At 41.3% G+C, this 245803-nt stretch overlaps 1 protein-coding gene and 2 long non-coding RNA genes across 6 annotated transcripts; 1 reads left to right on the forward strand and 2 right to left on the reverse strand.

The window, feature by feature from the left end:
* The first annotated feature begins 3926 nt into the window (after positions 1 to 3926).
* Positions 3927 to 241047, forward strand: MARCHF3 (membrane associated ring-CH-type finger 3). 4 transcript variants are annotated; one of them, XM_056537307.1, is made up of 5 exons: positions 3927 to 4070; positions 140619 to 140859; positions 160585 to 160789; positions 230602 to 230811; positions 237537 to 241047. In XM_056537307.1, the coding sequence occupies exons 2-5, from the start codon at positions 140675 to 140677 to the stop codon at positions 237693 to 237695; spliced, it is 759 nt and encodes a 252-aa protein (XP_056393282.1). In that variant the 5' UTR covers positions 3927 to 4070; positions 140619 to 140674; the 3' UTR covers positions 237696 to 241047. The 4 variants fall into 4 exon arrangements, with proteins under 4 accessions (XP_056393282.1, XP_056393283.1, XP_056393284.1 ...); XM_056537308.1 differs by lacking the exon at positions 3927 to 4070 and adding an exon at positions 88435 to 88555; XM_056537309.1 differs by lacking the exon at positions 3927 to 4070 and adding an exon at positions 140125 to 140234.
* LOC130286974 (uncharacterized) lies at positions 84929 to 141553 on the reverse strand. The gene is made up of 4 exons (XR_008847423.1): positions 141254 to 141553; positions 139373 to 139501; positions 115178 to 115273; positions 84929 to 85034 (listed from the first exon to the last, which is right to left on the reverse strand). It is a non-coding gene; the product is annotated as an uncharacterized LOC130286974 (long non-coding RNA).
* Positions 89424 to 102635, reverse strand: LOC130286985 (uncharacterized). Its single transcript, XR_008847424.1, has 3 exons — positions 102510 to 102635; positions 99690 to 99734; positions 89424 to 89669 (listed from the first exon to the last, which is right to left on the reverse strand). It is a non-coding gene; the product is annotated as an uncharacterized LOC130286985 (long non-coding RNA).
* Positions 241048 to 245803: the final 4756 nt, after the last annotated feature.

Below are 245803 nucleotides of genomic sequence, written 5' to 3' on the forward strand. Positions count from 1 at the left end.
TCACCTTAAGGACTTGGCCATTTTTTGCAATTCTGACCACTGTCACTTTAAACATTAATAACTCTGGAATGCTTTTAGTTATCATTCTGATTCCGAGATTGTTTTTTCGTGACATATTCTACTTTAACATAGTGGTAAAATTTTGTGGTAACTTGCATCCTTTCTTCGTGAAAAATCCCAAAATTTGATGAAAAATTAGAAAATTTTGCATTTTTCTAACTTTGAAGCTCTCTGCTTGTAAGGAAAATGGATATTCAAAATAATTTTTATTCACATATACAATATGTCTACTTTATGTTTGCATCATAAAAGTGACGAGTTTTTACTTTTGGAAGACATCAGAGGGCTTCAAAGTTCAGCAGCAATTTTCCAATTTTTCACAAAATGTTGAAACTCGCTTTTTTTCAGAGACCAGTTCAGGTTTGAAGTGGATTTGAAGGGTCTTCATATTAGAAATACCCCATAAATGACCCCATTATAAAAACTGCAACCCCCAAAGTATTCAAAATGACATTCAGTAAGCGTTTTAACCCTTTAGGGGTTTCACAGGAATAGCAGCAAAGTGAAGGAGAAAATTCACAATCTTCATTTTTTTACACTCGCATGTTCTTGTAGACCCAATTTTTGAATTTTTGCAAGTGGTAAAAAGTAGAAAATTTTTACTTGTATTTGAAACCCAATTTCTCTCGAGTAAGGACATACCTCATATGTCTATGTTAATTGTTCGGCGGGCGCAGTAGAGGGCTCAGAAGGGAAGGAGCGTCAAATGGTTTTTGGGGGGCATGTCACCTTTAGGAAGCCCCTATGGTGCCAGGACAGCAAAAAAAAAACCACATGGCATACCATTTTGGAAACTAGACCCCTCAGGGAACGTAACAAGGGGTAAAGTGAACCTTAATACCCCACAGGTGTTTCACGACTTTTGCATATGTAAAAAAAATAAAAAAAATTTACCTAAATGGCTTGGTTTCCCAAAAAATTTACATTTTTACAAAAGGTTAAAGCAGAAAATACCCCCCAAAATTTGAAGCCCAATTTCTCCCGATTCAGAAAACACCCCATATGGGGGTGAAAAGTGCTCTGCTGGCGCACTACAGGTCTCAGAAGAGAAGGAGTCACATTTGAAAGCAAATTTTGCTCTGGGGGCATGCCGCATTTAGGAAGCCCCTATGGTGCCAGGACAGCAAAAAAAAAACACATGGCATACCATTTTGGAAACTAGACCCCTCGGGGAACGTAACAAGGGGTTAAGTGAACCTTAATACCCCACAAGCGTTTCACGCCTATTGCATATGTAAAAAAAAAATAAAATTTTTTTTTACCTAAAATGCTTCTTTTCCCCAAAATTTTACATTTTTAAAAAGGGTAAAAGCAGAAAATACCCCCCAAAATTTGTAACACAATTTCTCCCGAGTACGGTGATACCCCATATGTGGCCCTAAACTGTTGCCTTGAAATACGACAGGGCTCCAAAGTGAGAGCGCCATGCGCATTTGAGGCCTAAATTAGGGATTGCATAGGGGTGGACATAGGAGTATTCTACGCCAGTGATTCCCAAACAGGGGGCCTCCAGCTGTTGCAAAACTCCCAGCATGCCTGGACAGTCAGTGGCTATCTGGCAATACTGGGAGTTGTTGTTTTGCAACAGCTGGAGGCTCCGTTTTGGAAACCGTGGCGTACCAGACGTTTTTCATTTTTATTGGGGAGGGGAGGGGGGCTGTGTAGGGGTATGTGTATATGTAGTGTTTTTTACTTTTTATTTTTTGTGGTAGTGTAGTGTAGTGTTTCTAGGGTACAGTCGCACGGGCGGGGGTTCACAGTAGTTTCTCGCTGGCAGTTTGAGCTGTTGCAGAAAATTAGCTGCAGCTCAAACTTGCAGCCCGATACTTACTGTAAGCCTCCGCCCATGTGAGTGTACCCTGTACATTCACATTGGGGGGGGGGGGGGGACATCCAGCTGTTGCAAAACTACAACTCCCAGCATGCGCTGACAGACTGTACAAGCTGAGTTTTAGTTTTGCAACAGCTGTAGGCACACTGGTTATGTATCACTGAGTTTGTGACCTTACTCAGTGTTTCAAAACCAGTGTGCCTCCAGCTGTTGCAAAACTACAACTCCCAGCATGTACGGTGCATGGTGTAAGGTGACTGCTGGGAGTTGTAGTTTGCAACAGCTGGAGGCACACCAGTCGTGAAACACTGAGTTAGGTAAAAAAAAAACTGAGTTTTACAACCAGTGTGCCTTCAGCTGTTGCAAAACTACAACTCTCAGCAGTCACCGACAGCCAATGGGCATGCTGGGAGTTGTAGTTATGCAACCAGCAGATGCACCACTACAACTCCCAGCATGCACTTTAGCTGTTTGTGCAAGCTGGGAGTTGTAGTTATACAACAGCTGAAGGTACACTTTTCCATAGAAAAAATGTGCCTCCAGCTGTTGCAAAACCATAAGTCCCAGCATGCCCAGAAGGGGCATGTTGTGGTGGTCTGCCTCCTGCTGTTGCATAACTACAGCTCCCAGCATGCCCTTTTTGCATGCTGGGAGCTGTTGCTAAGCAACAGCAGGAGGCTGTCACTCACCTCCTGCTGCTGCTCCGTCGCAGGACAGTCCCGCCGCCGTCGCTCCTGGGGCCCCGATCCCAACATGGACGCCGGGGATCGGGGTCCCCAGCACCCGGGGTCGTCTTCCCGCTCACGTCCTCCGGAAGAGGGGCGGAGCGGGTGCGGGAGTGACACCCGCAGCAGGCGCCCTGATTGGTCGGCCGGTAATCCGGCCGACGAATCAGGGCGATCGTGAGGTGGCACCAGTGCCACCTCACCCCTGCAGGCTCTGGCTGTCAGAGACGGCCCCGATCAGCCAGTAATTCCGGGTCACTGGAGACCCGATTGACCCGGAATCGCCGCAGATCGCTGGACTGAATTGTCCAGCGATCTGGGGCCATCGCCGACATGGGGGGGGGGGGGGGGGGGGCATAATGACCCCCCTGGGCAATATGCCGGGATGCCTGCTGAATGATTTCAGCAGGCATCCAGCTCCGGTCCCCAACCGGCTAGCGGTGGGGACCGGAATTCCCACGGGCGTTTGGATACGCCCTCGGTCCTTAAGAGGTTAAGGGAAAAAAGCATACGTTTTTAACTTTTCACTCCATTATGAATGTAGTTTCACTTGTTTGATTGACAAGCTGTGCAAAGTCAAAAACTGTATGGTGAAAAGCGGATGGAACCGTACACACGTACGGCTCTGTACGGTTCCCGTTGACTCCCATGTTAAAAAAAAAAAAAAAAAACGTAAATGCTTCAATATGGTTTTTCACTCGGATGAAAAAAACGTGGTAGGCTACGGTTTTGGATATGGGAAAAAACCTGACAACTGTACAGGATACAAAACGGACACAACCTGATGCATCGTTTGGCATACGGTTTTCAGTGGAGAGTCAATGCATACGGTTTTCAATACGGTTCAAATAGAAAACGTATACAGGAACTGTATTGCAAAAACACGGCATGAGCCCAGCCTTGAGGAATCCGTTTTTCATCAAAAACCTGATACGGGAACTGTATTGCAAAAACGTGGTGTGAATGCAGCCTAACTTGAGGCAGTGCCCCTGTACGTGTAATCTGCCCAGCATCACCTCATGGACATTCCGTGCGCCCGTGTCCAGCAGGGGTCCACATTCTCCCAAGCCATACTGTACACGACTTCCACTTCACACCTCCCTCCTCACATTACTTTCTCATAGCTCGCAGTCTTGAATGAATCCCTGCTGGCACCCCGCCTCTCTGCACAGAAGGACTGTCCGTCTTTGTTTCTGTCTGCTGTAAGCGGAGAGGCTCTGATTGGCTGCTGGACACGTCAATCAGAGCGGTGTCCCTGCCTCCTCCACAGCAGGTCAATGAATTGACAGAGCTCAGAGCTCAGGCAGCTGAAAGACCTGGGAAGTGAGTGCTAGGAATCTGCTGCTGCTGCTGCTGCTCCTCTTCACATTATCCCTCATCCAGGACTGTCACCACACTGTGGGATTTGAAGACATCATTCACACCATTCTCCACCTAAATGCAGTTTTTTTAGGGTGAGTTTGTAACATTTCTTCTTATTTCTATACATTCAGTCTATGGTGTGTTATATACTATGGCTCATGGATACATGTGTCTTAGCAGTGTATTGTGCCTGTGTGTTCATTTCACTACTAAGATTTACTACAAATGTCCTTGTAGGGTCAAGGATTTTTTTTATTTTATTTTTTTCATTTCTGTTCCTATGTTTTTTTTTTTTTGTTTTGTTTTTTTGGTTTTTTTTTTTACGCCCTTATGTGGACATAAGAACCTGATTGTCACCTATATAAGTGTCACCTATCTATTAGTTCCATAAATACAGTAGTTGTCGGTGATAGAAGCACGTAGCTGTGTGGCACATCTGTCCAAGTGCTTAGCATAGTGTTTCGCAACTGGAGTGCCTCCAGCTGTTGCAAAACTACAACTCCCAGCATGCCCGGACAGCCGTTGGCTGTCCGGGCATGCTGGGAGTTGTAGTTTTGCAACAGCTGGAGGCGCCCCGGTTGGGAGCCACTGGATTAGCACCTCCTTGCTGGTGAGGCCAGGTAGTCCAGCCTTGTGGCATGCTGAAGTTGTGTTAATCTTGAACTTCTCCCATGAACCAGATCAGCAGGGGGTCTGGTCTTTGTCAGTGTCTGGGTCTACAGCTGCTTTTGTCTAGGTCTGTGCTCTTGTCCTTAAACGTTATGACCATCTACAGCTTCTTTAATGCAGATTCCTCATTGCTACTGCTTCTTCTGCTTTACAACCCAAACAGTCAGCCCCATCTGTTAGAAACACCACGTTCAAATGGAGATTAAAAGGACCAGGGAGATTCTGTCAAGTGTTTTGACTTTGAACACCGCTTGTATAGTACGTGCCAACGTGTTACACATTTCAAGTGAGAATCACACTGGAAGATGGCTGTGACATGTCCTGTGATGACTTATGGTACGACTCGTGTCATTGTACCATTCGCTGTTTGTTGGTGCATTTGAAAAAAAATAGATTTGTATTCAATACCCATGTTCAAATCCCAGGCAAACTCCAGACTATACCATCTGCAATACTCTTCTTGGCTATCTGAAACCTGCTACCTCCTGTCTCCATTCTAGGTCTTGATAATTGATGTCACGTTGAAGATAGGTTTACACACTTCGTTCCTTGCCCTACAGACAGGGACGTGCACATACATTTTGGGGGGCAGGGGCTCAAGAGTAGAAAAAAAAAAGGGCGCTTGGGGTAATGGACCTCTGGCAGTCACGTCAGCTGAATGGGACCCCATGGAGGTACCAATAAGTAAGGGCATTATAGGGTAAGTGCGTTAAAGCCTCCTTTTGAATCTATGTGTGCACATCCCTGCCTACAGATGATGAAATTGGTCTTTTACTATATATATATATATATATATATATATATATATATATATGGGGTCAGTACTTTCCTCAGGGAGAGGACACCACTTCTGGTGTAACGGAGATTTAAGTAGGCCATATAGCAGTCCGCGGGCTCCTGGGTACAAAAATATGCAAATTAGCTCATCACACCACCTTCACAGGTAGTGTGTCCTGCAAGCAGCTCAGGCTCCAGTTAAGAAGTCTCAGAACTGATTGGGATTTATGCCAAGCCAGAACTCTCTCCAGAAGGAAAGAGCACCCATCTGCAGACAGCTGTTTCGAGGTGTTTGCCCGTCGTCTGTACAGAGCAGGGTTTTCTGGCTTGGCTGAGGTGAGAGGCCTGTGGCTATATATATATATATATATATATATATATATATATATATATATATATAGTTAGGATAGAACCAAACGGCATCTTCATTGACCGTCTGAAAATTCCACATTTCTTCCATAACGGAATTGTCTTTCAGATCTCATTCAGATGGTGTTTACATGCTACAGCCATTGTCATCGGCAAACGGATTGTTTAAAACATCACATAATTTGGCAGATAACACAGATTTCAGTCAGATCAAATTGCACAGTTTGAGTGATATGAGTCTGATTGGACAGATATTGGTCAGATATCTATATGTGTATAGCAGTGTTCCCCAACCAGGGTGCCTTCAGCTGTTACTGAACTTCAACTCCCACCATGTCCAGACAGCCAAAGGCTGTCCGGGCATGGAGTTGTAGTTTTGCAACAGCTGGAGGCACCCTGGTTGGAAAACACTGGTGTATAGGCACTAAACTCTACCTATGTCATTAGGTGGGTGGTGTTAATAATGGTTAATTATAATATTGTCAGTTTTTCACGTTACTTTTCCAGTGTTAGGCTGGGTCCACACTACGTTTTGTCCCATACGGGAGCGCATACGGCAGGGGCGAGCTAAAAGCTCGCGCTCCCGTATGTGACCGTATGCGCTCCCGTATGCCATTCACTTCAATGAGCCGACCGGAGTGAAACGTTCGGTCCGGTCGGCTCATTTTTGCGCCGTATGCGCTTTTACAACCGGACCTAAAACTGTGGTCAACCACGGTTTTAGGTCCGGTTGTAAAAGCGCATACGGCGCAAAAATGAGCCGACCGGACCGAACGTTTCACTCCGGTCGGCTCATTGAAGTGAATGGCATACGGGAGCGCATACGGTCACATACGGGAGCGCGAGCTTTTAGCTCCCCCCTGCCGTATGCGCTCCCGTATGGGACAAAACGTAGTGTGGACCCAGCCTTATGTTGAAACTTTATCGAAATAACACCTGGAAAACTGTAAAATCATACAAATGTTTATAAACAAAACATGGATACGATGTTTGCTATGATATAGGAGCCAATAAGAGCTATTTAGCAGGGCTGTGCCCAGAGAATTATACAAGTTGGATTTTCTCATCTCCCTTGCGGTGACTCTATTGGACATATTAAACATGGCATCTTCCTTTGAAATGTTCCTTCATAAATCGATATAATATATAAGTGAATGTATGTTGTTGGTACAGTGTCTCCGTCAGTCCATCGCACCTGATAAATGACTTGTAAAGAGTGAAATGAGAAAACATAAGGCCATCATCTATCTTGTTACCTGCATAGTCTACTTTCTGTCATAGGGGTAATTGGCTGGAAAATATTGTCTAATACTTTGATATAAAGTATACCCCATACAGCTGTAATCTACAGTTAGCTTCCTTCCAAGCTTTCCTACATGCAAACCACCTTATCAATGCTCTGAGCGCCATGCACATGACAGATTAGCACAAGAGCTCTGCCAAGTGTAGCTCGGTAATATTTCACCTTATAAACTATGAGCGTTTGCACACAGCAGTGATTTGTGGCTACATAAACTACGAATGCCCATCATACACTGGGATGGCGTTCCCATGACCTTCAGGACCTTATTAACACTCTGTACGGCACTGCATAGCAAATTGTAGAGTCCAAGGTCCTGAACACATGTACAGTAAGGACTCATTCTGCTAATTGGTTAATGGTACAACTGGGGGAAAACAAGCAACCAACAGAGAATATGGACTGTAGCCAGAATTATCTTCTGGGCATTCTTTTAACCCATGTACTAAAGGCTGGTGTGATTTTAGGTTATTTTGTGTGTATCTTCTCTGGGTGCAGTGTAGATGCATGTTTTTTTTATTTTTTTATGTAGTTTACTGATAACATTTTATTATACTTTTAGTTAAACACATTACAGGGTTTAGTGGAGGCCTTATCTGTGCCAGATGACTGGCAATGCGTGGCATCACAGCCATGCCCCCTCAATGCAAGTCTGTGGGAGGGGGCGTGACTGCCGTCCCATAAACTTGCATTGAGGGGGTATGGCTGTGATGTCACGAGCCTCCGGCGCTACACCCGACACTCTAAACGAACACTGGATGCAGCAGGGAGATCGCGGGGGGCCCCGGCGGCGGGACACCCGCGATCAGACATCTTATCCCCTATCCATTGGATAGGGGATAAGATGTCTAGGGACGGAGTACCCCTTTAAAGAGGTACTCCGGTGTAAAACTTTTTTTTTTTTTAATTAACTGGTGCAAGAAAGTTAAACAGAATTGTAAATTACTTCTATTTAAAGATCTTAATACTTTCAGTACTTATTAGCAGCTGTATGCTACAGAGGAAATTCTATTCTTTTTGAATTTCTTTTTTGTCTTGTCCGCAGTTCTCTCTGCTGACACCTCTGTCCGTGTCAGGAACTGTCCAGGGCAGCATAGGTTTGCTATGGGGATTTTCTCCTGCTCTGGACATTTCCTGATACAGGCCTCAGGTGTCAGCAGAGAGCACTGTGGACAAGACAAAAATGAAATTCAAAAAGAAAAGAATTTCCTCTATAGAATACAGCTGCTAATAAGTACTGGAAGGGTAAAGATTTTTTTAATAGAAGTAATTAACAAATCTGTTTACCTTTACCTGTTTACTCTGTGGTGTTTCTGTACTACTTAGATTACAGATGGTCCACTCTTACTCTTTAGTTATGATTTCCTTGATTTCTCAATATTATGACATGGTAGCAAAACCCTCAACAGGTGACAACTTGCATGATACCACTGGATGGCCACCCATATAGCATACACATCTCCCAACTGAGTTTTGTAAAATCATGTTTTGTCATCTCAGAAAACACATATTGGTACCATGAGATAAAAGTAGAAAAACAGACGAGGCCACACATCCACATCTTGTACAGAGATTCTTTGCTTCTGAACATAATTCTAAAACTAACACGTTGTTAGTGTACACTTTGATCAAAATGTGCAAACCCACTTGCCACATTATGGCCACATAGGTAGAGCGTAACTAAAAATGGCATATCGCTGAGGGAAATGTGGTGCCTTGGTGGGGGTATAGGGTAGTTGGGGTGTTGCTTTCTTGAATTATTAAGGGCGCTGTTAACCCTTGTCACTCGTGATGCCAGGGTGAGGGTTAAATACTGTAATGGTGCTGGGCCTATCGCCACCCTTCCCAAGAACGATAGGTGAATGCGTAATAAATGGATTGTCCACAACCACTGTCAACTGAAACTTGCAGGAACTTTTACTGAAGATTTTCTGAAGCAGACAATAGCAATAACAGTCCATGAACAAAGTCTATTTGTATTTGAGCAGCGATTGACAGTTGGTTGAGATCAGATAAGCTCAATTTAGCTTTAGGAGGATTTTGTTGCATAGATCCGCTGGATTTAGGGGTTAATTAGGTCCAGTGATCTTGCGATGAGTAGCTGGGAATTAGATATCTATAACCGCTGTGATGTAGGCCGAGGCCACAAGGCTTTGACCTAGGAAACGTACTTGAAAGTTGCGGAGGTCCTACCTCATTCAGTGACAGCAACCCAAAAGAGCGATCAATGGCCGCAGCTCCCTTATATGGGCAGGGGCGGGCCGTTTTGGATTGGTCCGAAACAACTGTCACTCACCGTTACACGGCATTATGGGAAACACGTGACTCAAGAACCACCTAAGGTCCCTCAACATACCATAGAGTTCTGGCCCGTGTTACATGACCCACAGGTCCTGCGACGCTGGAACAAGTAAGTGAACACAATATACATATTTACATAGATAATATTTATAAATATCAAATTACTAAGGGGTGACTAGGGGTTAACTAGGGAAGCGAACCCCAATAGTCCTATGGACTCTGACTTTGGGGACTAATAACAAAGGCACAGTATGAAATACGGTGCAGGGATACCACAGAAACTATCACCACCGCAACACCAGTGCCCATAGGGGGAACAACAAAGTAGTTGAACAGCCTCAATACTGTTCACCCTAGCCCTTGGTCTGGTCCACGCCACCCCACAGACTCAGTGTCATGGTAAAGTTCACAAACTATGTGCTCCCAGTTAATGTTGCTCGCGAATATTCGCAATGCGAATTTTATTTGCGAATATTGCATATTCATGAATTTGCGAATATTTGCGTATATAGCACTATATATTCATAATTACGAATATTCGTTTTTTTTTTTGTTTTTTTTCACAGTACACATCACAGTGATCATCCCTCTCTGCTTCCAGCTTGTGTGGTGTAAAGAAGGCTCTAATACTACTGTGTGAGACTGGCGTGCGATTTTTCGCATATGCGGAAATTAGCATATTCTAATTTTCGCATATGTGAATTTTCACTTCTGTTAATTTTTGTATATGCTAATTTTAGCATATGTTAATTTTTGCATATGCGAATTTTTCGCATATGCGAAAATTATAACGAGAATATTACAAATATGCGAATTTAGCGAATATATGACGAATATTCGACCAAATATTCGCGAATATTGGCAAATTCGAATATGGCCTATGCCGCTCAACACTACTCCCAGTCTGAGGGACAGATCCCTGTACAGTCTCCTACTGGTTAAGTATGCCTAAACTGTGTGGGTGGAGCAGAGTGCTGACCAGGTAAAACAAAATAAATTAGGGGGATAGAAAACACAAAGTGACATAAATGTAGAAAAACAGTTTTTCTACATTAATGTCACATATTGGTATATGTTTTTCTATGAGGAGAGTGCCTCACAGATTCTCTGGGCCATGGGCAGAGTGCCCAGCTCATCAAGTCTACAAATAGTAGGCCAGAGATGTGTGATGTGACTGGCTGGACAGATTTGCTGGTCTACAAACAGTAAGCCAGCGATGCTTAAAGCTTTACTGGTTTACAAACTATGTAGAGCTGTGCAAGGGCTTGTCAGGTCTACATCTGTATCTGATGGGACCCTATCATTCTACAATTTCAGATTACACTCCAGTAGTTACATGAAGATAATTCCTTTAGGAAGAGACCAATACTTCAAAATGCTCCAATTGTAGCAAAACAAAACCCTTATCCCCGTAATGTAATTTTCTGATCAGACAACTGGTGTAAATTCATTAAAAGTATAGTGTTGGAGCCAAATGCTATATCGGTGTTTACTAGCCAGTGTGCTGTCAACTGTTGCAAAACTATAACTCCCAGCATGCCTGGACATCCAAAGGTAACAGCTGGCGGCACACTGGTTGGGAAATACTGTACTGTGCTTTATTGATAAAGGCTCTGCACTATTTTTATGTTATGAACAGTGACTCAAAGTTGTGTCAGTCCTGAATATCTAAGATTTACAACACATTAGTAAATAGAACGATAACAGCAGATTATTCATATGGTGTACCAGTATGTACATCATTTATCCTATGATGAGTAAACAGGTCAGACAATGATAGAACCTGATGGATTCTTTCTATATAGATATAGTAATTATTCTCCAATACGTATATTAGTGAAATCATATTACATATACATGTAAACCTAGCCTTATAGGCATTATAAGTAATATAATATGTTTTTGACCCATGAACAATAATCATGTACCTAGAATTAACATGGTGAATGCATGCTAGGAATGCAACCAAGCCCTAAATACAGAATTCCCCATTCTCACTTTCCCCTTGGTTTACATTTGTGGTTTTTATACATTTTGATAATAGAGATCAGCCATGTTCACTTTCATTTTTCTGGGATAGCCACTGTCATTTTCATAAATTTCTTTAAAAAACTTTAGGAATATTGTAATATATTAAACAATTTCCCTTTTAGGCTAAGTTTCCACTTGTTTTTTTTCTGGCAGTTTTTGGATAGCTGCCACTGCAGTTTTTGAGCCAAAGTCAGAAGTGGATCCATAAGGGAGAAGAAGTATAAGTCCTTCCTTTATATGTCCTATTACTTATGGATCCACCTCTGGCTTTGGCACAAAAACTGCAGTGGCAGATATCCAAAAACTGCCAGAAAAAAACTAGTGAAAACTTAGCCTTAAACTTCTCTTTTCTGACATTGCAATAAACTGAGAACAAGGCGTTTTTTGTATAAAAGGGAAGGAAGTGTGATAAGAACCTATCCAGAATGATCTCCTCTCACAACTTACAGTGTAAGCAAAATACTTCCCTCCTGTCCCAGAACATGTGCTCCTCAGGCTTTAGTATTATGCTTGTACATGTTTTGTTCATTTGTACAGTAAAATATGGCACATGGTATCGTGATCGCCAGGAAAATACCAGAAAAGACAAAAGTTCTTTAGAAGTGATAACTTTTGTTAGCCTTTTATTTATTTATTGTTTTATAAATATTTACCATCACTTCAGGCCTATCGACTTTTACCGACACCATTTTTGGGGAGAAGTTTCGCAGTCAACCTAAGTGTAATTTATGTGTTATCTTATTCATTACTTTCGCCTTCACCATATTTCCTAACAGCTTGAGTCTTTCCTAGAGATTAGGGCCTACATTACCCTGCTCAAACTACATGCAGTCTGCTTGTCTTAATAAATGTCTGTATCTTAGGAATGTGACAATAAACTTATTAACTCAACCTTCAGATCAGGATTGAGATTAATGGTCTCTGTTGGGTTCAATATTGGGGGCCCTTGGTCCAGTAATTGCAGCGTCCAGCCTTGCCCTAAGATGTATCAGTATTCGCAGGATGACCAAAATATGGCTTGAGTTCCATTTTGAGCTCTACTAAAGCCAATTGTTTTGGTTAGAAGATAACAGAGCGGAAAGTGAATTTTGTTTAATACAGGTTTAGTGACAATGACAACTTATGACCTATACACTAGATAGGGGATGTGCCTGATCGGTGGGGGTCCCCAGTTCTAAAGATGGGATGAGGTCCCAACAGTCAGACACCCACCAATCTGACATTTATCATCTGCCCTGTGTAGTAATGCTTTAAAAGCTTTACAATGGATTGCTACATTTCAAGCAACAGCTTTGCGCTGTGACAATACCATGTTGAATAGGATCTAAATACAATCTAACAATCAATATTGTATTGTGAGATAGCTGTATTATTACATCATAGTGCAATCTAGAACAACATATCATTTCTGCATTCCTCCAGGTCACATCAGGGCCTGTGGTCTCCTATTAGCCCATTAAAAGCCAGGCTGCATATGCAACTTTTGCTGCATTGTCTAGAAAATGACTTATTGTTTAAAGCGTACCCGTCAGACGCAACAAAAAACATATTTTTTAAAATATATCACACACCTAACCCTGACCATGAACATCTAATTTTTATGTGTCTAGCACCTTTCTTTTTTTTATTACACTTTTAATTTAGCTCACTAGTCTGAATTGCTCTCAAAGGGAGGGGCGTGGCCTCACTGTGCAGGTCTCCGCCCCCTCCCTCAGTATGCTGTCTGCTCACATCTCCTCTAGCATTAGCAAAACTACAACTCCCAGCTTGTCCTCACTGACAGTAGCGGGACACAAGCTGACAGCGGGAGGATTTTTCCACCAGGTGTGAGCCCTGCACTCACAACTGTCAATCAAGGAAGTGTGTCCATGACATAGGTGTTGACGCATGGACACAGCAGGACTAGTATGTGTCCAAGCAGGCAGGGGGTATGAAATACTGAAAATGTTCTAATGAAAGCAATTGCTAAACCTATGGGTTATACATGCTTTACAACATATCAAAAGTTTTTTTTTATCTGACAGTGCCCATTTAAATCAAGTTGTTATGGTGAACATATTTTTTTTATAAATTTTTGTTGATTTGTAGGATTTTTTGTTGATCAAATGCAGGATTGCAATGAAAGGCAACATATATGTGTAACACAACATTGCACTGTTTACAATAAGTGATGGTCACAGCTCATCACCTCTCCCTCCCTGCACAATGACTTCTGCACACGGAGTGACAGTAGCTTTATAATGTAGCTATGTGCTTCAGCTTATAGATGGGAATAGCTGGACATATTTATAGGGGTGGTCTGAGGTCAGCAACCAAATCAACATTGCTGAACCATAAGCTGTTTGTTGTACAGTATGGTATATAGTGTATCTCGTAGTCTGGTATTTAAACCTGGATACTAAACATTAAGTTAAGCCGCATTGATCCATTTGTCTAAACAAATAATTAACTGTAATGGACGGAGCGACCGAGCATAGCAGGTATAATATCTGGATATATGTGATGTTTTCTTACAATGGCAGAATACTGTCAGCCTGCAAGTGGACACTGAACAGCTTGTATACTATTTATGACAAGCAAGAACCGGATATATTGGCTCCACCTAACCTATATAACCTTCTTCCCTGCATAAATTCCATGTATGTACCAGATCTGATTCAGTAATTCTCTTGGTGGCCAGAATATAAGGAATAATCCTGTCACAGTTTAATATGCTGTATACATGTGTGTGTGTGTGTATATATATATATATATATATATATATATATATATATATATATATTGTATATAGCATATGCACAGTGGCACAAAGCCTCTATATTAGCTCTGTACTAAGCCTTACAGGCTTTGTTGGACACCATGGGGGAGATTTATCAAAACCTGTCCAGAGGAAAAGTTGCTGAGTTGCCCATAGCAACCAATCAGATCGCTTCTTTCACTTTTGAGAGGCCTTTTCAGAAATGAAAGAAGTGATCTGATTGGTTGCTATGGGCAACAGGTTTTGATATATCTCCCCCTATGTGTTTGCAAATTCTTCTCCACCTTTATAATATAGTTATGTTCCATGGAAGGTGCCATGATTTACACAATTCTATAAACTATGAGATATACTGAGCTACAACACAGGATCCATACACCACTTTCTTAATCCTATTCCAGATTTCGGCAAATTGAGCCGTGATACAGCCATGTGCACAAGTTCTCAATATACGTCCATGTGTCTTATTAAGTTGGATGACAACCAAAATGGCAGCCATAACGGCTCCCACATTGGATGTCACCACATACTCTTAATATACAGTGACCCATCCTCTGCTCTTATCCTAATTTAAGCAGATGTGGTACTTGGAATTGCTATAAATAGATGGGCAACCACCCCTGTAGGATGAGATTAGTGGGTCAAGTCATCTGATTCAATTTCTGATGATTTACACTTTTTTTGCCCGACCATTTTATTTTTTATTTTTTTGGGCAGGCCTTTAACATTAATGTAGTCTTACACACATGATAGCTGCCAGCTGAAAGCTTACCCTCCTGATCCTGCCCATACAAATAAATGCTCCTCTGGCAGAACTTAATCTCCTTGAGAACAGAAGGATCAGGCAGTTGAAAATCAACATGCCCAATCCCTCTCACCTCCAGAATTATGTGTTCAAGGAGATTCCTTTTACATATTAGACAGTCAGCCAGCCAGCCTTTTTCTTATGTGTATGGGGGCCTACCTACCAGGGTCAGAGTGTGTCTGAGACCTCTGCACTTCTGTAGTTACCCTTATGGATCGATTCACTCATCTCTACTAGAGATGAGCGAACTTACAGTAAATTCGATTTGTCACAAACTTCTCGGCTCGGCAGTTGATGACTTTTCCTGCATAAATTAGTTCAGCTTTCAGGTGCTCCGATGGGCTGGAAAAGGTGGATACAGTCCTAGGAGACTCTTTCCTAGGACTGTATCCACCTTTTCCAGCCCACCGGAGCACCTGAAGGCTGAACTAATTTACGCAGAATAAGTCATCAACTGCCGAGCGGAGAAGTTCGTGACGAATCGAATTTACTGTAAGTTCGCTCATCTCTAATCTCTACCTATTGATCTGTCCATCCAGCTTCCATAATTCTGCTATCACTATGCAGCTCCACTAACATCTAACCTGCATCCCTATGATAACATCATAATACAACTGTAATCCCCCCCAATCAAAGACCCTGATAAGAATATTAAGAGATGGAGCCGGGCCTGTACAGTCAGAGAATTCTAAAGCTGCTCCATATAAACACCCACAACTCATTTCCTGACATTTTACGGCCTCTTTTACAAGCATGCTGTAAGCATACCTAGCATTCATTAGGGTTTGATGTAACACTGGACAGGATGCATGTGTTACACCATATAGTGTCAGGAGACAGAAAGGAGATGAAGTAATCTGTTCCGATCACACCCACTTTAACTTGTTGGACATTTTGTTGTGATAGAATGTATAAAATCTAGAGACATAATGATAACTAATATTAAAAATATATATAACTAATATTCTAATTTCCATATTGGCCAGAATGGGTCTATGTTCCCTTTATATGCAGGCACGTTATGTGAGAGAAACTAGAGCCACGTTCACATAAGCATATTTAACAAACACATTTTGCAGTCCTTTATAAGGAACCGAGTCTGTAGGGCTATGCAAATATGTGTGTATCCTAAAAAATGCAGAATGAGCTCATTTCATCCATTTTTGGCGATGGAAAATGCCCATTAAAGGGGCACATTTTGTTCCGAACGCTTGAAGCGAGTGGCAGGGGTTGTGATGTCATGGCCACGTCCCTGGTGATGTAACGTCACGCCCCCTCAATGCAAGCCTATGGGAGGGGGCGTGGCGGCTGCCACGCCCCCTCCTATAGACTTGCATTGAGGGGGCATGACTGTGACGTCACCAGAGGCGTGGCAATGACGTCATGACCCCCGCCGCCTGCACCTAGCATTCTAAACGAACGCCGGGTGCTACACAGAGATCGCAGAGGTCCCAGCTTATCCCCTATCCCGCGATCAGACATCTTATGCCCTATCCTTTTTATAGGGGGATAAGATATCTAGGGGCGGAGTACCCCTTTAAGGACTATGGAGAGGGATTTGATCCATATTGTAACAGTATGACATAAGTATTTCAAGTTCATTTATATCCTTCTCCTGTATACCACATTTTCTCAGCAGTAAGAAAATAAACAGGGTTTTTTCTTTCCAACAAACTTCACATTGTACTGTTCATTGTTGCACATTTTTGGGGTAGAAGACCATGAGAACCAGCTCCCTCCTGAGAGCGCCCGGACTGGATTTGGACTAATCCTATAGACAATAGATACGAAAGGAGGTGTCCAGCGCAGACTCGTAGATCAAAGGAACTTCTTTATTAGTAAAATTGCATAGTTGCCATGAGATACAACAGCAAAGGGTTCAAGTCGTGTGACGCGTTTCAGCCAGCAAGGCCTTAGTCATACACAAACATACATTTTTGGGGTAGAATTCCACACTGAATATTCAGAACAGCTACATGTGTAAGTGAATTTTTAAGTGATAACCAATCATAGATAGATGCTAGATAGATACAGGGCCAAATAGGCAGCCGCCTAGAGCGCCCTCTTGATGGGGGGTGCCGCTCTGCCTGCTGCAAGAAAGTTAGACATCCAGTATCCGAACCACTCGCTCAGCCAGTAGCTTGAGCAGGAGGTTTGTCACCCTAGATGTTAGGTGGGGTGTGTCAAAGGGCGGGCCAATGGTCGGAGTCATGGGGGCAGCAAAATTAGCTTTTGCCTAGGGTGGCAAAAATCTTTGCCCCAGCCCTGGATAGATACAGTATGGAATAAATATTAGATTTTTTTTTATTTTACTTTGTCAGAGATAAAAAAAAAAAAAAAAGCAGAACCCACAATTTTTGGCTGCGTATGCAGAAGTACAGAGATTAAATGTTATGCCGGAGATTATGATTGCATTTAAATGACTAGAACTATTCTTGCCAAATTCTAGATCAAAAATAACCCGTGGTAATAAAAGTTAAGCATCAGTAGAAAACATTATTGTATAATTTCATCTTTCATGTTATCTGCCATAGGACTTCATTATTAACACTTTGTTAAGCATCTATAATTTAGGGTCATACAATCAGTATAATTGTCTCACAGGATGTATGGAGTGTTCCTATCCAAAAAAAAAAAAAAAAGATATTTTCTTAAAGGGGTACTCTGCCGCACACATCTTATCCCCTATCAAAAGAATAGCGGATAAGATGGGGGACCCCGCGATCTCCGGGCCGGCACCACTGTCATTCGGGTCACGGAGCAAACTCCGCTCTGTGCCCGATGACTGGCGATGCAGGTCGCTACGCCCCCTCCATTCAAGTCTATGGGAGGCGGCGTGACAGCTATGTACTATGTACTAATAACCATGTAGTCTTACAATATGATTACCATTAAAATTCATTTCCTGAATCGATTTTATATAAAAAAATTAAAAATAAATTAATTAAATTGCGGCTGACCACTCCCATCCTCATTGAATTGAAATGAAGAAGAATTGAGACAAGCATGGCAGGGATAGGAAGTGGTGTAGTCTGACAATAACCTAAATGAGGCGAGCAGCTCAGATCTGCATTGTTTAAATGGAATTCATTCCATTTATTTACATTAAAAAACGTAGAACCCCTGAATACAGTGAAACCACACGTGTGAATGCGGCCTTGGTAGAATATGCCATTTAAATATCTTGCTTGATGCATTAATTTTTTTCTTTTTCTTTTTTCCTTTATTGGTTTATAAAATGTAGCTAAATGAAAGAAGATAATAAGTTATGTACAAAGTTGTCCTTACAATGCTAGTTGTCAACCAAACTATTTTTTTCAATGGGAATTCAAGCCCAATTGTTTTCACCGAGAGGCCAAAGTCATACTTGGCAGTTTTTCCTATGTGGATTTGTAAAGTTAATGTTGCAGATAAAAAAACAAGAAGTGACATGTCATTTCTCTAATGTGGAATTAAAGGGGTACTCCGCCCCTGGCATCTTATCCCCTATCCAAAGGATAGGGGATAAGATGTTAGATCGCTGCGGTCCAGCTGCTGGGGACCCCGGGGATCGCTGCTGCAGCACCCCGCTATCATTACTGTGCAGAGCGAGTTCGCTCTGTGCGTAATGACGGGCGATACAGGGGCCGGAGCAGCGTGACGTCATGGCTCCGCCCCTCATTACATCACGTCCCGTCCCCTTAATGCAAGTCTATGGCAGGGGGCGTGACGACCGCCATGACGGGGGCAAGCTGTGACGTCACGAGGGGCGGAGCCGTGACGTAACGATGCTCCGGCCCCTGTATTGCCCGTCATTACGTGCAGAGCGATCTCGCTCTGTGCAGTAATGATAGCAGGGTGCTGCAGCGGCGATCCCCGGGGTCCCCAGCAGGGGGACCGCGGCGAACTGACATCTTATCCCCTATCCTTTGGATAGGAGATAAGATATCTAGGGGCGGAGTACCCCTTTAACGCAAATTCAATTCAGGTAGCCTGGCCACAGATAACCCCACTGAGGGGACAAGTTTGCAGCCAAAGCTGCAGTCATATTTGAAGCTTGTTTGCTGCCATGGATTTCAGTACTGATTTCTCCAGTGAAAAAATCTATCATGTGAGAATCACCCAAGTACATTGAATTTAAATACCAGCCAGATAGCAGATTTCTGTCTTTGAACAAAGAAATACAGTGATCCCTCAACTTACAATGGCCTCAACATACAATAGTTTCAACATACAATGGACCATTGTAAGTTGAAACCAGACTCAACATACAATGCTACAGACAGTCCAGAGCTGTGAAACGTGTCAATGGCTGGAAGAACCAGCCAATCAGAATGTGCATTCACTGGTAAAACCCCTGTATTACTGTAGTGCATGCACTGACTGGTGTCTGGTAGCACCCCCTACAGTACAGGGAAGTATTACATGTTCTGTACTCTTTACCTGTGCCAGGGTTACCTGCTCCTCTGGACACCAGGTAAGGGCGACTCCATGTTACTTTTTTAGGACATTGCGTGTACCGTACAGGATCCCAAAGAAGCTCCTGTCCTCTACATAGACCAGTGTTTCCCAAGCAGGGTGCCCCCAGCTGTTGCAAAACTTCAACTCCCAGCATGCCCGGACAGCCTTTGGCTGTCCGGGCATGCTGGGAGTTGTAGTTTTGCAACAGCTGGAGGCTCACTGCTTGGGAAACACTGACATAGACAGTGATTACAGCTCCCAGCAGATCTTTCTTACTTTTATGTGTAAGGATTTGCTTTATCTACATTAGTTATCTACTCATTTATCTTTAATCCTCACTTTTTCCTATTTTTGGATGACATTTTGGGGCTTTAGAACCAATTACCAGGTTTCCATAGAGTTATGGTCTCAACATACAATGGTTTCAACATACAATGGTCGTCCTGGAACCAATTAATATTGTAACTTGAGGGACCACTGTATTGTGTAATAAATGTCATGGACAATATTATAGGTAAGCAAAATATTTACAAAGTTACTCAGTATTTTATACAAATTGAATGGAGGGTTTTTTATTAAGGCTATGTTCACATGGTGGAATGTCTGTGCGGAATTCCGCTGGAATATTCCTCCTGGACATGACATTGCAGCAGAGTCCCATTGATTTCAATAGGATTCTTCTGCTTCTACCACAGAAATCCCAATTCGGATGTCTGCAGAAATTTCTATAATTTCTGCAGGTTCTGCACGGAAATGCCTTACCATCTATGAGGCAACGCATTTCTGAGCGGTCCTAGCACCCGCCGGATTAGTGGTTGTAGAAAAAGAAGATAGTCTTTGGGTACCTGGACCATGGTACACACATTTTATTACTACATTACAGCGTACCTCCATTGGGGGGGGGGGGGGGATGCATTTAGTTTCTCATATACAAAGTTTCTAAAGCTTTCCTCATAAGGGTGCGTTCACACACACAGAATCCTGCACAGATTTGATGCGCAGGATTTGTAGCTGCCGATTAGAAGCTGTGTTTAGTCATTTAGTTTACATTGAAATCTGCAACAGAAAATCCTGCGCATCAAATCTGCGTACGTGTGAACATACCCTCACTGTGGTCTGATTGTTGCGGTAGTGCCAGACCCTACTGTTGTTCTTACAAGTATTCGTACCCTTAGAGTATGTTCACATGCACATAATCTGCGGCGGATTTCACAGTGCGAATTTTATGCTGCAGATTTTATCATTGATTTCTCATAGAATTCTCAGTAGATATTGTATGTGGGAGTGTACCCTTAAAGGGGTACTGCGCTGGAAAGCATTTTTTTAAATCTACTGATGCCAGAAAGTTAAACAGACTTGTAAATTACGTATGTAGAAGATGTTCGGCACTGCCAACTTCTGTACCTGGAAGCTGATGGACACTAAGTCGCTGTTGCGGGGGGAGGATTCAGTGGTGCTCAGACTCACGTAGAATATGACATCAGTGCATAAGAAGAAAAATGAAAGGTCGGCACTCACCGGATTTCCTATTCAGCAGGTTTTATTGCACAATACTCACAGCCATAGTACAGTTCTAGGGGAGACGACGGATGGTAACAAAGGGGGGTACCACAGAGAGGCGACACCAGTGTTTCGCACTTCGTAGTGCTTCAACGGGCCAGACTTGTAAATTACTTGTATTTAAGAATCTTAATCCTTCCAGTACTTGTCAGCTGCTATATGCTCCACAGGAAGTTCTTTTTTTTTAAAATCATTATCCTTTCTGTCTGACCAGAGACATTTAGGAACTGTCCAGAGTAGGAGCAAATCCATATAGCAAACCTATCCTGCTCTGGGCAGTTCCTGACATGGACATAGGTGTCAGCAGAGAGCACTGTGGTCAGACAGAAAGGAAATTCAAAAAGAAAAGAACTTCCTCTGCAGTATAAAGCAGCTAATAAGTAGTGGAAAGATTAAGATTTTTTAATAGAAGTTATTTACAAATCTGTTTAACTTTCTGGCATAAAAAAAAAAAAATTCAGTGGAGTACCCCTTTAAAGGACTGCAGTAATTCAAGTTTTCTTCTAATCTATCCATATTGAAACAACAGCAATGTACTGTATATTCTCCAAGTAACTGACACTACCAAACACCATGGAAGACTCATTTTCTATTTTGGATTAGAAACTTGACTTTATACACTGAGGTGCTTATTTTAGGCATATTCTAAGTGGATCGCCAGAGCTATAAGTATTATAAAGATTGAACATGAAGTTGGTGCAAGTCATCTTTTGACTTTTTAGCCCCGTTGCAAAAAATACAGTATGTGTTACTGTACTTCCTGCCTTTCCAGCCAACATGTCATTCATGATATAAGGAATTAAAAGACAACTAAACTACATGTTTGACATAAGGAATGTATCTTTCCTGTAAATCCATGAATAGAAAACCTCACTACTCCAATGCTGTCTACAGGAATCTGTTCTGTTCTGCGCTCAATCCCACTTGCTTTGTGTGGCGAAAAATGCTCAATATTATCTGTGTAAATTGTTCTAATGATAGTGATTTTACTGTACTCAACATGAAGGAGAAATCTTCAATTGTTATTCTGTCAGAAGTATTCTGCTCTGATAATGGGAGATTAATACATAGTTTATATGCACACGGTATTGCCAGATAATTGTCATTCTCCATGCTCTTACTTTTTGTCTCACAAAGTTTAGTGAAATGATTTGCAGTGTAGAAAAGGGTAGTCAGCATAATACTATTGATAGGCTAGATTAGATTTTATACACATATGTACAGTATATTATGTATTAAGTGTGTGGGGTGGGGTGCTGATTGTACCCTGCATAACCATTTAAAACACAATTAAAATGATCTTTTCATGTGATGTCATAGATACACAGGTGATGTCATAGATACACAGGCGATGTCATAGATACACAGGCGATGTCATAGATACACAGGCAATGTCATAGATACACCAGTGATGTCATAGATACACAGGCGATGTCATAGATACACAGACGATGTCATAGATACACAGGCGATGTCATAGATACACAGGTGATGTCATAGATACACAGGCGATGTCATAGATACACAGGTGATGTCATAGATACACAGATGATGTCATAGATACACAGGTGATGTCATAGATACACAGATGATGTCATAGATACACAGGTGATGTCATAGATACACAGGCGATGTCATAGATACACAGATGATGTCATAGATACACAGGCGATGTCATAGATACACAGATGATGTCATAGATACACAGGTGATGTCATAGATACACAGGTGATGTCATAGATGCACAGGCGATGTCATAGATACACAGATGATGTCATAGAGACACAGGCGATGTCATAGATACACAGGTGATGTCATAGATACACAGATGATGTCATAGATACACAGGTGATGTCATAGATACACAGGCGATGTCATAGATACACAGATGATGTCATAGATACACAGGCGATGTCATAGATACACAGGCGATGTCATAGATACACAGATGATGTCATAGATACACAGGTGATGTCATACATCATGACCTATGGCTCAAGCTACATAAAAATGGTGACAGGTTGACTTTAAAACATACTGCTAATTGTAAATATGTGCTTAAATTTTGCGGCCACTTCTGATTCCATGACCTTCTCAAAAACTATTGAGATCTGGGGGCGGATTTGTTAAAAGTCACATACCCAGATTAGGATAGTTTAGGGTCATGGGATCATAAGAGGTGGCAAAATTTAGGCACATATCCTGCCACCGAGACAAAGATTAAAGGTACGCTTTAATAAGTGTCTACCCAGCTCCTGAGGTGCATTACCAAGTCACGTGGCCTGTCTTTTTATGGTATGTTGCTTTTTTACTAATCTCTTTTGACTTACATGTATTTTTACATAAAAGATTTACTATCTTTTATTTTGCATGTGAGATCATATGTTTTTTAAAGGGGTACTCCGCTGCACACAACTTGTCCTTATCCATAATCCTTTGGATAGGGGATAAGATGCTAGATCGCAAGGGTCCCGCCGCTGGGGACTCCCGTGATCTACGGGCTGGCACTAGGGATCGACCGATTATCGGTATGGCCGATATTATCGGCCGATAATCACGATTTTGGGCATTATCGGTATCGGCAATTATCTTGCCGATAAGCCGATAATGCCCCACCCCCCGCACCGCCCCCACGCACCACGATCGCCACCCCCTCGACCCGCCGCACCGCACACCCAACCCACCGCACCGCGTCACACCCCCCACCGTGATGCTGGGCGGTATACCGGTATGGATTTTTGCCCATACCGCTATACCGGTCGGGCCCCTCCCCCACCCTCCGAGTCAATAAAAAAATTAAACTTACCCGTAATGGGGGTGGTCCGGGCCATCCATCCTTCCTGTAGTGTCCGGGGGCGTTCCGGGTGAAGAGTGAACCGGTCCGAGCTGTCCTTCTTCTCCCACGTCTTCTCCTCCACTCCGGGCAGGCTCCGGCCTAGTACGCTGCATAGACGCCGTTACGCCGTGACGTCAGATGCGTCGCTGCGCACGGGCGTCACTGCGCAGCAGCGTCTATGCAGCATACTAGGCCGGAGCCTGCCCGGAGTGGAGAAGATGACCGCCGGAGAAGAAGGACAGCCCGGACCGGTGCACCCTCCACCCGGAACGCCCCCGGACACTACATGAACGATGGATGGATGGCCCGGACCACCCTGACAGGTAGGGGAGAGAAGCGGGTGGTGGTGGCGGCGGCCTATGGCCCCGCAAAAGCCACTGCAGATCATTGATTTAAAGCGCCTGCTTTAAATCAATGATCTGCAGCGGTGTCGCAGGGGGTTAAATAGCCGATAACTTATACCGGAATATCGGTATAAGTTATCGGCTATCGGACCTAACCTGCACCGATTATCGGTATCGGTATCGGCCCTAAAAAAACGATATCGGTCGATCTCTAGCTGGCACCCCTGTCATTCGGTGCACAGAGCGAACTCCGCTCCATGCCTGACGACTGGCGATGCAGGCCACCAGGCCCTCTCCATTCAAGTCTATGGGTGGAGGCATGACAGCTATGTACAAGCCATCACGCCCCCTCCCATAGACGTGAATGGCGGGGGCGTGGTGTGACGTCATGAACGCAGAAGCTGCAAGCTTCCGTTTTCCGGACGCCGCAGCTGCCGTCCCGGAGATCCTTTGGATAGGGGATAAGATGTGTGCAACGGAGTACCCATTTAAGTAACTAAACCTTAGCTGTAGCTCTTTTCGAGCAGGATGCTCATGTCAGTGTTATCGTGTATGATTTACAGCACATAGGACTGCCTTATTCTGCAGTGACGCATGGCAATAAAGTCTTTCACATCAGTCACTGCCCCAAATGGAGATTACTGCCTCATATCCCTATAACAGGCACACATGCGCTAGTGCCAATTTCATGTCAAGCAAACCAGTATGTTCTGGCCTCTAAGAAGGAAACAGATCTCAGTGAAAACCCACAGAGAGCGTGCACCTAGCAGATGGTGCCAAGATAGCAATGCTGAACACTGTATCATGATGAATCTGTCTGATTTTTATGACAACTCACAGCTTTATAGCTGATATTTATGTTCTTTATTTGAAAAATGGGAAGAAAATAGAACTTTTATACTGAGAAGGGGATTGCATCTTCGTATTTAAGAAAATCCATTGGTATGATTCATTAGGAGTGGCTACACCTGTTCAGGCTCACCCTAGTAAGGACTCTTAACAATACAAAGCTTCCAATAGAAGGGAAGGAGAAGTGTCATGGCTCCAGCTGTTTCCAGTCATTTTCTATGATGATCAGGCGCAAAGTCAACAACAGCTGGAGCCAAGGTTTACCCATCCCTTCTGGGGAATGTGGTTCAATTGTAGCACCAGATGTACATTTGAAGCACAATACAGTTATGTTACACATTTTGTATTTGATAGTATAATCCATACTTATATAATGACATTTTCTTTATAGGAATTTCTAAATATAAATTACTGAGGCATTTGGAAGTGATGCCAGTTCTTATAAGTAAAGAGTTTGTATAAATGTAAAGCTGACTATACACATTAAACAAATGTCGGCCAAGCTCACCGATTATGGAGGGACTGGTTAACAATCTAATGCATATGGCAGCCTTACAAGTCTCTTCCGATGACAGATGTCAGGGGGATCAGGACTGAGTAGTTGTATTTGTCTGAACCTTTTCTTATCGGAATGATATGCTCCCTCCAGAGAAGTCTTATAAAAAGGCATACATGGTCAATGGTCATTCAGGCAAGATAGGTATCAATTCACAGCTATCTTAAAGGGGTACTCCACTGGCCAGCGTTCGGAAGTAAATGTTCCGAATGCTGTTTTCGTTCTGCGGGGGTCAGCCACGTCCCTTGTGACATCACAGCCATGCCCCCTAAATGCAAGTCTATGGGAGGGGGAGTGCCCGTGATGTCATGAGGGGTGTGGTCAACCCCCACAGTGCGAAAACAGCGTTCGGAACATTTACTTCTGAACACTGGCCAGCTTGAGTCATGGCCGTTAATGTTGGCACCCCTGAATTTTTTTTTTAGAAGATGAAGTATTTCTCACAGAAAAGGATTTCAGTAACACATGTTTTGCTATAAACATATTTATTCCCTTTGTATGTATTGGAACTAAACCAAAAAAGTGGGGAAAAAAAGCAAATTGGACATAATGTCACACCAAACTCAAGAAATGGGTTGGACAAAATTATTGGCACCCTTTCAAAATTGTGGAAAAATAAGATTGTTTCAAGCATGTGATGCTCCTTTAAACTCACCTGGGGCAAGTAACAGGTTTGGGCAATATAAAAATCACACCTGAAAGCAGATAACAAGGAGAGACGTTCAGTTAGTATTTGCATTTGGAAAACAGAAAGAGGAGAAGAGAACTGTCTGAGGACTTCAGAACTAAAATCGTGGAAAAGTATCAACAATCTCAAGGTTACAAGTCCATCTCCAGAGATCTAGATTTGCCTTTGTCCACAGTGCGCAACATTATCAAGAAGTTTGCAACCCATGGCACTGTAGATAATTTCCCTGGGCATGGACGGAAGAGAAAAATTGATGAAAGGTGAAATGCAGAATAGTCCGGATGGTGGATAAGCAGCCCCAAACAAGTTCCAAAGATATTCAAGCTGTCCTGCAGGCTCAGGGAGCATCAGTGTCAGCGCGAATTAAATGAAATGAAACGCTATGGCAGGAGACCCAGAAGGGTCCCACTGCAGACACAGAGACATAAAAGTAAGACTACATGAACTTGAGTAAGCCAAAATCCTTCTGGGAAAACGTCTTGTGGACAGATGAGACCATGATAGAGCTTTTTGGTAAAGCACATCATTCTACTGTTTACCAAAAACGGAATGAGGCCTCCAAAAAAAAAAAAAAAGACACACAGTACCTACAGTGAAATATGGTGGAGGTTCAATGATGTTTTAGGGTTGTTTTGCTGCCTCTAGCACTGGGTGCATTGAATGTGTGCAAAGCATCATGAAATTTTAGGATTACCAATGGATTTTGAGTAGCACTGTACAGCCCAGTGTCAGAAAGTTGGGTTTGCGTCCAAGATCTTTGGTCTTCCAGCAGGGCAATGACCCCAAACATACGTCAAAAAGCACCCAGAAATGGATGGAAACAAAGCACTGGAGAATTCTGAAGTGGCCAGCAATGAGTCCAGATCTAAATTCCATTGAATACCTGTGGAGAGATCTTAAAATTGCTGTTGGGAAAAGGCACCCTTCCAATAAGAGAGACCTGGACCAGTTTGCAAAGGAAGAGTGGTCTAACATTCCGGCTGAGATGTGTAAGAAGCTTATTGATGGTTATAGGAAGCAACTGATTTCAGTTATTTTTTCCAAAAGGAAATATTAAGTTAAGGGTGCCAATAATTTTTGTCCAGACCATTTTTGGAGTTTGGTGTGACATTATGTCCAATTTAGCTTTTTTTTCCTCCCTTTTTGGTTTAGTTCCGATACACACAAAGGGAATAAACATGTGTATAGCAAAACACGTGTTACTGCAATCCTTTTCTGTGAGAAATGCTTCATTTTCTTGAAAAATTTCAGGGGTGCCAATATTTACGGCCATGACTGTATGTATTTATCAAACTACCATGAATAAAGAAGATGGAGGATGTGCTTTAGGAGGAGGCACATTTTCTACGGCCGGGAATAAAAAATTACCTGCATCCCTGCCGAATATTATTCTAAGGCTGATATCTGCTGGCTAAAACTAAATTTATACTTCACAGGCCTACCTACCCTGTCTGAACAAGGTGCTAAGGAAGGACATTTTATTTTGAAACTTTACATGGATTACTATTTGACCGCTATTAGATTGAAAATTCTGCCGCTCTTGCCGCCACACTGTCCCAACTACCTCCATCTGTGTACCCTGCCAAGTACTATTCCAGCTGCCTCCCTCTGTGGACCCTGCCTGGTACTACTTTGCATACCACCGCGTGCCTCCAGCACTTCAAAACACTGGAGTTAAGCAGCAGAAACAGAGTGAGTGACATCACTGACTGAGTGACATCAGACGCCGCTTTCACTCACCATCTACAAGCGCTCGGTCTGGAGCACCTTGGCTTTATACTGTTCCGGCAGAGTAGCAATATTTACTGTATACTGGCAACTTTTACATACATCGGCAGAGCCTTTACAGAGAATATTCAAGGAGCAGTGAGCGGTACATGGTACCATCAGATATTCAGATACCGCATTATTGAATACGAACTGTTATTGAATGTGAATTGCGGTCAATCACTATTGCAGTTTGATATATATTCAGAAGTGTCCTTCCATACACACTGGACATTTTTCTTGTATCTTACAGGTTTCCCTTTTTATTGTCCATTTACTATCAAGTATATTTTTATGTTATTTTATGTTATATCACACGGGCACTGTGAGAAATTTTATGTGTAAAGTTATTTATAATAAAATGTATTCATCTTTCCAAACATCCATTGTACAACCTTTATGGCTGAGGTATTTGAGGACTGGGAACTCTATTATTTAACATTTTATTGTTATTTCACCTGAGGGTACAGGTGCACCCAGTTAACCTCGTACAATTTTTGTTGGGAGCTGTCCATCTATTTTTGATATTTTTGGGTTCACATATGTTCGGCATCCAGCATAGGGGAACTCGACGCATCTGATGACAACGTGCTTCAGTCATTGTATGGCATCCGGCGTCCATTGTTTCTGGCAGCAAACTGCGTTCCCCTGTTCGGTGCTGTCCGCATGTCCAACCATCCGGCATCAAAATTGGGATGCTGTATGACTGTGAATTGTCCCATTCAATTGAATGGGATCAGTTTTAGCATAAGTTTCCCTCTAGTGCATGCTAGAAGGAAACTATGCCGGACGCCTGATATATTTGAACACAGCCTTATTGAAGCTCAGACCTATTCACTTGAATGGATTTTTTTTTGTTAAATTACACAGCGTACACAGCGAATGGATGTCCTGGGTAAATATCTAAAGACTACAATGCTCCACCAGCCATGACCACACATTGATGGCACATCTCAGTGATATCCCATCATTGTTGATAATAACCATTCTTTATTTCTGTTTTTATATAGTACTCACAGATTCAGTAGTGCTGTACACCCAAAAGTGTCCCTGTCCCCATTGGAGCTCGCAATCTAAATTCACCTATCAGTATGTTTGGAGTGTGGGTGGAAACTGGAGGAAACCCACGCAAACCTGGGCAGAGCACTTGCAGATGTTGTCCTTGATGCGATTTGAGCCTAGGAGGACCCCAGCACTGCAAGGCAACAGTGCTAAACACTGAGCAAAAAACCCACACCATGTAGAGTTTTCAAGTATCTTGTCCCCAAATGAACTCAGTTATCTTTGTATAGTAAATAGTTGGGCTGTACAAAAGAGCTTTCCCTAAACATTTTGTGCAACTCTTCTATTTAGTTTTTTCCACCATATACTAAAACTATAATCTGTGTAAATTATACTTGAATCTAATCTGTGTAAATTACGTCTCAAATAATAATTAATATTTTCTGTAAATCATTATTTGTTAATGACTTTTAGATCATATTTTGGTAATGTAACCTTGTGCTTTACACCTCGTCTTGCTTTTGTCTTTCCAATGCCTCTGCAGTACACTGTCTGCATGTGATGTATGAATCATTCTGGCGCTGACAGTGTGACGTCCTGCAGTGTTCTGATTCCTGTGCTGTCTGCAGTAAATGTGACTTGAGGCTGATGAAATTTATAGTTGGCTGTGTAGAGATTAGCTGAAGCCAGCCAGAACCATGCTGGAGGTAATAGGATGGCATTCTCTGATCTGTGACGCAGGGTTCATATGTCATTTTGTTCTGTGCATGAAAAGAATTGCGTGGTCGGAGTACTGGACAAGGCAGTGGCCATTCTAATGACTATGTACTGTCAATCTTGTGATATCTGGCAATAGGAGAGCAGAAATGCATAATTTACACAATGGATTGGGGATATTTGGGAAGAAGTGTCACGTAAAGTTCCCATCTCATAACGTGATGTCATTGTCATGTCTGTTCTGGTCTGTGTTCACGCACAGCTATTGGATTTGCTGTGTGTGAACAGTTTTATGTTTCCTGGTCATGGAATAGTTAATGTCTCTGGCTTTTTCAGCGTCAGCCTCTGTTAGCCAATAGCCTTTAGGGTGTGTCTATTTAAAGTCAGCCCAGTCTTGTCTCTGGGCTGGTGATTGACTTAATTTCATCCTGACTTTCTAACGTGCTGGATATGCTGGTGATTGACTTCATTTCATGCTGACTTCATTTCCTGATGGACTTCCTGATGTCTAGCTGCTAACATGCTGGCTATGCTGCTAATGGAGGCTTGGTGAAACACTCTTTGTTTAAACTTTTAATCTACTATCTTTGTTTTAGCTTGCACTTTGCATATTCTGGTTTTACTCATGTTAGGTGGCATGCTCTTAGTGCATTTTAAGCTATGTTTGTTTAGTCGCTTTTAGGATTTGTTTATCCTTTCTGCTATGTGTCTGTTCACTCACACTGTGTTTTCTTTTGTATCCGTTTATGTGAAGTTCCGTCTTTTATATTTCTGTTTTCCTACTGGGCCAGCATTCTGACCACACGGTGGAGTGTGCCGCTGGCCAGTAGTCTATTTGGATTTATTATTAATGGCTACTCCTATAGTGGAGTGTCCAGTTTGTGTGTTCAGTGTGAACAGTGTAAAATAAATATATCCTGTGTATCTAGGCATCCCTGTTACCGCTCCATGGGACTCCTTGTCTACTGGAGGTGTTCTGAAGGGATTGCAATTATTCCTGTCTTGTGTCCAGCGTGAACAGTGTCCTATGTTAGATCCCTGTAACCGCTCCATGGGACTCCTTGTACTGGAGGTGTTCGGAGGGATTGCTATTCCTGTCTTGCGTTCAGTCTGAACAGTGTTCTATAATTATATCCTGTTGTATCCGAGTTGTATCTAGGCATCCCTATTACCTGTCCATGGGGACTTCGTGTCTACTGGAGGTTTACATAGGGAATGCGAATATTCCTGATTAGCGATAGATTCCTGTTTCTGGTCCATGGGGTCTTTGTGTCTATTGGATGTTCTGGGGGATTATGCTATATTTCTGTCTGTTCCTAAAGTCTTTTGACTTATCCATTTTCCTGCCTGGTGTTTTAAACTCTATTTTTATTAGTTCTTGATTTCAGATCTTTGGAGTTCTGTACATGACTACTGATCTATAGTGTCCTCTGTTCACTACCACTGAGTCCTCTGTTCATGTCCGCTGATCTATAGTGTCCTCTGTTCATAACCGCTGATCCATAGTGTCCCCTGTGCTGCTCACTGATCTGTGTCCTCTGAACTTATACTATTGAGTTCTATGTTCCTGTTATGTTTCTGGTTTGTGACCGACTATTTATTAGTATGTGTTTTTATTATGCCCCTGCACTTTAGCTCAGGAAGGGACTGGCACCCAGTTGTCGATCCACCATTTAGGGTGGATGGGCAAGTAGGCAGCTGTTTTAGGGTCATTTTATGGCTCACTCTCCCAGTCCCCCTGCTCGGTCCCTGACAGTCATATGATTAGGATATGCCACCACTTTATGATCAGTGGGGCTACAGTATTAATAGTAGCCATTTTTAACAACCCAGTGGTCATTAGTAATGCTCTCCTTATCCAGTAATAATTTCCACCGGATGGCAGTAGTGATTCCAACTATAGCCAGTATTATTTAACTCATGTAGACATTAGCAATGACTCCTTTGGTAATAAAAAAAAAAAAAAGAAACTTTCCTTGTTATCGATTTAACCCTAAGCGCTAGGTCCTGTTGGCGTGATTACTCTGCATCCTCTGTCAGCAGGTCAAAGTCCATGAAATGATCAGCCTGGCAATACAGTTTCAGCTGAATTAAAGGATACCCATTCAGCCAAAGATTCACCACAGCCTGGGTATGTGTATTAAAAGTGACCAAAAACTGCTATACACCCAAAGTAGTGCTGATGTTACATAGTTACATAGTTACATAGTTAGTACGGTCGAAAAAAGACATATGTCCATCAAGTTCAACCAGGGAATTAAGGGGTAGGGGTGTGGCGCGATATTGGGGAAGGGATGAGATTTTATATTTCTTCATAAGCATTAATCTTATTTTGTTCCAGGAATGTATCTAATCCTGTTTTAAAGCTGTTAATTGTTCCTGCTGTGACCAGTTCCTGAGGTAGACCGTTCCATAAATTCACAGTCCTCACGGTAAAGAAGGCGTGTGATGTGGTGCATTGCTGTTTAACTACTTAAACTCACATGGCGGAATTTCACCAGAATATTCTGCACAAACATTCCGCTGATTTTAATGGGATTCTGCTGCACTGTTCACACGGTGGAATTTCTTCAGCAGATGTTTCAACTGGGGAAATCCAGATTCCAGCAATGCATTTTGCTCTAAACTGCATTGCCATCTATGAGACGGCACATTTCCAAGTGGTCCTAGTGCCAGTTGAATTATTCAAATGTGGGGAATGTCCGCACGTGTTTTTCATGTGGGTATTCCGCACATTTTATGTGTAAACATGGCCTTACTTGGGGACTAGGTAGGATGCATATAACATATGCTTTCTGCTTAGATCAAGGCAAACCACAACTGTACAGCCAGAGGCCTAGTTCAGGATCAAAAGATGTGCCAGATGTAGATATTGCAACAGTTAGTTTTGTATTATGTCCTAACCTTACTTCCAGATCACTGTTGTATCAATTTTGTTTTCATAATTATTAGTCAATTATGCCTAATATAGAACATTTAAAAATAATAATAATAATAATAACATAAACACAGCCTTATAGCAAATACAGGCAAAAATGAAGCAGCTGGCTCTTTTTTTTTTTTTTCACCAGATCTATTTTAGTATATTTTTTGCCAAAAAAATTCCAGACAAAATTTGTCTAAAAGCTTTATACATCTGTCCACAACATGAGCTCATAGATGGGAACACCCACCTTTCCAGTTGTGAACAAAAAAAAATTAATGGGTAAGAAAAAAATTTGATATTTTGGCGCACAAGCCCTATAAATCTGTCAGTGGTGGAATGCAACAAAAATAATATGTTGTTCCTACTAGTGTTCTGTCCTGAGAGCATTGGTAAATTCTCCCCATAAATACTGGCCTTTATTTACTATTTTTCCCTTTTATACATGTGGGGAAGCTTTGGCAGTTTTAATTTAGGTTAACCTCTGTGTTAAAAGTGAAAAATCACCAAAAACAGAGTGAACTATTTAAAAAATCACACATTGTAAAAAAACTGAAAAACAAAATAAAGTTGTTGAAAGTGATAGCTTGAATGGAAAAACAGTTGAATGTTGGCACACCTTTGGCGCACAATGGGGGTCATTTACTAATGTGATCCAGACTTCTGCACATAAATTGTGCTGCAAGCACATGCATGAAAACCTTGTGTATGGACTCTAAAAAGAGGGTTGTTTCATTGATAGTTTTGAAAAATCCTTTCAAATTTACTAATGTTCCAATGTGGTGGATTTGAGTTAAAATGTGGTGGATGTGAGTTCTGACAAACCCCACAGCTCAGAACAGTTGTTAAAAACAAAAAACATAAGGAATAGATTGTACATATCATTGAAAAATACCTCTAAGGAAAAAAAAAACACAAATAAGGCTAGGATTCCACTTAGTTTTTTTTCTGGCAGTTTTTGGAATACCGCCACTGCAGTTTTTGAGCCAAAGTCAGAAGTGGATCCATAAGGGAGGAGAAGTGCTTCCTTTATATTTCCCATTCCTTTTGAATACACTTCTGGCTTTGGCTCAAAAACTTCCGTGGCAGATCTCCAAAAACTGCCAGAAAAAAACCCAAGTGGAAACTTAGCCTAAGGCCAGTGCAAGTGACGTCATCATGCGTTTTTTCTTGCGTTTTTTCTGGCGTTTTTTTCCGGCATTTTTTTCATTTGTGTGGAAATTGCACCTTGGTGTTTTTTGGTTTTTTTTTGGTACCCAAAATTTCTTGAGTACCAAAAAAACAAAGGATGCAGCAGTGATGGAAATTTTTTTAATTAAACGCAATGTATATATTTTATAACCCAATTTTTATAATTTTTTAATAAAGTGTGTGTTTCACTTTTTTTTTTAAATACATTTTTAACATTTTTTATGTAGTACTACTACTCCCAGCATGGAACAGACTGTTCCATGCTGGGAGTGATAGTACCTGTACTATAGACATATATCGTCCATAATATAGAAGAGAAGCGAGCGGGTCTATACAGCGCTCGCCTCTCTGCACTATACTCCGGCCACTGATGTCAACAGAAATTCATATTTCCCACCCAGAGCTGTGATTGGCCGAATGGTTGCAGCCAATCACAGCTCTGAGGAAAAGATGAATGAATGAGTGGCCGGCCCGGAGTATAGTGCAGAGCAGAGATGTGAGCGATGTATACAGTCGCTCCATCTCTGCTATAGACAGGACAATCACAGAGGGTGTCAGTAGAGGCATCCACTGTGATGTGTCCTTAAGCAGGCACTACTACTCCCAACATGGAGCACACTCTGCTCCATGCTGGGAGCTGTAGTACCTGTATTAATAGACAGTAACCTCTGACACCCGCTTCGATCTGTCTATTAATGCAGGTACTACAGCTCCCAGCATGAGGCAGAGTGTGCTCCATGTTGGGAGTAGTATGACCTGCAGTTATGGAAAGATCACAGCGGGTATCACTTCTGACACCCACTGTGATCCCCCTGTATAATGTATAGATGCAGCGGCCGCTCTCCTATGGTCCCCTGCACGGCCGTATATATACACATGTTCCTATTTCTCACAGAGAGCTGTGATTGGCTGGAACCATCTGGCCAATCACAGCTCTGCGGGAAATATGAATAAGTGTAAATATACGTCAGTGCAGGGGACCATAGAAGAGCGGCTGCCGCATCTATATATTATACAGAAAGATCGCAGCAGGCAATCTGTCTATTAGTACAGGTAGTACTACTCCCATGATGGAACAGTGTGTTCCATGCTGGGAGAAGTAGTACTAACAAAAAAAAAAGTAAAAAAATAAAGCAAAAAAGTGAAAAACACACACACAATACATTTTTATAATTGTCGGCTACATTTTTATTTCCCCGCACACATAAATTGATTCCTGTTTAAAAAGTAATATATATTTTTTTTCAATAATATACATTTCGTTAGATACAATTTTTTCCTTCACTACTGTATATTTTTGAAAAAATTTTTTAATGGTACCCTACGAAATGTTATTAAAAACAGCTATCTACATCAATTTTTTGGATCGCTAAAGTCCAAAAAAGATTAAAAACCGCCTGCAAAAACGCCAAAGTTAAAATCCACATAGCGTTTTTCTTGGTGTTTTCTCACTCCCATAGACTTCTATTGGAGCAAAACGCCACAATTTTGACAAAAAATGCCAGTTTGAGGGAACTACAGTGTTTTTTTCAAAATGCCAAAGAGCGGAAAAAAACGCAGAAAAAGTGAAAAAACGCCAAAAGGATTAAAAAAAACGCCAAAGTGAAAAAACGCAAATTGGAATTCGAAATTTGCGATTTCTCATTCACTTACAGCTAACATCTGGCCGCAGCGTTTTTTGACCAAAAAAAGCCATGCGGCAGAATTGGCGTTTTTCTTTGCGTTTTGCAAAAAAAAAAACAAGTGGAAACGTAGCCTAACACTACACTCCACTCTTAGTAAATCAGGGTCAATGTTAATAGAGTGAAATGCATTTTCCCATACTTTTTTCCCCAAAATATACATGGAACTCCAATAGTACTTGAGGCCTATTATCTCAATGGAAGACACCAGAAAGTGCATGCTATCGTTGTGGGAACAGTAGACAAAGAACACTATTGTGAAAACACCATAGAGTGGATACTACCTCAGTTGGCCACCAATCAGTGAAATTACTAATGAGTGGCTAGTATTTCAGGAGTTGTCACTAAACTGGTTGTTATATATTGTTGGTCTACTATAAAACTGATGCTATACTGTGTCACCATCATGGAGTTGTTTCTACTGCCCAGTAATGGCCAGAAAATAGTTTTTCCCTTCAAATTTAGCTGGATGACTAGACTGTTGACACAATTCAACAATATTATCAGGCTTCTTATAGGCACAAGATCTTGATTTCAAATTATTTTGCTAGAAGGTACACCAAATTCTTAGAAGACAAAACTGGATTGCAAGGAATTGAATAGTCTTGGATGAAATTGTATGTATGAAAATAATGTTACAGATGTTACCATCTCTATCGGCCCCAATGCTCAGCAAGGCGGTAGGTACTCCAGGGTACTCTGGTGGAAAACATTTTTTTTGTTTTTCACATCAACTGGTGCCAGAAAGTTAAACAGATTTGTAAATTACTTCTATGTAAAAATCTTAATCCTTCCAGTACTTATCAGCTGCTGTATGCTCCACAGAAAGTTGTATAGTTCTTTTCAGTCTGAGCACAGTGCTCTCTGCTGACACCTCTGTATGTGTCAGGAACTGTCCAGAGCAGGATAGGTTTGCTATGGGGATTTGCTCCTTCTCTGGACAGTTCCTGACATGGACAGAGGTGTCAGCAGGAAGCACTGTGGTCAGACAGAGAATAACTATACAACTTCCTGTGGAGCATACAGCAGCTAAGTACTGGAAGGATTAAGTTTTTTTTTTATAGAAGTAATTTACAAATCTCTATAACTTTATTGCACCAGTTGATTTCGAATTTTTTTTCAACCAGAGTACCCCTTTAAATGTTGCTGTTCATATGATGATAAAACTGATTTCAAAGCTTTAACATTGTAATACAAATCACTGTGCTGTTATTTTTTTCATGTCCATATAAGTGGGTGTGTGAGAGAAATGTGCTTTTTATACTTTCTCAACACTTAGACTTACTGCGCTTCATGTGAATTTCTGACCACATAAACGTATAATGATGACACTAAGAAATATTGCGGTCTTCATTTCTCTAAAAATAAAGCTTTGTAGATCCATTATCCCAGACTAGGTCTGCAATTGATTTTCCTATGGGTTCTTTCCATTTGGTTGAGCAAACAAGGATGTGCTGGTTTTACTAATAGACTTTTTATCTCCTTGCTGATATGAGGTTGTTATCTGTATATTCAGATTAGGAGTACAACATGACATCTTTACAACTGTAATTATAGTCCGCGGCCATTGCATATTTAAAGGGGACATGTATTCATAAAAATAACTTAGGAGTGAAGTGAGTTTAAGAACTGTGTATGAAATATAAAATACTTATACGGCCTGATAAATTCTTACTGGAAATTACATGAAAAGTGAAACCTAAAAACTTGGCGTAGCATTCTACAGTGCAGAATAAAAAATAGTACTCATGCTTTCTCTAATATTAACAATTGGACTTATCGGACTTGGCCATATAAGATTGTATAATCCACATTTGATGATAACAAGGTTATATTAGGATACGGTTATTGACATTGCACTCCGGACCCCCCTCTCTATCTTCTGGAATAGCAAGCTGCTGTCAAGTCCCCTTCAGTCTGGGGGTCTGTTCATACTGTACAAGATGACACAAGCCGAGAGGCACATTACCCCAATACCCATCCAAAGCTACATACATGGATCATGTGTGCCATGTCTTATGATGCCTTGACTGAATGTTTCAAGGGAAAATTACCTACAGATTACATTATGGATTAGAACAGAGGTCCCCAAAACAGTCCTTGACGCACCAATAGTCCAGGATTAAAATTTTTACCCTATCTTTCCCAATGGAGTAATCAAAAAGAATGTTGGTGGGCCTTGAGGACTAGGTTGGGGATCACTAGATTAGAAAGTACCAGGACAATTACTGGCCTGATACCCTGCCGCTGCAGCCATTCTGATGGTGCCCAAGTATCAACAGAACGGAAGGGAATAGAGGCGGTAAATGTCTCCAGAAAATCTTGTTAATAACAAAGCCTATGAGAATAATTATTATTGCTATACAAATTACATTTCCAGTATGTGTATTTTTCTTAATGTACAACGTGAAAATAAAAATATTGGGGCTAAAGTGTCCAGTTTATTGACAGCCCATCTTACCTGATATACTAGATGATTGCCCTATACTCATTTTAGTCAAGCATAAGCCTGGCAATATTTGTCTTGATTTGTCCACATTCTTCCTATATAAAACTCATGCAGACAAAAGCTGGACCATCTTTTGCTCAACCAATCAGATCAATGTTTTTATTTCCAAATTTTTGCCAAAAAAAAAATAAAAAATGGTTTACTTATTAGAGGCAACTATTCCACCTTTCACCCACCCTGTATATATGGAGCATATGTTGACATCCTAGTCCTGTCTTCTGATGCCAAAATGGTTTATTTGCTAATCCATAGTCTAAAGCGGTCCATAAATGTCCAGTGTTAGCCCTCAAGTGAAAGAAGTGGAAAACTTCTGCTGCAGGCTATAGTGTTGCGCTTCTCATTGTAACTAACTTTCTATCATTCTTTTATATTCGTGTCCTGTGTGTATTGTAGACTGATTTATCACTTGGATTATCTTTTATTCATTAACATTCCTAATAAAGCTGAAACAAAACTGAAATGAATGTGTAATTCATAATAAAACTAAATACAGTCATTTCCAAAAATGGCTAAGACAACCGTTTACTTTCCCTGAATGTTTTTCCTGAGTGACAGTCATCTGCTAAATATCAGGGTTTAGGATCTGCGAGCAGACTTTTATAGGATTCCTTGGGTTTGCCTGCTGCTATATATGGTATAACTTAACCGTATGTGCTGAATTTTGTTTCCGCACATATATTAAAAATGAATTGCTCAAGGCCAAGTAAGGGGAATTTCCAGAAACGAGGTACTATTTTATGTGTTTATGTTGTTGACGTGATCAGATTCTGCTTAGCGTGATTAGACATGATCTAAATGTTTGTCAGTAGGCTACAAACCCTCTGAGGCCTGTGGAAAGGATTATAGGGGATATAAAGGTATTACACATATGGTGCAAATACAACATTTCAATCATGAGCCAATCTTATTTTTCACTATCCTTTCCTTTAAATACAGAAAGCTTTATTATTATTATTATTTTTTTTTTGACATGTGTATCATCTTACGGTTGTTTCCATCACATGCTGTTATCACTGGGAAAAGCTGTAGCCAGGTGGATATTCGCTACAGGAGAAATATAGTATCGTATAGTGGTGGTCATATACAATGTGGACAGGCCAGGAGTGCCAACGTGAGAGCTGCTGTCTGGTATATAGAGGGGGTCTAGAGAAGTAGAACCCCCCACACCTCTGTAACCTTAACATATCCCTTTTTATATGACTACGGGTGCACAGGTTTTAGGCACCTGAAACGCGTCACTTTGGGATTATTGGGTGAGCTGGAATACCTGCCTACTTCTCCTTGACAGATCCCTGTATTTTATTTACAGGTATATTTGAAGTTATTATTTTTTATATTAATGGATTATACATAAACTATTGTGATGTTTTATACAAGGATTTGTCCCTTTCCTTTTTTTCTTTCTAGTTTATTCTTGCTTAATACTTAGTATTTATTGGCATGAATTTTGGGCTCAATGTTTACATAACAGTCCATATTCTGTCCATGTTTACCTCAATATTCAACTACACCTTCGCGTAAAGGACGCCTACCTTCATATTGCATTCAACCTTGAATGTCAAACCCTTTTTATTGTTTTTAGTCACATAAAATACATTTTTATAGTTTTCATATTTCTGGACCTTTACTGCACATTGCGCTTTATGAATAAAAGTGCTTCCTCCACACTCTACGTTCTTCATGCAGACTCATTATTTGGAATCAGTAAAAGTAAGAACACAATAGTTCTTATATGCATCTGAAGTCCCAGCTGGAAACATTGTTAGCACAATAACAAGAATCCTATATTTCCTTCAGTATTATTGGGAATGCAACAAGGTTAAGAATAAACTAAGCATATCCATAACAAATAATGCCGGTTCAGTATTTTTCCTAAACTTCGTAAGAACATTTTATGGTTTGGTTCAGAAACAGTAAATGCACGGCTAGTCGTTCCCTTCTTTTTTGTTTCTTTTTCTGTAGTTTTTTAGCTAGCTGCAGTCTGTCAGATCCCAATTAGTTGTAAGCTGGCGTGGGTGTATTATGTCTCAGCACCTGGCTGCATTCTGCTTTAACACTGTGATGTTTTCTACTCTTAATAGCAAGTGGGTTCTGTGCTTAAGGGTACGTTCAGACGAGCGGATCCACAGCATATTTTACGCTGCAGATCCGCCACTGAAGGACCCCTACAGGGTGCCTTTAAATGTGCCTGCTCAGAGCAGCAATCTGCCGCGACGAGCAGACGCTGCTGTGATGTGCGAGTTGGCGCGATGTGGGAGTATCGCAGTGTGTCTGGTTGTAACGGCGGATTGCCGCTCTGTGCAGGCATCTGTAAAGGCAGCATACAGCGGTCCTTCAGCGGCAGATCCGCAGCGCAATCCACGCTGAGGATCCGCTCGTGATAACGTACGTAGAGTGTCAAAGAATAAACGTTTAAGGGTCTTTTTATATGGACAGACAACTGCCTGGCACTGACTGAATATGTAGAAGTTGTTTGGCTCTTGTCGAAAGGAACTGTTAAGTTAGGTTTTCACACAGATATTTTAATTTTTCTGGGGGGGGAAACTGCCACTGCAGTTTTTGGGCCAAAGTCAGAAGTGGATACAGTAGGAAGGAGAAGTATAAGTCCTGTCTTTATATGTCCTATTCTTTTTGAATACACTTCTGGCTTTGGCTCAAAAACTGCAATGGCTGTATTCCAAAAAAAAAAAACACCAAAAAAACCCTGAGTGGAAACAATATAGCCTTAGGATAATTTCACACACATTTGCAGCGTCCATTTAAGGTACACATCAGAGGAATTCCCCACCATATACATCTGATGTCCACTTAGCAGCTTCTGTCATACATAGGGTGCCACCCATTAAACTTTTTTAACAGAACCCAACTAAATGAAATAATATGTAGGTCTTCACTACTCCACCCAGCAAGCCCCACCCCCACAGATGTCCTGAACAGAGGATATACTTTTGACCTCTGTTGGGTATATGGTGGTCTATAGATCCATTTAACTAATTTACCAGGACTGGCACGCCCCCTCCCATAGACTTGCAATGAGGGGGCTGGGCTATGACATCGCGAGCTCCTAGCGCCGGCTTTATCGTTTGGAACAGTTTGTTTCAAACGCTGAGCAGCGGAGTACCCCTTTAAAGCATTACTGGGATTAAGAAGAAAAAAACTTTTGACATGTCATGCAGACGTGTAAAAAGTTTTAATCAGTCAGGGTCTCAGATCCTTACCGATATCTAGATATATTTGGGAAAAGTACAAAGCTGTGCCCTTAAAGGGATCCTCCGGTACCACATTTATTTGGTTATATATCGTGCTTGTGGCTAGTTGAGCCCTTTTGTAATTGGCATGTGTTACATGTGTTTGCAACATATGTGGTTTTTACTGACCTGTTTGTGGTGCAGGAAGTTCAGTAGTTTTTATGGCTGGTTGTTACGGTCATCAACACCCGCTGCCATGTCTGTTCTATTTTGTGGACAATATATCTGGTCTGCGGGCGTTCTTTTTTTTTTCTAAGAATGTGCTTGTCCTTTTCCCCTCCCATCTAATAAATATTCAGTGTGGACAATTGCTGGACAAATCCTGATGTCAAGTTTTCTGTGATCCGTAGAAAACTAAAAGTACATGCGCAGCTTCCTTCCACTGCACAGTTAGTGTAGGGTGGCTAGCGTATGTTGGCGCATGCGGAGTTGTTCAGGGGAGTCCGCAGTAAACTGCACATGTGCACACAGTTTATTATGGACTCCTCTGAACAACTGCGCATGCGCTAACATACGCTAGCCACCCTACACTAACTGCAGTGGAAGGAAGCTGCGCATGTGCACTTAGTTTTCTATGCATCGTATAAAACTATGCTTTGTTCCAGGCAACTGTTTTGGTGATGCTGTGGTGGCTCGTCCCATTTAGCTGGTTGCTGCGAGTCTGCTGGGCGGGAAAGGCTAACGAAGTGGGCATGAACAAACAGGCCGCAAGGCATGCTGGAAACAGTAGTTTAGTGACCACTTGACAAACAGAAATGAATGCCACACTACAGGGACAAACTCGTGGAGGCAAAGGACAAAAGAGACAACCAAAGAGTACAGAGACTACAGAGACAAGAAGGAAACTCACAAAATGTGTAAGTAAGAAAACCCAAAACATATTGGCCACTGGAGTACCCCTTTAACTTCCCAGCTCGGTGCTCAACCAGACTGCAGGAGATGGATTGAAGAGGGAGCTAGAGAGAGAAGCCCACAGCCATGCATCTCTTCAAGCTGTATCTAGAGATCAGTGGGGGTCTCATCACTGAGATCCTGAATGATCAAAATTTTTTACATATCTGCATATCATGTCAAAAATGTATTTTAAATGACACAGTTGCAACATTGTCTGTGTGAATCCGACCTGAATGTTTATTGTACACAGGCAGTTATATGGAATTATATTACACATCCTAATGCTATACATCTGTATGCTCAGCCTTAGATTCTGTTTTATTCTATTAGTCGTAGGTGAATTAGTGTTATTAATGAACCGCCATGTAAAGATATATCTGGTCCCTTAACCCCTTAATGACCAAGGACGTACTGGTACACAGTAACCCCGCATCATATCACGGCGGGCCCGGCGTCATAGTGAAGCCGGGACCCGCCGCTAATAGCGCGCAGCGCCGATCGCGGCGCCGCGCGCTATTAACCCTTTAGCCGCGCGCTCAGAGCTGAGCCACACGGCTAAAACCGAAAGTGAAAGCTGCCGGTTAACTCAGTGGGCTGTTCGGGATAGCCGCGGCATCCCGAACAGCTTACAGGACAGCGGGAGGGCCCCTACCTGCCTCCTCGCTGTCCGATCGCCAAATGACTGCTCAGTTCCTAAGATCCAGGCATGAGCAGTAATGCGGCAGAATCGTCGATCACTGGTTTCCTATGAGAAACCAGTGATCAATGATGAAGATCAGTGTGTGCAGTGTTATAGGTCCCTATGGGAGCTATAACACTGCAAAAAAAAAGTGAATGAATATCATTTAACCCCTCCCCTATTAAAAGTTTGAATCACCCCCCTTTTCCCATAAAAAAAAAACACAGTGTAAATAAACATATATGGTATCACCGCTTGTGGAAATGTCCGAATTATAAAAATATATCATTAATTAAACTGCTCGGTCAATGGCGTGCGCGCAAAAAAATTCCAAAGTCCAAAATAGTGCATTTTTGGTCACTTTTTATATAATTTAAAAATGAATAAAAAGCGATCAATAAGTCCTATCAATGCAAAAATGGTACCGTTAAAAACTTCAGATCACGGCACAAAAAATGAGCCCTCATACCGCCCCATAAACGGAAAAATAAAAAAGTTATAGGGGTCAGAAGATGACAATTTTAAACGTATTAATTTTCCTGCATGTCGTTATGATTTTTTCCAGAAGTGCGACAAAATCAAACCTATATAAGTAGGGTATCATTTTAATCGTATGGACCTACAGAATACATATCAGGTGTCATTTTTACCGAAAAATGTACTACGTAGAAACGGAAGCCCCCAAAAGTTACAAAACGGCGTTTTTTTTTCAATTTTGTCGCACAATGATTTTTTTTCCATTTCACCGTAGATTTTTGTGCAAAATGACTGACGTCATTACAAAGTAGAATTGGTGGCGCAAAAAAAAAGCAATCATATGGATTTTTAGGGGCAAAATTTAAAGAGTTATGATTTTTTAAAGGCAAGGAGCAAAAAACGAAAATGCAAAAACGGAAAAAAAACCCGGTCCTTAAGGGATTAAATCAAAATGTGTTTGTGTTAGCCCTCACACTCCAGCTTCGGTCTGCTGGAAGTTTTAACCATGTAATTCCACTGAGCTTGAGTGTAGTTAATTCCTTAGTCCAGTGATTCCCAACCAGGGTGCCTCCAGCTGTTGCAAAACTACAACTAACAGCAGGAGGCACCCTGGTTGGGAATCACTGCCTCATTCAGTATAAAGAATGTAGCAAGACTGAGTATTTTCATCTGTCCAGCCAGTGACAGCTTACATGGCAGAGAACAGCAATGCCGCCATCTCTAAACACAGTTTACTGCCTCACTTATCAAGCCGTGTTCCACGCTGACAGCTTGTGACTGATCTGAAATTGTGCTGCATTCACAGAGATGTATATGGTTGTATTTGAAGCTTCCATTTCAGTAAATGCTTTCATTCCGCACAATTTGCTACTTTAATAAGCAGAAAACTCCTTATAGTACAGCTTCACCTTTGGTAAATCCATGATGGCTTGCGAGAGGTGAGATTTCTTAGCTTGCACCCTTTTTCTCTAATCTGACCACTTCCCCAAATAAATGCAATCATTCTAATACTGCAGGTATATTAATAGAACTCATGGGCATGCTGTTCCCTCATGAACAGGCATCAATTTGCCTAAAACTCGAAACTTTCATCCTGCTGGTCTATGATGTCTAAAGTAGTTCTAAATTCAGTTTGATGCAGAGCCACCCAATAATATACTTTATTGGTATCTATTAGAGATGAGCGGACTTACAGTAAATTCGATTCGTCACAAACTTCTCGGCTCAGCAGTTGATGACTTTTCCTGCATAAATTAGTTCAGCTTTCAGGTGCTCCCGTGGGCTGGAAAAGGTGGATACAGTACTAGGAGACTCTTTCCTAGGACGGTATCCACCTTTTCCAGCCCACGGGAGCACCTGAAAGCTGAACTCATTTATGCAGGATAAGTCATCATCTGCCGAGCCGAGAAGTTCGTGACGAATCAAATTTACTGTAAGTTCGCTCATCTCTAGTATCTATCTATCTATCTATCATCTATCTGTCTATCTATCGGTCTATCTATCTATCATCTATCTTTCTATCTATCTATCTATCGGTCTATCTATCGGTCTATATAGCAATACAAAATATCGGTCTATATATCTATCGGTCTGTCTATCTATCGGTCTATCTATCTATCGGTCTTTCTATCTATCTATCTATTGGTCTAGCTATCTCCTATCTATCTATCAGTCTATCTATCGGTATATCTATCGATCTATCTATCCATTGGTCTATCTATCTATCGGTCTATCTAAAGAAAAAAACAAGAGCTTGAGAACAGCGACGAGAGGTCGCTGAAACGTCGCTTCTTTTGTACACTGGGATGATGCAATAAATTTTTCACCTTTTTGCACCTTATTTCTGTGTGCTGCTGGTCTCTTGTTTTTCTCTAGTATATGTGAACCTCTCACCAGGGTACACACCCAGCGTGCACCATTATATTGTTTTTTCTGAAAATTGTTGTGCTGCTCTTCTGGAATTTTTTTATTGGTCTATCTATCTATCGGTCTATCTACCTATCTATGTAGACAAAAATGCAAATCAATGCAGCACTCAAAAAATGTGAAAAAATCAGGTAGCTTTATTCCATACTAAAATACAGGTGCAACGTTTCAGCTGCACAGGCAGCTGAAACATTGCACCTGTATTTTGGTATGGAATAAAGCTACCTGATTTTTTCCACATTTCTTGAGTGCTGCAGTGATTTGCATTTTGTGTCTGGATTTTGGGCCCCAGACCAGGGCCAACTAGCTGCTTGCACCAGTTTATCTTTATTTGGATGTTCTACTCTTTTGCAATTTTTTCTATCTATCTATCTATCTGGCTAAGTTTCTACTTGTTTTTTTGTCCTGCGTTTTTGGTTTGAAAAAAAAGCCAGTGCAATTTCCTGCGTCTGACGTTTTTTCAGGCGTTTTTTCTGGTGATTTTTCATTTGTGTGGAAATTGGATTTTTGGCTCCTTTTTTTTGTTTTTGTTTTTGGTACCCAAAATTTGTTAGGTACCAAAAAAAATAAAAATAAAAGGATGCAGTAGTGATGGAAAAAATTTATTTAACGAAATTTACATTTTTTATAACAACATTTTAATTAATTTTTAATAAAGTGTGTGTGTGTTTTCACTTTTTTTCTCTCCTTTTTGACATATTTTAAGTAGTACTACTACTACTACTCCCAGCATGGAACAGACTGTTCCATGATGGGAGTAGTGGTACCTTCAGTGAAGGAAAGATCACAGCAAATGTCACTTCTGACACCTGCTGTGATCCCTCTGTACAATGTATAGATGCAGGCGGCTGCTCTTCTATGGTCCCCTGCACTGACGTATATATATATATATATATATATATATATATATATATATATATACCTATTCATATTTCCCACAGAGAGTTGTAATTGGCTGGAACCATCTGGCCATTCACAGCTCTCTGCGGGAAATATGAATAAGTGTATATATACGGCAGTGCAGGGGACCATAGAAGAGCGGCTGGCCGCATCTATAAATTATACAGAAGGATCGCAACGGAACCCGGGCGATCTGTCAATTAGTACAGGTACTACTACTCCCATCATGGAACAGTGTGTGTTCTATGCTGAGACTAGTAGTACCACCTAAAAAATTAAAGAATAAAAAGTTAAAACACACACACATTACATTTTTATTATTGTCGGCTACATTTTTAGGTCCCCGCCCTCCCGCCCGCCCAAAAATTGATCCCTGTTTAAAAATTAATAAAAATGTTTTTATAAAAAAGCTAAATTTCGTTAAATAAAATATTTTCCATCTTATCCATTTTATCTTTTTTAATATTTTTTTTTTTAATGGTGCCCTACGAAATTTTATTTAAAAAGGTATTTCCATCACTTTTTTGTGATCGCTAAAGTCCAAAAGAGAATAAAAACCGCCTGAAAAAACGCCAAAGTTGGAACCCACAGCCAAGGAGCTGAAAAACGCCAAAAAAGAGTGAAAAAACGCCAAAAGGATTTTTAAAAAAATGCTAAACTGAAAAGCGGCAAGTGGAATTTTTTTTTTTTTGCAATTTGTCATTGATTTACAGCTAACATCTGTCCGCATTGTTTTTTTGGCCCAAAAAAACGCCATGCTGCAGAATTGGCGTTTTTTGCGGCATTTTCCAAAGGAAAAACAAACAAACAAAAAACAAGTAGAAACTTAGCCTCTATCTATCCATCTATCCAGGAATGACCATATAACCAGTCATTGCAGTGGCCCAGAGGTCTTGAGGTATCTTTCTAACAACATTATTGTTGAAGTGTATATGAGTGACTTATGACCTGTGTGAGCAGCATATGTCTGTATTTGTGATTATTTTGGTGTGTACAGCATATATTTGTCATATGTTGTGTTACTTATAGGTAGGGGTCCATACACAACTTATGCACAGTATATATGTACAGTATATATCCTACACAATGCAATGGGCTTACCTATCCTGCTATATACCCTCACATATTTTAGGGCTAGATAAGGAACTAATAATTGACCACAGTGCCACTTAGACTACTTCATACACACTTTTTGGGGGGATTTTAAAACACTGGTTTTGACAGTTAAAGGGGTACTCTGCCACTAGACATATTATCCCCTATCCAAAGTATAGGGGATAAGATGTCTGATTGTGGGGGTCCCGCAGCTGGGACCGCCGCGATTTCTGTGCAGCACCTGGTGTCCGTTTAGAACGCTGGGTTCGGAGGTTGTGAAGTCATGACCACGCTCCCTCGTGATGTCACGCCACGCACACTCAATGCAAGTCTATGGGAGGGGGTGTGGCTGCCGCCACACCCCCTCCCATAGACTTGCATTGAGTGTGCGTGGCGTGACATCAGGAGGGAGCGTGGTCATGACATCACGACCCCCACCACTCGTTCTAAGTGCTCGGAACAAAATCTTCCGAACGCTGGGGCAGCGGAGTCCCCCATTAAGCTCGAAGAAAAGGATAAAACCAATGATAAATTAACCCAATATGTGCATGAGAAAGTGTGGAACATTTTTTGAGCAAAAATCACAGCTCTGTCTGTGTAACCCTGTCTTTTTAGAAGGTCGTATTTATAGAGTCATTGAACAAGGTTTAAGACAACAATTGCGTATTTCTCTCTTTTATAGCAACAATAAAGGATTCTCCCTTTACCCAACCTATATGCTCTGAGAATAGGTGATTGTCCTTTTTCATGTTGTTGAACATTCAAGTTTATTGCTGTTTTGGTCAAAATGATTCTTCTATAAGAAAGTGAAAATATTTCCTAAATGCTGTAATATCTTCCAGGCATATAGAATTGTATTTCACAAGATTGCTTCTGGGACCTGAGATAAGCTTCACATCCATGCTCCAGTGTTTCTTTAGGATTAAAGCTTGTGCAATGTTATACAAGGCATTCCTATAAATGGAATCTCCGACTCCACACAGTCAATAAATCTCCAGGCAACAGTCAGTCGGATATTTACATCACACTGGGATTGTAGCGTGATTCAAAATAAAGCAGAATAAAAAGACCAAGGAGTCATAGGGCGGATTTATTCATGGGGCCACCAGTTTTCGGGAGTAAATATATAAAAAATAAGCTAAACTCCTTATTTATAAATACCCCTGTTCCACTTTTTTTTCCAGGGGTTAGGGGTTCAGAGTTGCACCCAACACATAACATAATATATTTCACTGTTGATGACTCCAGTGCATGCTACCGATGGGGAGACCAGTGCACCATTCCTGTGTAATGTCTGCGATAAAATATCAAATAAAGGGCTCCCCTCATCATAAATCAGCAAGTAACTCCCATCCATTAAATATATGTTCATATGACAGAGCTGGGGCTTGCAGATATCTCTCATGTGATCACTGATAGGTTGAGCGATACAAGAAAACACTAATAAATGAGTTTTGACAAGGCACATCAGTCATGGAGCTCCTTCCTGTGAGCGCTGTACAAAGGCATTACTACAGTCTCTGAGCGTCTAGAAAATGAGCACTTCTTTTGGGTATAACTAGACTTTTCCAACTGCTGCAATATGTGCGTTTTAACCACATTTAAAAATCCATGTTATGGCCACAAGATGCAAACATCCAGAATGAAAAAAAAAATAAAAAAAAAAACACAAACAGAGCACAACAGAGCCCATTGACTTTAATGCAGCATGTCAGGTTTCTGCCCAGTGTCCATCGTTTTGTAAGATTCTAATATATATCTATATATATATATATATATATATATATATATATATATATATATAAAACTCAACGTGTGTGTGTGTATGTTCCAGCATCACGTCCAAACGGCTAAAGATATTAACATGAAACTTGGCACACATGTTACTTATATGTCAACAACAAACATAGGATAGGTGATTAAACCCTTACTCACCCCCATTTGCCAGGGGCGGGGTTTATGTTTAAAGTCCCATACAAGTCTATGGGAAATATATGTTACTGCATAACTTCCAAACGGCTGGAGATATTTCGATAATACTTGGTCACATGTTACTTATATGTCCACTTAAAATATAGGATAGTTAATTTAACCCTTAACTACCCCTATTTGTGAGGGTCGGGGTTTCTGTTTAAAGTCCCATGCAAATCAATGGGAAATGTATGTTCCCACATAACTTCCGTACGGCTGGAGATATTTCAGTACCTAGTACACATATTACGGGTCGGGATAGGAGGACGGGATAGGAGGACGGGAAAGGAGGACGGGATAGGAGGTCGAGATAGGAGGACACGATAGGAGGACCGGGATAGGAGGACCGGGATAGGAGGTCGGGATAGGAGGTCGAGATAGGAGGACGGGATAGGAGGACTAGATAGGAGGTCGGAATAGGATGTCGAGATAGGAGGTCGGGATAGGAGGTCAGGATAGGAGGTAGGGATAGGAGGTCGAGATAGGAGGACGGTATAGGAGGACGGTATAGGAGGATGGGATAGGAGGACGGGATAGGAGGTCGAGATAGGAGGACAGGATAGGAGGACGAGATAGGAGGTCGGAATAGGAGAACGGGATAGATGAACTGGATAGGAGGACGGGATAGGAGGACGGAAAAGGAGGACGGGAAAAGAGGTTGAGATATGAGGACGGGAAAGGAGGACGGGATAGGAGGACGCGATAGGAGGACCTGGATAGGGGGTCGGGATAGGAGGTCGGGATAGGAGGTCGAGATAGGAGGACGAGATAGGAGGACTGGATAGGAGGTCGGGATAGGAGGCCAGGAAAGGAGGACGGTATAGGAGGACGGGATAGCAGGTCGAGATATGAGGATGGGATAGGAGGTCGTGATAGGAGGATGGGATAGGAGGTCAAGATAGGAGGACGAGGAGGACAGGATAGGAGGACGATGAGGACAGGATAGGAGGACGGGATAGGAGGACAGGATAGGAGGACGGGATAGGAGGATGGGATAGGAGGACAGGATAGATGGACGGGATAGGAGGACGGGAAAGGAGGTCAAGATATGAGGACGGGATAGGATGACGGGATAGGAGGACGGGAAAGGAGGACGGGAAAGGAGGTCAAAATAGGAGGACGGGAAAGGAGGTCTAGATATGAGGACGGGAAAGGAGGACGGAATAGGAGGACGTGATAGGTGGATGGGATAGGAGGATAGGATAGGAGGGGAGGACAACAATATATGGGGATGGGATATTAAGTAAAAAGCTTCCTTCTTTGTTTATTTTCCTCCCCAACAAGGATTAGGTACTCAGCTAGTATGTATATAAAACTCAATGTGTGTGTGTATGTATGTATGTATGAGTGTATGTTCCAGCATCACGCCCAAACGTCTAAAGATATTAACATGAAACTTTGCACACATGTTACTTATATGTCAACAACAAACATAGGATAGGTGATTTAACCCTTACTCACCCCCATTTGCCAGGGTTTTTGTTTAAAGTCCCATACAAGTCTATGGGAAATATATGTTCAAGCATAACTTCCAAACGGCTGGAGATATTTTGATAATTCTTGGTCACATGTTACTTATATGTCCACTAAAAATATAGGATAGTTAATTTAACCCTTAACTACCTCCATTTGTGAGGGTCAGGGTTTTTGTTTAAAGTCCCATGCAAATCAATGGGAAATGTATGTTCGCACAATAACTTCCGTACGGCTGGAGATATTTCAATAATACCTGGTACACATATTACTTATATGTCAAATAAAAAGATATGATAGTTAAATTAACCCTTACCTACACCCTTATATAAAAGATGGGTTTTTGTTTCAAGTCCCATGCAAGTATATGGGACTTCCAGTACCTTACTCCACAAGCTCCGCTCTGCATCTCCTGGTGAACATGTCAATCCGGCTTGCAAGCCAAACCCCATATCACAAAGACACGTCCACATTTTAAGCCCCACCCCTTTTATTATCTACCCTTTTTGTGCATTGGTCTGGCTTGCAAATCACGCCCAGTCCAACAAAGCCACATCCCCTTCTATTTTCAGCTTACAATATCTTTATCACAAATCAGTCCCACCTGAGGACAGGATATGTGGATGGGGCATAAGGACGGGATATTAGGTCAGGATATGAAGACGGGATGTGAGGATGGGATATGAGGATGGGATATGAGGACGGGATATGAGGACGGGATATGAGGTTGAGATATGAGGTCGGGATATGATGTCGGGATATGAGGTCGAGATAGGAGGTCAGGATATGAGGTTGAGATAGGAGGACGGGATATGAGGTTGAGATATGAGGATGGAATATGAGGACGGGATAGGAGGTCGAGATATGAGGATAGGATAGGAGGTCGAGATATGAGGATGAGATATGAGGTCGGGATATGAGGACAGGATATGAGCTCAAGATAGGAGGTTGAGATATGAGGTCGGAATATGAGGATGGGATATGAGGTCGAGATAGGAGGACTGGATAGGAGGTCAAGATAGGAGGACGGGATAGGAGGACGGCATATGAGGTTGAGATATGATGATGGGATATGAGGTCGGGATATGAGGTTGAGAATGAGGATAGGATATGAGGACGAGATACGGAGACGGGATATGGGGTTGGGATATGAGAACAATATATGAGGACGGGATATGAAGTCAAAGGCTTTCTCCTTTGTTGATTTTCCTCCTCAACAAGGATCAGGAAGGAAATACTGGGCAACGCCAGGTACTCAGCTAGTGAGACATAAAAATACTGCTTGCAGTGTTTTTTTTGTCCTGTTACTTAAAGGAAATCTGAGATGGAGGCCCGAACCGAGCCTCTGACACAGATATGTATAAAACCTTAGATCATCGTATGGTTCCAATTCAGCACAACCATTTGGGTGCTTGCCTTTTGTTACTGTAATATTAAACCTAATTTGCCATATAGTAAATCTCAATCTGTAGCCTGTTGCAAGGGGAGGAGGTAGTTCCTGCATAGTATGTCTCAGGGATAATTTAAAGGGGAACTCCGGTGCTCCAGCGCTCGGAGCCGGAGGCCGTGATCGTGATGTCACTGCCACGCCCCTCGTGACACCACACCACGCCCCATCCATTCATGTCTATGGGAGGGGGCGTGTCTGCCGACATGTCCCCTCACATAGACATGAATGGAGGGGGCGTGGCATAATGTCACAAGGGGCCTTGCCGTGACGTGATGACCACTGCTGCAGGAACCCAGGATTTGTTTAGAATAGAGGATAAGATGTCTAGCTATGGAGTACCCCTTTGTGCACAGGTGCTAGGTTTGCACCGAGTGTTCTATGTAGTCATCATTCCTCGGCAACAGGGTGGATCAGAGATAAACTTTTTCCCCAAACTTTAAAGTGTACCTCCAATGATGGTCCTGGGTGAAGAATATCTGTTTAAATTTTTTAGCCACTCAGGAGCCAAAGACTTGCCCCTTGACTATCGTGGTCAGGAGACAGATGTGCTGGAATGCCCATAGACTGGCATGGGACTTTCAGGAAATATGTTTCCCATTTAAAGGGGTTGCCAGACATTAATAGCCATTCTTAGTAAGGATCTGTGCTTGTCTTGGTGCTAAATGGCTATGTTGTGAGATTACCATAACGGTGAGGCTATCCTTTTGTTAACTAGCTATTTCCTGTTGGAGTTCATTCCCACAAACTACAACACCCATGAATCCATGTTTGTAAGTGTGAGTATACGGTTATGTGAAAAGATCAGGGGTGTCCACTCAGTAGTACACCCAGTTACTCACTAGTCTCCCAGCAATAAATAAGCAAAAGTTATGGCTGGTGTGCGTAAAACATAACTTTTAATCAATAATCATGATGAAAGATCACCTAATAAACCTGAAGTACATGAAGAGGCAGTCCCATGTAGGGATAACCTCTGACGTAAAAAAAAAAAACCTTCACCACCTGTTAAAAGATAGTGGGGTATCACAGCCAATTATAATCGGGTATCTCACAAATATATATATATATATATATATATATATGTAATGTAGGTATGCCCATCTATGTTTCCTATGCGTTTCAGCTCATGGGTATACATGGCCTCATCAGGGGCAGTCACAGGGTATGCAAAGGCAAGGCACGTGCCTTGGAAGCCGGCTGTATTGCACAGGACTGGACATCAATAACAGTCCATGTGGAACTGGCTTTATGGCATACTCACTCATACCTGTATCTTTAGTTGGAGTATTTGTGCTTGACTACTGCTTTTGTATGCCTCATACAGGTTCTTTTTTAGGACAGCAGGATTGTTTGTTATTGTCCTTGGTGTCAATATTTGACTGTATGTCAGGCATTCTGAACTTTGCATACCCTGTGACTGCCCGTGATGAGGCCACATATACCCGTGAGCTGAAACGCATAGGGAACATAGATGGGCATATATATATATATATATATATATATATATATATATATATATATATAATACCTGATTATAATTGGCTGTGACACCCCACTATCTTTTAACAGATGATGAAGGGTGTTTTGATGTCAGAGGTTATCCCTACATGGGCCTCCTCTTCGTGTACTTCACGTTTATGAGGTGATCTTTTATCATCATTATTGATTAAAAGTTAGGTTTTATGCACTCCCCCCCCCCCTAACTTTTCCTTTGTATGTGTGGGATCACTTTTCTCCCTCTCACACATCAGCCAACCCACCTATTATAACACAACTGTGCGCCCTTCAATGTAATAGACCAGTGTTTTATGACCAGGGTACCTCCAGCTTTTGCAAAACTACAGATCTTGCAGAATGATCTTCCTCCCATCCATTGAGGCAAAGACAGGCTCCCTCTGACCACATGACTAGTGATAGAAGGTCTTCAGCCACACTGCAACCTGGGAACGCCTGAGACGACACTCATTTTGTATGCTGTTCAAAATCAACATTGGGGCAAAAATCACAGAAGAATTGTGAGACACCACAAAACACCAGTACAGACACTATATTATGAACTACACTTTACAGCCCGTGTAGCATAGTGAAATATAACAAAAATCCTGAAATACCCCTTTTAGACCCTTTGAAGCTATGACCAATAACTTCCTCTGTCAGCCCATCAATACTCTTGTGGCCCAATAGTTTTTACAGCATAATTTACTATTATGGTAAAAATACTGAAAAACGAGGGTGTCTGATCTCTATTTAAAATAAAGTTATTTGTCAGAATGCTAAATATTAGTATCACTATTTGTTCAGTTTATTTATATAAAGCCATGATCGTCCACTGCTAAAAACACATGGGAAACATGACCTCTCATCCCTTGGTGACCCACAGAAGTGTGCCATCTATAGCACCCAATAATATAAAACGCCAGTATTTAGTTTAGAATCTCTTGGGAAACAATGACAGCAGCAAAGTCTTGTTTGTAATCAGTTTCCAAAACAGTATGGACACAGGCACAAGCCTATTCCTAATCTTAGAAGGACTAAATTTATTCTGCTAAGGGCAACTCCACAACACATAGCCTCTCATAATATAAGAAGGGAAAATGTATTTTTATATCTCTCTGGGTATTTATGGAACATATGAAGGGAAACAGATAAACCAAGGGGATTTGTTGAATAATAGTACATGAAAATAAATATTAATAAATAAGCAACACAGGGTTATATGCTTGTTATTACAGTACAAAAACCAAAGCAAAGTAGAATTATACATTGGCCCTTAGAAAGTTGTCGAGCTGGCTGCTATGGGCAATGGAATCAGGCATTCTTTTGGACTGGTTTGATAAATAAGGTACAATATATGTTGCACAACGATAACACATTGGCCTACATTTTATTAATAATGGCATATTTTGCTTCAATAAAATAAAGAAGAAAATTACCTAAATGATTAAAATAACACAATAAAGGGGTGGGGTACTATGTAATGCCACTAGGCTGCAGAACCTGGCTTCACTTTCAGCAGTCACCTTTTGATGGTCTTAACAATGGCCCCCCAGTACTCAGATCCCCTCAGGACTTATGGCAGGTCAAAATAGCGAGACCCAGCTGCAGTCACACAAAGAAATCATACGAGCTCATATCTAATATCAGAAGCAAAAACAATAGACATATCACAATATACTGTATATCAGTGGCCAACTACTACTCCTCCTGCAAGGAGTAGTAGTAGTGTTGTAGCAAGGCTTACATTGAGTGCAAAAACAAATACGCAACATGACAACTCAGACTGAGAAATATCCAACAATAGCAGGACCAAAAAAGCTCAATAGGCAGAAAATACCAGAGAATATACAGCAACCCCCCCCGACATGCGATAGCCCCGACATATGATCAAATCGACATACGATGGCTTCTCAGAGGCCATCGCATGTCGATGTCAGCATCGACATACGATGCTTTTATATGTCGGGGCCATCGCATTAACTGCTATCCGACAGCGCAAAATGCTTAAGCTGCTGTCGAATAGCAGTGTAATGTGCCCCAGCAGGCTCACTTACCTATCCCTGCTGCTCCGGGTACTCTCCGGGGTCCGGGCCTCGCTTTCCGGCATCGTTATTACGTAGCTGTGCACGCCGTCCCGGTGCAACAACGTAATAACGTCACCAGAAAGCGAGGCCCGGACTCCGGTGAAGATACAGAAGACGCCGGAGGACCCAGAAGAAGACGCCGGAGCAGCGGGAGAGCATCGGGAGCCCCCGGGAGACCATCGGGAGCGGTGAGGACGTGGTCCGGAGTGGCGGGGACAGGTGAGTATTTAATGCACTTTTACATTGCACAAATCCCTCAACATACGATGGATTCAACAAACGATGGGTCGTTTGGAACGAATTACCATTGTATGTTGAGGGACCATTGTACTATACTAAAACAAGACTGGGCAGACACAAACAGTCCATAGCAACAGAGGCTAGCAGATCAATATATTCAGCTCCTGAGGCTAGTAGTTGGCTAAGCCCCCAAAATAGACTCAAGGCAACAAGACCAGGCACAACAAATTCCTGGCATGGTCCAATACTCCAGCAGAAACTTACCCTGCTGCTTGCAACTGTCTGACATTAAAAAGAAGGACAATATAAAATGGCAGAACTGATCCCACCCTACAGAACACCCTAGAAGGTTATTACTTTAATATAATATACACTTTTTGCCAACAGGCAACCAAAGCCCTTTTACGTTTACAAATGTATTGTCAAATGTGAACTATTATAGTGTAAAATAATAAAACATAACTTTTTTTTAAGAATACAAACCTGCATAAAAAGTAATTCAAAATTCAGACATGTTTCTGTTTTTTATTTTTATTTTAATTTTTTGTATAAAAGTTCATTCAATGGCACTTTGCTAAAAGCCTCCATTAACCTGGAGGAAATATATGCTGTATAGAAAGCTGTGCCTATGGTCCATTGAATCTGCAGTTTACGCATTGCTCTCTATAACAAAGGACTCTAAGTATTAAAACTTTATTCAATGCCTCACCATACTGGCATCTTCTGGACTCTGATAACCCTGTAAGATGCAGTGTGAACAGCCAATTCAACTGCAACACCCAAAGAGTACAAACACACATGTTCCTGCCGCCATTAAAGGGGTATTGCAGGCAAAACCTTTTATTATATATATCAACCGGCTCTGGAAAGTTAAACAGATTTGTAAATTACTTCTATTAAAAAATCTTAATCCTTCCAATAGTTATTAGCTTCTGAAGTTTTCTGTCTAACTGCTCAATGATGATGTCACGTCCCGGGAGCTGTGCATGATGGGAGAATATCCCCATAGGAACTGCACAGCTCCCAGGACGTGAGTCATCAGAGAGCAGTTAGACAGAAAACAACAACTCAACTTCAGAAGCTAATAACTATTGGAAGGATTAAGATTTTTTAATAGAAGTAATTTACAAATCTGTTTAACTTTCCGGAGCCAGTTGATATATAAAAAAAAGTTTTGGCCTGGAATACCCCTTTAATCATTTCTGTCGGTACCCCGCCAAAAACAGGATGCCAATGCATACTGTTAATAAGAGCAGCGGATCCGATTAATTTCTATGGCCAACAGGAATCTAGTCTAGTTACTCTGTACGGGACGTATCCGCTATTTACAGCGCACTCATGATGGGGACTTTTATGCTTTTGAAATAGCGCGTTTGTCCTGAAAGGAGTCACTAGGTAACTCCATTCGGCCATAGAAGTGAATAGGGTCAGCTGCTCCCATTAACAGTATATTTTGGCACCCCGTTTTTGTTGAGGTGCTGATGGATACGATTAATATAGTGTGTTTGTACCCTTAGGTCTTTATTTTATTTTTTCCTTCACAATAGTGAGGTGACTACAATGTGTGCATAAACCCTGACATACTGATACAACTCTTACTATAGTTAATGGTTTGCAGCTGATCAGACCTGCAAGTTTCTATTTAATAATTTTATTCAGCTCTTGGCACATGCAAAGAACTTGAAAAGTGATTATGTAAAGATAGAAGGCCTGAAGGCACCTGGCCCACATGGCATATGTCCAGGAATAGTTTGGAAGCTTCATCCAGAAATAGAAAATATTTTTAGTGCACAAGAACCCAATTTCCTTAGCTTCAGTACCACAATATTGGTGAAAAGCAATAATTGCAATATAGATATTTAAATGAAAGCATAATTTACCAATCAGAATATTTTCATCATCACCAAGTTACTTTAATCATCTTTTTTATCTATAACATATTACTGTACAGTGGGTTCAAACACTGAATGTATCAGATTAGATATAGCGCCCCTTTGAACTGTGTCTGGAATGACGCCCCATAGACCAGTGTAGATTTGTGACAAACTAAATCTGTTGATAAATTGACCCCATAGTAACTAGCTAACTATGTGTGAGCCATTAAAGTGAATAGGGCCCCTCGCAGTTCATCATAGCATGTTCTTTTTTTTCCATGCCCTATTTGACGCTTCAAGAAATCCACTGGGCAGCGGTAAATACGCTGCACATTTTGCTATGAGCAGATACACAAGCCTTTCCTGCCGCAGCTTTGTGTGTGCAGTAATGTTTGGAGGCGGACTGAGTGCACTGATGTAACTGTGATGCTCCAAGCCTTACTGCACACACAGGGCTGCGGCAGGGAAGCTCTGTGTGTCTGCTCATAACAAAATGCGCAGCGTATTTCCTGTGCCCGGTGTATTTCTCCCAGCATAAAATATGCTGCGCATGCGCTGTGTGTGATGCTACCCTTAAAGCGCGACTGTCCTGAAGTTTGGGGCATATAACCTAACAACAGTGTGTGTATCGTGTGTTAAATATGTGTTCACCATTCCTTTTACCTTTTTTTATTGCAGCTTTTGTTACCCCAAAAAAACGCTTTTCTGTGCAGTCACCTACAGTCGGATAGGCATGGCCAGGGGTTCGCTATGCCCCGCAGCCGCCACGCCTATCCCCTGTATGTCAGTGCTGGGACTGCTGTGTAATTGACACACCGGTCCCAGCGCATACTCCCCTTATCATCTTTAGGTGCGCGCCAACTTGAATTCTCGCTCGCTCTCCCGGCATTTCCTGTCCCACCCTGTGCGCCTGTGTACTGCTAGAGGCACCAACGTGAATTTTCAAAGCAAGCGCTTGCTCCCCAGCCAGGAGGTGTTGGGAGAGCAAGCAAGAATTCATGTCTGCATGCACCTAAAGATTATAAGGGGAGTATGCACTGGGGCCGGTGTGTCAATCACATAATGTACAGGGGACAGGCATGGTGGCCACGGCACATAGCGAACCCCTGGCCACTTCTATCCGACTGTTGGTGACTGCACAGAAAAGCGTTTTTTGAGGCGATAAAAGGTGCAATAAAAAATTGTTGAGTACATTTTAACCCCTTGCCGCAAAACGCAGTTGCTAAGCTGCACTGCGGCACAGGAGGGTTATGAAGCGGGCTCAGGAGGTGAGCTCGCATCATACCCACACGGTAACCAGGACCCGTGGCTAATGCCAGACATCGCAGTTTAGGCAGATGTCCAGCATTAACTCTTCATACGCAGCGATCAAAGATCGGGACCTTCGGGGTAAAATCGCGATGTCCCGATCAGCTAGGACGAAGCAGAAGGGTGCCTTACCTGCTTCCTGTGCATCCGATCGGCGATTGATTGCTCCAAGCCTGAAATCCAGGCTTGAGCCGATAACACTGATTAATGCATTGCAATGCAATGGCATTGATCAGTGTATTGAATCAATGTACTGCATGTTATAGTCTCCTATGGGAGCTATAACATTGCAAAAAAAGTGAAAAAAAAAAGTTAATAAAGATGACTTAACCCCTTCCCTAATAAAAGCTTGAATCACCCTCCTTTTCCAATAAAAAAAAAAAAAACAGTGTAAATAAAAATAAATATCCCCGATATCCCCGAACTATAAAAATATATTTTTTAATTAAACTGCACGGTCATTGGCGTACGCGCAAAAAAATTCCAAAGTCCAAAATAGCATATTTTTGGTCACTTTTTATACCATAAAAAAAATTAATAAAAAGCGATAAAAAAGTCTGATCAAAACAAAAATGGTACCGATAAAGATTTCAGATCACGGCGCAAAAAATGAGCCCTCATACCGCCCCATATGTGGAAAAATAAAAAATGTATATGGTCAGAATAGAACAATTTTAAACGTATACATTTTCCTGCATATAGTTATGATTTTTTCCAGAAGTAATACAAAATCAAACCTAAGTAGGGTATAATTTTAATCGTATGGACCTACAGAATAAAGATAAGGTGTCATTTTTACCAAAAAATGTTCTGCGTAGAAACGGAAGCCCCCAAAATTAAAAAATGGCGTTTTTTTCTTCCATTTTGTTGCACAATTATTTTTTTTTAATGTTTTTTTCGTCATAGATTTTGGGGTAAAAAGACTGATGTCTTTACAAAGTAGAATTGGTGGCGCAAAAAATAAGCAATCATATGGATTTTTAGGTGCAAAATTGTAAGTCCTTAAGGGGTTAAACACACAATGCACACACTGTTAGGTTATAGGCCCCAAACTTCATGATAGTTGCAATTAAAAATATAAATATTTATTTAGAATACGTTTAAAAAAAAAAAAGCAGAAACAAGTAGCATGCATCCACAACCATGTTTCCTATTTTTTACCCATGGATCAGTAGTCTCCGTTTTTCACATGACTTATTCTCCACACACGCCTCATTTTAAGGTTAGCGCTGGTACTAAACCTTGTTGCTGTTTACACAGTAAATGATGTTTGGGGCTTTGTGTATTTCCAGCTAGTGAACTGAAATAGAGCAATCTTCCATCTGGGGTTATTAGACAGGGAGACCTTGCTAGAGTCAAGCCAGATGACTGGATGAGTTCAAGCAGGAAGCGAAAACATTTTAGGGCTGGTTATTAATGTAATCTTCTTCATTAGGCAATTCCAGTTACCATTAAGTCGCTTGTCTGATTTCTTGTATACAGAAAATGTGAACCGCGCAGAGTATGGGTCATATGCGAATGCTGCCGCTGTTATGTCTTTAAAGGGATATTCCAGGAAAAAACTTTTTTTTTATATCAACTGGCTCCAGAAAGTTAAACAGATTTGTAAATTACTTCTATTAAAAAATCTTAATCCTTTCGATAATTATCAGCTGCTGAAGTGGAGTTGTTGTTTTCTGTCTGGCCACAGTGCTCTCTGCTGACATATCTACTTGTCTCAGGAACTAGTAGAAGAGGTTTGCTATGGGGATTTGCTTCTAAACTGGGCGGTTCCCAAGACACGTGTCATCAGAGAGCACTTAGACAGAAAAGAACAAGTCAACTTCAGCAGCTCATAAGTACTGAAAGGATTAAGATTTTTTAATTTGCAAATCTGTTTAACTTTCTGGAGCCAGTTGATATATAAAAAAAAAAGCCGTTGGCTGTCCGGGCATGCTGGGAGTTGTAGTTTTGCAATAGCTGGAGGCACTGCCCTATTTACACATTTGGGGGCAATTTAACACTGTGTACTTAGCTACACAGCAAACCTACTTACCATACTCATTTTTATAGGTATTGGTTTTGGACATTTAAAGCCACCAAAATGTGTGACATTTGGAGTAGCACATGATGAATTCTCAACCACTGCGAAGTCAAAGGGCAAAATTGTTTAAAGTAAAAAAGTTTGCCAAAAATCACTTTTGCGCCTTTTTTTATACACCAACGGATGTGTGAAATGCTTGATAAATCCCCCCCCATCGTCATTTCTAAGGTAGGTGATACACATAAATTAATAGAAAAAAATCCTCAAAGTTATGCGCTCTAAGGGTAGGGTCACATGTAACGGATCCGCTGCATAGTGTGCCTCCAGCTGTTGCCAATCCCGACCTGCCCCGCCCCCTGACCTGCTTGTAGTGGCAATCTATCCGCCACTCCGAGCAGCCACACAGGGGCCTGCGACTCGTCAAGAGCATTTGCAGTGTACTCAGACATCCCAGAGCAGTCGCGATCTCCGAGTACACTGTGCATGCGCGCGGCAACTCGCAGGCCCCTGTGTGGCTGCTCAGAGCGGCGGATTTTACGCTGCAGATCCATTACGTTTGACCCTACCCTCAAGAAGTATTCACACGTATTCACATATCCTGCGCATATTTGAAGTGCAAGATTTGAAGCTGCAGATTTTATGCTGAAGAGTTCAATGTAAACTAAATGAATAAACACAGCTTCAAATCTGCAACTTCAAATCCCGCGCATCAAATATGCGCAGGATAACGTACGTGTGAATACACCCTAAATCTGTGGTACCTCTGTTATTTTTCCACATTACTGTACAAAAAAGTTATTAGTTAGATCTCTTTGAGAGGACCACCCAAAATTGCACTGCTAAGTGGTCTTTTATGAGGGTAATCTTCTCAAAGAAAATGGCCACTATGCTTATGTTTGGTGGACTGAAAACCTTTAAAAATAATCTGGATGGGGACATAATTTTGGACAGGTTTCTCTTTTGTTTATTATTACCTTTTATTGTATGTAATGTATATTTCACAGCAGGGAAGGTATGTATGTTCATCTACTCCAATGATGATAGCTAAAGGGGACCTGTCACACAAAGTTGGTAGCCAAGGTTGTCAGCAGGTACAGTATAACTTAAAAGACTAGAAAATGTTGTGAAACAAAGAAAAGAATAATGGAGCTACTCATAAATCAGTACAAAATTATATAAATTGTATTGAAGGAAATGGGACATACACTTAAAATCAATTAAAAAGGAGGAATAGACACCAGATAAGCGGCATCACCAGGGCTAGAACATAAATAATGGAACTGTATACAGTAGTAGTAGTAGCACCTGGATGGTTTATAAAGCCTTTAACATACAAACATGATATATAAAAGAGGGCAACTTCTGCTGTATGGTCCCCGTGGATGACCTTCATTAACTCGGCGGACTTTCAAGACCTACACACTTAGTCTCCTGCCCCCAGACTCTCACCTTCTAACGCCCAATCCAGCCTAAATAATTTTGACGTGGGCTCCTCCTATTCACATTGCCTTGGGTAGACTTGGTGCTGGGGCCGCCCCGGAATGGTGAGTTATATCTTTGACCTTATGCGTGCTTGTGCTTTGGTTTCTGTCTTTACCTCTCTCCTTTCTTTTCTTTTTCTCTTCCTCCTTTTCTCTCCATACTCTTCTTTCTGTCGCCAAGTGGCCTTCCCCTCCCTGTCCCCCCTCTCCCTTCCCTTGTCCCTTTGTGAGGGTCTAGATTTATATGCTCGGAATGTAGCCCCCCCGCGTCTTTTCTGTTATGACTATGTGTCTTCTGTTCCGATTAACATCTTGTGTTTCATTGGAATGCCTCAACCATACCGTGTTGCCTGTTATTTACATTGTATTATTGCATTGTTATTCTCCATGCTGAATATAAATACAAATTTTGAAATTGAAAAAAAAATAAAAATAAAGAGGGCAACTTGACAATGGCTATGCAAGGGGTCCAAGATGATGAAACTGCAAAGTGCAATGTGCTGCAGCCATACTGATACAATGGAAACTATGGGAATAGTACACACAAGTGCATACAAAGAACTATACCAACCAAAGGATGTTGTCCTGCTGCTAGAGGTCCCAGGATGCCATCGCCCCAACACGTGTTTCGGTCCCGATACCTTTATCCGGGGGATGCTAGGATGAAGGTCTACAGACCAAAACACGTGTTGGGGTGGCAGCATGCTGGGACACTGCCACTGATCCCCCAATGGAAAGAGATGCAGGAAAAAATGGAATGATAGCCCAATCCACTCAGATGTTGGTTTGAAAAAAACATCTTCTTTATTAAAGTGAAATCACAACATGTTTCGAGGCTTACACATGCCTCTTCCTCAGGTAAAATCAGGCTTACATCATGTAAGCCTGTTTTTACCTGAGGAAGAGGCATGTGTAAGCCTCGAAATGCGATGTGATTTGGCTTTAATAAAGAAGATGATTATTGAAACCCACATCTGAGTGGATTGCGCTATCATTCCTTTTTTTTTTCCTGCATCTCTTTCCATTATAACCATCGGCCTGGAATCTCTCCACACCGACCCCGGAAAAGCGGCACCACTTCCTTGGATACCTACGGACACAGTAGTTATGGCTCATACACCAACTACCAAAGGTGAGCAGTTTGGCTAGTTTTTGTTCCTACACAAACACACCTAGAATCCAGCAATACCATCCCATGGGAAGCTCTGCCTCTTTCTGTTTTATAGTATACTAGCTAAATACCCGGCATTGTCCAGTTTTTCCTTCCTAATCCTTGATGGGGAGGAAAATAAACAAAGAAGGAAGCTTTTGATTTCATATCCCCTCCTCATATATTGTTGTCATATCCCAACCCCATATCCCACTCTCATATCCCGACCTCCAATCCCGACCTCCTATCCCGTCATCATATCTCAACCTCATATCCCGTCCTCCTATCCCGACCTCCTATCCTGTCCTCCTATCCCGTCCTCCTATCCCGTCCTCCTATCCCGACCTCCTATCCCGACCTCCTATCCTGTCCTCCTATCTCAACCTCCTATCCTGACCTCCTATCCCGACCTCCTATGACGTCCTTCTATCTCGACCTCCTATCCTGACTTCCTATCTCGACCTCCTATCCCGACCTCCTATGCCGTCCTCCTATCTCGGCCAAATATCCTGACTTCCTATCTCGACCTCCTATCCCGACCTCCTATCCCTACCTCCTATCCCGTCCTCCAATCCCGTCCTCCTATTTTGTCCTCCTATCTCGACCTCCTATCATGACCTCCTATGACGACCTCCTATATCGACCTCCTATCTCGACCTCCAATCCCGTCCTCCTATCCCGTCCTCCTATCCTGACCTCCTACCCCGACCTCCTATCCCGACCGGTAATATGTGTACCAGGTATTGAAATATCTACAGCCGTACTGAAGTTATGTGGGAACATAAATTTCCCATTGATTTGCATGGGACTTTAAACAAAAACCCTGACACTCACAAATGGGGGTAGTTAAGGGTTAAATTAACTATCTTATATTTTAAGTGGACATATAAGTAACATGTGACCAAGTATTATAGAAATATCTCCAGCCGTTTGGAAGTTATGCAGTAACATATATTTCCCATAGACTTGTATGGGACTTTAAACATAAACCCCGTCCCCTGGCAAATGGGGGTGAGTAAGGGTTAAATCACCTATCCTATGTTTGTTGTTGACATATGAGTAACATGTGTGCCAAGTTTCATGTGAATATCTTTAGCCGTTTGGACGTGATGCTGGAACATACACACATACACACACATACATACACACATACATAGATACACACATACACACGTTGAGTTTTACATATATAGATTCATACTGATCCCCCAAGGTAGTTGTTTAGGGTTTAATGACAGGGATGTGATAAATACAAAGGGGGCATTTATCATGCTTGTGCTTGGCATAAACTGGCAAAAAGAAGCATAATTTTTAAGCAAGCACCTGCCTAAATCCAGCACGTCTGTGTGCTGGCAGGGGATAATTTAGACCTGCATGTGAGGTGCCAGCTATTTTATTCTTTAGTGACACCAGTTATGACAGACAATATCCTCATCCATGTTGGTTCTACATACAAAATAGCTTTTTGTTCAGTTCTTTAGTACACAGCCATATGGGAGACCCAACTCTAGGCTCTCGACAGTCGATAACGTCTTAGAACGACTCACATTGCTTTCTGAATACATCAACAAAACATTTCTATATCGATAACAGATAAAAAGCAGCTTTGATAATAATTTACCATCACTAATAGCTTGTGCTATATTTTCTCCATGTGCTATGTCTTGTGGTCCATTTGATTACGGCTCTCCTGGCAGATCTAAATAAGAATTTCTTCTACTCCACTGCCAAGAAAAGCATCCAAAATGAATGTATGCCAGCCAGCTCTGAGCCTTCTGTTGATATAGTCTTGTTTCTACAGTTACAATCCAGGCACGGGCAAAGACTAATCATATCTGAGGTTAAGATGTTAAAATATTAAATAGCAAGTCATTTTAAAAGGGGAGCAAGAGTGCGTCAAGCACACATCTTATTTTAGACTGTGTTGTCTTGGCTGTTACTAGGACTTATATTGTATTATGATCCGGGTTACTATTTTTAGAGTAATGCAGCTGGATCCAGACGTATTCTTCACGACTGTTTGGAAAAAAATAAGACTCACATTTATTGATCAGCGAGCAAAGCAAAGTAGGCTTAATTTTTAGCGCTTTAGCGCTCTAATATGACGTAATACATATTTTATTAGAAACACCATCTCAACATTATTCTCCCCATCATTGCATAAAAATATAGAGAAATGTATGTATGTAAAGTTGGCTTCAGTTAGATGCTGTTCTATCAAGTTCCCCTTGTTTTTGAGGCCTAAAACCTGTTCATTTACATAAAATAAAACAGAAACTATTATGATCCGCCACATTTTCATTTTGGATCACTAAAAAATGAATCTACAATAGATCTGAGACAGAGACAGAAACGTTGACATAAAATAGTGGCTTTCTAAGAATGTGGTATTGCTGAGGCGGAAATGACACAAACAACGATAGTGTGGACATCACCACATGCCCTTTACGATTTATCCTGACAATACCATTAGTAAGCTGTAGTCTTTACAATAGCAGGGCCTCTTCTAAGAGGTGGCAAACTGTCCACGTCCCTAATAATAATAATAATAATAATAATAATTTTAGTTATATAGCGCCAACAGATTCTGCAGCACTTAACAACTTTAGGGTACAAATAAAGACAAGAGTCAGACTTAAAGGGGTGCTCCACTGCTCAGTGTTTGGAACAAACTGTTCCGAATGCTGGAGCCGGCGTCGGGAGCTCGTGATGTCATAGCCCCACCCCCTCATGAAGTCACACTCTGCCCCCTCAATGCAAGTATATGGTAGGGGGCGTGGCTGCCGTCACGCCCCCTACCATAGACTTGCATTGAGGGGGCAGAGTGTGACATCATGAGGGGGCGGTGCTATGACGTCACGAGTTCTTGGCGCTGGCTCCAGCATTCAGAACAGTTTGTTCCAAACGCTGAGCAGCGGAGTACCCTTTTAACAATATTACACACTAACTATTCAAACAGAAGGAGTGAGGGTCCTGCTCGCGAGAGCTTACAGACCATGAGGAGTGGGGGGGGAGACTAAAGGCGTAAAGTGCTTTATTGATACAATGGTCCAGCCATATTTTATAAATAGGAAAGGTTACATACAGGAGAATGAACCAATCACTAACTAATCTCTGAAGGTCTAAAGTACATAGAGAATAAGGGAAGACCCAGAGGTCTCAAAAGGGGCAAAGTGGTAGTAGAGGAAGCCAACTAGGGAGTGTTTTAGACCTGCTTGAAGAGATGTGTCTTTAGCTCACGTTTAAAACTGTGGATGTTGTGGTTGAGTCTGAGGGATCGAGGTATTGCATTCCCTTCATTCCTAGGGGAGTAATCTGACTTAAAGGTGAACTCCAGAATAGAAAAATTGTCCTCCATACTGCCGGCAGAAAAAAAATATAGATGTACATACCTTCCTTCGCTCCCCCGGGGCCTCCGGTAATCGGCTCCTGTCTCCGCCCCGCTCCTCTTCCTGGTTGCCGGTGGTCGGCAAGTCATACTGCACCCAGCCAATCACCGGCCGCAGCCAATCCCGACTCGGCCGGCGATAGGCTGAGCGGCAGTGTGAGAATGCTTCAAGACACACAATTCTTCACTACACCGGCACCTGCTGCCGGGGCCGAGAACGACCACCGGCAACCAGGAAGAGGATCGCGGCGGAGACCGGAGGCGGTTACCTGAGGCCCCAGGGGAGGAAGGTATGTGCATCTTTATTTTTTTTCTGCTGGCAGTATGGAGGACAATTTTTCTATTCTGGAATTCTCCTTTAACTATAAACCTCTTCACTACTGTAGACACATGGGAATGTAAACCTAACCTGGTCCTGCTATGTTATCTTCCTTTGTCTTTTCGTGTCTAGACAGTTGCTTGTATCAGTTTTTGTTTTTGCTGAAGCAATGATCCTTTCCAGGTTTTATTTCTGTTTGGCTAGAGGTGATGTCTTGATCTATTTAAGATACCAGCAGGTTATTGATTTGGTTAGCACTGAGTTTCTATGTGCTATCTTTGCTTTCCCAATCTGACAATGTGGGTTTTAACAATTGATAATGGAAGTTTCTATTTCTGTTGTACAATTTCCTTCAGTCGGTGTTATCCTGTTGTGTGTTTGGTGTTTGCACTTTATCTGAGCCACTTGCAAGGCTTTTACCCCCTGCTAAACTACTATTCCCATCAGCCATCTAATTTGATACATGCTAGTTTGGCTTTCTTCTGTGACTGCTGATTGGTCCTACTTTTCTGCCCTACCATAAGTCCTGGGGATATGTGAGTACTGGGAGCCATTGTTTGGACCTAGTAAAGGCGACTGGTAAAGTTGGTTTTGCAGTCTAGCAAATAGTCAGCATCATTATACCAGGAAATTTACAATAAACTCTTAGCTTGTTGCCCAGGGCATATATATATTTTTTTTATTTGTACCTTCCCCAGCCAAATTTTTATTGCTTTTGGTAGAACCCATGTTTTTTTCTGCTATTATATCCCATCTGCTGCAATTTTCTTTGTATTATACATTTTGAAATGTTTTCCTGTGAATCACTGATGTATTGTCTTGATATTTTTTAACATTGATAAAACATGGTACAAAAGGAACACCTTTAGTGTTTTTTGTGTGGGCAAAGGAATTTCAATTTTCTGATGTTCTCACCTCCTGATGTAATCTCCTCATATGACACATAGGGTACTTACACCAAAAATAGTCTAATGATAAATCTACACAGGATGACACTTTTAAGTTAATAGAAATTCTTCAAACAAAGACGCAAACGTACTTAACGTGATTTGTTTAAATTGCCCTGGGAATCTTAACGTACTGGTTCTAATGCTATCCTTGTGACTAGTGTTCTTGTGCACTCCCAGTGGAGCAGACAGTGGTGTTCTGTATATGAAATGAAGACAGTGATTTTCCCACAGTTCCCTTGTCACATGGCTGTTCTCGGGGGCCCTCCGCTCAGCAGTGAGGTTGGACCACAATAGTAAATTGGTTCTTCGTGTAGCAGGTTCACATCAAACCCATAGGGGTCTAGCGGGAGAAATCCCTCCTGAAATGTCTAATTACACTTTGGCTCACATCTGACATTTTAAGAGATTTAAAGCCAATGGCTTGTATTATACACATGTATCTGCCAAGTGGGTGCCATAGGAACTGAATGTGTCTGCTCTTCTGGTTTGTAAGGTAAGTAAGACTGCATGAGATGTCTTACTTTTTATGTGTCAAAAGTACACAGTCTGCTATTTCTACATGCTGAGTGGCCGTAGGGAGTCTTTTGCTAGGACTGAGCTAACATTCACTCAGGTTGCCTATTATTGTAAGTGCTTTTAGTGTTTTGGACTAGTCTGACACGCTCACCAATTAATTTTCTTAAGACGGAAAAGAACAAAATCTATGGTTCTAGCATTGAGGAGCCCATGCTGCCTTTTAGCAGCCTAATTGTAACTTTGGGATTATTTTTTTATATTCTTATGGCCACTGTGCCAAATGGAAAGCAAGAGAGTCAATTTAGGTCTGCTGGAATCAGATACATGTATATTACAGTAATGATAAGTGCCCGCTTCCACATATTTTGTACTCGATGACAAAATTCTTTAACCCAGAGGTGCCCAACGTTCTGTTGGTATTGAGTTAAATTCAAATACAATGGAAACTCCTGAAGAAGACTGCCCAATTGCATTAAAAGTGGTCTTCTGTGGGGGTGGTGTTATCATAGAAAATGGCCACTCTGCAGAATGTATGGTGGGCCGAATTTCAGTCACACTAAATCTGGTCTGGATAAGGGGTGGTCCTCTCATAGAGGTGGTCTTTTGGAGAGGTTTCCCTGTACTACAGAAAAAGAAAGCTATGACCGAGTGATATGGCTGTTAACCCATTGTTAACTGCTGATGATGTGGTTTGTAATCCTCGTACTAAATATTACTAATGCTATGACATCTTTATTGTCAGTGCTGTGCCTTCCCTCCTATATTATCTCTGTAGGTGACCTGAGAGCCTCCTATTATCCAGCAAATAGAACTTATCCCTATCCACAGCATAGGGGAAAAGTGTCTGATCATAGAGTCTAACTGCCGGGACCACCATGATCTCCAAAACAAGGCACGTCTCTTACCTTGGGGTACATCTTTTATCTCTTTCGAGACAAACTGGACTTAGGAGTGACGGCCCACTCTGCCAATCACCGAGGTGGGACATCCCATTCTGGAGATCACGGGGGATCCAAGCAGACGAGTTGCCTGCAAACAGACCTTTATCCCCTATCCCCTAGCTCTGTGTGTCCACTCATAGTGGCGGATTTCCTGCTGTAAAAATCCGCCACTACGAACTGACTTAAAGAGCTACCTGGCCTCAGCAAGGAGCTCACTCTGCGGATGTCTGTCGATGGCGCATCCGCAGCGTAAAGTATGCTGCGGATGCGACCCGTGTGACCCTGCCTTAAACTTTTCAGACGGAATAACATATTTTGCATAGTAAACATTATACAAACAGAAAGTGTAATATATGAATTTAAAAGAAATTTTTTCCTTTAGAACATATTCTATCTCTTGTGTATGTCTGTCCCTGTTTCCTAATATGATGTTATTTTCGAACATCCCCTTTAGCAGCGTGAGGTTTCTGTTACTCCAATATTTATACAGTGCAGCAGTCTTATGGCAGATCGTAGTCAGGAATCCATAAGTTAGCAGCCTTTCTCGAGTATTATTGGATACAATGTATATCATGACTACTTTCTTATTAGGTTTCAGCATGTGCTGCCAATAAAGATGGAGTTTTCGTTATATAAGGTGTGTATAGTCCTTTATTACATAATGACTAGACAAAGTGCACAAAACAGCTGGCAGTCCTCTGAGATCGGCATGGTAAGACTGGATCATGTAAGAGTGCTTTCTTTAATTTGATCCATTTGACTGAAGTCATTTGTCGTGCAGTAAGAGTTATGCAGGTTCTCCGAGAAGCTGGGATCATATTAAACGCTTGGAGTAATGCCAGTTGGACAGCCCTGTTCTATTTTACATTGTGCACAGCACATCAGTATTCTTGAGCAGCTCGGGTTGTGAGGTTGGATAGAGCATAAAGCCTAGTTTCTGATCATTATATATGTAAAGTAAGTCTTAAACGGTATTGGGGGCAATGCAACATAAAGAATCCGCTCTCTGCTTAGGTTATAATGTGATGTGTCTGAAAACTTCATAATTCAGAAAATGCATCAACCCATATAGTCACCTGGTAATCCTGTCATTGCTTTTAAAATGATATCAGAGTATGTTAATGCTTGTATGTTTTTGTTATAAGTGTGTTACCTGCGGAGGTGTAACTTGAAGCTACTGGGTCCCGATGCAGTATGTGTTACAGGACTTCCCATCTGCCATTTATATTACTAGTTTCTCTTATGTGGCAGACGGGCTTTGAATATGGTGCGACTGCTACCTTTGCACACTACGCCCAAGGTTACCTGTGTTAGCTATAAAAGAGGCAAAAACCTAAACCTTATTGTTACTTGTCCTCACAAACAAACCCCCAACAGTTAAACTTCTTTGAGGGGATGATCAAATTGCCTTAAAAGATGAATGAGTAGGTATTCTCAAAAAATATGGCCACTGTGCATAATGTATGGTGGATGAAAAATCTGGCACACAAAATCTAGCCTGGATAAGGGGGTGGTCTTCTCAAAGAGGGGGAATTTGGAGAGGTTTCACTCTACTACTCTGCGTACCACACAGATGTGGAACTAATATTGACACCATCATTGACATTATCTGCACCCTAAATGCAAGCTATTAAAGGGGTACACTCGTGGAAAACTTTTTATTTTTATTTTTTAAATCAACTGGTGCCAGAAAGTTAAGCAGATTTGTAAAATACTTCTATTAAAAAAATCTTAATCCTTCCAGTACTTTTTAGGGGCTGTATACTACGGAGGAATTGCTTTACTTTTTAGATTTCTCTTATGTCATGACCACAGTGCTCTCTGCTGACCTCTGCTGTCCATTTTAGGAACTGTCTGGAGCAGGAGAAAATCCCCATAGCAAACATATGCTGCTCTGGACAGTTGCTAAAAATGGACAGCAGAGGTCAGCAGAGAGAACTATGGTCAGGACATCAGAGAAATCTAAAAAGTAAACCATTTCCTGGAAGGATTAAGATTTTTTCATAGAAGTAATTTACAAATTTGTTTAACTTTCTGGCACCAGTTGATTTAAAAAAATTAGTTTTCCAGGGGAGTACCCCTTTAAACCAAGAAGGAGACGCATTGTTTTAGGAGCAGTACAAACATGTGTTACTCAATTGACTTTACTTTATGGTGAAAGAGGCATGTCATAAATTCTTTGATAAATGTAATACATATGTATAAAAATATGATGGGGCTGCAATTTTTGAATTTTCCCAGCAGCCTCTTAGGATTTGTAGATGACTGTGTCATGTAGTCATGCTAGTCACATTTAGGACTTTGTTCATGCACATTTGATCATAGTGACAAGATGGGGAACGAGTGAATGGCAAACTAGCTCTGATTTGCACTTGAAGCTAAAGAGCTGTAATTCCAGTGATTGCTTTCTAGACTGGCCGATGTACCAATGTTATATGTTATATGAAAACCACAGAATTTGTTGTAAACTGTTATTTCTATAGCCATTTCACTTCTCGCTGACAATGCCCTGGTCCAGCAGTGTCCATATGGGGACTGGCACATTGCAGTGATGTTGGCGGGCTGCACCTGTAGCTTTAGCTGCTCAGTTCATCATGGGAGTGGGGTTAAGTATTCATTTGTTTTCTCTTTTCCTGTAGGGGGGAAATCATCAAAACTTGTGTAGAGGAAAAGTTGGCAAGTGGCACATAGCAACCAATTAGATTGCTTCTTTCATTGTTGAAAAGGTTTCTGAAAAATGAAAGAAGCAATCTGATTGGTTGCTTTGGGCAACCGGTCAACTTCTCCTAAGCACAGATCTTAAAGCTTAAGCCTTAAAGGGGTGTTCCAGGAAAAAAAATGTGCTCCAGAAAGTTAAACAGATTTGTAAATTACTTCTATTAAAAAATCTTAATCCTTCCAATAATTATAAGCTGCTGAAGTTGAGTTGTTCTTTTCTGTCTGGCAACAGTGCTCTCTGATGACATCTCTGTTTGTCTCGGGAACTGCACGGAGTAGAAGAGGTTTGCTACGGGAATTTTCTTCTACTCTGGACAGTTCCCGAGACAGGTGTCATCAGAGAGCACTTGGACAGAAAAGAACAACTCAACTTCAGCAGCTCATAAGTACTGAAAGGATTAAGATTTTTTTAATAGAAGTAATTTACAAATCTGTTTAACTTTCTGGAGCCAGTTGATATATATGAAAAAAGTTTTTTCCTGGATAACCCCTTTAAAGCTCTCCAACTGGAAGGTGAGTACTAAAGGGTTACTATTACTGTGTAATTAATGACCATGGCATCTATGTGGTTTGACAGAGGGAAAGGGCTCCCTCTTAAAGGGGTACTCCACTCCTCAGCATTTTGAACAAACTGTTCCGAATGCTGGAGTCGGCTCCGGGAGCTCGTGACGTCATAGCCCCCTCATGACATCACACCCCGCCCCCCTCAATGCAAGTCTATGGGAGGGGGCGTGACAGTCGTCACGCCCCCTCCCATAGACTTGCATTGAGGGGTGGGGCATGATGTAATGAGAAGGCGGGACTATGACGTCACAAGCACCCGGCACCAGCTCCAGCATTCGGAACAGTTTGTTCCAAATGCTGAGCAGCGGAGTACCCCTTTAAACCTATCTTTAGCCTATCAATGCAGTCAAGGGCTGCAGTGTATTGCTATAACCAGTGGCCTAACAAAGACGCCAGGCCTGCAATGGCATTAAACCTATTAACCCTTATATATTGCCGTAGATCGGTTTTACGGTTTTAACTCTGGTTGATGAACACTGGCAGAGAAATCGTCTACTGTAGTGTACCCAGCCTACCCTGCCTGTCCTGGTGCTGAGAGAGAACCATTGCTGACTATGTCTACTGTTAGAAAATGGTCTTTCCCAACACTGCAGCACCAGTACAGACAGGACTGTGTACAGTATAGTAGACTTTGCTGAGCAGCGGATATAGCCGATGGTGTTCGGGATAAAGTATCCCAGTCTTTGCTCCAGAAAAGGACGCTTGGTGCTTTTGTACCTAGTATACTAACATCTTCTGCTGTAGTAGAGGCCAGGAGAATTGGGAAAGTGCACTGACCATAACAGTCTTCAGCTAGAGATTCATAATAATTCATTTTTAAACCCCCACCACCTTGGATATTCCTGCGAATGCCCTTGATTTTGTCAGTATGAGAAATGTGATGTTTTCTAGAACATCTATATAAGGAAGGCCAGAAAGAATATCGACTGACATACACACCTTCCACAAAATGTACTTTGTAAGGAGGTTGTTTCTGATCAGGTGTGTTGGTGATCAAGAGCATGCATGTGCTTGAAACGCGCTGGGCTTGTCTGTTTGTTTCTTTTCAAGGAAATTAAATATAACCTTCACTATTTGTATAACCCGCACTGACCCGGTGTAGGTCTGTTCACACTGCTAGATGAGGTGACCTGAATATATCTGTTTGCACATGAAGGATATTGTGAGGTATGAATATATTGTTTGGAGGAAATGATTTGCATTGAAATCAAAGTGAATAAAATACATACTGAGGTGGCTATCTAAAACTATAGCCAACACATACAGGCATCAGCATAAACAATGCCATTCCTAAAAGGTTGTGGTGATTTTTGTAGGCCATGCCCAATAACTCTGAAATCCTTTCTTCAGAAATGCTGTGCATGCCATTACTGAGAAATAAACTTACAGAAGATTGCTTCACTGGCGGAAAAAAACACAATTGTTTTGATGTATGTTAACTTGTTTTGTGAAGGTCAAGAAGGTCTTCTGTCTTCCTCTGACAATTTTCTGCCTGACTTTTTACATAAGGAGAATAGAGCTCTGCAGAATTGCTTTCCTAAATGTGTTATTGTTGGTTCACTCACACAGCGGATAAATGAATTGTACCAAGCTCTAACGTAATGATGGTCAATGGAATGCAGGTTAAGGAGACACTAAAGATGCCCATACGCAGTGGTCTAGAGTTAATGAAAACCCTTATTTCAATCAAAACGTTCAATCGTTTATTTGATGAAATCTAACAATAAATGATCATTTCAGTGTCAACGTCTGGGTTTGAAATAAATTTTCAGGAATGATTTTGTGTCCATGAACAATTTTTCAGGAAAGGATGTTCATCAGAACAAGATTGTTTGTCCTTCGTCATTGATCATCTATGGTTAGTTTGAACAACTGTTTTGGCGAATATGGACTAAAATGTATGTGTGTGGTTGGGTCTGCACAACCATCGTTCATCAGACGATTGTTTGTTTGTTTAGCGGTTGTTCAACCATCTTCCTACTTCTTTGTAATATGTTTAGCCACCTAGGCACCAAGGTAATATGTAAATTAAACATTACAAGTACAATCATGCTTATTTGCTGTAAAGTTCCACTTTATTAATGCTATCTGCTATTTCTAAATGGTAGAGACAGACTATAATGTAGAATTTTGAAAGGTGGGATTACATGGAGCCTGGAAAAAATCTTCCCTCCATGATCATTTCATATTTCTAAAGTTATTTAAAAAAAAAAAAAAAAAAAAAGGAGTGTATTTATATATATATATATATATATATATATATATATATATATATATATATATATAAATAGACAAAAAGACACCAGAAACTGTCCATATGAGAAAGGTACGTTAAGGCTAAGTTTACACACAGGTTTTTTTCTGGCATTTTTTGGGCAAACTTCCATTGCAAAGCCAGAAGTGTATTCAAAGGGAAGGGGAAATATAAAGAAATGACTTATACTTCTCCTTCCTGCTGGCTCCACTTCTGGCTTTGGCTAAAAAAAAAATGCAGTGGCTGTTTTCCAAAAATTGACAGAAAAAAACCTATGTGGAAACCTAGCCTTACAGATATATGATAATATGCACAGTTCCATAGTTACAATTCTTTTATGTTGTTTTATTATAGACATTTAGAAAATAGTAGCTTGTAATATACTGTAAATAAAATAAAGAATTTGCTTTGGGTATTGGACATGCAGGCTTCAATTTTGAGAAGTCTATATCATGGCAATATGGTCTTAAAGGATTTTTTGAGCCAGAGATCCACAGTAGAAGCTGAGCTGGCCATTTATTGGGAAACATGTTATATTACACAGCAGCTATTCAAATGAAAGACCATCTATATTTAAGGTAGTAATGCACGTTCAGTAACTGTAGGCTGAAATCTTGTTCGGCCAATGGTAATCTCTCCTGATCATCCTATACACATGAATGTTTGGTATGGCCAAAACTTATTGCTTGCTCTCTGGGGAGTGGAGGGGTAATCCCAACCAGATAGCTCTGGTGTCGGCTTATCTCCCTCAGAACAATAGTCAAGTGGTACCAATCTTTCCACAGATGAAGTTGAGAGGCTGCCATACACTTTAGGCAGTTGGCTGAACCTGTCAAAGTCAGCGACTTCAGCTGACTTTAGTCTAAGGTATATGGCTCCCTACGAGAGAAAGGCAGAGGACCTTGCCTTAAAGGGTCATATACAAAGCAGGTGACTTGGTGGGAACTATTAAGAAGCCTACAGTACTTTCTATTATATTATCCCAAAATGGCAGAAATTCTGCAATGCGCACATAATGAACATACCTGTCCAGACTCCAGCGGCATGTCCCCCATCTCTCCTGGTAGGCACATTCTCAGGTGTCTGTGACAATAGCTCTGCTAGTCTGGGAGCCATTCGTCACTCTATGATGCTTCCATTCGGCCAATCAGCTATGGCAGCTAGTCCAATAAAAGAAGGATGTCCTGGAGGGGGATTATTAAAATCGCCTTTGTGCTCTCAGTCCTTGCTCTTGATTGTGGCTTGTCCCTCACCAATGTGTGTTATAGTGATTGTTTGCCTGTGTACTTTGACCTCCTGCTTAGTGACCTGACTACCCTTCTGCCTTGTGTTCCTGTGCTGCTTGCCCTCCTGTTGCTGACCTAGCCTTTCTTACCACTAATGTACATCAGAAGTCTGACTTTTTTCCTGACTCCGTCTTGTTGAATGGGTAACCCCTTACCTGACATTTTTGTTCCTGATGTGCCAGACTGTTACTCTCTTTTGCCGGTTTCACCTTTCACTGTTCCAGAATAGGAAACCTTGACCATTTGTGAGTCCCCTGTTTAGGTTGAATTGTCAAGTAGGTAGGGACAAAGGTTGTGGGCAAGTTTTGGGCCACTCTCTTCCCTGCTTGGCGTAACAGCAAGTTACTATCATAAAGCTGTGATGCACATAGTGGTTATAATATCACAAAAATCCTAGTTTTTGTTTTACATTAGCAGATGTGTCCTTTAGTTTCTATGGCGAAGAAGGTATATTTTTAGTGAATGATTCCTTTATCTGCATTTGCAACCCCTTGTACATTCCAGGGACTTTTTTTATATGAAAAGGTCAGAGAATATGTAATCACATTTATATAAAAGTAATGAAAACTATTCAGTGTTGTGACAATAGTATATGATAAACAATGCCAAATCATACCACATGCAATCTTTCAAGCTTTCATGCACTGTAGCTATTGTAAGTAGTATATATTGATTTATACCTTGCTGATATACATGAGTTGAATGGTATCTAATAAAAGCATACACAACAGAATATTTTCTGGCTTTGTGTAAAGGTATGTTTTAAAGTGAAACAATTACTGGCACTTATGCTTGCAGGGGGTTTGCATTGGTATACATGCAGCTTATATTTTGCACTACTTATGACTTATTTGTTCGGGCAAGTTTCCAGGGAGTCGTGCAGCGCGATAACAGAGTGGCTACAATTTCCATTAATACATTCTTATGTGGAATATTAATCAAGAAATACTTCATGCAGTGAAAATCAATTTACATAACACATATATGCACAATGGCCAACAAAGAAAATTTCTATTCATTAGAAACTGAAATATTTTCTTACCATGTGTTAAGCATTTATATAGAAAAGGAGGCCTTGGGTGTTTATAAGCTTTTATAATCAGTCTAGGAAAATCTTAATTTGTTTTACAGAATGCAAAAGACAAAAAAAAAAAAAAAAAAGAGGGTAAAGTTTCATATTGCTTCTGTTCTTCAAAAAAAAATTACTAATATACTAAAACTATCTAGATATCATACAAAGCAGTCTTGGCACCAAATATAATACTGTTATACAATGTGTATATTATTATACTACACTAACGCTATAATAGGAGTTATAACCGTGTGCCCGCTGTTGATTTTCCTATACAGTCATGGCCGTTAATGTTGGCACCCCTGACATTTTTCAAGAAAATTAAGTATTTCACAAAAAAGTATTGCAGTAACACATGTTTTGCTATACACATGTTTATTCCCTTTGTGTGTATTGGAACTAAAGCAAAAAAGGGAGGAAAAAAATCAAATTGGACATAATGTTACACCAAACTCCAAAAATGGGCTGGACAAAGTTATTGACACCCTTAACTTAATATTTGGTTGCACACCCTTTGGAAAAAATAACTGAAATCATTCACTTCCTATAACCATCAATAAGCTTCTTACACCTCTCAGCCGAAATGTTGGACCACTCTTCCTTTGCAAACTGCTCCAGGTCTCTCTTATCCCAACATCAATTTTAAGATCTCTCCACAGGTGTTCAATGGGATTTAGATCTGGACTCATTGCTGGTCACTTCAGAACTCTCCAGCGCTTTGTTGCCATCCATTTCTGGGTGCTTTTTGAGGTATGTTTGGGGGTCATTGTCGTGCTGGAAGACCCAAGATCTCGGCCGCAAACCCAGCTTTCTAACACTGGGCTGTACAGTGCGACCCAAAATCTTTTGGTAATCCTCAGATTTCATGATGCCTTGCACACATTATTTCCAATTAGCTTTTTTTCCTCCCTTTTTTGGTTTAGTTCCAATACACACAAAGGGAATAAACATGTGTATAGCAAAACATGTGTTACTGCAATCCTTTTCTGTGAGAAATACTTAATTTTCTCGAAAAATTTCAGGGGTGCCAACATTTACAGCCAAGACTGTAGGTGCGTGTCTTTGCATCCCGTACAGTGGTAATTAACCTAATATAAAATGATGTTAATAGGAAGTGCTGCTTGGGACTTTCTAAATAATAAATAAATGAATCAGTAAATGGTTTGCTATATGGTTAGTAACCCATAATATTCACAACTTGGTATATTTTATTAAGGAAATTATTGTTTCTTATTTAACTAGTATATATTTATTAAAAAAAAAACTTCCAGTTCTGCGTTCAACCCTTGAGGAATTAGTGCAGCCATACTAAATATCCATCTGAACTCTGCTCTGGATAACTCGGCAGTGTAATTTCCTCTACTGTGGGACAATTTTCTCAATTCCAGAAAATGTGGATCCTGCTGGTGATTATTGTGTTTATCCCTGAAGTGTTGCGATAGTGGATGCCCCTCAAAGCCTCTTTTTATGTTGTATATATGTAGATAATTGTCTCTTTGTTCTTCCTATGTACATTTTTCCGCATTGGACATTTTAATCCATATATTATTCCCTTAGTTTTACAGTTAATATGGCTCATGATTTTATTTTCTACATTTGCATTTTTGACTGTAAATGTACCATAGTTCTGTCGTTTTACAATGTAGCAAACATAGTGCTGTAGTTTTACAATGTTACAAACATAGTGCTTTAGTTTAACAATGTAACATAGTTCTGTAGTTATACAATGTACCAACATAGTACTGTAATTATACAATGTATAACTACACGTAAAAAAACTACAGATCACTGCGTTAAAAATGAGCCCTCAATCAGCTCCATAAATGTAAATATAGGAAAGTTATATTGGGTTAAAATAGGACAATATTAGGCATACACATTTTCTTACAAAAAGTTTGACTTAAAAAAAAAAAAAAAAAAAAAAGTAGTACAGTAACAGACAAACATGTAAACATGGGAATCATTATAACTGTATTGACCCACAGATTAAAGAGAAATTGCTAGTTTAGCTGTAAACTGCCCAGCTTAACCCCTTAAGGACCGGGGTTTTTTCCGTTTTTGCACTTTCGTTTTTTGCTCCTTGCCTTTAAAAAATCATAACTCTTTCAATTTTGCACCTAAAAATCCATATGATTGCTTATTTTTTGCGCCACCAATTCTACTTTGTAATGACATCAGTCATTTTGCCCAAAAATCTATGGTGAAACGGAAAAAAAAATCATTGTGAGACAAAATTGAAAAAAAAAAAAAGCTGTTTTGTAAATTTTGGGGGCTTCCGTTTCTACGCAGTGCATTTTTCGGTAAAAATTACACCTTATCTTTGTGTAGGTTCATTCGATTAAAATGATACTCTACTTATATAGGTTTGATTTTGTCGTACTTCTGGAAAAAATCATAACTTCATGCAGGAAAATTAATACGTTTAAAATTGTCATCTTCTGACCCCAATAACTTTTTTTATTTTTCCGCGTATGGGGCAGTATGAGGGCTAATTTTTTGCTCCGTGATCTGAAATTTTTAACAGTACCATTTTTGCATTGGTAGGACTTATTGATCGATTTTTATCAATTTTTTCATGATATAAAAAATGACCAAAAATGCACTATTTTGGACTTTGGAATTTTTTTGCGCGAATGCCATTGACCATGCGGTTTAATTAATGATATATTTTTATAATTCGGACATTCCCGCACGTGACGATTCAATATATGTTTATTTTTATTTACACTGTGTTTTTTTTATGGGAAAAGGGGGGTGATTCAAACTTTTAATAGGGAAGGGGTTAAATGATCTTTATTCCCTTTTTTTTTTCCACTTTTTTTTTTGCAGTGTTATAGCTCCCATAGGGACCTTTAACACTGCACACACTGATCTTTTACATTGATCACTGGTTTCTCATAGGAAACCAGTGATCGATGATTCTGCCGCTTGACTGCTCATGCCTGGATCTCAGGCACTAAGCAGTCATTCGGCGATCGCACAGCGAGGAGGCAGGTAGGGACCCTCCGGCTGTCCTGTAAGCTGTTCGGGATGCCGCGATTTCGCCGCGGCTATCCCGAACAGCCCACTGAGCTAACCGGCACTTTTTACTTTCACTTTTAGCCACGTGGCTCAGCTATTAGCGGCGGTTCCCGGCTTCACTATAACGCCGGGCCCGCCGTGATATAATGCGGGGTCACCGTGGGACCCCGCGTTATATCACGGGAGCGGGACCAAGGATGTACTCATACGTCCTTGGTCCTTAAGAGGTTAAAGTGTGCCTGTCATTTGCAAAAACTTTCTATATAATGTAGATAATATCATTATATTTATTTGTAATATACATTGGTGAAAAATGTGTATATTTTTATGTGAAAAAATGCCGTTTCTATAGCTATTGTGTGTGCGCGCGCAAAGACAAAATACAGAAAGTGAGGGCAGGACATGCAGGATTCTGTGCAGATTCCTGGCTTGTCACTCTGCCTGCTGTGTGAGCCAGGGTGTGTCATAAGGCCTTAGTGAACAGAGCTCTGCTTTTTCTTAGTGCCCAGAACCTCGCTTGTCCTCAGTGTACAGTGCTCTGCTTGTCCTCAGTGTACAGAGCCCTGCTTGTCCTCAGTGTACAGAGCCCTGCTTGTCCTCAGTGTACAGAGTCCTGCTTGTCCTCAGTGTACAGAGTCCTGCTTGTCCTCAGTGTACAGAGCCCTGCTTGTCCTCAGTGTACAGAGTCCTGCTTATCCTCACTGCACAGAGCACTGCATGTCCTCCGTGCACAGAGCCCTGCTTGTCCTCAGTGTACAGAGCCCTGCTTGTCCTCAGTGCACAGAGCCCTGCTTGTCCTCAGTGCACAGAGCCCTGCTTGTCTTCAGTGTACAGATCTTTGCTTGTCCTCAGTGTACAGAACCCCGCTTGTCCTCAGTGTACAGAGCCCTGCTTGTCCTCAGTGTACAGAGCCCTGCTTGTCCTCAGTGTACAGAGCCCTGCTTGTCCTCAGTGTACAGAGCCCTGCTTGTCCTCGGTGTACAGAGCCCTGCTTGTCCTCAGTGTACAGAGCCCTGCTTGTCCTCAGTGTACAGAGTCCTGCTTGTCCTCAGTACACAGAGCCCTGTTTGACCTTTATTTTTAAAAATGTATTCAGTGTTATTATGTACATTATATAAAAATGTTTTTTCAAATGGCAAGTACATTTTAAAAACAAAACCTCTAAAAGTCCACAAGGAGTTAATCTAAAATATGGAAATATAGAACATGTAACACATCATCTAGTATGCTCATTCCAACCTGCTCTACTATTTGTCTGTCAGGTGAATTCCTGTACTATGGGATGAAAATACTCACAATTCACCTGTTTCCTACTGAGAACAGTTAATATGGATGTCAAAAGACACTTTCCTATAGGATCCTATAGGAATACAGCGTATTTCGGGCTGTGGATGCACCAACATCAGTAACAAGAGTTAGCTCCCTGCTGCAGCTGGGTAGCTCTGTGTGTCCGCTTGCAGTGGCATATTACCTCTCAGTGTGACCCTACACTAAAGGAACACACTGAGCAAAACTATGTTATGCCTTGTGCAGGAAAAGGGAATCCCTGTGTCATGCACCACCCTTTAAAGGAGATCTGCAGCTGCATATAACTTATCGCCTATACAAAGGATAGAGGAAAAGGGTTTGATCGCGGTGGTGGGTCCGACCACTGGGACCCCCGTGGTATCCTGTACGGGGCCCTGGCTCTGCCCCCCCCCCCTGCACCCCCTCCATGTATCTCTATGGGAGAGGCGGAGATGCAGTATTCGTGCATCCCCATCTCTTCCATAGAGCTAAATGGAGGGGGCCTGTCTGTCAACCTCAGTGAGGTCGACGACACGAGCACTAGCCACACAGAGCTGCGGCAGGCGGTATGGGAGATCGAGGGGCGGTCCCAGCGGTCACACCCCCTGCGATAAAACACTTATCCCCTATTCACAGACCGATGCAGTACTTCTTTAAGCCCATTTCTATATTGTAGTGTCTGATGTAAAGACCACAAAAGCCATATATTTTTTTGAGTGAGACACAAATGTGCAACTTTTTTGCATGTTTGCGTTGCACTCATCACTCTCTTTAAAGGTGGGAGGGGCGTAGTGGGAGGGGATGTAGCTTACCACAGACCAAAACATTTATTATAATTTGTTCCCCTTTAAAGACTGGTGTATAAAATGCCAGACTTTAGTATATTTTCTCGATGTGTCCAAAATTGCAAATTACCAGGGTGAACACCGTATAGACATTGAGTCAGCAAGGCATGCAGTGAGATTGCAGTTCTAAAGCCTGCAGCGAATATGTAGACTGGACAATGGTGTTTGATGGTGGATTTATGCATTATCACTGCGTCATCTTAGATATGGAGACAATTTACAACATTCTACATGTTTATTATTTGGAATACATTTTAAAGAACTGTGATCTGGACTGCGAATACAAAACGGATACATGCAGACTGCTGTGAATGCATTAAACCAAAGGTTTTCTGCTTTTTTTTTTCTAATTTTCCATTTTTACTATTTATATAATCTTGCAGCTTTCAGTCTGCTCACTAAGCCTAAAAATAAGCTGATACTTCCTGTTCTGTACTGATCCCTTTACAGCAGTCTTTTTCTTATCATCACAGACAGGACTACATTAAGGCCCCTTTCACACTGCCATTGCTCCCCTTTAATGGCCGTTCTCATGACGGGAAGCAACGGGCAACATTGGGTCCCATTTACAATTATGGGGGCTGTCGGGCGGCATTGTTTTTTGACGGGAATAGCAGGTGAAAAAGACAGCGCAAGCAGTATTTTTTCTCCCGCTATTCTCCCCGGCTCCCCTGACGGCCGTCACACTACCATGTCATAACGGTAATGTGAATGTAGCCTAAAAGGAAGCACCAGTAGATAAAATTCACAGCAGCTGAAGCTCAAAGGCCAGTCTCCCCCTTCCTGTGGAATGACCTTTCCAAAGGTCACAGACCACACCTTAGAAACCTTTTCCCCTAGGGGCAGCTCTAGTATTCTGTTGTTTATGTCCATAGGGCTTAAAGCTGTGAAGCATATATCTAATAATGTGATTAGCAAAAAAGAAAGTATCAGTGTCTGGTTGTTATCCATAAAAATGAAATTATATTAATAATCTACATTACGAAATCTCTGCGTGGAATGCCAATCAGAAATTTTGCTTGGAGATTCCACTGCATTTATTTAGCATTGGTGTGAATGGGTCTTTCTCTAATTCTTATTCATATTGTGGAATTTCAATGACATAAAATTCTGCCAAAGAAATTCTTACGCGGAAAGAATGAGCATGTTCATTCTTTTGGCAGAATTACACTCAATGAATTGCCGTCAATGGTGATTTGGGATATATACAAAGTAGCACGGCACTGCGAGGGTAATAGGAGGCGGTAGGTGGGGGTTGGTGTATTCTGCTGGTGCGGGCGTGCTGGGGTGCTCTGGTTAACACAGCAATATAATCTTCATAACCAAGCAGGGCAACTCACCAGGTTCACGTCTTCCGACTTCTTTATTGAGACAGATACTCACATAAATTCATAGGGAGGGGACACATACAGGGGGGATACCAACAGGTGACAAGCTCCGCTTCGTACTAATTAGTACTTCATCCGGCCATAATGGCCGGATGAAGTACTAATTAGTACGAAACGGAGCTTGTATCTGTCTCAATAGAGAAGTCTGAAGACGTGAACCTGGTGAGTTGCCGGTTTTTCTTTACCCCTGCTTGGTTATAATGGTGATTTGGGCACTGGCCCCTCAGGCAGCAGAGATTCCGCATTGTGAACATACCCTAAGAATCATAAACAAGCAAAACAGTAAAGAAAACTAAAGTGTGAAGAATAGGAGACAAGAATAGAAACTAAGAGGCTTTGAAATAACTGAAAGTATCATGGCTTTTAATGCATTTAATGCAGTCTTATGAAAGGCTTAGACAATAGAAACTGATTGGTGGGAAATACTAGTGAGACGTGGTTTACATCAGACAGCCGGAAGAACATGACATTCTACTGATCATTGTTCTATGCGCAGAACCAGTTAACAGTATTTAGAAATTATTTTGAGAAGGTTAAGGATTGAGCGAGCGAGACGGAAACGACAAAAACAAGAACAATCTGTATAATTTCCAGGTTCAGTACTTCTAGCTTCCTCTGCCATTGGCTTTGGTCCAGTTCAGGATATTTTTTCTTCCTGATAACCTGGTTGAATGAAAGGAAAAGGAATCCAATGTTCTTTTGCAGCCATCATTCTAGACTTCAGTGTATTTAAGCCACATCTTAGTTTTTTAGTGAACTGTTAAGTTATATTCTATATTATATACTTATCAGATACCACTAACATTTTTCATTTGAACCTGAGGTTTAGAAACTCCAATTTTTCTCTTAAATTTTTTAGAATTCCCTCTTCCTTATGCATGTGTTGTCTCCTTAGAAGTTTATTGTTTTAGCCATTTTTGGAACCATTTTACATTAAAAACAAATATGTATGGCTCCTTCACCATTTTATTCCTTCATATAAACCACCTGACGTGCAGAGAACATCCTTGTGGTAGTGGACTCCCCATGGAGAAAATATAGATATTTCAGGAAGCAGCCATGGCGCTTCTGTCCCTGACGTTCACCTGATAACAGGTACCTGTAGGATCTCCTGTGCACTGTAGAATAAGGCACTCTCTTATATGGTTGGTGCCTAAGTAGGATCCCAATCCTGCACTATTCATATCAAAGACAACTTGGCACTCCGAAATGAGGTTCAATGCCATTGCAATGCAAACCTCAATTCTTTTCAATACAATAAAAGTTTTTGGTCCCACTGGACCTCTTTCAGATATCAGGATTGGGTCCTACCGGACCTCCTTCAGATATCAGGATTGCTGCGGAGGCTATGTAAATGTAAAGCAAAATGGCATGTTGCTGGTATATAGATGTATATATAGTGCAACCTATAATTGCTAGTGGTATCACTATAGGTCGCAAGGTATATACATCTATACCCTGGCAACCGGCAGTTTTGCTTTAAATTTACATAGCCTCCGCAGCAATCCTGATATCTGAGGAAGGTCCAGTGGGATTATAGCGTTATATTGTATTGAAAAGGACTGAGGATAATAAAATGACATTGAACCTTATTTTGGAGTGCCAAGTAGCAGTATCTCCTATGTTGTAGCAGGGCGCAATGTGTAAAAATAAATAAATAAATAAATAAATGAATCAACTGGGGAAAAAAGCCACTGATATCCCTAGTTACAACTTTTATCTCTGCCCCAAGTAACCCCAAATTATTTTCCCTATGTAAAAATTACACTAAAAGAAAGGGGACACAATTTAATTTATGCTATAAAAAAGGAAATAACACAATTTAATTTATATCAATTCCACAACAAGCAAAGAAAGAATGGAGCACTCACCAGGTCTTATGGGATAGTTCAAGCTTCTTTATTTCATCTTACTTGACAGAATATACACATATGAGGGAGAGCGGACATACAGACAGGTGGGGGAGAGGTTGAGGGCGACAGTCCGTGTTCGAAGCGCTACGTGCGCGAACACAGATCGTCGCCCTCAACATCTCCCCCACCGGTCTGTATGTCCGCTCTCCCTCATATGTGTATATTCTGTCAAGTAAGATGAAATAAAGAAGCTTGAGCTATCCCTGAAGACCTGCTGAGTGCTCCATTCTTTCTTTGCTTGTTTTCTTTGCTTTCTTTTCACTTACCTGATGTGAGCACCGGGAAGGTTGGATAGAGTGCAGTGTTAGCGGCTCAGTGGACACCTATACAGCAGTATTGGGCGCCTTTTTGTTTAAGGACTGTACAATTTAATTTATGCTATAAAAAAGGAAATAAACACATTTCCATTTTTTACACATTAAAAATTATCAAACGTACGATAAAACCTACATATAAATAAAGCCTGTGTCCCCGGAAAAAACTACAAAAAATAGTTTAATAACTAAACAAAATAAAGCTTTGAAACTTGGATGTACTAATAAAAATATATGGACAGAGGGAAAAGACCCTGGTCCTGAACTGGTTAAGCAGCAATGCTGGAATGCCAGACATCTAGTCTTGTGTAATGCAAAGTAATGATAGCGGGTATATCTCACTGACATATAAAATATACATGTCTTTGTCAACACGAAGTTAGAAAGCGTGGCTTGTGGATGCAAATCTATTATCAGTGTTTAGAAAAAGTGACCCTTTTGTAGGCATAATATTAATAAATTATTACAACGCTATATGGATTGTTGGTGAACATTTCCATTTAATTGCCTGAAGAAAATGGGGAAAATACATCACGTCTGACATTTTAACAACAGCATAATTGCATGAGGAAAAATAGCAATCAACTATGTATACTAAAGGATGATGTAGCGTATAATTCTCTACACCATTACCATAGACTTGTGTGGAGTTGCATGACCTCAACGAAAGGCTTGCCAACTTAATCACATTAGTCACGAGATAGGCCAGACCTTATTAGGGTAGATAGGATAACCTTTATAGAGTAGCATATAAGATGTGTGAATAACACCTATATCAAGAAACATCTTAACCGTTAAGCTACAAAATATACCTTGGTCTTAATTTTCTTATTTTCTGTAGAATAATTCAGAGCAGTAGCTAGGCTTTCCTTTACCCGGGGCAGACATTCAACATGGTACCCCTCCCCCTAAAATGTTTTATATAGAGATGGACACAGGTACAGTCTTACTAATCTTACTAGTCTTACTAATAATTCATATATTAGCACTACAGTGAAACCTCTTTTAGAAGACTGTCCTAAATTGCATTGAAAAATGGTCTTTAGTAGGGGTTGTCTTGTTAAAGAAAATGGCCACTATGCGTAATATATTTTGGTCTGAAAACTCTTCAAACAAATCTGGTCTAAATAACGGGGTGGTCTTCTCAAAGTGGTGGGCTTTTGGAGATTTTGTACTGTACTTTATCAAACTCATACATATGCCAGTACTGTCATTCTGCGCGCACACACACACACATACCGTATATACACATACCGTATAAGCCGACGCGGATATAAGCCGAGGCCCCTAATTTTACCCCAAAAACCCAGGAAAAGTTATTGACTCGACTATAAGCCTAGGGTGGGAAATACATCATCCCCCCATGTCATCATCCCCCCATGTCATCATCCAGACCCCCATCATTATCACCGCCTGTCAATCATCCCCGTCGTCATCATCCCCCCCCCTTCATCATCACCGCCTGTCAATCGCTTCATCAGTGGTCTTCAACCTGCGGACCTCCAGATGTTGGAAAACTGCAACTCCCAGCATGCCCGGACAGCCATCGGCTGTCCGGGCATGCTGGGAGTTGTAGTTTTGAAACATCTAGAGGTCTGCAGGTTGAAGACCACTGCGGCCTTCATTATCATCCAGACCCCCCTTTAGTCGTTCTGGGCTGTCCATCTTCACCGAGAGGCCCTCTTCTCCACTCCGGGCTGGCTCCGGACTAGTGACGTTGCCTTGACGATGACGCACAGGGACGTTCATGCAGAGGGACATCACGGACATCTGCTGCACACGGACATCCCTGTGTGTTGTCGTCAAGGCAACGTCACTAGTCCGGGGCCAGCCCAGAGCGGAGAAGAGGGCCTCCCAGTGAAGATGTACAGCCCGGAATGACTAACCCTCCCCACCGGACGGTCCCTGCAGCATAAATGGCCCGGATCACCTCACCCTTCCATCCCACCCAGGGGAGGTGAGTAGAAAACTAAAGGGGGGTCTGGATGATAACGAAGGCCGCAGTGATCTTCAACTTGCGGACCTCGATATGTTTCAAAACTACAACTCCCAGTATGCCCGGACAGCATGCTGGGAGTTGTAGTTTTGCAACATTTGGAGGTCCGCAGGTTGAAGACCACTGAGAAGGGATTGAGAGTTCACTCGAATATAAGCCGAGGGGGGCTTATACTCGAGTATATACGGCATATAATAGTGCTATATGAGACACATACATAAAGTTTATACATATTAAATACACATACATACATATTACACATATAATTACCCACATTACACATAGTTAGCTCTGCTACATACCAGCAGGTGTTATAATCGCACTAGCCCAGGTTAGGCAAAATGTACTTGTGGCACCCCAAGCCTTTTGATATAAAAAAGGTTAATCCAAGATTAAAAGTTATATAACTAGCTGATTGATGGAGGTCCAAATACTGAGACCCCCCATCGATCATTAGTGCAGAGGTGAAATGTCCCCTGACTGAATGGACCATGCTTAGCCACCACTCCATTCACTCACTATGGGACGTCTAAACATTGCTGAGTACTGAACCTGGGGGACATATGACCTCGGTCCTCATGATTGGTGAGTGTCCCAGTGGTCAGACCTCCACTGATCAGCTATTCACAGGGGCTAATTTATAATCTTGGAATAACCCCTTTTAATGTTTTTTCGTATAGTATTCATGTATTTAATATGTAAGGTAATGTAAAGCTTTCTGTAACTATAGGATGCTTTTCAGCTTGCCGGTCCTGTTTACCCTATTCACCAATGGCAAGGTGGCTTCATATTGGATGTGACCCTAACATTTGTTCTTTGTTATGTCAGGAGTTGGAGATACGTTTCGTGACAATACATTTATGGAATTCAAGACTATAGTAAAACCTAAAATAGGATTCCGGCTTGTAAACAAGAAAGAGTGACAAGGTGTTCAGGATAAGGCAATGATTGTGGAATATAATGAGGCAGGTGTGACCTGTAGCAGTCAGATCCTTCTCATCCTGTAGAACTTGCTCTGGTCTTGAGGAGTAAGCATGTTCTGCTGATGTCATAGCCTCCTGACCTGCTTTGCTGCCTGCAATTAATTAGAATATGAATCATTATGTATGGTGTTAATTGTTACAAGCTTACTGAGGCTTTGTCTATGTGTGAGATATTGTGACATGTATCAAACGATCCAAGATTAAAGGGGTACGCCCGTGGAAAACTTTTTTTTTTTTAAATCAACTGGTGCCAGAAAGTTAAACAGATTTGAAATTTACTTCTATAAAAAAATCTTAATCCTTCCAGTACTTTTTAGGGGCTGTATACTATAGAGGAAATGCTTTACTTTTTGGATTTCTCTGATGTCATGACCACAGTGCTCTTTGCTGACCTCTGTTGTCCATTTTAGGAACTGTCCAGAGCACCATATGTTTGCTATGGGGATTTTCTCCTGCTCTGCTGTCCATTTTAGGAATTGTCCAAAGGGCAGCAGAGAGCACTGTGGTCATGATATCAGAGAAATCTAAAAAGTAAAGCATTTCCTCTGTAGTATACAGCCCCTAAAAAGTACTGGAAGGATTAATATTTTTTAATAGAAGTAATTTACAAATGTGTTTAACCAGCTGATTAAAAAAAAAAAAGTTTTCCATGGGAGTACCCCTTTAAAGGGGTATTCTGACTGCTTAAAACATTAAAAACACATACTTATCTTCCTCACTCCCACCACCATTCTCCTGGAGAGGGTTCTGTTGAACAAAACTTGCTGTGTGAGGTCAGCACATCCACTGCCTGTTTAGCCAGTGAGTTGCTGCAGCTGTGTCCTGCCTCTACAGATCATTGGCTGAGTGGGTAATACACGCACCAACCTCAAACACAGCAAGCACAGGGGGGGAGGGAAGTATGTTTTTTTTTTCTTTTTTACATCTCTAAGCTATTATGTTCACTGTATGCATCATAACTAGAGATGAGCAAACTTACAGTAAATTCGATTCGTCACGAACTTCTCGGCTCGGCAGTTGATGCCTTATACTGCATAAATTAGTTCAGCTTTCAGGTGCTCCGGTGGGCTGGAAAAGGTGGATACAGTCCTAGGAAAGAGTCTCCTAGGACTGTATCCACCTTTTCCAGCCCACGGGAGCACCTGAAGGCTGAACTAATTTATGCAGGATAAGTCATCAACTGCCGAGCCGAGAAGTTCGTGACAAATCGAATTTACTGTAAGTTCACTCATCTCTAATCATAACTATAGATGCAGAGGTTAATGTCTCACCAGCCTGAAGCTTGATCAGCCTGAAAGGTCCCTGTGTCCCATACCACTACCTTTATTATAAATTATGCATGATAATTGAGGGCAGGAGCTGCCCCAAGTTATGCCACTGACCCTACCTATTAATGGGTTTTGCCATTTTTCCTCCAAATACTGACAGCTTATGTAAAGGGAAACTGTCAGCCTGTTCACCCACACTAAACCCTATAAACTGGGTTATAGTGTTGGTGAACAGGAGTCCAATGAGGGGTCACTTATTAAATATGTCCGGTAGGTCCTGAGGTATGTCCCCCAACATTGATGCATGACAGTGGTCAATTCTGTTGTTGCCCATATAGTGTGACATTGGCATTTAGGTCTGGCATTTGTCTCAGTACTACAGTGTGTTTCTCAACATAAATCCTGTCTCCAGCCATTCTTTTGAAACCATAATGTCCAATATCAGACCGACCTTATCTGTTAAAGTATTAAAGCCGTACTTCGGTGGAGAACAATTTTTTGAAAATCAACTGGTGCCAGAAATTTAAACAGATTTGTAAATTACTCATATTTAAAAACCTTAATCCTTCCAGTACTTATCAATTGCTGTATGCTCCACAGTAAGTTATTTTCTTTTTTCTTTTCTTTCCTGTCTGACCATAGTGCTCTCTGCTGACACCTCTGTCTGTGTCAGGAACTGTCCAGAGTAGGAGCAAATCCCCATATCAAACCTCTCCTGCTCTGGACAGTTCCTGAGACAGACAGAGGTGTCAGCAGAGAGCACTGTGGTCAGACTGAACAGAACTTCACAACTTCCTGTGGAGCATACAGAAGCCGATAAGTACTGGAAGGATTAAGATTTTTTAATAGAAGTAATTTAAAATCCATATAACTTTCTGGCACCAGTTGTTTTTCAAAAAAAAAAATTCCACCGGAGTACCCCTTTAATCTAATGACAAGTGGATTACGGAACAATTTGGCCAACTGTGTTTATGGGGACACTTTAAATGCTGAGGTCATATAGGCATCCCAACCTGCTACAGTAGGTAAAATGAATAACCACCACAATACACAATATACGGTATATGAAACAAGGCCATATGTGTGTATACTTGTAGATACAAAATGCATGTCATGACCCAGCCAGCCTAGAAATAGATCGGTGCCATGATAATGGGATAAGATTTATATTTAAAGGTTTTTTATATTACAGTCTAATTTCCATTGTTTGCTGATGGCTCGGCTTAGAAAAGTTTCTCCACATGCTCCACGGTGTTAGCAGTCATACTGTAATTCTCTATTAACAACGTGATTGCTCATTCTTTATGAGCTCAGATATGAAAAGAGCGATCAACAATTACACACTGGGGACACACGGCAAAGGCATTTTACTGGCGAATTGAATTGTTGGATGAACAAATAAGTTCACAGGATGTGCGATCCACATATTGGAAGAGCTTTATTGTTGGATTGAAAGGAGAATTCAGTGTATGTGATACATTGGTAATTGGTATATTAGCAGTGTAGGCCAGACATTCAGGTAACTGTTTTGATCCATATACCCTTTGAAGAGACTATTGATTTGGTTTTCTGCCTGTGGTATACTTACCACTCGTTTTTGTAATAAAAAAAATAATAATAATTAAGTAGCTACATTTTCTATAGGAGCATAAAGTGGTGGATTGGGCAGGAGCAGATGAAGGCTGTCATTAACTGGCCAGCCTTTGACATTAAATGACAGCAACATTTAGGTTTGGCAAGGCATAAGAAATACACTGCTCAAAAAAACAAAGGGAACACTTAAACAACACAATGTAACTCCAAGTCAATCACACTTCTGGGAAATCACACTGTCCACTCAGGAAGCAACACTGATTGACAATCAATTTCACATGCTGTTGTGCAAATGGAACAGACAACAGGTGGAAATTATAGGCAATTAGCAAGACACCCCCAATAAAGGAGTGGTTCTGCAGGTGGTGACCACAGACCACTTCTCAGTTCCTATGCTTCCTGGCTGATTTTTTGGTCACTTATGAACGCTGGCGGTGCTTTCACTCTAGTGATAGCATGAGAGGGAGTCTACAACCCACACAAGTGGCTCAGGTAGTGCAGCTCATCCAAGATGGCACATCAATGCAAGCTGTGGCAAGAAGGTTTGCTGTGTCTGTCAGCGTAATGTCCAGAGCATGGAGGCGCTATCAGGAGACAGGCCAGTACAGCAGGAGATGTGGAGGAGGCCGTAGGAGGGCAACAACCCAGCAGCAGGATCGCTACTGCCACTTTTGTGCACGGAGGAGCAGGAGGAGCACTGCCAGAGCCCTGCAAAATGATCTCCAGCAGTCCACAAATGTGCATGTGTCCACTCAAACGGTCAGAAACAGACTCCATGAGGGTGGTATGAGGGCCCGACATCCACAGGTGGGGGTTGTGCTTACAGCCCAACACCATGCAGCATGTTTGGCATTTGCCAGAGAACATCAATATTGGCAAATTCGCCACTGGCGCCCTGTGCTCTTCACAGATGAAAGCAGGTTTACACTGTGCACATGTGACAGAAGTGACAGAGTCTGGAGATGCCGTGGAGAATGTTCTGCTGCTTGCAACATCCTCCAGCATGACCAGTTTGGCGGTGGGTTAGTAATGGTGTGGGGTGGCATTTCTTTGGAGGGCCGCACAGCCCTCCATATATTTGCCAGAGGTAGCCTGACTGCCATTAGGTACCAAGATGAGATTCTCAGACCCCTTGTGAGACCATATGCTGGTGTGGTTGGCCCTGGGTTCCTCCTAATGCAAGACAATGCGAGACATCATGTGGCTTGAGTGTGTCAGCAGTTCCTGCAAGAGGAAGACATTGATGCTATGGACTGGCCCACCTGTTCTCCAGACCTTAATCCAATTGAGCACATCTAGGACATCAAGTCTCACTCCATCCACCAATGCCACATTGCACCACAGACTGTCCAGGCGTTGTAGGGAGGTCATATGGATACGTGGAGGCCACACACACTACTGAGCCTTTTGTTTTGTTTTAAGGACATTACATCAAAGTTGGATCAGCCTGTAGTGTGGTTTTCCACTTTGATTTTGAATATGACTCCATATCCAGACCTCCATGGGTTGATAAATTTGATTTCCATTGATAATTTTTGTGTGATTTTGTTGTCAGCACATTCAACTATGTAAAGACGAAAGTATTTCATACGATTAGTTCATTCATTCAGATCTAGGTTGTGTTATCTTAGTGTTCACTTTATTTTTTTGAGCAGTGTATGTCAAGTGCTAAATTTCCTACCATAAAACAGATATAAGGTGTGTATCAGCACTGAGTTGGCAAAATCTCTTTATTAGACATGGGTAGATATTAAACAATTGTGAGTTACGAGCCACACCCTGTCACATGGGATAGCTGTCACCTGAATATTCTGAGTGGCGTGAGGAGAGACTTATCTCTATGGGCAGTTGAAACCTTACATAACCAATCCTCTCCCAGTTTCTCCCAACCAGGGCACCACCAGCTGTTGCAAAACTAACAACTCCCAGCATGCCCAGACAGCCAAAGGGTGTCCGGGCATGCTGGAAGTTTTAGTTTTGCAACAGCTGGAGGCACCCAGGTTGGGAAACACTGCTTTAGATTGGCAGGTCCCACTGAAATGAGTGGTTTCTGACTACTTTTTTGTAATGTGAATGTCTGTTATTAGCAGCACTGGCACACCAACCCCAGCAGGCCACATAGAGTATCACATTCCCTTTCACTGGCTCAATGCATACCATGTAGTGCAAAGAAGGAGAAGTAGATCCAGCACACCATTAACCCCATAAGGACACAGAAAATTTAATTTTTGCATTTTCATTTTTTCCTCCTCCTCTAAAATCTTTTATATTTACATTCACAGACCCATATGAGTGCTTGTTTTTTGCATGACTAGTTGTACTTTGTAATTACATCACTCATTTTACCCTAAAATGTATGGTAAACCATAAAAATTTATTTTTTGTGTAAGGAAATTTAAACAAAAATCATAATTTAGCACATTTGAGGGGGTTTCGTTTTCACACTGTACACTTTATGGTAAAAAATACATGTTTTCTTCTCTGGGTCAATATTATTAAAGTGATACCCATGGTTACATAATTTTCTCAAACTTTTTTTTTTACAAATCAGTATGTTTAAAATTGCCCTCTTTTGACCACTTCTAACTTTATTTTTCCTAATTTTTTGCGCCATGATCTGTAGTTTGTTTAAGTACCACTTTTGGGTATATGTGACTTTTTGATCGCTTTTTATAAAAAATGTTTGCAGTCTGATGTGACAAAAAAGCTGAAATGTTTTATTTATTTTTTTTACGTTACGCCGTTTGCCGAAGTGGATCATTAACATTATATTTTTATACTTCAGACATTTATGCATGCGATGATACCAAATCTGTTTGTTTTTGTTTGTCTTTTTTGTATTAATATGGGGAAAAGGGGTGATTTAAAACTTTATTGGGGAGGGGCTTTTTCAAATAAAAATTCACTTTTTTAGAAAAATTTTTACTTTTATTTTAGACTTTTTTAGTCCCCATAGGGGACTATTTATAGGGATCATTAGATTGCTAATACTGTTCAGTGCTGATCATGGGCATAGCACTGATCAGTATTATCTGCGGTCTTCTGCTCTGGTCTACTGAAAGGCAGATCAGTGCAGAAGACCCCAGTAGATGGACAGAGGCAGATGAAGGGACCTCTGTCCACCATCTTGGCTAATCTCATCCCCGCAGCAATGCTGCAGGCGATAAGATCAGTCATTTTAAGTGCCGCACTGCCGGGGTTGATGACAGACATCAGCGCGATTGCTGATGTCTGCCATTACCGGCGGGTTCGCGGCTACAGACAGCCGCCAAGACCCGCCATGAATGAAGCGAGCGTAGCTCCTGCGCTCACTTCACAGCCGCGCCATAAATGTATGGCGTTGTGCTTGAAGTATCGCTACGCAGTGCCGTACATTTATGGCGCATGTCCTTATGGGGTTAAAGGGGTACCCTGGTGGATAACAATTTTTTTCTAATCAACTGGTGCCAGAAAGTTAAGCAGATTTGTAAATTACTTCTATTAAAAAATCTTAATCTTTCCATTACTTATCAGCTGCTGTATGCTCCATAGGAAGTTAAGTTGCTCTTTTCAGTCTGACCACAGTGCTTTCTGCTGACATCTCTGTCGTTGTCAGGAACTGTCTGGATCAGGAGAGGTTTGCCATAGAGATTCTACTCCTGACAGTTCTCGATACGGACAGAGGTGTCAGCAGAGAGCACTGTGGTCAGACAGAAAATAAAAGAAAAAAGAAAAGAACTTCCTGTGGAGCATACAGCAGTTGATAAGTACTGGAAGGATTAAGATTTTTAATGGAAGTAATTTACAAATCTGTTTAACTTGTCTATAAAGTAGCTCCTGCGCTCACTTCACAGCCGCGCCGTAAATGTATGGCGTTGTGCTTGAAGTATCGCTATACAGTGCCGTACATTTATGGTGCATGTCCTTATGGGGTTAAAGGGGTACCCTGGTGGATAACAATTTTTTTCTAATCAACTGGTGCCAGAAAGTTAAACAGATTTGTAAATTACTTCTATTAAAAAATCTTAATCTTTCCAGTACTTATCAGCTGCTGTATGCTCCACAGGAAGTTAAGTTGTTCTTTTCAGTCTGACCACAGTGCTTTCTGCTGACACCTCTGTCCTTGTCAGGAACTGTCTGGATCAGGAGAGGTTTGCCATAGAGATTCTACTCCTGACAGTTCTCGATACGGACAGAGGTGTCAGCAGAGAGCACTGTGGTCAGACAGAAAATAAAAGAAAAAAGAAAAGAACTTCCTGTGGAGCATACAGCAGTTGATAAGTACTGGAAGGATTAAGATTTTTTAATGGAAGTAATTTACAAATCTGTTTAACTTGTCTGTAAAGTAGATGATTTGAAAAAAAAAAATTATATATATATATATATATATATATATATATATATATATATAAATATATATATATATGTATTGCCACCAGAGTACCCCTTCAAATTTTTTTTTTATCTTTATGTTTTTTTTTAAATGGTACCTGTCATTAGTAATAAAAATGAATATGTTATAGATTAGCCTATTTGAAATAACTTTCACATATAAATTAACTAAATTTTATTAAAAATTATATGTTAAAAAGTCATAAAACACAGCACCTCAGCTCAGCACAGTGTATAGAGCTGAATCTTTCCCTTTGAGCTGAGCTAGACTGTAAAGTCATGATGCCATTCGTGCATATTGCTGAATATTTTTTTAAATATTGTGCTAAATATTTCAGCTCCCTTTGCAAACTGCTGGGCAGAGCTCACACACTGTAGAGTTAAGTGCCGAGAGCCAATCACAGCCCATCTCACACTCTGCTGTGTGTGGCTGAGTGAGGGGTAAGTTCTCCCCTTTAGATGACATCACGCCTGCTGGGGAACACCCTTCTCAGTCTGTGGAGCTCACTGGCAGTGAACTGAAAATATACAGGGTGGGCCATTTATATGGGAATGGTTGGTTATATTAACTTCCTGTTTGTGGCACATTAGTATATGTGAGGGGGACTTTTCTAGATGGGTGGTGACCATGGCGGCCATTTTTAATCCAACTTTAGTTTTTTCAATAGGAAGAGGGTTATGTGACACATCAAACTTATTGGGAATTTCATAAGAAAAACAATGATGTGCTTGGTTTTAACGTAACTTTATTCTTTCATGAGTTATTTACAAGTTTCTGACCACTTATAAAATGTGTTCAATGTGCTGCCCATTGTGTTGGATTGTCAATGCAACCCTCTTCTCCCACTCTTCACACACTGATAGCAACACCGCAGGAGAAATGCTAGCACAGGCTTCCAGTATCCGTAGTTTCAGGTGCTGCAGAATGGGCAAAACAAAAATTGGAACAGGACTCTCAGTTTACACAGAAGATTTTGTTCAGTGATGAGGCAAACTTTTATGTGAATGGTGAAGTTAACAAACAAAACCACCGCTATTGGTCTGACACTAACCCACATTGGATAGATCCCTCCAAGACTGTTGGGACACACAAATTGATGGTATGGTGTGGTATATGGGGTATAAAGATAGTGGGGCCATTCTTCAATGGAAACCTCAAGGCCACTGGATGTGCGAGGTTGCTACATGATGAGGTGTTTCCCTCTTTATGCACTGAAGCTGGCATGTTCCCTAAGTTTTTCCAGCAAGATGGTGACCACCACATTATGGGTGTCAGGTCCGAGCATTCCTAGATGAACAGTTTCCTGGAAAGTGGATTGGTCATCGTGGGCCAGTTCAATGGCCCCCAAGGTCTCCCGATCTGACCCCCTTAGACTTTTATCTTTGGGGTAATCTGAAGGCAATTGTCTATGCTGTGAAGATACAAGATGTGCAGCACCTGAAACTACGGACACTGGAAGCCTGTGCTAGCATTTCTGCTGCTGTGTTGCTATCAGTGTGTGAAGAGTGGGAGAAGAGGGTTGACAATCCAACACAATGGGCAGCACATTGAACACATTTTATAAGTGGTCAGAAACTTGTAAATAACTCATGAAAGAATAAAGTTACGTTAAAACCAAGCACATCATTGTTTTTCTTGTGAAATTCCCAATAAGTTTGATGTGTCACATAATCCTCTTCCAATTGAAAAAACAAAAGTTGGATTCAAAATGGCCAACTTCAAAATGGCCACCATGGTCATCACCCATCTTGAAAAGTTTCCCCCCTCACATATACTAATGTGCCACAAACAGGAAGTTAATATCACCAACCATTCCCATTTTATTAAGGTGTATCCATATAAATGGCCCACCCAGTAGAACAATATCAAGGTAGAAAACTAAAAAATAATAAAAATAAAGGCAGGAGTTGGTTTCTCATGATGGGGGTAGTGAACTGGGAGGATGACCGGTACTCTTTAAAAGTGGTACAGCACACCCATGTATCCAATGAGTTACAGGTTCTGGATGCGTTTTGAGCACATTCACGCTCACGCTTTATCAGAGATAACATCCAGTGCAACTGGCCTGCTAAAATATGGGTGCATTAAAATGGATGTCTGTTCCTCTCTGTAAGACTAGAGAACTATAAAGAGAGGTAAGCAGGGTATGCTGGAGGCAGTGAGGTGCAGGCTTGAGCCCTAGGCTGTACATATTGCTTTGACTGATCCTTTTGTGATGAGGAAATATATTATATTGATGCTTTAACCTGTAGAAGCCTGCTGGCTGACTCAATGTCCTCCCTCTTCCTCATTCTCACTGGTGCCAAATAACAAAATGTGGAAGAGGTGGTGCCAGGCAGCTTACAGTGATATGCAGAAGTCAGTGGCTCTTTGGAACTTGATCCCTAGGCTGCAGTGCTGGCACAGAGAATGAGGTCAGGAGCTGGAATCCCCATAGCAGTCACAATTGTCGCTCTGCATAAGCGCATCAGGTGAACTCTGCACTAAAGCACCAACATTAGAGCACTGTCGTCATAGCTATATGCACACTTCACCCGTGCAAGAGGTAGGCACCTCCAAGCCCCACATTGAACTACCGGAGAAACTGCCTGCCATGTTGGATGGCAGTCCCTGGCCCTGTTTCTAAGGATGGTTTTGGGACACTTTTGTTCTAGTTTTCCACCACCCAATAAGGCTGGGTTCACACTGAAATCAGTCGGCACTTGGATCGGATTCCACCCGAAGAATGAACAGAACGTTGGCTCATGCAGTATGATAACTTTGGTGCAACTTGCCAAGTGTGTTAGACACTTTTGTTGAATTTTTCACTGCATATTCACTTACTTTCTGCCAATTTTGGCATGCATTTAAGCCACTTCCCTTCCCAACAAGCCACTTACCTTTTCTAAGCCACACACCTTTGTCTGACGATGCGTAAAACGTATCTAAAACATGTAATAAATATGGTTAAAGGCATGTGAGACAATTTACTGGTGCAAATTAAACAGAATTTTGTAAGTTTTTCCCAAACTACAATTTCCTCCAATGAATTTTGTAAATATCTTTCAATGCATCAGTTTTGCCAAGGGTTTACCTTCAGGCAGTAATTTCTGAGCTGAATTTTTTTGCCGCTGTGATTGGTTGCTATGGGCAATAAAAACTGTTTTTGGTCAGTGTTTTGTTATATTCTGTGTTTTATTGTAACAATGTCATGAAGGCATTTGCTATTAGTTATTTGCTATTAGTAATATGCTATTATTGTGCTACTATTGTGCAATTAGTAATATCACAAAATAGGGCATGTCTTGTGTTATAGGCTGTACGCTGTTGTAATTATAGAACAATAGACAATAGCTTGTGTCTTTATGTATAAGCTGTGTTGTATTGTGACTGTGTCTTCTTTAATAACTTGTTTGATGATGTCACATTAGACTACAACTTCTATAGGCTGGTGTTATTATGTCACAGTTATGTTTAACTTCTATTTCTAGGCTTCTGTTTTTGGGATGATGTCACTGTGGTGTTTTTTTTTTTTTTCTAGGCAATTTTTTCCCTACAGTCAGTTTTAGTGTTTATCTTTATTCATAGATTGTCCTATTGTGATAACATCATGATAGTGCTTGTTTTTATTCCTAGATTCTGCTCCATTGGGATCATGTCACATTGATGTTTTAGTTAATTGTAGACTGTGTATTATTGTGATTATCTCACAAAAGCATTTATCTTTATTCATAGACTATGTTCTGTTGTTTTTGGATTTATATCTAGTCCGTGTTCTGTTGTAATTATGCCACAGTAGTCTTTCTTTCTATTCCTTAACTTTGTTATATTACGATGACGATACAAATGTGTTTATCTTGATTGATATGCTTTTGTTATATTGTGATGAAGATCAGATTCGTTGCATTGCTCTTAATAAGGGAAACAAAATAATAGTCCTGCAGGTATGATAACTTTTATTGGCTAAATTAAATAACAACTAATCCTGTTACACAGCAAGCTTTCAAGACTGTTTAGGTCTTTTCATCTGGCATTTTATAACTATGACTGATAACAATTGTAAAACCAGCTTATACCTTAAAGAGAAATAAGCAGTCTAAAGCTTGTTGTTTAGCATCATTTATATCAAGAAGCCAAAGTATCATATAGGCAAGGCTATTATTTTGCTTCTCTTATTGAAGGCATTAAAGTTTTCAACGTGCTATCATAGTACCGAACTCTTTTAATACGGCATAATAAGGTTTGCCTTTATTCTTCTTGATATTGCAGTGCAATGGAAGCTAGGTTACTGTAGGTTGAAGACGTTTCTCAAGAGATGGGTTTTCAAGTTGCTTTTGAAGGTTTCAATGGATAGTGAGAGTCAAGTGTGTTAAGGTGGTGAGTTCTAGAAAAGGGGGATGAAATCTTGGAGACAGTTTTGTGAGGAGCGACAAAGAGCAAAGAAGGAGGTACTGTGAGTTAAGGATGGAGTGGAGGGGTGCAAGAGTTGAGAAAAGAGTAGGTTTCAGAAATGTTTATATATGGGATTGATATATGGGAATCGAGTCAATGAGGGAAAGTTTAAAGATTTCGTTTCTCCATGTTAAGTTTTAGAAAGCAGGAGAAGAAGGAATATATACTATCAAAATGTTCATTGACATTCAAGCTGGTTTACTCCATACATGTATTAAATAAATTGAATTGACCTAGTATATAATCTTTATTGGCCACTGATCAGAACCTTCCTATGTATTGGACTAGGTGCCAAATGATAAAATGTTGACAATCATTTACTGTGAGCACATTGATCTAACTGGGTCTAGTGGATTTTCAGTGCTAGATCAATTATAGCCTATATAGTTCTCTTTTGGGGATTTAGGTCCTGTTTATAGCTTATTTAGTTAGGGCTCTTTTAGGCTGCATTCACACCTAATTTTCAGCCTACGGTTGCCGGATTCGGCTGGGGGAGGGGAAAACCGGGCGCTCCAGTACCCCAGCCGGACCGGCACTGAAATCCATTTACTTTAATGAACCGACCGGAGTCAAATTGTTACCCCGGTCAGCTCATTTTTTACCCGTATCCGGTTTTGTGACTGGACCCAAAACTATAGTATACTAGTTTTCCCTTCCCCCAGCCGGATCCGGCAACCGTAGGCTGAAACGAAGTGTGAATGCAGCCTTACACAGTTTTTTTGGTCTCCATTGGCCCAGTATACATTTGTATATCTTTTTTTGTCTATAAAATATCACACTAGACTGTTCTATTCCTTGTAGAGGCACATTGTAAAAAAATCAAATGCCACACTGTAGAAATTTTTTTTTACATCAGAACTTATGACATGTTCAGTTCCTAACCAGAGGCCTGAAGCCCACCCACATGTCGGTGGACCACTCCTATCCCATACACTGAGACATTGTGCCATGTGATACATTCAGGATGCCCCTTCCAGTTGTGCTTGTATGTGGCCTGATTTATATCACTATGGACCCTCTTATCCCATGCCGACAGCTCAGTAGCAAAGTTTAAAATAGTCAAAAATATAATAGAGATTTTTAGTGCTTTTATTGCTCCCCCTCCATACTCTTCCTACATGAAGCTCAACAATTGATTGAGTGAAAAAAAGTTAACAGATCATCTCTCTATTGGTTTTTCTACCACATTCTGCACCATTGTGCCAAATTCTCTATTCCACCAATTAAAAAGGATTAACACAAACAGAACAATTGACTCAAGTCCTTACTAGTAAACTAATATCATGATGGTGAGCGGTGGGCCTTTATGCAGCTACACATGTAGGCTGTCCTCCCTTGTCTTTATTGCTGCATTTTCTTTTTCTTTTTTTGATAATAATCTTTTTATTTTCTAACAAAAAAAGAAACAATACATTGGTGCATCTTCTAAAAGAATAGTGAGCAAAAGCAGGATTAAACATTGGCAAATATTATATGTAAAACTGATACAGCAAAGTTTGTTTAATGCATGACACATGGCTTACTAGACAAAGTGGGAATAGGACCCTCAACATGCTCGTAATCATATTTATGCACTGTCCCCATTAAAACAATATATTTTATTTAATTTTCTTCTTGGTTCCTTTTTTACTCACTTTAATGCCCTGTGGGATCCATCTGCTGTCTATATTCCGTCTGCCCTTCTTCCTATTGCTCGTTGTATTCTCTCTTTTCTTTCCTCTACCAATTTATTCGCTAATCTGTCCCATCTGTCTGCTCAAATGTCTTGTTGTCTCATCTCATATGTCTCAATAGTTTTCTTTTTCCTGGGTTCTCTTCCTCTGCTCAAAGGGCCTGACCTATATTATGTTTCCTTACTATGTTATTATTCAGTTACTGTTATTATTTTATTAAGTTTCATCCAATGCATTGCTGATTCAAAGGTAAACAAGCTGCTTTGCTACCAAACAGCCATTCGTCCCTGTTCATGACTTCATCAGTGTACCCAGCTGAAAAAATAATACATCAAAACCAAAAATCTACACACCAAAAGTAATAGACATATTGCTGGCTAACCTTTTGTTCATAATTTTTTTTGGTAACAGAATTGACCTAGTCAGGAAACATGCTGGCCAGGATAAAGGATACTAATGACAATTGATTTGAATGCTCCATTAATACAGTCACCCAATTTTTCACTTCAGTGAAGCCAAAGCAGCCATTGGGTCCAAAGTCTTTCACTTTCCTGCAATAATCTAGAATCACTAGGGGGGAAGCTTCATATAGGATTCATGGATGCATTGGGATAGCCAGTTACAGAGTATCTCTATGTTTTGGCACATAGAAGAGGTCCTGAATGTAGTTAAATAGTTAGTAAGGCTGAAAAATACATATGTTTATCCAGTTTAGCCTGTAACCCTGCAGTGTAGATCCAGAGGCAGGCAAAAAGGCCCATGATGTAGAAACCAATTTTCCTCATTCTGGGGGTTTGGGTGTTGGCTCCAAACCTGGCAAACAGAATAAATCCATGGATCCACAGCTCTTCTCCAGACTCAGCTTCAACCTGTAACATATGATTTTTATATGCCCTAATAGATTATATAGACTGGGATTGTTACTCGGAAACAAACTTTTTGAATAGGCAACCCTTGAATTGTGCTGTAGGAATCTTCCAGCCATAGCCAGCTGGTGTAGAAGAAGGGCTTATAGAAAGGGATTTTGTCTGGCCATTTACTACACTCATTAATTTGTTTTGTATTTGTGAATTTTATAAATACTATTGGTTAAAAAAAAAAAAAACACTATAAAAGAAAGCTATAGTAACATTTTGTTTCTGTGACGTGCAGCTCATTTCTAAGATCTCTTGCCGAATTACAGCAGTGGTCTACGTAAAAGCATTGCATCAGCAGTTTCCATGTTTTCAGCTTCCCTCTACATTTTCCAGTGAAGTCGGTCTTAATTCACACCCTAAGGGAAGTCTCCTGTTACGAGATTTAATGGCAGTGCCTGTTTCTGGCTGGTGTAATATTTCTGGAATGAGAGTTGTACATCTGGCATTGCTGTTTTATATAAAATGATAAACTATGTGCTGCCACCTGTACAGAATGAATATTGAAGCCTTTATAGGCTTCCTTATAAGGCTGAAACATTTCCTTCTGCTTCGCCTGGTTAGGCAGGACAAGAAGACATTCTAGGTTACTGTGCATTGATAAAGAGTGCTGCAGATTTTGTTGGTGAACTATAAGTAATGGTTATGATACGTTTGCCTCTATCACTATGGTGCAAATCATTCTTGTGTTTTGTGTTTGAGAAATTTAATATACCTTATGAAAAATCTAAAACCATTTATGAATTATTAAAAGCATCTAACGCATTTTACAGCTACCCCCTTACTGATCTTTCATTAAAGGGGTACTCCGCCCCTAGACAATGACATCCAAAGAATAGGGGATAAGATGTCTGATCGCGTGGGTCTCGCCACTGGGAACTCCCGCAATCTCGGCTGCAACACCCCAGACATCCAGTGCACGGAGCAAACTTTGCTCCATGCTGGATGACTGACAATGCAGAGAGGCTCATGACGTCACGGTCACGCCCCGCTCGTGACGTCCCAGCCATACCCCCTCAACGCAAGTCTATGGGAGGGGTGCTGAACTCGACGCTCTAAACAAACGTCTGGTGCATTCAGACATCAGACATTCAGATGCGTTCAGACATCTTATCCTTTGTATAGGAGATAAGGTGTCTAGGGGCGGAGTATCCCTTTAACCCCTTAAGGACCCGTGACGTCCTGGCACCCTGGGCTTTAAGGACCCAGGGCGTCCTGTGACGTCCTGGCGTATTCCGGTCCCTGCCGCTCACCTGGCAGAGATCGGAAGCGGATGCCTGCTGAAATGCTTCTTCAGCAGGCATCCAGGGCAAACGCTGAGGGGGGCCATGTAGGCCCCCCCATGTTGGCGATCGTCGCAAATCGCGAGGGAAATCTGCGGCGGTACTGGGCTGATCGGCTCTCTGGGACCCGACCGCCCGGTAATTTAGCATGATCCCAGTTGTCACAGACAGCCAGGACCATGCTGAAGCATAGGAGCGAGGTGGAAAGCATGCCACCTTCTCCTATCCCCTGCGAGTCCTCGGTTAGCTAACCGACCAATCGAAGGGGGGGGGGGGGGGGGCGGTTACTTCCTCCCGCCCTGCCCGGCCCCTGGAAGTCCGGAGAGAACGGGAGAAAGACCGGAGGACGCGGCGGGGGACGGGGGAGTGCCGGGGCCCGGCCCCGGGACTTACCTCATCCCTGAAGACCCGGATCCCGGCGGCGGAGACGGCGGCAGTGGCGACAGGTGAGTTGATCTTCGGCGGCGTCGCAGGACCTTTGCAGCAGTCCAGACCGCCGTAAAGCGATCTGGACTGCTCTATCTGGTCCCCTTACACTACAACTCCCAGAATGCCCAGACAGCCATTGTCGTCTGGGCATGCTGGGAGTTGCAGTTTTGCAACATCTGGAGGTCCACAGTTTGGAGACCACTGTGCCCTTCCAGATGTTGCAAAACTACACATCCTCAGCATGCCCTTACTGTCCAGGCATGCTGGGAGTTGTAGTTCTGTAACATCCGGCCCTTCAGATGTTGCAGAACTACAACTCCCAGCATGCCTGGACAGTTTTGGCATACTGGGAGTTGTAGTTTTGCAACATCTGGAAGGGCACAGATTGGGAACCACTGTATTAGTGGTCTGCAAACTGTAGTCCTCCAGATGTTGCAAAACTACAACTTCAAGCATGCTGGGAGTTGTAGTTCGGCAACATCTGGCTCTAAAGATGTTGCCGAACTACTACTTCCAGCATGCCTGAGAATGTTTGGGAGTTGTGGTTTTGCAACAACTGGAGGCACACTGGTTGGGAAACATTGTCTGTTTCCTAACTCAGTGTTTCCCAACCCGTGTGCCTCCAGCTGTTGCAAAACTATAACTACAAGCATGCACTGATAGACTGTGCATGCTGGGAGTTGTAGTTTTGCAACAGCTGGAGGTTCCCCCCCCCCCCCCCCCCCCCGTGGATGTACAGGGTACATTCACATCGGCAGGGGGCTTACAGTGAGTATCAGGTTTCAAGTTTGCGATGCAGCTAATTTTGCGCGGCAGCTCAAACTCGCAGTGGGAAACTCGCTGTAATCCCCTGCCCATGTGACTGTAGCCTAAAAACACTACACTACACTAACACAAAATAAAAAGTAAAAAACACTAGATATACACATACCCTTACACGGCCCCCCTCCCCAATAAAAATTAAAAACGTCTGGTACGCCACTGTTTCCAAAATGGAGCCTCCAGCCGTTGCCTGTCCAAGCATGCTGGTAGTTTTGCAACAGCTGGAGGCACCCTGTTTGGAAATCACTGGCGTAGAATACCCCTATGTCCACCCCTATGCAAATCCCTAATTGAGGCCTCAAATGCGTATGGCGCTCTCTCACTTCAGAGCCCTGTCGTATTTCAAGGCAACAGCTTAGGGCCACATATGGGGTATCGCCGTACTCGGGAGAAATTGCCTAACAAATTTTGGGGGGCTTTTTCTCCTTTCACCCCTTATGAAAATGGGAAGTTGGGGTCTACACCAGCATGTTAGTGTATATAGAATTTTTTACACTAACATGCTGGTGTTGCCCTATACTTTTCATTTTGAGAAGGTAAAAAGGAAAAAGGACCCCCAAAATTTGTAATGCAATTTCTCCCGACTACAGAGATACCCCGTATGTGGGCACAAAGTCCTCTGGGGGCGCACAACAAGGCCCAGAAGGGAGAGTGCACCATGATTGTTACAGCGGTTTTGACCAACGCAAAAAAACAAAACCCCACATGTGACCCCATTTCAGAAACTACACCCCTCACGGAATGTAATGAGAGGTGCAGTGAGAATTTACCCCCCACTGGTGTCGGACAGATCTTTGGCACAGTGGGCTGTGCAAATAAAAAATTTTGTATAGCCCACTGTTCCAAAGATCTGACAGACACCAGTGGGGGGTAAATGCTCACTGTACCCCTTGTTACGTTCCTCAAGGGGTCTAGTTTCCAAAATGGTATGCCATGTGGGGGTTATTTTGCTGTCCTGGCACCATAGGGAAACACACATTTTAGTGAAAATTTTTTTTTTTTTTTAATGTATACAAAAGTCGTGAAACCCCTGTGGGGTATTAAGGCTCACTTTATTCCTTGTTACATTCCTAAAGGGGTCTAGTTTCCAAAATGGTATGCCATGTTTTTTTTTGCTCCCCTGGCACCATAGGGGCTTCCTAAATGCGACATGCCCCCGAGCAAAATTTGCTCTCAAAAAGCCCAATATGACTGCTTCTCTTCTGAGCATTTTAGTTCGCCCCTAGTGCACTTCAGGTCAACTTATGGGGTATCTCCATACTCAGAAGAGATGGAGTTACAAATTTTGGGGGGTATCTTCTGCTATTAACCCTTGCAAAAATGTGACATTTGGGGGGAAACACACATTTTTGTGAATTTTAATTTTTTTTTACATATGCAAAAGTCGTGAAACACCTGTGTGGTATTAAGGCTCACTTAATTCCTTGTTATGTTCCTCAAGGGGTCTAGTTTCCAAAATGGTATGCCATGTGTTTTTTTTTTTTTGTTCTGGCACCATAGGGGCTTCCTAAATGCAACATGCCCCCCAAAAACCATTTCAGAAAAACGTACTCTCCAAAATCCCCTTGTCGCTCCTTCGCTTCTGAGCCCTCTACTGCGCCCGCTGAACAATTTACATAGACATATGAGGTATGTGCTTACTCGAGAGAAATTGGGCTACAAATACAAGTATAAATTTTCTCCTTTTACCCCTTGTAAAAATTCAAAAATTGGGTCTACAAAAACATGCAAGTGTAAAAAAATGAAGATTGTGAATTTCTTCTTCACTTTGCTGCTATTCCGGTGAAACACCTAAAGGGTTAAAACACTGACTGAATGTCATTTTGAATACTTTGGGGGGTGCAGTTTTTATAATGGGGTCTTTTGTGGGGTATTTGTAAGATGAAGACCCTTCAAATCCACTTCAAACCTGAACTGGTCCCTGAAAAATAGTGAGTTTGAAAATTTTGTGAAAAATTGGAAAATTGCTGCTGAACTTTGAAGCCATCTGATGTCTTCCAAAAGTAAAAACTCATCAATTTTATAATGCAAACATAAAGTAGACATATTGTATATGTGAATAAAAAATTTTTTGGGGGGAATATCCATTTTCCTTACAAGCAGAGAGCTTCAAAGTTAGAAAAATGCTAAATTTTCTAATTGTTCATCAAATTTTGGGATTTTTCACCAAGAAATGATGCAAGTAACGACGAAAATTTACCACCAAAAGTAGAATATGTCATGAAAAAACAGTCTCGGAATCAGAATGATAACTAAAAGCATTCCAGAGTTATTAATGTTTAAAGTGACAGTGGTCAGATGTGCAAAAAATGGCCGGGTCCTAAGGTGTAAAATGGCTGGGTCCTTAAGGGGTTAAGGCGGCACTCTAAATGCTACCTTTTTCTGTCCCCATGTTTGTTATATGCCATTTTAACAATCGCTGATGTATTTTGTAGTACTGACCATCATTTTATCTAAATTGGTCTTATGAGGCAGTATACTGGTAGCTAGTCTGAGCATGGTAAGCCAGATGATCCCACACATGCTGTTTCATCTGTTTTTGGTGAGAACTAGAATCTACTCTTCACAGACCCCACAATATATATAGATATAGGGACAAACAAACACCAAGACCTTGTGTTCTATCAGCTGGGGACTGTTACTAGCACTAAAAGGGTGTCTGAAAATCTGCTATAAGGCCAGTCACCTCTGTTTACACCCTTGAATTCACCACACTTTTCCATCTTTCCATTATTGTATTCTGTTATACAAGTCAGGTGGACATGATATATGCTGCTGATCCTTATTGGATGATTTTATTTATGATGATGTAATCAACACAACCACATATAATATAAGGGGCAAATAATAGGTGTACCAGATTGTGATACACAATATACCTAATACAGTGAAATGGTGTTACTGAATAGATTATGGTGATGTACATTCAATATATCTTTGCATTAAGCCTAAGTAGTTATATCTCTGTCCAATTATAAAGTGATTTTCTGTCAAACAAGAAACATTGTACTGAATACTGCTCAGTGAAATAAATGTCAAGATTTAATTGAGTACTCTTTACATTTTTGTCATGAACTTAAAGGGGTACTCCGCCCCTAGACTTTTTATCTGATAAGATGTCTGATCATGAGGGTCCCGCTGCTGGGGACCCCCATGATCTCTCCTGCAGCAACACCCTTTCTCAGCTGCACAGAGCGAGGATCGCTCTGTGGCTGATGACGGGCGATGCAGGGGACAGAGTCACGTCTCCGCCCCTCATGATGTCCCCTCCCCCGCAATGCAAGTCTATGGGAGGGGATGTGACGGCCCCCTCCCATAGACTTGCATTGCGGGGGAGTGACATCATGAGGGGGCGGAGTCGTTATGTCACAATACTCTGTCACCTGCTTTGCCCGTCATCAGCCACAGAGCGATCCTAACTCTCAGCTGAGAAATGGGGGTGCTGCAGGAGAGATCGCAGGGGTCCCCAGCAGCGGAACCCCCACGATCAGACATCTTATCCCCCATCCTTTTGATAGGGGTAAGATGTCTAGCGGCAGAGTACCCCTTTAAAGAAAATTGCAGATATCAGAACATTAGAGTTGCTAAAGCAGTTGTACAAGATTAGAAAAGTGTTTTAGCTTAGACAAAAATAGTACTCTTTCTGGGGGGATAAAATTTGAAATATTTTTCTAATTGTGAACTTGGTCTCACTCAGAACTCTGAGTGACAGTGGTTCTCTGAGCTTTCAAACTTTGCCAGGCTCAGCTCGCGCAAGCCCAGCAACGGTGGTAATAGCAGAAGGGAAAAGGAACACATGGCGTTTTGGCACCCAAATGTAAGAAGGAAGTACAAGGAACTATGAGATGATGTCAGAGTAGCCCAGCATACCTTGCAGTTGGCAGCAAGATCACATGACCCTAGGTTAGACAATCATTGCTTTGCATTATGTGACATACAGCTCCCAGGCCAATAAGGAGCATAGGGGTGGGTTTAAGAGGCTGATAAAGCCATATGCACTGAATTGTAGCCGCCATCTTCAAGAGAGAAACCTGAGAGAGCAGTGCACAGGAACTACTGATCCCAGAAAGCCTTTACAAATCTATTAGAATTTGAAAGAAAGCTGAACACAGCATTGAGCAGTGGGCTGACTTCAGACTATCTCCTTCATTATTATGCCTAGTTGGTGCACTATAAACCGAGCCACCCAGCAGTGTGTCACTGCAGAATGAGCCCATAAAAGCTATCACATTACAAGCTAAGCAAGGATTTAGTAGTGGGATAACCTCAGACAGTGACCCATCACCTGAATTACTATATCCAGTTAATGCACTACAAATCCCAGCCAGCAATGTCACTGAAAAATTAGCTCATAAGAGATGTTGCATTACAAGTTGAGCAAAGCATTCACCAATGGGCTGACCTCAGACAGTGACCTGTCACCTGCATTACTGTGTCCAGTTGGTGTACTATAAATCCCAGCAGTCTGCAGAAAGAACCCACATAAGCTATAACATTACAATACCTAGCAAGCTGAGCAAAGCAGTGAGCTGACTTGTATTTAAACATAAAAAGCATTGTGAACATGGAATAGGCATTTTAGTTCAAGTTACGTGTATTTTTTGGGTTTTATCAAACATTTAGCATTTCTACCTGTGTTTAAAGGGACAGCCTGTCTAACTGCAGTAAACCCAATACACTGGGTTATAGTGCGAGTGAACCTGGGTAAAGAGATTTCTTTAGAATCAGTAATGAAAAAGGCTCACTCTGACTAATCTGGCTAAGTTTCCACTTGGTTTTTTTCTGGCAGTTTTTGGAATACTGCCACTGCAGTTTTTAAACCAAAGTCAGAAGTGGATCCATAAGGGAGGAGAAGTATAAGTCCTTCCTTTATATGTCCTATTACTTTTGAGCACACTTCTGGCTTTGGCTCAAAAACTGCAGTGGCAGACTTCCAAAAACTGCCAGAATAAAAAACAAGTGGAAACTTAGCCTCTCACTGATACCCACAGTGGGTAAAAATAGTGCAGGAACCAATAAATAATCAGTGTTCAAAGACTAAATGGATATAAAAATGGATGAGATCAATAATATAACAATATAATTAAGTTTATTATAGTCCACAAAAAAATATTAGCATATGATAGTGTTTCACACCACAAGGGCCCATGTGGCTGAAAATCAACTACAAACTCATATAAAAATTAATACTACTAAAAATATAAACACCATAGTATGAAATAGTAATAAAAATATGGTAAATCTCAAATAGCTCACTTACACATCCTACAATATAAAATTGGCTATCATAATGTATATCAAGTACTTTCCCAGGATAAATACAGAGTCACTTAGTGTAGAACGAAGATGAAAAGTCACGTTGTATAGAAAATGTAACTCCTTTGGTACGCCGTTCCTGTAAGGAAAATAAACCTTAAAAGGGGTACTACGGTGGAAAAAAAAAACTTTTGTACGGGCCAGAGGAAGCACCCTCAAACGCAAAACTAGTTGCCGCCCATCCGTCATGCCCCCGTCTCACCTGTTACACCCGAGCTCCTTGTGTACCTATCCTCTCTACTGAAGCTTTTGTATTCTCTTGGAAATAAAGCTTGAATTTTTGAATCGTGACCAGCGGTGAGTGCATTATCTTCTTTCCTTATGCATTGCTGTGGATACTTACCTTACCTGGACATACTTGATAATAGCACCTCTTTTTCCTATGCACTTTATATCAGGACTGACACACGTTGTTGGCTCACATTTTTGTTCATTACTACACTCTCAGTTATATTGCATTAGCAGTGCCAGGCTCAGTTTTTCTACTTCTATGCTGTCTTCATAGATTTGTAAATTACTTCTATGTAAAAATCTTTATCCTTCCAGTACTTATCAGCTGCTGTATGCTCCAGAGGAAGTTCTTTTCTTTTTTAATTTCTTTTCTGTCTGACCACAGTGCTCTCTGCTGACACCTCTGTCCATGTTAGGAACGGTCCAGAGCAGGAAAAATCCCCATAGCAAACCTCTCCTGCTCTGGACAGTTCCTGACATGGACAGAGGTATCAGCAGAGAGCACTGTGGTCAGACTGAAAATAAATGAAAAAACAAAAGAACCTACTCTGGAGCATACAGCAGCTAATAAGTACTGGAAGGATTTAAAAAAAACTGTTGAATGAAAAAAAATATTTTCCACCGGAGTACCCCTTTTCATGTCACTGATTGGATACTATGTATCACAGAGTTCCACTCTTGTAAATGAAAAAGATACTATGTATCTGACAATAGTTATTTTCCTATGGAGCAAACATCTGTATCTGTATAATATTGTTCTTGCATATTCCTGTTAGGGAAGTAAATATGTTGGTACAAATATGTTGGTCGCCCCTCCCAGTGTGTAATTTATGATTAGTCGGTCACCTCTTCTATTTCATGACCTGTGGACCGATAACATAAAACATATAAAACTTCCCTTTATTTAAATTTTAAACTAAACCAACCCCTTTGTAGCGTCAGAATACAACTTGTTTTTAAAGATGAAATTTAAGAAGCTCAGTAAATAACAGTCCTTGTCAAAAAGCTTGCTTATACTGGGTACGTGTGAAAGTCAGGGTTCACATGTGAGTGCATATCTCAAAAAAGTTGCTATTTTTTGGCAGTTTTTAGGCTGCACAAAAAATGTTGCGACAATTCAAAGTAAAATACACAGTGTATATCAATGATAAATTCCCCTCCCCCCCCATTTTTTTTTTAAAGGGGTACTCCGGGGATAAGATGTCAGATCGCCGCGGTCCCGCTGCTGGGGACCCCGGGGATCGCCGCTGCGGCACCCCGCCATCATTACTGCGCAGAGCAAGTTCGCTCTGTGCGTAATGACGGGCGATACAGGGACCGGAGCATCGTTACGTCACGGCTCCGCCCCTCATGACATCACGGCCCGTCCGCTTAATGCAAGTCTATGGCAGGGGGCGTGACTACAGCCACGCCCCCTCCCATAGACTTGTATTGACGGGGGCGGGCCGTGACGTCACGAGGGGCGGAGCCGTGATGTAACGATGCTCCGGTCCCTGTATTGTCATTAAGAGCGATCTCGCTCTGTACAGTAATGATAGCGGGGTGCTGCAGCAGCGATTCCCAGCAGCGGGACCCCGGCGATCTGACATCTTATCCCCTATCCTTTGGATAGGGGATAAGATGTCTAGGGGCGGAGTACCCCTTTAAGCTAACAGTTGACATGGATTTTTTTTTTTTCAAGTAATGGCAATAAATCCTATGAAATAAATAGTGTCTATACAAACACATTAGTCGTAGACTTTAATTAGAATGCATCTTCTGATAAGTATCTGTGTCAATTTTCTAAACATGACAAACACTTTTTCTAGCTGAAGTTTTCTTATCTAGTTGAAATGTCTCTAGCCTGAGGCAGATGGAGAAAAAACACTTGAGATTTCAACTGTTTGTTCCGATCTAGGAGTTGATGAATCAAGCACTGTTTCTACTTTCCTACGCCAGAATTGCTTATTGAAAGACAGTAGAGACAAGGCAAGAAAATATATAAATAATGATGACATGTGTGTACTTGTCTTATCACATCAATCAAAAGGTTTGGAACAGGGAATACATGGAAAAAAAACAACAAAAACTAAAAAAGAAAAAAAGAAGCATTGTATATCAGCATTCTCACAGTTGCTGACTGCAGATAAAAGTGTTACACACCAGGTGTTTTGAATTTTTATTAATGCACTAAATCATTTGGTAGATGATGGACAAATAAGTTAATTATACTACTAAATAAAATGTTGTATATGATCAGTTATACCTTTCCTTGGGCATTGTTGGCTATTAAAGGGGCACTCCCGTGGAAAACTTTGTTTTTTTTTTATCAACTGTTGCCAGAAAGTTAAACAGATTTGTAAATTACTTCTATTAAAAAAATCTTAATCCTTCCAGTACTTTTTAAGAGCTGTATACCACAGAGGGAATTTTTTTTCTTTTTGGATTTCTCTTATGTCACGACCACAGTGTTCTCTGCTGACCTCTGCTGTCCATTTTAGGAACTGTCCAGAGCAGCATATGTTTGCTATGGGGATTTTTGTCCTGCTCTGGATAGTTCCTAAAATGGACAGAGATGTCAGCAGAGAGCACCGTGATCGTGACATAAGAGAAATCCAAAAAGTAAAGCATTTCCTCTGTAGTATAAAACCCCAAAAAAGTACTGGAAGGATGAAGATTTTTTTATAGAAGTAATTTACAAATCTGTTTAACTTTCTGGCACCAGTTGATCTAAAAAAAAAAAAAAATAAAGTTTTCCACGGAAGTACCCCTTTAAGTTCACCTTTGTCATTCAGGTTGGAGCATCGATCTCTATTAGTTTATTACATTTTCTTATTATAGCATTCTCTTCTGCAACATTGTACATTATTGTAAATAAACTGAGAGGGAAAGTGTAAAGAAGAGGGAACACTAAAGTAGTGTTAAAGGGGTATTCCACTGGCCAGTGGAGTACCCCTTTAATTGTATGAAACTACCTATAGAATGTAACTTGAAAAATGATATCATAGAAAGTATACATGAAAGGAGGAATACATACATTAAACAATGGGTGACATCACCGGAAACCTGCACACTATCATGTAAATACAAATATAAAAGGGTATGGTCCCAACTTATGTCAACTAGATAAGAACTACTTGTTATGTACTGGGACAGTTAACATCTCAAATGGCACTGGATGTAGAAATAGGCAGACAACTAATTGCTGTTATTATAAAGTGCTATGTGCAGTGTATGCCAAATACATGCAAAGTAATAAAGCAATTACCAAAATCAGGACTATACAGACCCTAAAACAAAAGCAATGAGGTGGTGCAGGAACTGGAATAGCGCCACTCCATCACATGTTTCGACATGTGTAACCACCATCCGGAAGATATATCTTCTAAAAGAAACAAAAGGTGGATGTTACAAAAGGTATCCGTCAAGTGATTCCAGGTATTGTTACAGAGAAAGTCGATGAGAAATGTTTCTTATATATCAATAAATGATAACAAAAGTCCAGCACAGATACTTGTGCAATAAAATTCTTTCTTAATTTGAAATAAAGAAAGAATTTTATTGCAAAAGTATCTGTGTTGGACTTTCGTTATTTTTTGGTGGACTTTCCGGTGCTGGTTCACACCGATCCGTGCACAGTTTTTTTGGCAACTGAGGTAGCTGACGTACCCTCCTATTCACATATCACGAGTACGGAGTAAAATTGTCCCCTTAAATAAAGTGCATTGTGAGCTTAGTGCTTGTTAATATTAAAAAATTCCATAGAGAATGGAGGTCTGGCCACACACTTGCAGAATACTCCTTTAACAAATGCGTAGCTCATTGGGAGCTATAGTACATGCTACAGTAAAAAATATAAAGTATCTCTCGACCTCTGTGATTTTTGTGACTGGTACATTGGCATGTGCATTGTCAAAAAAAACAATGTATTATGATGGAGAAAGAGATATTAACAATTCTTCCCATGTAAATCAGGGATCAATAGAACAGTATCTCAGGGTTTATCAGTTTACAGCCATTGTAACTAACCTATGATAAGACACATACCGACCTATGATGAACCCCCGTCCTAAAATAAACAGAATATGTCCTTTCAAAGGAAAATAAACACACTTTGGCAGAACTTTTTATTTTTCTCCACAAAAGTCCTGTTTGATAGGGTCTTATGGTCACTTCTTTTTATTGAGTAAATAAATTGTCTTACTAGACATAAATGTTCCTAATATGCAAACTATGTGGTATCAGCAAATGGCGGTGTTGACAATCTCATTTTCACTATTTACGACCTGATGTGTTGTACAATCATAAATCGGCGGAGAGGAAATAATTGCCTGTGGAAGAAGTTGAATTCTGTCTGTGCTGAAGGGAACCCGCAGCATATTGCTCTGAGCTATAAAAGGCTCCATTTGGCATGTGGATCCGCTGTAGTATTTCACCTTCTCCGGTGACCTATTTCTCTTTCCATGATGTTGAACTACCACCCCCAGCATACATTCTATTATTTATTGGCCTCTGGTGCTAAATTGAGAATGGAAATGAAGGAATAATTAATTTTCCAAAAAATAAAATTAGATCTAATTAGGTTTCCATTGATCCTTGGTGAAGTCATATTTTCCATGTAACGGAACAAAATGTACAGTTTGTAACAGAATGTTAAACTGGTAGAAAATGCCTATGAATATAGCATTTAATAATGATGTTAGGAACTACAATTTGGCCACAATTGGGGAGGCATACATTGTATGAACATACAAGTTCTCATCACTGCTCACCTATCCACATTGGGGGCTGAACTGCAGGGACCCCCACCAATCTGAAGAACAGGGGTCATGGTTGAATAGAGAAGCAGTCAGGCATGCACATTGCCAATATGTTCAATTCTGTGGGACAGATATAGCTATGTTAGATACCTAACGGGATATGTGTTTTTCTAGGAAAATACCATTCATTCTATTCTTAAGAATTCTTGTTAAATCCTAGTATTGGATTATGAGAAACTAAAATGCACATCATCTCAGGAGCATAAACAGTGATAAATGGTCATGTATAGCAAAACCCCAGTTAAAGGGGTACTCCATCCCTAGACATCTTATCTATCCAAAGGATCTCCCTGCTGCACCTGGTGTTCGTTTAGAGCGTCTGGTGTGGTGCCAGAGGCTCGTGACGTTGCAACCACACCCCACTCATGATGTCATGGGCACGCCCCCTCAATGCAAGTCTATGGGAGGAGGCATGATGGCCATCACGCCCCCTCCCATAGAATTGCATTGAGGGAGCATGGCCATGACATCACAAGCCTCTGCCCCACATCACCAGTCTTCTGGCACAGAGTGAAGTTTTCTCCGTGCACCGGATGTCTGGGGTTCTGCAGCCGAGATCGCAAGGGGGACCCAGCAGCACGACTAGAGATCTTATCCCCTATACTTTGGATAGGAGATAAGATGTCTAGGGGTGGAGTACCCCTTTAATTATCACTCATCCCATTTTAAACCTGCAAGGGTCTCCTAGACCCTGCAAACAAAGAAAGAGGGCATCAGAGTAACCTTAGCTAGACACATTATATGTCAGATGAATGCCCTTATGGCTGACAGCTATCTCCCCCAACTGCACATACACTAGCCTGCGCAACTTGACTGAGTATGCATGTGTTTTTCAATAAGGAGAAGGGTGTTAGCAGCTGCCAGACTTCTGGCAGCGGCTCATATGCCCTGAGATATAGGAATCACGCATGTTGAAATCCAACGTTCTGATTCTTCTCTCCTCCTACATTATCTTGCGATAGTCGGGAGGTCCCTTATGCCTGGATTAGATGGTCTAAAGTGTATGGCCAGCCTAAGATCCACAAAGCTTCCCTTCACTAATAATACACTGCTCAAAAAAAATAAAGGGAACACTTAAACAACACAATGTAACTCCAAGTCAATCACACTTCTGTGAAATCACACTGTCCACTCAGGAAGCAACACTGATTGACAATCAATTTCACATGCTGTTGTGCAAATGGAACAGACAACAGGTGGAAATAATAGGAAATTAGCAAGACACCCCCAATAAAGTAGTGGTTCTGCAGGTCACTTCTCAGTTCCTATGCTTCCTGGCTGATTTTTTGGTCACTTTGGAATGCTGGCAGTGCTTTCACTCTAGTGATAGCATGAGATGGAGTCTACAACCCACACAAGTGACTCAGGTAGCGCAGCTCATCCAGGATCATCAATGCAAGCTGTGGCAAGAAGGTTTGCTGTGTCTGTCAGCGTAGTGTCCAGAGCATGGAGGTGCTACCAGGAGAAAGGTCAATACATCAGGAGACGTGGAGGAGGCCGTAGGAGGGCAACAACCCCGCAGCAGGACCGCTACCTCTGCCTTTGTGCATGTGTCCACTCAAATGGTCAGAAACAGACTGTGAGAGCCCGACACCGTGCAGGACGTTTGGCATATGCCAGAGAACACCAAGATTGGCAAAGTCGCCACTGGCACCCTGTGCTCTTCACAGATGAAAGCAGGTTCACACTGAGCACATGTTACAGAGTCTGGAAACACCGTGGAGAACGTTCTGCTGCCTGCAACATCCTCCAGCAGGACCGGTTTGACGGTGGGTCAGTAATGGTTTGGGGTGGCATTTCTTTGGGGGGCCGCACAGTCCTCCATGTGCTTGCCAGATGTAGCCTGGCTGCCATTAGGTACCGAGATGAGATCCTCAGATCCCTTGTGAGACCATATGCTGGTGCGGTTGGCCCTGGGTTCCTCCTAATGCAAGACAATGCTAGACCTCATGTGGCTGGAGTGTGTCAGCAGTTCCTGCAAGAGGAAGGCATTGATGATGGACTGGCCCGCCCATTCCCCAGACCTGAATCCGATTGAGCACATCTGGGACATCATGTCTCGCTCCATGCACCACAGTTGGCGGATGCTTTAGTCCAGGTCTGGGAGGAAATCCCTCAGGAGACCATACGCCACTTCATCAGGAGCATGCCCAGGTGTTATAGGGAGGTCATACGGGCATGTGGAGGCCACACACACTACTGAACCTCATTTTGGCTTGTTTAAAGGACATTACATCAAAGTTGGATCAGCCTGTAGAGTGGTTTTCCACTTTGATTTTGAGTGTGACTCCATATCCAGACCTCCATGGGTTGTTAAATTTGATTTCCATTGATAATTTTTGTGTGGTTTTGTTGTCTGCACATTCAACTATGTAAAGACGGAAGTATTTCATGCGATTAGTTAATATATTCAGATCTAGGATGTGTTATCTTTATTTTTTTGAGCAGTGTATTATAAGACAATGAGGTATTTATTGCATTGAGGTCCCTTGTCCTCTATATACCGTAACTGGTCAAGACCAATATATGGAGGGTTAAATTATTAATTAATTTCCAATAGATTCCCCATTAGGGAAATCCAATAGAACCCTAATTTCCTATATACTTTTTTTTATTGTTTGCTATTAAAAACTCCCATAAGCTTTTATTATTTTTTCTACACACTTTTAAAAACCAATAGCGCTGTATGCTCTTACTGTATTGCTAACATGAAGCTATATCCTTGCACAGCCCACCACCTCCTGATAAAGCTACTTAGTAGCGAAACATGTAGAGGGGGGCAGAGTAGGACTTTTTAAGTAGGAATAGCGCTGTGGCTCAGTAAAATTACTAAGTGTGACCTGCAGGCACACACAGTTCTTTCACTAGTGAACCAGTTTAAAGCAGCAGAGATATCTGTGCAAGGATATACAAGCAAAGAGGTAGAGCAGCACAACCTCCAGAGAAAGCAACGGGTGCAGGCGGTGAAGGTCCCAGGTCCAGGGTCCCATAGACATCCACTCCAAAAAACAAAAAGCCGCAGCACTCTAAGGTACAAGGTGAATAAGGTTTATTGACCCAACATCATGAACAACGTTTCAACTGCCCAATTGCTTGAGAAAGACTGCAATTGGGCAGTTGAAACGTTGTTCCTGATGTTGGGTCAATAAACCTTATTCACCTTGTACCTTGGAGTGCTGCGGCTTTTTGTTTTTTGGAGTGGATGTGCAAGGATATAGCTTCATGTTAGCAATACAGTAAGAGCATACAGCACTATTGGTTTTTAAAAGTGTGTAGAAAAAATAATAAAGCTTATGGGAGTTTTTAATAGCAAACAATAAAAAAAGTATATGGGAAATTAGGGTTCTATTGGATTTCCCTAATGGGGAATCTATTGGAAATAAATTGTCCTCTATATATGCTCCTGATTCAACTCTGGTAATTTCAAAGTTGACATAGTGCCATATTATGAATTACTGATAAATGCTACATTTACACTGGAATATGGAAGATGCATCCTCTCATGTGTCATTATTTCAGTGTTTGGTGAATATTTATGGTAAATCACATTCAAAGACGTGCATCCTAATGTCACACTTATGATCCCCTACTTTTACTTCATGAGTTCGTCACTAGATGATAATCTCCATTGAATTGCATAGTTGGAAGGCTTTCAAAATATACCAGTTTGTTGTCACATTTTCTACCAAGAATACTATTAAAAAAGTAATATCTGAAGACTTTTCAAGTCACCATGAATATTTAAATATGTGCAAAGTGTTCTTTTTAAACAATTTCTATCCGGATTGTACTCCTTATACCATATGCATGAGTTCTGAGTTCAACCTCATTTTGACCGGGCACTTCCGAAATTTAATGATTCCATGTATACATTTGCCAAGTCTCCAGGTAAACATTGTGCTTCAGCTATTTACATCTCGCACTTGGCCGTCAATTCAGCTTCTATTTATTTTTTTTTTTTTTTTGCGGCCCTGGATTTGGAACACTCCAATGTTTTATTTAGACTTGCACAGGCTGAAGCTGCCTGTTCAGTTTGTTAGCAATTGTTTTGATCTGTAGCCATGACTCGGGGTACACATTGCAGCATAAATAAATAAATTTAAACATCCTCAGCACTTTCGCCTGTGCCAGAAAAGAAATACCATAAATTCAGCTTTGGAAAAGTCCTCTTATAGGAGTGTTCCAATAATAAGAGCGTGTTTTCAAATTTCAGAGCTGGATTTAGTCAAGATAGTCTAGATTGGGATCTAGTGTGTTAGAAACACTGTCACTAACACCACTAGACTTGTATCATGATTTGGTTCTGACCACATCTTATATATAGGGGGTTGACTTGTTTTCTTCTGATACTTTCTGTTTATGGGGAGATTCAGAACAAATCGGAATTGATGCTGCTGTTCTAGGCAATATTAGTAGGCTATTTGGAATTATATTATATTGGACATTACATACATTATATACCAACCTTTACAAAAAATACGTACAAAAAAAATCGCTGACAATGCTGATTATGATCAGTTCAGGCAATGGTTGTGTGACTGACAGCAGTAACCAAACAAGCATTTGCAGAAAGGTTGACCTCTTTAGATCTTTTTTATGCATCTGTAATAGTATATATAGGACATCACCCACATTCATTTATCCTTTAATTTATACACATGGTCATTTTCTGAAAAGGTGGCACATGAATTCTATTTTTTATTATACCTTTGTAGGATTTATGCGGCAATGCGGCATCTGACATGTCTATTTATTGTTTAGCCACCTACAGTTGGCACATCAACCGCCCCCCTCCCCCTACCCAAAAAAAAAAAACTGTGGCCCACATTTATCATTAGCTGTCTACCTCCGTTTTTTTGTTGCGTCTTTTTAAACACCGTATATTTCCCGTCCTTGCGCCTTTTTTAATTAAAAAGGTGCACGCATCTTGATGATTTTGGCGCAAGCACGGTAATACCCTCAAACCTCTATCTTACACCTTTCTCTTACACTGGTTTTTGTGATAGCGCAGTGGACACATAGAAGTATTTCCTACACCACCTTGAGCTTGGTGTAAATTTTTGCCGTATTTCTGGTCTTTGCGCCTTTTTATGCGCCTTTTTATAAAAGGCGCAATTGATAAAACACATCCATATCATGTGTACTGTCCAAATCAGTGGATCGTAACTCAAAATCAGCAGAAACTTCTAAACAAAAAGGTGCAAGAAAGGTGCAAAACCATACTTTGTGCCAAATTAGCGCCAAATATAGAAGGAAAAAACGGTGTAAACACATTGATAAATGTGGGCCTATGTGCGCAAGTAGCTCTTAGCTTTCCCAATGCTGCCACCATTACCTGTCGTCAGTGCATAGTGTAGAGGGTTCTGTCTACACTAGTGTCAAATATAGTGGCGTCCCATTGGGCTGTGATTTCAAGGCCATGTATCACTAGGTGACAGATGCTGAACAGAACTGTATATTACTTACATTCTTCAGTCAGCAAAGAATAATGGAGCTTATACAGACTAAAATGACTATGTTTTATTCAGATTATTCAAAATAAAAAACTTGATAAAATGTACATTGTAAAAAGGCAAGATAATAAATATTTCATATGAAATGTGCACAAATGTTATATATACAAATGAGAACACCAATATATGCAATATCTCAAAAATATACTACAATGACAATAAATGGTGTCATAGATCAGAAACACCTATATTAGAATAAGATATAGGTGCAAGTAAAAATTAAGTTAAACAATTTAAACTTTTATTTGGAAGGGGTTAATTCACCTTTTTAGTCCCCATAGGGGGCTATACCATGCAATCTTTCGATACTGAGTATTGATCAGTGTTATCAGTGCTCTGCTCTGCTGAGGCTTCTTGGAGCAGCAGAGGACCGATCGGATGGCGAAGAGGTAGGTTAAGGGCCCTCCCGCCATCCACTCTGTGATTTCACTATGATTGTCCCAATCAGCTCCACTGAGCTAACCCTGCATTTTAGATGTCATTGGGCATCGGCCCAATCAGCGATGCCCGGCATCAACTGTGGATCATGGCTGCTCATAGCAACTAGGACCCACCGGGTATGAAGCGTGCTCAGCTTGTGAGCACGCTTCAAACATTGGTAATGGGACCAGGGTGTACAAGTATGCCCTCGTTCCTTAAAGGGGTACTCCGTCCCCAAGACATTTTATACCCTATCCAAAGGATAGGGGATAAGATGTCTGATCGAGGGGGTCCCACCACTGGGGACTGCCGCAATCTCGCATGCAGCACCCACCCTCCCATAGACTTGCATTGTGGGGGCGTGACATCACACGGGAGCGGAGTCATGATGTCACGATACTCTGGCCCCATAGTCGTGACCCGGCAGACTCTGAGGCTGCAGCACTGTGTGCAGCTCCCACAGGTGGGTGCTGCATGCGAGATTGCAGGGGTCCCCAGCGGCGGGACCCCCACGATGAGACATCTTATCCCCTATCCAAAGGATGGGGTTAAAGAGCAGAGACCCAGCACAGCACCGGTACACCCTTGGTCTTGAAGCACCAAAGACCAAGGGCATACTGGTGCTGTGCTGGGTCTCTGTTCTTTAACCCCATCTTCTTTATTTTCATGCAGCAGTCTGATAGGACAGGAGTGAGCACAGAGGAATGCTAGTCTCACCCTCACTTACTGGACTTTTCTATAAAAAAGGAAATAACATTTTCTTATGAAGTATATTAGAAAAGTTAATGTTTTGCCAAGATATGCAACATATAAATACGTAATTGAATCTGACAGTGCCCATTTAAAGACATAGCCGATGATATAAGTGCATACAGTGAATGTATAGGCTGCTTATTTCTAAAGCACAAAAATGTCGCCTCCACTCTGTTCAGTCTTAAGCAAGTCCGATTTCTAAATGCTGCAATTGCTATGATTTTATTTATATGTCAGAGTTATAGAATGAAATGGAGAAATTGCTCCTGGGCAAGGTTATCTTATTCATTATGTTAATTTAGAGAAACTGCTTGAACAGTGCTGCGCTAACCGGCGGTGTTCGCAGCGCCTTCTCGGTGGTGTGGAGGTAATTTAAATAATTGCTTGCGGTAGATGAGCTTAGGTATAGTATTTATGCATCCGATACAGCAGACGGCATACAATGACTAAGCCGGCAATTTAAAAGGAAAAGTATTTTATTTTTATTTTTTTTACATACTTTAGCTTTGTATACTTGATGGCACTTTTGCAGTCTTTTATATGTCATAAATCACCATAGCGCCGTGTATTTACAGCACTGGAGAGGGAAATGTCTTATGCTTAGACTTAAAAACTGCTACATTGTAATTGAATTAGCCAGCGTGATATTACTTCCAGAACAGCAACCATAAACCGTTCTGCTCTCTACCTGAAATGTGTAGTAGTATTTTTCTTGCTGTGTCATTATATTATTTTATTTTTAGTTTTTTTTCTCCGACGCTATAAATTGCTTCTCGTTGAAATTCCTAATATGGTTATAACAATTTGAAGCAGCCTGGTATAACCGCCTCCTACAAGTGGTTTTGCCTGGAGTGGGCAAACGTTTCCGTGCACCTAGTTGAAAGACAGACGACTGATGTTCTTCATTGAGTGGTTTTCTTAAATCCCACTGTGCATCGTTTTATCATTAATCCTTCCTCAGGGCCAGCAACGTAATGCTGTCATGCGGTTTACTTGTGTTTCCATATTGTCCATGAACATTACAATGTCTACGAGGAGCATAAATAATCACCCAGACTAAGTAATTCAGCATGTTCTTGTTCCCCGTATTGAAGACAGGGAGCATTCAACAGGTCCGAAGAGTGGTGTTGCTATAGGACAGTGTTTTCCAAGCAGGGTGTCTCCAGCTGTTGCAAAACTACAACTTCCAGCATGCAAGCCTTCGGCTGTCCGGGCATGCTGGGAGTTGTCGTTTTGCAACAGTTGGAGGCACCCTGGTATGCATGTGTTCAGGTAACAAGCACAACTTGCTCCTAGAAATCCATAGGTTTCAAATGTTACATAAGAGAAGAATACTTTAAGCAGGTGGTGTGGAGGCGTATTTACAGCTATGTGCATTGCATATTAGTCAATGTTTACATCAGCGTTAGGCAAATCCATTATAAAATTTCCATTATTGTCACCTAAGGCTAGGTTCACATTGCTGTTTTGCTCCATCCCGTTCTGGGTCCGTTTCCGTATTTTATTTTTTGTACTGAACACCCCCAAAACATTTCAGACCACAACTGATTTTACCAGGGCCCCACCGGGTCCCGACGGATCCCATTAACTTGATTGGGGGTCCCCTGGGGATCCGGTGGTTTACCAGAGCTAAAGAGTACCTGTCACCAAATAAATTTTTCAAAACTAACTCCGGCTATGTTCCCTAACTACTCCTAACACCTCTCCCACCCTTAAAAAAAAATTGTCAGATCTTTAAAAAGCTTACCATTCTTCTTGCTTACATCTCCCAGCAGTAGTAAGTGGGCGTTTCCCAGCAAGCATGACATCACTGAAGCCTGCTGGGGGACCACTTCCACCCTCACATCTTTGCAGCGCTGTGATGAATAGAAGACCTCAGGCTCTGTGCAGCTTTCAGTGAGGCTCTGTGCAGCTGTCAATCAAGCTCAGTGCAGATAAACACTTCCTGAGTTTGGTCTCCTGCCAGGCTGGGAGGAGACTAAACTCACTGTATTTATTGTGGCAGGGAATTGAACAGAGCCACCTAGTGGCTGATGTTTCTATTACATTTTAAACATATTTATGTTGAAAATTTAAATAAATTAGTCATGCCTGGTATTTTTTCCATTAAAATAAGGAAAATTAAGCAGAACTGATGATAGCTGAGGTTAGCCGAGATGAAAAATCGTCCATTGAAATGAATGGGATCCGTTAACCTTATTTTCATTTCGGTTTCTCGAATTTTTTAATGGAAGTTAAAAATGTTGATGTGAACCCAGCTTTACTGTTAGGATGCTGCATGTAGATATCTTACTATGCAATGCTTGCTTGATTCTGTACAGTACATAGTTCCTACACAATGTGATATAATCACATAAAATAAAGCCTATAGTAGTCACCTCTAAGGTTGGAGAGTCCAGGTAATGTACCTAAAGGAGAAGTATCATGCAGGAAAACTTATTGCCTATCCACAGGAGTGTCTGATCACGGTTGTCTGACCCCTGGGACCCCCCTCCTACACGGCACCCCAGCTCTCCCAGGAACAGGATGTGTCGATCCCCGAACGAAGCTGCAACCAGCACGCCCCGTTTATGTATCTCTATTGGAGAGCCTGAGATACTGTGTTCGGGTACCTCCCGCTCTCCTATATGTTGGGGTCCACGTGCTCTGTTCCTGGGGACTGCTGGGGTGCCATGCAGGCGATCATGGGGGTTCCCAGCAGTCGGACCCCTGGGGATAAGTTGTCCTGCATGATACTTCTCCTTTAAAGCAGTGCCGATGAAAAGCTTCCAGCTTTACCTCTGAATCTGCCATTCTGACAGTATTCTTTCAGAATTTTTGTTAAAGAAGCACTAAAACTGTTCTCCCCAAGTTTCCTCTTGCCCTTAAGCCTCCAACAGTACCTAATGTAATTTCATATGGAGTAAATTTTTCTTCATGTGCTTTTATTATGGAGTTATTAGCTCTATTTCAGTCCTACCCTGTACCATGGGACTGGCATTAAGGCTTTTAGTGATTTTCTCTATTCTTTGCAATAAGGCTCACATCAATGCTCTCGTTGGAATGAATAGAGAATGTAACTTCTGTTTTTCACACAAGTGGTTATCATTTTTGGTTAAATGATACAGGGTAGGACTATAACAGAACCAATAAGTGACTAATAAAGGTACCACACAACAGACAAAGCAGCCAAGCCCCCTTTCAGCACCTGACTTGTGAAGTCTTGTTTCGGGCTGCACAGCAAGCAAGAAAAGGTTTGAGACAACACTCATTTTGTAGGCTGCAAAAAATGAACTTTCAGGGAAAAGAAATACAAAATAATTAGATTCCAGCCACCAAACATAGGTAGTATGTAGCAAAGTATATTAGTAACTAGACTCACTTTGCTGCCCCCATCTCACATAAAAAAAAAAAATCCCGGAATACCCCTTTAACCCCTTAAGGACCAAGGACGTACCGGTACGTTACACGGTAACCCCGCATCATATCACGGCTGGCCCGGCATCATAGTGAAGCCGGGACCCGCCTCTAATAGCGCGCAGCGGCTAAAAGCGAAAGCGAAAGTTGCCGGTTAACTCAGTGGGCTGTTCGGGATAGCCGCAGCGAAATCGCGGCATCCCGAACAGCTTACAGGACAGCGGGAGGGCCCCTACCTGCCTCCTCGCTGTCCGATCGCCGAATGACTGCTCAGTGCCTGAGATCCAGGCATGAGCAGTCATGCGGCAGAATCGTCGATCACTGGTTTCCTATGAGAAACCAGTGATGAATGATGAAGATCAGTGTGAGCAGTGTTATAGGTCCCTATGGGACCTATAACACTGCAAAAAAAAAAGTGAAAAAAAAGTGAATAAAGATCATTTAACTCCTCCCCTATTAAAAATTTCTCTCTGTACGGGGGGCCAGGCTCTCCGGCCAGATAGCGGGTGTCGACCCCCGCACGAAGCAGCGGCTGACACGCCCCCACAATACATCTCTATATCAGAGCCGGAGATTGCCGAAGGCAGCGCTCTGGCTCTGCCATAGAGTTGTATTGAGGGGGCGTATCGGCCGCCGCTTCGTGTGGAGGTCGACACGCCCCCTTCCCGCGGGCTGTCGGGGCTCCGTACAGGAGATCGCAGGGGGCCCCAGCGGTCGGACCCCCCGCGATCTGCAACTTATCCCCTATCCTTAGGATAGGGGATAAGTTGTTCACCACTGAGTCACCACTGGACTACTCCTTTAAGGGGTTAAATGGTTATTTCGGGCAAAAACATCTTATCCCCTATCCAAAGCATAAGATGTCTGATTGCGGGGGCCCGCTGCTGGGACACCCCACGATCTCCCTGCAGCACTCGCATTCTATGCAGAGCTGCATCTCTAGTTTCGGAAAGCTCCGGGTTTCCGGGACTGGGGACGTGACTTCACGACACGCCCCCTCCATTCATGTCTATGGAAAGGGGGCATGACGGCCATCCCGCCCCCTCCCATAAACATGAATGGAGGGGGCGTGGCATTATTTCATGTCTCCAGTCCCGGAAACATAGAGGTTTCCAAAACTTGAGATGCAGCCCGGCATAGGATGCGGGTGCTGCCGGAAGATCGCGGGGGGTCCCAGCAGCAGGCCCCCCACGATCAGACATCTTATCCCCTATCCTTTGCATAGGGGATAAGATGTTTTTGCCCAGAATATCCTTTTAAGTTCTGACCAGCAGTAGAGCCATGAAACTTGACTTGAAATATCAGCCAAGCCACAGACTCCACTTTATAGACAGTTTTACAGTAGTTGCTACCAATTAGTACAAAGGAGCATTCTGCTTGGTTGTGTGAAATGCCATATGTGTGGGCTCTCTGAAGATTGTTATGGCCTATCACTTAAAATGACCTATATATAGTATTTGACACATCTAAATACACCTTATAAGAGTTCTGTACAATCGGAATATACAGTATCTGTAGGGATGACTTTACTCTTACTTTCTTTAGAATCAAACTAGTTGTAACCAGTAGATATTTTTGGCACAGTTATGGTTGGGTTAGACCATTTACTAAGGAGTGCTGTAGTCAGGTAGTGAGAAATAGATCATACAGGTTGTTTGATAAGGGGTGCAATGTATTTTGCTTAAATCTGCTTAGAAGATCTATACAAGTAGCAGCTTTTGCTCAGGCCGTTCTTCTATATGGCTTCCATGTAATATGACATTTGGGCTGCAGTGACCACTGCCCCTCTGAGTGATGTCACCACCTCTGACCAGCCCCTACAGCGTACACTACACTCTGTGTCAGAAGCATGTATATGTTTCTTATTAGGGCATTTAAGGAAGAATATGTGCATTTCCAGCATGCTGTTTTGTCCTAAATAATTCAAAATATAGAGGAACATACAGGGAATGAATACAGCAGGATTTAAAGACTGTTCTGCTCTGCAGAGCAATGTTCTGTAGCTGCTTGGGTTGGGAAACTGGCAGGGGTGCTATGGGAAGGGATTTGGCAGGGTGGGGAGGGCTGTGATGAAGAGCTGAAGAAAATGCATTCTGGGAATTGAATTCTGAGCAACTGCTCTACCAGAAAGTTGTTTTATAGATGTTTGGTGGTTTGAGAACTGTGACAGACAGGTAGGTAAGTAATGCTATATGCGTCAACATTTGTATTTTCTTTTTTCCTAACATCGGAATAACCCTTTTACTCCTGTTCCAGAACAATAGGGGGTATTAAGGCAAGTAGCTCTTTGATGTATATCTGTTGTGTAGACTGCTTTTAATGCTTGTCTTTATATCTTGTTGCCAATTGCAGCATGTGGCGTAGTCTTATACATGAGAGAATAAACTGTAATGCGGCAGCATTGTGTCCTTTCCTACGGGGAAACAAGTGATGCTGAGCGTTTACACTTTTTGCTTTGTGACAGTAATATCATTACAATAGCAGGAAAGCAAACAACATGAAAAACTGATGGTAAAGACATTGTGTAACAGGCCATGCCTAACAACAGACAGCAGGATCATACCGCTTGATGTACCGTATCTAGAAAGCCTTTGAGTAATGTAGGTTGTGCCATAGAGCTGGCTCTTGATGGATGCTCCTATTGTGCCAACAATAGAATTGAGTTATATTTTCTCAATACATTTACACTTCTTTTCGTAGGTTGATGAAAGAATATAATGATTTACACTTGCTATCAACCTTCATGTCAGCTATACATTATATAATGGCATACAAGAAATACCTATATATTGGATTTTTTTTTCTTTGCTTTTTTGATTGAAAGGCTATAAAAATGAAATCAGGATTCTTGGATCCAGGCCACATAGAGTTGTATGTGCGTGTTTTTTCCCACAAGTGTTCAAACATTGTACAAAACTGCTTTTCACATTAAAGGTGTACTCCCGTGGAAAACTTTTTTTTTTTAATCAACTGGTGCCAGAAAGTTAAACAGATTTGTAAATCACTTCTATTAAAAAATCTTAATCCTTCCAGTACTTTTTAGGGGCTGTATACTAAAGAGAAATCCAAAAAAGAAATGCATTTCCTCTTATGACCTCTGCTGACCTCTGCTGTCCATTTTAGGAACTGTCCAGAGCAGCGTATGTTTGCTATGGGGATTTTCTTCTGCTCTGGACAGTCCCTAAAATGAACAGCAGAGGTCAGCAGAGAGCACTGTGGTCATGACATCAGAGGAAATGCATTTCTTCTTTGGATTTCTCTTTAGTATACTGCCCCTAAAAAGTATTGGAAGGATTAAGATTTTTTTTTAATAGAAGTAATTTACAAATCTGTTTAACTTTCTGGCACCAGTTGATTTTAAAAAAAAAGTTTTCCATAGGAGTACCCCTTTAAAGCATATATATGCTATGTATTCATTGTATAAATAATAGACATGTATAGACAGACTGTTCTTTTAAAGCTTACAAGAACATTATAAAAATAGTGAGTTAGAAAAGACAATGCCTACCCACCATGAATTTTCTTCAGTCTGCTGCTTGGTTTGCTGCTTCTTCTGTTTCATTAACACTTAGTATCATCCACAATTTCAGCTTAGTTGCCTTGTTTAAATGTAGTTTTAGTCTGTTATTATAAAATGAAAGTATTCCTTTATTTATCCTTGTTATGTTTCATCTTAATTTAGGCACCTTTTTTAAGCATCACTTGGAAGTTCCTCCCCATCTCTTATATCTGTTACAGGACTATGGATAACATCCATAACCCCTTAAGGACCGAGCCCTTTTTCACCTTAAGGACCGGAGCGTTTTTTGCAATTCTGACCACTGTCACTTTAAACATTAATAACTCTGGAATGCTTTTAGTTATCATTCTGATTCCGAGATTGTTTTTTCGTGACATATTCTACTTTAACTTAGTGGTAAAATTTTATGGTAACTTGCATCCTTTCTTGGTTAAAAATCCCAAAATTTGATGAAAAAAATGAAAATTTTGCATTTTTCTAACTTTGAAGCTCTCTGCTTGTAAGGAAAATGGATATTCAAAATAATTTTTTTTTGGGTTCACATATACAATATGTCTACTTTATGTTTGCATCATAAAATTTATGAGTTTTTACTTTTGGAAGACACCAGAGGGCTTCAAAGTTCAGCAGCAATTTTGAAATTTTTCACAAAATTTTCAAACTCGCTATTTTTCATGGACCAGTTCAGGTTTGAAGTGGATTTGAAGGGTCTTCATATTAGAAATACCCCATAAAAGACCCCATTATAAAAACTACACCCCCCAAAGTATTCAAAATGACATTCAGTAAGTGTATTAACCCTTTAGGTGTTTCACAGGAATAGCAGCAAAGTGAAGGAGAAAATTCAAAATCTTCATTTTTTACACTCGCATGTTCTTGTAGACCCAATTTTTGAATTTTTGCAAGGGGTAAAAAGGAGAAAATTTTTACTTGTATTTGAAACCCAATTTCTCTCGAGTAAGCACATACCTCATATGTCTATGTTAATTGTTCGGCGGGCGCAGTAGAGGGCTCAGAAGGGAAGGAGCGACAAATGATTTTTGGGGGGCATGTCACCTTTAGGAAGCCCCTATGGTGCCAGGACAGCAGAAAAACACACATGGCATACCATTTTGGAAACTAGACCCCTCAGGGAACGTAACAAGGGGTAAAGTGAACCTTAATACCCCACAGGTGTTTCACGACTTTTGCATATGTAAAAAAAATATTTTTTTTTTTACCTAAAATGCTTGATTTCCCAAAAAGTTTACATTTTTAAAAAGTGTAATAGCAGAAAATACCCCCCAAAATTTGAAGCCCAATTTCTCCCGATTCAGAAAACACCCCATATGGGGGTGAAAATTGCTCTGCTTGTGCACTACAGGTCTCAGAAGAGAAGGAGTCACATTTGGCTTTTTGAAAGCAAATTTTGCTATGGGGGCATGCCGCATTTAGGAAGCCCCTATGGTGCCAGGACAGCAAAAAAAAAACACATTGCATACCATTTTGGAAACTAGACCCCTCGGGGAACGTAACAAGGGGTTAAGTGAACCTTTATACCCCACAGGTGTTTCATGACTTTTGTATATGTAAAAAAAAAATTTTTTTTTTACCTAAAATGCCTGTTTTCCCAAAAATTTTACATTTTTAAAAAGGGTAATAGCAGAAAATATCCGCCAAAATTTGAAGCCCAATTTCTCCCGAGTACGGCGATACCCCATATGTGTCCCTAAACTGTTGCCTTGAAATACGACAGGGCTCCAAAGTGAGAGCGCCATGCGCATTTGAGGCCTAAATTAGGGACTTGCATAGGGGTGGACATAGGGGTATTCTACGCCAGTGATTCCCAAACAGGGTGCCTCCAGCTGTTGTAAAACTCCCAGCATGCCTGGACAGTCAGTGGCTATCTGGCAATACTGGGAGTAGTTGTTTTGCAACAGCTGGAGGCTCCATTCTGGAAACAGTGGCGTACCAGACGTTTTTCATTTTTATTGGGGAGGGGAGGGGGGCTGTGTAGGGGTATGTGTATATGTAGTGTTTTTTACTTTTTATTTTATTTTGTGGTAGTGTAGTGTAGTGTTTTTAGGGTACAGTCGCACGGGCGGGGGGTTCACAGTAGTTTCTCGCTGGCAGTTTGAGCAGCGGCAGAAAATTTGCTGCAGCTCAAACTTGCAGCCGGATACTTACTGTAATCCTCCGCCCATGTGAGTGTACCCTGTACGTTTACATTGGGGGGGACATCCAGCTGTTGCAAAACTACAACTCCCAGCATGGACGGTCTATCAGTGCATGCTGGGAGTTGTAGTTTTGCAACAGCTGGAGACACACAGGTTGTGAAACACCGAGTTTGGTAACAAACTCAGTGTTTTGCAACCAATGTGCCTTCAGCTGTTGCAAAAGCTACAACCCCCAGCATGTACGGACAGCGGAAGGGCATGCTGGGTCTTGTAGTTATGCAACAGCCGGAGGCATACTACATTGGCTGGGGATGCTGGGGATTGTAGTTATGCAACAGCTGGAGACACACTGGTTTACTACTTAACTCAGTGTGCCTTCAGCTGTTGCAAAACTACAACTCTCAGCAGTCACCGACAGCCAACGGGCATTCTGGGAGTTGTAGTTATGCAACCACCAGATGCACCACTACAACTCCCAGCATGCACTTGAGCTGTTTGTGCAAGCTGGGAGTTGTAGTTACACAACAGCTGAAGGTACACTTTTCCATAGAAAGAATGTGCCTCCAGCTGTTGCAAAACTACAAGTCCCAGCATGCCCATAAGGGCATGCTGGGAGTTGTGGTGGTCTGCCTCCTGCTGTTGCATAACTACAGCTCCCAGCATGCCCTTGTTGCATGCTGGGAGCTGTTGCTAAGCAACAGCAGGAGGCTGTCACTCACCTCCAACGATCCACACAGGACTGTCCCTCGCCGCCGCTGCCGTCGCTCCTGGGGCCCCGATCCCAACAGGGACGCCGGGGATCGGGGTCCCCAGCACCCGGGGTCGTCTTCCCGCACCCGCTCACGTCCTCCGGAAGAGGGGCGGAGCGGGTTGCGGGAGTGACACCCGCAGCAGGCGCCCTGATTGGTCGGCCGGTAATCCGGCCGACGAATCAGGGCGATCGTGAGGTGGCACCAGTGCCACCTCACCCCTGCAGGCTCTGACTGTTCGGGGCCGTCTCTGACGGCCCCGATCAGCCAGTAATTCCGGGTCATCGGGTCACTGGAGACCCGATTGACCCGGAATCCGCCGCAGATCGCTGGACTGAATTGTCCAGCGATCTGCGGCAATCGCCGACATGGGGGGACATAATGACCCCCCTGGGCGATATGCCGGGATGCCTGCTGAACGATTTCAGCAGGCATCCGGCTCCCCTCCGGCTAGCGGTGGGGGCCGGAAATGCTCAGGGCGTATCCATACGCCCTCGGTCCTTAAGGACTTGGAGACGGGGGCGTATGGATACTCCCTATGTCCTTAAGGGGTTAAAGGGGTGCTCCACTGCTTAGCGTTTGGAAGAAACTGTTCGAAACGCTGGAGCCGGCGCCGGGAGCTCGTGACGTCATAGCCCCACCCCTCATGACGTCACGCCCCGTCCCCTCAATGCAAGTCTATGGAAGGGGGCGTGACGACTGTCACGCCCCCTCCCATAGACTTGCATTGAGGGGGTGGGACGTGATGACATGAGGGGGCGGGGCGTTTGGAACAGTTTGTTTCAAACGCTGAGCAGCGGAGTACCCCTTTAAGGGTACATATTCCGATGCAGGTTTTTACGTTTGCCTACTTTCTGCTGCAGATTTATGCAAACAGAATTTTCCCAGCATAAAATCCCCTAGCACATTATGTTGCTACCCATTGACTTCAGTGGGTCAGCAGCAAATTTGCTGTGGAATTTCCCTTAAACCAATATGTGTGAATGTACCCTACATTAATGGGATAACTGCCCCAGGTTATTTTATTCCTGAATATTACCCCCATAAGTTTGCTGATCGCATCTTTTCGGCAGACATAAAAGCAGTTTTTTGGCAGCACATCTCTCTGGGTAAACCGGTGCTGCTTACATTAATAGAAGTGAATGGCCACATAAATGATTGAGCAATTGATTTACTCCCAACAATGTGGACTGTCTTACTGGTCCTTTGAAGGAGTGCCAATTGACTTGTATACAATCAGTGGTTGTAAAGAGAAGCAATATGCTTGTGTAAAAAGACCCTTAATGGGGTACTCCGGTGGAAAACTTATTTTTTTAAATGAACTGGTGCCAGAAAGTTAAACAGATTTGTAAATGACTTCTATTTCAAAATCTTAACCCTTTCAGTATTTGTTTGCTGCTATATAACACAGAGGAAATTTCTTTTTTGTCTTGTCCACACTGCTCTCTGCTGACACCTCGGCCCGTTTCAGGAACTGTCTAGAGCAGCATAGGTTTGCTAAGGGGATTTTCTCCTGCTCTGGACAGTTCCTGATACCGACATCAGGTGTCAGCAGAGAGCACTGTGGACAAGACAAAAAGAAATTAAAAAAGAAAATTAATTTTCTCTGTAGCATACAACTGCTAAAAAATACTGGAAGGGTAAATATGTTTTAATAGAAATAATTTACAAATCTGTTTAACTTTCTGGCACTATTTCATTTAAAAAAAGTTTTCCACCGGAGTAACCCTTTAAGGCTCAATTTTACACAATGGAGATTCCGCTCAGAATCTAGGGATAGTAAGGTCTAGACTCTATATTAAAGAGGACCATTGTCCAGGGTCAGTATTTAGAGGGTGGTCTGGCCTAGGGTCTTTATGTAGGGATAAACTGGTCCAGGGTTTTAATTGAGGGAAAGTATGGTCTGAGGTCTGTTTTATGGGGAGGCTGATCTGGGGTCTGTATTAGATCAGGGGCTCTGCAGGGATTTGTATATGTTTAGGAGATCTGGTCTGGGTTTCATTGTGGTGTGTTATAAGATATGTCATAAGTGCTATATGTCATAGGTTTGGTGTACTACAGGGTGGGCCATTTATATGGATACACCTTAATGAAATGGGAATGGTTGGTGATATTAACTTCCTGTTTGTTGCACATTAGTATATGTGAGGGGGAAACTTTTCAAGATGGGTGGTGACCGTGGCGGCCATTTTGAAATCGAACATTTTGAATCCAACTTTAGTTTTTTCAATAGGAAGAGGGTCATGTGACACATCAAACTTATTGGGAATTTCACAATAAAAACAATGATGTGCTTAGTTTTAACATAACTTCATTCTTTCATGAGTTATTTACAAGTTTCTGACCACTTATAAAATGTGTTCAATGTGCTGCCCATTGTGTTGGATTGTGAATGCAACCCTCTTCTCCCACTCTTCACACACTGATAGAAACACCGCAGGAGAAATGCTAGCACAGGCTTCCAGTATCTGTAGTTTCAGGTGCTGCAGAATGGGCAAAACAAAAATTGGAAAAATTTTGTTCAGTGATGAGGCAAACTTTTATGTGAATGGTGAAGTTAACAAACAAAACCACCGCTATTGGTCTGACACTAACCCACAATGGATCGATCCCTCCAAGACTGTTAGAACAAAAAAATTGATGGTATGGTGTGGTATATGGGGTACAAAGATGGAAACCTCAAGGCCACTGGATATGCGAAATTGCTACATGATGATGTGTTTCCCTCTTTATGCACTGAAGCTGGCATGTTTCCTGAGTTTTTCCAGCAAGATGGTGCACCACCACATTATGGGTGTCAGGTCCGAGCATTCCTAGATGAACAGTTTCCTGGAAAGTGGATTGGTCGTCGTGGGCCAGTTGAATGGCCCCCAAGGTCTCCCGATCTGACCCCCTTAGACTTTTATCTTTGGGGTCATCTGAAGGCAATTGTCTATGCTGAGAAGATACGAGATGTGCAGCACCTGAAACTATGGATACTGGAAGCCTGTGCTAGCATTTCTCCTGCGGTGTTGTTATCAGTGTGTGAAGAGTGGGAGAAGAGGGTTGCATTGACAATCCAACACAATGGGCAGCACATTGAACACATTTTATAAGTGGTCAGAAACTTGTAAATCATTGCACATCATTGTTTTTCTTGTGAAATTCCCAATAAGTTTGATGTGTCACATAATCCTCTTCCTATTGAAAAAACAAAAGTTGGATTCAAAATGGCCAACTTCAAAATGGCCGCCATGGTCACCACTCATCTTGAAAAGTTTCCCCCCTCACATATACTAATGTGCCACCAACAGGAAGTTAATATCACCAACCATTCCCATTTTATTAAGGTGTATCCATATACATGGCCCACCCTGTACATTATGGCAAAAATATTATATGTTCTCCTTTTTTTGTAAACTGTGAAGGAAATGTGTTCAGAGACCAGTATATAGAGAAGAAACATGCTACCATGAAAAAAAATCTGATGTATAGTTCTCACTTACAGGTCCAAATACATATTATTACCATTTCTCATACATATCACCGGTTACATGTGAGCTAAAAAATTCTACTTCTATTAAATCAACTACAAGCTATGTACAGATCAGGCTATATGTTCTTTAGCTTTATTCCCACATTCCCAAACACCTTTATATGGGTGACCTTTATTGCAGTTCATTCTGAATTCCTTCATGAATAGAATGACAAAGTTACAGTGAAGACTTACACAGGTAGATTGGATACCTTACAAAGGGGATACTGAATGCAGACTTGGATACCTTACAAAGGGGATACTGAATGCAGACTTGGATACCTTACAAAGGGGATACTGAATGCAGACTTGGATACCTTACAAAGGGGATACTGAATGCTGACTTGGATACCTTACAAAGGGGATACTGAATGCAGACTTGGATACCTTACAAAGGGGATACTGAATGCAGCCTTGGATACCTTATGGGTCCTGTGGAAAACTCGATGACAGCATTAATGGCCGCAGTAATGGCTGTCCTTAATTCTTTCATTCTGAAAGGTCTGAATAGACTGAGATTTCACACAATTTCACTAGGAATACATTTCGAAACAGGAGACATCCAGAGGAAACAAATTCATTTTTGCTATTCATACATTCATATATAATGTGTACAGTGATCATTGAATAAAGAATATACATATATGTACAGTATATAAAAAAGAAAGCTCTTCTAGCAATTGGATCCCCTCCTCAATTCACTGAACCATGAGCCCACAGGATAGGGAGTATTTGGTTTCTCTGACACAAAGTGGATTTATGAATAGCTATGCGGCCTCTGATTTCTAAGTGAGATGCTGCAAGTGGCACTCTGCGCTCCTATTACGACATTGATTGAATGCCTTTGCCCAAATCTGACTTCCTTTCCTCCTTTCCTATGCTGTTGATATTCTTCTAGTAATGCATAAAATACTTCTTAATACTCTGCTGTGAATCTACAGTATATTGCACGATTATGATTTTAGAAGCATTTTTTTTTATATAGTCATTTTACTGCATTTTAATATACAGTATATAAGTCCCATTGACTTTAATGGGGTCTGTCGGAGATCCGGAAGTTTGCCAGAGTTTAGAGGTGCGTTCACACTGAGCAATTCACGCTGAAAAATTTACGTGCAGAAAAAATTATTTTCTATTCGAATGGACTATGCGCCGAATCTGCGCGGAATTTGCGCAGAATCGTGCGCGGAAATGGGGGAGAAAGAAGTGAAGGGTTTTTCAGCCATTTCCGCGCAAAAACGATGTTGGGTGGAATTTTCTTTTACCATTGACTTCTATTGATTTCTACTAGCGGATTCTGCTTGAAGAATGAACATGTTCTTTCTTCAAGCAGAACGGAATTCAGCGTTGGAATTCCGCTAGCAGAATTTCCGATGTGAGAACAGGACAGCAGAAAAAACATTAAAGTCAATGGGCAGAGGAGATGTGCATTCATTTGGAGAATTCAAGAGGAATTACTCGAGTGAATTACTCAGTGTGAACGCACCCTAGCAGAGAAAAAAAATTGTGCAGAATCGCCGATGAAGCTTTATATAGCAGAGCCCAAAGGTAATGTGAAAGAGGCCTTAAAGGGGTACTCCGGTGGAAAACTTTATTATTTTTTTTTTTTTTAATCAACTGGTGCCAGAAAGTTAAACATATTTGTAAATTACTTCTATTAAAAATGATTAATCCTTCCAGTACTTATTAGCTGCTGAATACTACCGAGGGAATTCTTATCTTTTTGGACAAGAACATTAATCTCTGCTGACATCTCTGTCCATTTTAAGAACTGTCCAGAGTAGGAGAAAATCCCTGTAGCAAACATATGCTGCCCTGGACAATTCCTAAAATGGACAGAGATGTCAGCAGAGAGCACTGTGGTCATGATGTGAGCAGAGAGCTCTGTGTTCCAAAAAGAAAACAATTTCCTCTGTGGTATTCAGCAGCTAATAAGTACTGGAAGGATTAAGATTTTTTAATAGAAGTAATTTATAAATCTGTTTAACTTTCTGGCACCAGTTGATTAAAAAAAAAAAAAAAAAAAAAAAAAAAAGTTTTCCACCGGAGTACCATTTTAACAGTCTTGATGACTCAATATATTGGGAAGTACTGTCATTTTTAAAAATGTTTTTTTTTTTTTCTTCAAATTAAACATTAATCTGATTTATCAGGGACCATCCTCTGAAATGTCAAATCTCTAGGGGTGTATGGCAGTGAAGTGGTTAATGCGCACATGTCAGTCAGTGGTGGGCTAAAGGAACGACCCGGGGTTGTTTACAGTAGTGTTTTCAGTCATACACAGTTGAGTAATTTCTAGTCAGAGAAACGTTGCTCATCAATCAACATGTTGGCTAATCTCTGAAATGGTGAATATCTATTGGCTGTCAGGGCATGCTGGGAGTTGTAGTGGTGAAACAACTGGAGGCACCCTGTGTTAAAAACAATATCCTGCCATGGCCATGGCGTAACCCCCTACCCCCCACCACCACTTGTCAGTGATTTGCGCCACTTGCCGTTGCTGCGGCGCAACCCCCTCCCCCCCCCCCCCCACCGCCACTTGTCAGTGATTTGTCAGTGATAAGTACTACAACATATCAAAAAGAAAAGTTGGTGACAGTGCCCATTTAAATAAAAACTAATTTTAAAAAGTTATCACCTTACCTACAGGCTAGGGGATAGGTAGCGGATTGGTGGGGGTCCAACTGGGAATTCCACAGATCCCAGCAGTCCCAACTTTTCCATAGACGTCAATGAGTTAAGTCCAGATTATTATTTTGTATGTCCATGTAGCTGTGTAAAAAAAAAAATATATATATATATATATATATATATATATATATATATATATACATGAATATTTATAAAAAGAACAAGTTTCAGTATCTGGTTCTAATATGTAAAATAAAAATCATATTCCCTGTAATGCATTTCAATAGGGCCATACCTATCACCAATTAGGAATCTAATATTATACTGAGATTTTATTTTACTAATATAAAATATACAGGGTTCTGTATATCGTTCTCCCCTGGAGTTCATGAATCCGAATCTCATGTATGGAACTATGCAGCCTAAAATATGGTACATAATACGGTTCTGCACTCATCTGCGCAATACAGCTCAACAGTAATCAAAGCATTAATGAAAACGAGCCCTATGCAAAATAATAGTCCCCTGCTGCCTCCATACCCCCCTCACTGTGACAGACAGTGGTAATTGATGTAAAGGGAACACAAATTGACATTAAGTGAGGCAGATTCATTAAGCCTTTTTACATTCATTTAGTTCCTTTGATGGTCAGGCAGCCTCACAGCCCCTGGCGCGTGGAAAACTGATTTTTTACAGCCGTACGTAGAGTTTCCAGTCACCTGTGTGTGACATGAATTGAAATTAGGCCCAGGTTGCACTAGGAAATGCTCGGGATTATCCAGACCGCCAGCACTTTCTACCTGATCAGCGCATTCATTACTGTAGCTGGAGCTGACAGAAGCGGGCCAGCATGTGCCATGTGGTGTCCTGCACAGTAAGGGTTAAGTCTGTCTTCCTGCCGTGATACGTTGTTTTCTATAAGCTTGTTTTTTAACCGTCACTTTTATTTTTCTCGTCCTCTGAACATCTGTGCAGTGATTCCTGTGTGTGACACCTCAACATCCTTTTTACTCCGGAGACAATGGTCATGTTTTATTGCTGATGTGCGTTGTGCGTAGTGCTTTTTTTTTTTTTTTTTGTATTTGCATCTTCTTCCAGTCGGCTTTCTCAGACGACACATTTGTGCGTAAACTAGGCCTTAATAGTATTGTTTATTTACCAGAGAACAACTGAGCCCTGCTTAATAAAGCCGTCACCACGTGCCAAATTGTTAACAACTGAGACATTTCTGGTGTTTTCTTTTTTTTTTTTTTTACAGATGGAAATCCAGTACGTATACGGAAGCTATTAGCACTATAATTGCTGTCTGTCACTATGACAACAAGCCGCTGCAGTCACCTGCCTGAGGTCTTACCAGACTGCACTAGCCCAGCACCCTCTGGAAAGACAGTGGAAGATTGTAACAGTCTTGTGAATGGACAGCCACAGTATGTCATGCAAGTTTCAGCAAAGGACGGTCAGCTACTGTCGACAGTAGTGCGGACTCTGACAACACAGAGGTAATACAGCTTATTACTACATCCTTTTATGCATTTCTGTGTTATTTTATTGTGACAGTGTTTAACAAAGGCCAGTACTGTGCTGGTGGCTAAAACAATGAGATGTTCATGTTTGGCAGCTCCAAAGACTTAACAATGAACAGTAGGGATCCTAACTCCTCTTATATGTGGCTTAGAAATAGAGAGATTTCAGTATATAGGGGAAATAACTCCAACGTAATTGCTTGTGTCATTTAAAAGAAGGAAACTGCTGTGAAAATGTTTCCATAATGTCAATATCTTAAAATAGCGGGAAATTGTTTTCTTATTACAAGTTCTTACAAGTTTCAGTGGTGTGCATGCAAAGGAATATTACATATACGTTGTTGAATGTTTCATATAAGATGTTCCCTACCTGGTTTTATTGAGTTTGCATGCAGGGCATTATGTTCAGCATGCTCTGGGCAGGCAGCCTCATATTGTCCTCTCCTGGCAGGCAGGCTCTTGTTGTCCCCTCCAGGGCAGGCAGCCTCATATTGCTATTTGCTGGGAAAATCGCCTCATATTGCTTTTTCCTGGGCAGCCATCCTCATATTGTCCTCTCCTGGCAGGCAGGCTCTTGTGGTCCCCTCCAGGGCAGGCAGTCTCATTTGTCTCTTTTCTGGGCAGCCATTCTAATATTGTCCTTTCCTGGGCAAGCAGGCTCATATTGTGCTTTCCTGGGCAGCCATCCTCATATTGTTCTCTCATGGGAAGGCAGGCTCATGACCTCTTCTGGCAGGCAGACTTGTGTTGTACCCTCCTGGTAGGCAGACTTGTGTTGTACCCTCCTGGCAGGCAGACTTGTGTTGTACCCTCCTGGCAGGCAGACTTGTGTTGTACCCTCCTGGCAGACTTGTGTTGTACCCTCCTGGCAGGCAGAATTGTGTTGTACCCTCCTGGCAGGCAGAATTGTGTTGTACCCTCCTGGCAGGCAGACTTGTGTTATACCCTCCTGGCAGACAGTCTTGTGTTGTACCCTCCTGGCAGGCAGACTTGTGTTGTACCCTCCTGGCAGGCAGACTTGTTTTGTACCCTCCTGGCAGGCAGAATTGTGTTGTACCCTCCTGGCAGACTTGTGTTATATCCTCCTGGCAGACAGTCTTGTGTTGTACCCTCCTGGCAGGCAGACTTGTGTTGTACCCTCCTGGCAGGCAGACTTGTTTTGTACCCTCCTGGCAGGCAGAATTGTGTTGTACCCTCCTGGCAGACTTGTGTTGTGCCCTCCTGGCAGGCAGACTTGTGTTGTACCCTCCTGGCAGGCAGACTTGTCTTGTACCCTTCTGGCAGGCAGACTTGTGTTGTCCTCTCCTGACAGGCAGCATCATGGTGTCCTCTTTTGGAACACAGACTCATATTGTCCTCTCCTAGGCAGGCAGGCTCCTATTTGTCCTCTCCAGGGCATGCAGGCTCTTGTTGCCCTCTCCTGAGCAGGCAGTCTCATATTGTTTTCTCCCAGGTATGCAGTCTCATATTGTTTTCTCCCAGGTATGCAGTCTCATATTGTTTTCTCCCAGGTATGCAGTCTCATATTGTTTTCTCCCAGGTATGCAGTCTCATATTGTTTCCTCCCAGGTATGCAGTCTCATATTGTTTTCTCCCAGGTATGCAGTCTCATATTGCTTTTGCCCAGACAGGCAACTTAATTTTGCCCTCTCGAGGGTTGACAGACTCATATTATATTCTCTTTCTGCTGTTACATCCTACTTCCTCTCATCCACATACCTTAATATAGCAAATTAATAAGGGTCTATTCTAACCAGAGATCATCTTCCCATAATCTTCCCAAAGACCATTTATTTCAGTTTGCTGTCAAATTGAATGCAGTCTATTGTTTCCTGTTTTCAGCCATATCCAACTCTAGTGATTGACATTGGAATTAGGGCCAGTAAGTCTATAAAAAATCTTTGCCCCTTGGTCACTACTTTATGTCACATATCACCAGTGCTCATACATATGTGGAACTGATAACAGCAGCATAAACATTAGGCTAAGGCTGGATTCATATCACATTGTACCAGTATGTCACTTGTGTACAACGCAAACCTGTCAAAAAGGCATGTCAACATATATATAGCAGGCAGCTTTGTCAGGAACTACATTCGGTCCATTTTTCGGTTCAGTTCTTTTGACAGGTTTGCAACATATACCAGCAACCTACTAGTACAAATAGGAAATCTTGCTTAAAGATTACCTGTCATATTCAATATGATCATGTACATAAACTTTTGATTTGTCTAGTGCCTATATTTCGCTCTCAAATGCCTTATTCCTGTTGCTTACTTGATTTGTCATCCTGTGCTTTGGAGGGGGTGTGTCCTCAGTCTGCATGACTTTTTTACTCACTAAATCTGCTGAGCTGAGTCTCTTGATCCAATGACTGCAGGCAGGTCTGTAACTCCTCCTCTCTTTTTTCATGCTGCAGTCTGATAGACAGGACAGGAGTGAGCACAGAGAAGTGCTATTACCACCCCCTTCTTAACTGGACTTTGTTTCAGCCTGTGCTTTAAAGGATACCTCTCATCAAATAAACTTTTGATATATTTTAGATTAATGAATGTTGAATAACTTTCCAATAGCATGTTAATGAAAAAATGCTTCTTTCTATTGTATTTTTCCCGATCAGTCCTGTCAGCAAGCATTTCTGACTCATGCTGGAGTCCTAAACACTCAGAGCTGCCAGCCTGCTTTGTTTACAGCCAACAGGCTGTGAACAAAGCAGGCTGGCAGCTCTGAGTGTTCTCCTTTGTGAACAAAGCAGACTGGCAGCTCGTAGTGTTTAGGACTCCAGCATGAGTCTGAAATGCTTGCTGCCAGGACTCGTAGGGAGACCCCTAGTGGTCATTTCTTCAAAGTGGAAAATTAAATAGAAAGAAGCATATTTTTTTAATAACATGCCATTGTGAAGTTATTCTGCATACATTAATCTATAATATATCAAAAGTTTTTTTGATGAGAGGTACCCTTTAACTTGGACAAAGATGATGATGCTGTTGCCAGACAGAATAATGTTCTTGATGGTATGGGGACCCCTAGTGGTGTGTTTTATAAGCCATGATTTCTATAAAAAGGAAATTCAATTGTCTTATGAACTATATTGGAAAGGTTAATGCTTTGACATGATGTACAACATATAAAATATGATAGTGCCTATTTAAGTGTTCCTTTTGACTAATTCAAACCTCAGTTTAAAGTGCCACTGTAGCCTCACCTAAATGCTAGTGCACAACATACTAGATGATACTGAAGGTGTCTTGTGCACGGATCCTATATGATTATATCTTTAACATTTTATTCAATCTAACTGCATCCTAATAACACGACTGAGAATAAAATCCACAAAACATCCAGTTAATCCCAAGACAAATCTGACTTTACATATTTGCCATATACTTATGTTATAATTTGATCACTATGCCAATGTGCCTTTTAAAGTGATGTTGAATTAGACTATCTTATTTTTACTGAACTGCTGAGATCTTTTCAAATCTTGTTTCAACATTCATGCTCTTTGCAGATTTTTATTCTCTGAGAAACGGAGGGCTTTTAAGTTCTTTTTGCACAGATGTCAAATAATATTATAAGCTTTGCTGAGACCAATGTGTGCGGCAATTCAGTAAGAAGATACTTCTTTTTTCAATATAGTAAAGTATCTCAGTTGGCCTCATTTCCAAATGACATGCCTTCAACCAACCGTGACTACTAAAGCGGAAAAATACCATTAATGGAAATGCATTACCATGCTAGCCAAAGAATGCAGAGTGAATAAGGTCACACTGCTCGCATATCATGCCCTCATCTAGGGGCATATCTCTTACAGTCAACCTACTAATGCATTGTTCCTTATAATGCCAGTTGTTAGTATGTTCTGCATGTTTGTCGTAGTGTATTTATGTGTAAAAGACAATATTAAAAGGGTTGCCTGGTTTATAAATTCCATTCAAAACCCTCATCTATTAACCAGAAAGGAGCAACAAAGGCTCTAAAGAGCCTGGCATGGCATTGAATCTGTTTGATTTCAATGGGAATAGTGTAATACTTCTTTTGTCCTTTTGTGGCACTGCAACAGAATGAAGCACTTTCTGCCAGGTTCTCCTATAGATTACAGTTGATTGGTGGGCCTATTAAAACCTGCCCAGAGAAACAGTTGCTAAGTTGTCCATAGCAACCAATTAAATTGCTTCTTTCATTTCTCAGAGACCTTTTCAAAAATGAAAGAAGCGATCTGATTGGTTGCTATGGACAATTCAGCAACTTTTCCTCTGGAAAGGTTTTGATAAATCTCCCCCTATTTAAAGGGGTACCCCGGTGAAAACCTTTTTTCTTTTAAATCAACTGGTGGCAGAAAGTTAAACATATTTGTAAATTACTTCTATTAAAAAATCTTAATCCTTCCTGTACTTATTAGCTGCTGAATACTACAGAGGAAATTATTTTCTTTTTGGAATGCTCTCTGGAGACATCACGAGCACAGTTCTCTCTGCTGGCGTTATTGTAATAATAATAACGCTTCATTTATTGTTGTCCTAAGTGGGATTTGAACCCAAGTCCCCAGCACTGCAAGGCAGCAGTGCTAACCACTGAGTCACCGTGCTGCCCTTAGAATACATCTTCTATGCATGGTTGCTAAAATGGACAGAGATGTCAGCAGAGAGAACTGTGCTCGTGATGTCATCAGTGTTCCAAAAAGAAAGGAATTTTCTCTGTAGCATTCAGCAGCTAATAAGTACTGGAAGGATTAAGATTTTTTAATAGAAGTAATTTACGAATATGTTTAACTTTCTGCCACCAGTTGATTTAAAAGGTAAAAGGTTTTCACCGGTATACCCCTTTAAATCTCCCACAATTCAAGACAGCCACCCACACCATTACCTACTGAACCTGCATTTCTCTGATTACAACAAGCCCCACCCACTGGACACTCCACATTATCGCCAACTTTAACTTGTTACCATCTGGTTGTGCCGTGGGTGATTTGTTTACAGCTTGTTCATCGGCACATCCTCTCCTCAATAGGCAATCTCTGAACTATGTGCGTGCATTGGTGCACACTTTCATATTGGCATCTCCCCACCACTAGGGGCACTTCTCAGAGGCTGGCTGGCAATTTTTAGTATGGAGAGGCAAGCAGATAGTAGCTCCCCACCTATTTAACTCCACTTTCCCATACTGCCTGCCCCACCTCCCTTGTGACAGTACTTGTACTTATTGAGATCATTTTCTATACATGATACTGTATACGTTAAAAAAAAGGTCATAGTTGGCAAAAGTTATCAATTAACACCTGTATATACTGAGTCAATATTATCACTATACATATACAATATACCAAGATCAATATAACCAGTGCCCACTTTGGATGCAACCACGATTATTATGTTCAGTGTCACTGTGGCTCCCCTCTCTCTCCAGCGCGGGTGGCATCTTCAGGCAGCAGACCACACAGAGAAGCTGCTTACTGAGGGGAGAGCTGGTATTGACTGACATTGGAGATCACTCTTATGCCGGTCATTTAACTATTTAAAGTGGTATTCCAAGAAAAAAACTTTTTTTTTTATATCAACTGGCTCCAGAAAGTTAAACCGATTTGTAAATGACTTCTATTCAAAATTATTAATCCTTCCAGTAGTTATCAGCTGCTGAATTTGAGTTGTTCTTTTCTGTCTGACAACAGTGCTTTCTGCTGACACCTCTGCTTGTCTCAGAAACTGTGGGTAGGAGCAAATCCCCATAGTAAACCTCTAATGCTTCAGACAGTTCCTGAGACAAGCAGAGCTGTCAGCAGAGAGCACTGTTGTCAGATAGAAAAGTACAACCCAACTTCAGCAGCTGATAACTACTGGAAGGATTACGATTTTTTTAATAGAAGTAATATACAAATCTTTTTGGAGCCAGTTGATATTTAAAAAAAAAAAAAAGTTTTTTCCTGGAATACCCCTTTAAATGCTGTGATCAATACATTACATTGATCTATATAAGCAATCAAATAATTGCTTATAAAAGACCCCTAGCATTGCTTAACCCCTTAAGGGCCGGGGTTTTTTCAGTTTTTGCACTTTCGTTTTTTGCTCCTTGCCTTTAAAAAATCATAACTCTTTCAATTTTACACCTAAAAATCCGTATGATGGCTTATTTTTTGTGCCACCAATTCTAATTTGTAATGACGTCAGTCATTTTGCCCAAAAATCTATGGTGAAACGGAAAAAAAATCATTGTGAGACAAAATTGAAAAAAAAAAAACGCTGTTTTGTAATTTTGGGGGCTTCCGTTTATACATAGTACATTTTTCGGTAAAAATGACACCTTATCTTTATTCTGTAGGTCCATACGATTAAAATGATACCCTACTTATATAGGTTTGATTTTGTCGGACTTCTGGAAAAAAACACAACTTCATGCAGGAAAAGGTATACGTTTAAAATTGTCATCTTCTGACCCCTATAACTTTTTATTTTTCCGCGTAAGGGGCGGTATGGGGGCTCATTTTTTGCGCCGTGATCTGAAGTTTTAAACGGTACCATTTTTGCATTGATAGAACTTATTGATCGCTTTTTATTGATTTTTTCATGATATAAAAAGGGACCAAACATACACTATTTTGGACTTTGGAATTTTTTTGCGCGTACGCCATTGACCGTGCGGTTTAATTAACGATATATTTTTATAATTCGGACATTTCCGCACGCGGGGATACCATATATGTTAACTTTTATTTTTATTTACACTGTGTTTTTTTTTATGGGAAAAGGGGGGTGATTCAAACTTTTAATAGGGGAGGGGTTAAATAATCTTTATTCACTTTTTTTTTCACTTTTTTTTTGCAGTGTTATAGCTCCCATAGGGACCTATAACACTGCACACACTGATCTTTTACATTGATCACTGGTTTCTCATAGGAAGCCAGTGATCGATGATTCTGCCGCTTGACTGCTCATTGTTAGGATTCGGCAGGCTGGATGTGGATCCTCTGTGTCAGCAAGGGATTGGCGTGGACCATGTCGGTGGACCGATTCTAGGTTGCTACTGGTATTCACCAGAGCCCGCCGCAAAACGGGATGGTCTTGCTGCGACGGTAGCAACCAGGTCGTATCCACCGGCAACGGCTCAACCTCGTGACTGCTGAGAAGGCGTGGGACAGAAGGACTAGACAGAGGCAAGGTCAGATATAGCAGAAGGTCGGGGCAGGCGGCAAGGTTCGTAGTCAATGGCGATAGCAAGAGGTCAGGAACACTGGTAAGGCAAATACTATAAACGCTTTCTCTGGCACAAGGCAACAAGATCCGGCCAAGCAGTGAAGGGGAATTGAGGTTATATGAGCAGGGAGCAGGTGGAGGCTAATTAGACTGATTGGGCCAGGCACCAATCATTGGTGCACTGGCCCTTTAAATCTTAGAGAGCTGGCGCGCGGGCCCTAAGGAGCGGAGCCGCGCGCGCCAGGACGTGACAGCCGGGGACCAGGACAGGTGAGTGACTTGGGATGCGATTCGCGAGCAGGCACGTCCCACTATGCGAATCGTATCCGCGCCAGCAGTGTCAGTGCAGTGCTCCCGGTCAGCGGGTCTGACCGGGGCGCTGCAGAGAGAGAAACGCCGCGAGCGCCCCGCGGAGGAGCAGGGACCCGGAGCGCTAGGCGTAACACTCATGTCTGGATCTCAGGCACTGAGCAGTCATTCGGCGATCGGACAGCGAGGAGGCAGGTAGGGACCCTCTGGCTGTCCTCTAAGCTGTTCGTGATGCCGCGATTTTGCCGCGGCTATCCCGAACAGCCCACTGAGCTAACCGGCACTTTTTACTTTCACTTTTAGCCGCGTGGCTCAGCTTTGAGCACGCAGCTAAAGGGTTAATATCGCGCGGCACCACGATCAGTGCCGCGCGCTGTTAGCGGCGGGTCCCGGCTTCACTATGACGCCGGGCCCGCCGTGATATGATGCAGTGTCACCGTGGGACCCCGCGTTATATCACGGGAGCGGGACCAAGGACGTACTCATAAGTCCTAGGTCCTTTAGAGGTTAAAAAAGTATGAGAAAAAAAGGTTTTAAAAATATAACTCCTCCTCTCTAATATACCAGTACAGCTCTTGGCTCCACAAATAATTAGCTCTCATGGAAAAAAAAAGTAATATGGGTCAGAATATGGCTATGAAGAGATGTTTTTTTTTTGTTTGTTTGTTTTTTGTGATCCTAAAAAATTTGCTAAAACTATAATTTGTTGACATGGAATATGTGGTCAGAAAAAATATGACTATTAATAACTTCAACCTAGGTGTATGCAAACATGTGAATTGAACTGTGTATGATTAAAGTGTACCCGTCAGATCCAACAAAAAAACTTTTTTTTTTTATATATCACTCAGTACCTAATCCTGACCATGTGCATCACATTTTTATGTGTCTAGCACCTTTATTTGTTTTTTTATTACACTTTTAATTTAGCTCACTAGTCTGAATTCCTCTCAAAGGTAGGGGGCGTGGCCTCACTGTGCAGGTCTCCGCCCCCTCCCTCAGTATGCTGTCTGCTCACATCTTCTCTAGCATTAGCAAAACTACAACTCCCAGCTTGTCCTCACTGACAGTAGCGGGACACCAGCTGACAGTGGAAGGATTTTTCCTCCAGCTCTGAGCCCTGCGCTCACAACTGTCAATCAAGGAAGTGTGTCCATGACATAGGTGATGATGCATGGACACAGCAGGACTAGTATGTGTCCAAGCAGGCAGGGGGGGCAGTTGTTTGACTGGCTTTTTCGGTATGAAAAACTGAACATTTTCTAATGAAAGCAATTGCAAAACCTATTGGTTATACATGCTTTACAACATATCAACATTTTTTGTATCTGACAGTGCCCATTTAAGTGAGATTAAAAATCTATAGCATTTGTTTTAAATATGGATCAGCCTATTAAAAAAATGTAAAAGTATGACATGTATAACTACCATCATAGTGGCATGCTGTGAGTAGTGGAGCTATCTTGTATAATTTTCATCGAAGTTTTACTAGCTGTCACGTCAAGCAAAAATGCCTGCTAAAATAAAGCAGATTATACTGGGGATCAGCACATCACTGTCAATCTATGTAAATACGCCTGCATAAAGTTTCCATAAAACTTCTTTATATGAGACATGAATTAATTTAGGTTTAGTTTAAATTCACCCTATCCAGAAAGAGAAGAAGAAATTACTTAATGGGGTTTGCCTCTTTTGACAATTAATTTGTTAAAAGGGACCCTCAATGATAAGCTGGATCCCACAGCATTTTTTATTTATTGTGTGTGAACCTGGCAAGTAGTCAGTTCCCTTGCAGCATCACTGTAAGTAATATGCAATGCTAAAATTAATCACAAAATAAATAAAATTCACCATATCAGTCCCCTGCTAGTCCAAAGCCAACCCTTCCTGGATACACTGCTGGGCACTCTTCACCAACTGATTCCATCGGTGACGTCTCGGCATGACATGTGACCACTGCTGCAGAGGAGACCCATACGATGTTGACATGTCAGCACTACAACCAGTGATTGGTGTAAGGGGATAGGCCTTGCCACCCTTTAGTAATATGTTTTTTGCTCAAGTGACTTTTTTCCTTTGTTTCTCCCATTATGGTTCAAATATTTTTATTAAACAATTAAAAACATACAGTAGTCCATATAGTAAACAGTGTCTAGATATCAAACAGAACCAATGTATAGAGCTCTTCGCCCAATATATCCCAGTGATCTGACTCCAGCCTCTATTATCACATCCCGCATTCTTTTAGTGGGTTGATTGGACTGTGTGAAGATGGCCAAACCATTTAGGAATTCAAGGAAGTAGGGGTTGCCCACCATGGGAGTCAGGGGACCAGGAGCTGTCACTAAGTTTAGGTGAAGACTTTCCACAGGAATGGAGACAGGTCAAGACATCGCCTGCCACAGCATTAGAGAGCCAAAGTACACCTCGCACCACCCACTCAATTTCTACCCGAAGCTTTGAACCTATATGCCACCTTACGCAAACACCTAAGTTAGGAGCCTTGCAGATTTCGCAGCAGAGTCGGATTGGTAGAACAATTAAAGCAGCCAGCCAATTTTATGGACACTGATATTCCTAACCAAGAGAGTGGTCTTGCATTCTAGTTCTGGAGGTCAGACTCCAGAGAGAAGGGCATTGGTTTAAAGTTAAGGTCAGATTCCAGGTGTTTTAGATCAGCTGGAATCTGAATGGCAAAATATTTGGTGGATACGTGTTACCAGCGAAAAGGAAAGTTAACCCTTAGTTCAGCCACCTCCTTATTGGCAACAGTGATGTTCACTTTTGATGATTGTGTGTAAAATAACAGACAGCTTAACTCTCGTGAGTATAAAGCAAATAACAAAAGCAAGCCCCCACTGTCCAATTACCATACCCTGATAAAAGGGCATTTGCTTGTCCATCACCAAGATTTATAAGAATGGGGACAAGGGACAACCCTGGCACTTTCCATTAGAGATCCAGAATGGTTCAGAGAGCATCTCATTCACACTTACTTAGGCTGTAGGTGTAATGTATAGAGCGAGAATGCATTCCATCATTTGGGACCCAGGTCAACCAATCTTTGCATTTTTTGCATTTTTCTAACTTTGAAGCTCTCTGCTTGTAAGGAAAATGGATATTCCAAATAAATTTTATATTGATTCACAAATACAATATGTCTAATTTATGTTGGCATCATAAAATTGACCTATTTTTACTTTTTGAAGACATTAGAGGGCTTCAAAATATAGCATCAATTTTCAAAATTTTCATGAAAATTTCAAAATCTGAAGGGACAGATGTTACAGAACTACAACTCCCAGCATGCCTGGGCAGTCTAGACATGCTGAGCTACCGTCTGGGCACCACTGTATATAGTGGTCTCCAAACTGTGACCCTCCAGCCTTTGGCTGTTTGGGCATGCTGGGAGTTGCAGTTAGGCAACCACTAGGAAGACAGCAATAAATATCGCTTTAATGCCACCTTCGTTTATGCTCCACGCCATCGCCTCCCTACCTCCGCCACTGATCTCCGCTGATGCCACCGATGATCAGCGGTCCCCACTGCATCTTCTCCCCAGGTACTGGCCGCCATCTTCTCCCCCCCGTTCTGCACGACATCCAGGGGTGGGCAGAGTGGGGGGTTTCCATGTTAACCCCCCGTTTTCAACTGCCATTGGTCAGTAGTCATTGCTGACTAATGGCAGGGGATAGGAGGAGGTGGCACCACTGCAACCTCGCTCCTATCCCTTAGGATGATCGGGGCTGTCACTGGGCGATATGCCGGGATGCCTGCTGAACGATATCAGCAGGCATCCTGGTCCGGTCCCCACCCGGGGAGTGGCGGGGACCAGAATTCCCACGGGCGTATCCATACGCCCTATGTCCTTAAGGACTCAGGATGCAGGGCGTATGCATACGCCCTGAGTCCTGAAGAGGATAAGGACTGAGCCCTGTTTTGCAATTCTGATCACTGTCACTTTAAGCATTAATAACTCTGGGATGCTTTTACCGTTTATTCTGATTCCGAGTTAGTTTTTTCGTGACATATTCTACTTTATGTTAGTGGTATATTTCCATCGCTACTTCCATCATTTTCTTGGTGAAAAATTTAAAAATTTGATGAAAGATGTGAAATTTTAGCATTTTTTTTTTTTACTTTGAAACTCTCTGTTTATAAGGAAAATGGACATCCCAAACAAATGATATATTGATTCACATATACAATATGTATACCGTATATACTCGAGTATAAGCCGAGTTTTTCAGCACGATTTTTCGTGCTGAAAACACCCCCCTCGGCTTATACTCGAGTGAACTCCCCCACCCGCAGTGGTCTTCAACCTGCGGACTTCCAGAAGTTTCAAAACTACAACTCCCAGCAAGCCCGGGCAGCCATCGACTGTCCGGGCTTGCTGGGAGTTGTAGTTTTGAAACCTCCGGAGGTCCGCAGGTTGAAGACCACTGCGGCCTTCAACATCATCCAGCCCCCTCTCACCCCCTTTAGTTCTGAGTACTCACCTCCGCTCGGCGCTGGTCCGGTCCTGCAGGGCTGTCCGGTGAGGAGGTGGTCCGGTGGGATAGTGGTTCCGGGCTGCTATCTTCACCGGGGAGGCCTCTTCTAAGCGCTTCGGGCCCGGCCTCAGAATAGTCACGTTGCCTTGACAACGACGCAGAGGTGCGTTCATTGCCAACGTACTTCTGCGTCGTTGTCAAGGCAACGCCTCTATTCCGGGCCGGAAGCGCGGAGAAGAGGCGCCCCCGGTGAAGATAGCAGCCCGGACCACCTCCTCACCGGACAGCCCTGCAGGACCGGACCAGCGCCGAGCGGAGGTGAGTACTCAGAACTAAAGGGGGTGAGAGGGGGCTGGATGATGTTGAAGGCCGCAGTGGTCTTCAACCTGCGGACCTCCGGAGGTTTCAAAACTACAACTCCCAGCAAGCCTGGACAGCCGATGGCTGCCCGGGCTTGCTGGGAGTTGTAGTTTTGAAACCTCTGGAGGTCCGCAGGTTGAAGACCACTGAGGGCGAATGATGAGAAGAGGATGATGAAGGGGGGGTGTGGGGATGATGAAGGGGGGTGGGGATGATGACAAGGGGATGATGAAGGGGGGATGTGTGGGATGATAAGGGGATGATGAAGGGGGGATGTGTGGGATGATAAGGGGATGATGAAGGGGGGATGTGTGGGATGATAAGGGGATGATGAAGGGGGAATGTGTGGGATGATGACAAGGGGATGATGATGAGGATGTTAATGACGGGTCTGGATGATGACAGGGGGGGATGAGGTATTTCCCACCCTAGGCTTATACTCGAGTCAATAACTTTTCCTGGGATTTTGGGTTGAAATTAGGGGTCTCGGCTTATACTCGGGTCGGCTTATACTCGAGTATATACGGTACTTTAAAAATGTTCAAAATCTGAATTTTTCAGGGACCAGTTCAGTTTTGAAGTGGATTTGAGGGGCCTTCATATTAGAAATACCTCAGAAATGACCCCATTATAAAAACTGCACCCCTCAAAGTATTCCAAATGACATTCAGAAAGTGTGTTAACCCTTTAGGTGTCACAGGAATAGCAGCAAAGTGAAGGAGAAAATTCAAAATCTTTTACACTCACAATTTTTACACTCGCATGTTTACCCAAGGGGTAAAAGGAGAGAAATCACTGTAAAATTTGTAACCCAATTACTAGAGGGCTCAGAAGGGAAGGAGCGACAATGGGATTTTGAAGAGTGAGTTTTTCTGAAATGGTTTTTGGAGGCATGTCACATTCAGGAAGCCCTTATGATGCCAGAACAGCAAAAAAAAATAAAAAATAAACAAGGCATACTGTTTTGGAAACTACACCCCTCAAGGAACGTAACAAGGGGTACAGTGAGCCTTAACACCCCACAGGTGTTTGATGACTTTTCGTTAAATTTGGATGTGTAAATAAAAATGATTTTTTTTTCACTAAAATGCTGTTTTTTCCCCAAATTTTACATTTTCACAAGGGGTAATAGGAGAAAATGACCCCCCAAATTTGTAACCCCATCTCTTCTGAATATGGAAATACCCCATGTGTGGACTTCAAGTGCACTGCGGGCACACTACAATGCTCAGAAGAGAAGGAGTCACATTTGGTTTTTGTAAAGCAAATTTTGCTGAAATGGTTTTTGGGGGACATGTCGCATTTAGGGTGTGACCCCATTTTGAAAACTACAACCCTAACAGAATTTAATAAGGGGTGCAGTGAGCATTTACACCCTACTGGCATTTGACAGATCTTTGGAACAGTGGGCTGTGCAAATGAAAAATTAAAATTACCACTGTTCCAAAAATCTGTCAGACACCTGTAGGGTGTAAATGCTCACTGCACCCCTTATTACAATCTGTGAGGGGTGTAGTTTGCAAAATGGGGTCACATGTGGGGGGTGTCCACTGTTCTGGCACCATGGGGGCTTTGTAAACACACATGGCCTTCAATTCCAAACACATTCTTTCTCCAAAAGCCCAATGGCGCTCCTTCTCTTCTGAGCATTGTAGTGCGCCCGCAGAGCACTTTATATCCACATACGGGGTTGGGAAACACTGAGTTAGGAAACAGAATGTTTTCCAACCTGTGTGCCTCCAGTTGTTGCAAAACTACAGCTGCCAGCATGCCCAGACAGCCGAAGGGCATGTTGGAAGTTGTAGTTATGCAATAACAGGAGGAGAACAGTTTGGAGACCACTGTATAGTGGTTTCCAAACTGAAGCCCTCCAGATGTTGCAAAACTACAACTCCCAGCATGCTGAGACTTTCCAGGCATGCTGGGAGTTGTAGTTCTGCAACATATTAATAAAAGGAAGGTAAAATCAAGCACATAACATAAACTCCCTGCACAGTTAACAGTCAGTCCAGCTTGAGTTTTGTCCTTCTGTCTAGCTTCTTCCAGAGCATAGCTCTTTAGTCAAACATACACATATAAAAATAAAAATAAACCAGAAAAGTATGATCATATAAACATGTACATAAAGCTCTAATAAAAATAAATATAGGTATGTTTGCTTACAAAAAAGTGTTATTGTTGCCATAGTGGCATGCAATATTATGCCTACACTTTATGCACATGTTGGATGTGAAAGGTTGGCGGGTCATTGTGCATTGCAGCTCCATCATACCCTGTCAGAAACACTGGGCATCAACATACTAACCTAGTTTCATAGCTGTTAGTGTTCAGAAGTGTTAAAGGGGTATTCTGACTTCATACATCTCCATTCATCATAGACATCAATGGAGGGGGCGTGACGTGACGTCACTAGGGGGGTGTGGCCGTAATGTCACATCCGCATCTTGGAGGCAGCACAGAGATTCTATGGTTCCCCAGCAGCGGCACCCCTGCAATCATACATCTTACCCCCTATCCGTTGGATAGGGGATAAGATGTATAAAGCCGGAATATCCCTTTAATGCAGGCCCAGCTGAAGCTAGATGCTGACACAGTGGTGTTTTGGTTTGTGAGCCAGAACTGTAATGGAAGAGGACAGAGATGACTATTTAAAAGACCAGTGTTGTGGTCCCAGGAGAAAGTATGTGGTGTAACCTCTGGGAAGGGTGCTAATAAAATGTGGCTAGTGGTCCCTCAAGTTACAATATTAATTGGTTCCAGGATGATATATATATATATATATATATATATATATAATCCACACTATCTTACTTTAGAAGAAAGCATTGTGAAATATTCCTGTAGTTATATTAACAAAAAGTGAAACAATGTTCTTGATGCCATTGATTTAACCTCTTAAGGACCCAGGACGTATGGGTATGTCCTGGGTCCCGGTCCTGCGATATAACGCGGGGTCACACGGTGACCCCGCATCATATCGCGGCGGGCCCGGCGTCATAGTGAAGCCGGGACCCGCCTCTAATAGCGCACGGCACTGATTGCGGTGCCGCGCGCTATTAACCCTTTAGCTGCGCGCTCAAAGCTGAGCCGCGCGGCTAAAAACTAAAGTGAAAGTTGCCGGTTAGCTCAGGGAGCTGTTCGGGATCGCCGCGGTATAATCGCTGCATCCCGAACAGCTGTAGTACAGGAGGAAGTCTTCTTACCTTCCTTCCTGCAGTCCGATCACCGAATGAATGCTTCAAGCCTGAGATCCAGGCTTGAGCATTCAATCGCCGAAAACACTGATTGATCCATTCCTATGAGATGCATCAATCAGTGTAAAAGATCAGTACATGCAATGTTATAGCCCCCTATAGGAGCTATAATATTGCATAATAAAAGTGTAAAAAAATCATTAACCCTTTCAATTATCCCTTCCCCAATAAAAGTTTGAATCAACCGGCATTTCCAAGAATAAAAAAAAGACAGTGTAAACAAAAATAAACATATGTGGTATCACCGCGTGCGGAAATGTCCGAATTATAAAAATATACCGCTTTTTAAACCGCAGGTTCAATGGCGTACACGCAAAAAAATTCAAAAGTCCAAAATAGCGCATTTTTGATCACTTTTTATACCACATAAAAGTGAATAAAAAGTGATCTAAAAGTCTGATCAGAACAAAAATGGTATCACTAAAAACTTCAGATCACGGCACAAAAAATGAGTCCTCATAGCGCCCTGAACACAGAAAAATAAAAAGTTATAGGGTTCAGAAGATTTTAAATGTATACATTTTCCTGCATGTAGTTATGATTTTTTTCTGAAGTGATACAAGATCAAACCTATATAAGTAGGGTATCATTTTAACCGTATGGACCTGCGGAATAAAGATAAGGTATCATTTTAGCCAAAACTTACAAAATAGTGTTTTTTCATCAATTTTGTCGCACATTGATTTTTTTCCCGTTTCACCGTAGATTTTTGGGCAAAATGACTAATGTCATTACAACGTAGAATTAGTGACGCAAAAAATAAGCCATCATATAGAATTTTAGGTGAAAATTTTAAAGAGTTATGATTTTTTAAAGTTAAGGAGGAAAAATTTTAAATGAAAAAAACGAAAAAGCCTTAAGGGGTTAACAATAGTGATTTATTGTAGTTGTGTAAAAATAAAATAAATGTATACAGCTATCCAAAACCACATGGGAAAGGGGATTTCCAGGGAAAATAAATCATAGAAACTAAAATGTAATATTTGGCCATAGGAAGATGAAACCATATTTCTTTCTTTTCCTGTAAGGAAAGATAAAGAGTTGTGTTTTAAGAAGACACTTAGCCATGAGGACACTTGAATCTCATTATTATAGCTAGATTATGCATTATAATGTATTAGTAATGTATAATATATTTGACCCTCCAATGTCTTTTCAAGGTCGGAACAATATAGTTGTGATTTACTAACTAGAGTAAAATAGTATCAAATCAGATTTCTTCTATTATTTCTCAATTAAAAATGTCAAAATGTCTATGGGGCCATAAAGATGCTTTTGCTATTGCATATAAATGTGTTCTCAGGGTGATGGCAATTTTATTTTGGATTAGCTGAAATTGTTGTAACTCTGTGCTCAGTGGATTCCAATCAATAGAAGAGAAAACCGATAATGTAAAGGCCTATTTTTGTTTTCTGTAACTATTTTTCATTTATTGTCTTGTATTGCATGTATATGGTTAATTTACATACATTGTAATCATCAAAGCTACTGGATGTATCCATGACTGCATATCATGGAGTATTTAAAGGGGTACTCCGGTGGAAAACTTTTTTTTTAAATTAACTGGTGCCAGAAAGTTTAACAGATTTGTAAATTACTTCTATTACAAAAAATCTTAATCCTTCCAGTACTTATTAGCTGCTGAATACTAGATAGGAAATACTTTTCTTTTTGGAACACAGTGCTCTCTGCTGACATCACGAGCACAGTGCTCTCTGCTGACATCTCTGTCCATTTTAGGAACTTTCCAGAGCAGCATATGTTTGCTAAGGGGATTTTATCCTACTCTGGACAGTTCTTAAAATGGACAGAGATGTCAGCAGAGAGCACTGTGCTCGTGATGTCAGCAGAGAGCTCTGTGTTCCAAAAAGAAAATAATTTCCTCTGTAGTATTCAGCAGCTAATAAGTACTCGAAGGATTAATATTTTTTAATAGAAGTAATTTTCAAATCTGTTTAACTTTTTGGCACCAGTTGATAAAAAAAAATTCCACCGGAGTACCCCTTTAATTGTGATTGGGGGGGAGGAGTTTGCCTTGCTCTGGATCAACACAGTAGGGTCTTATGTTGAACTCGATGGGCTCTTGCCTTTTTTTCAATCTTAAAAACGATGTTACTATGTGTAGCAGATAAGATTGGAAACTGTACAACTTACCTAGCCAACCCATTAGCCCACTGAATGCGTGGCAGCGACCTCACATAGACTAAACAAAAAGGAGCAATGTCCCACACTGCTTTAGTAAGATCGTCAGTACTTTATTGAATTTTTATAAAAGCCATAATTCAGACAATGGGAGATAAAGATTGACGCATTCTGTGCACAATACTACATGAAGCGCCTCTGTCTTTATCTACCTATTGCTGAAATGATGGCTTTTATGAGGATTCAATAAAGTGCTGAAGATCTTACTTATGTTTTGCTGGACATTGGGGGAGATTTATCAAAACCAGTGTAGAGGAAAAGTTGACCAGTTGCCCATAGCAATCAATCAGATCGCTTCTTTCATTTATCACAGGCCTTTTCAAAAATGAAAGAAGCAATCTGATTGGTTTCTATGGGCAACTGGTCAGCTTTTCCTCTACACAGGTTTTGATAAATCTCCCCCTTGGGAAGAGAAAGACTCTTAGCTTGGCTCCATCCGTATTCTCAACTTACGATTATGGTTATACTGCTTTTTATTTTCATACAAAAATAAAAATAAGAGAACAGGTTAAAATGAAGAGCAGTTGCTTTATCCACAGGGAATAAAAAGATCAGCTGTTATAGTGGATCTGTACTTTTTCTTATGGCATACATCTAGTGGTCAACTGCTGGGACCAGTGGAGTCGAAGGCCATGTTCACACCGCGGAATTTCTGTGCGGAATCCCATTCATTTCAATGGGATTCTGCTGCACTGTGCACACAGCATAATGTCATCCGCAAAACGAATAGATATGTCTTTCTGCAGATTCCGAAAGGAAATGCATTACTGTCTATGAGACAGCACATTTCAGAGCAGTCCTAGCGTCGGCATGTTCTGTCGGTGCTCTGCTGTCAGTGGAATGTCCGCACGGAAAGTTCCCATGCGGACATTGAACTGTGTGAACATAGCCTCATTCTGACACAATAATACTGAGCATCCGATACAACAATGCTCTAAAGGTCTAGCACAAGACAACACCATTTGGAGTCAACTTTGGAGTCAGCTGCTCGGGTCTGTTATTTATGAGCTAATTCACAATCTGTTAGACCTTATTGATAAGATTTTCTAAGTACAATGATCAAAATAAAGAGTTTTATTTAATTAAAAGTGGATATGTGTATGTTTACAAGTTGTCTAAAGATGCTGAGTTGAAGAAGTATCATGTAAAAAAAAACGTATCCCCTATCCAAAGGATAGGGGATAAGTTTTAGATTGCAGAGGCTCTGAGCGGTGGGCCCCCCATGATCTCCTGATTGGAGCCCAGGCCCTCCTTCCCAGTGGCGCATCATGACCCCTGCCGAAGATTGCCGAACGGCTATATGGAGGGGGCGTGGTGACCCTGCTTCGGGCTGGGGTCGTGACGCGCCACTGTGAAGGAGAGCCAGGGCTCTAAACAGGAGATTGCCGGGGGGGGGGCCCCAGCGCTCAGACCCCCCGTGATCTAAAACTTATCCCTTATCCTTTGGATAGGGGATACATTTTTTTTACATTATTCTTCTCCTTTAAACTTAAGAATAATTTTATCTGTTCGCCAGGAATCCTAGTCCAATGTTGGCAGAGACTGATGAACTAAAATGTGGCATTTTACCAATATGTTCACATATGCCTTCTCCAGTTCAGAGATTCATAGTATACGTGATGACAAGGCATGTCCCCAGACTGTTTCATTCTACCTTTAATCATAATTAACTTTTTGATATTTTTTTTACTAAGTCTATTAACCTGAATTGTTAAGTTCTAGGGGAATGTGCTTTCCATGCTTTATATTCCTGGCAGCAAAAACCTCATTTGTCCCTGGAAATGGTCCAAGACATCATACAAGCATATTCCAATTTGCTTGTATAGAGCAGACACAGATGAATCCTATCTATGATATCAGATTCAACATACAAGTATGTTGTTTATCTTACAGCACTTTCAATGATCGCCCAATGTGCAGGATTTGTCATGAAGGAAGTAACCAAGAAGACCTTCTCTCCCCATGTGAATGTACTGGAACGCTAGGGACAATACACCGCAGCTGCCTAGAGCACTGGCTTTCATCCTCCAACACAAGCTACTGTGAACTCTGTCACTTCAGGTTTTCTGTGGAGCGCAAGCCTAGACCATTAGTAGAGGTAAGTAAATAGTGTGCATTGCCAGACATTCTAATGTTTGTTTCCCAAAAATGCTGGAAACTTTGCTATAAAAAGGACTCTACACTACATTATAAAAATTTGGCGCAATCTTGGACTGTCTTGTCTATGTTTACGCTGCCTTACATTTAGACAGTTTTTGATTATGTCCTCCATTGTATAGTTGTATTGTAAGTTTCAATGCAGTGTTCTTTGCAATAGTGATGTGACCTTCTAGGTTTAAAAAAAGAGTCCCATATGTGGCTTTGCACTTGGTGGATTTGGAAGTAACACATAAAACACATAAACTGTTTACAATATTTGGGTTACAGTATATTTCTCTGCCTCAAGCACTGTAAAGGTTATATACACCTATCAGTGGTGGTGAAAAAGCAAACTGCACCAATGGAGAGATGCTGCAAAGACTGTCTATTGCTCTTGAGGACCTGTCCTGTCCTGCAATACAACCCATTGTGGTAGCACAGTCTTTTTGTGGCACTACATGGAAACTATACATATACTCCCTTGAAATGTTATCTGATCCATGGGTGTTCCATCTGGAAGACCTCTTGTGATCAGCTAATAGTTAAAGGCGTACTCCGCCCCTAAACATCTTATCCCCTATCCAAAGGATAGGGGATAAGATGTTTGATCACGGGGGTCCCGGTGCTGGGGACCCTTCGATCTCGGCTGCGGAACGACATCCAGTGCACGGAGCAAACTTCGCTGTGTGCTAGATTACTAGCGATGCGGGGCGGAGGCTAGTGACCTCACGGCCATGCCCCTTAATGCAAGTCTATGGGAGGGGGCCTGACTGCCGTCACACCCCTCCCATAGACTTGCAATGAGGGGGCGTGGCCGTGAAGTCACAAGCGGGGTGTGGCTGTGACATCGTGAGCCCCTCCCATAGACTTTCATTAAGGGGACGTGGCCATGAAGTCACAAGCGGGGTGTGGCTGTGATGTTACGATCCTCCGTTGCTGCACCCAACGCTCTAAGCAAACGCAGGGACAGGGAGATCGCAGGGCTCCCCAGCAGCAGGACCCCCACAATCAGACATCTTATCCCCTATCATTTGGATGGGGCATAAGATGTCTAGTGGAGGAGTACCCCTTTAAGGAACCCTTTTAACAAAATGATTTTACTGTCCATTGTGGAAAACCTATTAAAAAAGAGTCTAGACAATAACTAATATAACTAATATAACTAATATGTCCTCTTTAATAAGATCTATTTCCTAGTTGTTTATTAAACATAAATATTCACAGTAACACACATTATTTTGGTATCTTGGAAATATTGTTTTATTTTATTTTTTTACAAATCCAGAGTGGTATAACTATGTGTTCTTTGCATTTTACATAGAATTTTCTCACATTTCAAGTACATCATAATTAGTGAACATGTGTTACCATGTTGTCAAGTTAAGGAAAACCTCTTGTTAGCTTAACTGCTCAGCTAAGGGGGGGGGGTTGTTATCTTAGCTGATCACATTGGATGTGGTTTTACCACAAATTATCCATTTTTTTAAAATGTATTTTTAAACAGATTTACCTGCATAATCTATATACCTGCAAAATCATGTAGTCAAAACCATGCGCCAAAGTCGTCCGTGTCCCAGCAGCCCGGTGGACAGTCCATGTGGCCTTACCCTTAATGTTCACTTAGGCAAGCAATTTCATGATCTTATTGTGTATATAGTGTCTTTGCCTGACAAAACTTTTTCACTACCTAGGATACAAAAAGAATAACTCCATTTTGGTATACTGTTTTGCCCATGCTTGATGTTGATAGAAATAGTGGAAAGGAGGCAGTAAATGTCATCTCATCTTTTACTATAGTTCTCTTGTACCCATTCATCACAATTGTATCTATGCTTCTAGGTTCACCTTAGACCTCACACATCCCATTTGATCATCCAAAGTGATTTCATGGAGAATTATGGTTCTTTCAAATGGATTTTGCCAAGTTCCTTGGCTTTATGATTTTTGCATTGAGCTATTTTTAACTCTATTTCCTGATAATAAGGAGGTGGGCGTAGCATTCTTAGCAACACAATTTTTCGTTGTTCCAGTTGACTGCTCTTATAAAAGATACAAAAGGATTCCTTACTATTAAAATGCCGGGAGCTCTCATTTTTATTTCTTGACTACAGACATAATTGAGTTCAAAGACAGAAATATCTATATGCCCTTGTAAAGACTGATATCATGTGCAGATTATTGTACAAGGTTTGACAGCCAGTTTACTATCAAAAGATACTACAGGTTACGGTGCATTCTTAAAGGGTACTCCAGTGCTAAGACATCTTATCCCCTATCCAAAGGATACAGGATAAGATGCCTGATTGCGGGGGTCCTGGCGCTGGGTTACCCCCGTGATCTTGCACGCAGCACCCCGATATAATCAGTCCCTGGGGCGGCGGGGGCGGAGTGTGATGTCACATGGGGCGGGGCTGTGACAGCACAATGCTCCTGCCCCCGAGATCGCCACTGATCAGACCCGGAGCGAACATGCTCTGGGGAGTGATTGAAACGGGGTGGGACCCCCGTGATTAGGCATCTTATCCTCTATCCTTTGGATAGGGGATAAGATGTCTTAGCATTGGAGTACCCCTTTAAGTGGATCACCAACATTTAACACTATGGCTGACATTTATGAAAGGATGTTTAGTGTAGTTGTTTTTCTACACCCCTTTTTTTGTTGGTGGTTTTGACGTACATGCAACAAATTTATCAAGAAGTCTAGAGTTTAGAGGTTTTTCTCACCTCTACTTTAAGATGTTGCAGATTTTCACCTTGCTTTTGCTATTTGCGCAATTTTTTTTAACTTTTTACTAAAGTCACTGTTAATAAATACATGACCACTGTATGGTGAAAAGGATAAATGGTGTACTGCAACACAACATTGTGACGAATGTCTATTTGAAAAGGCACAAAAAAAGGCGCCAAAAAAAAAAAACCTAACTGCACCAAACAAAGACAACAAAACAGCTCTAAAAACAATGATAAATGTCTCCCTATATAATTTTAAGTTTTAACCTGCTTTGCTGGTATATTTCAAAAATTCGTCTTTATTAGAGGCAACGTTCCATTTTTATTATACAGCTCTCCAGTCACCCCGGTTCTTTTCATACAACCATGTTAAAATGGACCTGTGGCCGCTCCTGACCTGTCTGTTTTAGTGCATAGTTGTATTCCATATGAAACAACAATTCTGGAACATTTTCGTATAGCTCTGTGTTGTGTCACGTTTTCTTAATAGAAATGTTTGGGTAAATAGGATTGTTTCAGTCCAGAGGAAGATAGGTGTAGTCCAGCACCAATTAAATGTATTTAAACTTTGTTTAACCCCTTAAAGACCAGGTCCATTTTGGCCTTAAGGACCAGACCAATTTTATTTTAGCATTTTCATTTTTTTCTCCTCGCCTTCTAAAAATCATAACTCTCTTATATTTCCATCCACAGATCCATATGAGGGCTTGTTTTTTGCGTCACCAGTTGTTCTTTGTAATTACATCACTTATTTTACCATAAAATGTACGGCGCAACCAAACAAATATTATGTATGTGGGAAGATTGAAAAGAAAACCGTAATTAAGCCAATTTTGGAAGGTTTGTTTTCACGCTGTAAACTTTCCGGTAAAAATGACATGTTTTCTTTATTCTGTGAGTCGATACGATTAAAATGATACCCATGACATATGCTTTTCTATAATTATACAAAATTAGTATGTTTGAGATTGCCCTATTTTGACCACCTATAACTTTCAAATTTTTCCGTATATCGGTCAGTATGAGGGCTAATTTTTTGTGCCATGATCTGAAGTTTTTATCAGTACCACTTTTGCTTAGGTTTTACCTTTTTCAAAATTTTTTATAATTTTTTTTTTTATAAAATGTGACAAAAAAGCAGCAATTTTGGACTTTAAAAAAAAAAATTTACATTTATTCCATTCACCATACGGGATAATTAACAATATATTTTAATAGTTAAAATTTTTTCGCATGCAGTGATACCAAATATGTGTATTAATTATTTTTTTTATGCTTTTTGGGGGGTAAAATGGGAAAAAAGGACATTTTACTTTTTTATTGGGGGGAGGGATTTTTCATATTTTCTTACTTTTTTACACTTTAATAGTCCCCATAGGGGACTATTTATAGCAATTAGTTGATTGCTAATACTGTTCAGTGCTATGTATAGGACATAGCACTGATCAGTATTATCGGTGATCTTCTGCTCTGGTCTGCACGATCTCAGACTAGAGCAGAAGATCCCGGGAGACAGCTGGAGCCAGGTGAGGGACCTTCGGCTGCCATGCTGGATGATCGGATTCTGTATTGATCACGGCATCTGAGGGGTTAATGGCGAACATTCGCACGATTGTGGATGTCCGCCATTACCGGCGGGTCCCTGGCTGCTAATAGAATCCGGGACCTTCCACGCATGACTGGTGCTCTCGGTCATGGCGGCGCGTAAATGTACGTCATGGTGCGTTAAAGGAGTAGTCCAGTGGTGAACCCAGTGGTGAACAACTTATCCCCTATCCTAAGGATAGGGGATAAGTTTGAGATCACAGGGGGTCCGACCGCTGGGGCCCCCTGCGATCTCCTGTACGGAGCCCCGACAGCCCGCGGGAAGGGGGCGTGTCGACCTCCGCACGGAGGGGCGGCCGACACGCCCCCTCAATACAACTCTATGGCAGAGCCGAAGCGCTGCCTTCGGCAATCTCCGGCTCTGCCATAGAGATGTATTGAGGGGGCGTGTTGGCCGCCGCTTCGTGTGGAGGTCGACACCCGCTATCTGGCCGGAGAGCCTGGACCCCGTACAGAGAGATCGCAGGGGGCCCCAGCGGTCGGACCCCCGCGATCTCAAACTTATCCCCTATCCTTAGGATAGGGGATAAGTTTTTCACCTCTGGACTACCCCTTTAAGTACCACGGCACCATGACGTACATTTACGTCCATTGTCGTTAAGCGGTAAAACATTATTTTGAAATAGTCTCCAGAGTTCTGACATTTTTGAGTCTATGAGACCCTTTTCTATAGACAGATGGAGAGTAATGGTGGAGAAAACTGCTTTTTAAGATATTTCATTAAATTATTTAGATTATAACATTTTATGTGTACTAGTTGAATAAAAAACTTCTTTTGTTTTTTATTTAAAAGCACTTATCCCTACGAGACATGGAGATCTCCTATTCTCTCCCAAAAATCCTTTTTTTCTACATAAATCCAATTCTTGCTTTAAGGCCCGCCAGAAACGTACTCCAATTTTACTTTCCATAAGCTTCATGACTGATTGAGATCTTCCTATATCTGTCCCATGTTCCTCTAAGAGATGCAGACAAGGAGCTGAAATTAGAATGTAGATTCTGTGTCTGTTCCTTGGATGTGGAGGAATTTGCCAGATTAAAGTTCAGACCGACTAAATCACATCATTATAATTGTTTTTTATCCTGCTTGTCTTGATTATTCATGTCAACTGGCTTTTCTGCTGGAAAAGATAACAGTTCAATCTTAAATTGAACGTCTTGGAAATTAACTCATTCAGCGCTGTAAAGATTCGTCATGAGCCTCTGGTTCATTATGCTGGGGACCAGATCAAACCCGCTATTGATCAGTATATAAACAGCTCCTATATCACCTGCAGCAGGATGACATTTGATACAGCTCCTTGCTTATTTCTTCCAGTTTACTAGTCTTTAGGGGGGGAGAGAATGCTTTATTATAAGACTACATTTTTATCTGTTTCCTACAGCTAATGTTTTCACATAATGTCAAGCTGCACTGCAAAAGTCTTAAGTCTTTTTTGACCTTTATGTAAATGCATTGGGAGAATTATTTCGGAAGGCAAAAACCCAGAAAAAGGGCGATCAAAGGTCTGTGAATTGTTAAAGATCTATTGAGAACAAAATGGATAATTATACTTTTAATTATTCTCTGCTAATGAAGTTATAATACCAAATGTGACACGGAGCATGGAATAGCGAACCCCTTTATTGATGAGTGTGCCCGCTTCTTGTCACCTTGGGCATCTTATGTCCCTGTGTGTCAATCTATAAATACAATAGATTGAACTTACTGATACAGGAACATATTAACATCAAATGTATTTGGTCTCTAGATCATGGTCAGTGTTTCTGTCTTATAAATTGAGATTATAAAGTACCATAAGTATATTTAAAAATATGTAGCTATGCTTTGCCAAAGCTGTTAATGTAACAACTTCCTGACAATGATGTCATACCCTATGACATTAATACAACTAGCTGGAACAAACAATATCAAAGGCATTTTGGATTTAATTACCGTACATGTCAGTGTGTCTAAACTATACAGTAGTACATGACTTTTCATGAAATACTGTCAGCTAGCAATATATAGGCCCACAGGGGAGAAGGTCAATTCCCAATGGGCCCCTAACTTATGTCTTGTGTCAGTCTAGCGGTGGGCCCATCTTTTACCCTTAACCCCCCTCCTGAACTCACAGTGATGCCAGTGGCGCTCCCTTAGTCACCCAAACGTACCACAACACATTGGTTCATTATATGGTAAAATAAAAGATATTATTTAAGTGGTCCTGCAAACAACAAGCCTCCATATGGATCTGGTGATAGCAAAGTAAAATATGCTTTGAAGGAGGACAGTACAATTGTCTTCAAAATTTAAGGTTAACCCCTTACCACACCTTGATAACAGTAAAACAGGAGACTTGCATAACATGGGCATCACAACCTACCTCACAGGAACCTACTTATAGTCCTCCTAGAAATAGAAACCCTGCATGCTCTGCCTACAAAATCTTAAACATTATTTTAACCCAACATAAACTGACCATAGGAGTAAATTAGAACAGTAACCAGTTCTTTTTTTTTTTTTTTTACTTACAGACATATTGCCAATTTTCTATTTTATTGTGGTGGCCATTTTTGCATAAGTGACAATTATTTCTTTTAGAAATTGATAGTAAAACTGTCAACATGTCAGAAGCTAGAGCTGTAAAAATATATCCTACATTGTGAACAAGAGTGATCCTAACTACCCCCATGACAAGTAGCTCCAATACTGACGACAGGGGGCCAGTAGGCAGAGCAGAAAGCATAGATAAGACAAGCCCACAGCGCAGATTGTGGAAAGTCCATGTTGCTGTTTAGAAGAAAATTTTATAATCACTGTAAATAGAAAAAATATTATTTGCCAGTCCTGCACTATGGTACTTTCTCTATATAACTGAAGGTTCAATTTAACCCCTTAAATGGGCACTCTCATTAAAACTAAATTTTGCTATTGCACTCCTTATGGTAAATAAAAAAGATTTCTAATATACTTTGGTTAAAAAAAAAGAAGTTTTCTATGTTTTATTTGTGCTTAAAAAAGCTCAAGAGCACATTTTCCCCCATCTTATACACAGACTTAGGACCGAAGCCCAAACACAGCAAGTGCAGCCTGGAATGCTGAGGGGGGGGGGGGTGTCCAGCCTCATCCAATCATAGTTCCTCTCACACTTAACTGCCATATGCTGTTGGTTGGACACCCCCCCCCCCCCCCCCTCAGCCCTCCAGGCTGCATTTTCTGTATTTTGACCTCGGTCCTAAGTCTGTGTATAAGATGGGGGGAAATGTGCTCTTGAGCTTTTTTAAGCACAAATAAAACATAGAAAATATTAGAAAGATTTCTTATTTACCATAAGGAGTGCAATAGCAAAAATTAATTTTAATGAGAGTTACGCTTTTAATGACCAGGCCTATTTTAGCATTAGGGACCAAACAATTGAATAATTTTTTTTATTGTGGACTTCCAAGAGCCTTCAACTTTCCAACTATTTAAAGGGGTACTCCACTGGAAAACATTTTCTTTTAAATCAACTGGTGGCAGAAAGTTAAACAGATTTGTAAATTACTTCTATATAAAAATCCCAATCCTTCCAGTACTTATCAGCCGCTGTAAAATACACAGGAAGTTCTTTTCTTTTTGAATTTCCTTTCTGCCTGACCACAGTGCTCTCAGCTGACACCTCTGCCCATTTTTAGGAACTGTCCAGAGTAGGAGCAAATCCCCATAGCAAACCTCTCCTGCTCTGGACAGTTCCTGACATGGACATAGGTGTCAGCAGAGAGCACTTGTGGTCAGGCAGAAAGGAAATTCAAAAAGAAAAGAACTTCCTGTGTATTTTACAGCGGCTGATAAGTACTGGAAGGATTGGGATTTTTTAATAGACGTAATTTACAAATCTGTTTAACTTTCTGGCCCCAGTTGATTTAAAAGAAAATGTTTTTCAGTGGAGTACCCCTTTAATATTTTCATCATGAGCTTGTTTTTGCAGGATGAGTTTGATCACTGATATATTTTGGTATACTCAATATACCAAAGCATTATTGCCCATCAGTATAAACCTGACAGGCAACCTATTAGGCCGAGCCTCTGGCACCTGCTCCTTTGCCAGATGTGCATGTAATAACTAGCTTGCACAGATGAGGAGCATTTACATAAATCTGCATTAACAAAACCTGGAGGAATTATTCTCAAGTGTAATTAATTTAGACTTTGTTCACACTTCTGTCAGAGGTTCAGTTGCAGATTCTGTCAGGTTTGACAGTAAAAATGTTCTCATCAAAATGACAGAAACCATGATACAACTCAACAGACCCAATTATAGGTAATCTATTGGGCACCAGTGTGAACATAAGCCTAGTTTTAGTGTTATAAAAAATGCAGTCTAAAAAAAGGTTTGAAGACTAACGGACTTCTAAAGTCCTACGACACAATATACCAGATTACTATGGTACAGATTTGCTGTTTAATAAAAGGCAAGGTATAGCAGAGGAGGTTGATGTATATTAGTGATAGAATCATAGGAAATTAGGTATAGTGAATAACATCATGCTGCGGTTTGGGACTCTACCCATCAATATAGAGAACTGTTATCTAACTTCTAGTTTGTTTAGGAAAATTGCATGTGATTATGCCTAGTTTACTACTATGGAAGCAACTTGTGCTTATATGAATATGTCAGATCCTAATAAACTGACTGTATTAGGTCTGAGCAGGTTTTCTCTAAAAAAAAAAATTAAAAAAATGAGTGACACTCAGCAGGGTGCAGGTATCTCTACGTTAATACACCACTAGGGAAAATATTGGTAATAAATGGAATATATTATTGTGATATAAGCTTCTTGTGTCACAACACACATTATTCCACCAGGGAAATGGTTGGTTAAAAACTGTATGTTAGATGAGATCCGCCAAGTGACCCTTTAGCTTTGCTGATACATACGGTACCTTTTATGTGACTCTCGGAGCGACATCCCATGGTGCTGGAACAGACTCTGTTAGTAAATAAAACATTACCCAGCTCTGCTGATGAAAGCTTCTCATAAAATGCATAAAACGTTCTATTCCCTGGTGGGATTTCTTTTTTCTTTTACAAGTATAAAAATACATTTTTTAGAATTTAGCACATCAGCTAAATGCTAGGCAGGGAATAGAAATTCAGTTACATGTGAAATATTTGTACATTCTAGGAATGGTCTGTTAATATGGTCACTTTTTATTTTCCTACTGATCCTATGAGATCTGTTGAATGGATAAAAGTGTACGTGAAACTGCTGAAGATCCTTTTTTTTCTTCTGTAAATTGAAATGCCATCTGTGCTTCTTGCAAGTATTAAACTTTATGATGACATACGTGTAATACATGTTATTCTAGTACAGTCAGTGAAAATACTGATTGTAGAAATGGTTCAATGGGCGTTGGTAGTAAAAATGGAAGATTGCGGTACCCTCTCTCCTCACACCACTTAATGCGTTTTCTCCTGTAAAATCAAATAAATATATCTAAGTAGACAATTCATAGCTATATCCGTTTCTAGAAAAGCTAGACTGTAAACAAGATGGCCTTCATTACAGCTCCAAGTATGGTTGTCAATCAGATTGACGTTCAGGGGTATTTACAAGCTAAGTGGCATACTGTACCATGATAAATCCATACTGGTGCACCTTACAAATCACTTGTGTACAGTTTTGGGCACCAGTGTACAAGAAAGATATAGTGAAGCTGGAGAGGTTTGAAAGATGGGCAACCAGATTATTGTCTGGGGGAAACCAGTCACTGCCTATCACCTGCCCAATACCTATACATCTATGCAGTCAAGCAGACTGGTGGCAGCACTATGCTGTAATAGGTCGTTTGTTTGTTTTTTCTCCAAATTGCCATAAATCCCAGATTGGTAGAGTTCTGAAGTGATGCTGCACATAAAATCTTTGGACCTCAACGACAGTGACTATTGGGTTCTTGGTCACCTCTGATACAATAAAAAATACTGGATCAAATAAACCTTTTTTAGAATTAATAATTGTAATATTTTTATATTTGTAAAAGTCAACCCTTTATAAACTCTTCACCGTGACAACTTCCTCTCTCATAGTCTCAATGCTCTTACAATAAAGAATCCCCTTCTGTGTTGGTATGGAAACCTTCTTCAAGACATCATAGGGTATATAGAATATAGAATTATGATATGTAAAGCAGTAATTCTCAACTAGGTTGCCACAAACCTTTCTGTCCCATTGAACCTGGTTAAGATTTTGAAGAAAGACAGCAAAAGCAAGAGCGGTCTCCAGAAAATTGATCTGAGATTTTAGATGGAAATGAATCAGTTAAATACAATTGATGAGAGTTGAACAGTCATGGTAGTATGAGGGACATATGCCAGCACATTGTACAGAACGGGGTGAGGTCTCCCTGCCTTCCCTGCATCATAAACATGGCCTAGATTGATCAACCTGACACTTCTTTACACAATAAAAGCTTCAGAACATAAATAATCCGTCTCAAAAGTTAGTTAGTTATGCAGTGACCTTCCGTATGACTTCTTTCCCTAGTGCAGAAGATTATATGTCTACACAACCCTGTACATATAAAGCTTCACTGAGAGGGTTCATGGCATCCTGGAAATCCAATACCAAAAAGTTATTGCATCAAATACGGTAATATTTACTCTTATGCGTAAGATTAGTAAGTGAACAGAAGTTCCTTAAAGTGGTACTCTGGTAAAAAACGTTTTGGTTTTTTTTAAATCAACTGGTGCCAGAAAGTTAAACAGATTTGTAAATTACTTATATTAAAAAATCTTAATCCTTCCAGTACTTATATGCTGCTGAATACTACAGAAGAAATTATTTTCTTCTTGGAACACAGAGCTCTCTGTTGACATCACGAGCACAGTGCTCTCTGCTGACATCTCTGTCCATTTTAAGAACTGACCAGAGCGGCATATGTTTGCTATGGGGATTTTCTCCTACTCAGGACAGTTCCTAAAATGGACAGAGGTGTCAGCAGAGAGCTCTGTGTTCCAAAAAGAAAACAATTTCTTCTGTAGTATTCAGCAGCTAATAAGTACTGGAAGGATTAAGATTTTTTTTAATAGAAGTAATTTACAAATCGGTTTAACTTTCTGGCGCCAGTTGATTTGAAAAAAAAAAAAAAGTTTTCCACCGGAGTACCCCTTTAAAAATGGTCTGTTCACATATACAGTATTCTGCACAGATTTGATTGTAAACTGAACACAGCTTGAAATCCTGCGCATCAAATCTGCGCAGAATATCGTACGTGTGAATAGACCCTAAAGCACAGAAACCATGAAAATGATTTTGATGAGCTAGAAAGATGGAGAAAATAATATATAATACAATTATATTTTTCCAAAGTATTAATGGGGCAAAATGTTTTTAGGTTAAAGGCTCTGATTGTGGTAAGTGTGTGTTCAATTTGGTACTTATCATGCACACATTCTAATCTGCAAATTTACCTGAAGTAGTTCACATTTTTTTCGAATTGCCATGTGAAAAACTTTACATACTGTGAAATGCTGGCAAGGGACCTTTTACATGGACCATTTATCGAGTTAATGAGCATTCCTAGGAACGCTTGTCCCCAATGATTGGCCTGTGTAAAAGGACCAGTGATCAGCTGACGTATGAGCAAGAGCTTGTTTATCAGCTGATTGGATCTTTTGTTCGGTCAATAAAATCCTCATTATCAGCCGTAAATGTTCTTCTGACAATGATGAAGTTTAGGGCCGTGTTATATATCGAGCTGTGTAAAGGCTGAGATAACAAATGCCGATCACAGGGATCAGAGCTCTTTATCCTCCCACCCATCAGCCCATCTAACTTAGCATTAAAGGGGTACTCCGCTGCTCCGTGTTTGGAACAAACTGTTCTGAACGCTGGATCTGGCGCCGGGAGCTCATGATGCCATAGCCCCGCCCCCTCATGCCGTCACACCCCACCCCCTCAATACAAGTCTATGGGAGGGGGCGTGACAACCGTCACGCCCCCTCCCATAGACTTGCATTGAGGGGGTGGGGCGTGATGTCATGTTGTCATGCGTGATTCTCATGTTGTCATCATCTTAAAATACTTGTAATCCATTGCGATTGTTTTTACACTTGAAAAATGTGAAATTATAACCTAGTCAAAGAATCACCTATTATACTAGCACAGCACTCTGTGACATCACCGTCCAGTGAAAAACCTATGCTGTGGAAATGCTATGTGACATCACTGTACTGGTACCATGAAATCACCACCCATTCTTACACCAATATGCTTAATATACAGTTCTAATTTGGTGTTACTTCATTGGGTTGTTTTTAACCCCTGAAAGTCCAGTGGTGAGTATAGTCTACTATTTCTTTTTTCTCAATAATATAAACTCAGTAGAGTAACACATTTCCAGAGTCTGATAACAGCTCCATCCCGGCCCTGCAGGGATGTAGCTACCAGATTTGCAGGCATATAAGCTGCTATGGGGGGACATTGGGCTTTAGAAGCTCACCTTTTGTGTTAGAGGAGCAGTAACATGTTGCCAGAAGATGGTAGGTGAGGGTAAGGATATTTTCAAAAGGGTGAAACCCATACGGTAATTGACATGGAAACTGCATTGGTTTCCATGTCAAAAACCATGCTGTGTCACTTCACTGAGAGACAGGAACCATATGAAAAAGAAGTGACATGTCACTTCTTTTTTACTCCATAAAGCTCTGAAGCTCCCATTTCAATCAATAGTGCTTCAGGGCTGTCCTCCACTATGCCGGCCACGGTTCAGAGAAAGGGTACTGTTCAACAGGGGTGCAGTTTTTTTACCATGTTAACATATCTTAAGAGTGCAGGAGAAAGATCTACAACCGTGCAGTGTCTCGTTCATCTAATAGCCTGTTTGCTAATAGGTATTATATATATTTTGTTTTTTGCTAATAGGTATTATTATTCTGAATTATTTCATATGGGACAAGAATCAGAAAATGTGTAGTATATGGGGCCATCATTTGAAAGGGGATGAATTTTTCTTGAAATTGGAAATGGCTTGTGGGATCGCTAGAAATTTCTGTAACCATAGCAAAAACATTAGGGTTATGGAACGGGAAGATTTATCAAGGCTGATAAGGAACCTATGTTGGCAGTTAATTACTCTTAACTCGTACCAGTAATGTTAACTTGTCCTTGACAATATACTATTGGAATTATAACATTCTTTAGACACGATCTACAATCTCCTCAGTACTGGTTGAACATTGTAAGTTTGCTACTATCAGATTTATTTCTTTGCTGCTATAGGAGATTGCAACCCATTAATCAGCAGTGTGCAGACGACCCTCAGGGCTAAGGAAAGCTTAATGGAGTCTCTTAGCTGGATGGGTCTTACTGACCCTTAAGTAGAAGCCATTTTATTTTGTTCTTAAGGCACTTCTAGTTGACACCTAGCGTTGGCGATCTTAAGATGTTAGGTTTATGAACACTCGTCTTACTGTTCTTTATTACACAACTTAATAAAGAAGTTGTAGTGAGAAAAATCCAATGTTCCCAGAGTAAAGTTTTAGCTTTCGTTTAACTGCTAAGATATATATTTTATTTGGCATGGCCCCTGAATATTATTAGAAAACAAAATGTTTTCAATTTTAAAAAGCTGTTGTTCTACATATTTTAGCTTCAGAAGGATGTGAATGAAAGGAATCCTTTGCACCTTAAAGGGGTATTCCAGGTAATTATGTGTGTGTGTGTATATTTATATATATATATATATATATATATATATATATATATATATATATATACACTGCTCAAAAAAATTAAGGGAACACTTAAACAACACAATGCAACTCCAAGTCAATCACACTTCTGTGAAATCACACTGTCCACTCAGGAAGCAACATTGATTGACCATCAATTTCACATGCTGTTGTGCAAATGGACCAGACAACAGGTGGAAATTATAGGCCATTAGCAAGACACCCCCAATAAAAGAGTGGTTCTGCATGTGGTGACCACAGACCACTTCTCAGTTCCTATGCTTCCTGGCTGATGTTTTAGTTATTTTTGAATGCTGACAGTGCTTTCACTCTAGTGGTAGCATGAGACAGAGTCTACAACCCACACAAGTGGCTCAATGCAAGCTATGGAAAGAAGGTTTGCTGTGTCTGTTAGCGTAGCATCCAGAAAATGGAGGCACTACCAGGAGACAGGCCAGTACATCAGGAGACATGGAGGAGGCCGTAGGAGGACAACAACCCAGCAGCAGGACCACTATCTCCGCCTTTGTGCAAGGAGGAGCAGGAGGAGCACTTCCAGAGCCCTGCAAAATAACCTCCAGCAGGCCACTAATGTGCATTTTTAAACTCAAACGATCAGAAACAGACTCCATGAGGGTGGTATGAGGGCCCGATGTCCACAGGTGGGGGTTGTGCTAACAGCCCAACTCCATGCAAGACGTTTGGCATTTGCCAGAGAACACCAAGATTGGCATATTTGCCACTGGTGCCCTGTGCTCTGCTCTTCACAGATGACAGCAGGTTCACACTGAGCACATGTGACAGACGTCACAGAGTCTGGAGACTCCGTGGAGAATGTTCTGCTGCCTGCAACATCCTCCAGCATGACCGGTTTGGCGGTGGGTCAGTAATGGTGTGGGGTGGCATTTCTTTGGAGGGCCGCACAGCCCTCCATGTGCTTGCCAGAGGTAGCCTGCCTACCATTAGGTACCGAGATGAGATCCTCAGACCCCTTGTGAGACCATATGCTGGTGCGGTTGGCCCTGGGTTCCTCCTAATGCAAGACAATGCTAGACCTCATGTGGCTGGAGTGTGTCAGCAGTTCCTGCAAGAAGATGGCATTGATGCTATGGACTGGCCTGTCCGTTCCCCAGACCTGAATCCAATTGAGCACATCTGGGGCATCATGTCTCGTTATATCCACCAATGCCACCTCATCAGGAGAATGCCCAGGCATTGTAGGGAGGTCATACAGGCACGTGGAGGCCACACACACTACTGAGGCTCATTTGACCGGTTTTAAGGACATTACATCAAAGTTGAATCAGCCTGTAGTATGGTTTTCCACTTTGATTTTGATTTAGACTCCATATCCAGACCTCAGAGGGTTGATAAATTTGATTTCCATTGATAATTTTGATGTGAGCATATTCAACATTCAGTGTGATTTTGTTGTCTGCATATTCAACTATGTAAAGACGAAAGTATTTCAAATGATTAGTTCATTCATTCATTCAGATCTATGATGTGTTGTCTTAGTGTTCCCTTTAGTTTTTGAGCAGTGTATATATATAAAGCTCCAAAGCCATCACACTACCTGAATTAGTTCCCTAATTAGTTCCATATCCTGACTGATATGCATGGCTCATGTGGCCCTTGTTATCTTCTCTGGTTGATATTCTTTGCCATCTTTCTCTCCCCTTGCCTACTTTTCTCACTAGTCATTTTTGCTTTGCCAGCCAGCTCACTCTCTGAGAGCAGCCCCCACCCTCCCGCTTTGTGAACAAAGAGAAATTCAGTGTCTGATTGGCTGAGGCTGCACACACCTACCAGTTACTTGTTTTGTGGTCTCTTAAGAAAATGAAATCATTTAGCATTTATGTATTTTTGTCCAGTTAGTAAGAAATGAGTTACTTGATAAGACTTGCATGGTGCATCCCTGGACTTTCTTATTGCACTTGGATCTGGACAATTGCCTTTTGCATCTGTTATGCCACCATGCGAAAAAATGCAGAAAAGGGGAAAAGCAGTTTGACAGAATCCAGCCAAGATTTTACTGCTCTAATAAGATTTTTCATAGTTAACAAAAAAAAAAAGCCCAGTAGGTAAAAAGTGCAATTTTCCACAAAGAATAGAGGACTCGAGGCTCATGACAGAAGTAAATATATTTTTTGGTAGCTCTGTCTAGTTTTGCTGTACTTGGCAGAACTGAAAATGATACATTAGAATTCAAGTAACAGAAAAATGGAATAATAACAGTAATATGCTGATACCCAGTTGACACATTTACAACCAAGCAATTTCGCTTGGCAAATAAAAGCCTTTCTTTTACAGTGTAATCCTCCTATAGACCAGTTTATCAAGCACCACAGCGTAAACATGGGGCGAAAAAAACTTGCAGAAGGCATTTGAAACTAACTTTTGATTTAGTCAAGGACATATCCGGTCAGTAGCACTATGAAATATTGTAGAATGTCACAAGTCTTGTTAAATCTACTTTGACAAAAGAATAGAAGTATTGAAACTAGAGAATATTATAGAAGCATTAAAATTAAAAGGTTGCCTCATCAATATAACTTCTATATATAGTAATGTATTTCAAACTGATATATATATATATATATGGTATTTGATATAGGGTGGTTCCTTACTATGTAAGCCAGAGAAGAGAGTGGCTGAAAAAGGTAGTTCCCGCTCAAGTGGTTCGGAGTCAAATGTTCCCTGGTGTTAACATTTCATCACTGGGGGTTACTGATGCCAGAACTAGAAGAAAGGGGTTGTGTATGTTATTGAAAGGAAATGCCCAAAAAACACATTTATGCTCCTAAATAGGTGGGCTTGACCAATGGGCTATATGATTTATTTAATTGATATACTATAAACATGGCTGATAAACTGCTGTTAAGACAACCGCTTTCTATGTACCCTATTAAGGTATATGGATATCAAAGAATGGTGTCCCTTGCACAGGAGAGCTTAGGAAAAACTCTTTCCGATTGGGCCTGACAACCTCAGGCTGTCCATGTATTACCTGGATGGACATACATCTAAAGTCCATCATGCTGAAATGTAGTATACTTGGCTGACCTTAAGTTACCCTGTAAAAATAAGCTTTTCCTTGTGGTTTTCAGTGTTTTCTGTGAGGAAACTTTGCAATATGTAACATGGGGTTTCTTGCTTTTTTGGGCAGTTCCCCTAGACCAATGTAATTCAAACAGAACAAGATTACTTAACACTTATTCACATTCAGTGGAGTGGCAGTCTTTCTGGTTACAGCTCTAACTGGAGGCACAAAAGCATTCTTGTTACCTTCACACTGGGCTGCACTCTTACTTACATTTCAGGTCCCTGTTCTCCCACAGGAGCTCCTTTCAGGTCCACGTTACTTCACACAGATACACAATATTCACTCACTTTCACTTATCTGTAAATTTTATATCTCCCAAACCCAGCTCTTATGAATATAATTTTCCTCTAAAACTACTGTCCAGTAGGCTAACTACCTTGAACTGGGTCCACTAGACCTCATAAAGTCCTGTCTCCAGGTCTCCACTGTCAGGGGAAAGTTAGCCTTGTTTCGGCACTCTCCACTACAGATTACCCGTACCAACTTTGGCTGACTTCACCCCCATGCCCCATTAGACTTCCAAGAGTGAACTACGCCCGGATGACTATACACTCAAGGCCCAGGCCCTGTTCGACAAAGCAACCTTACCACTTCACCCTCAGAAACGCGCATTTCACTTTACAGACAACCCTTCTATGCAGATTTAAGCAGGCATGCATCAAGTATCCCAGCCTCAAGGCCACCAGCATGATACCGCTCCTGTGCCTCTCCTACAAAAAGACAAGCTTGCATGTGATGTCCAAGCCTCAGGCCTTCACTTCACTCTACATGGGTAGCAGCACTTTCCGCTGACCCCTCAAAAGGGCAGGCCACACTGATTGGAGCCCAACCCCCAGCCGTATTACTCCTCCATGGCCTATGCCAGGGCCTGTACTTCCCCTGATGGTTGTCTGGTGATAAGCCCCTATATGCAAAACATTCAGTTCATCCAAGAACTATACAGATGTATACAGTTTATCCCCTATAAAGCATTAAGTTATCGTAAGTTACAAAGCCCATGGTAAGAGAGGTCAGATCTTCTTTGTTGGGCAGACATAATGATTCATTTAATGGGTTGTCCATTTATAATGCTTTTGTTTGGAAAAGGCTTATTTTTAATATTGTAGCAGCATAACGTAATACAGTAATAACCATGTTAGATTTTGAATATAACTTAACAGAATTTACCCTGGTTGCCAGCGACACATTTATGGTGTATTAGCGTGCAGGAGTTGCCTTGGCAGTATTTTACTTCAGCTCCTTGTTGGCTCAGCACAGTTTAGGGAATGTAAACTATGATTCATTATTTTAGTAATTTGAATTCAGCAAAGTTAAATCGGTGCAGCTACACGCAGAAGGGAACAATTAGGACAGAAATTAAGTAATAATGGCGTCTAATTTCTACACTCTGCAATTGTTTGATGGGACATCCATCTTTTTTTCCCGGTAAGACATGAATTACTACATCAGAATATTATCAGTATATTCACTACTCATGCACTATGTGCAAAAGTTTCAGTGTGAGGAATTGGCTAGATAAAGTAGAAATATTTGGTATTGCTACTTATCTAAACCTTTATCAGTATAATATAATTGTCCTTAAACCCGTCATCCTCTAATATTGAGATGACTGTTCTGATACAGTCCATATTACATAGAAAAGCTCAAAAGTAAGCTTCAAAAAGTAGGAAATGACAGGATTGTGTTGGTGGTTGAACCTCCGCTAAAATCAGCTGTCAATGTTATAGTCCTGAAAAACTCCTTTGATATCAACAGAAGAAGAAACTCCTTAAAGGGTTCTCCACCCTTAGACATCTTATCATAATATCTATATATAAAATTATAAAATGTCTGATCACGCGGGTTCCGCTGCTGGGGACCCCTGCAATCTCGGCTGCGGCACCCCAGTCATCCGGTGCACGGAGCGAACTTTGCTCCGTGCCGGATGACTGGCAATGCAGGGCCGGAAGCTCGTGACATTACAGCCATGCCTCCCCAATGCAAGTCTATGGGAGGGCGCATGACAGTTGTCATGCCCCCTCCCATAGACTTGCATTGAAGGGACGTGGCCGTGATGCCACAAGCCTCCAGCGCTCCACCCGATGCTCTAAACAAATGCCAGGTGCAGCAGGCAGCAGGACCCCCACGATCAGACATCTTATCCCCTATTCTTTGGATAGGGGATAAGGTGTCTAGGGGCGGAGTACCCCTTTAAAGTATCTTTCTCATTTTAGTAAACTTTTAAAATGTGCTTCACTTACTGGCTCACATCAATCTCCATCTTCAGCCCATTTATAAGAGCATGGGGCACTAAGAAGCAGGACGTACATCACTGCAAGCCATGGGGCAAGGCACACTACCGCACGCTTCTCCACGATTGAGACCACTGAGCACTGAGACCCTGATGATCAAAGCTTTTGGCATTGCTCTGTGATTTTTTTTTATAAATGACTGGGACACTTTAAATTTTAAATAGTCTCAGTAAGTTTTCCCTTCATCTGACTGATCAAGATATGGTTTTTACCAACTATATCTATACATGACACTACAATAAATGAGCTGTGATAAACAGACAGTATTAAGTAGCTTGTGGTTAATACGTAAAACTATTTTCTTTGCGTTTGTTACTAGCAATACAATAAATGATAGATAATAGATGGGCTCTGAGTTAACTTTAATACAGTCTTCAGAGCTTGTCATTGAATGGGTAACTAGGAGAGAATGTAGAGAAGGTACTTGAAGGGGAAGATATGTTTAACATCCAAAACCTTGTAGTAGAAATAAAAGTGCCAAACCCTAACTTGCTAGTGTTAAAGGACAATGGAGGAATGAATTATTCACCGCACCAGTGCAGACTGGTAAAATTGTGCAAACAATTTCTGCAAGATTTTTTTGCGAACGTGGGAGTTTGTGCAATGGCTGGACTTTTCTTGCCACTCTGCATTGGTACAGGGAATGATAAATCCTCCATTGTCCTTTCAGACTAGTAAAATGAGATTTGGCATTTGTATTTTCACTACAAGCTTTTAGATGTTAAACATCTCTTCCCCTTCAAGCACCCTCCCATTCAGTGGAATACATCTACATTCTATCCCAGTTACCCATTTAGTGACAAGCTCTGAAGACTGTATTGAAGTTAACTCAGAGCCCATCTATTATTCAGGATCATTTATTGTATCGCTAGTAACAAATGCAAAGAAAATAGTTTTTTGTAGTAACCACAAAGTACGGTGCTTTATACTGTTTGTGTCCATCACAGCTCATTGATTGCAGTCTTATGCCATACATTTCCCTCAATATTTCTGAATTCCGCTTCTCCAAAACAATACAGTTTTTTTTTTTTTTTTTTAAATATGTTGCAGTATATTGATCTGTATTGCAAGACGGGATTTGTTGTAGAGACATAAAAGAGCCATGAATGTGATGGGTCCATAGAGCAGCATTTCTCAGCTTCTGTCCTTAATGGGAACCTTTTAGGTTGGTTATGCTACCCGCATGGAGGGCTGCATAATACATGCTGTTTTCAACAGTCTGTCGCTTGTGTCGATGTACAGTCATTTAGAAACACCTACACATTGAACCACTTAGCGTGCCATGTGCAGCTAGAGATGAGTCCAACATAGTCATTAGGGGGTGCTCTGTCCACCTGCTGATGATTGACAGACTTGTTTCTCTCGCTGGGCAGAAGGAGAAAACTGTCAGTCATCACAGTTGGTTCCACTCTGGGTTTGGGTAAAAATACTGACCAAAATACTATGTGTGAAAGCGGTCTGACACAAGTGAGGCATGTGAATGATAGAACACATATAGTGCCTATTTTAGAACACTCTTTTAAGCATTTCTCATGGCTTGTGAGACATTCTTTAAATAGTCTTTTTTTATAGCTTTATATCGTCCCACAACCTCATCAATAAATGTCATATTTAAATCATAGAGTTTACTCGGAAAGCAGTATGAAAACTATTTAAAAGTAAATGTCTATGTTCAGTGACTAAGTCTACTAAAGTTGATAAACTTCTGGATAGTAATATTGGTTCCCTGCAAATTGCTAAAACTCATTTGCAGTAAAACACATCTTGGTTTGGAAACACAATAAGGAACAGATTTTATTTCCGTGATATAGTTGACTCGGTGTTGTTAGTTGTGGTGGTTGTTTTTCAGAATTGCCAAAATTGTTTCCAACGAAAGTTATGAATAATGAAGAATGAGCTGGTCCGCACATAAGACCATGTTCATATTTACATTGTAGTATCTGTTAATAGCCATAATGATTTGATTTGTCACACAACAGACACCAGCAGTGCCCAATGGACAACAAATAAATAAAAAAACAGAAAAGTTGGCACTATTTTAGTGCCGTAAACTTAGTAAAATACTGTTAGTATGGATGGAATGGATGGAAGCAGGAGTGAAAAATCCACTCACCTATCTGTGTTGTGCAGGCACAACACTAGAAAGGGTATCTTGAGCTCTTTTGGGTCCTCATTGCTGCCAGGCATCAAAGACCAGTCATCCAGAAGAGCGGTGGTGAATACATACATATAAGGCTAAGTTTCCACTTGTTTTTTTTTCTGGCAGTTTTTGGAATACTGACACTGCAGTTTTTGAGCCAAAGCCAGAAGTGTATTCAAAAGGAGTGGGACATATAAAGGAAAGACTTACACTTCTCCTCCCTTATGGATCCACTTCTGACTTTGGCTCAAAAACTGCAGTGGCAGTTTTTTAAAAACTGCCAGGAAAAAAACAAGTGGAACTTAGCTTAAAGGTGGGGATTCTGTGAGGTCCCTAAAACAGGATGCAGTGGTGGCACCTAAGGTTCCTAGATCATCGTTTATAAATCCATTTTCCAATGAGGACAGAAAATTAATTTCTGTAGGGATATGGAAATGGATAAAATCAAATTGGTTTTACCCATTTGTATTATATACTGTGGTGGTTTATCACGTCGGTAAGACCTAACGAAGTGAAACGCATTAGAAGTACCCTTATTTCACTATCCCTATGGAGAATTTGTTTCTGTTCCTCATGGAAGAACGAGTTCACAAATGATGATCTAAGCACCTCAAGTGCCACCACTGAATCCTGTTTTAGGGAACCCACAGTATTCCCACCACTACATGCAAACAAAGCATTGCACACATAAAAAATTGCCGAATTTGTGGTATAGATGTGAACAGAATCTCATAAAGCTGCATACTGATCCAGTCTAGCTGCAGGAGCTGCTAGGGCTTAGAGGAACCAGATTAGCTATACAGTGTATTTACACAGGTGAGTATTTCTTCAGGATATATCTAACATTCCTAGGGGGTCTCAGCACTGAGACCCCAACCAATCAAATCTTTTAACATGCCTGTACAACATGTCAATGTTTTTTTTAAATGACAGTAGTGCTTTTTGAAGACATATACAGTATTCTTACTCATTTATAGTATTTACATTATTTAACTTGACATTCAGACTTTTATTTATATTACTTTTCACGCGATTGAAAAGTGCCTTGAAACATATGCCTGAACATTTGTATGTATCTCCTAATGACTCCCTTGGAAACAAAACTAAAACCCATGTGTAGAGTTGTATACACTTTTTAATACACTTCAACCAGTGTGTGCTGCCCAATCATATGCCAGATAGACAAGCCTGTCACATATGTCTGGCCAATAGATGCCTATGGTCACAATATAATTTTGGCCGTAGTAAATAGGGACATTATGAGGCTTATTAACTTTCGGATCTAAGCATATCATAAATGGTAATGTCTAAAAGAGCCATTCAGAATAACTTTACAACAAATATCTAATGTTCCTCTATTACTGGAATCTCTCCTATTATAAAAGCAGTCTGATAATAGAGAAGAAAAGCACAAGCAGAGAAAATTATTTAGATAGCATTTAGTATTCAAAGAAGTAATGGACAATTTTAGGCCACCATTATCTTGAGGGGAACCACACTACAGTCATGCACACTGGGTAACATTCTCTTTAGGACTTCGTTCACACCGCAGAATCCCCGAGCAGAAAAATTCAGCTTGAAAATGATGTTGGGATTCTGCTGCACCGTACAGAATCTTAATCCCATACGGAATTTCCGCGGTGGAAATATTTGCCACAGAAATCCTGATTCCAGCATCTACAGAAAGAATTGACAAGTCAATTATTTCTGTGGAATCGACACTAAAAGGCATTGTCATCTATGGGGACAGCGCATTTCCAGGCAGTCCTAGCGGCGACAGAATTTTTTGCAAAATATTCACCGTGTGAACAGTCCTACAGTACTTCCAGTGTCTTCAAGGTCATCATGTTGAGGTGCATTTTTTGTTGCTTTTTCTCCGACTCTTACACCAAGAATTTACAAGTGGAAGTCCCACCCATCCCAATGTGATTAACATTAGTAAAGGTGTGCCATTTGGCTTAAAATAGTAGCAGAAGTCATGCAACTAGTGTAAGCCTGTTATGCTGTATTTGTGGGAGGGATGTGTCGGGCGATCGGCGATGTCAGCTGGTTTGTGTAGCTGCGAGTTGGGCAGGTGTTTGATTTTCCCGCCAGTGGCAAGCTCTGGGGCCCGCTCTGTCTACTGGAGCCTCGCTGTCCGGGGTATTGTACGGTCAGTTATCTGGGGCAGCCCGCTGGCTACCTCTGGGCGGAAGCTCGGCCTCACGCCGGGTCAGGGGGTGTGCCACTCACTGACTGTTGGCTTCTTTCGCGGGCCAGTAGTCAGTGGGTGACATCGGTGGTACCAGAGGAAAGTGACTTCATGGTAGGGTAAGTGAAACGGGCTGCGGGCTGGCTGCCCGCAGCAATATCTTTGGGGGAACTGTCTGGTTCTGTCGGTTGTTCCTGCCAGTTTCCGCAGGTTCGGAGTTGCCGTTCCGGCCTGCTGTATTGGCGTCCCGCAAGTAGCTGAGGGGAGCATGGGTCGGGCTGCGGCAATAACTTTGGGTCTCCGCCGTGTTTACTTGATCCGGCACCGGGTGCACTCTGGGTCCGGGCTTGTTTTAAATTCACTGGCCTCGCAATTATATTTCCTTTCCCAGGAATCACTGAAGGTTAAAATTACCTGGGACATCCAGAATTATCGTCTTTTGCCATCCATAGCATTCATTGGGGGACATGTATCAAAGAATTTACACAGTTTTTGTGTGTAAATTCTTGCGCAAAATTTTTACATTCTGATTTACATTTCCTCCTGATGTCCCGATATGGGGTACCTTGGAGTGACATCTATAGTAGGCACGGATTTATTAACTGCGTACTTTTCCTTTACACCCCAAAATTTTCCGCAAGTACCTTTTTTTGAACGCAAATATAAGCCGTCTTGCACTGCACTTAGCGAGATGCTCTAAATCATCGATGTCATTTTTCAGAGTGGATTGCGGAAATTACTCTGCTTTTGCCGCTAGTCAGATTATCTCTGTGATACTTAAAATCTTTCCATGTACCTTGTAATAACAATGTAATGTTTATGGACACTTGTGATCACCCTTTCACCCGCAGTCTAACCCCATACACCCGATAATACACCAGGTTATAGTGCGGGTGAAATACTTCCCGACACAGTTCAGACTTCACACTGTGTAAAATTCAAACTTCCCACTGTTCTTGATGAGAGCAGAAGAATGTGTTGTAGTCCAGGGGCTGAGATGCCCATCGCAGCAGGTCATTCTGCAGAGACCCGCTGCGATCCGCATTTATTAACTTAGAAAGCCGGCGGCACATGCGGCTCCACTGCGCTGCCCACGGCTCCTGTATACACTGTCATAATTCATAATCCCCGCCGCCGGGATACAGGAGCTCTGATTGGTCAATAGCTATCCACCAATCAGAATAGGTATTAGGCAACACACCAGGTAATATTCAAATCAAGTGCGGTTTAATGTCCCATATCAAGATACAACGTTTCGCAAGTATCACACTGCCTTTCTCAAGCATCGAAACTGCCGAAACGTTGTATCTTGATATGGGACATTAAACTGCACTTGATTTGAATATTACCTGGAGTGCTGCCTAATACCTATTCTGGATATTGGCTACACAGTCTGCGACTGGGACTGTTGATTTTGGCTTGCACCCACCTACTGCGGGACTACTCCGGTTGTGCTGTCTTCGCATTTCCTTCTGTGTATCCCCCAATCAGAGCTGCTGTCTCCCGGCGGGGATTATGAATTATAAGAACTGTATATAGGAGCTGGCAGGCAGTGCAGTGTAGCCGCATGTACCGCTGGCTTGTATATTTAATAAATGCGGATCGCAGCAGGTCTCTGGAGAATGACCTGCTGCGATCTGCCCCTCTGCCCTTGGACTACTACTCCTATCATGAGTCTGTCCCATGAAGGGAGTAGTTGTAGTACCGCAGCGCTGAGGGATGGCACTTGCACATCCCCCGGCTGCGGGACATTATAGGACTACTACTCACATCATGGACAGACTCTTCCCATGATGGGAGTTGTAGTCCAGGGGCTGAGGTGCAGATCGCACCGGGTCATTCTGCAGAGACCTGCTGCGATCCGCATTTACGTTAGGAAGCCGGGCCGGGCGGTACATGTGCCTACATCGTGCTGCCCGCGGCTTCTATATACACTGACATAATTCATAATCCCCGCCGGGAGACGGGAGCTCTGATTGGTCAATAGGTATTCTCCAATCAGAGCTCCTGTGTTCCAGCAGCGGGGATTATTAATTATTACAGTGTATATAGAAGCCGCAATGTAGACGCATGTACTGCTTAATAAATGCGAATCGCAGCAGATCATTCTCTGAAGATCAGCTGCGATCAACATTTATTAACTATACAAAGCGGCGGTACATGCATCTACATTGCGGCTTCTATATACACTGTCATTATTCATAATCGCCGCCCCCGGGAGCTCTGATTGGTCAATAGCTATTCTCCAATCAGAGCTCCCATGTTCCGGTGGAGGCGATTATGAATTATGACAGCTGTATATAGAAGCCGCAATGTAGACGCATGTACCGCCGCTTTGTATAGTTAATAAATGCGGATCGCAGCGGATCTCCAGAGAATGATCTGCTGTGATCCGCATTTAAGTTAACAAGCCGGGCGGTACATGCGTCTACATCGTGCTGCCCGCGGATTCTATATACACTGTAATAATTCATAATCCCCGCCGCCGGAACACAGGAGCTCTGATTGGAGAATAGCTATTGACCAATCAGAGCTCCCGTCTCCTGGCGGGGATTATGAATTTTGTCAGTGTATATAGAAGCCGTGGGCAGCGCAGTGTAGATGCATGTACCGCCCGGCTTCCTAACTTAAATGCGGATCGCAGCGGGTCTCTGCAGAATGACCCGGTGCAATCTGCACCTCAGCCCCTGGTCTACAACTCCCATCATGGACAGAGTCTGTCCATGATGGGAGTAGTAGTCATAAAAGTCCTGCAGCCGGGGGATGTGCAAGTGCCATCCCTCAGCAGCGCTGCGGTACTACAACTACTCCCATCATGGGACAGACTCTGTCCCATGATAGGAGTAGTAGACCAAGGGCAGAGGGACAGATCTCTGTTCACATTATGCGTTTTGCATAATCGGAACAGAGCAGTGTGTTCCCAAACAGAGCGACTCCAGTTGTTGCTTAACTACTGCCTCCCTTGGAGTTGTAGTTTAGCAACAACTGGAGGCTCCCTGTTTAGGAACACGCTGCATTATGTGCGCTCTTCCCAGGGGAGATCGCAAAAAATGTACTAACCCATATTTCCTGTTTTTCTTTTCTTCTCATTTCAGATACGTGAATGCAGAGGACTACGTCAGATTCGGTGGACTGCGACGATTACCAGCGTTTTTTTTTTTATATTTCAATAAAATGGTTAACGAGGGCTGTGGAGGAGTGATTTTTTTTTTATAACATTTTTTTTATTAATGTGTCATGTTTTTTATCATTGAATTTTCAGGCATAGTAGTGGAAGCCATCTTATAGACGGAACCAATTATAAGCTAGGGCTTAGTGTTAGCCCCAAAATCAGCTAGCGCTAACCCCCAATTATTACCCCGGTACCCACCGCCACAGGGGTGCGGGAAGAGCCGGTACCAACAGGCTGGCGTTATTTAGGCTGAGGAGGGCCAGTAACAATGGTCCTCGCCCACCCAGGTAACATCAGGCTGTTGCTGCTTGGTTGGTATCTGGCTGATACTGAACATAGGGGGAACCCTATCCGTTTTGTTTTTATAACTAAATACATTTAAAAAGTGTGTGGTTCCCTCATTTTTTCAGTATCAGCCAGATACCAACCTAGCAGCAACAGCCTGATTTTACCAGAGTGGGCGAGGACCATTGTTACTGACCCTCCCCAGCCTAAGTAACGCCAGCCTGTTACCACCTAGGCCCAGGAGCGACATTTTTGACGCTCCGGGCCTGTTGGTACACCGCTCTTCCCGTCACCCCTGTGGCGGTGGGTACTGGGGTAATAATTGGAGGTTAGCACTAGCTGTTTTGGGGGCTAACGCTAAGCCCTGGCTTAGTAATGGATTCTGTCTACAAGACGCCTTCCACTACTAAGCCTGAAAATTCAGTTATAAAAAACACAACACATTAAAAAAAAAATTTATTTAAAAAACCACTCCCCCACAGCCCTTGTTAACCCTTTTATTGACATTTAAAAAAATGCTGTTCATCGTCGCAATCCACCAAGTCTGACATAGCCCTCCGCTTTCACGTATCTAAATTTTCGAAGAAAAAAAAACAACAAAAAGTTTAGTACATTTTTTTGTTTCCACACACCAGCAAAAATGCAAGTAAAAAACGCAAGAAAAACTGACAAAACACAGGAAAAAGCTGGCGTTTTTTGCTGATGGACAAAAAAACTCAATGGAATAGAACACCTAAAAACCTCAAAGCAATAGAACAAAATCCCTAAGTCCACTTTTCCTGTGAGGTAGAGAAGGAGTGCACGGTAGAGAAGGAATTTACGGTAGAGCGGGGGGGGGGGCGTTTCTATATTTGCACAAGATTTATCAAAGGAGTGTACAGCCTTAGTAAATTCTGAGCAAGCGTGTACAATAGACAAGCAGTGTAAAGGGGTAGAACTGTGTCTACAATAGACTCATAATGATAAATTCCCCCCATTGAGCAGTAGTTTTGTGCTACTGATAGATCGTATTGTAAGGAAAAAAAAAAAGAGAGATATTTTACACTTTGTACTCTTGCCCTACTTCTGTTAGCAGGTAAGCACCCAGAGCTTTTCTCTGCACATACATTCATTTCATTTATACTAAATATATGCTCATAGCATTAACGCTACTAGTAAATTCACTGCATTATGCTGCTTGTATACTCATTACAATCATACTGCACGTATGCTCATGCGTTCATACTGCACATACGGTAATGCATTTATACTGCACTCACGCTCATAGCATTTATACTGCACATACAGTCATACTGTTATACTGCACTCATGTTCATAGTATTTATACTTCACATACGGTCATAGCAATTATGGCACATATGGTCATGCATTTATACGGCACTCACGCTCATAGCATGTATGACACATACGGTCATGCATTTACACTGCACTCACACTCATAGCATTTATACTGCACATATGGTCATACATTCAACTGCATATACGGTCATATTTGTTGTTCTGCACATACGGTCATGCATTTATACTACACTCACGCTCATAGTAGTTATACTGCACATATGGTCATGCATTCATACTGCACTAATGCTCATAGCATTTATACTGCACATACGGTCATGCATTTATACTGCACTCTCGCTCATAGCATTACACTGCACGTACACGCGTAGCCTTTTTCATTGCACGTACGCTTACAACATTGATACAGCACCTACGTCCATAGCAATTATATTGCACTTAAGCGCATAGCGTTTATACTGCATGTACACTCTTAGTTTCATTGCACTTACTCTCATACCTATAATGCACGTACACCCATAGTATTTCATACTGCTCTTAGCATTTACACTGCACTCTATCTCATAACATTCATGCCGCACGCACGTTCATAGTATTCATACCGCACACACATTCATTGTATATATACTGCACGCACGTTCATAGTATTCATATTGCATGCACGTATGAATACTATATTCATACCGCACACATGCTCATCGTAATTATACCGCACGCACGCTCATAGTATTTACACCGCACGCAACCTTATAGTATTTATACTGCCTTACGCTGCATGCACCCTCATAATATTTACACTGCATGCACCCTCACAGAATTATGGCATGTATGCTCATAGGATTCATACTGCTCATTGCTCAGCATTTATACTGCATATCCTCATAGTTCAGTTATTGTATTTAGCTTATAGCAGTCATTCTGCATATACGCTTATATTGTTGCTACTGCTCGCACACTCTCAGCATTTATACTGCAGGTACGTTTATAGCATTTATACTGCACATTTTCTCATAGCATTCTTGTTGCACTTATGCCCATAGCATTTATACTGCATGCACACTCGTAGCATGGTACTGTATCATAGTTTTCATAGTTTTATGCGGTACATACGCTTGTAACATATTAATGCACATATGCTCATAGAGTTCATACTGTACACATGTTCTTAGCATTTATATGGCACATAGCATTCATACTGTACGCATGCTCATAGCATTCATAATGCATGTACGCACATTGTTGTTATACTGCACATGCTTTTAACCTTCATACTGCATATAGGCCCATAGCTTGTATATCGCACATACGCCCACAGCATTTGTGCTGTTTTATGCGCATAGGGTGGTGCAATACATAAGTGCATAGTTTACACGGGTCATAGGCTCATAACATTGGTGCTGGGCATAGTATTTAGGTCGGGCTTAAATCCAGAGCTTCCATACGGTACATATGTTCCCAGAAGTCATTCTATTCATACCCTCATAAATTTATTGGTCATACGCCAGTAGCACACACGGTCCTTGCATTTAGACTGTACACGCGTTTGCAAGGTTCATACACTCATAGCATCTATTCTGTACATACGCTCGTAGCGTTCATACTATACATACGTTTTGTTAGCATTTATACTGCTTATGAGCTCATAGCATTCACATATAACTTTATAAAAAAAAAAAATCAAAGCCTTACATAACTTTAATACATACTCAGAGGTTTTTCATACATGACAGCATACATGTCAGATCTGCCATGCCTACAGGGGGAGGCACTGCATAATTATTGTTTCTGACACATCTTCAGAGCAAGAATATCACGACTCATAGACGGTAGTATACCCAATATGCCTGCCACATCTGCAGGGGGATGCACTGCGTAATTATTGTTATTTACACTTTCAGAGCATAACATTACGAACCATAGGCAGTAGTAAACCTGTTATGCCTTCCACGCCTTCAGGGGGATGCACTGCAATTGTTGTTACTGACACCTCTTCATAGCAATAATATCACAGATCATATGCGGTAGTAGACCTGTTACATCTGCCATGTCCGTAGGGGGATGCACTGCGTAGTTATTATTGACACATTCAGTGCATGACTTTATAAACCATAGGCGGTAGTATACCTGTTATGCTTGCCACGCCTGCAGGGGGATACACTGCAATTGTTGTTACTGACACCTCTTCAGAGCAATAATATCCCGACTCATATGCGGTAGCATACCTGTTACATCTGCCACATCTGCAGGGGAATGCACTGCACAATTATTGTTACTGATGCGTTTTCCAAGCAATAAAACCACGTCCTATATACGGTAGAATACTGGTTATGCCTGCCACGTCTGCAGGGAGATGCACTGAGTATTTTGCTACTAACACGTTATCAGAGCAATAATAAGGCTTTTAGGTGGCAGTATTCCCGATGTGCCTGCCACGTCTGCAGGGGGATACACTGTGTATTTATTGTTACTGACTCCTCTTCAGAGTAATAATGTCATGACTTATAGGCTGTTATGCATGCCACGTCTGCAGAGTAAAGCACTGTGCAATTTTATTACTGACACATTTTCAGAACAATAATATCACTGACAAGTGGTGGTAGGGAATCAGAGGATACTGTTTGGGGTTTTGGCCCTTTATGGGCAGGGCCCTACAGGAGGTTATGACTCTAACTAACATGTAAGTATCAGCAATCATACAGGTGCGGATTTACCATTTACAGCCAATCGATCGGATGAGACACAAGCATTGGTACGCCCTGACACCTCAAAGCAGGGAGGTTGTCATTACGTGGTTCCTGGTATTTGATAATCGCTTGGCCAATTTTGACTAAGCACTGGTGTTTGGATGAGGTATAATTAGTTCTTGATTACTGCCAGTTTTTTTGGCCCTCTATAGGCTTGCCCACAGTCGCGGTTTTGGGCACACTTCTGGCCACTGAAAGTATGTTATTGATTGTTATCTATATTATTGTCATTTCTATTATCGTGATTACTATTGTTAGCATTATTATGTATTGTTGTCGTTTATTAGTCAGGCAGCCTGTCCACGCTTAGAGCCCCGACCATAAACCTTGTTTTGCTGAAGTCAGTAAAGTCACTTAGGAGAGGCCAGACGCTTATTACACAACACACCTCAATTTACCCCCAGTAAAGCATTAATCATTGCATTTACTCAACATGAAACAATAGTAGATCCCCATAGCAATGATAGGAATGTGAACTGAGCTACACTTAATAACACAATACACTTCTGGAAAATGTGAGGAAGGAAAGCAATCTGCGTTTTGTTTCCTGACTACGTAGAATTAGTCATTTTCTTGATGTTCCAGTGAATGGGATTTTCTGTGAGTGTGTTTTGGCTTAGATTTTACAGATTTCCCCCTTCACAAAACACAGGTGGTTAGCGAATGTTTATCAGGAAGAGGTGAAGCACTGACTTATCTTTTGTGATTCATCTGGAATATCTGAGGAGACATGCCAGTAAACAGATCAAGGGTCAACAATTGGTAAATTCCAAATACTCCTTTATTGCACAGCATCTTACACAACTTTTCATAGCCATCAACTGACTTTTGGAAACTTAAAGTGTACCTCTCATTAAGTTCTTTTTTTTTTTTACTGTTCCTACCTGTTCTCTAAATAGCCCTAATCCACTTTCAGTCTTTAAAGAAAAAAATGTCACCTCATAAATCTGCCTTTTAGCACTTTTTTAGTGCTCATTTACAGTGTAAGCTTCTGGCCGGAGGAAGTGGCCGTTCACCAGCAGGCGCAAGGACACTGAAGCATACAGTGAGCCTGCTTCCGCCCTCTCCTCTTCTATGCTGTCGGGAGTGCGCATAGAAATTTCAGCCAATCATACTGGAGGCTGCTCTGAGTCTCCTCCTCGCTGTTTATCATTGCACGTGCTACCCAGGGAGGAGGAGTATAAGGAGCAAGTGCAGTTCTGTGAGGAAAGTAAATCTGTGAGGAAAATAAAAAATGGTGGGTGTATTATAGTTTCCATAACTAAATGCCCTAGTGTTCCCCCTATATTAGTGATGTCCCGGTACTGCTATGTCTAATCTGCAGGCGGGCAGATTATCAACAGGTATCACGCTCCCAAGCTATGCATTGCGCTCATCAGCTGAGCACACATCATAGCCGGGACCCGCATTTTTTTTTGCTGCCATCTTTAGTTTTTTTGGGCCAAAATTGCCGAGTTTGGTGCCAAAATCGTCAATTTTGGCACCAAATTGATGATTCTGGCACCAAATTTTGAATCACAGAAAATTCTGGCGGAAGCATCTCATATAATATTCCATGATTACTAGTGCTCATACAAGCAATTACTGTATGAATAAAACATGTCCAGGGGTTAAATGTGAGTGCAGGTACAGTGACCATGAAAATAAAAAAAATATAAAAATTTTATTAACATTTTCCAATAATAATAATTTTTTTCTTCAATATTTGATTAAATAAAAAATTTTCCCTAAAAAAAAAAACTAAAGAAAACAAAAAAACGACAACTATTTCTGTGATTTCTACACAAGCAAAAAGCTATTGTGAAATATTTGATGTAAAATGGACTCCCACCCCTTTGAAAATATCAGGTAAAACATGGATATTACATAACATGCTCACTTTTGCAAAACTGGTGTGACTAGTGTAAACCTTGGATAATTCTCATGTAGAACACTTTGAATATCTGATGGAAACTTTTTTGCGCCCAAATTTTGATGCAAAACGCAAAATTTTTGAGGTGAAGAGTTTTGATAGAACCCCCAGTGTATATACACACTGATTTTAGGTGCAGGAGTTTTGGAGATTAGTTACCTGCCACTGAGATAGACAGAGGGCAGCATAAAGCATTTGAGCTTTTTAAGCTCATTTGCAGGATTACAGCAACAAGGCATCTATGACTCTGTTGCTACTAGATCATTGGCTATCCATCCTTGGACCACTTTTTGGTGAAAGACGGTCAAAAAGAACGTCCGTTGCGATTGTACATGAAAAACTATTCTCACAGTCTGGGGAAAGACAGGCTGTGTCAAGAGTCCTAACCATGTTTGTGGTATGAACTTTGACCAAGAGCCTCATATTGGGACATACAGTATGTGTTTATTCTGAGGCTAGACAGCCTAGGATTTACTTTGGCACAGTGTTTTACAGCTTTTTTACTGTGTGTGACCATGATAAAGCTGGTTGCAGTTTTGAATCACTGTGTTGAATAAAAAAATGTTCATGTACCAGCCGTCTTATCCTATACTTCCACAGGCTAACTAGACCCAAAGTCATTGCATTAGATGCCTACATTTAGAGGTAATCCATATGCACTTTTGAGGCATCAAGTCTGCTGACAGTCCCATAAAGATGTTAAGAAGAACGGAAGCCTACCGAAGCATACTAGCTTCAATGACCAAGGGGCCTGCAGTTGTAATGCCCTGGCCACTGTATTAGCCATGATTGACAACTCTAGTGGTCTTCTCATTGGACACTAGAGCTGTCAATCATAGCTGGGGGAGGAGAAAAGCTCCTAACACTGTGAAATCTGTCCATGGAACAAAAAGACCCTGCCTCCTGGACACCTGCAGTGATCCGGGCATTAAAAAAAAAAATGCATGACCAAGACTTTTTGTACGCTTCCACCCCCGAACAAATACCTTTATGGAGCTGTAAGCAGTTTTCCTGCCTGCTGATAGAGTCACAGTTTTCTGTCAGAGTAAAAAGGTCTTTACTTATGGACTTTGATGAACAATGGTGCCAAATATTGTACTAACACATAGCTCTGTTGTTTTATTAGCAATGAGCCCTGTTTGAGACCCTTACTAATGCTTTTTACTTTATTTTAATGATGGTGAGTTGGAACCATAAGTTTATGTTTATTTTGTCTATTCTGTCACCCAACATGACCTTTTACAGCAAAAGCCATTTTATATTGAAATACAATGATACAACTAGTCTGAAAAGTACAACATGAGTTCCTTTAGGTCATCATTACACTGGTCTGACAGGAACTTGGTGTGATGATATGCGGCTTTACAGTGTCACATTATGGTACACGATCATTATAAATTCTTGTTTTCTATCCATACCTTTTGTTGAGTCTATTTGCCCATATTCTAGATTGACTTTTTGGCCTGTAATGAATCTGTACTTGCTAACACGTTTTCACTTTCTTTAAAAAATTTTAAAAAAAACACACTTTGCAGACATCACACCCATGTCCACTTCTAGTCCAGCACTAACACCTTGACTGCCAATGGCAACATGGCACCCAAGTAACACAGTCATAATAAGCCATCAAAGAGTAGCATAATCATTTTAAGGAATCATATTTGCTCTGGCAGCTCCACACTGTATGCTTTATTCCCATATTCTTTATTCTTGGTTGCTGCATCTGTCAATATAATGATATTGGAATTTCAAAAGCCAGTTAGCATAGTAATAGAATGGCAAATCCAAGAAATCATTTTCTTTCTCAGCACCTGTTCGAAAGTAATATGACAGCTTCAACCTAGGTAAAATGTATTTCTTTTATATGATGATTTAATGTACTGATTAATAACCACAATTACTATAAAACCACAGCAAAAACTGTATTTTACTGGACTATTACAGCTGAGTGTGTATCCACTCCACAGCATAAGTCAAGAGTCTCATATTTGATGTTCATTCCCAATTTCTAAGGAAATGCGGAGACATGGCCTGTAGACAGCCACCCTCAGAGGATAGCCTCTGCATATAGTGGCTAGATATAATCCTCCAAAAGGTTATCTTTTTTGTAATAAGGACTCTTGAGCAAAGATTTGCAACATCCATAACTTCTTCCTAAGAAAAATGTAGGGCAAAACGCTCAAATGATAAAGAATATTGGACCTTATTTATAAACTCAAACCAAGTAATGTGTCACATTATAACCACAATTTTAGATCAGGCATGTAAACATCTTTTCAGTACTGAATCCAAAAATGATCACACCAAAATTAGATCATTAAAATATCTGTTTATTGAAAATATTTAAAACAATAACATGGTATAAAATACATCATACATAGATGTGGCTGAAAGGTATACCAATAAAGGAAAGTAAACAATGTGAGATGGTCAGTAGGGTGAAAGTGCTAATACAGTCATGGCCGTAAATGTTGACGCCCCTGAAAATTTTCAAGAAAATGAAGTATTTCTCACAGAAAAGGATTGCGGTAACACATGTTTTGCTATACACATGTTTATTACCCCAAAAAGAAGCAAATTAGACATAATGTCACACCAAACTCCAAAAATGGTCTGGACAAAATTATTGTCACCCTTTCAAAATAAGATTGTTTCATGTGATGCTCCTTTTAAGGGGAACTCCCTGGGCGTGGATGGAAGAGAAAAATTGATGAAAGGTGTCAACACAGGATAGTCCAGATGGTGGATAAGCAGCCCCAAACAAGTTCCAAAGATATTCAAGTTGTCCTGCTGAGGGAGCATCAGTGTCAGCGCAAACTATCCGTCGACATTTAAATGAAATTAAACGCTATGGCAGGAGACCCAGGAGGACCCCACTGCTGACACAGAGACACCCAGAAATGGATGGCAACAAAGCACTCTGTTCTGAAGAGATCTGAAGTGGCCAGAAATGAGTCCAGATCTAAATCCTATTGAACCCCTGTGGAGAGATCTTAAAATTGCTGTTGGGAAAAGGCGCCCTTCCAATAAGAGTGACCTAGAGCAGTTTGCAAAGGAAGAGTGGTCGAACATTCCGGCTGAGAGGTGTAAGAAGCTTATTGATGGTAATAGGAAGCCACTCATTTCAGTTATTTTTCCAAAGTGTGTGTCACCAAATATTAAGCTAAGGGTGCCAATAATTTTGTCCAGCCCATTTTTGGAGTTTGGTGTAACATTATGTCATATTTGCTTTTTTCCTCCCTTTTTTGGTTTTGTTCCAATACACATATAGGGAATAAACATGTGTATAGCAAAACATATTACTGCAATCCTTTTCTGTGAGAAATATCAAATTTTCTTGAAAAATTTCTGTGCCAACATTTACGGCCATGACTGCATATGTAGGTGAGCTGTAGATAAAACACACTCACATTAGGGCTATGCATGTGAAGATGAGAGAGGACAGGGAAATATATAAACACTGGCCCCAATGTAAACTCCATGGAAGTAGACAAAAAGTAACAGAAGCTATATACATGACCCACACAGCATAAATAGCAAGAGTAAAGATACACCATACAGACCACTTTATGTCAGGCCCAAGGCCTGATTATGGAATCATACATGTGTATTATAATTGTATTCGTGTATAATGTATAATTCAAGATATGGGTGAGGGTTCATTCAGAATGTGTGTCTGTTTTGCGTATTCCAGTCATATTGGGGGGGGGGCCTGTTGGTGGTATACTTGTTTTGAAGTCAGGCACTCTGGCCATTATAGAACAAACTAAGATAAGGGACCAGAAAAGAGGGATGGCAGCCGTTGGCTGTCCGGGCACGCTGGGTGTTGTAGTTTTGCAACATCTGGAGGTCCGCAGGTTGTAGACCACTGTCCTATACTTTACATTGCACGGATCCCTCAACATACGATGGTTTCAACAAACGATGGTCCATTTGGAACGGATTACCATCGTATGTTGAGGGACCACTGTATATTCTTCTAAAAGAAATGGTTACCTATACAAGCAGCAGTGATCTGATAATCTTGCAGAGAGCCCAAAAGGAATTCAAATCCCCTGCTGCTTTCCTGTCAACTGGTCAGCAGCGTGGAAATGACAGCCTGCACTTAGCCGATAGATTCACAGCGCAATGAACAGGAATCTGAATTCCCCTCAGCCATGCAAGCTTATTAATGTAATACTGCGGCTTGTAAAGGGGGTGATTCTGAATATAAGATCATATTAGGCACCTGCTGTCTATGCAATACAATGTCATCTAAATTCCAGGAAAGAGATATATCATGAATAGTGCTTAATAGCTACTAAGTAGATAATAAGTAATGCATTAATGTTCCTTTTTGGCTCTTTGTATCCCTCATATGTTCACATTCAGCCTCCACCAACCCCGCAGCCTACACAACGCTGCCGGCTGTAGCACATCTATGTGTTGTTTATGTACAAATATTATTGCTTTTTGCAGAGATAGGAGAACTCCTTCAAGGATCCTGCAGGCAGTGCCAGCTAAAATAAACCATTTATTAGATTATCTTTTTTTTGTAAAGATGTTTCAGTCCTCAGTTATTTAAGTCAATATGTGACTGGCTGCAGGTTATTTAGCTAAAGAGATAGATATTTAATATAACGGAGCCACAAATTGGTTTATTTTCCATTTACTGACAGACAAAACCATATTCGATGGGAGGCAAGAGGGAAATGAAATATGGTCTACCTGGCCTTGTCTGCTTTAAGAGCGGACTTGTTTAATTAATGTTCAGCCATCAGGCGACACCAGAAGAATATGAATTTCTTTAGGGTTATTAGGGGTCATTTGTTACCAGACAGTGATACTGTAATATAGGTGCAGAAGAAGATTCAATACTTATGATTGTTACCGTATTTTTCACCGTTTAATACGCACTTTTTCTTCCCCAAAACTGGGGGGGGAGGAAAGTTGGTGCATCTTGTACGGCGAATACACACACCTATCGCGGCAGTCCCTGCGGCCATCAACAACCGGGACCCGCGGCTAATACAGGACATCACCGATCGCGGTGATGCCCTGTATTAACCCTTCAGACGCGGCGATCAAAGCTGACCGCCGCGTTTGAAGCAAAAATAACACTAACCCGGCTGTTCAGTCGGGCTGTTCGGGACCGCCGCGGTGAACAGCTTACAGGACACCGGGAGGGACCTTACCTGCCTCCTCGGTGTCTGCTTCGTGCCGGGATCCCATGCATGGCCGGCACTCTCCTTTGTCGTCATCACGTCATTGCGCACACCGTCCCGTCATCCAATAGGAGCGGCGTGCGTAGCGTCGTCATGGCGGCGACGGAGAGCGAGGATACCCGGCAGCAGAGATGTTCCAGAGCGATGGGGCCACCCCGGGGACGCGGTGACATCGATGGAGGGCGAGATCCAGGGCAGCGGTGATGAGCGGTGACGGGTCTGGAGCGGCGGGGACACGTGAGTACTACCTCCTATACCAGTGGTCTTCAACCTGCGGACCTCCAAATGTTGCAAAACTACAACTCCCAGCATGCTGGGAGTTGTAGTTTTGCAACATTTGAAGGTCCGCAGGTTGAAGATCACTGTCCTATACTTTACATTGTATTTGGTTCAGAATCTTTATTTTCTAGATTTTTATCCTATAAAATTAGGTGCATCTTATATGCCGGAGCATCTTATATGATGAAAAATACGGTAGATAGGAAGTGATGGCTTTTCTTATTACCAGGAATTAGTGAATGGATTGGACCATACTTGCACTTATATAGTTACATAATCACTTCAGTTGAAAAAAGTACTTATGTCCATCAAGTTCAACCAAGGAAGGCAGGAGATGGATGAAGGCAAAGGGTATGGGTGAATGAAGAGGAAGGGATGTGATTCTATATTTATTCATATGCATCAATGTTATTTTGTTCTTAGACTTTGTCTAAGCCTGTTTTGAAGTCCTTAAATGTTTTCTGCTGTGACCAGTTCCTGAGGTAGACTGTTCCATACATTCACAGTTCTAGTATTTAAACTTTTTTTTTTTCCCCAGGTGGAAGGAGTGCCCTATTTTGAGGTCGTTTTACCTGGAACAGTTTTTCACCATATTTTTGAATAGTCCACTTAAATTGGTTGATCATATCTCCCTTAAACGTCTCTTCTCAAGACTAAACATATTAAATTGTTTTAATCTTTCCTCAAAGCTAAGTTGCTTTATGCCCCTTAGTTTTAGTTGCATGCATTTGTACCTTTTCCATCACCTAGACATCCAGGTACCCCAAACTGAACTGCATATTCCAGGTGAGGCCGTACCAATGCTTTATAAAGCATCACCACTATGTCCTGTACTATGATCCTCTATTGATACATGACCATATCCTGCTGGCCTTACGAACTGCTGCTTGACATTGCATGCTACTCAGTAGTCTATGATCTACAAGAACATCCACATCCTACTCTAACAGTGAATCTCCCAGTTTTACTCCCCCTAAGACATAGGATACATTTATGTTGTTAGTACCCAAATGCATAATTTTATATTTATCCACATTAAACCTTATTTTAAATATTCAGTGTATCCAAGTCAGCTTGAAACTTTTGCACATCTTCCATTGACTGTACTGTACTACAAAGTTTGGTGTCATCTGCATAGATAGCAACAGAGCTGATAATCTCATCCTCTATATCATTAATAAATAAGTTAAACAAAAACGGACCTAGTAGTGATACTCCCACTGTCTTACCTTCTATGCACATCTTTGAATACAACCTTGAATAAATCTTTGAATACAACCTTGAAAGTCCTTCCCTTCAGCTTTGCACCTAATTATTGTAAAGGGACCTCCACCTACCATGTATTCTATCGTTGTTCCCACATGGACCACAACAGCTTTGGTTGAGATGGTCTTGGCAATGAATTAATCTATCCATCTACCTGATTATTGAATCCCCAATAACCTCTAGCTGCCTTGGCCTACCTGCATTACCATCCGTTACCATCCCTCCCCCACCCCCTCCACTACTAGTTGGACTGTTCTCCCGGCTGTTAGTGAGACCATATCCACTAGGGTTGCAATTTCTGAGACTTAGACTGTCACATCACCCAACTTGGCAATATAATGGCTTCTTTTTCTTGGAACCTTTCCAGTTCCTGTTACTACATTAACCCAGCTACTTTCTTGGTCCTCCTGATTCATTTTGCCACCCTCCATGTCTACCTACCTCACTAACTGCTTGCTCGTTAAACAACATGCTCCTTTCAAGATTGTCAATAGCCTCCTTAAGATCTCTAATGCAAGCTTCCATATGGGCAACATGCCCACATATGCCACAGTGGTGGTCATCCTGCTTCAGTCATATATAGAAATGGCACACTGTGCACTGAAGAATCTTACCATCCATTATCCTGATTACAAAAAACTGTGAAAAGTCAGTGAAAAATAAAGATAGTACTTACAGGCACTTTTAACTCCAGCTGTCAACTCCACAAACACAAGCCACGTAGCAGCATGCTCAGGGTGAGCAAAGATTTATGTAAAAAACATTTCAGTGTGACTGTCCCTGTCAGGAACTGTCTGGTTTGCTATAGGGATTTGCTCCTGCTCTGGACAGTTCCCGACACAGACAGAGGTGTCAGCAGAGAGCGCCATGGTCAGACCAAAGGAACTTTCTCTGGATTTTAAGATTTTTAAATGATATTTGATAACATTTGACATATGATTTACAAATTTGTATAATTTATTGGACTAGTTGATTGAATTTTTTCTTTCCTCCAGAGTACCCCCATAAATTATTCTCCATTAACCGTTAAAAGCCTGCTAGCAAATAATTCAGAAATATAGCGTTGCTATGCAAGCAGATTCTTTCTTTTCACAGTACAAATTATTCTTTCCTACCAAATTGTAGAAAATACTTTTTTATTGCTCCATGTGATATTAGCAGTGTTGAAACGAAATCAAAGGGTACCGTGGCTTTCTGGTGATCTATGGCTTATTTGCCATATTGCCATATGATAGAACATGGAAGCACAAAAACGTCTGTAAGTCCCAGAGAGTTACACTATATTCCTTTGCTGTCGGTTCATACTACATGGAGCAATAAAGAAGCATTTTCTACTAATCTGTGAATTTCATGGCAACAGTTCGTTGTATCAAGATTTATGTGAACTATCTGTACATGACCACTGAGCAGCACCTAGTTTTATGGGGACTGACATATGGAGTTAGAACAAGACCTGCAGATAAATAAGGCATGTTGGGTTCTCTATTCTTTGTAGTTTATTCCTTTTATTTCTCTAATATAAAAAATGCATCCAACCATGTAGATGGTGACTAGTAGTCTACCTGTTTTGGAAATGTATTCCTTAATCATAGCATGATTTATAAGCCTATTACTTACACTAGTGTATATGGAAATATGAACGAACCCCCTTATCAGCACACTAGTATTAATGGGGCCTAAGAATGCTGCAAAACTGATCAAAAATACAACAGTTCATGAATTTGCTATTTAATCTGTCATTCCTGCTAGTCTTGGCTTAAAGACAAGTATGTATTAATGTTTATTACAAGTGATATGTACATTTCTCATATAACACATAATGCTGTTACAAGACATAATTTTTCGATATATTTATTTCATCCCTTCTGCATGCTCATGGAACTTATTGTGCGTATTGTATCCAGAATCCCATATCCTGATGATGATAACATATGCTGATCCTGTGCAGACATATAGCAAAATATTAAAACCTTTCCTTCCTGTGTAAGCTGGCTTTTCCATCAACACGTATTATCCCAGGTCCCCCAGTCAAACAGCTTTCAGTTTTTCTAATCAGGCTTTAGGCAATGCTAATGGATTTGTATTACTGGGGCCGAGCACTTACACACAACATTAACCCAAAAAACTGTAAACTTACAATAAAATCATATTTAGAAATAGGAATGACTAATGTTTAGCAGAAAGTAGAAATTGCATTGTTAGATATTGGATTAATTTGGAAATCAAATAATGGTGTATAATAAAGATTAAATTTGTAGGTACTATCTGACACCTGATAATGTGTTATGTAGTCTTATGTAGAGATTTTGGATATATAGTTTATACTATAATACTGCACATAGAGCCACCATATAGCACATCATTACTGCTACCATGCAATATATCACAATCTATATCTATATATGTAAAATTCTATGTGTGTGTGTATGTGTATGTGTGTTCCAGCATCACTCTAAATGATTGGAGATATTTTCATGAAACTTGGTACACACTTATATGTCAACTAAAAATATAGTATAGTTAAATTACCCCTAACATACTGCAAAGGTAGGGGTTTTTGTCTTAATTCCCATACAAGTCTATGGGACTTATGGTACATCTCCTAGTTGCATTACCCATGCAAAGAAGGGGGGGGGGGGAGAGATGGCTCGAGATTGCCTGGGACTTTTAAAAATTCTACCAACAGATGAAGGTGCATAGAATAGTAAGTGTGGAGGAGGGGCCATGAGGACAGGATATGAGGACAGAATATAAGGTAGAGATATGAGGACAGAATATAAGGTCGGTATATGTAGACGGCATAGCAGGTCGAGATAGGAGAATGGAATAGGAGGTCGGGCTATAAGGATGGGATATGAGGACAGGATATAAGGAGATATGAAGATGGGATATGTGGTGGCCATATGAGGATGGGATGTGAGGATGAGATATGAGATCAACATAAGAGATGGGGATATGACGACAGGATATGAGGATGGGATATGAGGACAGGATATAAGGACAATATATGAGGTGGAGATATGAAGACAGGATATGCTGGGGGCATATGAGGACAGGATGTGAGGATGGGATATGAGATCAGCATAGGAGATTGGAATATGAAGAAGGGACATGAGGAAAAGATATGAGGTTGGGATATAAGGACAGAATATAAGGATGATAACGTCATTGTTGCCTCTCCTCTCCCAACAAGGTTTAGGTAGGAAGATCAGGCATTAATGGGTACTATTCTTGTAGTATACATTACTGCCAAACAATAGGACATTTACACCCGTTACACAGTACATAATACATACGCAGATACCGAATTTAATACAGCAATGCTATACAAATTAATAGAGTGTAGAAGGAATAACGGGGAAGTCACTCACCGGGATGCAGTACAAAACTTCTTTATTTCAACAGTGCAGACATACGGGTGGCACGGACATCAGAGCCGCAGCTTGATCAGCCGTGAGCTGGGTTACAGCTGTATCGCGCGTCTTCACACGCTTCTTCAGACCCCCTGACTTTATAGGCTGTATTGAGGTAGCGTTGCCGACCAGCTTGTTTCTCACACCGTTGTATTTGCTAAGTATACAAATGAATGCTGCTCTACAATAGACAGCACTGCCATGCTTTATATTCTATAGCCATATGTTACAGAAATAATACCCAACAGTACATAAGAGATGCAGCTACACAGTATATAAATAATTCCACTGGATAAGATAAAGAGGTAAATTTTAAATACAAGACAGAGAGATAGACATATAAATGGAAAGACTAACAGACAGTCTAAAAAAACTATGGCTGCAAATCTCTGAATATAAATGATTATTATTTCATACAGTATATAATAAACGCCAAGTGCTTGAAGAAAACCTGACACTTTGATATGATTAATGATTCCTCTGTAGACGCAGCATAGGCTTTAATTGCCTTTTCTACTCTTTACCTGTTTATTTAACCAGTTACATTTAGCTGCACATTGATGGTTGGAAGCAGAGAAAGGCAAAACGCTACATAAACCAGTTACCATGAATGATGCTGTCTAATTTATCACCATCCAGGATGATAAATGAACGTTCAATTTGTATTTTCATTTTACGTCTGCACATAATACTGTGCTGAATAGTTTACCTTGTCTCTGTATTAAATAATTTAAGGTTATGGTGTTTCATTTGGTATGGCATCTAGATACTAGGGCTGTAAAGTGCACATTACATGTGTGTCATTTACAATTTAGATGCAAAGGAAAGGTTGAGGGTGAGAGCCAAGGGGGGATGTGATGAATTAAAACGTTACCTTTTATTGACAATATACTTACATGTTGCAGTGCATTGTGAAAGTGTCACAAGCTAGAATTAAAAATAGAATGTGGGGGAAGGGTTATACCATTTGATTCGCACAACACATCTATCATTTTGAAGATGGAAAATTTTTTGTTTTTACTTTGACACAATGTAAAAAACAGTGAACTTTAAAGTGAATACTTTTGTGAAGTCACTTGGAGTATTTCTCAACACATCTTGACACTGAGACTTTTGTCCATTCTTCCACTCAAAACCGATCCAACTCATGCCAAAGATTATATTTAGGGTCTTGTCCTGTTTGAAGGTCAACCTCTGTCTTGGTCTCAAATTCCGGGCAAACTAAGGCTGGTGTTACATGTTGCAGTTTTTTTTTTTTTTTTTTTGGAAGGCTGCCATTCCAGTTCTTGAACCAAAGGTGAAGTATAAGTCCTTCCTTAATTTTTTCCCATTCCTTTTGACTCAACTTCCTGCTTCGTGTCAAAAACTGCATCAGCAGTTTTCCAAAAACTCTGGTGTGTGACACTAGTCTAGGAAAGGTTTTTCTTAATAATGTCCCTGTATTTACTACTGTCAATCCTTAGCAGTTTTCCAGTCTTCGCTGATGAAAAGCATCCCTACAGCTGTTGATGATGCTGTTTTTGGGTGATGGGTTTGCGTCATACATACTCGACACTACAGAGTAATTGGGTGAACTAGATAGAAAAATGTATTCTTTAGTCTTACAAACTGACAAGTTTAATTTTCCTATGATAATGAAGTTACATTTTATTCTCTTATGACCAGAGCCTTCTATTTTTAAGTATTTAAATATTAAAATAATTATATTGAAGAAACCAATAGATTAAAATAGGATTGCCTCTTTGAATATATAAAGTTTCTTCCGTTACTCAGGAATTATTCACTAGTAGCTACATGACACTGTCAGTAGCTCGGATCATGTCCAAGTGCTGACAGATTCCCTTTAACCCCTTAAGGACCAAGCCCATTTTCACCTTAAGGGCCAGAGCATTTTTTGCAAATCTGACCACTGTCACTTTAAGCATTAATAACTCTGGAATGCTTTTACTTTTTATTCTGCTTCCGAGACTGCTTTTTCGTGACATATTCTACTTTATGTCAGTGATAAATTTTTGTCGATACTTGCATCATTCCAAATTTCAAAATTTTTTGAAAAATTAGAAAATGTTGCATTTTTTTTTATTTGAAACTCCCTGCTTATAAGGAAAATAAATATACCAAATAAATGATATATTGATTAACATATACAATATGTCTACTTTATATTTGCATCATAAAGTTGACATATTTTTACTTTTGGAAGAAATCAGAGGGCTTCAAAGTTCAGCAGCAATTTTGCAATTTTTTACAACATTTTCAAAATCTGAATTTTTCAGGGACCAGTTCAGTTTTGAAGTGGATTCGAATGGCCTTCATATTAGAAATACCCCATAAATGACCCCATTATAAAAACTGCACCCCTCAAAGTATTCAAATGACATTCATAAAGTTTGTTAACCCTTTAGTTGTTTCACAGGAATAGCAGTAAAGTGAAGGAGAAAATTTAAAATCTTGATTTTTTACACTCGCATGTTCTTGTAGATACAGTTTTTGAAATTTTACAAGGGATAAAAGGAGAAAAGCCCCCCAAAATTTGTAACCCAATTTCTCTTGAGTATGAAAATATCTCATATGTGTATGTAAAGTGTTCGGCGAGCACAGTAGAGAGCTCAGAAAGGAAGGAGCAACAATGGGATTTTGGAGAGTGAGTTTTTCTGAAATGGTTTTTGGGGGGCATGTCACATTTCAGAAGTCCCTATGGTGCAAGAACAGCAAAAAAACACGCAACATGGCATACTATTTTGGAGACTACACCCCTCAAGGAACATAACAAGGGGTATAGTGAGCCTTAACACCCCACAGGTGTTTGACGACTTTTCGTTGAAGTTGGATTTGTAAATTATTATTTTTTCACAAAAATGCTGGTTTTCCCCAAAATGTTACATTCTTAAAAGGGGTAATAGGAGAAAATGCCCATCAAAATTTGTAACCCCATTTCTTTTGAGTATGGAAATATCCTATGTGTGGACGTCAAGTGCACTGCGGGCGCACTACAATGCTCAGAAGAGAAGTGACATTTGGCTTTTGGAAAGCAAATTTTGCTGAAATGGTTTTTGGGTGTCATGTCGCATTTAGGAAGCCCCTATGGTGCCAGAACAGCAAAAAAAAACAAAAACAAACACATGGTATACTATTTTGGAAACTACACCCCTCACGGAACGTAACAAGGAGTACAGTGAGCCTTAACACCTCACAGGTGTTTGACAAATTTCCGCTAAAGTTGTATGTGAAAATGAAAAATTTTATTTTTTTCACTAAAATGCTAGTGTTACCCCAAATTTTTCTTTTTCACAAGGGGAAATAGGAGAAAAAGTCTCCCAAAATATGTAACCCCATTTCTTCTGAGTATGGAAATACCCCATATGTGGATTTAAAGTGCTCAGCAGGCGAACTAGAATGCTCAGAAGTGAAGGAGTGACATTGATCTTTTGGAGAGAGAATTTGGTTGGAATAGAAGTCGAGGGCCAAGTGCGTTTACAAAACCCCCCGTGGTGCCAGAACAGTGGACCCCACATGTGACCCCATTTTGGAAACTACACCCCTCACAGAATGTAATAAGGGGTGCAGTGAGCATTTACACCCCACTGGCATTTGACAGATGTTTGGAACAGTGGGCTGTGCAAATGAAAAATAAAATTTTTCATTTTCACGGACCACTGTTCCAAAAATCTGTCAGACACCTGTGGGGTGAAAATGCTCACTGTACCCCTTATTACATTACGTGAGAAGTATAGTTTCAAAAATGGGGTCACATGTGGGAGGGGTCCACTGTTCTGGCACTATGGGGGCTTTGTAAACACACATGGCCTTTAATTTCAGACACATTCTCTCTCCAAAAGCCCAATGGCGCTCCTTCTCTTCTGAGCATTGTAGTTTGCCCGCAGAACACTTTACATCCACATATGGGATATGTCCTTACTCAAAAGAAATGTGGCTACAAATTTCGGGGGGCTTTTTTCCTATTCTCCCTGGTGAAAATGAAAATAGGGTAACACCAGCATTTTAATGAAAAAATTTTTTTTTTCATTTTCACATCCAAATTTAACAAAAGTTCGGCAAACACCTGTGGGGTGTTAAGGGTCACTTATACCCCTTGTTGCATTCCGTGAGGGGTGTAGTTTCCAAAATGGGGTCACATGTGGGTGTTTATTGTTTTGTGTTTATGTCAGAACCACTGTAAAATCAGCCACCCCTGTGCAAATCACCAATTTAGACCTCAAATGTACATGGTGCGCTCTTACTTCTGAGCCATGTTGTGCGCCCGCAGAGCACTTTGCATCCACATATGGGGTATTTCCGTACTCAGGAGAAATTGTGTTACAAATTTTGGGGTCTTTTTTCTTTTTACTGCTTGTGAAAATTAATTATGGGGCAACACCAGCATGTTTTTACATGTTTTTACACTAACATGCTGGTGTAGACCCCAACTTTACCTTTTCATAAGGGGTAAAATGAGAAAAAGCCCCCCAAAATTTGTAACGCAATTTCTCCTGAGTACAGAAATACCCCATATGTTGCACTAATACGACAGGGCTCCAAAGCGAGAGAGCCCTATACGCATTTGAGGCCTAAATTGGGGATTTGCAGTATTCTGCGCAGATTTGATGCGCAGGATTTTAAGCTGTGTTCAGTCATTCAGTTTACATTGAAATCTGCAGCAGAAAATCCTGCGCATCAAATCTGCAAATCAAATATGCGCAGAATACTGTACGTGTGAATAGACCCTTAAGGAAAATGCTCCAATATCCTATATCTGTGAATGGAAAAATTATGTCATCCTTTGCTTTCAGTATCTGATATGACTCCCTCGTGCAGCATTAACTTAATCTAAACGTTGCTGGTAATTGTTGATTTGTCCTCGGCTTGGAGGAATTTTAACCTATTCCTCTGTAAAACAGCTTCACCTCTGTTATATTGGTGGGTTTCCTCCCATGAACTGCATGTTTCAGTTACTACCACAACATTTCGATTGGATTAGGTCAAGATTTTAGACTTGTCCATTTCACACCCAATGTTCTTTAACCATTTTTGGGTAAAATGACTTGCTTTTGGGTCATTGAGGGAGAATTATCAAAACCTGTGTAGAGGAAGAATGGTTTAGTTGCCCATAGCAACAAATTGGATTGCTTCTTTCAATTTTCAGAGACCTTTGTAAGAATCAATGAGGCAATCTGATTGGTTGCTATGGGCAACTGCACCACTTTTCCTCTACACAGGTTTTGATAAATTTCCCCCATTGTCTTGCTGCATTACTCACATTCCCTTGAGATTCAGCTCACGGACAGATGTGCTCACATTTTGCCTTTGGAATATATGAGAAAAAAAACGAGCAAAACAAAGGCGTTACCTAGTGTTGTAACCAAGGGCTTCCTCAGTTGGTAAAATGGCAGATAACTTGTTGTGCTGGGCAAAGAGCTCAATACCTTTTAGCGCATGTACAGTATTTGCAATTTAAATCCACCGAGACCATCGACCCGAACCAGGTAGAAAGATCTTTGCTACAAATAAGGATCAAATCACATGCAGGGTTCACTGAGAGAAAAACAGACACCTATTAAATAATAAAAGAAATGTACTTTATTAGCGGATTTCTCTGATTATAATGTACATTTCTTCTATTATTTTATCAGTGTTTGCGGCTTCTTCACTACATCAAAATGGTGTGCACCCTATTAAAGAGTACCTGTCATTAAGTGGTCCCCAGTCCCTATTCATTCCCCCCACCCTGCTAACCACCCCCCTGCCTTGTTTCTTTATTTTTTTTTGTGTGTTTTTAACCTTTATTTTATCCCCGCTCTTCAGCTCACACTGAGCCAGCTCCATTGGCTGGGAGGGGGCGTTCACCGGCACATGCGATGTAAACTGAAGCCGTGCCGGGAAGAGCATACGCCCTCACTCTTCTATGCTGCACTCACACTAGGAGCACAGCATAGAAGAGACAGCCAATCCCTGCTGGCTGTTTTCCTTCCCCTCCTCTGCACTTGTGTCATAGGGGGGATGAGAGCAGACCTGCAGCAATTGGCTGCACACATGGTTTGCTCTTCCCTGTATTATTAACAGGGCAGAGAGAGAACTCAGTCTACAGCTGAGGTCCCGCCCACACTTCCTGACTTTAGTCTCATTCCCGGCTGGCATGAGACCAAACTCAGGATTGGGGAAGACACAGAATGCGGCCAGCACAAGGAGGGAGACCCCTTGTGGCCGGATTTTCAAAGTTATAAAAAATTTATAAAAAGTAAAAAAAAAATGTAAAACAAATATATTAAAAACATTCATATTTTTAATAAAGGAATGCAATACAAAAGATTGATTTTAATTACTGTGGCCATTCAAGGATGTTTTTCTCTCAGCGAACTTTGTGTGGGATCGGATACTTCTTTGTCACATTTTCCCTTTAGAATTTGCAGGTATAAATTCAAGATTTATTGTTAATCAATTATGACAACCCAGCCTGACCCTAATGCAGTAAAACAGGTCCAAACTACCACTGTATTTCATATAGATTAGGATATATATATATATTTTTTTTTTTTTTTGCTGGAATGCAGGGTTTTCCTTTCTCCAAACATAACGCTTCTCATTTAAACAAAAAAAGCTCTATTTTGGTTTCATCTGTCCACCAAACATTGTTCCAAATGCCTTCTGGCTTGTCCAGGTGATCTTTAGTAAACTGCAGACAGGCAGCAATGTTCGTTTTGGAAAACCGTGGCTTACTCCTTGCAATTCTGTCATGGTTGTTTAGTGTCCTTCTAATGATGGAAAATAACATTAGCTAATGTATGTTCTTACCATGGGTTGCTTTGTGACCTTGTGGACTATTGTACATCTTGCTCTTGGTGATCTTTATAAGTTGACCACTCCAGGGGAGGGTAATAATGCTCTTGACTATTTGCTATTTGCACACAGTCTGTCTCATCCTCATAAACAACAACAACTCTTCTTCTGAGGCCCTCAAAAATCTCATGTGATCGTGCCATGATACACGTCCACAAACATATGTTGTGAAGATCAGACTTTGATAGTTCCCTGTTCTTTAAATAAAACAGGTCACATGCTCACACCTGATTGTCATCCCATTGAAGGGGTACTCCACCCATAGACATCTTATCCCCTATGCAAAGGATAAGGGATGAGATGTCTGATCACAGGGGTCCTGCTGCTGGGGATCCCTGCGATCTTGACTGCAGCACCCCCGACATCTGGTCCACGGAGCGAATTTCGCTCCGTGCCGGATGACTGGTGATGCCGGGCAGAGGCTCGTGATGTCATGGCCATCATGCCCCCTCCCATAGACTTGCATTGATGGGGCGTGGCCGTGACATCATGAGTAGTGTGTGGCCGTGATGTCACGAGCCTCTGGCCCGCATTGCCAGTCACTCGGCACGGAGCGAACTTCGCTCCATGCTCCGGACGTCTTGGGTGCGGCACCCGTGATCAGACATCTTATCCCCTATCCTTTGAATAGGAGATAAGATGTCTAGGGGCAGAGTACCCCTTTAATTGAAAACACCTGACTCTAATTTCAACTTCAAAGGTTTACATGCTATTGCCATTCATTGATATGTGGTACTAGAGAATTTATCTTAATAATTAAAGAACCGAGTCTAATATTTTCAACTCATTTGTTTGATTTGGTAATCTATATCTACTTTTAGGAAAATCTGATGTAGTTTTAGGCTAAAATTATGCAGAAATATAAACATTTCTATAGGTTTCATAAACTTTCAAGTACCAATGCAATTATATTAATATTTAAATATTTCATATAATAATTATGATAATAAATATATGAACACATTTATTAAATGTTTACATAAATTAATAAGAAAGGTATAAGAGCTATAAATAAAATGTATTGATGTATGAACTATAGGCCCCTGAGTCTGTTGAAGTCTGCCGGTATGAGTAGTGCCCCCCACATCTGTTTATTAAGGTAAAGGTTACCACTTTTCAGAACCTTCCCAGGCGTTCTGCTTACCTTGATTCCGGCCCAGAAGATTTAATTAGCCTTTGTGATTGCATCATCTGACCCTGTCTTTTATGTGTCCCTGGAAAGGAAGATGCAAAAGGTCTGAATTATTTGGTGCAATTCTCTGCAGTACTGCAGGGATGCAGCTCAGCTCTGCTCATACAATTTTGCCTATAGCTGTTTTTTTTCAAAGAATTCTATTACTGGACCTGATTCCAATCATGACAAGGAGATACAACTTTTCTAGCCTCATGTATGAGCAATAGTTCCCAGACATGTTAGGAGGAGTGATTACCTTTATGTATTGTCCCTGCCAGTGAAACGGAAATTCTGTAATTTTTCTATCTGACCCTGTCCCTTAGCGTGAATAACACATCATACAGTTTTCCTCTGGGATGCTGTTCTCAGCTATGGCATTTTTGTCAAATATTGCTGAGGAATGGTCAGAGGCATAACTTGTAGCTTCTGGACCCCGATGCAAAATCTGTAACAGAGCCCCAAATGCCAACTGTAATACACTGCTCAAATAAATAAAGGGAACACAATACAATGTAACCAGAGCCGGCCTTAGGTGTTCAGGCGTCCTGTGCGAGCTAACCTTGTGGTGCCCCCCCCCCCCCTATTACCCCATAAACATGCACAAAGAGGAAAAAAATCTTTGTAACAAATCTTTTTTTTATATTTAATCATTCCCCTGCCCCCTTCACCAGTCCCCTGCCCCCCTTAATCAGATGCAGTACAGTTCACCCACATTAGGTGCAGTACAGTTTCCCCACATTAGGTGCAGTACAGTACCCCCACATTAGGTGCAGTATAGTTCCCCACATTAGGTGCAGTATAGTTCCCCACATTAGGTGCAGTATAGTTCCCCACATTAGGTGCAGTTTAGTTCCCCACATTAGGTGCAATATAGTTCCCCACATTAGGTGCAGTATAGTTCTGCACATTAGGTGCAGTATAGCTCTCCACATTAGGTTGGCAGTATAGTTCTCCACATTAGGTGCAGTACAGTTCCCCCATATTAGGTGCCATATAGTTCCCCCTCATTAGGTGCCATATAGTTCTCCACATTAGGTGCAGTATAGTTCACTCACATTAGGTGCAGTATAGTTCCCCCACATTTGGTGCAGTATAGTTCTCCACATTAGGTGCAGTATAGCTCCCCACATTAGGTGCAGTATAGTTCCCCCACATTAGGTACACAGTCCAGTTCCCCCACATTAAGGGCAGTCCAGTTCCCCCACATTAGGGGCAGTCCAGTTCCCCCACATTAGGGGCAGTCCAGTTCCCCCACATTAGGGACAGTACAGTTCCTCCACATTAGGGGCAGTACAGTTCCCCCACATTAGGTGCTGTACAGTTCCTCCACATTACGTACGCAATACATTTCCCCCACATTAGGGGCAGAACAGTTCCCCCACATTAGGTACGCAGTACAGTTCTTCCACATTAGGTACGCAGTACAGTTCCCCCACATTAGGTGCAGTACGGTTCCCCCACATTAGGTGCACAGTACAGTTCCCCCACATTAGGTGCGCAGTACAGTTCCCCCACATTAGGTGCGCAGTACAGTTCCCCCACATTAGACAGACACCCACACATGCACACACACACATAGACAACCTTACTTGTCCTACGCTGCGCTTCTCTTCTCTCCGGTGGCGGCCTGACGAGTGACATCACTGACGTCCAGTGCGGGTCTGCGGAGGGATGTCACATGTGCGACGTCCCTCTTCAGACTCGGGCACCAGCCAGCCAACCGGAGACGCGGAGGAGGGTGGGCTAAGTGAAGCCTTCCAGTGTAATGAAGAAAACTGTGCCCTGAAGCGAAATGTGATCCTCCGCATAGGGACACAGTTGAGGGAGGGTAGAGGGAATGTAATGAGAGGGAGCGGCCTGCAAAGCAGAAAACTGTGTCCCTGTGAGGAGGGTCACATTCTGCTACAAGGCACAGTTTTCTTCATTACACCAGCATTTAGCGCTGCTTGCCTGAAGCAGGGCTAAATGTCTGAAGAAGTTAACTGCCCGGTGCCCGAAACTGCATGTGCCAGGCGTCGGTCGGGCAATACAAATTATATATACCTGATGCGAGCTGTGTCGGCCACCCGGCGCCCCTGTTGCTATGGCGCCCTGTGCGGCCACACAGCTCGCACACCCCTAAGGCCGGCCCTGAATGTAACTCCAAGTCAATCACACTTCTGTGAAATCACACTGTCCACTCAGGAAGCAACACTGATTGACAATCAATTTCACATGCTGTTGTGTAAATGGAACAGACAACAGGTGGAAATTATATGCAATTAGCAAGACACCCCCCAATAAAGGAGTGGTTTTGCAGGTGGTGACCCAGACCACTTCTCAGTTCCTATGCTTCCTGGCTGATGTTTTGGTCACTTTTGAATGCTCTCGGTGCTTTCACTCTAGTGGTAGCATGAGATGGAGTCTACAAACCACACAAGGGGCTCAGGTAGTGCAGCTCATCCAGGATGGCACATCAATGCGAGCTGTGGCAAGAAGGTTTGCTGTGTCAGCATAGTGTCCAGAGCATGGAAGCGCTACCAGGAGACAGGCCAGTACATCAGGAGATGTGGAGGAGGCCGTAGGAGGGCAACAACCCAGCAGCAGGACCGCTACCTCCGCCTTTGTGCAAGGAGGAGCAGGAGGAGCACTGCCAGAGCCCTGCAAAATGGCCTCCAGCTGGCCACAAATGTGCATGTGTCCACTCAAATGGTCAGAAACAGACTCCATGAGGGTGGTATAAGGGCCCGACGTCCACAGGTGGGGGTTGAGCTCACAGCTCAACACCGTGCAGGTCGTTTGGCTTTTGCCAGAGAACTGGCGCCCGGTTCTCTTCACAGATGAAAGCAGGTTTACACTGAGCACATGTGACAGACGTGACAGAGTTGGGAGACGCTGTGGAGAATGTTCTGCTATCTGCAACATCCTCCAGCATGACCAGTTTGGTGGTGAGTCAGTAATGGTGTGGGGTGGCATTTCTTTGGGGGGCCACACAGCCCACCATGTGCTTGACAGAGGTAGCCTGACTGCCATTAGGTACCAAGATGAGATCCTCAGACCCCTTGTGAGACCATATGCTGGTGAGGTTGGCCCTGAGTTCCTCCCAATGCAAGAAAAAGCTAGACTTCATGTGGCTGGAGTGTGTCAGCAGTTCCTGCAAGAGGAAGACATTGATGCTATGGACTGTCCCACTTGTTCCCCAGACCTGAATCCGTTTGAGCACATCTGGGACATCATGTCTCGCTCCATCCACCAACGCCACGTTGCACCACAGACTGTCCAGGAGTTGGCGGATCCTTTAGTCCAGGTCTGGGAGGACATCCCTCAGGAGACCATCCTCCACCTCATCAGGAGCATGCCCGGGCATTGTAGGGAGGTCATATGGGCACGTGGAGGCCACACACACTACTGAGCCTCATTTTGTCTTGTTTTAAGGACATTACATCAAAGTTGGATCAGCCTCTAGTGTGGTTTTCCACTTTGATTTTGAGTGTGACTCCATATGCAGACCTCCGTGGGTTGATAAATTTGATTTCCATTGATCATTTTTGAGTGATTTTGTTGTCAGCACATTCAACTATGTACAGACGAAAGTATTTCATACGATTAGTTCATTCATTCAGATCTAGGATGTGTTATCTTAGTGTACCCTTTATTTTTTTGAGCAGTGCACTAGTCTCTTAGGGGGCAGAAGTGCTTTGGGGCAACTGCTACCTCTGCACCCCCTATAGCTACACACCTGGTGGAGTGGTGTTTATTGTAAAATACTATGCTGCTATCTGCTTCTGTCTGTGTCCGGGCCTTCACCAGTGTTTTCCTCGCTGGTCACTAGAGTCCTGCAGAGGAAACCTCTAGTTTGTTCCTGGTCATAGACAGGAGCCGGGACTGGGTGGGTATTTTTTCTCTCCTCTGAAAGTATAGGAGTATGGATTCCTGTCATTTTAACTGAAGTCCCTGCTCTTTTACCCTAAGTAGCAATGCACTATACATTGCTGCTTACTCTCTTACAAGGAGGTAAGAAGCAATGATATCTCCTCTAAGAGCTTTTTGTGATTTGTCACATTTTTGTGATTTGTTTCGGGATTCTATCACCAGTGGAGAGGTGTATCTTGTAAAATACTCAGCTGCTTTCTGCTCCTGTGTCGGGGCCTACACCAGTGTTTTCCTCACTGGTCACTAGAGTTCTGCAGAGGAAAACCCTAATTTGTGCGTGGTCATAGACAGGAGCCGGGAACGGGTGGGTATTTTTACACTCTTCTGAATGTAAAGGAGCAGGGACTCCTGTCATTTTAACTGAAGTCCCTGCTCTTTTACCCTAAGCAGCAATGCATTATAGATTGCTGCTTACTCTCTTACAAGGAGGTAAGACATAATACTATCTCCTCTAAGAGAGCTTTGTTCCTTCCTCTCCACCAGGGATTCTAAGTAAGTGACTACATTATGGGCTTTGATGTCAATTCATGATTTACTTCAGGTTATCTTTCTGTTTTTATCATTGTCAGGCTGTTTCCTCACAGGTTTTCGCAGTTTTTGAGCCAAAGTCAGATATGGACCCAGTAGGGAGCAAAAGTATAAATCTTTCTTTTATATTTACCATTCCTTTTGAATGCACTTCTGGCTTTGGGTCAAAAACTGCAGTGGCAATTTTCCACAAAAAAGCCAGAAAAAAACCCTGTGTGTGTGATAACTAGCCTTATGGAATCAACTGTTTTTATATCTTTCATTCACTATCACAGAGCTTGGCTGTGCAAATGCAGTCACCTTTTTGCTTAGAATCTTGGTTTAGAGTTCCTATCCCTAGTATTGTGGGGGTCTCAGCATTTAAATCAAAGTATTTCAAAGCAAAAAAATTCTGCTTACATTTTACTTTGGAAAATGTTGTTGGTTCAACTTTCTTTTGCTCATGCACCTTATACCAAAGCATGGTTGAGAGCCATATGCAATCTTAGGTGGAATGACTTGATGTAATACCATTTCTGGTTTATTTAATAAATTCATTATTTAATGTACTTGCACTTTCATTTGTCCTATGGTTTACATCATTTACCAAGACATATTTCCTCCTTTGTGCCTGTGGTATTTTTAGCACTGGTCCTCTTTTAATTTTTTTATGAATTAATTTAATTATATGAATTGAAATAGAGAAAACAGACATGGTTGCACATCCACAACATGCACAATGATCTAATGCTTCTCAGCAACATTTATTAAACTAACAGATCGTTAGTGTACTTTATAATAATTGATTTATGTATTATAAGATTAGATGTAGATTGCAGTTTTCGGTGTTGCTGCTACTTTTTATGTGCATTACTGCAGACATATATAATATTGTACCAGTCTGATTAACTGCTACAGCTTTTGGATTTTTATATAAAAACATAAACTAGTTATCACATATGGAACAAATAAACATTTGTTGGAACCAATAGTCCAGTAAAGATTATACAGATTGTTTCCTTTTATTCTTGTTTCATGCTTCCATGTGTTCTGAATGGGCAGAGAAGAGAAAGCCACTGCCATACTGTTCTTACAGTGGATCATCTTCCCAAGAACAAAAGGATCAGGCAGTGAACTTCAACATCCATACACATTAGATGGTCAGTTGGTCCTGCAGAAATGATCAGATTTGGCTGACACATATCTGTACAGTATATCCATAACAGGGCCCCCACCTACTATAACCCGTCTAAAGTACTGGTGTTTTCCTATTTGACAGAAAAAACTTGGGCACCATCAGGCAACAGGACTTAAGGACAACTAGAACATGCTACTTCTATACCTCTACCTCTGAGTGAGAGCTATGGGTTAACAGAGGCTAGTGTTCCTACTTGTTGCAAAACATATTCCATATCTGTATGTAAAAAAATGATTGAAAGAAGCTGATAGTATAAGACAGATTCGAGGGTATTGCACATTAGATAGCAATTGCAATGCAAGGTGATGTATTGCCTTCTTCCAGGGCCTTGTAATATCTATTGAGTCGCATCATTACCAGCCACAGTAAGTTAAACCCTTCAGGAGAATCCGCATATTCCACAATTAAGGAGATGATTCCTGATATATGGGAAACATACAGCCTGGTCTGGAGAAAATAATATACAGCATAGCCATCACCTCTGTATTTATGGCACAATATATAGAATAATCACAGACACAAGGGTACAGATCCAGTGCGAACCAAGGTCAGGGATTAGCATTTCATCCCACACTGAACATGTATCTACTTACTGCAAATCTAAGGCTGAAAGCTCAGTAATATATTCAGGAGTATTTTCATTAGAAACTTATTAGGAACTCATACATAATTGTGATATAAAAATCTAAAGATTTTAGATACAACTTAATGGGGAGTTAAAGGAGATCTATAGTGCTCTGAACTTTATCCCCTATCCCCCCCCCTCCCCCGCGATCTCCTGTACGGGGCCGCGGCAATGTTGAGGAAAGCGGGCGTTCCGTCCTCGCATGACACGGCAGCCGGCATGCCCCTCCATTTATCTCTATTGGATTCATGGAGAGGCGTGCCGGCTGTTGTGTCATGCGGGGGCGGAACGCCCCCTTTCCTGTACATTGCCGCGGCCCCGTACAGGAGATCGCGGGGTGCCCCGGCGCTCGGACCCCCTGCCATCTAAAACTTATCCCGTATCCGAAGGATAAAGTTCAGAAGACTACAGATCCCCTTTAAATGAAATCTACTGTTCCCTGTAAGCAGTCATTTCCATGGAAACCATGACTGTGATGTCCTGAAATTACTGACAGGAAGTCTAGAAAGCATCCTGTCCCCATGATCTCTACTTTATTTGACCAATATGGCTAACTACCTCTTCTGACTTTATAATAAACACACATAGTCAGCTCAACCTAGTGAGACAAGGGGAATAAACCACTATCAGACCCCTCAAGTGGATTTTGTTTTAGGAAGGACATCAGCTCTCCTAACACATCTATTTTATTACTTGTTTCAGGGGCATACATAGAGTTTATGGAGTCCCATAGCAAGAATCAGAATTACCACTACTCCTGATTTTGCTATGGGGCCTTACTAACATCCTCTGATACTTCGGTGAAGCCTGGATTCCTAGCACTGTACATGTCGGACAGGGAGGAAGAAGCCAGAGGCACAGCTATGGCACACGCTGGTTGGCCAGTCAAACAGCTGAACATCACTGTTCATTAGCCAGAGGCAGTGGTCACTGGGACTATCAGTACAGGAGGTAGGGAAATGGGATGATTTGCAATCGACAGCTTGGGGACCCATAGATGCAGACCACACAAAGCCACAGTCAGCCCCCCCTGTCCTGAGTGCCCCATAGCTTTTGCGTGGTCTCCACTGGCTTTTTTGTTCCCTGAAATATGAATTCTGAAGCATTCTTTTAGAACTTTGTGGTGTGGTTCCTCACTTACTCCTGTAAATATTTGAAATAACTGACCCCTGTCAAAAGGGTGTGTTCTAACAGTCTGATATGATCAGCACCGATTAGACAGTCTCAGGCAGTATTATGGTTGTTATATGGTCCTCATTTTAGAGCTCATTTTGGTTAATATTTTAAGCAAACACCAAAAGCAATACATAGAACAAGGTGCAAAACTTTCCATTATAGCTTTTCTCTTGAGTTTTTTACACTCTTGGTGTTTGGATAAAAATACTCCTTTGGCCCACAGTAGACAATGCCACGTCCAACCCGCTAAACCCTAAACCATCCTAAACCTCCCAACTTTTTTGGGGTTCCAAAAAAGTGTTGAGTGTTACATAGTGGAACATCCAAAATATGATATCAACTGAGTGACTTAGACTCTTAATTACACTAATTACACTAAGTGAACTACACTAAGAACTTGAGAAATTTTGAAAACAAACATGAAGGTTTAATGACCCAAACCAGAGTGGGACTGATGACAAGACAATAACACGTGGTATGCATGAGTCGGCAATGGTGTGGCAAAAGGAAAAAAAGCGAATAAAGAAATGTAGACTTTCTTACCCCAGAAAACTGGGGTACATCCTTAAAGGGGTACTCCGCCTCTGGACATCTTATCCCCTATCCAAAGAATAGGGCATGAGATGTCTGATCGCGGGTGCCGCACCCCAGACGTCCGATGCCGTCATGCCCCCTCCCATAGATTTGCATTGAGGGGGCATGGCCGTGACGTCATGAGCGGGGTGTGGCATCACGAGCCTCTGGCGCTGCATCCAACGCTCTAAACGAATGCCAGGTGCAGCAGGGAGATCACAGGGGTCCCCTTTGGATATAGAATAAGATGTTTAGGGACAGAGTACCCCTTTCAGAAATTCCCCCATTATGATTTAAAGTCAGAATGCTGGTAGTTCTTGTTATTGTAGTTACCAGTGTAGTCCCTTGCCATTGTAGAGCTGATGGCATGCACTGATAATGTGCCACCAACATTCTGCTTCTAGTATTTCTCCAAGGATAATAAAGAGAGGATCTGAAGATATTTATCCTTTTTTTTTTCCTCCCTAGATCCATTTCACAACATGCGTATAGAAGAAAAAAACAGATGTGACTAGCATTTTGCTTATTGTTGGTCTTTTTCTATGAGGCTTCATGTGGAGATATGTATTGGAATATTGTATACCGATTTTCTGTTATATAAATATACTGTTAGTGCTAACGTGTTCAGCATATTCTTGTTGGTAATATATAAGACCTGTCGATGTAGACGCTACGGAGAACAATATGGCTCCCATAGACTGCAATGAAATATAACTCTACAGAACTGTAAAATATCTGGTGTGCCAACATGATATACACCTCTGTAAAGCAGTTACGTGTTCGTACGGGAAGAATAAGTGTCCAGGGATTTACGGTGTGAATTTGCATGGAAAGAATTCTGATTTCGGAATATCTGTGCCCTTTGTACACAGTGTTCTTTATGCCTTCTCATTTCGTGAATCGTGGCGCTCCCAGAACAGCGAGGCTTTAAGGGATTCCTACATTTAATTTCTCTGCTTTTCTCTTAATTAAAGAATTCCAATTTGGGAGCTGGTAATGGCTTTACTTACGGTTATGGCTCTAATGAGCTTCTTTACTGATATAATTAGAAATGAATTTTCCGTTGTCGCTTCTGTCCAAGTATCATATAATTGTGCATTGCCGCCGTGCTGAATCGGTGCGGACGCTTTAATATATTACAATATATACTGTTTGCCCATGTTTGTGTGACATTTTAATTGGTGAATTAAATTTTACACATCTCATTATTTTGTCATCTGTAGTGGATACAGGCCATCCGGATGATTCCACATTAGTAAACAATACAAAAGTGTGTGATTTGTAAAACAGTGTTTTATGTGTGTGCGCTGTGATGACTGTCACCTAAACACAGCACATAGGAATTTATGATCCCACGGTAAAATATTAATGCGGTCGGCCGGACAGAAGTGACAAGCGTGTAACTCCAAAGACATTACAATGTCACGTCTTCATTATGGAAATATTGATTGAGTGACATTGCAGTAGCATTTGGGTTAATGTATACAGACCTCTCATGGTGATTAAGATGCGATTGTAGAGATGACTGAATACCATGGAGAGGAGAAGCTGGCATACAGGTAGAAGATTCTCCGTGGTAGGCATCTTTAAAGGGGTACTCTGCTGCCCCAGCTTTCAGAATATTTTGTTTCGAATGCTTGGAGTGGGTGGCGAGGTCATGATGTCACTGCCACGCCCTCGTGATGTCACACCACGCCCCCTCAATTCAAGTCTATGGGAGGGGACGTGGCTGCCATAGACTTTCATTGAGGGGGCATGTTGTGACATCACAGGGGTGTGTCAGTGACATCACGACCCCGCCACCCACTCCAAGCGTTCTAAACCAGCGGCGGGACCCCCCCCCGTTCTAAACCAGCGGCGGGACCCCCCCCCCCCCCCCCCCCCCCGCGATCATACAACTTATCCCCTATACTTTGGATAGAGGATAAGATGTCTAGGGCCAGAGTACCCCTTTAGTTATTACCATTCATAGCCTGTAGTGTAAACCATGCTGGAAGAGTGGCAGCATAACGTGCAAATGCAACCATAGCCATTGTCCAGGGATTGACCATCCTGTAAGAAAAATACTTTGTCAAGCAGAGCTATATACAGTGATCCCTCAACTTACAATGGCCTCAACATACAATAGTTTCAACATACAATGGTATTTTCTGGACCATTGTAACTTGAAACCAGACTCAACATACAATGCTACGGACAGTCCAGATCTGTGATACCTTTCACAACTGGAGGAACTGACCTATCAGAATGGGCATTTTACTGGTAAATCACCTGTATTACTGAAGTGCATGCACTGACTGGCTGTCTGGTAGCGTCCCCTACAGTAGTACAGGGAGGAACTACAAGTTCTGTACTACTCCTTAACCATGCCAGGGTTAGCTGCTCCTTTGGACACCAAGTAAGGGCGGCTCCATTTGGGACACTGTGTGTACTGTATAGGACCCTGAAGAAGCTCTTGTCCTCTACATAAACCATTGTTTCCCAACAGGGTGCCTCCAGCTGTTGCAAAACTACAACTCCCAGCATGCCCGGACAGCCAACGGCTGTCCGGGCATGCTGGGAGTTGTAGTTTTGCAATAGATGGAGGCACCCTGGTTGGGAAACACTGACATAGACAGTGATTACAGCTCCCAGCAGATCTTTCTTACTTTTATATGTAAGGACTTGTTTTATCTATATTAGTTATCTACTTATTTTTCTTTAATCCTCACTTTTTCTTTTTTTCGGATGACATTTTGGGGCTTCAGAACCAATTACCAGGTTTCCATTGAGTTCTGGTCTCAACATACAATGATTTCAACATACAATGGTCGTCCCGGAACCAATTCATATTGTAACTTAAGGGACCACTGTAATGGTGTTTTCTGTCTTTAGTGCAGTTGATGCTTCAGGGCCCCAGTGCAAAATCCATTCTAGGGCCCCTCAATCAACACAAATGATTTCAAATAATAGTATTCTCTTGGCATACATCTTGAAGGAACGTGCATGGCTACAACTTCTTTTCCTATTATAGTTAGGTTTTTTGAGTTTTGATGGCATCTGTATTCATTGTACAATAAATTGTCACTATTATTAATACTATTCATATGGACATTTACTGCACATCTTCTTCTGTTCACATCTTATAGCACCAGATCACATAAAACAAATGTCTGAGTCTCATATAGTTGTCAGATACATTTCATGCGTCTACTGTAACAGTTTAGCTTGTCACTTTCTCTTGTGAAGGTATTCGGTCTGCATTACATATAATAAGAGAGTGATGTGCTTGTAGAGGCAAATATATCAGCGGGGAATATCTGTATCCACTCTTTTATCTGTATGTAATAGATATATTAATGGTAACAGTGACATCTGCTGGCCGACACTAGACATACATGTCTGCCAAAATTGTCTGGAATTTATGTGCATTTACATGCAGAGTAGTAAAAAGGTTTTGCTTAAAGGGGTACTCCGCCCCTAGACATTTTATTCTCTATTCAAAGGATAGGGGATAAGAGGTCTGATTGTTGGCTTCCTGCCACTGGGGACCCCTGCGATCTCCATGCTGCACCCGGCGTTCGTTTAGAGCGTCAGGTTCAGCGCCGGAGACTCATGATGTCATGGCTGCGTCCCGCTCGTGATGTCATGCCCACGCCCCCTCAATTCAAGTCTATGGGAGGGGGCGTGACGGCTGTCACGCCCCCTCCCATAGACTTGCATTGAGGGGGCATGGCCATTACATCACGAGTGGGGCCTGACCATGGCATCACAAGCCTCCGCCCCGCATCGACAGTCATCCGACACAGAGCGAAATTCTCACATTGCACTGGATGTCTGGGATGCCGCAGCCGAGATCGCAGAGGTCCCCAGTGGTGGGAGCCCCACGACCAGATATCTTATCCCCTAACTTTTGGATAGGGGATAAGATGTCTAGGGGCAGAGTACTCCTTTAACCCAGGCAAAAATTCAGTTCACAGCTTTAGTCCACCCCAATGGTACCCAACATTCTCTGTCAGTGCCTCTTTCATTACACTCATGTAAAGATTCTAACAGTTGTAGGCAGTTTTTATTCTCTTTTGGACTTTAGTGATCCAAGAAAGTGATGGAGATGCCATGCTGGGAGTTGTAGTATTGCAATAGCTGGAGACACACTTTTAAAGATATATAGACAAGAGTTTAAGATAAATAGACAAAGATAAATAAAACACTGATCTGTAAGGCTGCATTCACACGGCCGTCTAGACCCGTCCTGCTCTTCTCCCGTGAAAAATAAAAACGGACTTTAACAAAAACGGACAATAATGGATACAAACGGATGTTATCGCAGCATGTTGAGCCACTGGCATTTTTATCCCTGAAATTGTGGTGTTTTTCTCCCATAGAAGTCTATGGGAATAAAAAAAAATGCCAAGAAAAACGCCATGTGGGTTTTAACTTTGGCGTTTTTTCAGGCGGTTTTTATTCTCTTTTGGACTTTAGTGATCCAAAAAAGTGACGGAGATACCTTTTTTTAATAAAATTTGAAGGGTACCATTAAAAAAATAATAATAAAAAAGATACAGTAGTGATGGAAAAAATTGTATTTAACAAAATGTATCTTTTTTATAACAAAATTTTTATACATTTTTAAACAGATCAATTTATGTGGGTGGGCAGGGCACTTAAAAATAGAGAATAATAAAAATGTAGTGTGTGTGTTTTTCACTTTTTATTCTTTATTTTTTAGGTGGTACTACTACTCCCAGCATGGAGCACACACTGTTCCATGATGGGAGTAGTAGTACCTGTACTAATTGACAGATCGCCCCGGGTCCATTGTGATCCTCCTGTATAATTTATAGATGCGGCCAGCCGCTCTTCTTTGGTCCCCTGCACTGCCGTATATATACACCTATTCATATTTCCCGCAGAAAGCTGTGATTGGCCAGATGTTCCAGCCAATCATTGGCCAGATGTTTCCAGACCATAGAAGAGCTGCCGGCCGCATCTATAAATTATACAGGAGGATCACAGCGGGTGTCAGAAGTGACACTCACTGTGATCTTTCCTTAACTGCAGGTACTACAGCTCCCAACATGGAGCAGAGCGTGCTCCATGATGGGAGTAGTAGTACTTGCAGTTAAGGACAGATCACAGTGAGTATCACTCCTGTCATCCGCTGTGATAGTCCTTTCTATTGCAGAGATGTGGAGCGGCTCTATACAGCACTGACATCTCTGCACTATACTCCGGCCAGTGATGTGAATAGAACATCACTCATTCATATTTCCCTCTGAGAGCTGTGATTGGCTGCAACCATCCGGCCAATCCCCACTCTTGGCGGAAAATATGAATAAGTGATGTTCTATTCACATCACTGGCCGAAGTATAGTGCAGAGATGTGAGCGCTGTATAGAGCCACTCCGCATCTCTTCTATACTATGGACGATCGCATCGGGTGATCTGTTTATTAGTACAGGTACTACTACTCCCATCATGGAACAGTGTGTACCATGCTGGGAGTAGTAGCACTACCTAAAAAATGTCAACAAAGAGAGGGAAAAAAAGTGAAACACACACACTTTATTAAAAATTAATTAAAATTTCGTTATAAAAAATATCAATTTTGTTACATACATTTTTTTCGATCACTACTGCATCCTTTTTTTTTTTTTTTGGTGCCCAACAAATTTTGGGCACCAAAAAAAAACGCCAAAGGGGCCAAAAATGCAATTTCCACACAAATGAAAAAACGCCAGATGCACGAAATTGCACTGGCGTTTTTTCTGGCGTTTTTTCAAACCAAAAAATGGAGGACAAAAAAAGAAGTAGAAACTTATCCTCAGGGCTGTATCTGCCATTAGGCACCCATGAGTCCGTGCCTAGGGCAGGAGTGTTGAAGAGGCAGTATGTAAAAAAAAAAAAAAGGGATAAATACTCTTGTTGTAGCTGCCGCCATGTTGTGATTTGGAGAAAAAAGAATAAAAAAAAATGAAAATGCAGGGATTTCAATCAATAAATACAAGTTACACTGAATCTTTTCCCACAAAGATCAATCTGCTCAGCTCCTTCTGCTCTATAACATTATGTTGATGGATTAAATAGCATTTCCATGGTGACAGGTTCCTTTTAATGGAGAAAGGTTTTTCTGGATGGACAATTTGCTCACATTTAGGTCACAACACCGTATTTATTTAAAAATATTTCATATATTATTTAAGTATATGGGTGTGGTTGCACCAAATCATGCAGATTTTGGAGCAGGTTTGCTGCTACAGATTTGGAGATGAAAATGCAATTATTTAAAGGATAAAAAATATGTATTCATACTTTTTTTCTCCATCTGGTTTATTTGCTAAGAAAACATGCCAGTTTTTATAAAAGCTTTATTCGTCATTTGGTCGTCATAAATCATGCAATAAATTACAATCGCACAAAGCATGACAGTACAATATACAGCACAGGTTCCCTAAGCTATACACTGTACCACATGCTACACTAACACTCCGCTCCATCACTCAATATCGGAAAAACAAAGTCGAAAAACAACAGCATATTACAGTCTGTGATCGGGGAGGGGCATGGGAACAATAGGGGTGGGGGTGGATCACAGGGTCAAATTACTGGGCCAATCTATTGGGAGGTAGGGGAAGCAGAGAAGCGTTAATCCTCTTCTTCATCGACGTCCGGACAGTCCAAGATAGAATAGTCTCTAAGCCGGCTGTGGACCAGCCTGCGGCAGTCCTGGACGGACATGTCCTCTCTGTTGTAGATGAGCGATTCCTGGCAAGCCATATAGTGTCCTTAAAACTGTTCATAAGGCGCCAGGCCTCCCGGATGGCCTCCACGTCGTGAACCCCAGGAAAAAGTCCATAAAGCACCGAATGGTACAATAGGTAGTTCCTGGGTACCGAGTCTCTAAGTTCAGGTTCCAGGGCATTCAATAGGCCCTGCGCAAAGGGGCATTGCCAAAAAACATGTGCATAGATGTTTCCTCCACATAGGGGAACCTAAGGCAGTGCCTGGTTTTGCACAGGCCACGGACATGCATGAATGACCTCAGAGATAGTCCACCCTGAATGGCCATCCACGACAAGTCCTTGTGTCCATTGAGTAGCCTTGCAGAGGCTACGTTGTCCCAAACAATCTCTGCCATGGCCGTAGGGAAACCTGGAACTGGCTCCAGCAAGTCCTTAGCTCTGATGAACTTGTAAACAGTCTTAGGCTTCCACAAGTCGAGCTTGAGTCCCTCCAGATGGTGTTCCCCTATGAACCGGACAACATCCCCATAGTACCAGGGAGTGTGCCAGTTGTAAGGGATGGAGCTGTTCCACTTGTCCCAGCCGATCCTCTTCCAGTGGGGCAGGAGAAACAGGCGGGACATGGACCTGCCCGCGGAGCCTTTCTTTTCAACCAAAGTCCTCTGCACGCTTACACATGCAAAAGAAGCCCGCAGCAGAGTGGGGATATCGGGGACTCCCTTCCCACCCTTGCTGGGCTCTTTGTACATTACAGTCCGTTCTATTCTGTCCATTTTGCCACCCACAGATGAAGCAAAACACAGTCCGGGTGATGGCCCTGCAAACGGTGGCAAGGGGAGGGCCAGGCCTGTGCGGTGTAGCACAGGCAAAACTTCACTCCGCAAGACAAGTGTTTTGCCCTCAATGAAGAGCTGTCTGGTGCTCCAAAGTGCCAGTTTTTATAAATTGGGTGGATTTCTGACAGCACCCACCTTACTATCCACATTCTTATGAAGGATAAATCTTTCCTGATGCCCTAGTTGGGTATATCTGCATGACTGAGGGAGTCCTCTGCTCTGGAAGGCTTAGGCTCAATTCACACTAAGGAATTTACTGAATTAGACAGCGCTAGGACCGTCCCATAGACGGCAATGTCTGTGACACAGATTCTACCTAAAGAATGAGTAAAATCTGTCCGTTTTGAAATTCCACTCGGAAATTCTGTAGTGTGAACCTAGCCTTATGGTGTCCATGAATTACATTCATCTGAATGGCTGCGATGTAATGCATTTACCCTGAATGGCCCTGTGCAGGTTAAATGTCTCACTTAAAGGGCTATCCCGGCCTTATACATCTTATCCCCTATCCAAAGGATGCCGGGGGCTGCACCGAGGTCCCAGTGGCGGGACCTCTGCGATCAGACATCTTATTCCCTATCCTTTGGAAACAGATTTTTTTTAATATCAACTGGTGCCAGAAAGTTAAACAGATTAGTAAATTACTTCTATTTAAAAAAAAAAATCAGCTGCTGCATGCTACAGAGGAAGTTGTAAAGTTCTTTTCTGTCTGACCACAGTGCTCTCTGCTGACACCTCTGTCCATGTCAGGAACTGTCCAGAACAGGAGCAAATCCCCATAGCAAACCTCTCCTGCTCTGGACAGTTCCTGACATGAACAGAAGTGTCAGCAGAGAGAACTGTGGTCAGACAGAAAAGAAATTCAAAAAGCAAAGAACTTCCTGAGGAGCATACAGCAGATGATAAGTAGTGTTGGGCGCAAATATTTATCGCGAATATCGCATATTCGCAAATTCGCGAATATAGCGCTAAATATTCGCAATTACGAATAGTCAAATTTTTTTCACAGTACACATCACAGTGATCATCCCTCCCTGCTTCCTGCTTGAGGTGTAAACAAGGCTCCAATACCAGTTACTGTGTCAGACCGGCGGGCGTCCGAAAATTCCGGCGGACGTCCGATAAAAAAAGGCCGCGAATATTGCAGATATGCGAATTTATGACGAATATTGGTCCATTTATTCGCAAAATATCGCAAATTCGAATATGGCCTATGCCGCTCAACACTAATGTTAAGTACTGAAAGGATGACGATTTTTTTAATAGAAGTAATTTACAAATCTATTTATCTTTCTGGCATCAGTTGATTTAAAAAAAAAATAGTTTTCCACCAGAGTACCCCTTTAACCCCTTAACGACGCAGGACGTATATTTACGTCCTGCGCCGGCTCCCGCGATATGAAGCGGGATCGCGCCGCGATCCCGCATCATATCGCGTGGGTCCCGGCGCTAATCAACGGCCGGGACCCGCGGCTAATACCACACATCGCCGATCGCGGCGATGTGCGGTATTAACCCTTTAGAAGCGGCGGTCAAAGCTGACCGCCGCTTCTAAAGTGAAACTGAAAGTATCCCGGCTGCTCAGTCGGGCTGTTCGGGACCGCCGCGGTGAAATCGCGGCGTCCCGAACAGCTGATCGGACACCGGGAGGGCTCTTACCTGCCTCCTCGGTGTCCGATCGACGAATGACTGCTCCGTGCCTGAGATCCAGGCAGGAGCAGTCAAGCGCCGATAATGCTGATCACAGGCGTGTTAATATACGCCTGTGATCAGGATGAGAGATCAGTGTGTGCAGTGTTATAGGTCCCTATGGGACCTATAACACTGCAAAAAAAAAGTAAAAAAAAAGTGTTAATAAAGGTCATTTAACCCCTTCCCTAATAAAAGTTTGAATCACCCCCCTTTTCCCATAAAAAAAATAAAACAGTGTAAAAAAAAATAAAAATAAACATATGTGGTATCGCCGCGTGCGTAAATGTCCGAACTATAAAAATATATAATTAATTAAGCCGTACGGTCAATGGCGTACGCGCAAAAAAATTCCAAAGTCCAAAAAAGCGTATTTTGGTAACTTTTTATAACATTAAAAAATGAATAAAAAGTGATCAAAAAGTCATATCAAAACAAAAATCATACCAATAAAAACTTCAGATCACGGCGCAAATAATGAGTCCTCATACCGCCCCGTACGTGGAAAAATAAAAAAGTTATAGGGGTCAGAAGATGACATTTTTAAACGTAAAATTTTTCCTGCATGTAGTTATGATTTTTTCCAGAAGTGCGACAAAATCAAACCTATATAAGTAGGGTATCCTTTTAACCGTATGGACCTACAGAATAATGTTAAGGTGTAATTTTTACCGAAATATGCACTGCGTAGAAACGGAAGCCCCCAAAAGTTACAAAATGGCGTTTTTTTTTCGATTTTGTCGCACAATGATTTTTTTTTCCGTTTCGCCGTGCATTTTTGGGTAAAATGACTAATGTCACTGCAAAGTAGAATTGGCGACGCAAAAAATAAGCCATAATATGGATTTTTAGGTGGAAAATTGAAAGGGTTATGATTTTTAAAAGGTAAGGAGGAAAAAACGAAAGTGCAAAAACGGAAAAACCCTGAGTCCTTAAGGGGTTAAAGAAACAAAATATTGAAAAATGTCCTGTGGAGTAGATGCAGTGCACATGTCACCCTTTCCCAGTAGTGATACTGTCGCCAGCACTTGCGCTGCTCCTACAATGTCCAATACTGACCCTTTTTCCTAATGCAATGTGTATGCTTGATAAAGGTCGTTGATCAAAATGTAACATGTTGTAAATTGTAGATTGGCAATAATCTATCAGCCTTTGAGTTGTGGAGATCTTACTGTGTCCCTTTTATTATACAGTGGTTACGGAATCCTGGCCCCCAGCATGAGAAGAGGACGCTGTTTGGAGACATGGTGTGCTTCTTATTCATAACACCACTTGCAACCATCTCCGGATGGTTATGTCTTCGAGGAGCGGTGGATCACCTGCACTTCAGTAGCCGGCTGGAAGCAGTTGGACTTATTGCACTCACTGTTGCACTCTTTACAATTTACCTCTTTTGGACACTTGTAAGTATTTTGAGTTTTTTAAAGTAGTCTTTGTTAAAGGGGTATTCCAGGAAAAAAAAATGTTTTTATATATTGACTGGCTCCAGAAAGTTAAAGATTTGTAAATTACATCTATTAAAAAATCTTAATCCTTTCAGTACTTATGAGCTGCTGAAGTTGAGTTGTTCTTTTCTGTCTAAGTGCTCTCTGATGACTCGTGTCTCGGAAAACGCCCAGTTTTGAAGAGGTTTGCTATGGGGATTTGCTTCTAAACTGGGCGTTTCCCGAGACACGTGTCATCAGAGAGCACATAGACAGAAGAGAACAACCTTAACTTCAGAAGCTCATAAGTACTGAAAGGATTAAGATTTTTTAATAGAAGTAATTTACAAATCTGTTTAACTTTCTGGAGCCAGTTGATATATAAAAAAAAAAAAAAGTTTTTTCCTGGAATACCCCTTTAAGAAAGCTATCAGATGGCACGAAATTATGGAAAAAGAAGCAAAAGAATTTAGTAAGAATTAAAGAGTACAGAAATGGTGTCAGTTCAAAAGGACATCTGCTCATCCTTGGACTCTCTAAACTGGTGACTTGGTTACACCCAGGGGTGGGCTGACCATTCCAGAATAAAGCCAATGCCTACGTGTGGTGCCCACAGCTTATGAATTGGATGAATGGAACTTTAAAGGGGAACTCCGGTAGAACACAAATGTTTTCAACCCAACTGGCTCCAGAAAGTTTAACAGATTTGTAAATTACTTCAATTAAAATATCTTAATCCTTCCAGTACTTATCAGCTGCTGTATGCTCCAGAGGAAGTTGTATAGTTCTTTCCAGTCTGACCACAGTGCTCTCTGATGACACCTCTGTCTGTGTCAGGAATTGTCCAGAGTAGAAGCAAATCCCCATAGCAAACCTCTCCTGCTCTGGACAGTTCCTGAGACAGACAGAGGTGTCAGCAGAGAGCACTGTGGTCAGAATGGAATCAAATACACAACTTTCTCAGAAGTGTACAGCAGCTGTAAAGTACTGTAACGATTAAGATTTTTTACTTAGAAGTAATTTACAAATCTGTTTAACTTCCTGGCACCAGTTTATTTAAAAAAAAAAAAAAAAAATTCACCAGAGTACCCCTTTAAGTGGGTGGGAAAACATGAGTGCTGCTCAAAGTCAATGGGTTAACCCAGCTCAAGTGTATGGCACCTACTATGTTTAGTCAGGGGTTCATTGCCATTATGACCAGTCCACCCTTGCCTAGCAATACAGTCTCTGCAGCAGTATGGTCCTTTGGATAAATGGAAAGGCTTAATACTTTGTTAATAAATGGCCCTGGTTTTGGCCTAACTATTATATTGATCTTGAAAGATCTGTCCATCTATGGCAGTGTTTCCCCACCAGGGAGCTATCAGCTGTTGAAAGACTACAACTTCCAGCATGCCCGGACAGCCTTCGGCTGTCCAGGCATGCTGGGAGTCGTAGTTTTGCAACAGTTGGAGGAACCCTTGTTGGGAAACACTGATCTATGGCCTGGTTTACTGAACTGGATGTCAGTGATATAATACAGGACGGACAATAGAAAACCGTAAATCCAAACTGAACTGTATTTGGATTTAAAGGGGTACTACCGTGCTGACAACTTATCCCCTATCTAAAGGATAGGGGATAAGTTGCCTGGTCGCGCGGGGTCCCGCCGCTGGGGATCCCCGCGATCTCGCACGCAGCACCCCGCTCTCATCAGGCCCCGGAGCGAACATCGCTCCGGGTCTGATGACTGCCGATCACGGGGCCAGAGTATCGTGATGTCACCCCCCCCCCCCCCCATGTGACGTCACGCTCCGCCCCCTCAATGTAAGTCTATGGCAGGGGGCGAGACAGCTGTCTCACCCCTGCCATAGACTTGCATTGAGGGGGTGGAGCGTGACGTCACACGGGGCAGAGTTGTGACATCACGATCACCGGCCCAGTCATCAGACCCGGAGCGATGTTCGCTCCGGGGCCTGATGAGAGCGGGGTGCTGCGTGCGAGATCACTGGGGTCCCCAGTGGCAGGACCCCGTCTGATCAGGCAACTTATCCCTAATCCTTTAGATAGGGGATAAGTTGTCAGCACAGTAGTACACCTTTAAAGAAGTACTCCGGTGGAAAACTTTTTTTTTTTTTTTAAATCAACTTAAATCAACTGGTGCCAGAAAGTTAAACAGATTTGTAAATTAGATATAGAGATAAGTGTAGCTCACAGAAAAATAGGCGAGGTTAACTGAGATATTCTCACACCTAAGAGAATAGCTAAAAGAGTTTAAAGATAAAAAATGGATTACTCAGTCCTCAGCTGTATTACTCAAAAACAAGTATATGACGGATGTATGGTTCAACTGGGAAAGAATAGTGGATTTCCAAACCAATATAATAGTAATATAAAATTTAATATCAAGGAAAATAATAATAAATTCAAGTGCAAATTGGAAAATCACAGCCGCAGGGCCCTACGGCTGTGCAATATATACAAAATAAAATTAATATAAAATTATATCACCAATATAAACCCTGGAGAGTAGTGGCATGTAATGATTTTCACAACGATCGATCATAAGAACAATAGGGACAATGAAATGGTACACGAAAAGGCTGTAACAATAGTGTAAAGTGATACAGTATGGAATGTTACAATTTGACTAAATGTCTATTATCCACTTGGCCTTTTTTGAACCTGTAAAGAAAGAAATGTATGCTGCCCTTAGTGATATCAGCGTCCGTCCTGTAAAGAAGATTGTACAACAGGAGGCGGAATATTCAATAGTAATGTGCGGAGAAATATAATGCTCCTGCTGCAAGGATAAAGCTGGAGGCCCGGATGCAAGGGACCTGCTGTGCCGATATAATTCCTGTAAAGGGGAAGACACAGGCACTTGCGTGCCACTCACCCACTCCCCGCTCCACTCGGTAAGGAGATTTTCTGCTCTAGCTAAGAACGGCTGGAGCACCGGCAAGTGCAACCGCCGCCGGGAGCTCCCGGCGTCTGACGTAGCGGGTGGATGGTCCCGTGTCTGGCAATCAGCTGGTCAGATGGATGCAGCCTACTTCGTGATGGTGCAATGCTTGCAGGAATCCTGAGATGCTTTTGTGAATAGCAACCAGTAAGATGTTCTCCGCACAGGTAATGTTGCTGAATAATGGAAAATCCGATAGTCCGGTATGGCAAATGTACTAATGTAAGGAGGACTGACAGGTAAAATGTCCTTTGCATAGACAAAATCCCTTTGTTCGGGTACCTTCAAACGAAAGAATAAGTCCGGTAATCCGGTAGTAGAGGGATAAATCCGATAATCCGATATGGTAATCCGGTATGGCAACTAGGCGATAATACTCAAAATAATTGCCAGCTATTATAAAGTCTCTCCTTGTCGTAAAACTCAAGACTGCATGGGCTATAGATGTAGAACAATAAAAGTAACAATACCAAACGCGTTTCGGGGTATGTAGCTGAATATAAACCGTTCTAACCCCTTCCTCAGTGGTGAATATGAGGAAGGGGTTAGAACGGTTTATGTTCGGCTACATACCCCGAAACGCGTTTGTATTGCTACTTTTATTGTTCTACATCTATAGCCCATGCGGTCTTGAGTTTTAAGCCCAGGAGAGACTTTACAATAGCTGGCAATTATTTTGAGTATTATCACCTAGTTACCATACTGGATTATCGGATTTATCCCTCTACTACCGGATTGCTGGACTTATTCTTTCGTTTGAAGGTACCCGAACATAGGGATTTTGTCTATGCAAAGGACATTTTACCTGTCAGTCCTCCTTACATTAGTACATTTGCCATACCGGACTATCGGATTTTCCATTATTCAGCAACTATACCTGTGCGGAGAACATCTTACTGGTTGCTATTCACACAAGCATCTCAGGATTCCTACAAGCATTGCACCATCACGAAGTAGGCTGCATCCATCTGACCAGCTGATTGCCAGAGACGTGACCATCCACCCGCTACATCAAACGCCGAGAGCTCGCGGCGGCGGTTGCACTTGCCGGTGCTAGAGCTAGAGCAGAAAATCTCCTTACCGAGTGGAGCGGGGAGTGGGTGAGTGGCACGCAAGTGCCTGTGTCTTCCCCTTTAAAGGAATTATATCGGCACAGCAGGTCCCTTGCATCCGGGCCTCCAGCTTTATCCTTGCAGCAGGAGCATTACATTTCTCCGCACATTACTATTGAATATTCCGCCTCCTGTTGTACAATCTTCTTTACAGGACGGACGCTGATATCACTAAGGGCAACACTGTGCCATCTTTTTTACAGGACGGACGCTGATATCACTAAGGGCAACACTGTACCATCTTTTTTTACAGGACGGACGCTGATATCACTAAGGGCAGCATACATTTCTTTCTTTACAGGTTCAAAAAAGGCCAAGTCGATAATAGACATTTAGTCAAATTGTAACATTCCATACTGTATCACATTACACTATTGTTACAGCCTTTTCATGTACCATTTCATTGTCCCTATTGTCCTTATGATCGATCATTGTGAAAATCATTATATGCCACTACTCTCCAGGGCTTATATTGGTGATAGAATTTTATATGAATTTTTTATTTTGTATATATTGCACAGCCGTAGGGCCCTGCGGCTGTGATTTTCCAATCTGCACTTGAATTTATTATTTTCCTTGATATTACATTTTATATTACTATTATATTGGTTTGGAAGTCCACTATTCTTTCCCAATTGAACCATACATCCGTCATATACTTGTTTTTGAGTAATACAGCTGAGGACTGAGTAATCCATTTTTGAGATTTGTAAATTACTTCTATTAAAAACTCTTAATGATTCCAGTACTTATTAGCTGCTGAATACTACAGAATTTTTTTTTCTTTTTGAACACAGAGCTCTCTGCTGACATCACAAGCACAGTGCTCTCTGCTGACATATCTGTCCATTTTAAGAACTGAGTAGGAGAAAATCCCCATAGCAAACATTATGCTGCTCTGGACAGTTCCTAAAATGGACAGAGATGGCAGCAGAGAGCACTGTGCTCGTGATGTCAGCAGACAGCTCTGTGTTCAAAAATAAAAAGAATTTCTTCTGTAGTATTCAGCAGCTAATAAGTACTGGAAGGATTAAGATTTTTTAATAGAAGTAATTTACAAATCTGTTTAACTGGCACCAGTTGATAAAAAAAATAAAAAAAAAGTTTCCACTGGAGTACCCCTTTAATCAAAATTATGAAAATTCAGCCCTCTAGGTGTAGATAGGTAATGTACAAATATTATCGGTATGCAACAGGTGTAGGAGACAAATGAGGATGTAGCTGGTTTTCTGTCAATTTGCGTGTTTTTAAATTATGAATAAACGTATAATAAAATAAATACACTTAAGAATATTTCTAAAAGGCTAGAATCTGAGCAGGGCCCTTGCTACAGATTCAATATAATATGCATTTGGTATCACAATAAAACATAAAAGTAAAAAATGCAATGCAAATGCTGTTTAGAAAGTACAGTATGCCGCCTTACTGGACTAGATCCAAAATATAGTTCTGATACTATAGCCGTATCATAGGATGCATGAAGATTGGTGCAAATAATATATCTGCTTGTTACCTGTGGTCCCGAAGTGGAGATCATGGCTCTGAATGAGTAAAACGGAGATCGTAGCTGCGGCACCTCCGCGCTGTACTAATAGACAGCGATTCTCATCGATACGATCTCTGTTTTACTCATTCGGAGCCTCGATCTCTGCTTCGGGACCACAGGTAACCTACACCCATAGGCCGGGAGCAGTCCGTGCCAACCTGTGGGGATAGCAACTACAGATAAGCAGCTTGTCTCAACAATTGCCCTTTCCAACCGGATCTATTGTATTTTTGTACCGCATTATTAACAAACTGTTACAACTCGGAACTTGGTACTATCTGAGACATTTACTACATTTAAAGACACCCACAAAGCGTAACAGATATATTATTTGCACCAATCTTCATGCATCCTATGATACGGCTATAGTATCAGAACTATATTTTGGACCTAGTCCAGTAAGGCGGCATATTGTACTTTCTAAACAGCATTTGCATTGCATTTTTAACTTTTATGTTTTATTTTGATACCATATGCATATCATATTGAATCTGTAGCAAGGGCCCTGCTCAGATTCTAGCCTTTTATAAATATTTTTTATTGTATTTATTTTATTTTACATTATTCATAACAAAAAACACGTGAATTGACAGAAAACCAGCTACATACTCATTTTCTCCTACACCTTTTATATACCGATAATATTTATAGAAGAGGAGTCAGATCCAGCTCTTGAAGTATAAAATGACTTGTTTATTCCGACATGACAAACTATAGGAACACCGGTAAGTGACGCGTTTCAAGCGCAGGTGCGCTCTTAGTCATGTTCCTCGGTGCAGACATTAATTACCTTTATAGTTTCTTTATTATTCCTATTGTACTTGGATTTAAATAAATAAATATATATATATATATATATATATATATATATATATATATATATATGTGTGTGTGTGTGTTTTCCATGTGTACGTTTCATACAACTTTCTATTAAAATCATTTGATTTGAATTAATATGTATTAAGTATAGTTTGTGCTTAGTACATATAGAGAATCCGTTCTTACGCTACAAAGATAAAGAATTGAAGCACAGAGCTAAAACTGAAGAAGCATGTACGGGTCATTTTCTAAACCATTTTTATATTTTATCTTTCCTCCCCAGGTGTCATTTAGATACCACTGTAGATTATACAATGAATGGCGTCGGACCAATCAGAGGGTTATTCTGGTGATCCCTAAATCGATCAATTTACCTTCCAACCAACAGTCATTGCTGGGACTGCACTCTCTCAAACGAAATTCAAAAGAGACTATAGTGTGACGAGAGATCGACTGGGACTTGTCTTGCAGCAACATGCACTGTAGCACTCTCTTTCTCTTCTATCACTAGGACTTCATTCAGAGACTGTTAACCCCTAATTTGGATATATAACTCTCATTTTCTGGAGCAACAGAACCAGTTTAAATGTAAAGTGATGAATGCTGCAGTTATGTATTTGCTAACTTGCCAAACCTGTTCATTTAGCCGGTGGCATCTTACATACACCTCTGTAATACAGCAGCCTTTAACTCTTTATTTTGTTATATTATGACATTAAAGGTAAAAGTACTTTGTTGTACTCCATTATGCTTTTCTCCTAGTAGAAATGTATTTGCCTTGCCCAAGCCTTTCTAAACCTGCTAACTAAATATATATATATATATATATATATATATATATATATATATATGTTACAGTTAAAACTGTTTTTTTGTGAAAACCAGTGTTGACTGAATGCCTTTGTGAAAACTAGGATTTACTGCTTTTCCCTAGTTTAAACCGGGTTTTTAATGAACGCCTTTGTTCAAACTAGAATGTTACTGCTAATACAAAAACGGAACTTTGTATCCTATTTTATACCGAATATTGTTGTATCCTCAATAAATGCTACGTCAAAGGTTTCCCTAGTTAAAACTAGTTTTAAAACAAATTTAATGACGCTTACCAGGCTAATACCTCCTCTTCTTCGTCTAATACCGCCGCATCATCAGGTGCCCAACTTTCTTCATGTATTACTGTCATCTTATTCAAACTCGTTTTCTCAGTTTTAACTGAGTAATTTTGTTAAAACTAGCTTTCTTCAGTTTAAACCAGTTTTAACTGACATTCGGGTTTTTGATTAGCAGTCAATTCTAGTTTCCATGAAGGCGCTCAGTAAAAACTGGTTTCAACTAGGAAAAAGCAGTAAATTCTAGTTTTCACAAAGGCTTCCAGTATAAACTGGTTTCAACTAGGAAAAAAGCAGCAACTTCTAGTTTTGACAAAGGCGTTTAGTGAGAGCTGGTTTTCACCAGCGAAATCCAGTTTTAACTGCAATATATATATATATATATATATATATATATATATATATATATATATATATATATATGTATATATATATATGTTCCGAAATGCTACAGAGATAAAGCAATGTATTGGCAGACGGAGTTCTCTATGAGCCAATATGTTAAATGTGATGAGAAATGCCTTTACAATGTACTGTTATTTGCTCACACCTGAGGCATTCAGTTTGTGGCCACACACACGCTTTTTTCCCAGGTCATCTTAAGCAGCAAATGTCATATGATAGTCACAGTCAAGGGTGCAATTTTTTTTCACCCTATGTCTTTCAGATCGTTGCATTAAAATGACAAGTACATTTGACTGTTGCACGATTCAGTGTATTCCTATGGACTGCCATCTTCACGTTACAAAAAGTCTATGTGCAGCCCCATACAAACATTTGTGTTATTTATGTGAAAGTTTCCATGTTGGGGTGCATTCACACCGTTTTTGCAATACAGTTCCCATATATGTTTTCAATGTGAAAACCATATGGAACCATATTGAAAACCGTATGCATTGACTCTCCATTGAAAACTGTATGCCAAACGATGCATCCGTTTTGCGTCTTGTAAGGTTTTGTCCGTTTTAATACCCGTACCCAAAACCGTAGCCTACCACGGTTTTTGGTCCGGGTGAAAAACCGTATTAAATCGTATATGTTTTTTTTTTTTAACATGGGAGTCAATGGGAACCGTACAGAATCGTATGTGCGTACGGTTCCATCCGGTTTTCACCATATGGTTTTTTTCTTGGAATTTCAATCAAACAAGTGAAACTTTATTCATAATGGAGGGAAAACGGATGCAAAAAAAAAAGGATGCAACTGGACATCATTTTTCAAAATGTATACAGGTTTTAACCATATACAGGTTAAAATGTGTACACACGTCTTGATAGAGTTTAGTCCGGTTTTGAGGAATCCATTTTTCATCAAAAACCTGATATGGGAATTGTATTGCAAAAATGTAGTGTGATTGCACCCTTATTCAGTAATATTGGTTATGTCTTGTACTTTGGCTGCATTCACATTCATGTTCTTTTTGGGGCACTTTTTTATACAACACAACCAAACATACTTAACAATTGAAGCACAAAATGCATCAATTTTTTGATCCATCTCAACAATCCGCTGGAACAAATAGATTCAGAAGAAATAGATTGAAGATCAGATTGAAAAATGCATTTCCACATTGGTTGTCCAATCTGTCCTTCATCAAAGAGGTGGTTGGGTCTAGAATCAGGGAATTCTGAAGAAATAGAGGAGCCCCTGCACTCGGGACTTTATCTGCCAGAGAAGAAAGCAGCTACAAAAAGTGTTTGGAAGACCCATCACATCTTTTTTTACCCTATTGTTCAATGAGAATTGTGTAATTCTTCATTTGTCCTGTGGAGGTGCTGCAGGGGAATTGAACACAAGCTGCTGGTTCCTCCACAGATCAAAGCTGATTGTTGGGGTCCTGTATTCATCTTTTTTCAATTGGACCCTTCCAACAAAACTGGGTTGTCCAAAGCAGACCACCCCTTTAAACTTTTTTAAAGGGCTTTTTTCCTTTTTTTTTTATTGTATAGCTTTTGCTACTTTTACATTTAGCAAAATAGTAATTTTGGTGTCCAGGTGAATCTCACATAATTGTGATTTGTCACAAACCCATAAGAAAAGACACTGGTGTGAACGCAGTCACATACTTTATATAGATATCGGCTCGGCCTCCACTGTGTGAAAGTAACGTGTCAGTCCATAGTAAAAGTGAAGAATCTAGCACAATACTTTTCTCCAGTGATGTACGTTTCTCACATAAAGATATGCAGTCATTTTTGTTATTTCCTTTTCCTTTTTTCGAAACATTTTGTATAAATATATTTATGGTTTCTAAAATATTTTTTTAAACAACTATTTTTTCCAAGTCTTGCATTTACAGGATAGATGCGCCGAGTGGATGTAACGTATTACCACACTGAATCATTTCAGTCTCCTCCGCTTTACTTTGGCTGTGATGCTTAACGTTATGATCTTGCTTCTGACTCTCTGGACTCTTCATTTTGTTCATATTAAGAGTGAAGAAAAAAAAAAAAAACAGGAAAGACATTTTTTATCCTCAACAGGTCAACTCATTAACCCTTTCCCCACTGGAGTGCATAAGATCCTGATGTTACACTTTGTCACCAGCACTGTCTGGGAGATGGATAACAGGGGCATTGTACATCTAAAGCAGTTTTTAAAATGATTTTGCATATACGTTATGAGTTATTATAACATTGTGCATTATTTAAGTAATAAATCCTCCATAAAATGGTTGTCATAAGATTTGCTTTGTAGCCTGAATCCTTTGGGTTGTATAAAGATATTTTCACAATGAAGATTGGGAGGAGCGGGGGGGTTGTCTGCAGTATTATACTTGTTTGCATTTTCTGGCCGAGCTCTTATTTGGCGCCTGCTGCATGCACATGAGGCTGTGCATGCAGGCTGGTAGCCAGCGGCTCTATGACTTGGACGGTAATACCATTGGCCACTGCTTGTGAGCATGAAATATTGTGCAGTGTGCACCATGTAAACCCAGCTTCAAAGAAATGTTACTTTATGATATGAGTTTTACATGTGTCCAACAGGTATTACCAAACTACATCTACTATCCATGTTCATGATGTATCTATACATCTATATGTGATCTATATTATTGTGGCCTAGATCCTTACACTTTCATTAGGCTGTACTATAACTTTTGCTATAACACTCGTTATTTACCACCCATTTCTCCTCTTTTATTTTTATTTTTTCTTTTTCCATATATGTAGCCATAAGGGCTTGTTTTTTAATGGCACCTTTTATTTTATCATAAAGTATACAGCGAAGATTAAAGTGTGGTAGAATTGAAAAAAGCCCCCTACAATTTAGTAATTTTTAAAGGGTTTTATTTTTACGCAGGGCATTTTATGGTACCTTTTTGAGTCAGTACAATTACAACGATACCCAGCTGATTTCGTTTTATTTTACTAGTTTTAAGAAAAAGTGAAATTTATTGTACAAAATAAATATGCTTAAAAGTGCCATTCACTATACGTGATCAATAACATTTTATTTTAGTTTTGACAGTTCCATACGATGCAATACCAAATACAGTCATGGCCGTAAATAGAATTTCTCACAGAAAAGGATTGCATTAACACGTGTTTTGCTATACACATGTTTATTCCCTTTGTGTGTGTATTGGAACTAAACCAAAAAAGGGAGGGGAAAAAAAGCAAATTGGACATAATGTCACACCAAACTCCAAAAATGGCCTGGACAAAATTGTTGGCACCCTATTTGGTTGTACACCCTTTGTAAAAAAAAAATAACTGAAATTAGTAGCTTCCTATAACCATCAATAAGCTTCTTATACCCCCCAGCCGGAATGTTGGACCACTCTTCCTTTGCAAAGTGCTCCAGGTCTCTCTTACTGGAAAAGCTCCTTTTCCAAACAGCAATTTAAAGATCTCTCTACAGGTGTTCAATGGGATTTAGATCTGGACTCATTGCTGGACACTTCAGAACTCTCTAGCACTTTGTTGCCTTCCATTTCCGGCTGCTTTTTGACTTATGTTTTGGGGTCATTGTCCTGCTGGAAGACCCAAGATCTCGGACACAAACCCAGCTTTCTGACACTGGGCTGTACAGTGCGAACCAAAATCCGTTGGTAATCCTCAGATTTCATGATGCCTTGCACACATTCAAGGGACCCAGAGGCAGCAAAACAACCCCAAAACATCATTGAACCTCCACCATATTTCACTGTAGGTACTGTGTTCTTTTCTTTGTAGGTCTCATTCTGTTTTCAGTAAACAGTAGAATGGTGTGCTTTACCAAAAAGCTCTATCTTGGTCTCATCTGTACACAAGACGTTTTCCCAGAAGGATTTTGGCTTACTCAAGTTCATTTCGGCAAAATATAGTCTTGCTTTTTTATGTCTCTGTGTCAGCAGTGGGGTCCTCCTGGGTCTCCTGCCATAGCGTTTCATTTAATTTAAATGTCGACGGATAGTTCACACTGACACTGATGCTCCCTGGGCCTGCAGGACAGCTTGAATATCTTTGGAACTTGTTTGGGGCTGCTTATCCACCATCCAGACTATCCTGCGTTGACACCTTTCATCAATTTTTCTCTTCTGCCCGTGCCCAGGGAGATTAGCTACATTGCCATGGGTTGCAAACATCTTGATAATGTTGCGCACTGTGGACAAAGGCAAATCTAGATCTCTGGAGATGGGCTTGTAACCATGAGATTGTTAATATTTTCCCACAATTTTGGTTCTTAAGTCCTCAGACAGTTCTCTTCTCCTCTCTTTCTGTTGTCCATGCTTAGTGTGGCACACACAGACACACAATGCAAAGACAAAGTGAACTTCTCTCCTTTTTATCTGATTTCAGGTGTGATTTTTATATTGCCCACACTTGTTACTTGCCCCAGGTCAGTTTAATGGAGCATCACATGCTTGAAACAATCTTATTTTTCCACAATTTTGAAAGGGTGCCAATGATTTTGTCCAGCCCATTTGTGGAGTTTGGTGTGACATTATGTCCAATTTGCTTTTTTACTCACTTTTTTGGTTTAGTTCCAATACACACAAAGGAAATAAACATGTGTATAGCAAAACATGTGTCACTGCAATCCTTTTCTGTGAGAAATGCTTCATTTTTTCGAAAAATTTCAGGAGTGCCAACATTAACGGCCAAGACTATGTTTGTTGTTTGTTTGTTTTTTTACTTTTTTTATTCGAAAAATAGGAAAAGGGGTTGATTATTTTTGTATTATATTTTTTATATACACTTTTTAAGTCCCTCTATGGTACTTTTATGAGCAATCATTTGATTGATTATACTGATCATTGCTATGCAGGCTGTATTAGTAGATATCCCTATGGCAGGCACACTGCGGGGGACGAGAGGGGGGGTAAATTGGACATTCGACAGGTGCGGCATCTGTCAATGAACCTCTTTAATGCTGCAATGGATGATGGCATTTAGGGGTTAAATTACCAAAATGAGCATGATTCTGTTACTATGCAGCATATGTCCTGAAGGGGTTCAAGGGTTTTTCCATTTAAGTAAAAACTAACTGATATCAGACAAAGTCATTAATGTGATTGCATAATCAGAAATGGGAATGATGGGTATTCTGGTAAATTCTATAATACTCTCTCTTTGAAACTGGCCCCCACTTTAGTCAATGTTTACAACTAGGGATGTCCCGATACCATTTCTTTAAGACCGAGTACGAGTACCGATACTTTAATTCTAGTACTCGCCGATACCAAGTACGAGTACTTATATTTTAAAGGGAATCTGACCCCAGGGTGACCCGGTTTCTGGCACTGCTTACCGTATGATATGTGGGTTCCTTGTTGTGTACAATGGAGGCGGCTGCTGTAGTATGTGCCAAGATTTCTTTCTTCTACATTGGGCAGAACAGGGAATTTGCATTGGTGGCGAGACCGATGTTATCATGGTACGAGTCCCCGATACCATGGAAATGGCCAGTATCGGCACCCATACCGATACTAGTATCGGTATCGGGACATCCCTTTTACAACATAATTATCTCAGACGCCACAATTTTGCTGTTAAGTAATATATCAAGGTCCTGTACAAGCAGGGAAACCCCTTCTTCCAACTCCACCTCATACAGGACCATATCTTTAATCAATGAAGGCATAAAAATTCTCTCTAAAATCTTTGCAACCCAGCTGCCAGATATTCTTCCCAAAATTATAGGGGACGCCAAGCTGCTTTTATTAAGGACCAGTTGGCTGTTATATTAGAACAGTCTTGGTGGTTCTGTGGGGAGAAGGCAGTATTCCAATCAACCTCTGGTTTATTTGTAATTGATGCAGAAAAAGCATTTGAGAACACCAACTGGGCTTGCTTAGATAACGTTCTTGATAAATTGGGAATATCAATTCCCAGCAGACCTTTACCCCTATATAAAAAAAAAAGTCTATACCTTTCCCCCTGAATCCATACTCCTGGTGTACTTACTGATATTTTCCCACCAAGGCTGCCCCTCTTTCTCATTTACTTTTTAACCTCGCAATGGAACCCTAAGCTTACCATTGCATAGTATCAGATATATGTATATATATATATATATATATATATATATATATATATATATATATACTGCACGAAGAAAAATAAAGGGAACACTTAAACAACACAATGTAACTTCAAGTCAATCACACTTCTGTGAAATCACACTGTCCACTCAGGAAGCAACACTGGTTGACAATCAATTTCACATGCTGTTGTGTAAATGGAACAGACAACAGGTGGAAATTTTAGGCAATTAGCAAGACACCTCTAATAAAGGAGTGGCTCTGCAGGTGGTGACCACAAACTACTTTTCAGATCCTATGCTTCCTGGCTGATGTTTTGGTCACTTTCGAATGCTGGTGGTGCTTTCACTCTAGTGGTAGCATGAGACTGAGTCTACAACCCACACAAGTGGCTCAGGTAGTGCAGCTCATCCAGGATGGCACATCAATGTGAGCTGTGGCAAGAAGGTTTGCTGTGTCTGTCAATGTAGTGTCCAGAGCATGGAGGCGCTACCAGGAGACAGGCCAGTACATCAGGAGACACGGAGGAGGCCGTAGAAGGGCAACAACCCAGCAGCAGGACCGCTACCTCCACCTTTGCGCAAGGAGGAGCCTGCCAGAGCCCTGCAAAATGACCTCCAGCAGGCCACAAATGTGCATGTGTCCACTCAAACGGTCAGAAACAGACTTCATGAGGGTGGTATGAGGGCCCGACGTCAACAGGTGGGGGTTGTGCTTACAGCCCAACACCGTGCAGAGAACACCAAGATTGGTAAATTTGCCACTGGCACCCTGTGCTCTTCACAGATGAATGCAGGTTCACACTTAGTACATGTGATAGAGTCTGGAGATGCCATGGAGAACATTCTGCTGCCTGCAACATCCTCCAGCATGACCGGTTTGGCGGTGGCTCAGTAATGGTGTGGGGTGGCATTTCTTTGGGGGGCCGCAGAGCTTGCCAGAGGTAGCCTGACTGCCATTAGGTACCGAGAT

Source organism: Hyla sarda, chromosome 1, assembly GCF_029499605.1.
Source record: "Hyla sarda isolate aHylSar1 chromosome 1, aHylSar1.hap1, whole genome shotgun sequence".
NCBI classification, from domain to species: domain Eukaryota; kingdom Metazoa; phylum Chordata; class Amphibia; order Anura; family Hylidae; genus Hyla; species Hyla sarda.

Bases quoted from the DNA above. Each gene is read 5' to 3' on its own strand.
- MARCHF3 (XM_056537307.1), top strand. From the start codon at position 140,675: ATGACAACAAGCCGCTGCAGTCACCTGCCTGAGGTCTTACCAGACTGC. The intron at 140,860-160,584 runs GTAATACAGCTT...TTTATCTTACAG, and splicing joins CGGACTCTGACAACACAGAG to CACTTTCAATGATCGCCCAA. The intron at 230,812-237,536 runs GTAAGTATTTTG...TTTCCTCCCCAG, and splicing joins TTTACCTCTTTTGGACACTT to GTGTCATTTAGATACCACTG.